The sequence below is a fragment of the Triplophysa rosa genome, linkage group LG10 (assembly GCF_024868665.1).
Source record: "Triplophysa rosa linkage group LG10, Trosa_1v2, whole genome shotgun sequence".
Classification (NCBI taxonomy): Eukaryota; Metazoa; Chordata; class Actinopteri; order Cypriniformes; family Nemacheilidae; genus Triplophysa; species Triplophysa rosa.
In genome coordinates this window covers 3,347,058-3,595,743 of record NC_079899.1, presented here as the reverse complement: position 1 = coordinate 3,595,743, position 248,686 = coordinate 3,347,058, and the positions used below count along the sequence as shown (strand labels likewise).

General features: G+C 40.1%; 7 protein-coding genes across 15 annotated transcripts; 3 read left to right on the top strand and 4 right to left on the bottom strand.

The window, feature by feature from the left end:
• Positions 1-12,727: 12,727 nt before the first annotated feature.
• nol10 (nucleolar protein 10) lies at positions 12,728-37,893 on the bottom strand. 2 transcript variants are annotated; one of them, XM_057344735.1, is made up of 21 exons: positions 37,710-37,893; positions 36,097-36,142; positions 35,887-35,985; positions 35,706-35,783; positions 35,234-35,271; positions 34,765-34,901; positions 34,316-34,381; positions 33,902-33,962; positions 33,739-33,824; positions 27,742-27,820; positions 27,508-27,657; positions 27,355-27,421; positions 26,372-26,424; positions 25,844-25,970; positions 17,054-17,133; positions 16,860-16,958; positions 16,506-16,592; positions 16,255-16,422; positions 15,856-16,163; positions 15,087-15,189; positions 12,728-13,159 (listed from the first exon to the last, which is right to left on the bottom strand). In XM_057344735.1, the coding sequence occupies exons 1-21, from the start codon at positions 37,773-37,775 to the stop codon at positions 13,019-13,021; spliced, it is 2,139 nt and encodes a 712-aa protein (XP_057200718.1). In that variant the 5' UTR covers positions 37,776-37,893; the 3' UTR covers positions 12,728-13,018. The 2 variants fall into 2 exon arrangements, with proteins under 2 accessions (XP_057200718.1, XP_057200719.1); XM_057344736.1 differs by having other exon boundaries at positions 15,856-16,160.
• Positions 37,894-39,638: 1,745 nt separating this feature from the next.
• atp6v1c2 (ATPase H+ transporting V1 subunit C2) lies at positions 39,639-46,906 on the top strand. Its single transcript, XM_057344441.1, has 13 exons — positions 39,639-39,764; positions 40,304-40,371; positions 42,296-42,381; positions 42,601-42,666; positions 43,389-43,483; positions 43,562-43,653; positions 43,975-44,073; positions 44,165-44,233; positions 45,652-45,744; positions 45,822-45,909; positions 45,991-46,088; positions 46,483-46,609; positions 46,766-46,906. Exons 1-13 carry the CDS (start codon positions 39,639-39,641, stop codon positions 46,859-46,861), a joined length of 1,203 nt encoding a protein of 400 aa, XP_057200424.1. The 3' UTR covers positions 46,862-46,906.
• Positions 46,907-48,324: 1,418 nt separating this feature from the next.
• On the top strand, positions 48,325-50,627 carry LOC130560534 (C-C chemokine receptor type 6-like). Its single transcript, XM_057344380.1, has 2 exons — positions 48,325-48,643; positions 48,803-50,627. Exon 2 carries the CDS (start codon positions 48,815-48,817, stop codon positions 49,889-49,891), a length of 1,077 nt encoding a protein of 358 aa, XP_057200363.1. The 5' UTR covers positions 48,325-48,643; positions 48,803-48,814; the 3' UTR covers positions 49,892-50,627.
• A 6,614-nt stretch (positions 50,628-57,241) lies between these two features.
• On the top strand, positions 57,242-59,683 carry LOC130560488 (C-C chemokine receptor type 6-like). The gene has a single exon (XM_057344297.1). The coding sequence runs from the start codon at positions 57,325-57,327 to the stop codon at positions 58,399-58,401; it is 1,077 nt and encodes a 358-aa protein (XP_057200280.1). The 5' UTR covers positions 57,242-57,324; the 3' UTR covers positions 58,402-59,683.
• Positions 59,684-60,558: 875 nt separating this feature from the next.
• Positions 60,559-66,469, bottom strand: zgc:113142 (uncharacterized protein LOC503524 homolog). Of its 2 annotated transcripts, none has more exons than XM_057344259.1 (5): positions 66,331-66,469; positions 61,753-62,168; positions 61,528-61,680; positions 61,301-61,434; positions 60,559-60,961 (listed from the first exon to the last, which is right to left on the bottom strand). In XM_057344259.1, the coding sequence occupies exons 2-5, from the start codon at positions 62,159-62,161 to the stop codon at positions 60,599-60,601; spliced, it is 1,059 nt and encodes a 352-aa protein (XP_057200242.1). In that variant the 5' UTR covers positions 62,162-62,168; positions 66,331-66,469; the 3' UTR covers positions 60,559-60,598. The 2 variants fall into 2 exon arrangements, with proteins under 2 accessions (XP_057200242.1, XP_057200241.1); XM_057344258.1 differs by lacking the exon at positions 66,331-66,469 and adding an exon at positions 65,381-65,614.
• Positions 66,470-71,357: 4,888 nt separating this feature from the next.
• LOC130560352 (peroxidasin homolog) lies at positions 71,358-149,401 on the bottom strand. Of its 2 annotated transcripts, XM_057344069.1 has the most exons (23): positions 149,196-149,401; positions 106,711-106,782; positions 106,307-106,378; positions 98,556-98,627; positions 97,467-97,538; positions 95,201-95,272; positions 94,641-94,810; positions 92,459-92,576; positions 90,946-91,115; positions 90,172-90,444; positions 89,959-90,075; positions 89,211-89,369; positions 85,994-86,106; positions 85,727-85,883; positions 85,499-85,607; positions 83,270-83,427; positions 81,323-82,826; positions 81,108-81,242; positions 78,171-78,379; positions 75,803-75,917; positions 75,317-75,446; positions 73,193-73,306; positions 71,358-73,120 (listed from the first exon to the last, which is right to left on the bottom strand). In XM_057344069.1, exons 1-23 carry the CDS (start codon positions 149,378-149,380, stop codon positions 72,992-72,994), a joined length of 4,425 nt encoding a protein of 1,474 aa, XP_057200052.1. In that variant the 5' UTR covers positions 149,381-149,401; the 3' UTR covers positions 71,358-72,991. The 2 variants fall into 2 exon arrangements, with proteins under 2 accessions (XP_057200052.1, XP_057200053.1); XM_057344070.1 differs by lacking the exons at positions 94,641-94,810; positions 95,201-95,272; positions 97,467-97,538; ... (2 more) ...; positions 106,711-106,782; positions 149,196-149,401 and adding an exon at positions 91,204-91,288 and having other exon boundaries at positions 71,359-73,120; positions 92,459-92,485.
• A 3,849-nt stretch (positions 149,402-153,250) lies between these two features.
• On the bottom strand, positions 153,251-246,991 carry myt1lb (myelin transcription factor 1-like, b). 6 transcript variants are annotated; one of them, XM_057343827.1, is made up of 23 exons: positions 246,746-246,990; positions 246,395-246,612; positions 236,465-236,528; positions 209,489-209,599; positions 206,634-206,682; positions 206,242-206,275; positions 189,022-189,428; positions 185,139-186,140; positions 181,987-182,121; positions 178,939-179,029; positions 174,862-174,969; positions 174,333-174,550; positions 171,643-171,923; positions 161,003-161,124; positions 160,560-160,628; positions 159,465-159,527; positions 159,198-159,281; positions 158,747-158,968; positions 158,350-158,441; positions 157,615-157,718; positions 156,456-156,503; positions 155,695-155,754; positions 153,251-155,031 (listed from the first exon to the last, which is right to left on the bottom strand). In XM_057343827.1, the coding sequence occupies exons 5-23, from the start codon at positions 206,680-206,682 to the stop codon at positions 154,891-154,893; spliced, it is 3,330 nt and encodes a 1,109-aa protein (XP_057199810.1). In that variant the 5' UTR covers positions 209,489-209,599; positions 236,465-236,528; positions 246,395-246,612; positions 246,746-246,990; the 3' UTR covers positions 153,251-154,890. The 6 variants fall into 6 exon arrangements, with proteins under 6 accessions (XP_057199810.1, XP_057199809.1, XP_057199811.1 ...); XM_057343826.1 differs by lacking the exon at positions 236,465-236,528; XM_057343828.1 differs by lacking the exon at positions 246,395-246,612.
• Between the last annotated feature and the right edge of the window lie 1,695 nt (positions 246,992-248,686).

Genomic DNA, 248,686 nt, shown 5'->3' with positions numbered 1-248,686 from the left:
GGAGATCACTCTGTAATGCTGATTGAATTACTGTAGAATAACAGACTGGAAGCTTTAAAAGGAGGGTGGTGCTGGAAATCATTCTTCTTCCTCTGGTAACCATGGTTACCTGCAAGGAAACACGTGCAGTCATCGTTGCGCTGCACAAAAAGGGATTCACAGGCAAGGCTATTGCTGCTAGTAAGATTGCACCTACATCAACCATTTATCGGATCATCAGAAACTTCAAGGAGAGGTTCAATTGTTGCGAAGAAGGCTTCAGGGCGCCCAAGAAAGTCCAGCAAGCGCCAGGATGGTCTTCTACCGTTGATCAGCTGCGAGATCGGGCACCACCAGTGCAGAGCTTGCTCAGGAATAGCAGGCAGGTGTGAGCGCATCTGCACGCACAGTGAGGCCAAGACTTTTTGAGGATGGCCTGGTGTCAAGAAGGGCAGCAAAGAAGCCACTTCTCTAGGAAAGACATCAGGGACAGACTGATATTCTGCAAAAGGTACAGGGATTGGACTGCTGAGGACTGGGCTGAAGTCATTTTCTCTGATGAATCCCCTTTCCGATTGTTTGGGGCATCCGGAAAAAAGATTGTCCGGAGAAGAAAAGGTGAGCGCTACAATCAGTCCTGTGTCATGCCAACAGTAAAGCATCCCGAGACCATTCATGTGTGGGGTTGCTTCTTAGCCAAGGGAGTGGGCTCACTCACAATTCTGCCGAAGAACACAGCCATGAACAAAGAATGGTACAAAAACATCCTCAGAGAGCAACTTCTCCAACCACCCAAGAACAGTTTGGTGATGAACAATGCCTTTTCCAGCATGATGGAGCACTTTGCCATAAGGCAAAAGTAATAACTAAGTGGCTCGGGGACCAAAACATCAACATTTTGGGTCCATGGCCAGGAAACTCCCCAGACCTTAATCCCATTGAGAACTTGTGGTCAATCCTCGAGCAAAACAAAACCCTACAAATTCTGGCCAACTCCAAGCATTGATTATGCAAGAATGGGCTGCCGTCAGTGAGTATGTGGCCCAGAAGTTGATTGACAGCATATGCGCGGGCGAATTGCAGAGGTCTTGAAAAAGAAGGGTCAACTCTGCAAATATTGAGTCTTTGCGTAAACTTAATGTAATTGTCAATAAAAGCCTTTGACACTTATGAAATGCTTGTAATTATACTTCAGTATACCATAGTAACATCTGACAAAAACATATAAAAATCCCTGAAGCAGTAGACTTAGTGAAAATTAATATTTGTGTCATTCTCAAAACTTTTGGCCACGGCTGTACACATACAAGCATACTAGTAATAGTGCTTAACATAAAGTAGGAAATAGTCACAATATACTTGAACTAAGGGCTAGTTCACCCAAAAATGAAAATTCTGTCATTATTTACATTGAGTCATTTAGCAGACGCTTTTATCCAAAGCGACTTACAAATGAGGTAAACAATGGAAGCAATTGGAACGACATAAGGACAACAAAAAGCAGAAGCGAAGTAAAACTTGTCTCATATAGCCTACCACAGTGTACAAAGTGTTGTTGTTTTTTTACTCATCCTCATGTCATTTCAAAGCTATGACTTTCTTTCTTCCGCAGAACACAAAAGAAGATATTCTGAAAAATGTTGTTAACCGGTACCCGGTTCATACAGAAGTGAATGGGTTTCTTTAAAATATCTTCTTTTGTGTTCTGCGGAAAAAAGAAAGCCATACAGATGAGTAAATGATGACAGAATCTTATTTTCGGGTGAACTATCCCTTTAAGTACACTAATTGAAACTTCTGAATTGAAAGACCCTGTTTGAGATTTATGAAAAATGCCCTTTTTGGTTATAATCTACGTATCGCCTATAGCTGAGACAAAATGTATCACGGTGTATTTTTGTATGTGTCATTTTCTAAAAGTACGTGCTAATAGGAGGGCTTTAGAAATGTTGTTATCGTTGAGACAGGTTTGAACTAGAATACAAAAAAAAACATTGTTTAAGAAACAATTGTGTACTTGAATATTTTTGTAACTTTGTAACTGAGAACAGTGGGTTTGTTCACAAATTACAATGTTGTGTTTTAAGAGCGTTCTCACCGGGCCAGTGAAGATGAAATGAAATAAAGTAGCATTTACATTCAGTACATAATATTTATCAGATAACGATGCCACAGAACTCATTTTTATGTTTTTAGAGTCAAATTACCAACTAAAACTCTATATGGTTTAATGGAGAAGTTTACAATGAGCTTTTTACTTGCATTTTACCAGACTTGAACGATCCAGAAACAGAAAAGAATGTAAACTAATGAAAAAATATAAATATTGTAATGTATATTAGTGAGTTACAGTTACATTCAACATAGTTACAAAATGGGGAATGGGTTTGTGCTTTTTGCCTTCCTTGGTAATTGGGCCATCTGGTCCTACTTCACGTTTATAACAGCAACGTCCAATCAAGATCCCAAAATGAACGTTTCCTTACCTTCTGCACGCTTCGTCTCTTATCTTTGTTCTGCACACTTTGGGGTCTTCCAGCCAGTTTTGATCTAATTAAATAAGTACTCTACACTAAATATATCCGCTATAAAACGAGGCCTTAATCGAAGCGGCAGACTGTCATGTTTACTGTATATCCTGCGCACCTGGAACAAGAAAGATATTTGGTGGTGAAACCATTTCCCCCACGTGTTTTTTATCAACAGCACTGATTCAGTCATGTTAAGGAGAATGAAAACATACATTTGAATGCATCAGAGTAATGTAAAAACGCTTAAAAATGTAAAATAGTAAGTGATTTTTAAAGCTGGTGATTTGCATGTTAGACATTTAAAATTGATAGTGCTAACCACCACTGTTTTAAAAGTAAAAACGTTTCAAATGAAATGTATAAGTTCCATATTTAAAAAAAATCATTCTGGATCATTTATAACTGGAAACTCTATAAAGGTCTGTGTTTCCATTCATACATTCGCACTCTTTCTGTGGTTTTCTCCAAGATCTCTTTAACTTGAGAAACTCTGCGATCCACGAACACTTGGTGGTGGTGGTCGAGAATACGTTTCCCAGACGCAAATGAACCCAGACGTTTAAGAATGTTTGGTGTTTGCCGTTAATGTGTTTCCAAAATCCAGACCTTTGATTTTTCCTACAGAGGTCAACCAGAACATGAGCTCATTGTTTATTACTAACCATAAACACAGCAAACCTCAAATCACTTTTTCATGACTGCTGTAACATTTAGACTCCTGTGTCACATGCAGTCTCTCTTTCCTCTCTAGACCCCAGACAACTTTCATGTGGCCACTTTTTCCAGCCTTATCAGACAGTGTAGATTTTCCCAATTGGATAATCCTATATTTTCTCTGCCGCTGTGGATTGAGATCATGGGATGGGAGGAATAGCCTTGCAGGCTTTTGAAGTGTTTCACGTTGGGTTTATATTGGCTGTGTAGTTTATTACAACAGTTCTATGTCTGCAGCTGTATGTGATTTTTGTTTGGGGATGGATACGCTCTTAAAAATAAAGAGTTTTTCGTAGCGAATCCATAGAGGAATGGTTTCCCTTTTTTGAAAGAACCATTTCTTTTTTAACTACAACATGCAGGAAGGTTCTGTGTACAGTATTATCTGTATAATATAAATCTGTATTTGTTGTTTCTGAAATACATAATAGGATATACACAGCACACAGACCCCTAACACGCTCTGTGTACAATATCCAAAGCCTTGCAACCCGTTTAGCTTTATTTCTATCAACATTGACAGTTTTGAAGGATTCGCCTCATTTCATTACATCCAAACATTCAGCATGAACGCTCATATCATGTTGGGTGTGAAAGTCACAGTCCTGCAAGTTTCCCTTTCATCAACATCCATAGAGTGAATCACAACATATGTTGTGTACACTCAGTGTCACTATTTCAATGGCTTTTATAGCAATAGAGATTTAGCAAAAAATAAAAAATATGGTTCTCATTTATTTACCTTTTTGTGTAAATACCAAAATATCTTCTTTTGTGTTCTGTAGGAGAAAGTCTTTGGAATGACATGCGGGTCGAGTCGATTAAGAAAGAATTTTCATTTTTGGCTGAAAAATCCCATTCATTTGAATGTTAAATCAATGCTAAATTGGTTATTGATTCAACATTAAAGTCGGCATGAAACGGAAGTAGCGACTAGCGATTGTCTTTTTTTCGGTATCTTGACGTATACCCGGGTGAAATGACATCTGAAATGAGAAAAAAAATGTAGGGCGGGACCGACAACTGATTGGATCGTTAAAAGGTGAAAGATTTGAACTGCAGTGTGCAATTTGTCAGTCATTGCAACCCCGCCCTCGCCCATTTCTCGTGACCAGGGGCCTCGTTTATAAAACGTGCGTACGCACAGATTTGATCGTAAAGCGCAAAAAAAATCTACGGCAACGTTCATATTTACACTGTAAAACTTTGCTGTAGTTTTTGCGGTAACTTACTGTAGATTGAATTACTACTTAATATACTTTCCAGTTAGTACTGTTTTCAATTACTTTAATGAAAAAAAATACTTTTGAGATTCAAAATGAGCAAGAAGAGACAAAGTAAAAAAAGTCATTCTTCCTAAACATTATTCTCTTGTTTTCTGTAAAAACTTCTTAAATTACGATACATTTACATAACAAGAAAAGTGAACCAAGATATTTAGTCTTGCTTTATGAAAGAAAAATATGTAAACTAGGTAAGTTTATGCTTAAAACAAAATTGTACATTAAATCTACAGTAAGTTACTGGCAAACCTGCTGCGAAATTACAGCAACGTTTTACAGTTTACAGTGTATAACAACGGTGCTTAGCGCCCCGTCAGCTGCGCGATCACGATCATTTCCCATTTACAGATTTCCCATCTGATAGAGAGGCGTACACGCGTTTTCTGTGCGTACGTTCGTTCTATGAATCACAAGTATGCATTTTGAGAAATGATCGTAAAATCTAATTTAGGACGGTTTCTACGCAACATTTTATAAATGTGGCCCCAGAAGCGAAGAGAGGTCGTTTCGAGAGGGGGAGGAGATTAAGGTTTTTGATGAAAGGTTACAAGTGCAAATGAAATGTAAAAAAATAGTGATGTGCACAGATAAATAATTGATAATAATAAATACTTCACCACTGTGTAAAACAATTAGAATGATCATTTTTAATTTCATGCCGACTTTAAATACGTTTTCTTTGCTTTCTTTGTAAAAAAAACTTTTAAGAACATTTTTAAGAACAACGTTAAATCTGAACATTTTTAGAATTTACACTAATAATGTAAGAATACAATTTTTACACCCATATAACACGGACATGTAATGTTGATTAAATGCTCTTTTAATGTAATTGCAAGAATGTTTTTGATAATTTTGAGAGAATGTTTAGAGAACGTTAGCCAAAGCTTTAAGAAGTCGCAGCAATTTTTTAGCCAAGTACCCCTCACGTGTTATACAGAAAATGTAAAACTCAAGTTCATCTATTCGTTTTATGGAGTCAGAGGTGACTTTGTGTACACATGAGGTTTGAGATGTTAAACAGTGATCCTTAAATAGAGTGTTTAGGGGAAGTAGGTTTCTATGTCAGCGTCACCTATAAGCCTGCTGTATTTATTGACTGGGACAGAGCAGGTGACTGTGTTCAGAGACAGCATCTGTGATGGATCACTGTCAGGTCACCGTCTTATGTCTAAGACCATTATGAGAGCATTACAGCACGCTCATTGTATGTCAACACGTAGTACTTGCGTTCCCTGGGACCTCTGTGTTGCTTGCGTCACGCTCTGACAGTTTTTATTTGCAGTAACATATAGTATATGCATGAATGCATTTCCAGGTGGCCCATAGAAAAACCTTGAGTCTGATGACATTCTACTATAAATATGTCACAAATATGAGGCAAATACAAGACGACAATGATTACCTAGTTTGTTTTATCAAGATAAAAAAAACCAAGAGCAATATAGGACACAAACAAATGATGTGTTATGAAAGACGATTGCTTGGAAATGTTATTGTCAAACCCTCGCGAGGTATTGTGAAAAAGTCACAAATTCAGCCAAGGACATCACGAAGGAGTTCTCTGAATATTCTGAATAAAAGGGAATCAGACATAAGATCTTATCTGATATAAATAATCCCCAGCATATGCGTGGAATTAGATTTGATCACAAAAACACAAAATACCATTTTCATATGGATCTCCTTGTACACTGTTTTTCGTCATGACACTTTCTCAAGAGGAAACTTTGTAGGAAATGACGTCACTCGATTATGTAAAGGGCACACGTGGATGTGTGCAAACACGCTGTGTCGTGTCGGGTTATATCGTCTTCTTTAAATGAGTCACTGCGAGTTGGAAGTCATAAAATATCTGCCCATAAACCTCTGTTTCGTGAGGCCTGAGATCAGATGGCCGCAGGACAAAGAGAGTTTGGTTTCAAAGCAGACAAAGCCTGAGGAGAAACTAAGGCACTGTCATACAACTGTATTTACATGTCACTGCTGCCAGAGAGGTAGATGTGATGTAATCAAGTGGAGCGGATGGTTTACATGAGACTGAAACAAAACAATGATGTTTAGGAAACAAGCACAAACCGCTTCTTACTGGCTGAAGGTTGATCAGACCTTGACCGACGATGTCACACACCTCACAGAGACTTGACTACTTGGTTGTTTTCCTGAAATAGTCCCTTTTCTTTCTATTTTTATTCAATCAAATTATTATACAACGGTATGTTTTTAATACATTCGTCAAATTAATTCAGACTTAAAACTATAGCCTATATTCATATTTACATACATATTTCAATGTACTTATATTTTTAAGATTTATAACTATATATTCAGATTGACATATTTAGGATATAATATTCGTATTTACATACGTTTTCAAGGTTTATAATTATATATGCAGATTTACGTTTAGACATTAAGGATTTAAAATGATACATTCATATTTAAATATATCAGATATTGAATTGTGTGTTTATGAACACAAATCAAATTTAAAGTTCTGGTTTATTCAAGAAACTCTTTTACCCAAAATTTGAGCGACAGTTCGAACGTTATCAGTTCTTGCATTCCTTGGAAGCCAAACCCCCTGACCTTGGCATTTCCGGTGTAGATTCACTACACAACTTCAGATACAACCACACAGCAACATCCCAAACAAAAATAAGTATACTTCAAGTACATTCTGAAATATACTTTACGTTCTAAGTTTACTAATATTAGTGTACTAGTATGTACTTGAAAGTAATCTACTTCACTTGGGACTTATACTGCCTTCGCGTGCTCTCGGAAATTCGATAATTCCCGAATTGGAACGGTATACTCTTTTGATGTTTGCATATAACAATATGTTATAACAACATAATAACAAAGGCAATTTCTTTGCTGTGAGAGATGAGGTGACATATTTCAAGGACGTTCTAAAAAAGCAAGTTGGCATTCAGCTTGAGGTCGTGTCAATCTTTTATATCATCCACACACAAATTTGCTGTCTATTTTGTGTAGTATATTAAGATAACCTATAGTAGTATGGATTTGATCAAAGTGATTTCTAATACATTAGGAACTAAAGCGGATGGAAGGAATGGATGGGTTTTTATACTAGTGTGCTCTATATTTCCATGCCTTTCTTAAAACGACATTACCTGTTGTGTACACTTAAAATACAGTAGACTTAAATGTTTTGTTTCCCTAGGTAGTCTACTGTATATTCAATATATTCTTCATCATTCCAGGTGTTGTTATAGATGTTTATGTGTAACATTACCTAATACATTCTGCCAACATTGACTCTCAAAAAGATATTTTGAGAAAGATCTGTGATTTTGTGTCCATACAATGGAAGTCAATGGAGTCCAGTATTGTTTGCTTACCAACGAACGTCAAAATCTTTGCTTGACATGAGGGCCAGTAAACGATGAAAGAACTGATCAAGGAGTTTTCATTTTGGGGTGAACTGTCTCTTTAAGGGACCGAGGCCTTCGCTTTTACTGTTCTTCTCTGTTGTGGCAACTCATTTATTACAATTAAAAAGTTAAAGACATCAACAATCTGCATTATTAAATCACTTCTGGAGAAAAGACGCAGAAGGATTTGCATGGCTTCTCTCTCTATTACATCACGTCTCGAGTTAAGCACAACTCAAGAAGTTTCTGACCACACTGTGGTCACACGTGATCCCTACTTAAAGACAAAACACACGAGGTTACATGTAGTTTCCCTGTTGCCATCATTTGGGACTATGACTTTAACAGGTGAACTCTGACCGCTCTGAAGTCAACCAGTCAGTCAAGTCCAGATCAGGAAGTAAAAGTCGAATATTTGCCAACTTGAGATTTGCTGAGATCTCCGAAACTCTAATGGAAACTCCTCTGAAACTATAATTTGTGAGATTTCCGTCTCTCGTTCTCAGGAGAAATATCTGAGATCCAACAGACTTTCTTTTTTATTTTGAATTCAGTTGTGTCCTTTGCATGAATGGATGAGTATCAAAGCTTCAGATCAAATGTTTTAGTTCATCTTGGTGATGATGGAGGGTTTGGTTCATTGCTAGAATTCTTTTGAATTAGACACTGTTACGCTCTATTAAATATCTCTTTTAAGTCATAAAAAGCATTAAATTCCTGCATATTTTTGGTCTTTGTAGCATTGACTGCTTCATGAATGGCAGGATCAGATGACATGAATATCTCATTTATGACCTGTTGAGTTCCGCTAAAGACAGACAGACAGACAGACAGGCAGACAGACAGACAGGCAGACGGAGAGACGGGCAGATAACCAGAACCAGCAGTGAGCTCACTTTCCCTTCCCACATTGCTTGAGTCAGCACATTATTCAACTCCTCCCGCCGAGAAGGAGCGAGACAAAAGAGGGAGATCAGAAGGAGAGCGAGGATCAAAAGAGGATAAATGAGGACAGACAGCGAGATTTTGGCGGGATTGAGTCGTCTCTTTCAAGCACAAACTTTTACAGAGAACGTCAAAGAGCCGACCGAGACGCATCTGTGTGAATTCTGTATGTGGGTCACAGAGAACAAGTACAGACCAAATATCATTTTGTGTCACTTTAAGTCTGAGCAGTACATAATAAGTGGGCAGAAAGTACACTTATTTTACTATACTGATAGCACTCTTTAAACTTTTTTTGTAGGACAAAACATTTCAGGTGAAGTTTATACATTTTGATGACTAATTACGCATGTATTAAGAATGTAAATAAGTGTCTTAAAGTGATAGTTCACCCAAAAAGTTCTGTCATCATTTACCCTCTTTCTTTCCTCCGCAGAACACAAAAAGAAGATATTTTGAAGAACGTTGGTAACCGAACAGCACTGGACCCCATTCACTTCTATTGTATGGACACAAAACCATTGCAAGTGAATGGGGTCCAGTTAAAAACATTCTTCAAAATATCTTCTTTTGTGTTCTGCGTAAGAAATAGTCATAGAGGTTTGAAATGACAAGAGGGTGAGCAAATGATGACAGAATTTTCGTTTTGGGGTAAACTTTCACTTTACATACATGTTGGCTTTCAGTCCGTCTCCGTGCGACCTATCAAAGTGAACAGAGGCACATATTCTTTTCCAAGAAATTTCCGACTGATCTCTGGCCGGTCCAGCATTCAGATATAAATGCCATTATGGCGTTCAGAGTCTCCCGGGCTCAGACAGTGACGTGTGAAGGGGGAGCAGCTCTGACCTGCAATACTGAGGGGGGATTACTCTGAATAAGCAGACCCCCTTTGGTCTGACTGTGTGAAATCTCACCAGAAGTCCTCTCTCCTTCCATCCCACCATCCAATGAACATTAGTGTTTGGTCAAGTAAAATGCCATGAGTAAATTACATATGATAATTTTAGGTAAACTATACCTTTAAATGTGACTCATTTAGATCCACTCTGTGCACGTGCATGGAAGAGGGTCTTATAAAAGCTTATGTAGACCATCAAATAATATCGATTACTGACAAAGCTCTTTTTACCCACTGATGTAAGATGTTTCAGTCTTTTAGGTAATCTGCTGTATGTACAGTATAAAGCCGTTTAGAGGAAAACTTGCCTTAGCATTTTAATCTTGCTTTGTCTCTCCAGATAAGATCAACTGTCATGTGAACGTCTGTACATGTTAGGATTTGCAGAAGCATGCGCTTTTCACAAAGAAAGAATCTGTTAGAATTTTATCACATTACAGTGAATCAAGATTATATCTGCAAATATGATCATTTTAAAGTCATTCGAGCATTTCCATTTTGAAAAACAGAAGTGTGGTAACCAAACAGATTACAATCATTTTGATAAATGGGATACTATACCATAGGTTATTTGGTTATAAATATATAAGAACAGAACCCACTATGGGATTATAATAAATAAGAATAATTTATAATTGTTTAAAGGTCCAGCGTGTCATTTTTTGGAGGATCTATTAACAGAAATGCAATATAATATACATAACTATGTCTTGAGAGGTGTGTAAAGACCTTACATAATCAAGCGTTACGTTTTTATTACCTTAGAATGAGCTATTTCTATCTACATACACCGCGGGTCCCCTTACATGGAATTCTCCATGTTGTTTCTACGGCAGCCCTACACGGACAAACTGCTCTAAAGGGCGCGTTTCATAAGCACATTATCTACTTTGGCAAAGAAGCGAAAAGTGCTTCGAAAGGGAGGGGGAGGTGGGTTAGAGAGCCGTTGGTTGTAATTCGTAACCTCACCGCTAGATGCCCCTAAAATCTCCACATTGCTCCTTTAAATTGAGTGATTTTATAGTTTTGAGAACATAAAAATGTCAATCATAATGTTTACATGAAGCTCACTGATTCAGAGGTTGGGAACAGCCGTCTATCATAGTAATCCTTACTTCACAATCCTGCCTTCAACCTTACTGAAATTTTTTAGGGTGCTACTTAAAAAAATAAGCTTTTATAAGCGCATGTTTACATTAAAAAACAATGGAAAGTGGGTTAAACACATTCTCGTTGGGTTGCCTTTTAAAAGTCTCTCTCTTTCATTCACATGCACACGCTGCCTCGTTATTTCTCACTAATAACTTCACTGAAGCAGCACAGCGCAAATGAAAAAGAAGTGACGGTTTGGAATTAGTAGCGGAGGTTTGTTTAACTGTATGCTGGGCTTGAATTTGTGGCAGAAGGTAGTTCCCCATTTCCTTTAAAAACCGGAGGGTCTTAAAGACACTCCGATGTTGTTTCTGATTTATCTACACACTTGCGCCGTCAAACTGTTGTATAAATGCAATATCACTCTCGCAGTTTTAATTCTCAAGTTAGAACAGAAATGTTGGGTCGGTTGCGTGAACTGCTTAGACTAGTTTTAGAAGTTAGTCATCTAATTTTTTCCTTCAGTCATAAGTGCTTTGAGTCGGTTACATTAAAATAGACAGAACTATCGGAATATAAAGATGAAACTGAAATCGGAAAAGTAAGATTGATTAGTATTAACTAATTTCTAGTCAGCGAGACTATGGACACAGTCTCAACTTACCCAAGTTAAAAACACTTTTCATGGGCTGTAATATTGTTATTATTATACGTTCTGTCTGAATGCAGTAAGAACACAATAGGAAGTGGCCGACATAAAAACCCTCAGATGAGCAACACCGTGCTTTCACTTCTAAATATGACTCAATATTCAAATATTACCAGCTGAAAGCTTCATCTTCGGTCGAAGATCTCATTTGAATAACAATCATTTTTCAAAAAGAAAAGCCTGGCAAATTTAGGGCTATTGGAATAGCTAGACTCAGTTAAAGGGATAGTTCACCGAAAAAAGAAAATTCTGTCATGAATTACTCATCTTCAAGTTGTTCCAAACCTGTACAAATGTCTTTATTTGGTTGTACACATAGAAAGATATTTGGATAAATGTTAGCAACTGAGATTCCTGGGGCGCCATTGACTACCATTGTAGAAAGTAATTATTGTATTTTTTATGTCAAACACAAACGATATTTTGATTTTTTTTGGAAAACAAACAGTTCTGGGGCAGCTCAGACAACCCCTTTTGACTATCCCAGAAATCTCAGTTGCTAACATTTGTCATTGAGCTCAACAAAACTAAGCTATGTATACAGGTTGAGTAATTCATGACAGAATTGTCATTTTTGGGTGCACTATCCCATTGTTTATGTTTATATTTCTTAGACCCACAGGATGAATTTGTGGCCCAGTGATGGTTAAAGAAAAGGTCGAAATCGCATCACGAGTTATCACGGTTAGAGCTGGTGTAAGTGTTTTATAAAAATATAAGAAAACAATTTAAAAAATAATTGTATCAACTCGTGTCTGTTTCAGTGAACGCACAGCTTTGCACTTGTGACTGATGTACTTCATTCATAAACAACAGTTCAATTCAAACACATATTTTTGTCTATAGATCTGCGGCCGGTCTGTTGACGTTGCTATAGGTTAGGTGCCTTGCTCAAGGGCACATCAGTCGCTACCCGCTGGCCCGGAGAAACCAACCGACTCACTAACCACCAGGCCACGACTACTGCATGCTGTAGAAGTTCCTGACTCACCTTTCCACTTTATTTTGTCAACCTCTGTGTTTTTGTTAAACCAGTTTTGTAAGTGTAACCTGGAATGAATTATACGGGTGTGAATAAGTATTAAACGTATGTAAAAATATTGGAACGTCAAGTGAAGTAGGATTCAGTTCGTAGTGTGAATGAAACAGATGAACCGAGAGCAGAAGTGGGTTAAAATGTTTTATAGTTCTTTACAAAACAAAAGCTCCTGTTTAGACTGCACTGTGTGTTGTTGTGGAAAAGAGGACGGCGTTCGACACACACACACACACACACACACACACACACACACACACACACACACACACACACAGTCTGTAAATGATAAAGTGAGACAGTTCTTGCTCATGACGGTCACATTACAGTCTCGTAAACATCTCTGTGCATTAAAGAAGGAAAACATGGCAGACACCCGTCCGACACATTTTGACGGCGGAATTCAAGTCTGTATGTCATTCTGATGTTAAAAGGGTCTCCTTCCTCGTCCTCTGCCCCTTCCTCTTCCTCCTCTGTTAGAATGAAGGTGACCTGCAGCGCGTCTGATCTTCCTCCTCTCCTCGTGATGGTCACGTTCAGCTTGCTGTTGATGTCTCTGCTTCTCCGTCTGATAGAGATCAACAAAACAAAAATCATTCATGGAGTTCTTCACAAAGACAAGAAATGTAGGCACGTAACAAATCTTCCAGTTTATAATCTCAATTGGTGCCATCTGAAATGACTAGCAACTCGTCAAGTTTTTTACATGTTTTTATTTATAGTGAAAATGATTCATTTAAGTGATTCTTAAATTCATTTAAGTGATTCTGCGCTGCAGTGATCGCTGCCCACTGCTCCGGGTGTACGCGTGTTCACTACTCTCTGGATGGGTTAAAAGCAGAGGTCACATTTCGGGTATGGGTCACCATATCTGACTAATAGGTCACTTTCACTTTCACTTTCACTTCACACTTCTTTAGGTCATTCTAACTTTAGGAACAAGACTCATTTGAATGACTGAGCTTACTTTGACATTCTTTATAAAGAATGTATTGTATTAAATACATGTGTATTAGGCTTGTTAACAATGAATCGATGATCGATTAATCAAAAGTATTCATTTAAGGTTCTTGATTTTTGATTAATCAACTTGAACACAAATGCATTCAGTAATCTGTAGCTTTACGTACATCATGCACAGTTACAGACATTTCTATTAAGTGGACTATGATACCCCATGTGCAATTTGTAGTATTAATAATTAACCAGTTAATGGTAATCGATTAACAGAATTCCTACAGTTTTCTGGAATCTGGCTTAAATAATAGTTGGTCGAGGAATAGTTTCAACGACATAAAAAAATTTGCTCTCCAACATGGTCTTAGAAAAAAAATGGGTAACAAAATGCATTTAAACCTGACAAAGAGTCCAAAGAAGTCCAACATAAAGGCCCTGTCAACTCTCTGCTCTATAAATACCGTAACAGAGCCACAGACAACAAGCACTTGTTCTCATGGGAATGCATCACGTCTGTTTACGCTAAAACATTCAGGTCCACATACAAGAAGGGTTCAGAGTAAATCCAGTAAACCGATTTATTGTCTTCACGAATGTGAATCGGAGAAATGGAGTGGGTGTGTGAGAGGTCAGAGGACAGACACCCATTCTCAGGTCATTCTTGGGTTGCTCGGAAGAACCTGAGCTGAGAATCAGTCTAAACCCGTTTGAGAACAACACACTGACCTCCATCAGACAGAGAGAGAGACATTTTACAGCATATACTTGCATAACTTATTATACTGTTTTATAATACTTCATTCTTTTCTTTCTTTCTTTCTTTCTTTCTTTCTTAAATGCATAGTTTGCTTTCTTGGTTTTGACATATAGAGATTTATGTCTTTCTTTCATTTTCACCACAAAGATGCATCTTTTTTTTGGTAAACACTATTTGCACTACTTGTACATAGCCCAGCGGCAAATGCACAAATGTGCAGTTTTTGTTATGCCAATAAAACGCACTGAAACTGAAAATTAAGAGAAAGGAGAGTCAAAGAAAGAGAGAGAGAGCGTATAGGAGCGTATTGTGAAAGACACAAATGATGTCATGCACTTATATAACAGCTCTGTTCTTACAATTATAAAGTGCTGACAGAAGAGTTCATTGAAAAACACAGAAACACAGCCTTTAAGAACATCTTAGAATGTATTTTTTATATAAATTATTTTTCTCTCTACATTCTATGTATTGTGTGTTTATTTTTGCATATTTCCAACATTCCGTGTAATATCGTGAGAAAAAAGTACCTGATTGATCAATATATACTTGGAGAATTTTGATTCTGAAGCCTATTAAAATAAACGATATTAATTTGTTTTCATTTGGATTTTTCCACGATATGGTTTCCATGAAGTTGCCCAATAGCTGTATTTGTCAGACCTCAAGCATGAATTTCAAATATTGTGTTCAATTGGATGAGTATGAGAACGGGTGTTCACGTTTTGTTTTCAGTTAGGTAAATGAGTGCCGTGCACAGAACGTTCCGGTCGTGTTTTACCTTTTTGAGGGTGAAGGTGAGCTGTTTACTTCCAACAGCTGTGTCATTGAGGTTCAACATGCCAGATTTCTCCTCTCGCTGCAGTCTCTCCTCCAGAGACGTCCTGTCCAATGACAAACATCACCCTTATATTCAAGATTCATTTAATATTCATCTACAGTGGACTGAGTATGACCTGTCTAACGGCAGGCAACACGAATATAAAGCGATGATACAGTTGCAAGAAGTTGAAAGCACAGACTTGGGAATGATCCCAAAACAAATATGGTGAAGTAATAAAAATATTAACCAAACACATAAATCTAAAATATTGGACTGCTTTGCTTTGGACTGAATGTGGGTCACATGACTAAACACAACACTACAACAGCGTTTCAAATGTATCCAGAGGGCATTTTCAAAAAGCGTTGTTTTTGTTGACAAAAAATGGATGTCGGGAGCGGGACGTGCATTACAAACACAAACTTTACAGACATTAAAAGTCATAGAAACATGTCATGACCTCTTTGTCGACATGTCAAATTCAAATATTAAGCCAAAGAACCAAAGAGGAAGCATTGAAGACACGTGAGGCGGTCATGTTCTCTATATTTGGCCAACTGAACCCGAGTCACAACATGTGTCGCCTGTCAATAAACCAGCCAACACCACACATGCCAATGGGTGTCATATGATGTCTTGTGGAGATCATTCATATTTCTAAACCAGCTTAAAAGCCTTAATCAATAAGACGCTAAACTATAAAATGAGTATAAAACGGTTCACGTACTTGAGCATCTTTTGTTTGCGGGTCACGTCGCTGAAGCTGCGGAACTCTTCTCCCGCTTTGATCTGATAAAACCGGGGTTGGTTCTGCGGCTCCTGCTGAGGGTTCCCGACTGGATCTGAGGTCACTAAGCTGGTATTGCGGTCCTGTTGCCGACTGTCGTCCCTCTCTTTGATCTGGCGCGCTCTCCCCTCCATCTTCAGAAGACGCCTCTGCTCCCTCACCTCCTCCACCCAACTCTTATCATCATCAGAGCTTTCATCTTCCTCCGAGCTGCCGCGGCCCTCCACCTCCTCATCCGCCTCATCCTGCTGATACGAGCAGTCAAGAGAAAGCTCAATTTTTACTTTCAATCCCCAACTATATTAATCAGATGAATTTGTGCGATCTCATGTGGTGTACCTCCTCCTCTCGCTGGACGAACTTGGTGAGTTTCTGTCTCCTCCTTTCACCCACTTTAGACACGATGGGGTTCAGCAGGCGGAACTCTTCGCTCTGTGAATCCACCTGGAAGTCTGGGTTCTCGAACATCACCTTGAACCGATCGTCCGCCAGGAGGTCGACTGCGTCCTTGGGAAAAACGGAGGATTTAGAGATAAAGACAGACCATACTGAAACATGCTGAAATGGGAAATTAGGAAAAGATCTCTCACGTTGCCCTTCTTCTTCCTCTTCTTTGCATTAAGATCGCTTTCCTCCATGAGCTTCATGGCCAACTCTTTATTGACCTTGGGCAGCTTCTGTTTTGCACACAGATAAAAGAACAAGACGACAGAAATACTCAAAGCCTTGAAGATAACGGACCATGAAAATTTGACAATCACATTTACTTGAACAAGACGAAGTGAATTTTAGAGCAATGTGGGCATTGCTGGTGATGCAAGAACAAATATTAACAGTTATATTTTTATATATTTACGGCCTTTTTGATACTTAATAATGACCAAGAATGCCAATTATAATGAAATTGATTCAAATAAAAAACTCCAAACCACACACAATGTTACCTTGAGCTGCACTCTCTGTGCTCTGGACTCGTCGATCTTCTGTCGGATTCGGTCTTTCCGGTACTCGTCATATTCGAAGGGGTTCGCCATGTTCTTCACCTATGGCACAAGTCAAATATGTTTGATTATCAATAACGATGACATCAGGTGAAATGCACGAAGGTTTTCACACAAATACTGTCATTCAGAAGTACCTTGTGGTAGAGTCTGATGTCCATGAAGAAGCCGTGCATGTAAGCCCTGAGCAGAGCGGAGCCGATCAGATGAGTCAGACCTGAGATTAAAACAAAATATATATATATATGTTCATGGTTCAGTTCTATAGCACCCCTGCGGGTGAGAGAGAAAGCGCCGGGCTGGAGCGGGTCACGAAACTACAGACTGAAAGAAGGTCAAAAGAATATTTGATTTCTTCATTTGGTATGGACGGCGTATTTCACACGTTTTTCATCATAACGCCCAACTTGCAGAGCGCCGAGTTAACCACGCCTACTTATTGACATTCCGCGGAGAACACGGAATAGAAAAATCTCTTAAGGTTGACATTTTATTCCGCGGTAACGGCATATTCCGTCATATCGTCCAGCTTTAACTTGTATAATAAAGTTTGTTGGGTAAATACTAAGCGCAATATATAGAAATGAACAAAATGTTGCAAATGTGCATGACGCAATGGCTGCAGTAAAATTGTCAGATTTGTGTTTAAGAAAACTGACCGTTCGCTTTCAAAAGTGCTAAAAATGCTTTCTTTCCAAAATATGGGACATGCACGGTGTGAATATAAATTTTAGTTTTTAAATACATTTGAATATAATTTAAATAAATTTTGAAAACAAAGCATTTTCATATTGCATATCATATTTAGCATGATTTATAATGCATTTCGCAGTTTTCTTCTATATCGTGTATCCCTAGTAAAAAGGATGCAAATTCTTTGTAAATTAGTCAAATAGACATCTACACATGAATGCATCTGCACTTGATGCAAGAAGGCTATATGGGTAGTTGACAATACACTTGTCCTATTGAGTGACAGCTAAAATGTAAAAAAAAACTGTTCATAATATTTTATTTTATATTATTAATAGTTGTAATATAAAATAGCATAAGAGAAATGTTTCTTCATTGTTAGTTTCTTGTTAATTTTGCTGTCACACCATAGCACAAATTTACAGTATATTTGCCAACTACCCATATACAAAATACTTTTAACACTGCAAGTCACTGTAGTGTAGTTCTCAAACTAAAGTGATGTTTGAAAGAAAGCGTATGCCAGATTGGTAAATTCAAGTGATTTTGAAAACAAATGAAGCTTAAGCTTTTTTCATTCCAAGCAACTTTCATTTACATTTAATGAGATTTTTAAGTGTAACAACCGTTTTTAACCACTGTTGTGGACCAGAAACCACGCAGGGACATTTAATGACCTTGGTCAACACATCGATCCTGACTGAAGAGATAAAACCAAACAACAACAAATTCTTTCCTTAATCTGTGACTAAACACTGATAAATATTCTTGCTAAACACTTCATCACTGCTCTCCAGCCATCAGGACATCACTGCTACTTTACTGCAACATTAACATTGACTTATTTTGTATATTTATGCATAGACACTTAACGATTATACTACAGATAAACCACACATTAACTACAACACAACCGCTCCAGACACCAGTTGAAAGACGTGACAACTCCTGGTGTAAACAAGCTTTAAGCCAATCAGAAACTGGGTTTTCCTCACACATACATGAGGCGGATCATTTGTGAACCCTGACATGATCAGAAGAGAGTTCATTAGATATCTGCCTCCTCTCTCTCTCTCTCTCCAGACTGACTGTTATATAATCATGCATTCTTCCCCCCACCCCACCCCTCTCTGCGTCACATGATCTGCTTTCTGCTGATGCCAACATTCCTGAGCTGCTTCCTTTCATCTTTCCCGTCTTCTGCCCACTGGACTGCATCTTGACATAAAGTCTGTCCTGTATAGCAGACCTTCTGTCTGACAGCACTCAAGAGGGTGTGTTTATATTTGGCATTAACATGCGATCTCGGTGATCCGAACAAGCAGATCGGATCTTCAGACAATCAGGACACAGCGCGTTTACACTTGTCAACATCAAGTGTCTTCCACATCTGGATATCTGATCGGATCTCCATAGTTTCCCACCCATTATTTTAAAAAGCCTGCAATTTAAAAACAGCCCCGGTGCGGGACGATATCACAGAACACGTATAACGGCGAGGATGAGCATGTTACAGATAATGATACGCTGGAAATAGGGTTCGAACACCTTTTACAAAGTCAAATTCCAGCACTTTTCAAGTACTTTCAATGTGTGTTTTCATGCTTTTCCAGTATAAATACTTCATCACAATAAGTGATGATATTGTGCTAAAAAGATCCTAAAATGACATTCCCAACTAGGGTTGTCACGGTACCATAAACATGTCTTACGATACTATACCAGCTGAAGTATCTCGATACCAGGTATTATCACGATGCTGTGCCATATAATTCACATCTATACAAAAAACACAGATTTAGATTAGCACTAGAATATGTTGTTGTATTAACTGTAGCAATTGGATAAATTGTAGCAAATACATTTACATTTAGTCATTTGTAAATACTATAAATACTGAAGTACACTAAAATATTTACTATGATAAGACTCAAAAACACTAGTATCTATGAGTTTTAGTAGTTTACTGTAGTAAATACTAAAGTACACTAGATCATTTTTCACGTAGGAACTAATTCAAATGTTGGACAAATTTAATTGATACAGCAGTCTTTTTAAAGGGAAATATTAGGCTTACTTTAAATGCAGAACTAAAACGGCCAGTTTACCAACTCGTTCAAATCACCAATTTGAATCATTAACTCGTCCGAGACATTAAAATCACACATTCATTTCGGAGATAAACACCGCAAAAAGGCAGATACAAGTGTTCAAATAAATATCAATGCGCATATGCAACATTAACTACGGTACTACGATACTACCGTTTCAAAAATAGAGAGGCATCGCAGGTATTTTGAAGCTTTAGCATCGCGATGCTACCGTAGCACCGGTACACCATGCAACCCTATTCCCAACTGAACATCATAATCTCATTTTTTACGGAGGTTGCTTTTAGAGGGTTTTGCATCTGAACTCTTCATATGTAGCCACCCGCCACGTGCGCAGAATTACGGCGAGGCTCGAGCGGAATGTTTTTAATGCGAACGGCAAACGCAATAAGAACTTTTCAGTTATTTTATCTAAAAAGTGAACTATTGTCACATACTAATTTCAAGCAGTTTCAAGCCCTTTTTAAAACCTTGAAAACACTGCATTAAAAATCAATCATTTTTCTGGATTTCCAGCACTCGTACGAACCCTGAGGAAAGTATCCGCCGCAGCCATGTTGAAATCGATGCAGCGGTGGGAAGTAAACCACAGTTAAAACGATTTATGATCTTATATGTGAAAGTATAAGCAGAGGATGTTTGTCAAATTACACAAGCTTTTGTACTTGACCTCTTCAGCCATACCACCATCACATACTCAAGCTGTGGCGGGTTTCGCACGCACGCACAGACTCTAACTGTGTTTTTAAACACATCATTTGTTTATTCATGTCACAGACACATAAAATAATCACATAAGTAGGCCGAAGTTACTATGAACAAAAGCGACCACTTACATCGCTCTTGTCTACTTGGGTTGGTTCGGCTGAAAGTGACAGCGCGTCGGTTCTTCGGTTTGCGCTCTAAATAGCGTGCTTACTGACATCAGCTATTAGCAACACTATACAATCTTGTTTCTGTGTGTAAATGACATACGTGTATTCAAAGCTCCGTTTCAAGCTGCGCAGGACAGCGGGAAAACGGAGAGTATATTACGCCGTAGGCTATACAGTAAATACACACACGTATGTTAGAAACAAGCTGGTATAGTGTTGCTATTCATGTCTGTGACATGATAATAAACAAATGATGGGTTTAAAAATACCGCTGGTAAAATGAACAACTGTGCAACGTTCGTGAGCAAGAGTAAACTTTCCGCTGTATTTTTCATCTGCTGCGCAGTCTGACAGGCTTCGGACAGACGAAAGAACAATAATAGCGGGCTGTAGATAAACTGGCTGGATTGCGTTTACATTACACTGAGATCCGATCGCAATGCGTCCTCGATCAGGACATGCTGATCGAATAACATTCTGTTCTGAAGCGCGTTTACACTTGTCTTTTCAATGTGTATGCGGACAACATCCAGATACAGGTCGCATGTTAATGCCAAATATAAACGCACCCAGAGACTCAGGGGCAGGATGTTCCGAAACATTCTTTAAGAACGTCTTGCTAACATTTCTATTGGGTTACGAAAACGATATTTCTAAATGTTTAAATGTCCCACTAACAATTTAGTAATGAAATGCTTTCAGAGCAAGACATATAATGTTGACAAAACACTCTTTTTTCAAAGAACTTTTAGAGAACATACGCTCACACTTGTGGTTTCCTGTCAATAGTAAATCCAGAGCAATTCCAGTGTTGTGGGTGTGACATTTTCAGTCAAAACTTGAAATATAAATTCTCAGAGAACATATTCATTACCAATGTATTAAACATCTGTTAATATTTTACGAAATCCCTGGTGATAGAGTCCAGCCATCAGAAAAATAAGTCTATGCACAAGTTTTCTATTTAAAAAGATGGAAAAATCCACGCGTTATGGACGCATTTTTTTGAGAGACAACATACTTTGAAGGATTTCTGATTAAAATGTGCAAACCAGAAGCAATAATACCTAACAAATGGAGAAAGGATTGCTCTTTATAGAACATAAAAAATAGTAAGATATAGCTATATTTTAATGTTCAGGTGACCATTTATGAGGAACATGGAGCGTTATATGGATGTGACAATTCATTTACCTGACTATGGAAAACTTTAAGAGGGTATTTAAACCACCAAATATTGACATCTGACCAGTGTTGGGTGTAACTAGTTACTGAGTAATTAGTTACTGTAATTTAATTACTTTCCCCTTAAAAAAGTAAAGTAAGGGATTACTCTTATTTTTTCTGTAATTTTTACTTGTCAATATATTTGGTTTTTTATCGGACATCAAGCAGCGCTACTCAGACCGATCGGCGTGTACCACAGAAGAAAGTGTCTGTCATTAATTGCTCTCTTGTTACTTTGAAATAAACTGATAGGTCTGCGCAACGCGTGCATAAAGTGGAAAACATAATAAACCACAAACTTAACATTACGCTGTTGTGCTGAGTGCGCGCTTTTCTTATGGGTTAACTCTAAACAGTCACCGCATCATAATAATGTATGAATGCTCTGGTGCGGATAGTAAAGTGATACTGCCATGCGGGGGAGTGGGACAATGGCACTGTGAAAAAGGCCTGATGCATGGTCCGCATTTTAATATATGGTAATAAATAAATTAGTTCAACTGTTAAACACTTTTTTGCTTCATTTTTTGATGGCTCATGCGCTACATGTTTTGACTGTTTGTGAACTCCCATTTTACCATGTGTTGTGCCCTATTTTCTCCATGTTTATATATAGAGCCAATGATTAAATTACTACTGTAGCTATTGTATCCTTGTAGATTGAGTCACTTAATTTTGCTCTTAAAATACACCAGATTGCAGCATTTACCTTTAAAACATGCAACATTTTTTTACGGGGGAGAATGCCCCCGGACCCCCTAGACGAAAATACCTTTAGCCCCCATAGTCTCACAAAATTCTGTGGGAAACACTGAGTGGAATTGACATTAAAATTCAAAGTCTAACTTTAAAATGCATGCATTAATGTATCTTTCTCACTAGTGTTATCAAAAGTCCTGATACTTTGGGTCCAAGTCGGTACCTAAAAAGAAAAAAGTTGGCGTTACCTAATTTTCATTAGACCCGGTAGCAACGATGTACCGGGTCAACCGGGTACTGATGCTCTGTCTGACAGGTTGTCAGTCGGAAACTTTTTATAGACGCAAAAAGACGTGATGAGCGGAACTCCGATCCACAAGAGATGCGCACAGAAATACCTCAGATTAAAGTCATATCACGAAGAAAACGAACTGAGTTTTGTGGTGAAAGGAGGAAACATCCAGATTTATTTGAATAAGTTCAGGCAGTAAGTTTTAAATTCTGTTAGCATTTGCATTATGAATGTTTTATCATATGTTAAGTTAAAGGTTACATTAAAATAAACGTCTCTGTTTGCGTGTTAAATTGTTAGCGCCAATGCTAAGCCAGTCAAGTGTCCTTATTAACCATTTAATGCTTTTATAACTGTAATGGGGTCAAATAAATGGGAGGACAGGATGGGGTTTACAGTACCTATTTTATATAGGCCTATCTGCAATCTATGTGCTAGAAAACTAGCATACTAACTGTATGACTAGCAATGTGTATGTCTTGGATAGATAACTCTATTGGGTTTAAAAAGTCACATTTAAACTAAAGAAAAATATATCTGTTGCATTTATTATTTTAATATACAGTTACCTTAATGCAAGTAATCTTGTGTAAATGCAGTATAAAAACTGAGGTTTGTTGTAATATTGCATATGCATGTTTGTTCAGTCAGTTGACTTACTGAAGTTTATTCTATGTGTCTTATAAAGCAGCAGACTGAGGAGGATGTTCATCAGCATGAACAGCATGACTCCTTTGAGCACACAAAAAGTTTAAGCAACAATAAACGTGTATACTTCATGTACACAAAACAGCATTGCTTTTATACATTTATATTAACAATGAGCTTTATTAATAAAATTGTGTTTCAATTAGCATGTACTGGTGTTTTGCTTTGGTACCGAAATTGGTACAGAGAACCGTGGAATTTTACTGGTACTGGTACCGACTACTGAAATTTAGGTACCGTGACAACACTATTTCTCACATTTGTAATTAGGGATGCAACTAACGATTATTTTGATAATCGATTAGTTGGTCGATTATTTTTTCGATTAATCGGATATAAATGTAATTACATCTTTTGCTTATGATAAGTAAATCAGATATGGGAAAAGTATACACAACTGAACTCATTAGCCTTCTCCCAAAATGCTGTGAATGTCTCCATAATTAACACACCTGGTGAGTTGATTCAGGTGTGTCATATTAGACGCAACTGACAATAGTCTCTCCCAAACGTGGGAGCGAGGGGAGGGTCGGCCAAGGAAATATTTTTTTTGTGCCATGAAAAGTGAGATATTTGTCATTCAAATGTAGTGAAGTACAGTAAAAAGTAAACAGAAAAAGTAATACTTAAGTACAAATACTCAAAAAGTGTACTTAAGTTCAGTACTCAAGTAAATGTACTTCGTTACCCACCTCTGAACTAAATAAACCACCAAATCAGGGTATTTAGCCTAATATGTACTTTGCAAAGTGCAAACGCCACAAATTGAGATTTACTAATATAATCTTTAATTTTGTCATTTAAACACCTCTCCCCTTTAAACTTTAAAACTGCGCATCTTGAAGAGATGCATGCAAAACACGACTGACTTTAAAACTGCGTACCTCGCGCTGCACAATGAGACACATGTGACTTTAAAACTGCGCACCTCGCACTGCACGGAGAGACAAGTGTGACTTTAAAACTGTGCACCTCGCGCAGCACGGAGAGACAAGTGTGACTTTAAAACTGCGCTGCACAAAGAGACACGTGTGACTTTAAAACTGTGCACCTCGCACTGCACGGAGAGACAAGTGTGACTTTAAAACTGCGCTGCACAAAGAGACACGTGTGACTTTAAAACTACGCATCTCGCGCTGCACTGAGAGACACGTCTGACTTTAAAACTGCGCACCTCGCGCTGCACTGAGAGACACGTCTGACTTTAAAACTGCGCACCTCGCGCTGCACTGAGAGACACGTCTGACTTTAAAACTGCGCACCTCGCGCTGCACTGAGAGACACGTCTGACTTTAAAACTGCGCACCTCGCGCTGCACTGAGAGACACGTCTGACTTTAAAACTGCGCACCTCGCGCTGCACTGAGAGACACGTCTGACTTTAAAACTGCGCACCTCGCGCTGCACGGAGAGACACGTCTGACTTTAAAACTGCGCACCTCGCGCTGCACGGAGAGACACGTCTGACTTTAAAACTGCGCACCTCGCGCTGCACGGAGAGACACGTCTGACTTTAAAACTGCGCAGCTCATGCTGCACGGAGAGACATCTAAAATGGTAATTTTAAAAGGTAAGAAGACGCGTGCTTGATTTATAACTGCGTGACGTTACTTAACTAATCTTACTTAACTAATCAAGGTTGATGTAGGATATAGAAAGTAATTAGTAATAAGTAATGAAATACTTTTTGGTGAGAGTAATTTGTACAGTAATCTAATTACACTACTGATTATGTAATTAGTAACTAGTAATTAATTACTTTTTCAGAGTAACTTACCCAACAATGCATCTGACCTATTAGTATGGTAAACATGTAAGTTGTCATCTTAAGGTTGACATTTGCATGGAATTGCCCGCCAGTTAAAGTACACATCGTAATGTACAAAATGTTCTAATAGTAAATAACCGAAAACCAGACTCACCCAAACATTCCTTTCATACTGTTTGAACGCCTCCATATAACCTGTCATGACGCGTTATAACACCATCACCTGCATAAAACCTGCCCTCGCACAACTCTAATGTGTTTTCAGAAGAACAGTTGTTCATCGATGAGTCAAATGTCCGTGGTTATTTTCTCACTTGCTTTGAAAACAAAAGTTCCACAACAAATTTCTGCACGTCGCCGAGTGCCGAATCATAACTCGCAGCCCTGCGACAGCTGCTTTGAAAAGTATGACATTTAGTTGTAAACATAATGTCTGCAATGGGTTCTTTTTGACCTCATTTCATTCACATATCAAAAACTGAAACCACAACGTTGAGAGGAAACGTATGGAGGATCGCCTAGGTTGTGTCCCAAATGAACATTGTGAAGTCTTACCCAGGTTCTCCAGGTCCTTTCGGGTGACGAACTTATAGTCGTCATAGATGGTGCTCTCTGGGTTCTCCTCCAGCTCTTCTGTGAGGTTATCTAAGAACGAGCACCAGCGTGGAGCCGGACCAAGAGCCTGAACAACAACAAAGAGTCTGAAACCTCACAGAAATGTTTGCATTGGCATTACCATTATACATGTAAACAGGTTCCTATTTTCAGTCACGTCCTACAGTGTAAAAACAAGAAAAAAGCTTGTTGTTAAACACTACAGTGCTTCTGCAAGTATACATCATAACATGCTAGTATTTGTTGTACTGCCTTTACAGTGATGAGTAATAATATTTCACAAAACGGCACAATGCGTCATAATGTTCTGTATGCAGGACATAGATTTTGAAGTAAAACTCTCTCATTTATTCAATCGAAACTCAAAAGATGCTTCCGTGTTGGCTTACATCATGAAGGGACTCAGAAAAAAAGAGGAAGGTGTACAGAAACACAATGACTCATCATAATACACAATGTGCCACTTACAGGAATGTAAAAGGTGTTCATTTTGGGATCTTCATTGGCAGTGAACAGCATACCTACATAATTGTGTTGGAGAACAATAATCAGAAGAATAACACTATTGAGAGGTTAAGAAACCTGTATAAACAATAAGCACACTCGACCGCATGCACCGCCAATGTCAACACACTCCTCACGAACACATACAGGTCGAAACATTCCAATCATAATATAATATTGTGATGATAAATAAAGCTTGCTAGGGATGTAACGATTTGCCGTGAGCCGGATGAAAATCGATTATAATATGTGACGATTCAAGTCGGTTGAGATGTTAAATGAAACGCAATACATGTTTTGAACAGCAGGGGCAGCTGTGTTTACTCCAAACTTGGTACACGTGGATATGCTGACATTTCTTAAAAATCCAAGTTATGAAAAGCACAGACAACGTTTGTTTATATTAAAGAGACTTTTGAATTATTCATTTTTTATTTGATTTGAAATTTGTTTTAAAATTGCGATCTAGTTTGGTTATTTGACGTAAAATATATTTTTATTTTACAAAGAAATGTGCAGCATTTGAGAAATAATAAAAGGGCACTTGTTGATTTTTAATTCGTCTCAACTCACTTTGTAAAAACAAAATCGTATCGTGAGATCAGTATCGTGAATGGCATCGCATCATGAATCGTTACATCCCTAAAGCTTACATAATCAAGAAAAAATGAATTTAGAAACAAGTTTACAAGTATACAGTGAAATTAAAAACATCATTCTTTGATAAAGCTCTCATAATAATATAAATATTAAAATAAAACTCTTATTATCAATATTGTATTACTACTACTATCGGAAATAACTCCGCGCCAGTATCTGGTTAACACGTGACACAAGGCAAAATATTTTTTTCATTAAATAGATATTGTGATAATATTGTTATTGTGAATTCTTTTGTTCGCAATGATCTGCTCTTTTTGTATTCTGTAGACATTTGTGTTACTAACCAGAAGAAGGGTAGAGACACACATCATTGATGTTGGCCTGAGGTTCGATAGATGAAAACATTTTCCCCTGAAATGAGACACGATGTTTACGACACGTTAAACATCCGGGTGTAAAGTACATCAACAAAACTAAGAGCTGACGGCTGGTCTTACATTGTCTTTGTTCCACATCTTGATGATTTTGGAGTCTGCGGATATTACTAGATCCAGCGGGTGGTGGAAGTGAAGGGCTTTGATGGGCAGACCGTAATAATGATCTTTAACCAGCAGCGGATGTGAGGAACGCAGGTCATAGAGAAGAACCTGACAACACAGTACAAGACGGATTATTCTCCATACTGTCAGCAACATTTGGCTTAACGCTAAATATGAAGGTTAGGTTATAACCTGTCCGGTGCTGGTGCCCACCGCCATACCCAGAGAAGCATCAAACTTCAGAGCACTGATCGACGGCAGGCCTTGAACTCTAAAACAGAGGAAACAAGTGACCGTTGATCATTGAACATCTGAATGAGTGATGTTACAAGCGTATTATATTGAGGTAACAGAAACGAACACCGTGTCTACACCGCGACGCAACACATTAGAACCAGTGTTGGGTGTAACTAGTTACTAAGTAATTAGTTACTGTAATTTAATTACTTTCCCCTTGAAAAAGTAAAGTAATTGATTACTCTTATTGTTTCTGTAATTTAATTACAGTTACTTCTGATGTAATTAAACTAAATACTTTGTGTAATATGTGTGTGCAATAGTGGAATTGGCATCAAAAATACAAAGTCTAACTTTAAAATCCGTGCTTTAATGTATAATTCTCACATTTGTAATACTTTGGTCAGTTAATAATACTACTTTATCTAGTTTAATATTATTTGATTGAATGAATTAAATAAGCCGTTTCATGTCTATCCTTCAATCACTTAACTAATTAAGATTGATGTAGGACATAGAAAGTAATTAGTAATAAGTAACTAAATACTTTTTGGTGAGAGTAATTTGTACTGTAATCTAACTACACTATTGAATATGTAATTAGTAACTAGTAATTAATTACTTTTTCAGAGTAACTTACCCAACACTGATTAGAACCCATTATAATTGTACATTTTGACCACACTGGTTGCAGCGCGCAGCGACACGACAATCCCATTAGAACAAGCCGTGTGCCCAGTGTAGACACGGTGTAACGAAATACTGAGTAGGTGTAAAAAAAAACATTCATTAACTAAAATCAAATAAAACCAAGGCATTATAAGAAAAAAAACTCACTATCCATGACTCTCACTACACAGCTTATAAATAGAGCAGACTATGGACAGGTAACCTTATGAGCCCAGAATATAAATGAAACAAGCAAAGTTTCATGTTTTACATGAATTCTTTTAGAATGTCTTATAACACACTTTGAAAGGGTGTGAACCAGCATCTGTTTGTTATTAAGTTTGTTGAAGCTTCACTTGAGGCTAACTTTATCTAAAAGGTACTGTGCCACTAACTAATTACACCATTACCTTGCTAGCTTTGCTTGTTCAGCCTTTAAGTTTCATTTGTGCATGGGTAACAAAACGTGTCACTGACTAGCTTACGGTTCTAGCTGGAATGGGTAGGGAGAGGGTGCCTTTTTTTGCTTTTCTACTGTTTTCCTGATTTTGGCTAGGGAGAAAGTCAAATTGTCAAGCCGAACCAAAAACTCTCTCTTGCTCCTTTGAAGCCCATTCCGGTCATGCGAGCATCTTTTGAGTGGCTGTTGCTGAACTGTGTAGGTCCTTTGCCCTAAGTGAAAGTCAGGTCATAAGAACACTGACTTAAGTGTGTTTTGGTTTAACACATTTCCCCAAAGCAATTCCCTTGCGCTCCATGAAAGCACAAACAGTTGTTTTTAAACTGCTTGAAAGGTTTTGTACGGTCTTTTTTCAAGCACACCACATGACACCTATGGAGCAGCAGCTAATCACATGTCAATAATTTTGAGCTACAGGAAAAAGTGAAAATTTTGGATTTTGGTCAAATTTGAGATTTTCATAAAAAATAAATACATTGCCCTCGTCTCGCGATCCCAATGATCCAAGTCGTAATTAAACATCTAAATTGTCTACGTTTTCTGTGAGGTGCACCATCCTAAGTCTTTCCTAATACAAAGGATGCGTGTCCATCGGAAGCAAAGCGATTGCGCGTCTGACGTTTTGGTTTCGGTTTTAAAACATGCAGGATTGAGAAAATAAAGTGCGGAACTGATGTTAAAAGAGGTATTAAGAGAGATAAAGTGCAGGACCTGATTGATGCGAGTTATAAGAGCTCAAAACTAAAAAAAAAGAAGAAAAAGTTCAAAAAGTAGATACAAGCAATACAAAATTAATCCGCGCGGCTCATATTAATGAATTATGAAGTGAATTGATCGGTGTCTAAAATAATGATTAAATATCATCTGTAAACTACAGCTTCTGTGACTGAAACTTCGCACAAATATCAATCGCACCCAAGAGCCTTACTCACTTAGAAGGGCAGAGCTCTAGAAGTGGATATTCGAAAGGGAGACTGGCAACTGTCTCTCATAACATAGCCGTTTCGATCGTGACCTGAATAATAAATATCAACGCCATTTTCTCTTTATCAGAGACGACACTTTGTTTTCGTCCCTTTCAGCAATGCTTTTCAGAGGCGCAAACATGACGTTTAGAAAGCGTGATTCTGGACCAAAAAAAGACGATGCTGTCATCTTGATTCTGGTTAGACTAAGGATTAAAAAAAGACGATGCTGAGTCTAGTTGCCCAAGGACCCAAAAAGATGACGCTGTTAGCCATTATCTTGATTCTGGTTGGCCAAATCAATCCAGGTGCTGGACCAAAGACGTTTCAGACGCTCGAGAGTAGACGCCTAAGACCCCCCATGGAAAAAAACCACGATTCACATAAATGGCCTATTTTTGATTCAAAACGGCGAATTTCGCCAAAAAGCGACTAGTTTACAGGTATGCTATACAAAGCCATGGGAAGACCATATCCAAACATTAGGGGGCGGTTTCCCGGACAGGGATCATCTTTAGGCAGGACTTAGGGCTGTCACAATTATTAAATAATCGTCTCATCGTGATTGTTTGACCTCATCGCAATTATTGCACATCTCTATAGAAGACACTAGGGGGAGCTGTAGTGCCTGCATATTGCATATTTTAGTGTATTTATTGTAACTAAAGCATTGTAATACTTGTAAAATGTACCACCACAACACAATAAAAACTAATGCTGCATATACCATAAAAATAACCTGCAGTACAATTTAATACTATTTAAGCTAATCTCAGTGTGAAAACCAGTTTACCAAAATTTCATTAACATACAAGTAAAATTTTATTGTAGTCTTGTAAATGAGAAAAAAACAGACTAGAAGCATTTCGATGACTGACAGCATATCAACGGTGGCTTCACTCCTGATCAATTTACTTCATTTACAAGTATTTGGCGGTTGTATTATTGACAGGTAAAAGCCTAAACCTTAAATATATGATGACCCAATATTTTCCGATGTATTTCCAAGAAAAAAAACATATTTTTTTATATTCAGAACAATATGGTCATTTCAAAGCTGAATCAAAAATGTATGAGAAATAAATGTCAAAGCTCTAAAACAGACAATTAATCGGCATAATCGCCAAAGCCCTAAAACGGACAATTAATCATCATAATCGCAATGATTTACTAGACAATTAATCGTCAGCCAAATTTCATAATCGTGACAGCCCTAGTAGGACTAGGCCTTAGTTAAATTAGGATATTTAAGTCATTTTTAAAGACATACTTTACAAAGAAACATTACTGGTGTGCATCTTGAGACAATACAATTGCACTGGTCAGATATGCCAGTGCAAGTCTTTTTCGATCAAGGCACCGCTTACATTTAAGTAAGTCTGAGACTAACCCTGTCCAGGAAGGGTTCCCTGTCCGGGAAACCGCCCCCAAAGATGGTTTTTAAAACACTGAAACTTGCTTCACTAACCACCTTTCTAAATGTGAGATTGACAAGGCCACAGTAACCTACCCAAGCAAAGGTAGGAACTGGTTGCGCGAAAGCTGTTGAAGCTTAGGTGGAAGCTTTTCTTAAGTTCCCTAAACCCAATAACAAGCGTGAGCTTTGCAGATTCTTAGGAATCTTTTTTCCATCAGCTGAAACTCGTTCATTGAAACTCTATTATTCACAGCATACATAGAGCAACATTCATGATGAGGAACATTCTCCACAGCCTCTGTGTATGTGTGCTTAAGAGAAAACTGTTGCTGATGACTTCTAGATAGGAAAAAGTCCTAATGTGTGAATACGTGAACCAGCAATTGTTCATTTGTGAAGTTTGCTCTGTCTTTAAGCCTGAATTGTGAGTAAATAAATGATATTGTGTCACTTAATATTAAGCCTTTTGCAAGCTTTGTTTGTTCTGCCTTTAAGCTTTACTTACGGGCAACTAAAAGGTGTCGTGTCATTTACTATTTACAATTGCAATGGTACGTCACCACAATGGCAAAAATGGTAATGAGCGATGCCAGCGGCATTAAAAGAAATCAAAATCAATCATAATCAAAATAAAAAATGCAAAGCGCTGGCAATGCAAATCCAATGCGTTTGATTACCAGCAAACACAAATTGAAATAAGTCATTTTGCATAAAAGCATTTAACAAATGCACAATTGTCATGTAATGTCGTCTTGAACCAAATCTTTGAACTGAACAACACCTTCACACAAAAACATGCTTCCATGTTTAAAAGCGGCACATAAAGCAGAATAAAATATAACAGAAAAAACTGCTCTCAACCCTTATTTTTAACAACATTACATCTTAAAATGACAAAACGTTAATGTAATGACTCTAAAACATCAAGCTTAGTTTGCTTTAGAGAGACATATTGGACTAAATCTTTAAAGCAGGATTGCACCCTATAGAGCTCCGGAGGTCACGTGACCCATTCTCTTTACACCACCACACTGGCAGTCAAGGACAGCCGGGAGTGAATATGAAATGAATGCGACAGCATGAGTCTCAAAGCAACAGAGTTCACTGCGCACTTTAATTCAAAAGACATAGACATGTACATAGCAAAACTTAATAAATTAAACATAACAGGTCCCTACAATGCCCCCGTGGTGCTTTTAACATGCATCAATAAAGCAGTAATACTCAAATCTGGTTCGCGAGATCCATTTTCCTGCCGAGTTTAGCCCCAACTCTGATAAAACACATGAACAAGCTAATCAAAGTGTTCAAGAATATGTCGCGTTCGATGGGCTGCGCAGATTGCTCGGCGTATAACATTAAAGAACCGCGAGAGCGAACGCGATTAGCTTGTTCATGTGTGCTTCATCGCGAGCCAGATTTGACTATCACTGCAATAAAACGTTAACGTCTAACGTTACAACTACCTCATCATCACCTTTCCCTCGTACCACTCAAGAAAAGCCTACAAAGCCTGGAGAGGTACAAATGGAAGCAGTCTAATTTTGTGATAAATATTCAACTTTAGAGTCTGCCGGCTAAAACCTGCTTTGTCTTCATTGAAAGGGTAACGTAATCGACTCTAGATGTCCTTGTTTGTATATTAGCCAGCATAGCTAAATCGCTGTGAGTAACTTTACAGTAGACATCATTAGGGATGGGCACCGAACCCCGGTATTAAACCCGCCCCCGAGGCGAAATTATGAAAGACCGGCGCATTAGTGATAGGTCGTTCTTGAACGATTCGTTCATTTTGAACAAATTTAAAATAAAGCAATTTTTTTTTTTGAACAGTTGTCTTTGAGTTGTAGGACATCATTTCAAATAATTAAATACATTAAACAGAAAAAAAGAAAGATATCAACATTCTTATGTAAGCACCTGACCAAGAAATGTTTAAGAAAAAAAACAATAAAACAAATTAGCTTGACACCTTAATTCTGTATGGTGCAACAAAGCAATGTTAATTCTGTTCCTAATTTGTTTCTTTTTATATCAAAAAGTACCAATAAGAATACCGTTAAAGTACCGGACCGATAACCAGTAACGATAAGAGTAGTAATACCGTTCAAATCTCAACGATATCCATCCCTAGACATCATTCATGAAATCAAAATAAAATGATTTCAACTGTACACCATGTTCAAAATAGTAAGGTCTAAACAGTCTGGTTTTAAATTATTGTCCGACCACTGTCGATATCAATGCTACAGTCGCTCTAGCGCTCTCCTGTTGGCCTACCAAAATGGCGGAGTTTAGATTACGTGACGTCAACCTCCGGAGCTCTATTGCATCCAATTTTCAATCCAGCAGAGTCGCCTTAGCTCCGCAACGTAAAGATATTTCATAGCAACCCTACATTGACAAACTGTTTTTGGGACAAATGAGGTCACATGACTTACTCTGTCCCGTCAGTGACGCTGCTGAGGGCGCAGTCCAATACAGCCACCCTATTCCTGACGCGAGGATCCCAGCATTCCACTCGCCCCTTCACAAACATCCCAACACACTCATTAACTAAAATAACATCAACGCGAGACGCATATTACACAGAATAACTCTCACCTCCAGTGTGCCCGCAGCGAACAGATGATGAACAGGGTTGATGTCACACACGTTCAGTTGTCTGTAAAGACATGACAGCTTCACATAAATTCTCATCAATCTCAAATCCTCATCTGTTTGGTGTAACATTCAGTTTAACAAAGGTATTAATATTACCAAAAAAAATTCACATAGCAAGACTGTAAGAGATTGGTTAAATAAAGAATTTAAAAATAGATATACTTTCCCTTGTAGTCATTAACATAAAACCTTGAAATATGATTCACGTCAGTGTTGAGAGACCTAATAAATTATATTTTATTTGATGATTTCTTTAGATTTCTTTCAAACTATCAAAAGGGATGTTACTGATGATGTGGCACAGAAGCATTATCAGGGCAGCAGTCTGACGCCCTCTGATGGCCAGATACTCACGCTGCATTTGTCTGTAGAGAATTGAGGAACCTGCCCTGCTCAAGGTTCAGCCGGAAGACCTCTGAGCTAGGAAAAAATACAAATGCATTTCAAGATTAATTTCTTTCATTACAAAACAACATTTTTATTTCATTGGATGACTTGGCTTTAATAATGAAGACATATCAGTCGATAAGAGTTCAGAATAGAAGTCAACTTTAATACTGTTTTAAGAGCATCTCAGGATGAGACCTCAAGAAGCTGTTTGATAAAATAACAAAAGATTTATTTTGGATAACTGCCATCATTACATTTGTGTTATTTCATTGTTTAATTGAGTTCACAATTTTTCTCAAAAATGTGGAATTTTTTTGATTAAGAATCAGTAACTGACTGTAAACTTTTAACAAATATGTTTGTAAACTGGACAGTCACAGACAGAATAATCAACTTCCAGAGTTGAATCTTACCTGGCACCTACAAAGTAGAGGTCACAGGAAGGGTAATGATAAGAGAAATCTCTTCCAAATTTCGGGATGCGAGTCTTATAGTAATGACCGTGTTGAGAGTGAAATTCCACATAGCGGTCTATATGCAGGAACACCAGCTGGATGCAAACAAAGACACATTTACACATATGATGCTTCCACATACGATATCCCATCTGTTTTTCAGAAATCAAACTTTACTTTATAAAACTAAAACACACATTTGTGACCCAGTCTGAAAGTGTAACTATGAGATAATGAGCATCAGTTTGATTTCAATCATTAATTTCACTATGATTTCAATCTTTGGCATGACCTTACTCAGTCAATATTAAAGATATCAAAGCTGTCACAATATTGTTTACAATGATTTTATGAAGAAAACAGACACACACACACACACACACACACACACACACACACACACACACAGGTTAGAATAGACAGTTACCTTAGAGTAATCATCTGACAGAATATCAAACGTCACCACTGTGGGGAAAAAAACATCAGGTGAGCATCATTACATCATCACGCACCTGTCGCAGTCATCACATCTTTTATAATTTATAAACAAAGGCTTGTTAACGAGAGCTTAAACTGTTGTGTGTGGCCATTCTGATGAAATATTAACCAGTGAAGTCAGACACTGAGAACATCAGACACCATCACACAGCAACAACCTAAAGAAGAAACCCTAAACATCACCTTTACAGTTACACCTTTTTTTAACACACTACCCTGTAAAATCTCTCGCACACACGCACGCACATATATAATATTTGATAAATATAATTATCTTGTAAAAATCTTGTTTTATTGTTACTTTGCTAGGACTTTTTAATGATTTTAAGTTGAGATTCGTGTTCTGTAGGTAAAGAACTGTATGTATGAATGCATGAGTTATTAATAAATATAACACTTACCATCAGAGTCAAGGCATCGCTCAAATTTTTGGGATAACTGATACGTGTCGAAACAGCGAACTCTAGGCTTGTATGTGCCTGAAAGGATTCGTAACAAACACATTGTTTTTAAAACACTTAAACTTTTGGTAATTCATAATTTATCTGTTGTTTTTTGTTTCATCACAGAACAGAGACCTACCTGCAGCTATAATGTACTGGCCATCACGAGACACTTTGATGGATGTGCAGAGTGTCGGCATCTCAAAATCCTGGATCAGCTCTATCCTCCTCAGGATATCTATTCAAGAAACAGACAGATGTCTTTTTAATCCTCTACAGGAGAGAGTGTATTTTATATGCAATGTATGGGGAAATTATTTTATGTAATGTAAACATTATAAGGCCTTACCAACATCTTTATTCTGTAAAGCTCTCTTCTTTCGATCAGACAACCACTGAAATTAAGATATAACACTACAGTTAAACATCATTGGCCACATTACTTCATTACCATTTAAAAGCATCATATATACAGGTGCTGGTCATATAATTAGAATATCATCAAAAAGTTGATTTATTTCACTAATTCCATTCAAAAAGTGAAACTTGTATATTATAGTCATTCATTACACACAGACTGATATATTTCAAATGTTTATTTCTTTTAATTTGATGATTATAACTGACAACTAATGAAAATCCCAAATTCAGTATCTCAGAAAATTAGAATATTACTTAAGACCAACACAAAGAAAGGATTTTTAGAAATCTTGGCCAACTGAAAAGTATGAACATGAAAAGTATGAGCATGTACAGCACTCAATACTTAGTTGGGGCTCCTTTTGCCTGAATTACTGCAGCAATGCGGCGTGGCATGGAGTGGATCAGTCTGTGGCACTGCTCAGGTGTTATGAGAGGCCAGGTTGCTCTGATAGTGGCCTTCAGCTCTTCTGCATTGTTGGGTCTGGCATATCGCATCTTCCTCTTCACAATACCCCATAGATTTTCTATGTGGTTAAGGTCAGGTGAGTTTGCTGGCCAATTAAGAACAGGGATACCATGGTCCTTAAACCAGGTACTGGTAGCTTTGGCACTGTGTGCAGGTGCCAAGTCCTGTTGGAAAATGAAATCTGCATCTCCATAAAGTTGAACAGCAGCAGGAAGCATCAGAAGCGTCTCGCCTGGGCTAAAGACAAAAAGGACTGGACTGCTGCTGAGTGGTCCAAAGTTATGTTCTCTGATGAAAGTAAATTTTGCATTTCCTTTGGAAATCAGGGTCCCAGAGTCTGCAGGAAGAGAGGAGAGGCACAGAATCCACGTTGCTTGAGGTCCAGTGTAAAGTTTCCACAGTCAGTGATGGTTTGGGGTGCCGTGTCATCTGCTGGTGTTGGTCCACTGTGTTTTCTGAGGTCCAGTTGGCCAAGATTTCTAAAAATCCTTTCTTTGTGTTGGTCTTAAGTAATATTCTAATTTTCTGAGATACTGAATTTGGGATTTTCATTAGTTGTCAGTTATAATCATCAAATTAAAAGAAATAAACATTTGAAATATATCAGTCTGTGTGTAATGAATGAATATAATATACAAGTTTCACTTTTTGAATGGAATTAGTGAAATAAATCAACTTTTTGATGATATTCAAATTATATGACCAGCACCTGTATTATAAATACAGCCAAAGCATACGGAAATTATCATTGGAATTATTATGATGTAATAACAATGTTATTTTTTTGTCAGATTACCATTTGCAGTACCATAGTTTTACTACAAATTTAGGGTTAAACTATGGTCCCTGTAAGACTAATGTGATTATGGATTTACTACAAATATTACAGTCACACTATGGTTACTCGTAAGGCATCGTTACAAAAGGATTATCATATACTAAAGTTGTCCGGTAAACGTGTGTAATGCTACACATAAATGAGTCGGGTCCTGTAAAATAATAAAGTTTTGAACTAAAAGGTTCATTGTAACATGTCATGCGGTTTATTTACTGAAGATTGAAAGGTGTGTTACCTCCGGAAGAGATTTGCCATGGCTCAGATTATATATCTTCACATTATTTACACTGGACACCTGCATGTCTGAAGTCGTCGAACACAACACATAAATCTGATGTATAAATACTGATGCAAACAGCCAGCATGAACATCAGGCACCAGAGCTGATCAGACGCATGTGGTTACCACAACAGGAAGTGAGGCTGTCCGTGTTCGTGTGGAAACACAAGGCCCGGAACAATAGTTCCTAGAGCTCACCCTAATAGATACTTACAAAACATTACAATAGGCTCTGATTTCTGCTGAGGTCTGCATATGACTTTATATAACCCACTTAACGTATAGGCTAATACTCCTCAGGGAAAATATAAAGTTTTGAAATGTTGTCGCACTATAACAGGGGTAAGTTGTCACAACGGCAGTTTTAAAGGGCCAGTTCACCAACAAATAAAAGTACTGTCATTATGTTTTTAATTGTCATTATGCGATGTTTCAGTGGTTTTGTGTCCATACAATGGAAGTCAAAGGGGTCCAATGTTGTTTGGTGACCACCAACGTTCTTCAAAATATCTTAGTGTGTGTGTGTGTGTGTGTGTGTGCGTGCGTGCGTGCGTGCGTGCGCAGAAGAAAGAAGGTTTGGGATGACATGAGGGTAAGTAAATAATGAAAGAGTTTCATTTTTGGCTGAATTATACATTTAACGTTGTTCAATAGCAAAAATGGGAAAGGTAAAATTGTAACTGTCAGACCAATGTAATAAATGCAAAAATAAAATAAAATATAAATTTAAAACTTTTGAAACACAAGTTAATTGGTTAATTTTTGAAAGATAATAAAAATGTTAAAAATGTTCATTTATTGCCAGGAAGTTTTGTAATAATGCTATTCTGTATTCTATGATAAATTGTATTTATAATATACCTGTTTTTATTTTCCCCTAATTAACCAAAATGATTCTTACATTAATATATGCATGCTACTGAGATACAGTATATACATGTGTTTTATCATATCTTTACGGCCTATGTACACTCCTAACAAGAATGACAGACACGCTTGGACCCTTTAAAACTGGAGATTTAAACAAAATGACAGGAATGTAATGTGCATGGGATCACCGTATGCAATGTGAGAAGAGCATGTGGCTCTCGACGACCGCACACAACACCTATTCACACACAAGATCACTTTACACAACAGTCTACAGTCTGTCTCACCTCACACACAGCACACGACACAGCTTCAACATCTACTGAAGACACTCGCATCCATACTGATTCAGGGACTTCTGTCATATATTTCCCCAGGCTGTGCATCTATGCTTTCAGGGATATGCTGTATGTTCACATTTCTTATACAGTTATCTGTGAGTGATTATATTTATCATCATTTATGCTGTAGTATATTTGGTGGTTAAGCCTCTGCTTGTGAATAATCTGAAGAATGATTGACCGCAGGTATGTAAGAATTCATTTCAGTCACACAAATTGTTCATTATTTGACAAATAAGTTCATGTTTAAATAAACAATTTATTTGTTAGACTAATTGTTGTCAGAGCACGAGACAAATAATAAGAACTTCAATATGGTTGGTTAATTAAAATATGGACACACCCAATGGTAGAGTTCGAAAAGCCAAATGCATAAAATGTTCTCACGATATTTACAAATTCTCATGAATTGGGTGTTATTTATCTATTTATCTAATATTTCATATACATGAAAGCTATTTATCTCATTCACTCTCATCATAAAACATTTGTGTTGTTAGAACACGAGAATTGTGTTTCCCCGTCTGAGAAACCTAATATTCCCAGACACTGTAGTCAGCAAACGGATGAGACAGTCAGGAGCTGCTCCATGTCCTTCACTAGAGATGATATTTTCACCTTGTTTTAGGTGATAGACTTCTGTCACAGGCGAGAAGAGGAGGTCGCTGGCCGTGATGGAGTTCTGGTTGATCTCAGTCCCTCTGGATAAAGTCAGCTGTCAGTCTTTAGAGAAACTCAAACGGGTCACAGCAAAAAACGAACAGACCACAAGCACCAGAGTCCACATCCCAGAGCTGAAGGTAAGAGACCGTCTCAAGTCTCCTGTAGCCACGCAGGACCATTAAGACTTCGGTCGCTTCGATGCAGATCAGTTTGAGGCCTCGAATTATATCAAAACAATACTATTCATAATAAACAAAATATATTCTTTTTATTTCAGTTTTAATTTATGTTTTTTTTTTTTTATTTAACATTTATTTTTAATTAATGTTGCTGTATTAAGGGAACATGACACTAGATGTTGACTATAGGCCTACTGACTTTATTTATTAAGAATGAATGAAGTGAGCTACAACTTGTTTGCCACTGTTTGTGTTTTTTTTAAGTCAGTCAATAATGCTGTATCCCTCCAAAAAACAAACAGTTCTTTCATGAGATCACCCAAAGCAATATTATATAAATGTTTGATTTCCCCAAGGTTTTGTTGATATGTGGATTTTTCAGGGCAAAGTACAGTATGTCATTAAACTCACTCTTGAGGAAATTGTTATTACTTTGTGGTACTTTCATCCCTATAATCAATCAGAAATTGAAATGGTTGATTTTAATGTTTGTAAAGGTTGGAACACTGGATGTGTTACTGGGGCTTTCTGATGATCTCTCCAGACTGGATTCATATGCAGAGGGGTAAGTCTTTAGTATAAAGCAATAAGCCCCGCGAAGCAGTGGGTTACAGTGCATTTTATAACAGCTAAGGGCGTTGTGGTACGACGCGAAGCAAGGTTTCATAAAATAAAGTAAATAAAATGATATTTAGGCTATGTGGTGCGGTCAGCCGTTATATATTGGGGTATTCTATAACGGCTTAGAACTCCGCTCAGCCAATCAGAATCAAGGACCAGAACTGACCGTTTTATAAATATCATTATACAATTCTTCCTATGAATAAAAAATATATATTACATTTATATTTTTATATATATATATATATATATATATATTAGGGCTGTCAAAAGATTAATCGCGATTAATCGCATCCAGAATAAAAGTTTGTGTTTACATAATATTTATCTGTTTACGGTGCATAATAATTTTGTATTTATTAACACATACACATTCATGCATATATTTAAGAAAAATCTAAATATTAATAAACATTTATATATAATTTCAATGATTGGTAAATATAAATAAATACATGTAAATATTTCCTAAATATGTATACTTGTGTATGTGTTTGTATTTATAAATACAAAATTAATATGCACAGTAGATAGACATATATTATGTAAACACAAACTTTTATTCTGGATGCGATTAATCGCGATTAATCTTTTGACAGCCCTAATATATATATATATATATAGGCTGTCAAACGATTAATCGCATCCAAACTAAAAGTTTGTTTACATAATATGTCTGTGACTGTGCATATTTATTTTGTATTTATAAACACATACACATACACATACGTACTTAGGAATATTTACTTGTATGTATTTATATTTACCAATAATTTTAATGAGTATATAAATGTTTATTAATTTGTATTATATGCAGGTATGTGTATGTTTTTATAAATACTAAATTAATATGCACAGTACACAGAAATATACAGTATGACGTTAACACAAACTTTTATTCTGGATCACGATCAATTATTAGACAGCCCTAATACATGTATATATACAGTATATAGGTTGCAACACACACACACACACACATGTATGTTTTATTATCTCTGTGGGGACAGTCCATAGGCGTAATGAGTTGTATACTGTACAGACTGTATATTTTATCCTTTACCCCTAAACCTAAAGATCATACAAAACTTTTTGCATTTTTAGATTTTCAAAAATTATTGTTCTGTACAATTTATAAGCTTTTGTGCCCATGAGGACCTCAATTTTGGTCCCCACAGTGACACGGGTCCCCATGAGCTGGTGTGCATTCAGGTTTAGGTCCCCACTAACATATAAAAACATGTCCAAACACACTAGTGAGGAATTGTTGTAAAACAAAGTTGAAATTGCTCAAATTATTTTGTTGAGTTAATTTAATGTACAAACATATGTTTCCATGACTTATTGATCACATCCTTTTTTACAGTGCACAACACATACAATGTAAGTTTTGTTAACAAATACTTGGGTTCAAGGGATCTCCCATGATTTTGAAAAATGTTTCTTCTGTTGTATATGATGTAAGGCACGTCTGTTGATTCGGCGCATGCATCTCTGCGTGTTTGCCGCTGTAATACAGTAAACAGTATCTGAGTCACTCAATCCACTCGAGTCCAGTTTCAGGTGCCACCTGACAGCGATTCTTCCTTCCTCAGCTTCAAGGTTTATGTGTTGTGGAAACTGTCCTCTGCAGTCTAACATATCCATTCATAAGACTTCCAGACAGGGTTACATTTGGTTGAACTTATAGTTCTGAGACCAGTCCTGATTCTATAGTTCTGATCTTCGGTTTCTACCATCAAAGTCCATTCAGAAATATCATTTGATCAGTTAAGAAAGCATTGATGGATGTCCTTTTAAACCCAATATTTAACCCAACGAGTGGCATCACCAGCTAATTGTTTCGTCATGTGTCCACTACACCACAGTGTCCTGCATCACACGTGGCAGGGTTTGGCTGATGTGATGGAAGAGTTCAGTGGAAAGCTGCTGGAGAGCATGTTGCCCAACGCAGGTGAGCGGACGTGCCGAACACTAAACCGACATCAGAAAGCAGAGAAGAGCTCATTAACTGAAGGGCACCTACTCACGACCCAGTCATGTTCTCATGTAGATCCTGTTACATATGACACACACGTGACCCGCTGGAGAGACTTCATACCATGAAAATAAGATTATGGCAGTTGTTTGTCTGTTAATCAGATTGTGAGTGATGTTTTGTTAGTGTCATCAGGACAGTGCAAACCTCAGCAGAAAGATCGACAGTCACCATTGAAATCATATTTTCAGGCAGGACAGGGTAAGTGAACTCTTTTAGATGTGAACGTAACATGTAAATGTATTATGTATATGAAATATTCATATATGAAATACATAAACTGCACATATATGCACAGCTAAGTAAAACATGCAGGATAGAAATTGTAACAATTCCCTATACGATATGTAACACACCCTATATAATATACATTTACCCTGTACTAATATGTGTATTATGCATATATATAATACTATAATCTATATATTTCTATAGGAGCCACACAGTGCTAATGACATATGCTACTTAAATGTAGCATAAATCACTATTGATTTATGGACATACAGTATACGTGTGTCATATATCACATTTCCATATGGAGTGTGTGGGAGCTTACCCAACTAAATGTATATTAACTACTTTTTTACTGTATGTGGAACACAAAATGAAAGATGTTGGGCAGAATGTTTGAGGACTGCAGACTCGGTCACCATTCACTTGCATTGCATCTTTCGCCATTCTGTAAGTGAACGGTGACTGAGTCCCTAACATTTCACCCCTCGTAGTGTCATACGGGTTTGGAACAACATGGGTGTGCACAAATGATGCCATATGCTTTATTTAATCCCTTCTTCTTTATTTAAGGTTCTATCGTTTAATTTCTGACACGTTTTTGTGTGTAACGCCAGTAGAGAAGTCTTTTCTTGACATATTCTTTATACAGCATATGATTCGCTGCATTCTGCATTTCTGTTGTTTTTCAGTTGATTTGGCAACATACGTGACCAAGTTTCAGTGGGACAGAGCCAAATATCCCCCCGTGCAGCCTCTAAAGACCCTCACAGACATCATCTCCAAAGTATATATACACCTATATAAAGCACAGATCGTTCTTGTATGTATGTTCTGAATGTTTCTCTCTCTGTATACGTGTCAGCAAGTTTCTCAGGTGGACACAGAGCTGACGTCACGCAGAGCTGCTTACAATAATGTGAAGTCCAGTATACAAAGCATTGAGCGGAAAACCGAGTGAGTATATGTATTTAGCAGAAGTTGATGTTTGTTATATTTGATATGTGTTTTTAGAACAATTGTTGCATTGCAAAGCCACTTATAATATACAATACTTCATATAAATATACATCATTGTAGTATTTGTTTTACTGACTGGTAAACATAAGAGATTATCGTTTTACTGTAAGTGAGAATAAAAATAGGCTTCCTTTTTAATGCATCATTTTTTTCACGTTGCAATATTGATTGAAAAATGAGGTGTATGTTTTCTTTGACATGAATTTGTTTAACCATATGAAGACATGATGATTTATTATTACTTCTGTATGCATTCAGTGGCTCTTTACAGACCCGCGTGTTGATTGACATCGTGAAAAAAGAGGACCTGGTTTTAAATTCAGGGTATCTCACAACACTGCTAGTTGTGGTGCACAGGTCAGTGTGAATTCCAAACGCTGAGAGCAGAATCTTCTCTTGTTTCTCACCAAAGTCGTTTTTGAAGCGCATTTATTATATAACCTCACAGGTCGGCGTATGCTCTGTGGGAGAGGAGCTATGAATCCATGTCGAAGTTTGTTGTCCCTCGCTCCAGCTGGTTGGTCACCTGCATGTTTGTTTATTCAGAACCTGAACAGTCTTGTGGTTGATGGCTAATCCAACAGTATGATCAAGTTACTGCTGGAAAGCAAGAGTTGGTCTTTTCTCAGGCTGAGAGCTGGTGTATTTCTCACTGGCTTTAATTGAGCCGCTTTACCCACACACCTGCGGTTACAGACAAAGAGCTCCTCTGTTACGAAAACGAACCGTGGTTTTACGACAAATAAAACATTAAACGTGGTTACTAAAGTTAAACCATGGTAACAAAAAAGAACTAGGGCTGTCAAACAATTAATCGCGATTAATCGCATCCAGAATAAAAGTTTGTGTTTACATAATATATGCTGGTGTTCTGTGCATATTCATTTTGTATTTATAAACACATACACATAAATGCATGTATTTAAGAAAAATATAAAATATAACTATTAATAAACTTTTATTTACAATTTCAATTATTGGTAAATATAAATTAATACATTTAAAATATATAGACAAGTATGTGTATGTTTTGTCTTTATAAATACAAAATTTATATGCACAGTACACAGACGTATATTGTGTAAACACAAACCTTTATTCTGGATGCGATTAATCGCGATTAATCGTTTGACAGCCCTAAAAATAACTATTGTTTTGCTTCAGTAACCTTAACAGTGATATTTGTAGTAAAATTGTAGTTATACAAATAGTAATTAATATGACAAAAAACGACAGTTTCTACACGTTTACTGTAATAAAACCATGATTAACTTTCGTAAGGGCTGTTTTGCATGGAATAATAAAAACAAGCTATCGATTTAGTTAAACAGCAGTGCTGTCAATCAATATTTTAATGAAATAAAGCACAATGCACAAGATAAATTAACCTTAAATTTTCATTATAAATAAACAAAAATCATTAATCAAGCAAGTACATAAATCACTGTACCTTATGCCGAAATTTGCAACAGAAAGCATTTTTTTAAGTAATTTATAATCTGATGGATATGATTTCGGGGGAAATGTTAATTGGACGTCATTTGACGTTACCCATGTAAAAATACGTAACCCGCAATTTAATGTTTTAAACAGAGATGGCGATAGAGAGGCAACATTTACAGATTGCAGCTTTAAATATATGTTTCACAAATGATATTGTTTTGGCAGACGTAAGCATTGAATCGACACTACAAAAAGTGGATTTCAAGTAAATATATTGTTTGTGTTATTTGACTAAAAATCATAAAAGCAAAATAGCGTAATTGAATGTACTGTAAGTCTATGACTGGATTACTCCGCACCACAGCAATACAATAGAATTTGTCTGAAAGTAGAAAGTGGGAATCATTCACATTTCTAAATAAACCTAGAAAATGAAATTGTTTATTGTTTTGTGCGTACGAATGAATAAAGTAACATATCTTTGGAACACAGGAGGCTGGCAGAAGTAGCAGACGCAGGGATTTTCACAGTGACCCTCTTTAAGAATTCTGTCCCTGAATTTAAAGCCAATGCCAAAAAGCACAAGTAAGTGTGAGCACATGGACGATGTCTGTTTATTTACACTTAATAAAGAAATGTATTGTTCCTGTGTTGGCCAACAGATTTACGGTGAGAGAATACAACCCGGACGAGGCCGAGAAGCAAAAGCAGGAGATGAGCCGTCTCGCTGTGGACAGAAAGGAACTGTGTGTATGTAAAACTATAGATATAATGACGCAAACCATAGTGTCTGTTTAAACAGAATAACACAATACATATTTGTACCACCAGAGAACATTTGTGTGCTGGCTGAAGGTGAACTTCAACGAGATCTTTGTAGCCTGGATTCACATCAAGGTCCTCCGTACGTTTGTTGAATCTGTGCTGAGGTAACATTTTGAGGAATCAAGGTTTTTATTTTTCATTTTTGAGATGATTGATGAAATTTATGAAGAGTATGGAGGTGTAAAATGAATGTAGATTGTAGAGGTCAAATAATCTGGATATGGGCAAATTTGACGATAAATGTTCATTTTGGGATCTTCTGTAATATTGACTTTTGATCGCACACTCGACGAATCTGAGCTCAGATTGACACGTGGTAAAGATCTCTTCTGAAACTCTAATGACAGACACATTTGTGAGATTTCTGCCTTTTTTCTCGGGAGAAATATCTGAAAAACGCAGGAAACTTGAGCAAAAGTTTCCCTTTGCTCTCCATTTAATTTCGTTGATGTCTAGGAGAAAACTGAGATAAAAGAGATCTGTGATTTTGTTTTGTAGGTACGGTCTGCCTGTCAGCTTCCAGTTTGTTTTGCTACGGCCCAATAAGAAGAACGTAAAGCAGCTTAGAAAGCAAATGAACTGCTTATTCAAACATCTCGACCCGGCAGCTAATGGGAAAGCTGATGTAAGGACTATTTGTCTTTCTTCTTTTACCTAAACGTCTTTTTTTACTCAACCATTCACTACTGAATAAGGTGAAAATAATAATAATAATTTCTGCAATATCAAAATGAATACAATCCACTCTTTTGGTCAAGACGTTTGTTGTCTCTGTTTGTAGGTGGGGTTTGACATCCCCGATGTAAGCACTGGTCAACAGGAATATTATTCCTACATCTGTTACCCCATTCAAATAAAAATGGTTGACCCAAGCTAGTGGAAATCTTGGACGTTATTTGGTCCGTATGTTTTGTAGATATAAATAAACCTTGACAAATGAAAACTTTTGTTTGTTATTATTGGTGTGTTAATATTGGATGTGTATCAGTACTGGTGAACTTGTCATTTTCACAATAAATGTGTGAAACACTAAAATGTAGAATAAAACTGAAAGGTATTCTCTAAAAATTGCTAAATTGTTTAAACCCATAGTTGGGACAAATATAAAACTTTTCCAATGGAAATTTGTATTCATATATTTTCCATATTTGATCCAACCGTTGGTTATGTGAGTAATAACATACTAGCATTGTATTGAATTTGCCAAGCAGAAGAACATGTGTCTGACATGAGGATCACGAACTGATGACGTAAAAAACACAGGCAAACATCTTCACCCTCATTTTACAACAAAAATTGTAAACATGTGCACGTTTCTTGAATGACACCACACATACAGGGAGAATAAAGTTGATTATTCACTTTGTTAAATTTACACAGGTTTTACATCATTTTAAAAAGAAAGGCAACATATTATGCAACATATAATCAAGTATTAATTATATTTTAGTGAGAACTTGGTGAAGAACTGAATTCCTCTCTGTATGTTTTCATGTAGGACGGGACATTTGCATATCAGAAGTAAATCAGCACTTTAACACGTTTAAAATGTCAAACAGCAACACACCCACACACAGCTCATCTGTTTGTTTTGACTTTGGTTTGCCCTATTTTGTCCATCGATTGGTCACTTTGGTTGCATTACACTACGAGGTCCCATTTGTTAACATTAGTTCAAACAGTTCAAATAAAAAACTCTTTCTTCAGTGGAACACAAAGATATTTTGAGAAATGTCTCGGTGGATTTGTGTCCACAATGGAAATCAATGGGGTACAAAAGTTGGCTTAATTTAACCTATACATGTCTAGGTTATTTTAACCCAGCATTTGAGTTGGTCCCCATCCATGGGTTGAAACAAGTCGGCACACGTTTTTTTAAGAGTCTACACATAAAGTTAAACAACAAGCACAAACCAGCACAGCACATGGAACAAAAAGAGCAACTAACATAAGAAAAGATAACAAAACAAACACAGGTCACGTCATGCTCAGATGTAATCCCAATACACATACTGATAAAACATATAGACGTATTATTGCCAATGTGATTATTTTGAGTTTCAAAAACTATGAAAAATATTTCATTTTTTGACATAATTGTGATTTCATTGAGAGGCAGGACTGTCAGATTAGACAGTTGTAAATGTCAGCTGAACCCTATTTGTTTACCATACACAGGCAACACAAAACAATAAAGAATATAAAAAAACATAAACCACGTGAAAGCTTCACTGTGCAAAGTGGAAATACACCAGCTGACAGTCACAATGACTATGTTCCTCTTTTCAGCTGTAAGTCATCTTCATTAAAGATTTAAGCCGAATAAAGAACTGTGGCGAAAATAAGTTTTGTTTTGATCTTAAAGACACAATGATTGATAGATCGATAATCATTTTGAACATTGTTTCTGAGGGATCAAAAACTTCTGTGTGGGTGGTTAAAAGCTAAGTGAAGTTTTTCCTCGGCGTAGGTGGAAATTGTCAGACATATCAACTTGATGCCTCATTAGATAGCAGATGTGACATCACATCACGAATGGGCCGGTCTCTAGAAAAACACAAGAAGAACCCGAGGGGCTTTACACTCAACCAGGTGCTTTACAGATGAACTGGAACAAAGAAGAGCGAATGACGAGTTGACAAGGAGAACACTGAAAGAGGTATTTCAAATTTGGAAAGACATTTGTTGTGTTGTGTCATTTACACGACCAGTCAAAGATCTGGACACACTTACTTTAAGCGATAGTTGACCTGAAAAGAAAATTTCTGTCATCATTTCTTCACCCTCGTGTGGTTTATGTCATCCATTTTTCTTTCAGGAAAGAGCAGTTATGAATGACTCTATGTATGACGACTCTTTTCTGGAGATTTTTGACAAATACGACGACGAGCCTTGTGACCTGAGAGGGAGCCTTGAGAATGAGGTGGTCATCCAAACCTACATCTACTCTCTGATCTGTGTACTCGGCCTGATGGGAAACCTTTTGGTACTCATCACGTATGCCTTGTACAAGAAGGCAAAAACCATGACAGACATCTACCTGGTGAACGTGGCGCTGGCCGATCTTCTCTTCGTCGTCGCCCTACCGTTGATCATCTACAACGAAAGGCACAACTGGGATATGGGCACGTGGGCCTGCAAGCTGCTGAACGGAGCGTACAGTATCAACTTATACAGCAGCACGCTTCTGTTGGCATGCATCAGCGGCGATCGCTACATAGCCATTGTCCAAGCCAGACGCTCCATTCAGATCCGACGGCGAGTTCAGGTGTACAGTCGTCTCATCTGCACAGCAATATGGCTGCTGGCTTTGGTCTTGTCTTTGCCCACATTCATATATTACGAACAGGTTGACGACATGGACGTCAACGAATGCATGTCTGTGTATTATGGAAACTATAATGCTAAAGTGATGAAGATTCTGATTCCCAGCACACAGATGCTCGTGGGGTTCTTGGTGCCCCTGATGGTCATGATGTTCTGTTATTCTTGCATCATGGTGACTCTTCTGAAAGCCAAGAACTTCCAGAAGCACAAGGCGGTGCGCGTTGTGCTCACCGTGGTCTTTGTGTTCGTATTTTGCCATCTGCCGTACAATGTGGTACTTCTTGTCCACACCACTAAACTGTTCCAACCTAGGGATTGTAAGGAAGAGCAAGACACGTTGATGACGTTGTCCATCAGCAGGAGCGTGGCCTACCTTCACTGCTGCTTGAATCCCATCCTCTACGCTTTCATCGGAGTTCAATTCAGGGGGCATTTTTGTCAGATCCTGAAGGACGTAAGGTGTCTGGGACAAAGGTACTTCTACTCCAGGCGCTCCTCGCAGCAGACCTCCGACCTGTACATGTCAGCTAAAACCGTCGTTGGGTGCAATAATGAAAACCCATCGTCATTTACAATGTGATATACAGTTTTCAATAGATTTTCCCCTTAGATTGCAATTTGAGGTTTGTTTGATCCTCAGTTTATTTTTCGTTAATAAGAAAAGGAAAGAGAAGAGCTTTCTCTATAGCTTATATTGTATATAGCTGTATATTAGTATATATACAGTATATATACACACACATATTTTTTGCTGTGTTTGTCCGCAGTATTTGTTGATGTTCCTTTTTATTCAGAGACTTTAACTCGTGCATGACCTTGAAAGCAAATGCTTATCAACACGATCAAGTTTCTATTGTCTAGAAACCCAACTAGCAAAATATGTTTTGCTAACATTTCCATTTATGAAAACATTTTCACGAATATTTTTCAATGTTCCAGAAACAATGTAAGAATAACATTTTTGTAATGTTTTCAGAATGTTTAGCAAGACATGTAACGTAACAGACATGTTACTCTGTCACTGCGAAAAGTTTTTTTGTCATAACTTTCTGAGAACGATAGCCAAAGTTCTGAAAATATTCCCTGTTTGCTGGGAATGTGTGAAGGGAACGGCTTTAGCTTGTACTGTAAATGCATTTTTCATTGTTTAACAACAGTATTCAATACAAGATAAATCAAGTGTTTTGTCATTATTATGGGTTTGTCAGTGATGTTGATCTGTGGTCTGTTAAATGTCACTTGACAGTAAAATGTTGAACCAAGTTTCAGCTAAAATGCATGTCAATATGTTGACCATGTATTGTGTACCACGAATAGTCGATTCTTAAAGGGATACTCCACCCAAGAATGAATATTCTGTCATGATTTATTTACCCTCAAGTTGTTCCAAACCTGTATACATTTCTTTGTTCTGTTGAACACAAAGAAAGATATTTGGAAAAACGTTAGCAACTGAGATTTCTGGGGTAGTCAAAAAATGGTAGTCAAAGGTGCCCCAGAACTGTTTGTTCCCTTTCTGTCGGTCTCTCGACGTTGTGTCGAACCGACAGATGGGGTTCGTCCCTGAGAACCAATCGTTTCCGACTACTTAGAAAAGGCCAATGAAAATTGGCAAATGAAATTTGCATGCCGGACTCCGCCCCGGAAATCCAGGTATAAAAGGGAGACGGCGTGCATCATTCATTCACCTTTTTTTCTTCGGAGCCTTCGGTTATGAAGATCTTCTCTTGCTACTTAGCAAAAAACTTCAATTGCCGGTTCTACGACGTGGTGCAGCAGACTGTCCCTTCCTGCAGCGACTTCCCCTGGGCGTCTCGGCGGTTCCAGAGGTGTTCGAGCCTGATTCTGAGCCTTCGATTCTAAAAGAGCTAATTTCTCCAGCACGGCATGTCCCGCTGTTCTTGTGGGTGCAGTGTCCTCATCGAGGAAGGGGACAAGCACGATGTCTGTGTCAGGTGTTTGGGGGTCCAACACGCTGAGGCAGCCTTCGTGGACTCATCTTGCCTGCACTGCGGGCAGATGGTCATAGAGACGTTGCGGTCACGGGTGGCTGTCTTCTCCCGATAACCAGCCACCACCTCGCAGGCTTCCCGGGCTGTGACGAGGATGGCTAAGGCCATTCCGTCCGCCAAGGCGAGCGGCGAGGGTGATATGGGCGATTCTGCGAGTGCTAATCCGTCAGCCAAGTGCTCGCGGACTGCTCGCACCCCGTCTCGCTCGCCTCACCGTTCCCTAGCAGGCGGTGCCACACCGTCAGCGTCCTCCTTCACGTATTCGGACACGATGCGTGATGATGATGATATGTCTATAACAGCATCGGAGAGCGAATTGCTGGCATCCGATCCCGACGACTCTTTGCAGCTCCCCCCCAAGGGGGGGCGAGCTCAGGAGGAGGCGGATGTCGAGATGTCGGCCATGCTTTCCCGGGCCGCCGTGTGCATTGGGTTAGAGTGCACTCCGGTGCCTCTCCCCCAGCGCTCACGGTTGGATACATGGTTCTTGGGCTCTGACCGCGACTCCAAGCCGCGCCCAACCCCGGTTCCGTTCTTCCCGGAAGTGCATGAGGAACTGACGAAGACGTGGAACGCCCCTTTCTCGGCACGTACACGTCAAACCGGTTCCGTCGCTCTCTCTTCCCTCGATGGTGGGGCGGCTAAGGGTTACGTTGACGTGCCCCAGGTGGAACGTGCAGTCGCGGTGCACCTGTGCCTGCAGGCGGCGTCCACCTGGAGAGGTCGACCGAAACTCCCGTCCAAGGCGTGTAGGACTTTGGCATCGCTGGTGTCGAAGGCCTACGCTGCTGCGGGCCAAGCTGCCTCCTCTCTCCACGCCATGGCCATCCTGCAGGTCCACCAGGCCAAGGCGTTGAAAGAGATCCACGAGGGTAAGACCGACCCGGGGTTAATGCGATGTCCACCATGGTGGTCCAGGAGAGGCACCTCTGGCTCAACCTTGTGCAGATGAGCGACGCCGAGAAAGTCCGCTTTCTCGACGCGCCCATTGCGCAGGGTGGGCTGTTTGGTGACACTGTCGAGGACTTCGCTCAGCAGTTCTCGACAGTGAAGAAGCAGACGGAGGCGATTAGCCACATCCTACCCCGCCGGGCCACCCACAGGCCTTCGAGATCCCGTGCAGCCCCGGCCCTATTCGAAGCCAACTCCAGTTCCAGCACTCCCTATCCAGGCGGCACCCCGGAAAAGGGCATCGAAGGGGAGACCACCACCCCTACGGGGGCCTAGCGCCCACTTTTTCACAAAAAGAGTTTCCTATCTCCCTGGGTGTTCTTCACAGCTGCTCTCACCCTCTGTCAGACGGTGTTCGGCCACTCGACGTTGCGTCTTGGCGAGGCGCAACATCGAATGTACTTTGCAGCCCTCAGCACTCTCAAATCGACGGTGCGTGGAGCTGCATCGCCAGGCAGGCAAACCAGCAGAGCCAGTCTTCTTCCTGGGGGTCCCCGGGGGGTCGGTGAAGCAGATCGTACCCTTAGTCCCCCTGTTGTGGTCCCTGGGAGCTTGGCTCGAGCTTCCCACACCGTCACGGTGGCTGAGGAGAACGATCCGTTTCGGCTACGCGATCCAGTTCGCCAGAAACCCGCCCTAGTTTCGGGGCATCCTCGCGACCTCGGTCAGAGGCCGGGATGCTCCCGTACTACAGGGCGAGGTCGCCACCCTTCTCCAGAAGTCCGTCGAGTCTGTCACCCTAGCCGAGATGTCCAAGGGGTTTTACAGCCCTTACTTCATCGTCCCCAAAAAAGGCGGGGGGGTGCGCCCCATCCTAGATCTGCGTACTCTGAACAGACACCTGCACAAGCTGCCGTTCAGGATGCTCACGCAGAAGCGCATCCTGGCATCTGTCAGATGTCAGGATTGGTTCATGGCAATCGACCTAATGGACGCTTACTTTCATGTCTCGATTCTCCCTCGTCATCGCCCGTTCCTACGGTTCGCTTTCGAGGGTCGGGCATATCAGTACAGAGTCCTCCCCTTCGGTCTGTCTCTGTCTCCACGAGTCTTTACGAAGATCGTGGAGGCCGCCCTCTCTCCCCTCAGGGAGAGGGGTGTGAGGGTACTCAACTATCTCAACGACTGGCTTATCTTGGCACACTCGCGAGATCTGTTGTGTGCACACAGGGACCTGGTGCTCCGGCACCTAGATCGATTGGGACTACAGGTCAACCGAGAGAAGAGCAAGCTCTCCCCTGTGCAGAGCATCCTCTATCTTGGTATGGAACTCAACTCTGTCACCATGACAGCGTGACTGTCCGCAGTACGTGCCCAGTTGGTGTTGAACTGCCTGGATCATTTCACGCAGTCAGTGGTTCCTCTGAAACTTTTTCTGAGGCTCCTGGGACACATGGCATCCTCGGCGGCGGTGATACCCCTCGGGTTGATGCACATGAGACCGCTCCAACACTGGCTCCAGAGTCGAGTTCCCTGGAGAGCGTGGCACACCGGCAGCAGGCGGATGGTGATTACGCCTCGCTGCCGACGCACCCTAACCCCTTGGTCTTCCATGACCTTCCTTCGGGCAGGGGTACCCCTAGGGCAGGTTACGAGGCATGTCGTGGTGACAACGGACGCCTCCCTGCAGGGTTGGGGTGCAGTGTGCAACGGGCACGCAGTGTCAGGGCTTTGGACGGGCCCCCGCCTGGAACCTCAATGTCTGGCCTCTGGATGGGACGAGGAGATCCTGAGTGGTCTGCCCCCAGCGGTGGTAGCTACCATTTCTCAGGCTAGGGCACCTGCCACTAGGCGACTGTACGCCTACAAGTGGCACCTCTTCTCGACCTGGTGTGCTTCTCGAGGAGAAGACCCACGGAGTTGTGCGATCGGGTCCGTGCTGTCCTCCCTACAAGAGAGACTCGAGACTAACCTCTCCCCCTCCACACTGAAAGTGTATGTAGTGTATGTACCCCGTCCGTGTTGTGTCCAGTACGCACGCTGCGCCTTTACTTAGACTGCACACAGAGCTTCAGGAGCTCGGATCAGCTATTTGTCTGTTTTGGAGGTCAGCAGCAGGGGAGAGCTGTCTCCAAGCAGAGGTTGGCCCACTGGATTGTGGACGCTGTCAAGGCATCTTACCAATCCCTAAATCGCCCGTGCCCCCTTGGAGTGAGGGCCCACTCCACCCGGGGTGTAGCCTCCTCTTGGGCTCTGGCACTCGGGGCCTCTCTCGCAGACATATGCAGAGCTGCGGGTTGGGCTACACCCAACACCTTCGCGAGGTTCTACAACCTCCGTGTAGAGCCGGTGTCAGCCCTCATCCTGCATGGCCACATGTAGGACCGGCAACTGGTAGAGTGTACGCCTTATCGGTTCTTTTCCCCCTCTCTCGAGTGGGTCAGTATACCGATTCAGCCTCCCTTCTTTCCCCACTGGGCGAAGAACAGGCACTCCATCCATCACTAAGCAAGCACCTTCTGGGGCGGGCTGGGCAGAGCAGCCCTGCCCCTTAGGCCGGGTTCCCGGAGTTATTCGCATCATAGCTCTAACCGGACCTAGTGCTACCAGACGTTGCAACCCCCCAGTAGGGTGGTTCCGTCTGATGTATCCTCATGCTGGTTCCCACCTTGGTAACCCATGACCTCCCCAGGTGGACCTCCACCTCGCGGTTTTCTTTTCAGCCGCACTTTCTTCCCATGAGTTCTCCCCCATCGGTGAGACCATGTTGGTATCTCCACTAGTCTCCTCCCTGCGGTAGGAAGTGGTCTCTGTAGCGCATCCCCCACTTGAGGAAGTAGCGCTTACCCAGTGGCCTTACGGTTCCGGGCGGCTTCTTTCTGTTAGAGAAACAACGCCGCCACCTATGAGGCCGAAGGTAGGGGCCTTTCCACCTTTCAAGAAAGCTCTGGGACCCCCTACCTACCCACTGGAAGGTTACAATTCCGCGGTAGCGCTCACGGCTGACTCGCCCAGGCCAGTCACCGTCGCTTCATTGAGATTGTGACAGGGCACAGTGTTATGGCGTTTTCCATTGGAACCCCATCTGTCGGTTCGACACAATGTCGAGAGACCGACAGAAAGGGAATGTCTCGGTTACGTTTGTAACCTCGGTTCCCTGATGGAGGGAACGAGACGTTGTGTCCTCCTTGCCACAACACGTGCTGTCCTCTGCAGCAGTCGTGAGAGGTCTCAGGCTCCTCAGAACTAAGGTGAATGAATGATGCACGCCGTCTCCCTTTTATACCTGGATTTCCGGGGCGTAGTCCGGCATGCAAATTTCATTTGCCAATTTTCATTGGCCTTTTCTAAGTAGTCGGAAACGATTGGTTCTCAGGGACGAACCCCATCTGTCGGTTCGACACAACATCTCGTTCCCTCCATCAGGGAACTGAGGTTACAAACGGAACCGAGATGTTTTCCTACATTCTTCGAAATATCTTCTTTTGTGTTTAGCAGAATAAAAAGTGCAATAATTTCACCAGAAATCTCAGTTGCTAACAATTTTCCAAATATCTTTCTTTGTGTTCAACCAAACAAAGAAATTTATACAGATTTGGAACTACTTGAGGATGAGTAGTTCATTGCAGGATTTTTATATTTGGGTGGACAATCCCTTTAACTTGTTTTAAACTTGGAAAATGACACAGCTAGCTGTGTCGGACTTTAATGTACAACGGAGAGGCGAAGAACCACCTGATGTGAAGCGGCACAGCCAGCTGTGGATTTTCCCTTACATGTACAGTAGTTCTTTTAACTTTCACCTAATTGTACTTATTGGTTGGAAAGGAGGACATCTCTTTGCACACCGTGTCCCGTGCTTATACCCAGTGACACACTTCTACTTCCTTCTAATATGCACATGTCCAGATACAAGTAAAAAGACGATTATCTACAGTAAATATGCCAAAAATACAGCAAAGAGAAGTTTTAAAAATATTTAAAAGCCACCGTATTTATAAAAGCGGAATACAGAGATGAGAAATTCTGCTTGTCAAAGCAGCTATTTAACGATCACTTGACTTCAGTATATTTACCTATTTAAGTGAAGCCCACAACATTTCCTTGTGCTACAACTGTAAACAACAACGTTTAACAAAACAACATCAGACGCCATTCCCCTGCACTGTAAGTCTTGTTTATAGACTGTTTATATTTCATTTCTTCAAAGGAAGCTGACAAATAATATGGAAAATTTCATGAACATCCATATTTTAAGTTGAAATCTATATCAATGTAATAAAGTTAGCATTTATTTACAGTAGGTGTTTTAACTGGTTACAAGTGTTTTGCCTTCACTTCTCAGTAATAAAAGAGAAGTACAGCCAAAATTGAAAATTCTTTCAACATTTATTCACCTTCATGTCATTGCAAAACTTGAAGACTTTCTTTCTTCGGTACAAACACAAAGGAAGATATTTTGAAGAACGTGGGTAACCCCACTCCATTGACCCCCGTTCCATTGTATGAAAGCACACAACACCAGACCTTTAATATTTTATTCACATGTGGTTGATAACCTGTATAAGACTCTTTGGTGAAATCCAAAAGAAGATATTTTGAGAAATGTCTTAGTGGTTTAGGGTTTATGCAATGGAAGTCAATGGGGTTCAATGATGTTTGGTTACCAACATTCTTAAAAATATCTCCTTTTGTGTTCTGCAGAAAAAAGAAAGTCATACAGGTTTGGAATGACTATGAATAATAGATGATGAAACAAGTTTTTTGTATATAATGGATTAAAAGGATAAAAGTTGCCAGTTGGTTGAGATAATGGCCACATTCTGCAGAGCTGTAAAACCAAAATTAGTTTGAACACCATCAAGTCATCAAGACCAGACGCCTTCCGTCTTTTACAGAGATGCCTGTGGTGTCCTTATCACATCTGTTATCTATACAGAAACATGCACGGTGCATAAACATGCACGGTGCATAAATGTTGATTTGCATTGCTTCCCTCTCGCATTATGCGTTGAGCCTGTGTTCTTTGCATAAACCGTTGGAGGTATACCGTACTAGTTTTTACCGGTGTATTCATTCACATTCCTGCTTCCTTCAGGAAAGAACAGTTATGAGTGACTACACGTATAACGACTCTTTACTGGGGACTTCTGAGGATTATGACTACGAGCCTTGTGACCTGAGAGGGAGCCTTGAGAATGAGGTGGTCATCCAAACCTACATCTACTCTCTGATCTGTGTACTCGGCCTGATGGGAAACCTTTTGGTACTCATCACGTATGCCTTGTACAAGAAGGCAAAAACCATGACAGACATCTACCTGGTGAACGTGGCGCTGGCCGATCTTCTCTTCGTCGTCGCCCTACCGTTGATCATCTACAACGAAAGGCACAACTGGGATATGGGCACGTGGGCCTGCAAGCTGCTGAACGGAGCGTACAGTATCAACTTATACAGCAGCACGCTTCTGTTGGCATGCATCAGCGGCGATCGCTACATAGCCATTGTCCAAGCCAGACGCTCCATTCAGATCCGACGGCGAGTTCAGGTGTACAGTCGTCTCATCTGCACAGCAATATGGCTGCTGGCTTTGGTCTTGTCTTTGCCCACATTCATATATTACGAACAGGTTGACGACATGGACGTCAACGAATGCATGTCTGTGTATTATGGAAACTATAATGCTAAGGTGATGAAGATTCTGATTCCCAGCACACAGATGCTCGTGGGGTTCTTGGTGCCCCTGATGGTCATGATGTTCTGTTATTCTTGCATCATGGTGACTCTTCTGAAAGCCAAGAACTTCCAGAAGCACAAGGCGGTGCGCGTTGTGCTCACCGTGGTCTTTGTGTTCGTATTTTGCCATCTGCCGTACAATGTGGTACTTCTTGTCCACACCACTAAACTGTTCCAACCTAGGGATTGTAAGGAAGAGCAAGACACGTTGATGACGTTGTCCATCAGCAGGAGCGTGGCCTACCTTCAGTGCTGCTTGAATCCCATCCTCTACGCTTTCATCGGAGTTCAATTCAGGGGGCATTTTTGTCAGATCCTGAAGGACGTAAGGTGTCTGGGACAAAGGTACTTCTACTCCAGGCGCTCCTCGCAGCAGACCTCCGACCTGTACATGTCAGCTAAAACCGTCGTTGGGTCCAGTCATGATAACCCATCGTCATTTACAATGTGATATACAGTAAGCGTTTGAGTATAGTTTTCCGTAAGATTGCACTGATTTGAGGTTTGTTGGCTAATGTTTGTGTATGGCTGACTAAAAAGAGGGCTCTGCTTGTTACTTTAAACAAGTTTTTTTTTATCTTTGTCTGTGTATGTCAGCATTATTTTCTGATGTGTTCTATTCAAAATGCTTCATTGTAACCCACACTGTAAAAGAAATCTTTCCTGTAAAATTACATATTTTCCACGGCTTTCTTGTAAATTTACGATCTTTTTTTGACCGTATTTAAAAAAATAACCTGTAACAAAAAAAATGCAGTAAAAAAACAGAAATGGTGTCAGAAATAACCGTAAAATAAAAGTTTTCCCGTAAAATTAAACGTTTCCCCACACTGTAAAAAAAATCCAACTTGCAAAATGTTCTCCCTACAAAGATAAATAAGTAACTTGAACATAGAATTTTTAGTTAAAGGAGTCAAATGATTGTTTTGCATAAACTAAACAAAATTTGCCTTAGATTCTCAAGTTTTGGGCCAAAATGCGTCAGAAAGTTTGCTCAACTTACCAAACAGTGTATTTTGAACAAACAACATTGCAAGAGTTTGAAAGTTCCCAAGATGCACTGCAGCATGTTCAATTCTGTGTTTCTTATTTGTTTTTCTTTTAAAGATTAGTGTTTTAGTTCTTGCTGGCGTAATTTATGCTTTACTGTTAGTTATCTGTTGTGTTCAGAGTTTTTTTTATGAATGATGGGTTTTGATTGTTACCATGGTTGAGGGTTGTGTGTTCAATGTTGAGGTGTAAGTGCATGACACAATGCCAAAGATGGTATAAATGCACTCAACACAAACTGTTTAAACAGTTATTTGATCAAGTGTAGTGGAAGACAAATATATTTCTTTATTTTTAAATAGCCAATTTATATTCTGTATTTATGTTCAGCCAACAAAAAATATTTTGTTCTGTTGTTCATTAGATAAACTTGACTATGTTGTGACAACTAATGACTTGAACATCATTTTTTAAGTTGGACGGACTTCAGTCTCTGTTTGTTGAGTTAACTCAAAAACGTGCTTGTGATAGGTTGCCTTATTATTTTAAGTTGACTCCTCTCTTTTTTAACAGTGCATTTCTCTTGTAAATTTGAAGTCTTTTTCTGTTATTTTATGGTTTTTGACCATATTTTACAAAAACAGTAAAATTCCACAATTTTTTTTGACATTATAGAATAGAAATAACAGTAAAAATCTGTAAAATTACTTTTTTTACAGTGCATGTGTACATTTCAAAGCATCTTATCAGCATTATCAGGAGTATTATTAATATTACTCTGTCTGTCTATACAATATTCTGTATATATTCTTTCATGTATAACATTTATGAAATATTTTCTTTAATTAATAGTCTTATGTTTTTAAAACATTTACCAATGACATATAATTTGGATAAAATGCTTTTACATTAGTTGAAGAATGTTTTGATAACTTTTAGAGAACCAAATGTCTAAGAATGCTTGCTTTGATCTGGGAATGTGGTAAAAATGCCCTTAGCTTGTATATGTTAATATTCATTTTCACAACAATTAGATTAGAAATGTAACAATAAAGATAAATAAAATGTCCTTGTTATGTTTCTGTCAATCATGTTTATCTGCGTTATGTTAAATGTCACACCACATAAAGTAAAGGTTTTATGAGATAAGCTGTAAGGTATGTGAATAGGTTTGTTAAGTAGTATTTTTCAGATTTTTAGATATGAAAGTGATCCGAAGTGTCAGACGGGGACTTTTGGCCTTGTGGTTAGAAAGGAGGGCCTCTCTTTGCAAAACTTGTCTTAGTAAGTACACACTTCTGCTTTGTCTTAATCTGCACATGTCGAGATGTAAGTAAAATGATAATTATCTACAGTAAATATACCTGAAATTGTGGTTTACTCATTTGCAGGATACATTACAGAGGGAAAATCCTGCTGACTTCTCTCTTGGTACTGTCGATTTACCTATTTAAATGAAGACTGACACATTTCCTCGTCCTACAGCTGAGGAATACATGACATACATGACAACATTTAACAAAACAACATCAATTCCCCATTCCCATGTACGCTTTAAAAAAGTCTTACAAAACAAAACAAAAAAAGACTATTTTATATGGACTAATTTACACCGACACCCACCCTAACAATATTTTTTCAATATTTGTCTTTATTATTTATGAATACAGCATAACTTCACGTTTGTGATACATGGAGCTCAGATTAAACACAGCATCTGTGACGTACGTGGGCAGAAAAGGGAAGAAGTAGAAAAAACACCAATCCATTGATGACACAAGCAGGTATCGGGTTCGAGGTTTGGGAGAGGTGAGAGCGTGTAACATGGCATCGATGACCATGGTGGAATCCTTAAATCCTAAAGAGCACGTCGACTGGAAATAGTCGCACGCCATTTCAATGTATTTCTGGCTGAAGGTAAGTTTACGTGCACCATCAAACTCGTTCCAAATGTCCTGTGAGGTTTTCTTGCTTAGAATGTTTGTGGCAGCGCCAAAATTTCCAGGTTGAATAATACTGACCTAAAAAACAGGATATAAATTGTAGTAAAATTAGCACGTTTCAAAGCATCATGAATGCGCCACAACCATTAAAGTAATAGTTCACCCAATTCTCTCATCATTTAAATGACTTCCATGCCATCGTAGATGTAAGTGATAGTAACGATATATGATGCATGTTAGCATTGTATGAGATAATTGCATTTTAATATAAAATGATTCATTTGTGTACAACCGAAGAAAGGAAGTCATATGGATCCGGAATGGCATGAGGGTGAGTAAATGATAAGAGAATGTTCATTCTTAGGCGAAGTATTCTTTTATTACCTCCTTTATTTTAAAAAAAGAACCAGCTATTACCTTAACTCCAAAGCTGGCCATCTCTACTCTTAAACAGTCGGCAAACGCCTCCAGTCCTCGCTTGGACACACTGTATGCTCCCATATTCAGACAATTGAAAAATGAAAAGATACTTGACACGAACAACATACGGCCTGAAAATGAAATGCAGTGTTGAATTATCAATAAAGTCACTAAATAATTTCCAAACAACGATTTAAGCATGTGATGAGATGTTATTGAAATACCTTTGGTTGCCCTGACCATTGACAAGAACGCAACGGTGACTCTGATGGGACCCACTAAGTTAACATCAACCATCCTCTGAAAGTCTTGGGCTGTGCTCCATTCGATTTCTCCCCAGTCACTGACTCCTGCGTTGTTTACAACGGCATAAAGACCTGAAGAAACAGACAATTACAACATTTCTTTTCAAAACACCACAGCGCTCCAAAAAAACCAACTCCAGTTACCTTTCTCTGGCAAATTTGACTTGACAAAGTCCCTAGCCAACTTTACATGTTCATCTTTGGTCACATCCAGCTGTAGAATCTTCATACGTTCTGAACCTTCATCAACCAGACGCTGGGCTCCGGCACCCTCAGGGCATAAACATCCAGCAAACACAGTGAAACCCATGCCGTCCAGTTTCTTAGCAAGATGATGCCCGAATCCACTGTCACAGCCAGTGACCAGCACCGCATAGCCAAATCCATCCGATAAACCATTTTGTGTATGTGTCAGCATGCCAACCAAGAGCAGAATGCTGACGGCGACAGCTAAATATGTGAGGACATGATCACCAACACATTTGTAGGACACGAGCAGGAGGATTATGCTGAAGAATAAGGGTTTCATTGAATGACGAGATGTGTGAAGCATCCGTCAGCTGTAACGGAAGAACAAAGAAACATTTCATTCGCCCTATTCGCACGGGATTAGTATTATCTGGGGACCTCGTGTGGTTTAGAAGTTACCTCCCCACATCTGTATTTCATGTGGCGCATTCACACAGGATAAGTGATTTTACTCAAATTTACGGACTTATTTCCGTGATGTGATGGTAAGGCTTTGCGTATAGATTGTATAGCCTATAGTTGTATGGTGTATAATGATATATGCCCGTACCTGTCAGCATTTGAGACCCTCAGGGAAACTCGTGACATTTTAGACCCGCGATCGCAGTGATCTGTCCGGATCGCGATCGTGGGTCTCAAATGTTACGAGTTTCCATGAGAAATAACAAAACGGGAGACTCCCGGCCAAAACGACAGTGTTGGCAGGTATGGATATGACCCAGCACCCGAAATAATATCAAACACTTCAAAACAGCCTCCATTATTTGCAACCGGTGGATAAAACCTTGAAAAATGATATATGAGCCCGCCAAATCACAGAGATGCCGATTCGCACGGGACTAATGTTATCACAGGACCTCGGTGTTCGTCAAAATATGGTAGGTCATTTGCGGGGGAATTTTTACTTTACAAATTACAGACATGGCCGATTCGCACGGGATTAAGATCACAGACGACCTCTGCAATTATTACAAATGACTAGAGGTCCCCAGGTAACACTAATCCCGTGTGAATAGGGCTATTGATGAACTGAGATCTGATTCATTATACAGTGTAACAAAATTTTTTCGCACAACCTTTTTATAGTTCTTGTACAATTCTGTGGTGCTAATTATTGTGGTAATATTCATTTTATGTGGTATCAATGTTTTAGTGTATATTTAGCTCAAGTAAATTTTGAACAAAAACTATACAAATTTTCACATATTTAAGAAAAAAAAATTCCGGTTGTCATTGTCAGAAAATTCAAGAAATTTGGTGGGATGAAGTGATAATGCATGAGTCGTGACTACGTCTGAAACTTGGTTCGTGAGGACAGTATTAGTCACAAAAGACAAAAATGATCAAATGTACATTTCTGAAGTTTTGGACAACTCATTTTAAGTAACTGTTATGCAGTGGTGTAGTCTACGTGATACGCAGGTATACGCCGTATACCCACTAGAAAAGATCAAGGATTTCCGTATACCCACTTAAAAAGCGTGAGGATACTTAACAACATCGTTTTGTGTCAGAAAAGTGCAACTCACTGACATATGGATCATTGGTGCAACCGGGAGATATGAAACCAAAGGAGATCATGATCAGGACAGGCATTTAAACTACACTATTTCAGTGTTTTCGTAAGCCTGCCCCTGAAGCTATTCTCTGTTCGCCGGTATATTAAACTTTCTCTTCTTCTGCTGACCACTCGCCCCCACTTTTTAAACCACTGTGTATTCTTTCATAAAACAGGCATATTTGTTATCATTAACATATTTGTAAGGGGATTGTTGGCATATTAAATTGTATCTAACTAGCTAACTTCACTAACATTTGTTTGTGTGGTGAATCAATAACGGAGGGAGAAAGGGAGAGATAACTTATACTATAATGTATATAATTGTTTTAGATGATAAGAGATGAGAACTCCTGGCCAGCCTTGTGAAAGGCAGTCTAGAGACACTGCCAGCATCTATAAGTGTAACGGGTGCTTGATAAAACTGCACAAATGTTCATTGTTGATTATTATAGTTAACTGTCAATGTCAATAATAGGCGCAACTTGCACTCATAACTAAGTGTGACCCAGTGTGTGAAAACTAGGCTAAAAATCGAGTTATTAGTGACAAGCAGATGCAGATGGGAATCAATAAAACACCCATTAATGCTCAAGACATTTGATTAAATTTTGTAATAGAAAGATTTGTGGTTCATAATGGGAATCGGAGCATACTCACTACAAAAAACTAGACTTCACCGCTGCTGTTATGTTAAACTGTTGTTTTGAGCTCAGTGTTATGTCAGTACCTTGTCATTTCTGCATACGAGTCATAATACTGAAATGTGTAAATGTGTGAAAATATTTTTTTGTTTTTGTGAGTACTGTCGATTGTAAAAAAAAAGTGATGTGATTTTAAACTTCATAAAGAACCAGTAAAAATTCAAGCAAAACACAATTTAAAAAATAATTGTATAAGAACACAAAAATACGTTGTGTTATCGGCATGCAGGTACCTTCATAATAACTCTCTTTTATAGTTGCAGTTGTTTTTTATTTATAGTAAGTATCAATATATTCTCAGTTGTTTCTCCTAAAATTGCTGAGGAGAAATAAAAACAAATGATACTGTAATTGTTCAAATACATGAAGAGGTAATATAATCTGGATTATTGTACATTGGATGAGATTGTTTGGGTTTATATTGAAATGATATTTTAATTTTTTAATAATAGTGTCTTTTGATTGCAGACTTGACAAATCTGAGCTCGGTTTGTGACATTGGTGAGATCTCTTCTGAAACTCTAATGGAGACATGTCTTTTTTTCAGGAAAAACTGAATACAGATCAAATATGGAGAATTCTTACGATAGAAATAGTGCATAAATTCCACACGCGCACACTTTCAGAGATGAGTAAAATGCATAATCAGGTCAAACGCAGATCGATTCTCTGATTAAAGCCGCAATGGCATCATTTACTGTAAACTACAAGTAGTGATTACAGATAACCAACACAAAGCGTGTGTTTGAGGTTTTATAATCAACACATGTCACAGTTTTATCACGAGATGTGCTTGTATAAATATAGCCATTACTGAAGAGCTCAAACAGTGTCATTTACAGAAACTCTAGATTATTGTATCTCTGCAATGGCCATCCGTTGTACACGTATTAGAACAAGTTAGAAAACGAAATCATTAGTAACTTTAAGACGTTACTTCCGGGTTGAAGTGGGAATTATCGAATTTCCGAGAGCACGTGAAGGCAGCGTTAATCTCCTGGGCCCGGTTGCATAAAGCACCTTAAGTGTAATTTTCCCTTAAGTGTGTCCTTAAGTATACCTTAAGTTTTACTTAAGTTATTCTCCTATTGTCTTTGGTAAAGGAAAATCACCCCTTAAGTGTCATACTTAAGGGAAAAACTTAAGGTGCTTTATGCAACCGGGGCCTGATCTTTGAAAGAGCAACACCCCAGCAATAACATTTACAGAGATGATAAACAACTTTACACATTATTTTTAATACTGCTTTCAGTCGACTCACCCCTTCTTGAAGCTTCTCTTCGTTTACAAACACGAGGACGAAATTCTTCAGTGTGGGTCTCTCTTTTTAGGCTAATAATGGGCGAGTTTGACCTAATGTTGCTCTGCGCAGACCGATCGGCAAATGAAATCGAGTGTCGCGAGAGAGATGTTGACCGGTCGCTCTCGCGATTCTTCGATGTCAAATCCCGATCTGTCTGCGCAGCCCGTCGAACACGCCAGTGACGCCAAATTTCACTTGATCACCTTTTGTTTCTCATCTCCTTTCAGGTGCAGATTAACCTTAACCACTAGTGGTCACTAAAGAGTCAGCAGTGTGTTCAAGACTTAAAAGTTCTGAATCGATTCTGATTCTTTCTTACATGTTTGCTATACATCATTCATTCTGAATTAATTAACAGTTCATGAAAGTCAAAATAAAGATACACTTAAGACTTATATGAAGTTTTGTGTTCACATTAGAAGACCAAAGACATGGGCTACTGAAAGGCTATTTTGTAATGTATTTATTGTATACACAAACATGAAAATGATTTATTGATTTATGTATTATTGAAAATAAATGCTCTCAGGCCTTTGACAAAAAACACAAATATGGCCTCTGTTTCAGGTTGCCAATGACAGCACCTACACTTTGGCCCAGTTTCACAGACGAGGCTTAAGGCTAGTCCCGGACTAAAATGAATGAGTGACCTGTCTTAACTGAATATAACTTGCCCAGAAATATTTTAAAATATATCAATGCCGTTGTTTTGTCTCGAGATGCACACCGGTAATGTTTTCTTCTAAGGCATTTTTATAAAAGCGACATAAATATCTTAATTCAACTAAGGCATAGTCCTGGCCTAAACTGTGTCTGTGAAACCGGGCCTTTAACTTATACAAATGTATTCATTAAAAAAAAAAAACATAAAACATTAATTGTCATATTGGCTCCATCCCCAAACTTACCTTTGGATTTTCAAATAAAGTTGGATATGTGAGAATTTGGAAGAAAAACGAATAAACCAACATCGGATCTTTCTTTTCCGTGGCCTGGAGAAGTTTCCTCGATCGCACAAGTGACTTTTTCCTCAGGTCTGATAGCTGAGGTTCCTTTATCTATTCAACCTCACTTATTTAGCCATATAGGTCTAGCATGACTTTAAGGCACTCGTGATCACAGTGAGAATTACCGCGCTGAATGCATGAATTCGAGGAAAGAGAATAAAGAAAGGAATTCTAAAGCATCTGATATAATCACTGGTAATCGATTAACCGGCATAATAGCTGCATGGCCAGAGAAAGTCAAATGCATTCATGAGGTAAGCGCAGAGACAGATCACTGACGCATACAGTGTGACCACTCAATGATAGCAATACTTGATGTTCATTCGGTCATAAATAACACAATTACATAACCGAGAAGAAAGTGCAACTGTGTCATGTTAAAGGAGCACCGATAGCACAGTGTAAGACGTTTTTGTTTTGCAATATATTGCAATTAAATAAAAACTGTACAAATTTTCATATATTTTAAAATATTTTGCAATTGTCACTGTCAGAAAATTCTAGACATTTCTGTAGCACAGGGAAGGTGGGATGAAGCGACCATGGTTTACTACGTCTGGAACTTGGTTCGTGAGGACAGTATTTTAGTCATAAAAGACAAAAACAATCAAATGTACACAGTTTTGGACGACTCATTTTTAGTAACTGTTATGTAACTTGTCATTTCTGCGTGTGAGTAATAATACGGAAATGTATACATGTGTAGTGGGTTGCTGTTTTTTATGTCTGTGTTATAAAACATAAATTTAAGGCACATCTCATAATAGCAGATCATACTAACGAAGCAAACAAAAGTCAGAAGAATGAACGGCGGATGTTGTAAGTCACATGATCTACGAAACTTTCCAGAAAACTTTCTAAGAATACTAGAGGAAGTAAGTGGCTATAGCAAAAATAATTGATTTAATGTTAAATAAGTGTTGAACCGGTTATTTTCAACATTGATTCAACATTAAATCGATTATATTCGCTATCTGGGAAAGTACAAAATAACTTTGAGAAAGCCTTTTCTATAACATCTCCTTCCGATAGAGTTGATCAGGTTGTGGCCTGTGGATGTTGGTCCACTCCTCTTCAATGGCTGTGCGAAGTTGCTGGATATTGGCAGGAACTGGAACACGCTGTCGTATACCGAAAAACCGAAAGATATTGCAAATTAAATATGTTGAAAAGTGAAGTTTTATTTGGTTATTTTTTGTTTAAAAATAACTATTAGTATTTGTAAGGGAAAATAATGATTGAATTACTTTTTTAGACGGTAAATCTTTAAAACCATGGTCTTTATTCAAATTCGGTTTTGGTTCAATTTACCCTCTGACTCAACTGACCCCTATAATGGGGCAAACTGCGCCACAAAAGCACTTTTTTATAAGAAGCCATTATTTTTTTTAAACCATACGTCATAGACGTGTTCTTATAATTTAGATCGATAGGAAACATCCTGAAATTAGATTAAATACTTGTATTGCACGTATACCTCATTTTCTTTCATCTTGAGGACCACATATGTAAAAACATGTTTTCGCCAGATTGATTACCATTTGTATTTACCATAATAAACGTGTGGTTACAATAGTAAATTTGTAGTTTTAGTACACGATGAATGTTTTTATAATACAGATTCTTTTATTTTGTAAAACGTCTGTCAGTTTTTATACCCTTGACGAGAGCTCCGTCTAGCGGTCATTTTAAATATTGCTTTCTGCAACATGAAATAAATGTATTATGCTTTGGTTAATTATTGCATGACACAATAGATTAAAGTATTCTTAATTGAATGAATCAATAACTAAAAACCATAACGGAATTTACTCATTTATTTTATAATGAGCACTCGCAGAGCTCAAACTTTTTTGCCAAGTTTGCATGATGAAAAAAGTATCATTGTCCTTTTGCAACATAAGAAAACAATACCTTCGCTGTCCTGCGATGAACTTTCTCGTTTATATTTACTGCTTTGCTTTTAGGCGTGTCATTCTTAATGCACTGGTATACTCACCAGGCAGTAAATTGCCAAGTGTATTCTTGCCTTCTCGTCCATAGGCTCAAACTTTGTTCCTGTAACCACTTCGAGGCGTTTCCGTGAGTCAGTGGTCTCTGCGGAGAGATAAGCCTGCATGGCTAAAGTTAGGGGCCGTGTTACGGGGCTCTACATACACATATACAAGCTTAACAGATGGGGAGACTGCACGGCCTAACTTGGCTCTGCTCCCGGACTGAACCCTGAAAGGAAACATCTCATGTGAAGAGAATGCGTTCTCCTCCGAGCCAACAGAACATTCCCTCACGTTGCTGTCTTTTGGGCGAAAGGACAATGACACGCAAGCGGAAACTATAGGGTTAAATTACAGGATGCTTTTAGAAGAGTCTTCGTTTGCTAGCAGAGAGATAAAGTCTCCTCTATGCCCGCACGTTCTTTGAGACATCAGTGAGAAGTTAGAGAGCAGTCGCGAGATTCAACACACTGAAGCTGGCTGTTAAATATCCTAGGACAAAACCACACAGCACACATTGTAGACAAACCGCAGGATGTCCAGCGATTGGAGGATGTTTATTTGCGTTTTCTTGTGTTATCAATTGAAATTCAGACTTAGATTGAGATGATCAACAGTGGTGTGTAGAGCTGTTTAGGAAGAGGCCGGTGACCTTATTTATTGTCTTTTGTAAATACTTCACCACTGTGAAAAACAACTAGAATGATCATTTTTAATTTCATGCCGACTTTAAGCATATAAGCTGTATAAAACAAGTGTCTGACATGGACCATGCTCAAAGTTTTTGTCATAATCATGATGAGAAAATCTGCTAAGGGGTAACAAATCATGTAAAAATGTATCATCTTTCATTGGATGCATACAGGGGCGTAGCTACATGGTGGCCATGGGTGGCCACGGCTACCCCTGAATGATGGATGGCCACCTATCTGGCCACCTCTGTTGTGCGAAGCAGTTTTAAGATGCGTGTCGGAGTTTACGGAGTGCTGCGCAGATCATTTAGCGTATGCACTGATATGATAAAGCGTTAATATGATGTCATACGCTGATGCACTGATGCAAACAGTCTGAGCGCTATTAGCTGAACAGCTGCTAGTGCTAACCTCTTCGCTTTGTGACAGTGTACGGTCTGCGTACCATAGAAGTTCATCGCGAGCAGAAGGATCAGGGTAGGGTTGCACCAGCCATTCGTAAGTTCTTTGCATTATCATGTGTGTAAATCATTGAAGAATGTCGAGTGAAACAAGAGCTTATTCCGTTAGTTCAGAGAGTATGCTATTTTATTCCTACAGTTATTCCTGATAGGATGCTTCCGTAAATATTTAGTTTATACGTAACATTATGCTTCAACTAAGTTGAATGGTGCAACTCAAAAATATTTTGTAGTCCGTAAGTTGTAACTTAATGCCCCTTTAAGTCAAAACTACAGTAGGCTAAGTTGTAACTTGCGCACAGCTGGTGCAGCCAGTGTAATGAAATCAGTCTTGTTTAACTGGATTTCATTAATTAATTATATTTTCGCGAAAGTTTAATTTGGGGTACTGCAATGTTTATTTTCTATAAAAAATGCTAGCTTACTGCAAATGATAGCTAGCAAATTATTTTAAAATAATGTTAGCACATGAAAGCATTGCAAATAAATTGTTTACTTGACGTTCTTCGTGTATGTTTTTGACCAGCAAAGTATGTGTAATGAAGAATTGGTGTAAATTACAGTAGAAGTTAAAGAATTTCTGTCTGTAAGGATTTTTTGGTCACCCTAATAAAATCACTGGGTCTTACCTGGCCACCTCTAAAAAAAAAGTTCTGGCTACATGCACGTGAAAAGTGATCTAACACTCTACTAGTTTAACTTGTGTACAAGTCTCATTTAAACAAAGTTCCATGTCCTGCTGTATTTGGCTTTTACTCATATTAGTGCATGGGTATGTACAGTATAGGCCTGTCAGCACACACTGCATCTGATTCAGGCTGTGTTTACTTTACCAAAATTGTTATTATGGAACCAAAATAGATTCTTTTCCGGTTTTCAGTGGCAGTGGATTGTGACCGCCTCTTCTCAAGCTTTAAAAACATCAGGTGTTTTAACTCCACATGACTCATGTTGTATATTCAAAGCATCCTGAAAGCATACAAATGGATTTGGGGGAAAATAATCCATTAATTGGTGATTAACACAGTTGTAATTCTGCTTCATGCATGATTTGCAGGGAATTCCTGGAATGATTTGATATAGGAATACGTCTCAATGTTTTGTCTAGGTGTGGGGGGGTGGTGTGGAGTAGCCCCTAATGTATTTTGGATGGGTTAAAAATGCTACCACAAATGATCGCCAAATTTGACTGTTGAATGTCATATCAAGCCTCACAAAAGGTAACAGGGGTCCCATGATTTTTTATTTGACTGAATAATTTTACTGTTGTCGTTGACCAAAGAATATCTTCTTTGCTCATCTTGACACTGGATGGACTTGTATGATCTATCACCACCTACTGGTCAGAAGACAGGCAATTTGGCAAATTTATTATTAGGTTATTGACAGATGATTGACAGATTGGATTCTCGAAAAATTCGGCAGGTGTGATCTATAGACAATGCTAGACAAAAATGATCATATGAATTGTCTGCTTGTTTGTAGGTGGAGCGAAATCTTTCTCACAGCTTTCTTTGACACGTCAAACCAGCCGTACCACATAGTGTTTAAGACACACGGATTTGTGTTTGAGTGAGTCACATATTCATGTTGTGTTTACTACAACGCATACACAATTAAAGTACATATTTTATGCTGTCGTTACTGTTCAAAGCTACTTTTGCGTGCTAACGATTCTTCAAAAATGATCAAATCCTGAACATACTTGTTTTGACAATTTGTGTATTTGCCAAATACATGTTTTTATTATAGTAAAAGTGTAGCAACCATGATTAATTTTAATTTGAGCTGTTGACTGAGTGGCACATTGAGTGGCATGTTACGAACATACAATTGCTATATGTTTGATCATTGTATATAGTGCATACATCATTCTGAATTCATTACTGCTAAATACCAACATGATAGGTCACACATGCTTGCGTGTATTGTTTATATCATGTTACATACATGACTGTGCCATGAACCTGCTGCAGAAACTCAAACTCATTCCTCAGGTCTAAAGCAATGCCGACTGTGCCCGATTCGCCGTACATTACTTCTGAAAATATAAGTTAACAGTTGTTGTTTATTATGTGGTCATTTTATTATTGTCGAAATGCATACATTACAGTGCAAACAGTCTTTGGCAAAATGACAAAATATAAGAATCACATTGACCACTCGAGCGTATTCAGTCCTGCTGGGCAGTGCATTCCATGGCAGGTGGGCGCAGTTTGATTTGGGGGGGTTGTATGATCATCGAGGAGGGAAGGAAGTAATCAAATTCCCATTTGGGAGTACTAAAACCCTGACATGGACACAACCTCGATGTCGCATAAGAGACATGAATGATGAGTATAACAAAACATTCATTGACCATAAGCACACAAACCAAACCGCGATTCTGGTTATCTGACGTCTAACACGCTTCTGATGTTTAACCAGAATGCAAGGGAATGTTTCAAAAGGGGCAGTAGTCTAGAGAGAAGGGGCTTATTTGGCCATCACAGCCCCCCCGCATCTCTTTCATATGGCTTTTATTTCAGACACAAAAGCACAGCACGCTTTTGTACAATCGAGCGGATGTAAATATAAAGCGAGTCTGGATGAAAGAGTATGGAGATGTGTGTACGCTTCAAGTGATGTATTGTGACGAGGCACAATTGTTTACATCCTTTAGATGAACACTGGAGGAAACATCTGGACCTTCATTCAGAACACGAGGACATAAATACTGTGCTGGTCGATGAGGAACGTACAGTAACGTCACGTGTCCGCAGGGCTCTTCCCAAACCTTCTACCTCAGATGCTGAAATAAAGATACCAAACCCAAAACATCCATCGTTCGAAGGAAAAGCAAACAGGCGCCGAAGTCTCCGGTAACCCGCAACGGAAAAGCCAAGGGAAGCAAACATTTGGTGATCAGTAGCGTTTTTTCCCCATCGCAAATATTTTTCACATTATTCTTCACGTAAAGATACAAAGCGGGAAATTCTATTCTGAATATGATACTTGGCATCATTAACCCTTAACGCAGGAATAAACGCTTTACAATTCTTTCGAGTAACCACGAATCGGCTTTCGCTCAAATGTGGTTCTCAAAAACACATAATGAGTGTATATACGATGCATTTTATATTGCGAAACAATAAAACGCACAAAACAAAAATGGAGTAAAATAGCACCAGTTCTTGAGCATCTCCCATCTGAGAATGCTTCTGAAAGACAACAGGTCCAGAGATGGACTCTGGGGGTCATCTGAGGCCGGTGGGCCTGAGGGAGGGAGACACGGTCCCACATTCATCCATCTGTCCATTCAAATACTTACAGGCAGTTTAAAGTGTGTTTAGTTGTGGGGGATATAAAAAATACCAATACATAAACAATATAAAAAAACCCTGAAAGATGACTAAAAAGCTCAAGGTCACATCTGTCAAGCGTCCTGAGGTTTCACGTGATGCTGGTCATCCAGACACATGGGGCAGCACGAGCCTTTGGGTGTCACGGGATTCACGCATACCACCCGCGGGCACTTCTCCACGAAACACGTCACCTGGGCCTCCTGACAGAAACAAAGATGCGGTGTATCACGTTTTCTTGAATTCACAAAACGTTGCTGTCACGGTGAACTTACTTTACACTGACACACGGTGCAGTGATCCTTCTTCCAGCTTTTTCCATCTTCTCGTTCTCTTCCCTCCTCATCAGTGCAGCCGGTCTTGCTCAGACGGCCTTCAAGTCTTTTAATCTGTCAGCAGAGACAAACAGGGAAACATTCAAATGATTGCTCGAGTCTTCAATTGACTGAACCATAGTCAAGTGGGTTAAGGGTCTAATAGATCATTTCAAGTTTGCGCTCCTTTCAGATGTGAATTTGCTTAAGTGGGTTTATTCTAGAACTCTTGAAACACGTGCTGTTATCTGATCTGATGTTTAGACAAGCTGTTTAGCGCAGGCCCACATGGTGGTCCTTTCAGAGGCCGCTAATGCTGTTTCCTGAGTCGACATCAAAGACACTCGTAGTTCCTATTGTGTAACGTTAAAACCAGGTTCAAGACGTGTCGTGTGATGTTTTACTATTGTTTTTTGTACTATTGAGTCTGTTTAATCACATCCGCTTGTCACGACTTAACAAGCAGATTGGTTTAGTTGAAACACAGACCTGTGTCAACATGGTTTATGTTTTATTTTAGTTTCATTTGCACTTTTACTCCTTTGAGAAGTTTTTTCTTAGGGTTTAATTGTCTTAATTTTGCAACGAGTAGATTTTTGGTAGAAAAAATACAAAAGTAGTTACTGAGCAAGAACTTAAAGATCAGTGTTGGTGGTAAAATGATAATAATGATTTATAATTTGAGCTGTGGGTCGGATTTTGCAGATGTAAGGTAACCTGCACTTTTATATTTCAAGCAGAGATGGTGATAAGTTTCAAATTGTGTTTTTTATCGACCGACATACGTTTTTTATCTATTTGCATATACAGCCGTGAAAAAAATCAAGAGACCATTTCTAGATGTATTGTGGCCATTCCAGTCCAGTGTCTGTTGAATTTTAATCAAATCAAACGTCAGGAGTGTCAAAGTCATCCAAAAGAAATGTGAAAGACTGACAGTATGACAAGACACATGAAAACTTTTAAAAATCCAGGTTATCACATAAAAAATATTTTTCAAATCTTCCTAAATACATGTACAAAGAAGAGTTCGTTTCCAAAATGAGATAACTCAGTTTTTAAACTGAATTTCATAAATCAATTATGTTATCATGGTTTTATTGTGTTAGCTGTATACAAAACAAAACAACTGCAGTTTGATTGATATTAATTGGAATGCACAATAAAAAAAGATGATTTAAAAGAAATTTTTATGAACAATATAGTGAAACAATATTTTGTTTGAAATTTGGGAGAAATATTGTTAGTAGTTCATAGAATAAAACAAAAATGATCATTTTACCTAAACACATAAAGAGTAAATTCAGAAAAACCTGAAATTGGTCTTTGAAATGGACTGTTCTTTTTTTTCCGGGGCTGTAGGTGGGTTAATTACACTATGAAAGTTGTCTATGAATGTATTTCAAAATGTACAAAAAAAAAAGAATTACTAAAAATGTTTTGTATTTTGGAAATTAATCTAATATTTAAATTTTAGTTGAACTTTTTAAGCCTTGTTCTAAATATTGTGATACGTTTGTATCATGAACCCAGTATTGTATCATGAATTATCATTACACCTCTACTGACCAATAAAAAGTAACTTCCATATCTTCAGTATTTCATACAATTCCAAACTATTCAATACTCCACAAGTTCCAAGTTTTTTCAACATTTTCCACTTATTACGGCATGCTGGAATTTCATCTGGAATTTTTGAAATGATGGACAATTGGTCAATAGAAAGGTCTGGTTGCAGTCCACTGTAAACAAGCAGTTACCTTTTACACACACACTATAGAACAGTTTAGTTTAACCGCTTGTTTACTGTGGATTCATATTTTAATTTTGTGGAAAGATTTGATCAGATATGGAACAGGGCGGATATTTTCCCACGTGTTTTTAATCAAGGAAGCATCTGGAAAGTTTGATTCTTGACCTGTTAAGCTGGACAGTAAAACTATCTCGTTCAATTGTCCTTCCTAATGTTGTACACAGACATCTGTGACTTGGTATAGTGTATATACTGCAAATGCTTGTCATTTCTAAGGTTGTATTTGATGTAGTATGGGATTTTAAAACATGGGATGAATCATGAGTCCTAACCTGTTTTCGTAAACTTGTGATAGTTTTCTGCATGTCTGTTACAAAGTCCTGGAAATCTTTTATTGAAGGTTCAGTGCTTGACTGTGCTGATACACTTGTGTTTATTGTAACTTGAGCCTCTTCCAACGTGCTAAAAAACAAAAATGACAAAGTAAAAAAATCTTTACATGAATACATCATGTAGTTTTTATTATTCATGTGATTTACCTTAAAGAATCAGTTTACCCCAAAATTGACTATCCTCATGCTCACCCAGGTGTGTTTTTAGCTCAACACAAATATTGTTTTATATAGAAATTCTGTCATTGTTCTTATATCACAATTAAAGTAATCCAAATGACCCCAATAGATAGAATAGTAGCAGTAAGATGCAGGGTGAGTAAACTAGTAGAGAATGATCTTTTTGGTTGAATTAACATGTGTGGGAGTTTAGGAGAAAGTGTTTCTCATCATATTTTTGCAGACAGTAAAGAACGTGAGCTGTACCTGTGGTTATTTGTGAAGCTACTGTCAGGTCTCTCTTCAGCATAGCTTTGCTCCGCTGACCTACGACCTCTGAAGTGGTATGACAGGGCGTTGAACTGACCTTTAGTGCGGCAGTCTGCAGAATGCAAAATATTCAACATTTTACTTGATGCAGGCGAGCAACACTGACATTACACAACCCCCCCCCCCCATTTAATACAGTTTACATGGACTTAAAGGCCCAGTCAGTGAAATTTAGTGGCATCTAGCGGCGATGTTGCGAATTGCAACCAACGGCTCAGTCCACTCCTGACCAATCCCTTTTGAAGCACTACGGTGGCTGACACAGTTCAAAGATGTCGTCACGTTTTTGCTTCTTCGCCAAAGTAGATACCGTATTTACTTAACGCGCTCTGTAGCGCAGTTTGTCCGTTTAGGGCTACTGTAGAAACAACATGACGAATTCCATCCAATGGGACCCGCGGTGTGTGTAGATAGAAATGGCTCATTCTAAGGTAATAAAAACATAACGCTTCATTATGTACGGTCTTTATACACCTCTGAAGACATAGTTATGTGGGTTATATGGCTTTCCTGTAGCTCAGTGGTAAGAGCATTGCATTAACAATGCAAGGTTGTGGGTTCGATCCCAGGGGATTGCGCATACCTATCTATAAATATATAGGATAATGCAATGTAAGTCGTTTTGGATAGAAGCGTCTGCCAAATGCATAAATGTAAATGTTATATTGCATTTCTATCAATTGATCCTCCTTAATCTTACACACTGGTCATTTAAGAAAACAGTTATCTAGAATGTTTTTTCAGAAAACTTGGGTTATGTGGCCACGTTAACAAAAGCAGCGTTCTTAAAGGTGTCATGAATTAAGACATCAATTTTGATGCTTTTGTTGTATAAGAGGGAATCGTATTCAAGCAAACATCCTGTAAGTGTCTGAACTGAAAACGCCCTTGTTACTGAAATTACAACTGTTATTGACACCAAGCCCAGCGAAGGCCAGGTCCTGGAATGCACCTATCTATGACAGGTTGAACACCGCCTCCACAGAAGAATATCAGTGATTACTTCTCTAGCCCCGCCCACTGGTTTGTGCTTGACAGTACTGAACACAAGCTGCACGGAACCAGATAGAGCGAGTGTAAGCATCATGCCGTTAAAGATCACAAAATATTTTGCAGTGCCTGGTTGTGGAAGAACACAGTCTCTGCATAACCTTCCTTCGGATTCCCACATTAGTAATGCGTGGTTGTGAAAGTTTATTTTTAAAGACGTTCCAGGTCACGTGGGTAAAACATTGAGCGTTTGTTCGCTTCATTTTACCGCGGATTCCTTTGTGAACAAGGCACAAGTCGACACTGGATTTGCGGAGAGACTAAAAAAAAAGCAGTGCTGTGCCGTCAATATTGGATCTGACAGGAATGGAGCAGCAATCTTATGTGAGTAAAACATGTTTGTACTATGCGTCACTATTGCTTTGTTAGAGATCGCTTGATATGTCCTGATAATGTGTAACCTAACGTTACGTGTCTAACCAAATTCACAGAAGGCTCCAACTAAGTTTACTACGCAAACTGCTATCCAATCATAGCAGTGGGCGTTTACTTCCAAGTCTACAATGCGGCACGCCCATTAAAACAGATTGTTTGTCGAGCCGGCCTCAAAACCCAGGTAGAAAACAGCCTATTACTTATTGATTTTGATGTTTTTGAATGTAAAAACCACGCGAACGTCATAAGTAGACTTCATACAACAGTATAAAACAATAAAAAAGTCAGTTCATCACACCTTTAAAGTTGCACTGATATGCTATCGTGTCTCTGGATTGGAGCAGAGGCTCGAATGACCCAGATGTGAAATCAGTCTCAGTCGTTTCCTATTCAGCATTTTTTAGCATTAACCAGCATTCCAGTGCCCATGTTAATAATTATACTGTACATGCAAAAAACAGAACACAATAGTCATGTGACACAAAATTCATGAACTTTTAGTTGAAGCCCTGACCTCAGAACAGTGTTCTCAGAATGTTGCTCGCAGTCAATGAGTCCATAGTGTTGACTAGTCAGATGATACGTGTCAATGCCAAGGACAAGATAGAAATCAAGGACATCATTGAAATCCCAGTAAATAATCTTATAACTAGTCTGATGACTTATACAAAAAAGAAATAATGGTGACTGTACGCAACCGTCACATAGCCTGTATGTGTCAGACGCCTTTGCTGCTAATGCAATATTATACCAAATGAGCTACAGAAACATCAACAAGGTCAACAGGTCTATTATATACTTCATCATGTCATGGTCAGTTGAGTCGGGGAGAGGAGAACAAGAGAGCGGTTAAAAGTACGGTCATAAAAGAGTCCTGTACCTTCACAGCAGTCCTGCCACATCCGCAGGTCAATCTTGGGCAAGTCATCACAGCTTCCATAGCCGTGAGGGAAGTCTGCCACACTGAAGACATCCGACTGGATGCGGGTGATGTTGTCACTATTGTCACACAGCACCCGGGCGAGAGACGTCTGCTTCAACTGAGTCAACTGTGCTGGATTGAAGACGCCTGGGTTCTCATACCAAAACCTACACGAACATGAAAAGATACCTTTTTTGAAACATTAAAATATACTTTCATGTGCCCAGTAACAAACTACAAACAACACAAAGTATTCTCCACAAGTTCAATAGATTTTCCACTGTTACTGCCCACCTCCCGACTTTTACAAATGGTGTTTGATGCAAGCATGCCATTGGCTGAGCCAAAACATTACATCAATCAAATAGACAAATTGTTAAAACGTATTAAAGACACACAGATTTCACTCGGAAATACGGTTCAAGGGGACTTTAAGTCAAAACATGAGCAAATGTATAATTTTAAACCATTGCTGAGTATTTTCTTCATAAAACTGCAGTTAACCAAAGACAGTTTAAAAAATGCAGTTGGAAACTGCTCCGGTTAATGACGTCATAAACCAGTAACCAATTGTCATGATTCTGCCCCATCATGTCATGTCTTTCTTGGTCTTGTGGCAGGATCATCGCAAAGCCTTAGGTTTTATGTGGAGAGAGGCTTTTTGGCCCTGTAGGCCTTCCATATACTCTCTCTCCTGTCCCCCTATATAATATCCTCGTGTCTATTGTCCTGTGCTCGTTCGTTGTGCTTATGCGCTTTGTTCCATGTCCTGATGACGGTGTCTTGTTGTTCGGCTACATTTCCCAAAGTCAAGTCAAGTCAAGTCTAGTCTAGTGTTAGTTCATTGTAGGGTTAGGGTTAGGTGTTGTATTTGGTCTTTGTTAGTTTAGTGTAGTCAGTTTATATTCCTGTGTTTCCCTGTTATCGTGTCTTGTTTTCCCCATTGTGGGTTTTTGTTTTGTTCGTTGTTTATTAATAAAAGTCTTTGTGTTAACCCCTTCATCCCTGCTGCCTGCAATTGGGTTCTTCCCTGTGATTCATGACAGAACGAACGAGCCAATACAGAACCCAGCAGGCATGGAGTCGAACAAGGCATTTAGGAGCCGCCAGGCTCACGTCCTATTCGGCTTCCGCCAGAAGGGGACCCCCGTGAAAGACTTCGCCATGGACTTCCTGTCCACTGCGCGCTACTCGGGGTTCAACGAGGCAGAACTGAAGGTAATCTTCAACAGCTGCCTCGATGAACCCTTTGAGCCAGCTCTGATGCGCAAGTTGAGACCACTGGGCTTCATGGACCAGCTCCAGCTCTCGATGGATCGTCCATGGACGTCCATCCGTCCATGGCGGAGCCTCTCACGGGGCTGGCGACCATCCCTGACGACAGCCCCTTGCAGATCAGGGTTTTGGGTGTCGCCACACTGTCCGCCTCACCCCCTGCAGCCTCTCCACTACCAGCCAACCTCGGTGGCAAGCGGGGAAGGCAAGAGTCCTGGGGGTCCTCTTCGGAGGCCTCCAACCCGCAGCCTGCCGCGCCCTTCACCTCCTTCCTCCAGCCGACCACCAGACGGGTGGTTTGGCTGAAGAAGAAGAGGCAACGGAGGGGGCGCGGGATCCAGCCCAGCCAGCATCCAGTCCGGTGCAGCCGGTGTCCAGTCCAGTGCAGCCGGCGTCCAGTCCGGTCCAGCCGGTGATCCAGCTGGCGTCCCAGCCGGTGAACCAGCCGGCGTCCAGTCCGGTGCATCCGGCGTCCAGTCCGGCCCAGCAGTCGGCAATCCAGTCGGCAATCCAGCCGGCGTCCCAGCCGGCCTTCCATCATGGGTTTTTGTTTTGTTTGTTGTTTATTAATAAAAGTCTTTGTGTTAACCCCTTCATCCCCGCTGCCTGCAATTGGGTTCTTCCCTGTGATTCATGACACCAATAACATCAACTCATCTGACCCCTGTGGATCAGAAATTTTAAGCATAAATATGCCAAGATGGTGCATAGATTGGGCTGAATAGATCGCTGCACTGCTGTGTCAGCTCTGTTACACTTTAAGTTTTAACAGCATCTGGAACTGCAGAGTGCAATTGAGTGGCGGCGGGGCTAATTTGCATATTTACGTATCTGCGTAGACTTCATGACGCTGAGGTGTAGAGCTACACTAAATTCAAGCAATTTTAAGACAGGAAAATTTATTTTCACAAGAAAAACCTTTTAAATATGTAATTTCGATTGTCAAAGATTAGTTTTATGGGATAAAATTATCGACCACAGGGGGACTTTAACTGAAAATAAAGAAAAATTGACCTAAAACTAAATACAAATGAATTCCTAAATTAAATAAAAGCCAAATAAAATACATTTAAACCCAAAACTAATTATTTAAAAAATGCCAATAAAAGTACAGAACAAAATGGGTAAAATATTAAACAAAATGTTAAACTAACGTGTAACTAATTACATTAACAAGAAGATGAAATATATAAAAATAAAAGAGAATTAAAAATATGAATAAAACTACAAATAAACTAAAGAAATCCTTAATTAACTCTAAGCTGGCCATGTAAAGCTTGATGTAAAGCTTCTTGTAATAAATCAAGAATGAATGTAAAAAACGACTTTTAGGAAAAAATATGCTAGGAAATGGCTAATTTAGCTTGTTTAAAAAATCGTATAGCTTCATTTACAGCTTCGCAAAACTTTCCTTATATAAAAGTACTGCCTGAGCTGATTTACCAACATCTCCACAAAGGGTTTTGCTTACACGTGAAGAAAGAAAATACGGTCAAATTTACAGTAAAAGTCTGTATGTGTGAAGGCGACTATTAAGTTCGACAGCACTATTGCTCATGTGATGTTCCTTTAATACACATTAAACCATTCATGAATATAGATAGAATCTAGAAATCTCACCGGTCACCATCTCTCAGCCGTTTAAACTGGGTGGCTAGTAAACACATGAGAGTTGGACCCAGTCTGCTGCCGGGCACCAGATCTTCAGCCATCAGAGCAGGAAACAGATCGATATTCAGAGGCGTGCCATAGAGTCTGCGAGAAGAACATACCATTATACCCAACAAAGTGTGGAATTCAGTATTATTAAATGTTTAACAACTATCGCGACTAACCTTTGAAGCTTTTCACGTACGCTGGGGTTCTGAATCTCATTCCTCAGATCCTCAAACGTCTGAGCGGATGTGAGGTTGCAGAACAACCGGTAGTCATTATACGATGGGATGCCGTGATCACGCCCCCTTTGAATGTTCATGGCGGCGAGGTCGAGTGCCACAGCATGCGCCATTGAGAATAGACGTTCCGTGAGCTCCGTGTTTAGCAGCTGCGTGGACACACGCATTTTCCCCGCTACTCCGAACAGGCCGCGAAGCAACGGATCAATGCCTCCCTCGTTCACAATGCGGAAAGGAGAGAAGAAAGCTTTATGCAGTGAGATGTGTCCCTGCTGGATCGGCTGGAAGTTCTCGTCTAAACGGTACAGAATGGGATTAATGAGCGTGTGGCCGAACCGGAAGGCGGCGGTGGCGAAAGCGTTGAGGATACCGGCGTTAATGTTGGGATTGTAGCCGTTATAATCACCCATGAGTCTCATTCCAGCCTCGCCGAGGATTTTAGGGAGCCAGTGGCTGTAAGTGATGTGTTGCATCTCAGCCCCAACGATTTTCCTGGCCTCGTGGTAAATGGTGTCCCCGTCCCAGTGAGGGTTGAGACGTAGCAACTCGCTAGCAATGCGATTATGCTCGCGGAACCAAACCGTGTGCATGGCCGTCAACCCAAGCTGCTCATTGGCACGGTGATCGCCGGCTAGGAAGCAAGGGATGGGACTTTCGTTTTCATCCCTCATGCACTCCGTTGGTGGCCCGATGGCGAACGGCAACAGCGGCTTACCGGTGCGTTGAACAATACCCTGACGTAACATTCCCCTGTGGCTGGCCAAGTCCCGGACCTCTTCTGTCTCGTGCTTCAAGCTACCGTATACGTTGGAAGCGTCGATGTAGGAGGTAAGCTGGTTCATCTGTTCACGTGGATACACCGAGTTCATAAGCAGAGACGTCATTCCGCTGCCGCAAACTGGACTGGACCGCACGAAGAACATGCAATGTGCTCCGTTGCGCCGCTGCCGTGGGTCGTTCGGCGGGAACATAATGGGAAAGCAAGGAGGGTCGTTGGTGCACACCGAGGTGCACAGCTGTCCATCAGAGAAACGTGACTGGCTAAGGGATACGACGGTGGAATCCAGGTCGTGGTCCAAGAACTGGCCCCACTGCATGAGCATATGTGTATAGCGGTCGTCAGGGGTGATGGTCTCCGTGCCGATCATTGTGGTGGACACCAGGCGCGGGAGCGGCAGAGGGAAGCCGTTGTGCCATCTCTCGGTGGTCCCGCGTGGGAGATTGAAACCATTGTCGTAGACGGGCTTTAGCAAGCGTTCGAAGGCGGTGAGGGACGCGCCCCACATTGGGTGCTGAAGGTTGTTGCAGGTGCCGTCGTGGGTGCGATACTTCTGGTGGAAGCAGATATCGGAGCAGTTGTTAAAGCGTCGATGGGCCTGGCAGCCAGACAAGTTGGCGATCATATCCAGGAAACGTGGTGACACCAGATCATTGTAGCGGAAGGCTGAGAGACGATTGTAAACATGAAATACAGTATATTAAAATGGATGAGCAAATTATTTGTTTGATGAACTATTCTTTTAAAGAAAACAGTGCCTTGACAGTGAATCTGGCTGGAAGGTAAAACACCCAGATTGTCCAAACACACAGGATCCTTTTGCCATCATGTGGCACTGGAAGCTATGTGGTTGTCATAACCAGAATAACAGTGTTGTCTCCTTGGCAGTACAAACAGTGTCTGCTGAGCATTAGCCACTTACACGTTTCCTTCGACATAAACCAGTTGTGCATTCTAATGTCAATTACTTGTAATAAAAGCAAGCTGGCACTTGTATTAGCTCATGACGTTTTTATGTTAGTGGTAACAATAGACTAATATGGTAATTTGGCTGAGAAATGTTTGTAGTAATGATATGAAAAGCAGATGGAAGGGGTTACGTGAGATACCGGTTCCATTCGTGTCCACCATGAGGCCCTGGTTGACATGCCTCTGAATGAGAAGTAACGTCTGCTCAAAAATCTCTCCCGCTCGGGCCTGCTCCACAGTGTAGGGGTCCCGGGGGTAACGAAACAGAGCCAGCAGCTCGGCGGGGGTACGGGGAGATCTGACAAAGGTGATGGTGGAGAACACATTAACATCACTGCACACGAAATGTTCCGCATAGACGTACAAATGGTTGAACAGGCCTTAAAGGGACAGTTCACCCCCCAAAAATATTTGCTTAGCATTTATTCACCTACACATGGTTAATAAACTGTATATGACTCTTTCTTCTGTGGAAGACAAAATAAGATATTTCGAGAAATGTCTCAGGGGTTTTGTGTTTACACTAACATCCTTCTAATATCTTCTTTTGTGTTCTACAGAAGAAAGGAAAGTCATACAGGTTTGGAATGACATTATGGTGAGTAAATGATGAAAGAAAGAAATGTTTGGTTAAACTACACCTTTAAGATGCGTTTTGTAAAAACAGACATTTTTAAATGTTCCCAGCTATAAATAACAGGCTCACAATGTGACTTTGCTTATTTGATCTTGTACGTGTGATTAACTACAAACAGTCAACTCTTATTTATTATAGTATTATAGTTGAGGTCATATGAGTGAAGCAGATAAAACAAAGAGCAAGCGCTTTGCCAAAGTTAACAGTCAACCTTTCAGCTCTAAAAACTGTTGGTGTCGATTCAAACAAAATCAAAAGAACATTAAAATCATATACAGCATTAATGTCATTTTTATTATAAGCTTGATAAAACAATATTATTTGGAGAACACATCAGGTGCCAATTTAAAACAGTATAACACTGAAGCACTTGTGCCAAACACATGGCGTGTTTTGTCTTGGACTGCATAATATCAAAAAGAAGGCTTTTATATCTTGCCAACCTCCCAAAAATATTTTAACTGTATTTAAATACAATTTAAAATAGCAAATCTGTGTTTTCTGTGGAAATATGACATCGGTTTTGTAATTCAGACTTGAAACACAAGCCAGACGCCAGACGTTTGCAATCTCTCCTGACGAGGATATCATTATCATTCAGATAGACTTTATAAAAAGAATATTTGTTTTGGAAGCAAATCTCTCTTGAGCTAAAACAACACAGTCTCGTGGGAATTTGTGACAATGTCATGTACTGTAATCTATTCATTCGTGTTCATAGACACGATTTTCCCCCTTTTTTTGTGTCACCCAGCACGGCTTTCAATCTAACATATTTTAATATGCAGCATCTTTCATATGTATATATCAACGCAATCTGATGGGAATTCATTTTACAAGGTGGCTTAATCGTGTGAATTCCTATTTCCTACAATCTCATTGGTATGTTTTGTAATGATTTGACTTTGCTCCTGTGACGTTAGGTTTAGGGGCTGGGTTAGGGGAGCCATTTATCGTTGCTTTGCCACCACGTGAAACTCGCGTTTTTAGCAAAATTAGCCTTTGCGGCTGTGATTTTAGGGTTTGGGATGAGGTAAGGTGTTGGTTAGCCAATAACCACATCCTAAAATATGTACGACTTCTTTTGATATCAGGCTATAAATATATAAACGTACATGCACACGCGATCTGTGTATTGAAAGTTGTGCTAAGTGACACGAAAAAAGGGGGAAATTCGTGTCAATGAACACGATAAAATTTTGTGCCGATGCCATGCCTTGAGACTGGGTTGGCTAAAAACACGAATGTGTCATGTGGCATTATGTTTGACAGTTTTTAAGCGTTAGTTCACCAAAAAATAAAAATTCCTACTAAGCGAGAAAATGAATATGTTGCTTGCTGATCATTTTTTGGAAACAAACAAAGAAATACATTTAAGCAGTTTCACAGAGAAATGTATTGGACGACTCATAATGCCTTTTCGCTTATTGGCGCTTCTGGTTTAAACAATAAGAATAACAATATTACTGTATATATAGTTATTGGTTTGTCATACACATTTGGAACAACATGACGGTAAATTTTCAATTCTGGGTGAACTGTTCCTTCAACAACCCACCGATCTAGCGCAAAGGCCAAAGCGTAGGCTTCCTTTCCAGTGAGGGGTGACGAATACATCACATTGACCAGCCCTTGTCCAGGGTATACATGATGCCAGTAAATTCCTGATGGCTTATAGAATTGTGACTCACAGCACAGGGATTTGTTTTTCCTGGCATATTTGAAAGCCTACCCGTCAAAGAGTTGCCTCCTCGTGGAGTCTATCGCGCTGTTTATGCTCCGAATGGCCTCTTCGAGGGACGTGGAGACGTATGGATCGCCCTCCCTGCTCACCTGTGGTACTGGAGACACAAGAACATAAAACCAATTCAAACGTCCAGATTGAGGTTCAGACAGGCAGGTAATTGTCTTGTATTGTACTTCTTTTCCATTTTATTCCTTTTACCTATTCATTTCTTACCTTGAACGGTTAGCACCATGCTGGATGAGGAATAGCCAATGGAGTTACGAGCTACACACTCGTATCTTCCCCCATCGGCGAGCCCCACGTCGTGAACTTCCAGATAACCCTCAGGGTTGATATGAAACTTCCCGCTCTCAGTTATCTGCACTCCATCCTGCAGATCAGGACCACAGATTTCAGTTTCAGTGAGATTCGGGACAGTTCCGTGAGGACTGCCGTGGATGGATGGAGGTGGCTGTTGTGCAAAGAGCCCATTGGTCTAACCTTGCTCCACGTGAGGATAGGTGTGGGCTCGCCCTGAGCACTGCATGGAATCTGGACATCTGATCCAGACTCCACGGTCAAATCCCTTGGAGCATTTGTGAAAACAGGCGTTACTGATGATGTAAAAACACATGTTAATGATTACAGCGCACTGAGAAACAGCTGCATCTATCATGTGAGCATGCACGGGTCATACGTGCACCAGTTCTTAAGGTACCGTAATTACGAGGAAGTCAATGAGAGGGCAAGAGGTTCAGTTGAAGACACGTCAAGGCCAACGTGGATTTGCTGGTTAAAAAGCATCATTGAAACATCTGAACCTCAAAGCAATGAGCAGAGGTTACAGAAACAATCATCTTCAAAATGAAAATTCGGTCATCGTTTACTCATTTTAAACCTGTGTGATTTTCTTCTGCAAAACACAAAAGAAGATATTTAAAAAAATGTCGGTCCCCATTGACTTCTATTGTATGAACACAAAACCAATGCAAGTCAATGGGGACCAATGGTTTTCTGTTACCAACATTTTTATGAATATATTCTTTTGTGTTTTGCAGAAGAAAGTCATACAGATTTGAAATGACAAGAGGGCGTGCAAATAATGACAGAATTTACATTCTGTCAGCTGTGTTTTTTAACCAGGGGGCATCAAGATGAGTTAAAATTATTTAAAAAAATTAAAAAGCCAAATCTAGCTAAAAATTTAGATATTTTTAAGAGATGTTTTAATGTTTATATATTTTATTTGTTATTTATTTGGAATTTTTTATTCCAGTTTTTTCATTATTTTTCCTTATTATTTATCCAAGTCAATAAAAGAATTTGCTTAGACAGTTCTACATTTTGTTTAGTTTTACAAACAACATTTAGACCTATATTTTGATTTCAATTAACACGTTTTAATAGTTTTATTGGACCATAATAGCACTGTTCTTAGTGTTAGTTAGTGTCTGAGTATTTTGATCACAAATATAATTTTTTCTTACTATGCCGAACTAGAGAATAAAACTGTGAGTGGGGGCCTTCCAATATGGTTGTGGACAATGAAGGGGATCATCCAATGATCTACACCAGTTTTCAGGACAACACAATGATTTACTTACGAAAAGAAAAGTAAACAGTGTTTCAGTGTTTGACTGCAAACTGAACAATATGCAACATGACTGTCATTATAATTGTATAACTTCCTAGAAGTCTCTTTAATTTAAGTGGTTTCATGCTCCTGGGAGACTATTATTCACCGCAAACCATGTTTATCCTCATTTTATTTATACAGTCGTTGTTGTTTGAGTTGTCTTCTTTAGGCTCGTGTTGTTTTGTTCATGGTTATTGTCCAATGTTGGCAATTGTTTCATTTGGATGCTTCGATCATGTCAGATGAATTTGCGCCGAAATAAAAACAAAACAACAAAACATATGGGAAGTCATTTCTCATATTCCTGAGTAGTCAGGGTTGCGAAATGAATAGGTGGTTAAAGCGTTGCTTTTTATTGCCGGCCAACAGATCTGCGAGCCATGTTAGGGTCGTGACCCAGCAGATGAGAGCCATTGATCTGCCCTTCAGCTCATCTCCTTAACGGCTAAATAAAAGTAACTGTCACAACTGCTAAGATAGCAAATAACTGCCCAGAGGAATGTTTATTTTTATTGTTTGATGGAGAATCAAATTAGTCTCATATGGTTTTTCTAAAATAATTTAGGAGCATTAAAAACTGAAACAAATGAGACAGGAATTGTTGGGACACATGAAGAGGCTGGAGGTGTAAAATGAATGTAGATTGTAGAGGTTAAATTGGGTAAATTTGATGAGAAATGTTTGAGTTCATATTGAGATCTTCAATAATATTAACTTTTGATTGCAGACTTGAAAAATCGGAGACATTTGCGAGATTCTCTTTTAAGAGAAATATGTGAGATGCCTGATGGGACTTCCCTTTGCTCTCCATTGATGTCTAAGAGAAATAATTTTCTCACTTCTCTTCCATCGGTTTCTGTGAGGCTGTTTTAAATGAAACCAGCCGTGAGTCAAAGCAAGGCCTAGGTTTTACAGTAAATCCTGCCGGTTGTTATGCAGTGTGTTAACTGCCATCACTACATGGAAAACATCTCGTCATGTGGGAATTTCAAAGCGGCGAGCTTTCCTGGCCCTTCCACAAGCCTGTAATAAAGCTTAAGAGGCACTCACACGCCGGGACGTGGTTCCACATCTGTCATTGAGGTTTTATGGGGGTATTGTTATTTTAATTGTAGGCTTCGGTTGTGGGTAAATGACTAATTTGTTTATGAAGTCAACCTCCTTTCCTCTGGGTATAACACCATGGACAGCTGACCCGCTGGTTTCAGTGGATAATCACTCATTTGTATTTTGTAATCTTCGTTATATCGACGGTTTCATCGGATGTTAAGTTTGGGCTACATAATGTTTGTTTATGTTGCTGCTGCTGAAACCGTCTATAGCGACATTTAGATCACAGTGTATATATAGTTGTTATGCTCTCAGTACCGCTTTATGTTATTTACACATCTAATGATGAAATGATTACTAATGTGTAAATACAGAGCAGGAGCAATATATCAAACAAGTCAAGATATAGAAAAACGTCTCATTAAATGTTAAGAACAGCATCATAGAACACAGTTGCTTTAGAAACAAGCTACTTTGTTGACTATACGTTGTTACTCTAAGTGTTATATAATGCCGCTCTTACTAGACTTTTCGTTCCATTGACTTACATTCATATGCATCAGACCGGAAATACAAGCTCAAGCAAAAAAAGGAAAACGCGTTTCGCTGCATTTCAAAGGTCAAGTTTGGTGACATCACATACAACGCAGGTACAGTATATAATAAAAATCTGTCACATATGCAGGGGTGTGTTTAGAATTTTCTCATTCCAAAGTCTAGGTTTTATTTGTAATAATTGTTTTTTTAGCTATTTTTCTTGCTAAACTACATATATTATTGTAATACTACGGTTATTGTGGCGAGACTATACTAAATTTGTTGTTACTAGGGTTTTACTGCAAATTTACACCAAAAATGACTACAATAGTTAAACAATTGCTATCGCACTTGTTGTAAATAATCAAATTACCAATAGCGTGTAACCAATTTCCAGAAAAAATGTCATACATTCCTTTACTCACAATACATTTTTTTAAACACGAACAGCAGACGCTGGTTAGAGGATCATGGATATTGTGAATTTGTTCTCACCGGTCTGAAGAACGTTTAGCTGAACAGCTGCCCTGGCAGTGCCAACCGGACTGACCGCCTGGCATTCATACTGGCCCTGATCGTGAAGGGCCACGCGACTGATTCGCAAGCTGCCCGTCGACAGGATGACATGTCTTCTTTCATTGGGCAGAGGGCTGCCTATGGTGAGAAAAACAGACGTTCTGTTATTATGCCACAACTGAAAGCTTTGTAAACAGCTGATACACTGGTAATTCAATAAACTTAAAATGTGTCCTTGTGTCCTTTAAAGGAATGTTCTGGGTTCAGTACAAGTTAAACACTGTTGACCGCAGCCGTATTCATGCTGTCAATTATCACAGAGAATATTTTTAACTCAGTCCCTCAGAAAACCAAGAAAAATGTTTTTTGGTAAATGACAGCATGTCACAGATATAGAGCATCACTTGTATTAAACCTGAAACATCACATTAATCTTCAACAAAAAAACTAAAAGAAAGAAAGAAAGAAAGAAATTCTTAGCTCCGTATACTGTGGTAGGCTAACCGAGACCAGTTTTACTGCACCTATGCATTGTTGTTCTTTTGTTGCACAAATTGCTTCTATTGTTTTCCCCTACTTTGTAAGTCGCTTTAAATAAAAGCGTCTGTTAAATGACAAAATGTAAATGTAAACAACACCATTATAAATGAAAATTGGAGGATTCCTGAAGAGCTGTTATTATTTAAATTGCCGACTTGATCTAAAGACTGTTAAAAAGTCGACATACCGCCACGCGTCCACGCTATGACCGGCTGGGGGTAACCGCTGGCCTCACAGGGAAAATCGACTGTGTGACCCTCCAACACTGACTGATCCCGAGGGGTCACCGTGATCTGTGGACGAGCTGGCGCATGAGAGAGAAATTACAAGTACATTGCCAAACATGACCAAAATATGATCTATCTGCACACAGAATAAATGCTCAGAGTGAATCTCTTACCTTGTACTATAATATACGCATTGGCATGGATGGTGTCAATGTTGTTGCTCGCAAAGCAGGCGTACTGTCCTCCATCAGCCTGATTGACACTCTGAATGTAAAGACCGCCGGAAGGTGTAATGTTGATGCGGGGGTCCACCGGCAGGGCCGTTTGGTCTCCTTTAGTCCAGGTTATCCGGGGCTGTGGCTGACCCGTCGCGCTGCACTCCAGGGTCACGCTCTCCCCCACCAGCACCTCAGTGTTCTGTGGCTGGATCACAAAACTGGGCCGAGCTGAACGGAGGAAGATCTACTGTCAGTTGTAAGGCCCCAAAACAGATTGCTGAGTGTCAGACAGCATGATTTGACATGGAACAGTCAAATTTGTGAACTATTTGTTAATGCCTTAGCATGTTCCAGCCTTCAGGTGAATACTTTCGCATAATATTGCATATTGACGGACAGAAACCAAAAGGCTCAGAGAGACAGAACTCAAATCTAGTAAATCTGTATTACTGTGTTATTAATGAGTTCTTTTCATACACAAATTCACATTATTATTTAGATTTTTTTTAAATTAAGACTGTCAGTGATGACCTTAACATAAATAAAAACAAAAAATAAACAAAAATGTATATGTATATATAATATTTATAGTTAAAAAATAAACATATAGCAATATAAAAAACATCAAAAGCACATAAAAAAAATTGCAAATATTTTAAATATAAGAAAAAGTTAATTAAATATGAATAGAACATAAAAAAATGTAAAATAAAAATGAAAAAGACTCACAAGGTGACCTGAAGTATCGCAAGGTGACCTCAGAAGTCTTCACCTCTCCGGCCACATTTTTGGCCATGCACTGATATACACCCTGGTCCGTCTCGCGTGTGTCCTGGATCATCAGAGTTCCATCTTCCAGAAGATTCAGACGAGTGTCATCCCTCATGTTCAAAGCATTGCTGACAAAAAAAGTTGAAACTCACATTTCTGGATAAAACAAACAAAATCTAACATAAAAAGGTTAACATTCGGACATCTTTTACTCACCCTTATGTTGTTCCAAACACAACTTTCTTTTGTCCAAAGATATCTTGCAGATTGTCCAGAGTGTTTTTCATAATAAGAACTGGAGCTGTCAAGATCCAAAACAGCACAATAACAGAATCAATATAGTAGTTCATATCACCGCAGTCCAAGTCTTCTGAAGCTATGTGATAGATTTGACAAATGCACCGTTATATCTGCTGCTGATATTATGTCGGACGATTTATTATTTTATTTAAATTGAACACTATCTGCATATCAGCTATGGCATGAAAAAGGCAGAAATAACAAACCGATAGTTTTATCTTATAATACTGGACTGTTGAATGTTCAATGATCCATGAAAATGATCATTTAAAACACGGTCAAAACATCAAAGTTATAATAAGTGAGCCAGTGACAAACATTGGTAACGGCCAATAGAATTTTCCTGAAATCGGTATCAGGCAAAAAAATCCTATAGGTGCATAGATTGTTGCCTGTCACGGTATTAGATTTTTAACTACACGGTTATCATCACCAAAATAATTTGAAAAAATTTAAGAAATAAACGATGGCATCAGTAAAATTCACTTTGAATTGTATTTGGTTTCTCGTCTGTTATTTGGTCAATTAATTACAAATGTAGGCAGAGAGAGAGAGAGAGAGAGAGTTTGTAACCATTGTGACTTAAGGTCAAATTTTAAATGGTTGCTAAATAGTTTACAATATTACACTCTGTGTAGAATGCTAATGATATCACGTTTTTAATGCCACAGTTATTGTCAACACTGATACATTGTGACACCCGTAGTGTGCAGCAGAACAGAATTATGTCTTTATTTGGGAATCATTTTCCCTTCTGCTATGGCTCTTAAAAGTCATTTTTAATAAATGATGGTGCTAAAATACTTTGTATCAGTGTTTTGTCAAAAATAAGACAAAAGAAGCAACAATTTTTTTCATCACTAGTATTCGCTGACGTTAAATTTGTCTTCATCTGAAATTATAGCAAATGAGATTTGATCTAGAACACTTCAGCAGTAGAGGGGTTCAATTTTGATTTGTTTTGCACGTAAAGCTATCCTTCAGAAGACTTGGAGCACAGCCTGGACTACTTTATTGGTGCATTTTTGGTACTTGACAGCCGCAGTCGCTATTATGAAAATGCACATGGGAAGACTTCTTTTTTCAGTCCAACAGGTTTGGAACAACACTAGGGGTTTCATTTTTGAGTGCACTATTCCTATAAACATGTAGAGAACGAATGTAAGCGTACTTGTTTCTGAGCCAGATGATCTGTGGTTTGGGGTTGCCCTCTGCCCTGCAGGTGAAGTAGACGGTATTCCCGGAGGTTACGTCAACATCCTGCGGCTCTGATGTGATCCGGGGCACTTCTGCTCCACACGTCCAAGATGAAATCAAATAAACATGCAGCAGAATAAGTCTGTGAAAGCTTTAAGAATAACAGCATACTGAAAATAACATTTGACATGTCTCTCTTGCCTCACTTCCTCTGCTGACATGCCTGCTTGTGTTGGTTGAGGGCCAGACACAGGGTGATTGTGTATGTGGTCACAACGGCTGTGTGTTAAACCCCAAATATTACCCACCGACACCACTGGGCACGTGGTAAAATATGTTCCCCAACCGTCTGACACAACTGTTGAACTGTTTCCAAACGTCTGGCTGCAAAATGTAGCACACCGACAGACTGCTGTTTAAAGGAACAGTTCTCCTTATTTTACATGAATGCATTCGAAAGATCTGAATATTCTGTTGTCATTTAACTACCTAATGTTGTTCTGAGCCCATATGCCTTTATTTCTACAATGAAACACAAAGATTTAACAGAATATTATTCCATATAATACAGCATCCAGTGACAGTCAGAAACTGACAAAAAAACATGAAAAAGTCAATATATCGTAAATAAGGGTATGTTTACGCGACATTATATAAAAAATGGAAATGTCCTTTTTTGAAAAATTTGTGTACAGATGACAGCGTTGTCAAAGCAATCCACGTTCACGCGGATCCGCGAAACAAGGCTGTATTGAACGCTGTATTGCTTATACCAGGCCAGTAGTTGGCGATGTCACTATGTAAAGAAACACTTCATACATTTCCAAAAACTTGCACTTTAAAATCAGGTTTTCTAAAGATTGCATTTTTATGCCCCTAAAACACTGATGCTGCGTAAATGACTGGCCAAAGTGCATATTAATGCATAAAAATGCAAAGTTAACCATTTAAAGGTATAGTGTAAACGCGCCCTAAGACACTTGAGTTTACGTTTAGGTCATTATTTGCTAAAAATATTTATCTCAGCCATAACTTTCAACTCTCCTCCACATTTGTGAACATTAAAGCTAAAGAAGTGTCACGGCATAGTTTTTTTCTGTTTTTGAAGTTTCTCAATCCTTGTCCCCATTTACAGTGAGAGTATAAAAAAACACATCTGGTCATTCTGCTAAACATCTGTTCTACAAAAGAAAGAAAATCACATGGATTCTAACTGACGTGAAAAAAAACAATTTTGTGTGAACAACCCCTTTAATTTTTGCTTTCGGCCTGCGATAAAGAGATCTGGTCACTTTATCGTGCGACAGCATTGCAAGCTGCGTGGCTGAATGTACTGCAGTGGTTTTGCGCGGGCTGGTGTTGCGTTCTTTTGTCCTGCTGTGTTTTGACAGGTGCCACAGGCATCAGTGTGCTGTGTTTTATGTATAGAGGGCGTCGTTCTTCTGCAGGGCCATCGGGGGGCTTATTACTGTCACAAGCCTGAGCAAGCCCATACAGCAAAACTTCTGCCGTGGTTTGTGGTGAACACTCTACTGATACTCTGAGGTCCCATAAGAGCTGGGACAACGTTCAATCTCAGACTTGTAGAAAATATGAGTCAAAGAGGTATTGTTTGGAGACTCATGTTTACAAAACTGTTTCAGTACTGAATCTCTTTTTTTCTTTTCTTGTAACTGGGATTTGTTTTGTGTAACTCAAAACAATGTCATATGTTGCAGACTGTGTCTATTTCTGCATGTAAGATTCACATTTGGTATTGATTCAGATTTGCCGAACTGGAAATTTGCCTAATATTATACGCTGAATCTGCGATTTTCTCTAAAGCACAATGGCCCAGTAGAGTTGACCCGTATTTGTTTCACAGATGCTTAAAACGAAATGAATCCCGTTTGACCCGCAGCTCGGACAAATAGGAGGCTAAGCATGTGAACAGCAACATCTGGGAATTCACTCCATCCTTCAGTGCAGCATCTGTTAGATATTTTGTGATGACTACATGCACAAAGATGTTCAGACGGGTCCCGTTGAGCGCAGTGCTGTGAATGTGGCGATCGTGGCCTTCTAAATATTTACAACTATTTAGTGACAGTTGCTCATACTGGTTTTGATTTGTGTATGTTGGTGTGAGGCGTGTTTATGCGTCTCAGTGAACTCACCGCAGTTGAGCTCTTGCGCAGTTAAAGTTGCGACCGAGCGTCCCTGTAAGCGGCTGGGAAAGTCGCACGTCGCAGCGGCTTGAGCGTTACCGGACTCTGCGTACTGCTTCAACAGATCGGCCAACCACAGCAGTTCACAGTCACAGTTCAGCGTGTTTGAGTCCAGGCGCCTATAAACACCCGCAAACACACACGTGCAAATGAGCAAATGAGATCTTCAGTTCTCAGGGCTCTAATAATTCATGTAGTTGATCTATGAGCATTTACAACTTTAAGTGACGGATTAAGTCATGGTTTCACAGACAAGGTTTAAGACTAGTCCTAGACTAAAATGAAAGTTTGAGCCGTCTTAACTGAAAATAAATTGCCCTGACATATCGTAAAATATGTAATTGCCACTGTTTTGTCTCAATATGCACACCAGTAATATTTTTATCTAAGGCATTTTAATAAAAGCGACTTAAATATCGTATTTTAACTAAGGCATAGTCCTGGCTTAAGCTAAGCCATGTCTGTGAAACCGGGCCAAAATCGAACAAACTTGAACTTAAATTACTCACAGCCTCTTCATGGACTGCAAATTGGAAAAGGTTCCTAATGCAAGATGAGTTATTCTGTTGTTGTGCAAAAATCTGCAAAAGACATCAACACAAATTTATCAATTTACAAACCAGGCACATTAAAGGCGGGGTGTCCGATTTCTCTTAGCCGTTGTTGATGTTCAAATCACCAAAACAAACACACCCCTACCCCCATCTTTCGCTTTCGTCAGCGCTCGACTCGGCTAATGTCCGTCCTGTGCATTGTGCACCTTACTGCTGATTGGCTACAAGGTTGTTTTGGTACTCGGCCCGACTCAGTTGTCTAAAGCGTAATTCGGAAATCGGTTACCCCGCCTTTAAGTCTTTAAGCAAACACACAAACGCATCAAATTCAGTAAAACAGTATACAGTAAAACATCTGACTGAAGTATTAAAGCGAGCAAAAAACAAAGACATTTTAAAGTAAAATCCTAACTTTTTGTCTCGTAATACGTGAACCAAAGTGTAATGTGTTGTTCATGATAATACCAAAAGGAATATGTACTCCGATAATGATGTAATCAAACTCCCCTAAAGAGTAAAGAGACGTCTAAAGAGTAAAATAAATATCTCAAGATTTTTTTGCGTTTAAAAAAGCATGCATTTTGTTTTTTCGCAAACATTTAAGACCAAAGCACAAAACCTATTTTGGATGATGTCGAAATCATTTTGTAATAAAGCCACAGATTGCTGCTTAGACGGTGCTGAACAATAAATTAATATTATTGTGTGCCTAAAAATAAAACCTTGCATTATCAACTTTAAAATCAAGACAATTTTTACTAAATATTCTTAATAATAACGGCCCCGAGACAGATCCTTGAGGGATCCCCTCTAACAACATCCATAGGACCTTACTAAATACCTTCCAACTGTACACACTGGGTGAACAACAGAAGCAGTCAACCACACAGTCACCTTTCTTACTGTCCTACCCATCTTAGCCTTTTTAATAAAACATCATGATCTACAGTGTCAATGCCTTTTGATAAATTCATGAAAAGACAATCACAATGTTGTTTTTTATCTAAAGTCTCATTCATTTACACTTTTGAAACGACTGTGTATCCCAAAAGTTTTTATTGAATACAAAGTTTGCACATAAGTCTGTAATTATCTAATATAGAAGAATCTCCCCCTTTTAACAGAGGAACTACAAATGCTAACTTCTAGATCCATGCAATATCGTTAGTTAAATAAAAAAATATTTAACCAGAGGTCTTAAACTTTGAGGACCACTGTCCTGCAAAGTTTAGATCCAACCCTAATTAAACACACCTGATCCACCTAATCTAGGTCTTCAAGATTACTAGAAACTTCAAGGAAAATACATCAAATACATCAACAGAGAAGAAATAATATCAGCCGCTAATATTAAAAACAAAGGAGTGATAAGGGCGATAAGCGATCAGGACCTGGCAATTTATTTATATCTAGGTCTTTTAACACAGAACAAAAAGCAGAGAAAGTAATTTGTTCAAAGACCAACTCTTGGTTATAATTTACTTTCTGCATTAAGAAATTCGAAGCTCGAACTTGTTTACCATTCGCACACCATGTGTTTGCACTTAAAATTCTATAGGTTTTTCTCAGCCTTTGTTTACAGGACATGATGTTTCTGGCATCGCCTCTGGAGAACGGAGTTTAATGAGGGCATTATGTAAGTGTTTGGCTATCATGACTGATTCTGGCTACAGGAAAAAGGCCATTGAAGTTTCAACTGTGATGTTCCCGCAGAAGGTCCACAGGGATGTTATGATTTTCTACCAGGTCAGATAGTGTCACTTTCCCAGGGAGCACACAATCATCCACAACCACTCCAATTGACATTAGGAATGCTATCTTTCCTTGAACAACATCCACATTCCGTTCTCTTCATTATCATCCAGTGGGCTTCTTAATAAAGAAATATTCAAAATCAAATACCCGGGGCGTTCCTGTCGCTCCAGCACTGAGCACGTGTTTAGGCACAAGTGGCTGTTCATCTTTTAAAGACATCAGAATGTGTGTGGGTGAATTTCCGAAGGCATTCAGCGCCACGATCGCGAAACATTTAGAACAAAGGCCAAGAGGAAAGAAAGAGACGGAAAACACATTCTACAAATGAGCTTCTCCCTCATTGCACTACACAGACTGCTGATAAATGTTATTCTGCATGGTCACTTGAGGATGTGTAAAGACACCTACAAGACTTGCGTGACTAACATCTCTGAGAATTGAGTTTTGAGATACATGCGAGACTCACAAACGCTCAAGCTTTGGTAGATGAGAGAAAGATTCTGGCTCCAACGACTCAATGTTGTTGAAGTGCAGGTATCTGTGAAAAAAGACACAAGTCATATGTACTGTGGCATTTTTTGACATTACTTGGCATTTATGAATGCCCTCTGTTTTCTCTGCCCTCTGTTTTAAAAGGCATCATTTGTTGCAATTATTTCGGCTTTGTGTTTTGATTCTAGGATTTGCTTTTTAACCTTAAATCAAATCTGCAGAAAACGAAATGTGCAGATTCTTTCGGGCTTGCTACGCTGTAAATAATTCTGTAATATGAATGTAGTCAACAGTCTATCGGAGCCAGCTTGCCTGCAAAAGCTTTAAAAGTCCTTCTGGATTAAGGGCTGATGGAGTTGAGAATACGAAAGGTGGTTGTAAAAGAGTGTTTCATTTTTTCCTGGCATATGTTTTGCACATAACTCAAGCAACAAAACCGCAGATACCTTTTAATCTACACACAAAATTCAACAGAAATAAAACATATCATTAGCATTTGAATTCTAGCAAGCTGAATTCATAAGCTTATAAAGACTTATTCATAAGATAGAGACGTATACAATTTTTTTTTAATCTGACATTATAGCTAACATTCTTCCTATTGTTATTAAGAAAGACATGGAACAGTATTTTTTATAGTTACATATTTTGAATGAAAGCAATGTTTTTTTTTATTTGGCATAATGCTTGAATGTGTTTTTGTTAATGAAAACATGAATCAAATAACATCATGATTAATATCTGTACAAAGCATTGTAATGTACTACATTTCTGGCAGCTATTGCTAGAAATATTGACTTAAACATGAAAATGACAAATCTGGACTTTCCAACCGGTATGACTTTTTGTTTGTGCAATTTTCTTTCCATTTGATCTTCTCTCATTCAATAAAAGTGAATAAAAGTGAGTTATTCAATGGAAAAAGCAGCTTAAACACTGTGCTAAATACCTCATTTCTATTCCTCACTAAACAGTAAACACGGTCAATATTCACAATTCTTTGGGGTGAACTGTCACTTTAAGAACCAGACAAAAGAAGCTGAAGGGAAAGAAGTTCACTTACAGTTGTTCTAGAGACACGAGTCCCTTAAAGGCTTCCCGGTCTATGGACTGGATTTCGTTCTTGTACAAATAGCTGAAAGAAAAAACAGTTTAGTACGCATTGGGTAACAAACAATCTGTTATAATTGCACCACATGTACTAGCACTATAAAAATAGATATAAGGAATAAACGGTAGAGTAACTGTCTGGATGATGTTAAATGTAAAAATCTTTAACGCTCGTGTTTGATGATGGCGCAGAAGGGACAGCCTGTGGGAAACAGGAAGTGAAGTCTGTGGTTCCCTTTCTGTCGGTCTCTCGACGTTGTGTCGAACCGACAGAATGGGGTTTGTCTTGAGAACCTATCATCTTCTGAGTATTTAGAAAAGGCCAATGAAAATTGGCGAATGAAATTTGCATGCCGGGCTCCTCCCCGGATGTCCGGGTATAAGATTGAAGCCGGCGTGCTCATTCATTCACCCTTTGTTCTTCAGAGCCTACGCATCTGGTGAGCATCTCTACGATCTGGGTGATCATTCTTTCTGCTGGAATCTACGACGTGGACAGCGGACGGTCCCTTCCTGCAGTGACTCTACCCTGGGCGTCTCGGCAGTTCCGGAGATGTTTGAGCAAAAATGTCCTTTTCTAAAAGAGTAAATTTCTCCAGCGTGGCTTGTCCCGCTGTTCTCATGGGTGCAACACACTCATCGAGGAGGGGAACGGACACAATGCCTGCTTCCAGTACGCTGGGGCAGACGTTGTGGATACGTCCTGCCCGCACTGCGGGCGGTGACGATTCAGACGTTGCGTCACAGGTGGCTGTGTTCCCACGGGACTCAGCCACCACCTCGTTTGCTCCCCGTTCCGTGGCGGCAGGACTACGGCCCTGCCGTCCGCTATGGCAAGCAGCGAGGGTGATATGAGGGTTACTGTGAGCGATAATCCGCCAGCCACGGCTCACGGACCGTTCACACCTCGTTTCGCTCATCTGACCGTTCCCCAAAAAAGACGGTCCGCCGTCTTATTCCTCAATCACGTATTCGGACACGATGCGTGATGAATGAGATTCTCTTGCAGCATCGGGGGGTGACGTACTGCCATCCGACTCCGACGATTCCTCGGGCTCCCTCCCTCGGGGGGTCGAGCCCAGGAAAAAGCGGATGTCGAGATGTTAGCCATGCTTTCACGGGCCGCCGTGAGTGTTGGGTTACAGTGCCCGCACTGCCTCTCCCGGCGCTCGCGGCTGCTACAAGGCGCCTCGGGTTTGTGCCGTGTTTACCGGAAGTGCATGAGGAACTTTGTAAGACCTGAAACGCCCCTTCCCGGCACGTTTCACGTCAAACAAAGTTCTGTCACCCTCTCTTCCCTCGAGGTTGAGACAGCTGGCGGATGTGTCGGTGTCCCCCAGGTGGAGTATGCAGCCGCGGTGCACTCGTGCCCGTAGGTGGCGGCCACTTGGGAGGGCTCGACCTAGACTCCCGTCCAAAGCATGTGGTGTCTTGGCATCTCTGGTGTCGAGAGCTTACATTGCGGCGGACCAAGCTGCCTCCTCTCTCCACGCTATGGCTCCTGCCAGGCCAGGGCGTTGAGAGAGCTCCACGAGGGTAAGACCGACCTAGCGCTTATGCAGGAACTCCGCGCCGCCACCGACCTCGCTCTACGGGCGACCAAGGTGACCACGCGGGCCCTGGGTCGGACGATGTCCACACTTGTGGTCCATGAGAAACTCCTCTGGCCAATACTTGCGCAGATGAGTAATGCTGAGAAGGTCCGCTTTCTCGACGTACCTGTCTCGCAAGGGGGGGCTGGTTGGTGTTACTGTCGAGCCGCAGCGGCCCCGCTCACCCCCCGTCCGTCGGGGGGGGCGCAAGATCCGCACGCGGCCTCCCCGGAGGGTTCTCGACAGTAAGAAGCAGTCCTCCGTGCCGCAACTCGGCCGCCTCGGCCGTCGAGTCCTGTGCACTGTCTGCTTCCCAGCAGCCCTGGTCCTCTTCAACGCCCTCCAGCTCTGGCGCCCCCCACTCAGGCGGCCCCCCCTGGAGGAGACAGCGAAGAGGAGACCATCGCCCCATCAGCAGCCGCGCGGCAGCGGCCGTCATGGGAACACCTCAGGGGGATCGAGGCTACCATTGGGCCCGACCCCAGCCACATCGCTGGGAAGTCGGATAGGGACGGATCCTGCCCCGTCCCTCCATCTGCTGGCCCCCTCCGGGGGCTGGCGCCCACTTACTCTCAAAAAGGAGAGTTTCCTCTCTCTCTGGGTTACCACAGCCGCTCTCACCCTCTGCACGACGGTGAACGGCAAACTCGACGTTGCGTCATGGCGAAGCGCAATGTCGAGTATAAACACCAGCCTTCAGCACTCTCAGACAGACAGTGCGTCGAGCCGGACAATCGCCAGGCAGGAAAAACAGCAGAGCCGATCTCCTCCACGGGGGTCCTCCCCCGGCAAGGAATCCGTACTGCTAGCCATCGAACCACCCTCCGCGGGGGCGATGAAGCAGATCAAACCTCTAGTCCCCCTGTGTCAGTTCTGGGAGCCTGGTCTCAGCTTCCCAGACTGTCAGGCTGGCTGAGGAAGACGATCCATCTCGGCTACGCGATTCAGTTCGCTACACGTCCGCCCAAGTTCCGGGGTTTACCTCAGTCAGAGGCAGGGATGCCCCTGTACTTCGGGCGGAGGTCGCCTCCCTTCTAGTGAAGGGAGCGATCGAGCCCGTCCCACCGGCTGAGATGTTCAGCGGGTTCTACAGCCCGTACTTCATTGTCCCCAAGAAAGGCGGAGGGTTGCACCCTATCTTGGATCTGCGTGTTCTGAACAGGCACCTACACATGCTGCCTTTCAGGATGGTCACGCAGAAGCGCATCCTGGCGTCCGTCAGGCGTCAGGACTGGTTCATGGCAATCGACCTGAAGGACGCGTACTTTCATGTCTCGATCCTCCGTAGGGACGGGCATATCAGTACAGGGTCCTCCCCTTCGGTCTGTCCCTGTCTCCACGAGTCTTTACGAAGGTCGTGGAAGCCGCCCTCCTTCCCCGTAGGGAAGGAGGTGTGCGGGTACTAACTATCTTGACGACTGGCTCAAGTTTTGACACACTCACGAGATCTGTTGTGTACACACAGGGACCTTGTGCTCCGGCACCTAGATCAGTGGGGCTACAGGTCAACTGAGAAAAGAGCAAGCTCTCCCCGGCGCAGAGCATCCTCTTTCTCGGTAGGGAACTCGACTCTGTCCTCACGAGCGGCCCCGCTCACCCCCCGGGGGGGGGCGCGAGTCCCGCGACGAGGAAGCCCGCACCCTCGCGGCCTCCCAGAGGCAGAGCGCGCCCGGTCAGTGTTGAACTGCCTGAAGATCAGACAGTCAGCGGTCCCCCTGTAACAAGAGGCTCCTGGGATACATGGCATCCTCGGCGGGGGTGGTCCCCCTCGGGTCGATGCACATACGACCGCTTCAACACTGGCTGCAGAGTCAAGTTCCTTGGAAAGCGTGGCACACCGGCAGCAGGCGTATGGTCACACGCTTTTCTGCCGACACACCCTAACCCCCTGGTCTCCATGACCTTCTTGCGGACAGGGGTCCCCTTTGGGATGCCTCCCTGCAAGGTTGGGGTGCCGTGTGCAACGGGCAAGCAGTGTCGGGGCGGTGGACGGGCCCCCGCCTGCGTTGGCATTCAACTGCCTAGTGTTGTTGGTTGTGCTACTTGCATTGAGGACTACCTCTCGTGCAGGGAAGCACGTGCTGGTCCGGTCGGACAGCACAGCTGCTGTGGCATATTCTTTTACTCACAGCAGCTAACATGACTCGCCCGACGCCTCCTCCTCTGGAGTCAGCAGGTGATCAGCTCCCTGTGAGCCACACACATCCCAGGCGTCCTGAACCAGACAGCCGATGCGCTCTCTCGTCAGTCGACGCCTCGCGGAGAGTGGCGACTCCCTCCCCGCGCAGCCGGCTCATGCCTCCTCGGACTCCACCCATTGTCCGCTTTGGTACTCCCTGTCCGAGGTACCCTCAGCACGGATGCCCTTGCGCACAGCTGGCAGCGGGACAAGCGGAAGTACGCTTCCCCCCAGTGAGCCTCATTGCACAGGTCCTGTGCAATGCCAGGGAAGAGGAGCATCAAGTGGTACTTGTTACGCCCCTTTGGCCTAACCAGGACTTGGTTCTCGGAGCTGAGGCTCTGACAACAACTCCCCCCTGGCCGCTCCCCCTGGCGGACAGCTTCCCCAGGGGAAGGGGCACGTTACGGCATCCCAGGTAAAACCTGGTCTCCATGTCTGGACGGGACGAGGAGATCCTGAGTGACCCACCCCCGGTCCGGTTGGGACGTCACTCAGGCTAGGGCTTCGGCCACTGGCCGGCTATACGCCCATAGGTGGTGCCTCTTCTCGTCCTGGTGCTCTTCTCGGCGAGAAGACCCGCGGAGTTGCTCGGTCGGTCTCCCCCTCCACACTGGGAATGTATGTAGCCGCTACGGCCGCTCATCATGACATAAGTGCTGGGTAGCCTCTGGGACAGCACGACCTGGTCATTAGGTTCCTAAGGGGCGCGAGAGGGTGACCACCTTACCCGCGCTCCGTACCCTCTTGCGACCTAGGTGGCGGGCCTCAAGAGGCCCCGCCCCCTTCGAGCCTCTCGGGGTTGCCGCTCTTTCTCAGTCTTGATAAAGACGGCTTTCCGCATGGCGCTCACCTCCAAGAGGGTAGGGGATCTACAAGCACCCTCCGTGTCCACAGATTGCCTAGAACTCGGGGCCGGGATTCTCATGTTATCTTGAGACCCTGCCCCGGCTACGTGCCCAAGGTTCCCACCACTCTCCCGAGAGACCAGGTGGTGAACCTGCAGGCGCTCCCCACCGGGGAGGAAGACCCAACCTATCCGTGTTGTGTTCAGTACGCGCAGGGCGCCTCTACTAGGACCGGACGCAGAGCCCAGAAGCTCTGAGCAGCTCTTTGTCTGTTTCGGAGGTCAGCAGGAGGGCTGTCTCCAAACAGAGGTTGGCGCACTGGATCGTGGATGCCCTCGTTAGGGCATACCGATCTCTTTCGCCCCTGCCCGTTGGGGGTGAGGCTCACCCCTCTTGGCTGGCTCAGGGCGCCTCTCTGCCAGACATCTGCAGAGCTGCGGGTTGGGCTATGCCTAACAACTCCGTGAGGTTCTAATTCCTACGCGCGGAACCGGTGTCAGCCCGCATCCTGGCAAGGTGTGGGACCGGCAGCCGGTAGGGCATACGCCTGCGGAAGCCCTTCCCCCTCCGGGGGAAGCAGTGGCGATCCCGCCTCACTTCTTTCCCCTCGGGTAAAGAACAGGCATTCCATCCATCACTAAGCACCCTTCCAGGGGACAGGCTGGGCAGAGCAGCCCTGCCCCCTTAGGCCGGGGAACAGTTGAGTTATCTCCCACATAGCTCTAACCGGACCTAGTGCTCCAGACGGGTAACACCCCATCCGTGGGCTGTTCCGTCTGATGTATCCTCATGAATGGTTCCCATCTTGGCAACCCATGACCTCCCCAGGTGGACTCCCACCTTGCGGTTAACTCCTGCAGTCCGCACATTCCTCCCATGAGTTCTCCCCTGATGGTGAGACCATGTGGTGTCTCCACTAATTCCTCCCTACGGTAGGTAGTGGCCTCTGCAGCGTTTTTCCCCCAGGGGGAATAATGCTTATCCAGTGGCCCGTACGGTGCCGGGCGGCTTCTCGCCATTTAGAGAATTAGGCCTCCGCCCGTGACGGCCGGCGTTAGGGGGCTTCCCAACTTTTTGTGGAAAGCTCTGGGTCCCCCTTCCACTCACTGGAAGGTCATAATTTCGCGTTAGCGTGTTTGTCTGACTCGCCCAGGCCAGTCAACGTCGCTCCGCAGAGATTGTGATGCGGCTCAGTGCTGTGGCGTTTTCCATAGGAACCCCATTCTGTCGGTTCGACACAACATCGAGAGACCGACAGAAAGGGAACGTCTTGGTTATGGATGTAACCTCGGTTCCCTGATGGAGGGAACGAGACGTTGTGTCCCTCATGCCACAACACTGGCCGCCCACCCCAGCGGTCGGGGGAGGATGCTTTAGGCTCCTCAGACCAAAGGTGAATGAATGAGCACGCCGGCTTCCCTCTTATACCCGGACATCCGGGGAGGAGCCCGGCATGCAAATTTCATTCGCCAATTTTCATTGGCCTTTTCTAAATACTCAGAAGATGATAGGTTCTCAAGACAAACCCCATTCTGTCGGTTCGACACAACGTCTCGTTCCCTCCATCAGGGAACCGAGGTTACATCCGTAACCAAGACGTTTTCCTGTCTGGGGACAGTGGCTGGTGAGAACGAATGCATGGTCTCAAAAACCACTTGATCTTATGACCTCAAGTTCCGAGATCTTGAGTACCATGACCATCCCACAGGACATGCAATAATATTCACAATATACACTGCAAACATGATGTGTCTTCCCATAAATATCACAACAATACTGTCGTAACGTAATAATTACTGTACCACAAATGGAGATGTCTACTTACTGCCAAACTAGCAAAAATGATAAAGAAAATTTGAAATACACAAGAGTATGGATATTCACTAGACAAAACCAGGTGTGAGACATTTTAACTACAGTTTAAGACTCACTTATTGGCCTGTGACCAACAAATCAAGAACTGTGCTTACGTCTCCGCTTAGAGACAAACTATTCCAGCTCCGTCTGATCTCTGAGGTTTCGGGTCAAGGCTGTCAGACAGATAATTTCACATGTCTGAGAGCGTCTCTAGAAGACCACACCTCTTTCTCTTAAAACAATGCCAGTCACAGACACTGAATCATTCAGAAGTGTTGGGGGCATCACTTTGGTGCACTAAAGTTCACAAATCTACACTAAAGTTTAGGGTCAAATGCTTTTCTTTTGACCTTACAAACCTTTTGTTTGCTTAAATGACTGAAAAACACAATTGTGCACACATATTTTTTTTCATTACAAAACACACACACGCACGCACGCACACACATTTTATTAGAAAAGATGTGATCTCTGTTTCCTATTTAAAAGGCATTCCAGAGTGAGACCTCCAGAAGCTGCTTGATAAAATGACAAGAAAAAATATGTGTAAATTCTACACAAAGACTGACTACACTGAAGATAATGAAGATGATCAAACAGTGATGTAATGTCTGGCAATGCAGGTGCATATGGGCCTGGGGGATAAAAAACAGACGGTGGGCGACCCCTCCAGCATGCAGTCGCGAATGGATGCAGTTGGACCCCCCGGAACGTGTTCGGACGGAGGGGGCCTATTCAATTTGTTTGCATTAATATCATTTATGTAATTAATATACAATAAAAATGAATATAAATTAACATGAATATAAGATAAATTGTTATATATTAGCCACTAGCCAGACCGGTAACCAAACACAGACCGGAAATTTACTTCAAGCCAGGCACTTGTGACAGTCTATCGTTTTGATATAATCGTGTTATTCCATAGTTTTTATAAGTTTGCCGTTATTCAAAAATGTGGGGAAAATATTGGGAATTAGAGAATCTATCATTTTGAATAGTGGAGTATATATCACTGATAATAATGCACATTAAAATATAAACTACACAGTATGCTTTCAGACTATTACAGATTAAAGCAGCAATACTCTTGAACCAACTGTACTCCAGTGCTCAAGCCCATAGGATACATAAATGCATCTGAAATAAAAATGCATCATTGTTTATAACACATTGTCTTTAACATAAGCTCTTTCAGCAGGATGAAATCAGATGAAGGAGAACTCACAGATATTTGAGGTTTTCCAAATCTTCAAAGGCTCCTCTTGGGATTCTTCTGATGTGATTGTTATTTAAAAGCCTTCAAAAAAGCAATATATTAGACATCAGAACATATGGATACACATTCTATCCCTGTCAAACAAACTACAGAGTGCCATAAAAATGTTTTATGATTAAACAGATAATATAGATCAAAGCCAGTACAGTTGGAATATATTTGTAACCCTGACGTTGTTGCGTAAATTAAAACACATGTTAGTACTGATATAAACTATTCAGATACAATAAATGATATGAATCTTTAGCAATGGGATTCACATGGTGACCTGATGATGGCAGACTGTTTTTAGGAAGAATAGAATAAGAATTAAGTAATAACAGATGACAGAGTTTGACATGTTTGACACTTACAGTGTATTGAGGTTCTTTAATCGTCTGAAGGATGCCGGCTGTAAATCCTTGATTTTGTTGAATCTTAGGTCTCTGAAATTTAAGAAAAAATATTTTGATCAAACAACTTGTATGTTATTGCTGTGGACATTACATGTGTCGTAACTTTGTCGTACAACTTTGCTGTGCATTAATTATATGCTTATAATAATTAATTGAATACATTTTTAGACTAATAAATCATTTAGCCAGGTATATAACTAACTTGTGATAGATGTTATTTCAGCTGCGCTGTATTGTTATGCTGATCTAAAACACCATTTATTGTTTTAATTCTGTGATAACGTTGACATAGGGTATGTTTACACAATGAAAAACGGAAACGCTTTTGCTTTGTGTTTTTGAAGTTTCACATAAACACGACAGCGTTATCAAAACGATCTGCATTTACATGGATCCAGGAACACGAATAAAAACACTGTATTATGCATGCCAGGCCAGTGGATGGCGATGTTGCACTGTAAGGGGCGATTCACATTTCACGTCGTTTGCGTGCGCAAGTCCGTTATTTTAAATGTAGACAAATTTTTCTAGGCGCGTCAGCACCGCATCGAGATGGAAATACTTAAACTTAACAGAGTGCCGCGCGGTCATTTGACTAGAGAAAGCGTTACGGCTCACGTTTTCCACGCGGTTTTCCACGCGGTTCTTGACAGATCCCTTATGTTTAGTGTGAGAAAGTCATGGTTTGTTTACCATTGACATGCCATGTGCTTTCTCGTGTCTCGTCATTGGCCCCGACCCTCTCGTTTCCCGTATTGCTTTCCTGCCGTGTCTCATGTTCCTCACCTGCCCCTCGTTATCTTCCTTTGTCTGTCTCCCTATTTAATGCCCGTTTGCTGTCTTGTGCGGATTCGTTGTTCAATGTGACGGCCTGAGTTTGTTGCACTACGTCTACGTCCTGAGTTTTGTGAGTTTCGTGTACCACGTGAGTTTCTTGTGCCTAGTGTGCTTCGTGTGCTCCCCTTGCCTTGTTTGTTTATTTGGTTTACCTTACCCTGCCCTGGGGCCTGTTCCATAAAAGGCCACTAAGAAAAGCTGCGATTAAAGTGAACACCTGACTTGAATGAACCGAACTCATCAGTCACGCTTAATTCGGTTCCATAATGGTAAGTTGAAGATCATGTGATCTGACTAATTTGAGTCAGGTTCACCTAGTTCATATAATTGCGTGTGCACGCTAATATTCAGCAGCCCTACAAGTCAAGCGTTGATCAAATCGATCCGCTAAGGAAAAGAGAGCGGTGATTGGTGCAAGATTGGAGTTTAAATCTTGATTTCAGATAACCATCTACAATTCAGAACAACGTGTCTGTATGTTCACAGGTTAGTCTAGGTATGCATAAATCACTGTTTGCACATTAGATTTGAAGGCCCACTTGTGTGTTGAGGTGCTCACATTGTGTATTTTGCAAATATGATTGTCTGCAGGACATTGTAGACTGGGACCACATGTGACAAAGGGAATATTGAGTCATTACAACAAAATGCCAAAAGGTACCCAATCAAATTATTTTTCTGTTCCTACAGAATAATGCAAAGAAGATAAAGACTGCGTACAAGCTCTACCTCCAAACAAAAAGGAATATAGCTGATAGGCCTCCCATTTTACCTTGCCATTTTTTGAAACTGTAGGTCACTATAAATTGTTTGGATTTACATCTTTTTGGCCAATATAATTGTTTAAAATTGTTATAGCTATTATCAACTTATTGGGCAATGTTTATATTCAAACTTTATTGACATTAGTTTAAACATTTACAGTATATCAAATCGATATAATCTAACACAGCTGTATGACAACAGACAATATATTAATTTATTATTGTGTTCAATAATTTATTTAATTGATTTCTTTACATTTTTATTCATAATGTTCATTAAAGTGATGTAATATGGCATCATGACAGAGAATCAGTGGTAATATCATCACATTACGTTGACCTCTAGTTAAGCAACAACTAAGGCTTAGCCTGACAGTTAGCCTGCCCCGGACCAGGCTAATTTCCCAGCATAAATTGCCATAGTAACTGAGTTCAAACTATTTTAAGTTTGCTTTATGAAACCCAATCGACTGATAATAAATCTTACTTACCAAAATAAGCCTGGCTTATTTCCTAATCTTGTTTTATGGAACAGGCCCCTGGACGTTGTGTCGTGTTTTGTTTAGTTTATTTTTGCCCCATCGAGGGAAGTGTTTTGTTCGGTTCAAGTTTTGTATTTTAGTTCGTTCCTGTTTTTGACACCCCCTCGTGGGTATTTCCTTTGTTTTCTATTTAAATAAAGTATTGTGTTAACCCCTTCACCACCGCCTGCCTGCACTTGGGTTCTTCCGCCACGCCGCCCTTGACACACATGGTATGCCGGGAAGCAAACACAACGAAACCGCACAGGACAGCAAACACAAGGGCATTAAATAGGGAGACTAACAAAGGGTAATTAACAAGGGACAGGTGTTGGGAATGAAACACTGAAGAGAAGCTAAATGAGAGAACGAGAGGGGAGGGGCCAAAGACGAGACCGGAGAGAACGCATATCGTGACCGACAATAATATGTTTCTCTCCACACAAAACATGAGGCTCTGCCATGATTCTGCCACAAGACCAAGAAAGACATGATATGATGAGGCAGAATCATGACAAGTTAATGTCTAGTTTCACTTTCGTTTTATTTCATTCGTTTGTTAAGTATTTGTTGATAGTCATAATACATTAAAACACCGAAACATTTAATTTAATTTAAACATTCGTTAGATGTTATGCGCGCGTGCGCATTGCACAAATTGTTTAATATGATTTCTTGCCTGTTATATACAGGATGCATGAACGGAGCGTCCACATGTGCTTTCATAGCGACACAGCCCGCGGCGCACCGCACTGCTGCCTGTTTACATCAAGTACAAAATGCGAGTTTGTATTACGTTATTTTAAATACGTTTATGAGCGTATGACAGCGTAGATTATTTAATTAGTTTTCTTTTATCTGCGTTTTTCTGTTCTCTTTCTGTAGTGCGAGTCATAGACTGATACAGTATATGTTTCTGTGAGAAGAGAAGGTTCACACAGTCCATGAGAGAGTGATTGACAGCGTGATGCGATCGTTTCCACCCAACAATAGGCTATATACAGTTTAGGTATGACATGACGTGTCTATGGTGTTTTAGTTAATTTAATTATTTCTTTACTACAACCTTTTGAAGTCGAATGTCACCATTATATTTTATATTTACAAAAACACTGTAGGTATATTTTAGGAGCCTGTTTGATTTGGGGTACATTTTACTTTTTGATTAATGTTTGTGTTTCTGAGGCTCTACATGCAGCTACTCTCACTTGTAGCAAAAAACAGCGGTGGATGGTGTTATAGTTATATCATTATGTCATTTGTATCGTTACCGCAACAAATACCAGAAAATACCGTGACAGAGTTTTAGGGCCATATCGCCCATCGCGAATGTGTGTATATAGTTTGTGTATATAAATACTATCCGTTGGTCGTAGTGGTGCAGTAAATCTACTTTTTTGCTGGGGAAATGTTAATTAGTATGTTCACGCAGCACAAACATGAAGCATGTAGGCCGCCATTATTGTTTTGGGAATACTCGCACATGCCTACAGACTGAACGCGTAATACGCATGCTATGACGTCATCGTTTTTGGAAAACGCCGCCTCAGAGTTTACACAGAGACAATAACGCTGTCGTTTTCAAAAATTTGCACTTTGAGATCCGTTTCAAAAGTTTGCGTTTTCAGTCCCCCAAAACAGAATTGACGTGTAAATGAACAGCCTAAATGCATAAAAAGTTTTTAGTTGAAAACGGTCTCATAGTTTGGAGGCTGAGGATTAGTAGAAGACCACATTACAACAGAGATCCCAACATTCATTTGGTTGGCAATAACCATAAAAAAAATTGCTCTGTAAACAGGGCATGTGCCAGCTGGCCTTTTAACAGCTACATCTGCAGAACTTTCAGCGAGATTCTGAGGGCCACCACAAGAACTTCAAAAGCACTCGTGAGAACTCACTCTTTGAAGTGCACAGATACCTGTCTTAGTTATCACGTCTGGCTTAAAGAATGCACTTTAAAGGGGTACTCCACCAAAAAATGAAAATTATGTCATGATATACTCACCTTCAAGTTGTTCCAAAGCTTCATAAATTTCTTTGTTCTGTTGAACACAAAGAAAGATACTTGGAAAAATGTTAGCAACTGTTAGCATCACTGTCTACCTTAGCAGGAAAAATTAAGATGGTAGTCAAAAGTGCCCCAGAACTGTTTGCTTTCCTAAATTCATCAAAATATCTAATTTTGTATTCAACAGAACAAAAAAGATACAATAATTTTTCCTACTATGGTAGTCAATGATGTCCCAGAAATGTCAGTTGCTAACATTTTTCCAAATATCTTTCTGTGTGTTCAGAACAAAAAAAAGATACAGGTTTGGAACAACTTGAGGGAATCTAGTAAATGATGACAGAATTTTAAGTATCAGTATCCCTTTAATATATGTAATAATCCCTTAACCTAATGTTGCTGTAGACATTCATAGAAGTCTTAAAGTTGTCTGCATATAAACTAACAACGAAAGTAATTAAATGAAAAATTAAAAGACATTACAGGCTCTATCATGGAATGCTTGTAATAAAATACAGTGGTAGGCAAAGTACAGAAATCATATACTGGATATACTGTAAGTACAGTATAGACCAAAAGTAACAAAATATTATTCTAGAAAATTTTTATCTAATATTTTTAAATATCATTAGTATAATGACTTTCAAACCAACAGGTTCTATGAAAAGAATCAGCACATTCACAAATCAGATTTTCCATGACGTCTAGGAAAGGACGTCAAAAAAGTCTGAAGTAACAAATAATGAGACTACATGTTTTATGAAATGTAATAGAAAAAAAGTATGCTTTAGAATGTAGTGAAGTAAAAATGAAAAAAATCTCAAAATATAAATATTTGATCAATGTGACAGTAAAAAGACTGTCCACCACTGGCCTTTACTGGACAAAAGTCTCTACACAAAGCTATCATGTGGCTTTAACAGGACTAGAATCTTACACAACTTGCATCTACTACTATTATGATGCTTTATTTTTATTTAAAAAAATATAAAGATTTTATTTTTATTTTTAGAGCTTCGTTCATTTTATTTAGTTTAACTGTATAGAAAACATGCAAAACATATACTCTTGTGCTTCACATAGGAAAAAGGGAATAGAGTTCTGGAGGTAAAATAAAAGATTCCTTTAACAGATCTGAGGCTTTGGCCTGCAGTCACCTTGATTTATGAGCTGTAATTTACACAGATAATAATAAAAATATTTTGAAAAAAAACTTTTGACGTGATTATGTGATCTGTTTCAGATCTGAAACCAGTCTTCTGCTCGATGCAATGAAGAATGTAAAGATCCACACAGTATATATACTGTATATATATCTTAAATACTAGTCCAACTGGAAGATGTTACAACATCTAAACAACAAAAGTAAACAATTTTCAGATCTATAATCTAAATACACTGAAAAGACCACAAGTTCAAAGCAGACTAAAGGAGGGTCTGAAACAGCAACCCTGTGTTGTGCTCCATCACATCTGCAGGTGTGTAACTCCATCCATCACAAGTCTTCTGAGGTCACAGCACAAATACTTTGAAATGCTGGGAATTTTTCAGTAAGCAGTCAACTGAAGAAACCTCTTGGATCAGACATCAAACACCTTCATAGGTGCAATTCACTCTGACTTCATACCAAAGCATACCTCGTAGTCTTAGACTGCTAGATCTACTAGCAGTAACATCTGGGCTGCATGTTATAAAGTTACATGGGTTATCATCACCACATTCACTCCACAGGGCTGTACAGTGCAACATATATGTACTAAGAATGAATTTAATAGTGTAGCCCGCGTGCGATACAGTTTGGCAGGTGCACTACTATGGAGTTTAAATACACCCGAAACTCACGCGCATGTAATCCGCGCGCGCACGTGCGATGCAAACACGCATAATGATAACCACGCGGAGAAAGCTGCTCCGCGAGGGCGCATTTAAACTCCGCGAGCGAGCAGAACAGTATCCGCAAGCGGAAAAGAATCCTCGCGCAGGCGCATTTCTGCTCCGCGAGCAAAAACTCATTCTGCGAGCAGAGGCTTTGACGAGCGCGCGCGCTATTCTCTCTATGCTCTCGCAACTGCTCAACACTTGCTCGCTCGTTGAGTTGACTTCTGAGACTTTGGAGGCGGTACAATGCATGTTAAAAGTTACCAATCAAATGAGCGGAGACATGTCTCCGCTCATTTGATTGGTAACTTTTAACATGCACTCACCTACATGCAGTCACCTACAGATTACATGTCTTACTACCGAATGATTAGTGTATTACCTTGCCTTAGCTATGTGTTAGTATTTTAACAAGTGACATTTTGATTTCTTACATCTGTCAACAAAAATTATGCTATATAATATAGCAGTTAAACTTACATGTCAGGTATGACCTATTTAAAACATACTATAATAATATAATTAAATGTCTCCTGTAGTCATTACATTTGAGTTATCTAATATCTGTTTACTGGCATAGCCCGTTTTAATATTTTCAAAACAAATAAAGCAAAACAAATAAATTATTTAAATTACATTTTAGAGAGTACATCATATTGTAATTGCGGAGCAGAAATGCGCCCGCGCGAGGATTCTTATCCGCTTGTGGATACTGTTCTGCTCGCTTGCGGAGTTTAAATGCGCCCTAGCGGAGCAGCTTTCCGCAGATTCCATGCACGTGAGTTTTGGGTCCATTTAAACTCCATACACTACACAGAGCCACTTGTTTGTGTGAAGTGCATTTGTCGTTGTGCTTGTTCGTGTGTGAGGTTAACTAATGGCGCACCACTCTTTATATTCGTTCTTATGTAGTTTTTGCAATTAGAACTTGTTATTTCAAATTTAAAAACGCTGTATTTTCCACATACCGTGCTTGTTTGTATCTCTTCTTTGCGGCGCCTCTCTGAAACGCGCAGATTTTTTACAAAGCTCATCGCTCTGAAAAGCGAGGTTTGCTATGATTGGCCAGTTAACCAGTGCATAGTGATTGGTCGAATACTGCAAGCGTGTGAGGGAAATGTCACGCCTCTTACCATATTTGGAACATCAGGTTCCAAAGCAATTGTACTGACAGGTACACCCCCCTTACTTGCGTTTACATTTGGGCGGACTTAGTCAAATCAGACCACAAACTGAAGTAGATTTGTGGGGGTGTGGTTACACGAGGCGTTTCAGGCAGGTCTGGGTGAGCATTCGCTTTTAGATAGAATGCATCTTTTGTTACGACACTATAATTTTTGCAATTTTACGTGTCTAATACATGCATGGGCAACTTATAACACACCAAAGACACAGAAAAACACGTATTCGCACCATATGACCCCTTTAAACATGCCATCTGGCTGTTCTGAATGTCACGATGCACATCGAAGAGAGATGGGGATATTTTACGATATGATATTTAATTGTATTCGTTGAGCGGTCAAGACGCTACCTACTCTGCGGCTAGCGCGTCACGTGTGCTTATCTCACATATGCGGTAGAGAGAGAAGTCTCTGTGAGAAGGGGAAGCACATGACACAATCTTTGTCTCCAAGTGGTTTACAAAGCGTCTTATTTTCCCTCACAATCGCCATTAAAACACAGCAAACTTGAATCGTGACTGCAGGCGAGTCACCCAGAAACTCATTACAAAGGCAGCACAAACGTTTTTAAATGCTAATGTTAATTTATCCGCTAACGTGAGCTGCTGCATAACGTGATATGCAACATAAAGCCAAAATAAACCAGCGCTGTACCGATTAGAGTAGCGATGAAGTGAGTCGTACTGTACATTAAAAGATCGAATGACATGCTAAAAATCAAACCAAGTATGTGATTTGCATGATTGAAGAAATGTAATGCAGTTTATGTAATATGTCTTTTTGAAAGATTTTTCTCATTCATTACCGTCTCAAGCAAAGACAGCGCAGCTTCAAAGAGACACGAGCCAATAGCGCTTGAGCGTGAGCTCTGTCAGAGCATTTCATTGGTTGAATGTACTGAATGAACACGCCCTTCACTGAACGAACGAGTCAATTGAGCCAAAATGAGATTGAATGAACCGCTACATGTCGTTCATGGTCTAATATTCTCTGTGTTGTAACAATGCATATCCAGTAGTTACTCAACTTTTCTGAAAAATAAAGCTAATCACCTGGTTTCATTTAATTCTAAGGTAAAGTAAATTATGTCAAAACAGTTAAAACTTTGTATGGAACATTTAATTACACCAATTAAATGAGTTAATCCAGATAGATTTTAGTAGACTAAATATAATGTAGATTTTGTCGACTAAAACTAAAATTATGGGGATGACTAAAATATGACTAAAACTTAATTGCATTTTAGTCAAAAGACTATGACTAAACCTAAATCAAAATTTGCTGTCACTCTTGGACAAACCTGCAGCACAGCAGGTTCAGTTAAGCCTTAAAATGTTAAAATTCTTTATTAAGTTGTATGTGCAACAAAAAAGTTACTGAAATTGTTAATATTTTGAAAATAAATGTTATTTGAATTTCAGTTTCATTTTTTAATTTTGTTCAAAATATCGAGATGTGTATCGTATCGTGAACCCAGCATCGAGATATGTACCGAATCGTGAGCTGAGTGTATCGTTACATCCCTAGTTTTCACAGATATTATATATCTTGTATATTTATTATTGCTCTTTAATAAAGAAAAAGTACTTGTTATTCGAATACTCGATTAATCAATGGAATAATTGGCAGAATACTCGATTACTAAAATAATCGATAGCTACAGCTCTAAACCAAACAACCCTGTTGGCCCCTGTTAACTACTTCAATTGTTAACCACAAAACCACTGGGATGTTTCTCAAAATCTTTTGTGCTCTACAGAAGAAAGCAGTTTTATTTCTAAGATGAATTATCCCTTTAATGTTTGTTTTATTTCAAGCAAAAAAAATTGCATTAAGCTCCCACATAAAATACTACACGAAAAAGGGAGTATGTGAAATATTGTAGGAAAATGTTCTTTTGCCTTCCAGACACTGTCAAGATAATCTTCCTTAATGTTGAATCGACACAGGGATCTGAGAAACTCACTGCACGTCTATCTGAACATCTGTTCTTCAGAAATGCTAGAAGACAAACGCCTGGGTTTGACAGCCTCATGGTCGAGGGATGCCCTACCACAAACACGGCTTGTGTGTATAGCAGAAACATGCTCAGACATGGACTGAGGAGATTCCAACAGATTCTCCACACTGCCTCGGGCAACACATTCAGATCTACCAAACCACACACTCTGTTCAACAAAGAACATCAATCACATACATGTTCTTCCAGACTGAGAATGACATGGACTTTAATTTGCCTCCATCTTGATAAATCTGAGAGTGTGTGTATTGAAGCAAAGGACTGACGAAAAATATGTTCAGATGGAAAGCTCCGAAAATTTAAAGCCTAAAGTGAACATTAAACACTTTTCACAGCCCTCCTTATTTACTAAAACTGTTAGACTCATGATATTGTGCCTCAGACTATACTCACTGTAGTTCATAAAGCAGTAATAAAGTGCATTGTTTATTCATTGTATGAATGTAAGATAAGAGTGCAGCAGAGTCTAGGTAATAATTACATCATGAGTAATGTTTACTGTCAGGCGGAGAACACAGTAGAGGCGAGCCCTCATACTATCACTCTATCAAATGGGATGTGACTCATTGGCCCCGTTTACACCCCACACAACAGGTCAGGTCAGGTCAGATCAGATCAGATCAGATCAGATCAGATCACCCAATCAGAATACAAAGCACAGATTTACTCAGAAAAATGCCAAGATGGCATTATGCAGGTTTCAAACAGACAGCATTAAACTTTGCAGTAACATTCGATTCTAAAAGTCATATTTGTCTATTGCATACATACAAGTTTTTAAATGTGTGATTGTCATAATACTGTCACTTAACTGTGCTCTGCAATGTTTTAGATTCTTGGTTTTTGTCTGGTTGTCCAAATAGTAAAATCTATTCTCTTAATATTCCCCATAATACTGCATGCTCAAGATTGACATTAGGGATGGGCCGACATGAAATTTCAGGGATGAAAATCATAACCAATAAGCATGTAGTATGAGCACTAGTAAGTGACGATTGTCCCAGTAAACAGCACATAATTAATTGCATTCTATAGATCTATAGTCTGTATAAAAACAATGCGAACACCACACAATTAATTTGACATGTCTGTGTAAAATACTACAAACACCACAGTAAATTCCTAAATCTGTGTAAAAGTACTGCAAGCAACAATGCAGACTATAGTCGGGCTGTCACAATTATTAAATAATCGTCTCATTGCAATTATTTCAGATAACCACAATTATTGAAAATCCTTAGAAAACAAGGGTGATCTGAGGTATTTCACATCCACCGTCCTTGATCTGCACTCACGGTTTCATTCAAATGACATTTCCTCATCATTTGACTTGTATCAGATTTGTATTTTTTGTGTTTATGAGTTTTATTAAAGTGATTCCAGATTTTCTGCATCTACACAGCAAGACGACATCATCCTCATATCTCAGTTTTTTTCTGTTAAGACAGTCTTTGCTGTTAAGGTCACTCTTTAGGGAATGTTACTAGTTATTTACAGAATTTTCACATTTCTTAATGTATCTATATTTAATTCATTTTATAAATTAATTGTAATTAATCGTTATGATTGTCAAAGCCTTTAAACAAACAATTAATTGCCACAATCACAATTATTTAATAGACAATTAATCGGCAGCCAAATTTCATAATCGTGACAGCCTTAAATATCTATCTATCTCTAATTATCTATAAATCACGCAAACACCACATAATGCATTATGTAGATCTACTGTATGTAAAGTTAGTGCAAACACAACTATAAATTCTATAGATCTGATTTAAAAATATAGCAAACATCACAAAATGCATTCTATAAATTTACTGTATGTAAAATTAGTGTAAACACAATACATAGATCTGATTTAGAAATTGTCATGATCCAGTTTGTGTTTGCCCCATGTATTGTGGACTTTTATGTCACTTCCTGTCCTGTCATATGTTGTAGTCCTTTGTAGTTCTGTTTTCTATTGGTTCTTTGTGATTGTCTACCGAGGTGTTTCTTGTCTGCTTGTTATCCTGTCTATATAACCCTTGTGTTTCATTTGTCTGGTGTCAGTCGTTGGTGCCTCTGTCGTTGGATTAGCTTGGCGGTTTTATTTGTTTTTGTCTTATTAAATCTTGTACTGCATGTGGATCCGCTTCCTGCCTGGTTACTCTGACTAGTTGTTACAGAAATACAGCAAACACAACAAGGCATTTTATAAATGTTTATGAATAATACAAACATCACACAATTCATTCAATAGACCACTTTTCGGAAAACGTAAGCAACGCTGATTCAGAAGAACTTCCTGTTTTAGTTTTTTAACACTACATAATGTTTGAACAAATACAACCAGCAGAATATTAATCGTCTCAAAATGTTAAATATCTTTAAAATTTAATTAGGCCTATACAGTATATGAAAGATTTAAAAATAAATGAAATAAAAATGAAGTGCTTCTAGGCCGGTGTTTACATTTGGCGAAACGGTCTATAGACCTACTGTTTGTAAAATTACCACTATCTATTCTATAGATCTGATTTTAAAATACAACAAACACCATGCAATGCATTCTACAGATCTGTGCAAAAATACTGCCAATACGACACACTGCATTCTTGAGATCTACTGTTTGTAAAATGACTGCAAACACAACAATGCTTCTATAGATCTGATTTAGCCTAACAATGCAAACAAACACCACACAACGCATTCTATAGATCTGTGTAAAATACTTTTACAGTAAAATATTGTAAATTACTGTTTATAAGTAATGCAAACACAATGCAATCTATAGACCTGCTGTGTGTAAAATTATGGCCCTAATGCATTCTTCAATTTATGTAAAACTACTGCAAACACCACATTATTTTTTATCACGTCTGGTGCAAGAGGAAATACCAAGGCATTCTTTGAAGGAAAAATGACATCCATTAACTATGATCTATTTCAGACGTATCCAATAATTCTCTCTCGGGTACAGCATCATATTTCAGTGTTCTGCAGGGTCAAGTTGTACACTTCACATCAGATAAGAGAGCTGAACCGCTTCCAGGTAAATGATGACAAGCATTATCTTTTCTGTCTAAATACAGATCACAGCTAATAAACATCAACCACTGTAAAATATAGAGCCTACTTTTCATACCAAAACACTCCATAAAACGATGGTTTACCATGGTAATCATTGAACTACCTTTGAAATGCCATAGTATATGAACACAAGGTAATCACTCGGTACCATGGTATATCAAAGTACCATGAACTTTTTATACTCTAACTGTTGCCACAGTGTGTTTTTGACAACACAGATTGTGTTCTGTGGACACAATGTGGACAAACAGAAATGTGAGCTCATGCATGTCAACAGGATGTGGTATGGGTCCTTGCAGGCTCACGTCCAGTCGAATGATATCACACAGGAAATTCCCTACTTCACGTGTGTGATAAAGAGCAAGGGGGAAATGATAATACACGTAAGGTTAGAGCATAATCATATCAACATTCTACATGCTGATCGATTTATACATTTACATTTAGTCATTTAGCAGACGCATTTATCCAAAGCGACTTTCAAATGAGGTAAACAATGGAAGCAGTATACAATATACAAAGGATGCAGTCTTAAGGTGAAGGGCCAGTTGTCATAGGCTAATGGCCGTGTGGAAAAGTTTGTTATTGATTAGCTATTCAGCTCATTTGAAGTGACTTTTAAGGGGCTTTCACACTGCTGGAACATTTACACATTAATACATTAAGTTCCAATAACTATTAGTGGAAGTATCTGCTTTTTGGTGTGTTCACGCTGCAGGATCTGGGAATGATTGTTATAGGAACACCTTGGAATGAACAAAATTAGCTTTTGGTGTCTAACCCAGTATAAGAGCAACTGTTTTAAAATATAGCACCTTACTCCGCTTTCAGCCAATTTACATCAGTAAATCCTGAAATCCTGAAGACTTTCTGAATGTTATTGATATAATGATATATCTTTCTGAGATAAGGACACAAGGTGAATTAAAGGAATGTTCTGCTTCAATGTGTGGCATGTTGACTTTAGTAAAAAAAAACAATAAAAAAACTGTGATTACAGTACTACACTTACAGTGAAAGTACAGTGAAAGGTTTCAAAGCATTACAAGGAAACCCAATTAATTACAGTTTACTTATTTAAAGTTCCCGTGAACCGGAAGTTGCGACCGTCTTTACTTTTTAACTCAGAGACATTTCTGAGTGAAACGGAATTTTTGAATCTGAAAAATAGTGGGCGTGGCTTCCCTCCATCCATCTCGGCGAGTTCAGCATTCATCACCGGGCGCAGTCTTTAACTTCAACCGCCGCATAAGGCAAGTTTTAAAGTAAGCGATCACAATAAAACTGTTGCGCGCATTTAAAATCAATGAAGCGCGTGATGCGTGCCGTGGAGCTCGTTCTCAACACAGTAACGCATTTGACAAGAAAGACAATCGAGACACAGCAGTGAAAGTGCTAAAACCTTATAGCAGTCTGATCTCTAGACATGCAGTCTGTCAAGCTTTTTACTCTGACTGCATGTATAGGCATATAATTATACTTATTCATTATACATACTGTCTGTTTTTAAAATAATGCACATATAATGTAGCCAAGAGGTCTCTGTAAATGGACTTCATCTGTTGATATATTCAACGCATTTTCTGTCCATATTTAATACAACTATAGCGAGCATTTAGTTGTAGCTGGAGGGTAAACAGTAAACACTATAACATCTTTCTAGCAATGTTAGTGTACATGCTCATTTCACATTCACTTTAATTGAATTTAAAAGTATCGATGTGGCACCGGTATTGGAAAAAACCCAAACGATACTCAATCCTAGTGCTAACGTGAGAGAAAGACCACGCCCACGCGTCAACCAGCCAGCATGAGAAAGAGCAGCACACCCATCAATGCAGATTCACTCGGCTGACGGAAGTTTAGCTGTTTGTATGTTCACTGCATTTGGGTGATGAATGTTATATAAACGGTGGATATAACGCTATATTTGGAGATGGTTTGAAACTGATAGATGGCGCGGTCCCAGTGCTAAAAGGAGCCGGACATGAACTGCACGCGGTAAGTCCAACGTCTGTGTTTTGTTGGCAATCGGCGTGTGCGTGCATAATGTACAAAACACAAAGGGATTAATGTGATGATGTGTTGCTTGCTCGTGTTGTAGTTCCGTCTAGAGCTGTAATCGGGCCTTAAAAGTTAGGCCCGACAGTGCCCGAGCCCGACAGAATTCGGCCCGAGCCCGACAAGTACATTTTGATTGACAGCTTTTTAAAAGCCCGAACCCGTTTACAGACCGACATTAGGCTATTCAAATGTGCGCACGCACACAGCTTTTGTCAAGAATGAGTCATTTATACACTGCGTTCCAAATTATTATGCAAATTGGATTTAAGTGTCGTAAACATTTAATTTTATATTGTTCAATTAAACTTATGGATGGTATTGTGTCTCAGTGCTCTTTGGATCACTGAAATCAATCTCAGACACCTGTGATAAGTAGTTTGCCAGGTGAGCCCAATTAAAGGAAAACTACTTAAGAAGGACGTTCCACATTATTAAGCAGGCCACAGGTTTCAAGCAATATGGGAAAGAAAAAGGATCTGTCTGCTGCCGAAAAGCGTCAAATAGTGCAATGTCTTGGACAAGGTATGAAAACATTAGATATTTCACGAAAACTTAAGCGAGATCATCGTACTGTGAAGAGATTTGTGGCTGATTCAGAGCACAGAAGGGTTCGTGCAGATAAAGGCAGAATGAGGAAGGTTTCTTCCAGACAAATTCATCGGATTAAGAGAGCAGCTGCAAAAATGCCATTGCAAAGCAGCAAACAGGTATTTGAAGCTGCTGGTGCCTCGGGAGTCCCGAAAACCTCAAGGTGTAGGATCCTCCAGATGCTTGCAGTTGTGCATAAACCTACTATTCGGCCACCCCTAACCAATGCTCACAAGCAGAAACGGTTGCAGTGGGCCCACACATACATGAAGACTAATTTTCAAACAGTCTTGTTTACTGATGAGTGCCGTGCAACCCTGGATGGTCCAGATGGATGGAGTAGTGGATGGTTGGTGGATGGCCACCATGTCCCAACAAGGCTGCGACGTCAGCAAGGAGGTGGCGGAGTCATGTTTTGGGCTGGAATCATGGGGAGACAGCTGGTGGGCCCCTTTAGGGTCCCTGAAGGTGTGAAAATGAACTCTGCAAGGTATGTAGAGTTTCTGACTGAGCACTTTCTTCCATGGTACAAAAAGAAGAACCATGCCTTCCGTAGCAAAATCATCTTCATGCATGACAATGCACCATCTCATGCTGCAAAGAATACCTCTGTGTCATTGGCTGCTATGGGCATAAAAGGAGAGAAACTCATGGTGTGGCCACCATCCTCCCCTGACCTCAACCCTATTGAGAACCTTTGGAGCATCCTCAAGCGAAAGATCTATGATGGTGGGAGGCAGTTAGCATCAAAACAGCAGCTCTGGGAGGCTATTCTGACATCCTGCAAAGAAATTCAATCAGAAACTATCCAAAAACTCACAAGTTCAATGGATGCAAGAATTGTGAAGGTGATATCAAAGAAGGGGTCCTATGTTAACATGTAACTTGCCCTGTTAGGATGTTTTTGATTGAAATAGCTTTTGATTTCAGTAAATATGACCTCCTAATGCTGCAAATTCAACAAATGACCATTTTCAGTTTTTTACAACCTATGAAATGTTTTCAAACTCTGTTGTGCATAATAATTTGGAACAGTGCATTTTGAGTTTTTCATTTTTTAAATAAATACTGTTGTCAGTGGGAGGTTTGTTCAATAAAATTCCAAATGTACCCTAACTGTTGATTACTTGAAAATTATACTGACTGTCATTTGCATCGACAAATTAGGAAAACCAGAGAAAGATATCATTTGCATAATAATTTGGAACGCAGTGTACATGTTTTTAACATAATTTATTAATGACTAACGTAGGCTATAGGCCACTTGGAAGTTGGAACAAAGAAATAAAATAAGTCCTCTGTAACATCTCACATATCCCACTGGCTCATTATTCTCATTACGCACATTGTCAAAACTTTTCCTCACCTCAGACTTTGCTTTAGTTGCTGGTGCAACCAAAACGTAATCGCCAGAGGCAAGCCTCCGTTTCACCTCCTCAGCATCCATTTTCGCATCTTTCTCGCACTAATCGGAACGCATCACATGACCGCTCATTTACCGCGCAAGCCCGAGCCCGGCCCGAGCCCGTGTAAAATGATAGAAATTAAGCCCAAACCCGTTGGGTCCGTCGGGTTCGGGCAATGATCTTCAGCTCTAGTTCCGTCCCACTCTCCCCACTAGTCCCGCCTCTAGCAGCTGGTGTTTTTCGGGAAATAATTGTACAGCTGCATCTCATCTCATCTCATCTCAACTCAACTCAACTTTATTTATATAGCGCTTTTTACAATTTTCATTGTTACAAAGCAGCTGTACATAAAACAATTAAAGTTGTACCTGTAAAAACAAGAAAAAGGTGAAATATACACACGTACTAACACACATAGACATAGACACACACACACGGACGCGCACACACGTACACAAACAAGTACGCACACACAGTGAAAGCACACATTTAAGATAAAGGAGAGAGAAGCACAGGTCAAATATAACAGACTATAAATTCCTACTGTATATGCAATATTAATTAAGTAAAACTTTAAAATTCTAAAGCAGCCCCCCGGCCAGGCAAATAGTGCAAAAGAACAGTATGCAAATGGTGGCGAGGAACCCAAAACTCCAATCGAGAAAAAAATCAGTAGTAGCGTCAGTAATAACGGTCCGTGGGGAAACGCAGCGCTCCGTGTGTACTGTAGTTAAATGGATTAAACGAGGCTTGATTTTTTGTAATCGATTAACTCCAGTTACTCGAGGAATCGTTTCAGCCCTACTACTGTATAGGTTCTCAAGATTAATATTAGATTTGCAGAAACTGCAACTGTGTGTTACCCCATCTTTAAAAAGTGAATGACCCACATTGACAAACTATTTACCAAAAAACGCTGCAATATTTCATTAAAAAAATATAGGCATTGCAATTTTTTATTTCACTGGGACTTTAAATAATCCTTTTAGGTGGGACCATGTACCTAAAGAACAACGTTTTACAAATGTAGTTTCTGTGGTAGCCTTGTGAATAACAAACAAAGGTTACCGAGACAAGTTAAAGGTTTAATGTTACTTCACATAGAATCAGTTATAAACCTTAGTTTTTAAAATAATATTTTGAATGATATTTGATTTGATTTCAGTTAACATAAATAAACATATATAGTAAACTATAATAACATTGCTTACTCTATAGCCCTTGGAAATATATACTTAAAACAGTTTTTTACAGTTTACTGCTTGGCCCTGTGTGGTTTGATAGTACGTGGAGTGCTCTAAAAGTACATGAAATTATTTCCAGAGGTAAATGTCACAACGCCTCAAACGCTGTTGATACAATTTGTATTAAAACCAGAACATTCCTTTAACATAAAGTCAGTCGAATGGCACACTAACAGATGGCCATCAACAGTTTACATGTGTATGTCATGTGCAAACCATTTGATGAAAAAAATTATAGTCAAACAAAAACATAAAATAGTCCACCAGCGAATCAACTGGGAAATCGCCGATTGGCCTTCACAAGTCGAACAAGACCGAGATTTCTTCCCCTTGTGCTCGCTGATGTTGTTATGGGTTGATTTATGTTGTAGTACGTCACACAACAGGCTTGAGCTGTTTAATGTTTGAATAGTGTAGCAAACTCTCTTCACTGGCACAGGGATAAAGCATCAGGAGAGTTCTTCTAATAACTATCTGGCCTCCTCTGCGCAAATTAGCAAAGCTTTAGGGATTTTACAGGCTTTACATTCCACAATGACCCAGAGGATGAACAACTGACAAACCCTGACAGCAGCAAATTCCACACAATGGTGTTTCTCCCTTCTTCACCAACTCGCACACATTCAATGGATTCTCTCGGAGAATAATCAACTCACGAACAAACCCTATTTAAAGAAGCGGGAGAAAGGATGTTCACTTTATTGATAAAAATATTTAGCGGCTCCTTTACCTTATGAAATAATGAAGTGCTAATACAACATTTAAGCAGGTGGTAAACAACTGTAATTTTGAACGGTAACAATAAGGCTATACACATTAGCAAAGTACAACTAAAGGAGCACATATTGTATAAGGTGTGTCCATGCATGTTCTGATTGTGCTTTATCTTTGAGAATCAACATAAAACTTTTCACACATGTAAACCTTACTAGGTTTGACATACATTTCATGGGATCTTCCTGGCTAAATAAAGGATAAATAATTAAATAAATAAATTTGACATACTTTGACATATATCTCTAAAACAGAACCTTAATCCCAAACTTTCCACCTGTTAAATCCTTTTTGATGCTGTTATCTTCTCCCCAACTTCATTACTCTTGTAAACGTAGATATGTTTATTATGTTTATTGTCAATTCTTGTAGGCAAAATGTTGAACACCGAACATTACATTTTGCACGGAAGATTCTGATGAATTGTATTAGCTTACATTTGATAATTGAAGTTAAGTCACTTTGGTTAAAGCGATACTTCAACCATGAATCAATATTCCCCCATGTTTTACTCACCCTCAAGGCATCCTAAGTGAATATGACTTTCTTCTTGAAGAATAAAGCAGTCGCAGATATAATACCACGTATCCTTTTACTTCCAAGTGGTAGAATGGGGGTGAATGGAGGGCAATTTTTTGAAGCTCCAAAAAGTGCATCCATCGATCAAAGAACGGCTCGACACTAGTGTTATCAAAAGTCCCGGTACTTCGGGTCCAAGTCGGTACCTAAAAATAAAAAAGTTGGCGTTACCTAATTTTCATTAGACCCGGTAGCAACGATGTACCAGGTCAACCGGGTACTGATGCTCTGTCTGACAGGTTGTCAGTCGGAAACTTTTTATAGACGCAAAAAGACGTGATGAGCGGAACTCCGATCCACAAGAGATGCGCACAGAAATACCTCAGATTAAAGTCATATCACGAAGAAAACGAACTGAGTTTTGTGGTGAAAAGACGAAACATCCAGATTTATTTGAATAAGTTCAGGCAGTAAGTTTTAAATTCTGTTAGCGTTTGCATTATGAATGTTTTATCATATGTTAAGTTAAAGGTTACATTAAAATAAACGTCCCTGTTTGCGTGTTAAATTGTTAGCGCCAATGCTAATCCAGTCAAGTGTCCTTATTAACCATTTAATGCTTTTATAACTGTAATGGGGTAAAATAAATGGGACGACATGATGAGGTTTACAGTACCTATTTTATATAGGCCTGTCTGAAATCTATGTGCTAGGAAACAATAGATGTATGACTAGCAATGTGTATGTCTTGATAGATGACTCTATTAGGTTTAAAAAGCCAAATTTAAACTTTACTTTTTTTTTTTAAATCTATCTGTTGCATTTATTATTTTAATATACAGTTACCTTAATGTAAGTAATCTTGTGTAAATGCAGTATAAAAACTGAGGTTTGTTCTAATATTGCATATGCATGTTTGTTCAGTCAGTTGCCTTACTGAAGTTTATTCTATGTGTCTTATAAAGCAGCAGACTGAGGAGGATGTTCATCAGCATGAACAGCATGACTCCTTTGAGCACACAAAAGTTTCAGCAACAATAAACTTGTATACTTCATGTACACAAAACAGCATTGCTTTTTATACATTTATATTAACAATGAGCTTTATTAATAAAATTGTGTTTCAATTAGCATGTACTGGTGTTTTGCTTTGGTACCAAAATTGGTACCGAGAACCATGGAATTTTACTGGTACTGGTACCGACTACTGAAATTTTGGTACCGTGACAACACTACTCGACACGGCTCCGTGGTCTTAACAAAGGTCTTCTGAAGTGAATCGATGCGTTTGTTTAAAGCAACACTAGAGAGTTTTTCGAACCTTAAAATAATCTCTCTAAAATTATTTTAGTGGTAGGGCAACTCTTAACTGGGCGAATTTTACTGCCACTGCTACATAAGCAGCCCTCTATCGGCTGAAATCACACTTGTAACTTTGGTGTGCTGGTAGGTCCACAAGCCCCGCCCATCACCTGCTTTACGGCATATGTCACGTTTTACTCGTAGCCTGGGTGAGGTTAGTCAACAGTTAACAATAAGACTAAATGATCTTGATCATGTATTTTGATAGCGTTATGCAAGGAATAAACCAATATACGTATAGCATAATTAAGAAACTCTGACCTCCGCTGGTGCTGTCATCTGTCAATCTCAATCCAGCATGCATGTGTCCGGTAACAGTCAGGACGTTACTCGTTTCAATGTTTTCATTATTCTTCACAATCACTAGATAATAGTCTATGGTTTTATTTAAAATGCATTTTGCCAGAGACAGTACTCGCTGAATATATTAGATTAATGCACTAGCTGGAAGCGGTCTATGTAGTGCGTCATTCATACACAATAACTCTTTTTAACTGTTGGATGGATGCAATGCACTATGTGTTAAACACATAACATATCTCTTCTCTTTGTGTTATAACCGTTTTGAACATGGGGAGCAAAGATCCCCGCGACATCAGAAGGATCGTCATCAAGACGCATCATTATGCGTTCGGGATGCTCGTGATTGAAGCGGGTGCATTAAGCGCATCATTCTGCGTCTAATGCGCATGACTGTAAATAACGTAGAAGCGAATGTATTAAGCGCATCATTCTGTGTCCAGGATGCGCATGAGCGAGTCTGTTCCACTCTGCATTGGAGACTTTTATACAGTGATAGTTTTGTGCAATAAACAGAGATTTTGTACAGAAATGTGCAGAACATTTTTTAAGTATCTGTACTTTATGAGACCACATTGTAAAGCATACACTCACCTAAAGGATTATTAGGAACACCATACTAATACGGTGTTTGACCCCCTTTCGCCTTCAGAACTGCCTTAATTCTACGTGGCATTGATTCAACAAGGTGCTGAAAGCATTCTTTAGAAATGTTGGCCCATATTGATAGGATAGCATCTTGCAGTTGATGGAGATTTGTGGGATGCACATCCAGGGCACGAAGCTCCCGTTCCACCACATCCCAAAGATGTTCTATCGGGTTGAGATCTGGTGACTGTGGGGGCCATTCTAGTACAGTGAACTCATTGTCATGTTCAAGAAACCAATTTGAAATGATTCGAGCTTTGTGACATGGTGCATTATCCTGCTGGAAGTAGCCATTAGAGGATGGGTACATGGTGGTCATAAAGGGATGGACATGGTCAGAAACAATGCTCAGGTAGGCCGTGGCATTTAAACGATGCCCAATTGGCACTAAGGGGCCTAAAGTGTGCCAAGAAAACATCCCCCACACCATTACACCACCACCACCAGCCTGCACAGTGGTAACAAGGCATGATGGATCCATGTTCTCATTCTGTTTACGCCAAATTCTGACTCTACCATTTGAATGTCTCAACAGAAATCGAGACTCATCAGACCAGGCAACATTTTTCCAGTCTTCAACTGTCCAATTTTGGTGAGCTCGTGCAAATTGTAGCCTCTTTTTCCTATTTGTAGTGGAGATGAGTGGTACCCGGTGGGGTCTTCTGCTGTTGTAGCCCATCTGCCTCAAGGTTGTGCGTGTTGTGGCTTCACAAATGCTTTGCTGCATACCTCGGTTGTAACGAGTGGTTATTTCAGTCAAAGTTGCTCTTCTATCAGCTTGAATCAGTCGGCCCATTCTCCTCTGACCTCTAGCATCAACAAGGCATTTTCGCCCACAGGACTGCCGCATACTGGATGTTTTTCCCTTTTCACACCATTCTTTGTAAACCCTAGAAATGGTTGTGCGTGAAAATCCCAGTAACTGAGCAGATTGTGAAATACTCAGACCGGCCCGTCTGGCACCAACAACCATGCCACGCTCAAAATTGCTTAAATCACCTTTCTTTCCCATTCTGACATTCAGTTTGGAGTTCAGGAGATTGTCTTGACCAGGACCACACCCCTAAATGCATTGAAGCAACTGCCATGTGATTGGTTGATTAGATAATTGCATTAATGAGAAATTGAACAGGTGTTCCTAATAATCCTTTAGGTGAGTGTATATCTTACTCCAGTAGAATGTATAAATACATTTGTATATATTTTTTTACCTTTAATACAGTACTTAATTACATTTAAAAAATCCTACTTTTCTACTTTTAAGAGTAAAAATACTTAAGTAAAAGAAAGTGGTAGATTTGAATGTACACAATGAGTAAAAGGTTAAAAACAACATCTATTTATGAAATGTAGTGGAGTAAAAAGTATGATGCGCTTTATAATGTAGGGAAGTATTTTTTTTCCAAAGTAAAAACACTCTGATAAAGTACAGATATTTTAAAATGAACTTGAAAGTAAAAATGCTTAAGTACTATCCACCTCTGGCAATAAAAGATAAAAATATATGCAATTCTACATTGATCAAGAAAAACAGTGCTAGTATCGGATCAGGATCGGTATCGGCCGACACTCAGAATTAAGGTATCTGAATCGGATCGGCAAAGGAAAAAGTGGTATCGGTACATCCCTAGTTGATATTATTCATATTTAGTAATATTTGTTAATATATATTAATATTTACTTTCTACTTAAAAGTAGAAATTATTTTGTTAATTCTATATTCTGTGTTCTGATTTTGTAATAAAGTTCAACACAACTTTGTTGTGTTATGTTTGAGCTCAGTGAATGAATTGTGAGTTGTTATGAGTGTTGTGTGGTCAAATGGTCAAAACTATCGGTTAATTTATCGGTTATCGGCAGTTAGTGCCCAACTTAGTTATCGTTATCGGCAAAATCCAATATCGGTCGACCTCTAATTGTAATGTCTTTAGCTGTGCAGCTGGATCATTGAATCAGCGTATACTGTACACAGCGAGTTTGCCAGTATGAACGCACATTGCGTTCAGAACGACTCGCACGCGAATGACTCATTTGAACCAATTCATTTAAACTATTGAACTTTTCAGTCACTAGCGAATATAAGAGATCATTGAATCATTTAAAGTGAACCACACAGAATGCAAGATTTGAATGAGCTTTGCTCATTTAGTACGACTGGTTAATTCAGTTAGCTATTGTGGGCTGAAAAGTTAATGTTTTGAAAATGATAAAAAAGCTTTATTTGATTAAAAAAATGTCTGTTTGGTTGAATAAAAGTAATGTTTTGTATAACTTAATAATTGTAATTTTCATCTAATTTTATTAGAACTTTTAATATGTCAAAGTCACTTTGGTTAAGCCACTTAAAGGTACGGTATCCTCATCATGAATTTTAGTGTTATGCTTGTAATTGATGACTACCAAACCACAATAAATGTAGTAGCTAGCACGCTATGTGCTAACAGCTAACAACCAGCTTCTACCTCAGAATCTAGTTTGAGCTATTAGCATAGCCCAGTAGTAACTTACTGTATAACCCCGCGGGAGCCAAAAGAGTGCTTTAGTAAATGTTTATGAAGTGACATGATGGAACAGGGGTTTCTGCTTTTTCTGTATTGCGTTGCCCACGGGGAAGCTTATACAACAACAGTATTTACGACACTGATAATAACAGACAATTGCACTTATCAACCACATGGGGGAACCATAAGCAAAAGTTCTCTAATGTTGCTTTAAGAGAAATATCCATATTGACAACGCTATTAACGATAATGTCTAACATCCGTTATCCCTCAGCTACAGGTGAACGAGAGGCTAGTTTTTCTGATAATTGATGGTGATGAAAGCTCCCGCCCAGAGGAGGCATGTCCTATTGGCTGAAAACAAAAAATGGTATGTTCGTCACAGGATCTTATGCCTGCGTCATTTGCCGGTTCGGATCTTCCAAAAATGATAATGATCTAAAAACAAACATTAAAATCAAAACAAAAATGGGTCCCTGAGCAAAAACTAAGCTTCTGCTATGGCCATCCCACCTTCCAGACCGGAACCCTATTGAAAATGAGTGGAGAGAACTGAAGAGGAGAAGCACCAACATCTGAAGGGCCTGGAGCAATTCTCTTTAAAGGAATTGTCTCAATCTCTTGTCAGGTTCTTCAAATTAGCCATTATAGACCGTTCCATCGGACGAGCGCCCCGGGACTGCAGTTAACTTCCGGTTTGTGTTTGGCTAGTGTCTAATAATATAAGTATTTATATTTTATTTCATTTATGTTAATATTGATTTATACTGTTATTTTATTGAATAATAATTGTATTAATAAACGATTTGTTGAATTTTGTTGCATGTTCATTTTATTAAATAAACAATTTGTTGAACGGGTCCTGCAGTTTTGACGCATTTAAAGAAACCGTATGGTACATTGAAATCTAGTGGTTGAGCTTGGTATCGCAGTCTAAATTCAAAATATTGGAGAGACAAGTTTAGCCAAGTAGCGGTTCTTCACGGTTTATTTAGCTTGTTATCAGAAATAATCTACAGGCAGTGTCAGGCACTTTATTTGTGAATGTGCACCAAAAGACACAGAGCTTTTATCTTGGCAAAAAATAAGAAGTTGTAAAAGGGTGTAAATAAGTATGAGCAATGTGTATTAGAGAATATTTCATAACGACATCCCCCTATTAAACATTCTTATCCTCCAATGAAAGGTTCGATTTTTTTAACATTTTCAAGAAAAGATCCTTAAAGGCTTAACAATGCACATTTATTTTCACAGCCTTCCTTGATCATATTTACCTAGAGTATGCATTGAGCACTGTATCTCTTTAATGATGCATGACCAAAAGCAAATGTTGATGCCAGTCTAAAGAGCTGCATTAACAGCTGTTGTGTGAATGAGCCTTTAGGTGTTTCGACACTTTAAATTCATAAGACAATCATCTAATTGAGGAGTCACAGTACAGTGGTCTTTATTTATGGGGCGTAAGAAGGCCACTGCCGGAGGAGGAAACATCTTGCAGTGTCTTTTCTTTTCAAACAAAGCTAAATCCATTTATGAAGGGCCTTTCCAGAAAGCCATTAGCAAAGTGTTCATACAGTGATCAATTCAAGGAAGTAATTAAGTCTTTTATGATCACATGATCCTGGGGGCGCGTCCTGAAGAGTCATTTTTAAACTGAGGTCATTTGAGTTGATACTTGAGATTTAAAGCCAACAGGAAACATTGCTCACTTATCTGCATGTTTTCGTGCCACATGAAGTGACCGTACAAACACTTATTTTTACACTTATTTATTAGGGGTGTAACGGTAAGCGTATTTGTATCGAACCGTCACGAGCTGTCACGGGGAAAATTCCAAATGAAGTCATCATTCCTATGCCCTACTTCCTTCGAAGGGCAGAGCCCTTGCAGTTTAGACTTTGGAGTGAACAGGGTATTTACGTGCCATTATGTAGATGTTTGGTATGCACTTGGCAAAGGAAGCAACGTAATTTCCTCATTATCTTCAGCTGGCATGTTCCTGTGACAACGAAGCATTGTGTCCGTCAGCAGATGTCACTGTTTTAATGGAATAACTTAAGCATAAAACCTAACCTAACATTGCAAATAAACAATACATTTTATATTTTGAAAAGTTTTGTATATATTAGAGTTTATATATTATATAGCATATTTTAAAAACTTTAAAAAATATTAAATGTATGTTTATTACAAATGCTTCAATTATGCCATTAAAGGTGCAGTTCTTGTTTAACAGCGGCCACTAGCGTTGTATTATAGATTTGCCACGAATCGCTCAGTCCAAACACGATGGTGGCCACCACATTACAAAAAGATGTCGTTCTCATGTTGACGCAGGAAAGAGATTTTGCGGGCATTAGGAAGACTGTAGAAAGAGCTATGATTTATTTATTACATAAAATAAAGGGTTTGTGGATTTTAAGTTTAAAAAGAAGGATAAGTCAGGCAGGAGCTAGGACCTGTGTTCATATTATAAAGACTTTCCAGCAGAGACGCGTTTAGACCCGCAGTACTAAGGCTTTTAGCAGATATAGTCACAGATATCTATAGAGATACTTTCCAGCAGAGAGACGTTGGAGAGAAAGATCGTCTAAAAATCACCCCCGAGGAGGTTGCTTTGATTCGGATCAGTATGTGAGTAAGATACTAACATACCAAGATGTGTTGTTGTTGTTGTAATAGCTGTGTGACGAAAAAGTTTTGAGTGTCATTGTTTATCTGGAACCGCTTTAATATTGTACGCGTCCAGTTACTTGAGAGAGCGAGAGCGCATTGGACCTGAAACTGGAGAGAGAGCGAGAGCGCGTTTTACTCTTTTACTCAATGATGAATAAACTTTCAGTTAATCCTTAACTGAAAGTTAGTCACATGCGTTCCGCCCCAGAGAGCACGATCCGTACGGATCACGGATCTTCCCGCAATCCGTTTCACCACTATACTGCAGCGGAGAGGAAGAGGAAACGCGCGTTGTAGAGTTGTTTGTCCGTTTAGGGCTGCTGTACAAAACATGGCGGCGAATTCAATGTATGTAGGGCCGCTCTGTATGTAGATATAAACAGCTTATTCTAAGGTATTACAAACATAAAGGTTCATTACGTAAGGTCTTTTGTATATTATATTGCATTTCCGTCAATAGATCCTCCTAAAAATGCCGTATTGTTCCTTTAAAACGGCAACATCTGCTGAAGGACACAATGCTTCATTTTCACGTGAACATGCCAGCTGAAGATAATGAGGAAATTACGTCACTTCCTTTGCCAAGTGCATTCCAAACGTCTACATAATGGCATGCAAATGCCCTGTTCACTCCAAAGTCTAAACTCCAAGGGCTCTGCCCTTCGAAGGAGTAGGGCATAGGAATGATGACTATATTTGGAATGTTGCCCATGACGGTTCGGTACGAATACACGTACCGTTACACCCCTATTATTTATATTTAAAGGAGTCATGAATTAAGACATCAATTTTAAACCGAGCTTTTGTTATATAAGAGGGAATCATATTCAAGCGAACACCCTGTAAGTGTCAGAACTTACAGGATACAATAATACAACTGTTATTGACACCAGGCCCAGAGAACGCCTGGTCCTGGAATACACCTGTCTATGTCATAGATAGGTTGAACACCGCCTCCACAGAAGAATATCAACGACTACTTCTCTAGCCCCGCCCACTGGTACGTGCATGACAGTACTGAAGTAACACAAGTTGTGCGGAACCAGATAGAGCGAGCAAGCAATAAACATGCCGTTAAAGATCGCAAAATACTGTGCAGTCAGTGCCTGGTTGTGGAAGAGCACAGTCGCTGCATAACCTTCCTTTGGATTCCGACATTAGTAATGCATTGTCAGGAACTTGTTCAGGACAGAGGACCCAAGCGCAGACAGCGGGTAAGGGGTTAACAAGGATTTTTAATAATAAATACAAAACAAGAAACAAAAACCCACGAGGGGGTAAAACAACAGAACAGCAAGGGTAGGAACAAAGGGTACACAGGAACATAAACTGACTACACTAAACTAGACCAGACTAAAATACAACACTAGAGATGACTACAAATAACTAAACTAGACTTACGTAGCAATACAGGACAAGGCGGGTGACAAGGACAACATCACAAAATGATCCGGCACAAGACAGAAGACACAAGGGCATTAAGCAAGGGAACAAATCAGGAGGGACAGCTGCGGGGCATGAAATAGTGTGTGTGTATGGAATAGAGTGTGTATGGAAAGCCATAAGGACAATAATTGCCTCTCTCCACATAAAACATGAGGTTCTGTCATGATCCTGCCACTAGACCAAGAGAAACATGACATGATGCGGCAGAATCATGACAGAAGCCCTTCCTTAAGGAGCGGCATTTTGTCGCTCCTCAAGGCGACAAAACAAGACGGGACAGACAGTGACACAGTCAAAAACAGAGAAACATGATACATAACCATAAAGGGATACAAAAGTCCAAGGGGAGGAGCACAAGAGTCCAAGGGGGAGCACAAGAGTCCAAGGGGGGAGCACAAGAGTCTAAGGGGGGGAGCACAAGAGTCCAAGGGGGATCACAAGAGTCCAAGGGGGGAGCACAAGAGTCCAGGGGGGAGCACAAGAGTCCACACAAGGGCACGACTGGGGAACAAACACAATAATGCCGGCGGCACCGGACTGGATTCCCGCGGCTGGGCGGGACTGGATGCCGGCTGGAATGCCGGCTGCTGGGCAGGACTGGACGCCTACGGATGGGTAGCGCTCTCTGGCGGCTGGGCAGCGCTCTTTGGCAGCTGAACTGGACTGGATGGCCGGCTGCACCGGACTGGAGAGGGCGGGAACAGAGACGAGCCCGGAGAGAGTGTATGGAAAGCCATAAGGACAATAATTGCCTCTCTCCACATAAAACATGAGGTTCTGTCATGATCCTGCCATTAGACCAGTGTTAATTTTGACAGCAAATTTTGATTTAGTTTTAGTCATAGTCTTTTGACGAAAATGCAATTTAGTTTTAGTCACATTTTAGTCAACCCCATCATTTTAGTTATAGTCTAGTTTTAGTCGACGAAATATGAAAAACATTTTAGTCGAATAAATATACATTATATTTAGTCTACTAAAATCTAAATGGTTTAAATCATTTACTTGGTGTAATTAAATGTTCCATACGAAGATTCAACTGTTTTGACATAATTTACTTCACCTTAGAATAAAATTAAACCAGGTCATTATTTTTCAGAAATTTCCAGTAACTATATATGCATTGCTGGAACGCAGAGTATTAGACCATGAACGACATGTTCCAGTTCGTTCAATCCCATTTGACTCAAATGACTCGTTAAGTAGGGCGTGTTCATTCAACCAATGAAACGCTCTGACACGGCTCACACTCAAAGGCTATTGGCTCATGGCATGCCTCTTTGAAGAAAGAGCGCACTGTCTTTGCTTGATACAGCAATGAATGAGAATAGCTTTCAAAAAGACATATTATATCAATTGTATTACATTTCTTTAGTCATGCAAACATGTTACATATTTGGTTGGAATGTACAGTTTGACTCACTTCATCACTTCTATAATCAGTAGAGGACAGCGCTGGTTTCTTTTGGCTGAATCTATGTTGCATTTCACGTTATGCAGCAGCTCGTGTTAAGTTAACATTGGCATATAAAACCTTTGAGCTTGCCTTCGTAATTGTGTTTCAGGGTGCGTGGATCGTGAAGGAAAATAAGACGCTTTGTAAACCGCGTGGAGACACAGAATACATGTGTGTGCTTCCACTTCTCCCAGAGACTTCTCTCTGCCGTTTATATGAGATAAGCAGCACATGCGCGCAAACTGATGTCCGCCAGGTAGGACAAGAATATTTCGTCTCGTTTTTATTAGTTGACGAAAATGTCAGTATATTTTTATTACAGTTTTCGTTATAATGCATTCATTTTTATTTAGTTATCGTCTCGTTTTCGTCACAGAAAACATGTCGTTAACGAATACTTTTCGTCATAGTTTTCGTTAACGAAATTAACACTGCATTAGACCAAGAGAAACTTGACATGATCCGGCAGAATCATGACATGCGTGGTTGAAGTTTATTTTTAAAGACGTTCCAGCTCACGTGGGTAAAACATTGAGCGTTTGTTCGCTTCATTTCACGGCGGATTCCTTTGTGAACAAGGCACAGGTCAGCACTGGATTTGCGGAGAGACTAAAATTAAAAAGCAGTGCTGTGCCGTCAATATTGGATCCGATAGGAATGGCGCAGCAATCTTTTGTGAGTAAAACATATTTTTACTCTGCGTCACTATTGCTTTGTTAGAGATCGTTTGATATGCCCTGATAGCCCTATTCGCATGGGATTAGTATTACCTGGGGACCTCTAGTCATTTGTAATAATTGCAGGAGTTGTCTGTGATCTTAAAGGACTCATTTTATGAGCACTTTCAACAAGTTGGTATGATTTATTAGGGTCTTCATGAAATGTCTGTAACATATTTTGCTTAAAAACACTCAATGGCTGTGTAAACAAAACCGTTTTTGCCTCGTCAAAAACAGCTATGCTCACAGCAACCCGTTTTGGTGCATGTCTCTTTAACTGATAATGAGTTACAGCAAACCCCACCGCCCTTCCGTCCGGCGTGTCAACACAACACATTTGTAGTACTGCCATGGCAATTTCCTGGACTCCTCTGTTTCGTTTTCGTTTTAAACGTCTCAAATCATTCGTCCGGAGACTAAAAAATCCATCACAGCAAACAGCACTCACGTTGTGTGTGTATGCTTGCCTAAAATCCAAGGAATGCGCACCTGCAGGTCTCAGCGGAATTACGTGGATTTTAGCGCTTGTCGTTGACAAGTTATAACGTTACACACACAATGTGAGAGCATAACTAGTATGCTGTGACAGATTTTTTAGCCTAAGGACGAATGATTTCAGATGTTTAAAACGAAACTTACCGCAATGTTCGCCCCCGTTCATTAGCAAAACAAACAGCTTGCCGGAGCTGAACATATTAACGCACATACATACAGCTAAACTCCAAGTGCCCATTTGCCAAATAACATAAAAATAGAGTACGTTTAACACCGGCTTTGAATGTTCTATTTAGCCCATGACTGACTTAGCTCCCTTCGCTATCATATGCTAACGTTATCCTCCTATATATACGGTACATGTACGTCAATTCAGACTGTTGATAAATATTACTTACATCAGCAGCTTTGTCTCGTTCAGTTGGTCTCGATCCCTCTTGAGGAACAACTTTGAAGCTAATCCTGCTTGTACTGTCCCAGGTTGATAAAGTACTCCGGCTTGAAGTGATTCGCGCAAACAAGCAGGTTTTTACTCATGGTTTCTGAGGGATTTCCACTAAAAATAAAATAAATCCACTCCTGTTTCTTCCGAGGTTAGGACTCTGTGCAGCGACTACACTGCATGTTGTCCACGAGCCATGGCGTCATGTACACCGCTGTTGCTTGTGAAAACAACAACGGCGGCAGTGCTGTGGGTGGAATTGTGTAGATTAAGGGGTGGTAATATTATAATAAGAGCCTGCGTCTACGTCACAACAGGAGCGAAATCTGAACGGCTCGATTTCTCACATGCTTGCAGAGAAAGGCTGACCAAAACAAAGTTACTGGGATCTTGTTTTTCACGTTTTCTGGGTTGCTAGATGCACCGGGGACCCAATTATAGCACTTAAACACAGAAAAAAAAAGATTTTCATGCAATGGGCCCTTTAATCCCGTGCGAATCGGCCATGTCTGTAATTTGTAAAGTAAAAATTCCCCCGCAAATTACCTACCATATTTTGACGAACACCGAGGTCCTGTGATAATATTAGTCCCATGCGAATCGGCATCTCTGTGATTTGGTGGGCTCATATATCATTTTATCCACCGTTTGCGAATAATGGAGGCTGTTTTGAAGTGTTTTCAGTGTTTCCCATTCATTGACGAGACTATGGCGGCAGCCATAAACTATTTTGTTCCACCACAGTCTTAAAACGAGCCGAATTGTTTTTCTTACAACAACATAACTATTTGTAACGTTGAATTCTGCACCGCTGTTTCATTGTTGTGCCATTGTTCACGGCTTAAAATGCGTCCCCCTCTCTGTTTCTTCAGCGCAATGTGCGCAGCACACACACACAGACACATACTGAACATACGAACGCACGCTCGCTGGCTACTGTTTCAGCTTTCGCGGTTGAAACGCAGACGTCGCCAAGCCATACGGAATACAACATCGTTTGAGGGAAGTAAAATCAAATGTTTCATCAGCTTCAGCATCATATTATTTCCAGCTAAAACGGACATACACCATTTCTGTCGTTTAAAACGAGCAGCGCGTCTACACAACGGAGCTGTAAGCAGCACGCAGCACGCGCACCCATGACATTTATAATGATTATCTTTTGGTGCTATATCTCTAATATTCGTCCTTATTAGCGCCAAAAGCTCTTTGTTTAACCTTTTCCAAATCGCCAAAATAGTTCCGTTTTGTTTTTAATGGCAAATTATTCATGTTTCGTTTAATTTCGATATTAAGTTAATTTAGAAAAATGTTTGGAGTATGTTTTTGTTTGTGGCTCACGTGCAGAACGGATAGTTTGATAGCCAAATGTGCTGGAGCATGAATTTGAATTAATGATGTGAATGACACTGTTTAAACTGTTAAAATAGTTTAGAATAAATATACAGTTAAAAAGTTAAATTTCTTTTCGTTTCTTTATTAGGTTAGAAAAATGTTTTGAGTATATTTGTTTGTTGCTCAGGCACAGAACGTAGTTTGATTGCCAACCGCCAATTTTAATGATTTGAATGCATGATGGGCATGAGTCTGCTTAAATTCCTCCTTTAGCTTCGGCTGTCGCTGTAAGAAAAATAAATTATACGGGGGCGTGCCACACACGATTACATGCTGCCCTGTGTGTCACCATGTCCAAAACTTGTCAATATATTTGGTTTGTCGGACATCAAGCAGCGCTGCTCAGACCGATAGGCGTGTACCACAGGAGAAAGCGTCTGTCATTAATTGCTCTCGTGTTAGGTCTGTGCAACGCGCGCATAAAGTTGAAAACATAATAAATCACAAACTTAACATTACTCTGTTGTGCTGAGAGAGTGTGCGCTTTTCTTATGGGTTAACTCTAAACAGTCGCCGCATTATAATAATGTATGAATGCTCTGGTCCGGATAGTAAAGTGACAGGCCTACTGCCATGCGGGGGAGTGGGACAATGGCACTGTGAAAAAGGCCTAATGCCCGGCCTGCGTTTTAATATATGGTAATATATAAATTAGTTCAACTGTTAAACACTTTTTTGCTTCATTTTTTGATGGTTCATGCTCTACATGTTTTTGACTTTTTTTGTTTGTGAACTCTCATTTTACCATGTGTTATCCCCATTTATATCTATGGTGCCAATGATTAAATTACTACTATAGCTATTGTATTCTTATAGATTGAGTCACTTAATTTTGCTCTTAAAATGCACCAGATTTCAGCATTTACCTTTAAAATATGCTACATTTTCTTATGGGGGAGCATGCCCCCAGACACCCCTAGAGGAAAATATGTTTAGCCCCCATAGTCTCACAAAATTCTGTGGGAAACACTGGTTTTGATATTATTTTGGGTGCTGGGTCATATCCATAAGTTACCTGCCAACACTGTCATTTTGGCCGGGACTCCCGGGAGTCTCCCGTTTGTTTATTTATCATGGAAACTCTCGTAACATTTGAGACCCGCGATCGCGGTGATCTTCTGTCCGGTTCTCGATCACGGGTCTCAAATGCTGACAGGTACGGTCATATTAGGGCTGCACCATAAATCGAAAAGAAACCGCATGCGATTTGGCGGTTGGCTGCGATGTTATATGCGCAGTTTGTCAGTGAAATACTGTTAATTGCAGCTGCATCCGAAAGCCAGAGGGCGCTATCGCACAAAAACTCAAATGCTCCATAGAAGAAGTACCACGTGTATAACCAGGAAATGCCATCTTCCTAGCTGCATCTGGCGTCTTTCTATCACTGTTTTTCAAGCCTCCTCAGGTATTTTCATGATAATAAAGTATATGTATAAGGATGATGTTTGACAGGTGTTGTTTTTTTAAATGCACGTTTTAAGCGAATCAAACGCGCAGTGCTTTCAGATGGAGCAGCATTTCCCACACATCACAGAGCCACGCTTCACAACAAGCTGCGCATAAAACATAATTGCAGGCTCTAGTGTTGTTTTTGGCGGCCTGTTTTAATTTTAGTTTTAGTCTAGTCTTTGTGTCAAGCTGTCTTTTTAGTTTTTATTAGTTTTAGTCACGTTCATACTCTTTTGAGTCTAGTCAAGTTTCAGTCGACTAAAAGTCTGAGCATTTTAGTCTTATTTTAGTCAGAATTATCCATGACTATTTTCGTCTAGTTTTAGTCGACGAAAATTGATGACATTTTAGTCTAGTTTTAGTCAATGAAAATTGTATTTTAGTCTCTTTTTAGTAATGCAATTCTATTTAACCCAGTCAATATAGTATAAGTACGTAGTATAGACGAAACCAAAATTTTCTTTTAGCCAAACCCATTTCAAACAAGGTTATCTTATTATATTATTGTTACCTTATAGACTCAGAATACATCCATTCTAGGGTTGTCACGGTACCATAAACATGTCTTACGATACTATACCAGCTGAAGTATCTCGATACTAGGGATGGGCGATATTATATCGTTTGCGATATACCGGTAGAAGTTCCCCACACGATAGGAATTAGTCTTCCCGCGATATAAACGATAAATTCTAGTTGATGACGTATTTCTTTGTGAGACCCATTCACAACTCATATGTGAAGTGAAAACGGGTATAGCGGAGGGCGGACGTGAAGCTGAGAAAGAGTTTGCACTAAAAGCTCTAAATCTCGTTTAGGTTGGCACTGTAGATGCATCCGAGTTAATGTTTAGTTTCACTTTCGTTTTATTTAATTCGTTTATTAAGTATTCGTTGATAGTCATACGTTACAACACAACATTTAGTTTGGCTAACAGTATTTATTTAAACATTCGTTAGATGTTATGCGCGCATGCGCAAATTGTTTAATATGATTTCTTGCCTGTTATATACAGGATGAACGGAGCGTCCCATGCACAGCTCGCGCCCACATGTGCTTTCATAGCGACACAGCGCGCACAGCACTGCTGCCTCTTTACATACAGTACAAAATGCGAATTTGTATTACGTTATTTTAAATACTTTTATGAGCGCATCAAAGCATGGATTATTTAATTAGATTTCTTTTAACCCATTTTTCTGTAGCGCGAGTCATAGACAGATTCAGTGTATGTTGCTGTGAGAAGAGAAGGTTCACACAGTTCAAGAGAAAGTGATTGACAGCGTGATGTGATCGTTTCCACCCAACATTAGGCTATATACAGTTTAGGTATGACATGATGTGTTTGTTTATTGAGTTTTAGTTAATTAAATTTTTCTTTAATACAACCTTTTGAAGTCGAATGTCACTATTATATTTTATATTTACAAAAATACTGTAGGTATATTTTAGGAGCCTGTTTGATTTGGGGTAAGTTTTACTTTTTGATTGATGTTTGTTTTTCTGAGGGCCTATACTACATGCAGCTTCTATCACTTGACGCAAAAAACAGCAGCGGATGGTGTTATAGATATATCGTCATTTTTATCGTTATCGCAATAAATACCAGTAATTATCGTGATAAAGTTTTAGGGCCATATCGCCCATCCCTACTCGATACCAAGTAGTATCACGATGCTGTGCCATATAATTAAAATCTATACAAAAAACACAGTTTAGATTAAACATTTGCATTTACTATAGTAAACTGTATAATACTTTGCACTAGAATATGTTGTTGTATTAACTGTAGTAATTGGATAAATTGTAGCAAATACATTTACATTTAGTCATTTGTAAATACTATAAATACTGTAGTATACTTAAATATTTACTATGACAAGACTCAAAAACACTAGTATCTATGAGTTTTAGTAGTTTACTGTAGTTAATACTAAAGTACACTACATCATTTTTCACGTAGGAACTAATTCAAATGTTGGACAAATTTAATTGATACAGCAGTCTTTATAAAGGGAGATATTAGGCTTAGTGTTGTCAAAAGTACCGGTACTTCGGGTCCAAGTCGGTACCTAAAAATAAAAAAGTTGTCGGTACCTAATTTTCATAAGACCCGGTACCACCGCCGTACCGGGTCAACCGGGTACTGATGCTCTGTCTGACAGGTTGTCAGTCGGAAACTTTTTATAGACGCAAAAAGACGTGATGAGCGGATAAGCGCGGCTCCGATCCACAAGAGATGCGCACAGAAATACTTCAGATTAAAGTCATATCACGAAGAAAATGAACAGAGTTTTGTGGTGAAACGAGGAAGCATCCGGATTTAAGTTAACAAGTTCAAGCGATAAGTTTCAAATTCTGTTCGCGTTTGCATTATGAATGTTGTAGCATACTGTATGTTAAGTTAAAGGTTACGTTAAAACAAACGTCCCTGTTTGCGTGGTAATTTGTTAGCACCAATGCTAATCCAGTCAAGTGTCCTTATGAACCATTTAATGCTTTTATAACTGTAATGGGGTAAAATAAGTGGGAGAACAGGATGGGGTTTACAGTACCTATTTTATATAGGCCTGTCTGAAATCTATGTGCTTGAAAACTAGCATACTAACTGTATGACTAGCAACGTGTATGTCTTGGATAGATAACTCTATTAGGTTTAAAAAAACACATTTAAACTAAATAAAAATCTATCTGTTGCATTTATTATTTTAATATACAGTTACCTTAATGTAAGTAATCTTGTTTAAATGCAGTATAAAAACTGAGGTTTGTTTTAATATTGCATATGCATGTTTGTTCAGTCAGTTGACTTACTGAAGTTTATTCTATTTGTCTTATACAGCAGCAGACTGAGGAGGATGTTCATCAGCATCAGCAGAGAGCACACAACCGTTTCAGCAACAATTAACGTATACGTCATGTATACAAAACGGCATTGCTTTTTATACATTTATATTAACAATGAGCTTGATTAATAAAATTGTGTTTCAATTAGCATGTACTGGTGTTTTGCTTTGGTACCGAAATTGGTACCGAGAACCGTGGAATTTTACTGGTATTGGTACCGACTACTGAAATTTTGGTACCGTGACAACACTAATTAGGCTTACTTTAAATGCAGAACTAAAACGGCCAGTAGGTGGCATCAATTTTCCACTGAGTTAGTGAATCATTTAACCAACTCGTTCAAATCGCCAATTTGAATCATTCTCTCGTTCGAGTCATTCAAAACACACATTAATTTAGGAGATAAACACCTCAAAAAGGCAGATGTAAGTGTTCAAATGAATATTAATGCGCATATGCAACATTAACTACGATACTACCATTTCAAAAATAGAGAGGCATCGCGGGTATTTTGAAGCTTTAGCATCGCAATGCTACCGTAGCACCGGTACACCGTGCAACCCTAATCCATTCCAGACACGGAAGACGTCTGATTTGAATTTACGGCCATCGGCAGGGGTGGGAATCTCTAGGCACGTCACGATGCGATTCGATTACGATTCAGAGGGCTGTGATGTGATGAAAAAACAATTCTCGATGCATCTCGATGCATCAGACCGATTTTACTTCCAATATCCTTTATTATTAAAACAAATGGAAGTGATTTCGCAAGTCAACTGGAAGGTTACATTTGCTAGCATTGCAAAGAACCAACAGGAAAAGAGTGACTGCCCTCAGTGCCCTGTAGTAGCATACAGAATGCGGACAGACTTTTTGCACATACCATTGGAGCTAGAGAGGTTTAAAATTATTATAGTTCACTAAAGTATTTTTTGTCTGAGTGTTCAATTTAATGGGACTTTTATTTTGACGGGTCTTCGGGAAGACGCTTGTTTGCCGACAGCTTCACTCAAACAGTAAAACGCTCGTAAAATAAACTCTCAGAGCAACTCTGACTGGAGATGAAGTTCATGTGTTCATATCCTCATACAGTGCAGACGCAGATAAATCCTCGACCATCAGTCGTGTTGTATGTTAAACTGCGCACATAATTCACTCAGACACGCAGAACAGCCAGATGACATTTAAATAACAGGATTCCGCTCCGCATCTAGGTTAAAGCATCAGACGAAATAACGTTATAACATTTCGTCTCATCTCGTTTTGGTCAACAAAAATGAAGAGACATTTTAGCATAGTTTTTATTTTGTAAACCACATTTAGTCTCGTTTTTATTCATCAACAATATTGCATTATACATTTAATTATAGTCATCGTCACATGACCAGCATTTACGTTGCGTCTCGTCTTGTTTTCGTCACGTGATAAAGGTTCGTTGACGACCATATTTCGTCATAATTTTCATTGACGAAAGCAACACTAATTGCAGCCTTTGCGATTTCACAATCGCGATAGCCACATCGATTTAATCACGATTTGAATGGGAATTGCGATTAATCGTGCAGCCCTAGGTCATATTTAAACACCATACAACTATAGGCTATACAAACTATACGCAAAGTCTTGCCATCACATTCGGGAATTAAGTCAGTAAATTTGAGTAAAATCACAGGCTTCACTTATCCCGAGCGAATGTGCCTCATGAAATACAGATGTGGGAAGGTCATTTCTAAATCACACAAGGTCCCCAGATAATACTAATCCCGTGCGAGAAGAGCTAATGTGTAACCTAATGTTACGTGTCTAATCAAATTCACAGAAGGCTCCAACTAAGTTTACTACGGAAACTGCTATCCAATCATAGCAGTGGGCGTTTACTTCCAAGTCTTCAATGCGGCACGCCCATTAAAACCGAGTGTTTGTCGAGCCGGCCTCAAAACCCGGGTAGAAAATAGCCTATTACTTATTGATTTTGATGTTTTTTAATGTAAAAACACGTGAACGTCATAAGTAGACCTCATACAACAGTATAAAACAATAAACAAGCCCAGTTCATCACACCTTTAAAGGGATAGTTTGCCCAAAAATGTAAAGTCCCGTATCCTCATGTCATCTCAAACCTGTATCACTGTCTTTATATTGGAGAACACAAAAGAAGATATTTTGAATAACACTGGTAACCAAACAACATTGGACCCCATGAAAGTCACAGGATTTGAACGGCATGAGGATGAATGAAAAGATGATTTCAATTTTGGGTGAACTATGCACATTTATGGGACTGAATAGCAGCACAAATGTTCATATTTATTGAGACTGTATCACAATGCCAAACCTCCCTCTTTTGTATTACACAATACTTGGATGGAGGGAGGGGCAGTTTACTGAAAAGACAAAATTTGACAGCAACAGCAATACAGAATGGATTTGTGCTGGACCATATTTCAAGCATTAAGTTCCCAAGACTAAACTTCTGTTGAGGTCAGCGTTTCACTACTATAACATGATTGTCAAAAAAAGGTCAATATGACACAGTATTATTCATGACGATTTCTTTCAGGTTATTATTTTGTATAATTTCCCTTGGTATTACAAATGTAGCTAACTTTCTAACAATAGATTTTACATCAACATATTTGTTTTGCAAGGGGTAACTTTGTGCTGTGTCCAAACAGTCAACTGGCTCTTTAGAAGCACACATCTCTACATCTGTCCCCTTAAACTGACTCACATTAGGACCAGGTGACCGCCTTAGAACCAGACGACACTACAATATTAATAAAACATATGTACATGAAGTTTCCTGGCGAGTTTCCCATATGCTTTACGCCACACTTCTCTCAGACACAATGAAAGGTCATTAAATAACTATACACCAGTCGACTGAATTAACTCGTATCTGATCTCTGATCAGTTAATCAGTTGCACAGAGATGTGTGCACTGGATGGGTGAGCGGGTGTCTTGCAGACAGATGTGCGGTTAACAGAGAACGCTCATCCAGTTTGAGTCACTCATTTGTAATCAGCCACAAATTTGAATGGAGGTCTCTGTCTGTTAGCACAGATGCATTGTGGGTCTGGAAACAAATGTCACACAGGGCTATTAAAACCAGCAGGGGAATGTATTGCAAACTTAGTGCAATTTGGGCTGTGTTTTATGCTGTATAGATGCCAGATCTGAATGTTGTGCCTGTGCACTACAAACAGAGTAGTACAGCATTAACACAGAGACCCCCATAAAAGAGTCCATTAAACAAGCCACTGAAAGGGGCATTCATTCATTCACCAGTCACAACAATGATGTTACTGTTGCATTTTCATCAAAGCCATGAATCCTACACTCTAACCTTAAGGTCATATAAAACCAAGACTAGTAAGAAAGAGGAAAATCTGTGTTTGTCCAATAATGCACCGTTTCTGCTGTACCTATTCATACCTCTATCTTTATCTTTTTTTACAATTTAATAAGTGAACTGTTAAACTTTTCAACAGAACATCTATAGAACAGAACCACAACCAATGGAAACATTACTTTTAGTAACACACATGCACACTAGCTGCGTTCCCATTACCCTTCAAAATGCGCATATTGAAATAGCACATTGAAAATAAGCCTAATGTAAACACGTCAATTTTGCATAACTCCCATGTATCGCAAAAAAGTTTTCATGTTTTTTCAGGCAATACGATAAAGGCATATTTTGCAAAACTACAATGGAAACACTTTTTGTCGTATTTTCAAGTCACATGGCATCCAGAAAGGTCAAATGATCATTAGCGGTATGTTTTGGCAGAACATTTGGAAAGACAGGAAGGATGTCAGGAATTCACATTAAGTAATATCTTATATGATGGCCCAAATGGAGGAAAACGAGCGAGTGCAATATGGAGATTTATTTGGAACAGTGAGGTAATAAGGGGCAGTTGTGGCCTAATGGTTAGAGAGTCGGACTCATGACCAGAAGGTTGCCGGTTCGATTCCCAGGGCCGGCGGGTAACAACTGAGGTGCCCTTGAGCAAGGCACCTTACCCCTACTTGCTCCCCGGGCGCTGTAGTGATAGCTGCCCACTGCTCCGGGGGTACGTGTGTTCACTACTCTCTGGATGGGTTAAATGCAGAAGTCACATTTCGTTGCCTTGTACATGTGCAATGACAATAAATTGAATCCAAATCCAAAATCCAAATCCAAATCCAAATATGAAAATATATAAGGATTCAGGAAACATACACATTTCTCTTCACTCTTTCATCACTGTAGGTGGTAGGGCTGCTCGATTATGACACAAATCATAATCACGATTACTTTGGCCAATATTGAGATCCTGATTATTTAACATGATTACTAAGTTTTAAAACAACATAGAAAAATAAAAAAACTTTGCTTTTAAACTGTGAATTCAACTGAAAAATAAATGTAAAGAAATAGCACAGCTGATCCACTGTAAAAGAAGGGGTGCGCTGTGGATTTATACCACAAGAAAAGAGATGATCCTTGCAAAATGGAATGCGGCACAATAATCGTTTTACGTCGATTATTTTGTTTTTGTAATTGTTGAAGGCCAAAATTGACGATTACAATTATTTTCGATTAATTGCACAGCCCTAGTAGGTGGCACTATGCACTAAAGTTGATTTGCAACCTGCCATAAAACCTACAAAGAATAAGTATGGCCAGAAATGACTTATCGCGAGAAGAAACAAAATACATTTTAATCGCATAACATCGTTTAATTGAAACGCAGTCATTCAGCAATCTTTTTATAATGGACATTTAGAAAATATCGCTTAAGTTTTGCGCAAATCTGTAATAGAAACATGGGTATTGTATGTATTACTGTACACATATAGTAATGATACACTTATCTAGACTGGTTACAAATACCATTGAAAAATCATAGGAGCACCTGGCATTTTGTCCAGCACAATTTTTGGGGGCATTTTAGTTGCAGGCAGCATTTAGGCCATTATACGTTATTATTTTATGCATACCGTGGCAACATTAGCACCTTTCGGCCTAATGTTGCTATGCATTTTGGCCATTATAGGAACTTAGAACATTTTTGTCATCATAGGGTGCTTTGAGCATTTAAAAAGCCACTGTATTGGAAATTAACTATTGTTTAATTATAGTGTAGTATAACTAAGTGTACTAACCATGTTTATTATCATTACCATAGTTTTACAACAAATACCATGGTAAATTGTTATTGTGGCGAGACCATAAACTTGTGGTCAACTTAGTTTTACTACAAATACCATAGCAATATAATTTCGTGACCATACTGTACCTTTGCATTTTGCCATTATAACTGCTTCCTGTTCATTTTTTGTGTGATGTAGGTTAATACGTGTCTATGATGCCAAAAATGCTGTCTATGTAGTAAGTTCCCTAGCTTTTGGTAAACATTCACTGTGTCCGTGAAACAAAGAGTCGTCCGAATGATCAATGTCACGATGTAAATAAGCGCAGACATCGAGAAACTAGGCGCTGCGCAGACCAACCAGCCTGTTACATTTCAGTGTCGCAAATCGAGACGAGTGATTTCGAACAGCTCTCGCGATACATTAGTATCATACGCCGATCGATCTGCGCAACTCCGCATGAGGTCCCCAACAATAAAAAGAGCAAGTAAACCTTATAACTGCACCTCAAAAACATCTGTTCTCAGTCAATAACCGGCGAGCAACAAACCATAAACTATAACAACAGCAAAGACAACGCACTCTGAGGTAAAGTCATGAGCAACTTTATCGATACAACGCGCAACAATAAAGCTTTGAACTGTCTTTCCCTCAGAGAAATAACGGCTCTTGTACTTACAGGATGGTGGTCTGAGGGAGAACCGCGGGTACAGTTTCCAGGTTTAAATGCATACATCTGACAGTGGTACGAAAACACAAACAGCGGCTCGGACAGGACAGCACCGGGTTTGGGCCACTGCTGAGGAGAAACACGCAGAGTACACTTAAAAAGCACGGTAAGTTTCGGACAGTCCGCAGCGCCATGACCAGCAGTGAGCCGTGAGAAGAGTGTGGAGGATTTCTGCAGTCCGCTGGAAAGTAGGGCAGTGTTACAACATAAAAGACCAATCACAGCCTTCTCAATCATGTTCAAGATAAAAGCCCAGCCTACTAAACTTTCGCCTACTGAATACTTTAAAGTACGCGACTTACCATCACACAGCAAACTATTTTTTATTTCTCCATTTTTATATGATTTACTTTAAGAATCAAAGGATACAGGTTGTTATGTCTTAAATAAAAGTTTGAGGTTTTTTTGCTTTAAATTTCGCAGTGAAGTGTAAAACAGAAATCTAATTTAAAAGGAAAAGCAATATTATTTTCTTGCACTATTGGCAAACCTTTTTTTCTTGTTTTATGCGTTAGCTTTAAAAAAGTCTCTGAGATGTCTCTAAAATCAAGAAATATCAATGTATTAATAGTTTATTAATGTAGGCTCATTTGGATTTGCTTGTGGTTGCTTGTGTAAAGCGCCACGAGAAGCTGCTAATAAAGACACTGGGTATAAAATAAAGTTTATTATTACATTTATGCATTTGGCAGATGCTTTTATTCCAAGCAACCACTGTGCATGTTAGCTATAGCCTACATTTCTTAATCAGTATGTGTGTTTCCTGGGGATCAAACCCACAACCGTTGCAATGCTAACACATGCCACCAGTTATAAATATATTATAAATGCTTTTGCTTCTCAAGTGAATATATCTTGCTTTAGGGAAACCTAAGTAAGAAAATGATTCTGAATAATTCAACTTTAAATCAGAATAAAATGGAATAAATCAATAAGCCAAATATTCCCACAAAGTGACCAGAGGGCGCCGTTCAGTCATTTCTCTGGAACATAACTTTTTAGGGTTAGGGTTGTGTGGATCTTTCAGATGAATTTGAGGAGTGCTGGTCTGGTCTTGGTCTCGACACACTCTGGTCTTGATTTGTGGTCTTGACTACAAGTTTACAGATTTTGTTTCTCAGTAAAGCACCTACAGTCAAAGTTCTTTTGTAGTCAAAACGCATATGTTTACTCAGGTCTGTGGCAACACCATTTGTCTTTATTTAGAGTATGATGTGTCAACATCCAGCATGACAAATATTGTACAAATTTCACAAAATGAAAAAAATCACTCCAACTTGTGATCTCACACGTTTATAGTAAAATCAAAATGTCAACAGATTCATGCTGTGTCGTACAAAAATAAATCAAACTCCAGTTCCACACCGAGCACGATAGTTCATACAAAATCTTGTCTTCATTGATGATTAAACAGGTCGACCTCGAAATGAAGAATTTCAGATGAACTCATGAATTTACAATAATTCATATGAAAATTCGGCATTATAACACGTGACATCTTTTGTTTACCTTGGGTAATTCGTCACAGATATATATTTTTCAAAACAATATTATGCGCCAACAGTAAATATGCTGAATATTTGTGCTTCAATTTCCGTTTCCATGATTTAGACGATGACCATTTATTAGAAACCGATACTATCTAATTCTCCTTTGAAAGCATTACTATATCGGCAAAAAGCTGGAGACGTGATTCTGTGCAGTCATGAATAATGGGGCCCTATAAAGGACAGATTAGATCCGGTGAAAGTCAAGCACCTTCGCATTAGCTCTCAATAAGGTATTCACAAAGTTTCTACAGTTATTAGTACGATGGAAGTCAGGGGCGCGTATTTCGGCAACACCCCCAAACCCTACTCCAGACTCTGACGACCGGCCCTATTTTATCGGGAGATTTTTTCGCATTCACTTAAAACTCTTTATTTTTGATTGACTACTCTCTTAAATGACTGTACAGTGATTAGACATAAAGTGCTGCTGGGGATTATTTTGTTATGATATAGAGCATACTAAAATGAACTAGCATCATATTTGAAAAATTCACACGAAAGTTATTGTCCTGTCAAATCCCTGTAATCTCTCCTCAAACCGCCGAATGTCCGTCATTACGCTTCGAAACGTGTGCCAAAGAGACACCTGAAGATTGCACATCAAGCAAAGGTTGGATAAATCTCTCGGACAAGTGCAAATTGTCTTCTGGCACAAAAGTGGGGGACAAAAACCCTGTAGGTCCTGCTGTCATTGTCTATATATTCTTAACAGATCCCTTCTGTTTCCATACAAACACCATAAGCGTCCCTGTGCAGCGCTATACGGAACACAATGAAACTGTCTCTCAACTTAATGTTTTAATGTAATGTTTTCTTTCTTTTAAAACATTTGTATTAAAAGATTTCTATAAAAATCCATCATTTACATAGAGTAAAAAGTTTCTGTAGCTTCCACTGTTTACAAACAAGAAATTGCATATACCCAAACTGCTGTCCACCACGTTTTTTATACACATGGTTGAGTCATATATTGCTGAGACTGATTTTGATTACTGTTAAGCAGGTACCAAATAAAACTGCATTTGACGGTAATGTATAGAGTGATTAAGAGAGCTATTGCCATTACATTAATGCAGATTAAATGACAATGCTTTTCTGTCAAATAAACAAAACATTTTCTTGATTGTTAGAAACAAGATTTACACCGTTAAATGTCCTTCTCGGTGATGTTTACAATTGACTTGTAGCGCAAGATGGCGCTGGTGAGCTTTTCGGACGCAAGAGTCGGCAGATTTATTTCCGGTCGTATAACGCTGTATGGGAAAATGTGGATTTTTGGCTGGCAAATATGGGTGTTTTTTAGATAAAAAAAAGAAGAAAGTACTATATAAGCGATACGACAGATCCTCTTTACATTGCTGAGCACTTCGTTAAGCCAAAACAACTCGATAGTGTTATACGACCCGCAATGGGGAGGCTCAGAGATGACGTATTTTTGTATGCAAAACCCGAAAGCGAGTTAGCATTTTAGGACTTCCGGTTCCATCGCTAAAAAGTCTATGTGTTTTTTGAATGGGTTTTTGGTAAATCGCCCGAAATAAGGTCTGTGGTAAACAAACCATCTCAATATTTTCATTTTTAGTTTTATTCTATGACATAAAGCACACCAATTATAACCAGTTTGTGATGTTTTAAAGCCTTATCGAGTCTTAAAAACGGCGGTTGCTAACAAGTTGCTAAAAGCGACTACTTTCTTTGGCGGGGGACATTAGACGTCATCGCGCATATAAAGCTCACAAATAATGCAACATGGGCACAATCTCTTAAAAAGTATATGTAGTTTGAAAGAGTTGTCGGAGGCTTGGTGGTGGTGACGTTGATATCGAGCGACCTTAAGTGTAGTCTGTTTATAGCATGATGTTAGCTTTTTACTTGTGTCGATTGTATTTCCGCTTCAAAAGTAACAAATGTTGTGTTAACTTGTAAACATTCTCTCGATAGACGAAACGTGTAAACATCATAAACCTTTGTTAATCACAGAGCTTATTTTTTGATATCTTCCAAAAGTCTATGGGAAAAATGCATAGCCTTTGGTCGAGGGAACCAGCGCGGCACTTACTTCTGGGTTAGCCTACAAAAATATGTCACCTCTTCACTAAATTAGTCTGCCGACCCTGGCGTCGCAAAAGCTCACATGGCGCCATCTTGTGCAACTAGCCCATTAAACACTTCTATAGGGAGTCCATTGCTCTTCATAACATTTTTTTTTACATTTAATGCTGTCAATAAAAACACGTTATTTTTCACGGAGCAGAAAACATTGTTTAAAAAATAGCTCTGTAAAAAATGATTTGTTGTTTTTTGTTGTTTCAACTTAAAAAAACGAGTTACCTTGTTGCCTTAAAATTTTAAGTTAGTTCAACTTAAAAATATTAGTCAACACAACGAGTTTGCAACAAATTCATTAAGTGAACTAATATTTTTAAGTTGAACTAACTTAAAATTTTAAGGCAACAAGGTAACTTATTTTTTTAAGTTGAAACAACAAAAAACAACAAATCATTTTTTACAGTGTACTTCTTTGCATTCTTGCAATGTTAAGGTGAAGTGTGTAATGCGATAACTTTCAAGCAGATTTTTAAATGCTCTCCCGATTGGTCTCGCAATTAGCCGCGCTGCGTCTGGCTGGTTGGGCCGCTCAAACAAACAGAGCAATGTTTTGTAAATGTATTGAATGTAAAAATATATAGGCAAATCAAACTTCGAATGGTTTACTCACAGGTGACTCTTCAGTTAAACTGATGTAGCAGTGGTTCTTAATCCTGATCTTGGGGACCCATAACACTGCACATTCTGAACGTCTCTTTTGATAAAAATTCTGATGTTTTTTCCAGTTGACGATTGATAAAACGTTGACAGCCAATCAAAGTCTATATACCACCAGGCAAAACCAATATTTTACATTTTAAATGTTTATTATGTGTGTTTAATCGTATGTTGTCTTTTGATTGTTTCTTGATGTTTGGCTCCTCAAATTTCATGTATGCTTCCTGGTTTTTGCATTGCATTTTGGGATTTTTTTTAAGCGGAAGGGAATGTTTCAGTGCACTGGAAGAATTTTGCGAATGACAACCTGTCAGTGCCCTTATTTTTTACACTAGTAAAAGTTTATAGTGTTGTACCATTTGTATAACCATGATTTTACTACTGTACAAATACCAATGTTAAACTATGGTTACTGTAGCAAAACCATGATTCATTTGTGGTCATTTTTGGTTTCATTTGTACTACTGACTAGTACTAAGGGCTGTCTACTGACCTGGCACACACCCTGGAGGTGTTACAAAATGCTAATGCCCCGTTCAGACTACAAGATCCCATTCATTTCAATAGAGAGCTGGTGACTTCCGGCGACACGAGCAGTAGCAACCGTTGGCGACCGGATGGGGCATGTCTAGCGACAAAGTTGAGAAATGTTTAACTTTATTCAAATGAGGAGCGACAGCCAATAGGAGTGAAGATGGGAGCTAACGTGATTCTTCTTCTCTCAGCTCCTACAGTGAGCGTCACCAGTAGTGGGAAAGCCCACTAGTGACCTAACCGCCAACCGCTGGCGACTTGCAGTGACAAAATCGCTTGTAATCTGAACGGGGCATAAATGTTCATTGCTCTGGGTCCCTAGAACCTGGATTAAGAATCGCTGTATTTTGTATTCAGCATTATATTTTGTTATAAGTATAGCCTATAGTAACAGAAAACCACACACCTCTGACTACAGTCTGCAATCCTCGCTGAGCAAGCATGAAAAAGAATGTATATTCAGTAATGGTTGCATTACTTTTCAGAAATATACACTGAAAGGTGCATTAACGAGCAGCAAGAAAGATTCACTTCACACTACGTTAGTCCATATGAAACCGTACAAAATGCGAATATTTTCAAAAAACTATTCTGCAGATCGGTATTTTTTTAAGCAAGGCCAAAAAGAAAAGTCCAAAGAAAAACATGTTTAGTCAGCATAACACTTTTTTTCAAGAACTTATGTATTTAACACTGACACACAGCATGAGGCATCCTATGTTTTTTTTTCTGGAAATGTCTTTTGTCCCCTGTATTCCTTCAGTTTAGAAAAGCGCCGTTCATTAGCGGAGGAGCTACACTTGAATGCCTTGTACTGCTTGTTTGATGTTTTCCAGAAGGGCTTTGTTCTCCGGGCACTGATACTGCTCTTGATTTGAGTACATGTCCGTTAATGTGGTGACATACGCATCAAAGTTCTCTTCACTTATCGGCTCCTGTGGAATAGATGAAAGTTCTGTTAGATTAAATACAAAATGAAGTGATGGTGATGACGACACATAAAAATTAGGCTTGTGTGGCAAAATTGAACTAAGAATGTCTTTTGTATTATGCTTTTATTTTCTTAATGCAAATTCAGTTAGGATAATCTATAATTCAATTTTTGGATGTTGTTATAACAGTACAGTTCGTAATGAAGATGTTATTATTTGAAGAGGTCATTTGCAATTTAAAATCATGTTTTTTATTGTGCATTCCAAGTAATATCAGTCAAACTGCAGTTGCGTTATTTTGATTATTTTTTGGAATTTATTTATTGAATAAAAACATGATTTTTGAAAATGTTTTTTTTGCAAATAAACTCTTCATATACACACATGTCCAAAAAACTAGGTTAAATTGGATGTGAGGTACAGTCCTAGCATCTTATGAAACTTATTCTCAGCTACTAATTTACAGGGTGAGACTTTTTTTACAGCATTCTTTTTATTTACATGTACTTATACTATAACAATAAATTACACCCAACTCTAAAACCAATCCTAAACCAAACGCTAACCTTATTTTAAGTTCATGTGTTCATTAATATTACTCAATGAAAGTATAACGATGCGCAGTGAATGAAAAAGCAATAATAAAGTGTGAAATAAAGCTCTTACTCTCTGATGCAGCTGCAAACAGCTGTTATTTCTAATGGCCTCTTTGTGAAGTGATGATTTCTGAAGGGGAATGCAAAGATCTGTTAACACACTGCATATAACATGTTCAAAACATTACCTGGCCACTTCTGTATTAACCACTGAATCGAAACACTTACCACTTCATGTGGATTTAATGACTTATTTTTCATTTATTTCATTTTTAATGTTAACTTAACTCCATTTTGACACCGTATCAGATGTGCAGCCTGATATAAATAAATTATATAAAATCTGCTGGGATTTCATTCAACTACCGTTCATTTTAAACAACTATACATATTACTGTACATTAAGTGTAGTTTTATAAAAGTATACGTAAATGACTGTTGTTATTATTATTATTAATGCTTAGTTTTAGTAATAATTAATGAATAATAAATGCATAATATGTGTTTAAAAATATGCCTTATATACTTAAAGCACTGGGTGGGGGCTGTTTGTTGGGATGGGGGTCCTGACTTGGTTTTGGAAACAGCTTTGCACACGTGAAAATGGAATCTGATCGACTGAATCCTACCACTTTTTACCTTTGTTCTAGTTTAAAATGAGCCAGTCCAGAAGTCTAACGTTACATGAACAGGCTGGTATCTTATCCTCTGTCTGTTTGGGGTTGTGGCCCTTACCATATGAGGTAACTGGACATTAGCTAAACTGTTTATCAGTGAATGGCTGAGGTTGGCCAGCTCATGCTGCAGAGATTCATTTTGCTGTTCAATCACCTTGTTTTCTTCCTCTATGGACTTCATATTCGACTCCATTGTGGTAATCTGCAGGACATGAATTGGCAGATGTGTTCATTGTATTGTAATAAAGAAGCTATCATTATAATGTGTTATCTTGACTGTTTTGACTGACAGGTCAGTGAAATGTGGCATGATGTTAAACAATTGATAACTGAGCAGAAATATCCTAAACTTATTTTAAACTCAACTCAAAGCACACTCAGCACATTTACACGGTAAGGCCGACTCTTGTCGCTGTCCTTCTGAAACCTCATATGTCCAAATTTGCTGTTTTTCAGGGAATTTAAAAAACACTTGTAAATGATTGCATAGGCCTACTGTGTTGTCAAAGTTGACAAGCAATTTTTAATACTTTTTATTTGTTAGATATTTGCAAAACTCAGTGGCAAACATAAACGGTGACAACATTTGTTTTTACAATTAAAATCACGAAATGTGGAGATACAAGGTTTCAGAAGGATAGCAGCGATATACAGATTTGATATTGATCTTGTTTATTCTACCACCTGTTTACATTCACTGACTCTATTTGATTGAACACCCCAGTAGGATGGGCCTTATGACATTACAGCAAAGATGCATGCGCACAAATAAATGAAGAGTTTGGTTCCAAAATGAGATAACTCTGTTTTTAGAATTTTTCAAAAATCTTATTTTTATTGTGCATTCCAATTAGTTTCAATCAAACTTCAGTTGGTTTGTTTTGATTTAAGCCATAATAACTCAAAAATTACACAATAAAATCATGATAACATAATAAAAACATGATTTTAAAATTTTCATGAATTTTAAAAACGGAGTTATCTCATTTTGGAACCAAACTCTTCAAATATCTGAGGATGTCAGGTTTAAATGAGGATATACCGGTTTTTAGATGTGGATGACATATTAGATTTATCCTTGATGTTCAAAGTCAGATGTGAAAATTTCTGCTCTCCTACGTATGTGCTTTTGCTGTTTACAGGCATGTAAATAGAAACTAAACTGCGGCAAAAAATAAAAATGATTTACAAAGTTGGTTGACAATGTAAATGTGGCTTTTCGAGTATGAAAGTCATGGTCCATTCACTAGAGTAAATGAAAAATTCTTGAGAATTCATGTTTACACCGAAATTTCTGAAATCAATTTATTTACCTGTGTTCTAAGTTTGATCATATCCGCCTCCACCTGTGAATTCGATTCATTTAAATCTGTAATATCTTCTTCCAGCTGTTTAACTTCTGTATCACTGTCTAAACCTGAAGTGAAAACAGCCAAAACACAATGACATCAACTTATGCAAATACATAACCAGTACAGTACAAAACACAGAAATTCCTTTTAAAAAGTGCTACCACATAATAAAAATAAAATATATTTAATGCCTATTAAATGCTAGTCAACTCCTTAAATGGCATCATTCTGTAAGAACAGGGTTTCCCAAACTGGGGTTCGCGAACCCCTGGTGGTTCACAAGGAATTGCAGGGGGTTCGTGAGGTACACTGTCTCCCAGTGCACATACAAGTTGTTTCCATTACTTAGAAAAAATTAAAATGGCAAAAAATGTTTAGAAATATAAATAAATGTTTTTAAGGTTAAACAAGATTTTTCTTGGTAATTGAAGCATTCCATACAAACATCCAAATACATAAGCAAGTTAATAACACATTTAATAATAACATACGAATTAGATACAAACATTTTTACAAATACATACGTGAAATATGAACATAAATCTATAAGAGAATAGCAGCTTTGTTTGTGGGTGAAATTGTAATGTTAGTTAGCGGGGACATTTCTATTGCTTTAGATTTTGAAGTGCCGATCATACATGTCTTAATATTTTAGATAAAATATGAAAACAACGGCACATAGGATGACTGTAATACCGTTGCTTGACTGCTGTTTAATTGTGAGCATCTCCACTCCTGATAGTCTGGCTTTCTTCATGGCCGCTGTGGCTCGTGGACAACCAGAGAGACTGTAACAATGACACACACAACATGAATTATTCACACAAAGCACACTGAACTGTCAACAGAAACGACAAATGCAGTGCCATAACACTTTTTGAGCACAAGGGGGCACTCTTGCATCGGTGTAAAATGGTGTCATTCAATCATTGCTACTACTTGTGTCATTTATTTATTGTATGTTAAACATACATAATTATAACGCATGTGATGCAGGGATCTCATGTATAAGGTAAAAAGTTAGCTGAATGATTTGCGTTTGTTTGTGAAATCACGAATATAGATTTTTCTTGTAGTCATATACTAAACAAACCTTCTGTGGGTGAGGAAACTGCCACTGACGTGTCCGGATCCATCACATCCTGGAGTGGGACACGACATCCCGTCTGCTTTACCAGCTTTCCATGTAAACTGGGAGCCACTGATATATCCGTCTTTCTGTCGTTTGGCTGCTAAAGGGCAGCCTGACGCACTGCGGTGCGACGCGTATTTCCCTGTTATGTGTCCCTGGCCGTCGCAGCCGGGCACCGGACACCTGGAAACATAAACCGTTTCATTTCACCTCTGTTGAGCTAAATTCGAGCTGTTTTCAGAACAGATCAACCACCCTCAGTTGTAATTGTAAAATTGTGGTTAATTGTGAAGCGGCCGTCTCTTGTAAATTGGTTGGATTAGAATCTTAAGAGTCTTGTAACAAATATTGTTGTACAGGTAGTGTCATTTTACAACAAAAATGAGGACTTCGTTGCGTTGGTGGACTATACCTGATTGGCTCTTGGTCTTCTTTGTCCTCTTTGCTGTGTGGTATCTTTATTCCGCTCTTTCGCGCCCGTGGACATCCTGACAAACTGAGGACATACACACAATTACACACATACACGTCTCACACAGCACGTCCCCACTCCATCCATTCCGTGCACTGCAGTTTACCCTCATTAACACATTTCAACCCAGTGAACTCTAATGACCCATCTATATCTTCTGTCTATATAGTGTATATATTGTGTTCTGGTATAGAATTGGTCCTTTACCTTCTGTGTGAAGCGTAGTTGCCAGTGATATGTCCCGAGCCGTCACAGCCCGGGGTCAAGCACCTGGGACAGAAATGCATCCTGTTACTGCCCAGCGTCATTCTGATAGCTCTCGATAAATATTTTTACAGTTTAATAAACAGGAAATGTTTTTATGTGTCAATAAACTGGTCTTTTTTAGCACTATTATATTTCAATAGGTTGAAAATGATTCCTTTCTAAATACTTTTTATATGTAGCATTTATTTAAATGTAAAATATAATAAAACATATTCTTGAAATATAATGCTTTGATCTTTCAAAGATTTTTCATATTTGAGGAGGTTACATCACCAACGTCTTTATGACCACATGGTTCAAAGATGTTTTCATCAGTATTATATTCAATATTTTATAGCAGTTATAATACTGTATTTATAGTTTTGTCAAATATTGACTTATAATAAATAAATGTTACGTGTGAAATGACGTTTGCTAGTTAAGGCCATTATTAGCCATCTTTACTGCCTCAATTTCAAAACATTCTGAATTTTAAGGGACAGTCCACCCAAAAATAAAAATTCTGTCATGATTGACTCACCCTTGAGTCCAAATTTGTATAAATTTCTTTGTTCTGATGAGCACAGAGAAAGATATTTGGAAGAATGCTTGTAACCGACCAGTTCTTGGCCACCATTGACTACCGTAGTGGGAAAAATTACAACTGTTTGCTTTCCTACATTCTTCAAAGTATCTTCTTTTGGGTTTTGCATTTATGCATTTGCATTTATTTGGCAGATGCATAAATGCAAAACCCAACAGAACAAAGAAATTTACAAAGCAATTTTTTTATTTTTTTTAATGGTGGCCAAATACTGTTTGGTTACAAGCATTCTTCCAAATATCTTTGGGTGAACTGTTCCTTTAACAATGTTAGCACAAAACAGATTTTAAAAGATAAATGCAGTGGAATATTAACAAAAAAAAGCGTGTAGTTACAGTCCTGGTACTTTGAGCTTGAGGTGTTTTTTTTTTGCTAATTCCAACAATGGCACAAATAGAAACAAATGGCACAGTTCGCCGAGAATTACACACAATAACTCAGTTGACCCTTACTTGAGTTCTTGTGAGTTGGTGGCCATCATACTCCGAATGCTTTTATCTGCTAAAGGACAACCTGAAAGGCTAAAAGATTGTGCAGGTGGATGTTAGTGAAGCAAAACCGTGGTCAGACAACGTCATAAAACCCAACCAAAAACACACACACTCACAAAAGACTGTAAGAGCAAACAAGCAATGGTGAAGGAGGCATCAGCTCTATATTTTATTAACCCTCTGATAAGCACCTCTCATATGTACTGTATATATGTGTTTAATAAGTATGTCTTTCACTAGAGTTAGCACATGTGTTTCATCTAAAAATATTCAGAGGGTTAATGTGGAGAGACTTTCTGACAGTATAACTGAAGTAACCTGAAAACAATAAATTCATTGGACTGAGTCAAGAACAAGAAGAGGATGGGAGAGAGCGCAAGGCTTCCTGAAGGAAGATGACTTACGTTATCAGATCCTTCTTGCTTTCTTTGCAAGGTGGGAATTTCAGCTTGGGACTGGGAATATTGACATCTGATGTGTACGCGCTGTCTTCTAAAATGTCATGGAAGGGATCCAGATCATCAGACTGTAAGGGCAAAAAGAGAGCGAGAGCGAGATACCTGTTAGAATGTTCGTGTTTTCCAATGAAAGTCCAGACCTTGCACCGTCAGTATGAAGGTCTGGTTATGTGACACTACCATAGCAAGACCCCATGCAATATATATCATTACTTGTTAATTTAGTATATGATCATTTTTACTGATCAGTGAAATTGTTTATAATTATTTAAAACATTTTCTGAATGTCCTAGTGGTGCAACAGATCACAAAACTCACGGTTGGGATCATTTTACGGATTTTGGGTCACGGATTGGATCATTTTTCAGATCATTCGAGAATGCACTTTCACATTGTACTTGTCGAGATACCGGTGAGAGAGAGAGCACATGCGCACTAAAACTATATTTTACTCTTTGATGAATAAACGTACAGTTACATGCATTCCAAACCGTAGAGCACTATCTGTACAGATCACAGGTCAACCGGGATCCGTTTCACCACTAGAATGTAAAATGATCATTTTTGTTTAATTCTGTGAACCAGGGACAATTTCTCCCAAATTCCAAAAGAAATATTGTTCTTTATTTGAAAAGAATTGCTAATTAGGGGCAAAACTGTAATTTTTTTGTGGCTGTATATGGAGGCACGGATTAACGCACAAGCTTGCCTAGGCTGCAGCCTAGGGGCCCCACGTGTTTAGAGACCTCTGATTGGCCGGATTTTTTTATTTTAGTTTAAATTTACTTCAGCACAAACACAAAAAGACCCTCATTGGCCCATAAGAAATACAACAAAAATTAAAGCTGCAAGCAGCGATGATCGGGCCCTCGCGCAAAAGTGCAACCGCAACCCTGTGCCATCACCACCCATCGGCCTCAGGAACAGTGAACGGTGGGCAACGTGCATATAAAAAGTTACATTATAGATTTTTCCGTGCCATATTTCCTATTGCCAGCTGGTGGTGCTATGACTATAAGTGAACACTGACATGGATATGTGTTCAGGCCAGGACTCTTATCAAACATATGAAGTGTGAGGCCGGTCGGACATTGCGTGCCTGAGTTACTATAGCTTCCTGTTTCATGGCGAAACATCAAACTTTATCAGGTCGCCATGGACACGCCCCTCAATGAAAAATCAGAATCTTGCGATGTATCATCACAAAGGTCTGAAGATCATACTGGCTATACAGTTCAAATATGATGCTGACCTGTTTGAAGCTCTATGAGGAGTTAATCACAGTTTAAAACATGCCACTTCCAGTTTCCTGCAGGTGGCGCTATAACAGTATCTGAATATTACCATGTAGATGTCTTCAGGCCACGACTTTTATCAAATGTGTGAAGTGTGAGACTGGTCAGACATTTTGTGCCTGAGTTACTGTAACTTCCTGTTTCATGGCGAAACATCAAACTTTGTCAGGCCGCCCCGGACACGCCCCTCAGCGAAAAGTTAGGTTCTTGCAATGTATCATCACAAAGGTCTGAAGATCATACTGGCCAAATATATTGCTGACCTGTTTGAATCTCTATGAGGAGTTAATCACAGTTTAAAACATGCCACTTCCTGTTTCCTGCAGGTGGCGCTATAACTGTATCTGAATATTACCATGTAGATGTCTTCAGGCCAGGACTTTTATCAAATGTGTGAAGTCTGGGTGAAGTCTGGGGCCTGTTGGACATTGTAGGCCTGAGTTAAAACAACTTCTTGTTCATGGCGAAACGCCAAACTTTGGCAGGCCGCCAGGGTCACGTTCCCCCACGAAAAGTCAAGATCTCCGCAATTTAGCTTCGCATAGGCCTTAAGATGAGAATGACGTGAAAATGATGTTGATCGGATTAAAACTCTAGGATGAGTTCGTTAAAGTACGACGACTGGAAATTGAAACAAATTACAAAATTGCACAGGAAATTAAAAATAACGGACTTCCTGTTGGGTTTAGAGATATGCTCCAAGAGACTTTTCTTAATGATTCGGGGTCTTCTATGAGTCCACCAAATTTGGTGCATGTACGTTTTGCGTAGTGGCCTGGGCAGTTCTAGGTGGCGCTAGCGAGCCATTTTGCCACACCTAACTTTGAAACCCCTATCAGACGTAAATTTTCGCCACGTCTGATGCGTGTGCAAGTTATTGTGAGTTTTTGAGCATGTTTAGGCCTTCAAATTAGCGATCAAAGAGGGAGAAGAACACAGAAACAAAAGGGCTCTGCACTACGGTGCAAGCCAGTGGCTTGCTCCTCCGTGCTCGGGCCCTAATAAGCCAGTGATTGGATAGATGTGACCTTTGGGTCACATCTGTACAGTCAGCTGCTGGTGAAATCGTGTCAATCATTTTCATTTACGTCACTGCTACTGTCAGAAAGAAAGTACAATAGTGGAGCACAAAAATGGGAAATACAAAGAAAGGTTGAAGGACCAACATGACCAAGATAGCAGCAGGAGGATAGCTTGCATCGGCTAACATTGGTGCGGGATCCTTAGCAGCTAGCTCATCAGGAATATTTCAGGGAGTTATTCCACATTTTTAATTATGGGTTTGTTTTATACACAGTTTATGTAATGTACAGTGGTTTGTGTCTCAGTAAAGATCTACAGAGGCGTTTTTTCGAGTATAAAGTTACTTGTATAGAACCGGATGGACAATGCGAGCCGTGGAGCTTTCTCTTTTTTTCAGCTTGCTCTCTAGCCCCTGGTGTCTGCCGTTGCTAAGCAACCCAAAATGTAACTCTCTTTATTTCAGCCCTGTTAAAAAAAACTGCAGGTAAATTTTAGTATATAAACAGACAACTGTCTAAATTATGGCAGCTTGTGTCTTAATAATAAATAATAAATCACACATTATAACTGAAAAAAACAAGAATAATTGTTCTTCTTGTGTCAACCCTGTTATATTCAAAAGGTTTTGGGGCTGAATGTTAAGCGGTTTAAGGTCATTGCAAAAATGGCCATAATTAGCAAATATAACCATGTTATACAGTTTATTTTTTCTTTGCAACAAAAATTGCTAAAAAAATTATATTGCATAAAAGTGATTTTTGATGATGTCACTTCCTCAAATATGATCAAAGGCAATGTCAAAGCGTGACGGTCTTTTACAAAACACAATTTATCAAACAATGTGACTTAGTTCAGTATCTTTTAAATTATTTTTGTTTAGTTATTTTCGTTTTTTGGGAAAGAGGTTAACCTTAAACATGATCCATTCACACGTGTAATAACAGTGTAGGTCTACAGGAAATACAGTTTTTTCCCCAGATTGCAAGCATGTCATGGTCCTGTCCTTCTTGTCTTGAAATTTCTGTCATGATCCTGCCTCTCATTGTCTTGGTTTTCAGGTCTTGTGGCAGGATCATGTCAGACCCATGTGTTTTATGTGGAGAAAAGGGCATGGCATTGTTTTGATTTTGTAATGCCATGCTCTCTCTCCGGTGTCGCATCCTTCTGGCCCCCCCTTGTATCTCCGTCAGCTCCCCATTAGTGTTATCCCGATCACCTGTCCCGTCTTCTTCCCGCTTGTTTACCCATTAGTTTTGAGTCTTGTCACCTGCCCGTCTCTGTCCCTGTGCAATCTCCCCTCGTTAACGTTTCCCTACTTAGTGTCTCTGTTTCCCTCACACCTTGTCGGTTCATTCCTTCCTGTCTCCCGTATCCTGCGTGTTTTCCTGCCCGTGTGTCGAACCGTGGATTTACTGTTTGGATTACCCTTGTTTCCCTTTGTGTTTTGGATTACCCTGTTCCTTTCGTGTTTGGACGATTATTTATTATTATAGTTTCCTTGGACCTTGTTTTGTTATTCCCCTCGAGGAAGTTTTTAGTTTTGATTCTTGTTTGGTTTGTAGTGTTTTCCCCCATTGTGGGTTTTTGTTTGTCTCTTTTAATAAAGAGAGTTTTTGTTAACCCTTTGTCTGCCTGCGCTTGGGTTCTGTCCGCGCCCCTGACAATTCCTAATCATGACAGTACCATGTCTTGTGTGTGTTATGTCTTGTGTTGAGTCACGTGGCGGTTTGTTATGACATTGCGCCACGTGTCTTCTTGGCTCGTGATTTGGCCCCGCCCTCTTGTTTCCCCGTCATTGTCCCATTAGTGTTTCATTCCCCTCACCTGCCCCATGTAATCTTCCCGTTAGTGTTTGATTCCCCTCACCTGCCCCGTGTAATCTTCCCGTTAGTGTTTGATTCTCCTCACCTGCCCCTTGTTAACTTCCCTCCTTAGTGTTTCCTATTTGTAGCCCCAGTTTCTCTTTGTCCCTTGTCTGTTCTTCGTACCATGTTTGTGTTAGTCCCAGTCCAATCGATCTTGTTCTTGCCCTGCCTTGTTCCTTAGAATGAGTTTTGTTTGTTTTTCTACTTTAGTTCTTGTTTTGCCCCCTAGTGGGAAGCTTTTATTTGCCTTTTTGAAAAGTCTTTTGTTATCGTGTTTGTTCCCCCATCGTGGGTTTTTGTTTTACATTTTCTGTTAACCCCGTAACTGCTGCCTGCATCTGGGTTCTGTCCGCAAACCGTGACAGCATCTGCCACATCATTAACAACAAAACCAGTGTTCCTTCATTTTCTCAGGCACACATAGTCTTTAACTTAAAATACTCTGTTGTTCCCTAAGCCTAATCTGTATGTAAATGACAATGCCAAAAACCTCAAACCTTCACAGCTCAAACAGCAGAGCATGTGATAATGAATCTGTCAATCATGCAAGTCACCTTTTTACTTCAATAAATCCCTTTATAACAGCAGCATTTACAGAGAGACGTCACTGCTGTGAAACAATAAAGAAAGACTGCAGACATATGCAGCAACAGCACAGGATGAACTCATTTGATGCTCTGTGATGTCATACACTAGATGGCGCTGTGGTGATGTGACGGCACACGAGTGTGTGTGTGTGTGTGTGATGCCTTTCACATTTCAGGTTATAAAGCCCTTCTCAGCAGCACCTGAAACATTTGAGGACACATATAATATTTCTGCTCTCCTTCAACCCTCAGCACACCAGCAGCACAGAGACGCTGAGAGATAAAATAATACAAAATAAATGTCACAGTATGGAGAGAGAAAGAGAGGGCCATATGCAAATGTGATGCACATTATTATTGTTTATATTATCAAACCTCTTAACACTGTGAATAACAGCAGCATCTCGCTTAATTTTATATCTTACATTAAGGTCAAACGATCTTTCATCTGGTTAAAGGGACAGTTCACTCAAAAATGAAAATTCTGTTATAATTTACTCACCCTCAGGTTGTTTCAAACCTATATACATTTCTTTGTTCTGAAGAGCACAAAGAAAGATATTTGTAAGAATGTTTGCAATTTTAATTTCTTTGACATCATCCACTACCAAAGTAGGAAAAAATATTGTATTTTTTTGTTCTGTTGAACACAAAGTGAGATATTTTTAGGGAACACAAACAGTTCTCGGGCACGTTTGACTACCATTTAATTTTTCCTACTATGGCAGTCAATGATGTCACAGAATTGAAAATTGCTAACATTCTTCCAAATATCTTTCTCAGTGTTCATCAGAAATTTATACAGGTATGAAATGACATGAGGGTGAGCAAACGATGACAGAATTTTCATTTTTGGTTGAACTATCCCTTTAAATTAATACTATTCGAAAGAAATATTCCTGCCTAATAAAGTAATAACGTGTGTATGTGTGTGTGTGAATATTTAAGCATTTGATAAGGATCGCATGCGTTGCACTAATTTGATTGGCCCAGCAGTGTTGCACAAGTGCTCGTATTAAAGGTACAGTACCACCTGAAATGAAAATTCTGTCATCATTTACTCACCTTCATGTCATTTCAAACCTGTATGACTTTCTTTCTTCTGAAGAACACAAAAGAAGATATTCTGAAGAACGTTGGTAACCAAACATCATTGGACCCCATTGACCTCCAGTGTATGGACACAAAACCACTGAGACATTTCTCGAAATATCTTCTTTTGTGTTCCACAGAAGAAAGAGTCACATACTGGTTTTAAATGACAGGAGTGTGAATAAATGATGACAGAATTTTTACACTGGGGTAAACTATCCTTTTAATTTATCAGTGGCCTCCAGTACTTAATATAGGCACTGTCATTCATGTGATTATGCCTAAATGCAGGTATTTTTTGTAATTTTTGTGTTTTGAGTCTGTATGGTGTCAGACCATCCACCATTTATGATAAAACCCAACAGAGAGATAGAGAGAGAGAGAGAGATCACTTCTCACTTTTATCTTGTCTCTTTCTCTCTTTCTGTCTCGGTCGGTCTTTCTCTCTTCTCAGTGTGATCTGGCTTACATACAAAATCTTAAGCTGCTCACTGCTGATGTGGCTGAGAATGTGTGCGTGAGTTTTTCCTACACCGGGACCAAATAACAGTTTGCAGTAAAAACAGTTTGCAGTAAATAATTGTGTGTGTTTTTATGTTGGTGTGCTGGACGGCCTATGTCCTCAAATATAAAGAAACCGACACCAGACTTGTAAGAATGTTGTTGTCATCAGTTTTTTTAAATGCTTGTAACATTATTTCGAATCTAAAAATGTAAGTCCATTAGACTAATATAATTAAAAGGGAAGTTCACAGAAAAATGAAAATTCTGTCCATAATTACTCACCCTCACAAGATCTTTGTTAAAGGTCATAAAATGAAGCCTGAACTACAGTTGTCCCATGGACTGTTTTAACGATGTTTTTACTACCATTCTGTGACATCAAGGTGATCGTTGAGTTGCTGTCTGTGGGGGGGTCAAAAAGCTCTTGAACTTTATGCAAAATACTATCTTCATTTGTGTTTCAAAGATCAACGAAGGTCTTACGGTTGTAGAACAAGGGTGAGTAATTAATGACAGATTTGCGATCCTTCTGTGAGCTATCGATTTAAGGTGTGTTTGAGTATGAGTGTGTATTCACATATAAACTATAATCTATAAACTGAAGCAGTTCATTTCAGGAACATTCATACTAAAACACATACAAGCATTCGCTTTGAGGTATCTTTGTAGGGACTTACCATAGACTTCTATCATTTTTTGACGGACACAGTGGTATTTTCTAAAGTTGGACATTAAATATATAAATATAAAAATGATTTACTATATAATATAATACGTAAATAAATATAAATTGAATGCAGCATAAGACATCAACATTGACCACATTTCAACAATTTTTTAACCTCACGGACATCATAAAAACTTTCATTTAGGCATATATTTTCAACGTGTGACACGTAAAAAAGACGTATTTTAGATGTATCTTCGCTTATGCGGGATCTTGTGTTACGATGTCATGATATGACATTTGGTAATAACAAACAAAACCAATAAGGTTTGATGTTATTGACTTGTTGTCAGTGTTTGAGTATATATTTAAAGATCGCGTTTCACAGGCAATTTCTGCCAATCTCATATTAATCTTGAGAACCTATACAGTAGTATTGCATACGTCGTATCTTCGAAGAGGATTTAGTTTGATCACATTTATAAAAGAGATTCAGCTGTACGATTATTTCCTGAAAAACACAAGCTGCTGGAGGCGGGACTAGTGGGGAGAGTGGGACGGAACTACAGCACGAGCACACAACACATCATCACATTAATCCCTTCGTGTTTTCTACATTATGCACGCACACGCCGATTGCCAACAAAACACAGACGTATGACTTAGTTTGACTTACCGCGTGCAGTTCATATCCGGCATCTTTTAGCACTGGGACGGCGCCATCTATCAGTTTCAAACCATCTCCACATCCAGCGTTATATCCACCGTTTATATAACATCCATCACTGAAATGCCGTGAACAGACAGACACACCTAAACCTCACTATCGCAAAAGTAACGAGCTGCAGCGCAGCCCATCTTGACGCAGCGCAGATAATCTTGATGGTAAGCGGGTCTCGCTCATCGGTTGGCTCGTGGGCGGACTCTTTCGCCTTCGCCTTGCTTTTGGCAAATAAACGAAACAGGGATCCAGAATTAGAAAACAAGTTGGAGTGCTGGGGGAGTGTATCAAGTACAGAAATACTACGTCATACGTCCAACTCGTTTTTTAACAAGTTGACCGTGTTAAGCATAAGAAGCCAGCACGTTTAACAGTGTAAAGAAGCCAGAATGCATGACATAGCATGATACCCCATCTTTAAACACGGATAACACTGTTAAACTTCTTTTCCTGCAAATGACTGGAAAGTTAAACCCTTAATTAATCGTGTTTCATAATAAATATAAATATAAAAGTATATATTAATCCACGTTTCTCTTAACTTGGTCCACTGCTTTAGTGTTGCGATGCATTCTGGGATTGCCTTATTTGGTAAGGATAGAATTAAACCAATTTGAGGCATCTTAGTTGGCAGCAAAATGTTTTTGCGTACCTTCTGAAAACAGGCTTTTGTGGAGCCCATCTATGATGCCTTAAAACGCTGTCTAGCCGGGCACCTTACTAGGTTTTATTGTTCATATAGCCGAGTTATAAATATCCTTCCATCCTTCTATAGGGAACATTAGACATACTGCTTCATAAATATAGTGTTCAAATATAGAAGCGATTCCATGAAGATCTCGTGGGATCTCTGTCAGCTTGGCCTCAGTCATACTTAACGAGCAGCTCCGCAGCGAGACGACGAGAGACTGCACAGAGCTACTGACATCTGTGGGTGGAGGCAGGACGAGAGGAGATGGAGCATCATACACCCCTGAGTCTGTGACAGAAGGAGATGAGTTTAGCTGCGGGCCAGCTCTGCCTCAGCCTGTCCTCCACTGCAGAATGACAGCACATGACGAGAGAAAGAGAGAGAGAGAGAGACTTCTCCTGCTTGGGGCGCCTCCATGTTTCCACACCACATGTTATCTGCTCTTCTTTCCTGCATCCTCCTGAATATCATCCTCAGCATCACTACACCAAACATCTAACTGTAGATTAGAGGTCTTCACAAGTCCACTTAGATCCGAAAACCCGAGATCCGACCCGAGACCTAAAAGCTTCACGGGTGCCTTGGACACGGGTCGGGTATAATATTAGTGTCTTTGGGTCTCAGGTCATTTAAAATAAATACGTTTTGCTGAATAGACCCGAACTGTCCCGCACATAAACAGTGCGTCGCTCGTGTGTGCGTGCAGTTGCCAACCTCCTCTTGCGACATCGTGTGGCTGGATGGATGGTAGGCTAATTTTAGTTGAGCCAGACCTGTCAATCAAGAAAACTGGATCAAGCTGCGTCTTTGTAATGTTTTGCGTCTTATTCCTGAGTTTTCTGTTGCGCCTTTTGCCAGAGTTTCCAATTGCAACCAGAGGAGCATCGATTTATTGCCCTATCAATTTCATTTTTATTGACCTATTTTTCGTTTACAACTGAAAGACGAATTCTGAAATCACAATAACAGTAAATATAGGCTAATGCGTAAATAAAATGAAAATAAACGGAGCAGCGAGCCGAGCCTGGGATTTGTTTCTGTAGTCTCATGCAGACACACATACGATGAAGACGTTTACATTCGGGCCAGGCGGGTTCGAAAAAAAATGACGCTGGGTCGGACTCGGCTCTAACTTTATTGGGTCATTCTTTAAAAAAAATATTTATGCACGTCGGGTTCGGGTAAAAATGTATCGGGTCATTTCGGGTCGGGTAAAGATCTTTGGACCCGAGAGGACCTCTACTGTACATGCTCCTCACTAGGAAACAAGGTTCATAAATCCACCAAATCATGTTTTAATTTTAATCTAATCATTTCAAGAAGATTGTGTGAGGGTTAAACAGAGGTAGGTAATGAAAAATATTATCAATGTGATAGGAAAACAACAGAAATCTATAAGAGATCCGTGAAGTAATCTGTCTGTGTGTTTAAAATCTGGATATGTTTCTTCCTTCTTCCTATGTGTTCTGTTGCATTTCTTTTATTGTTATGCCTTTTTTGTTGGTGTGTGACAAAAACTCTTTGTGTCTGCTTGTATAATTGCATTAGTTTCACACAATGGTGAACACAAGACGAAAATGACATGTTTGACACAGCTGGAATAAATCCTGGATGTGATTTCTGATACAGAAGCTCTAAATGTGTACCACCTAAATCCGATTTGTTTTGCTGTTGCTGTTAGAAATGTGACCTTGAATACATTTTAGGGCTTTAATCTGGATTTTGATAATACATTTTGGCATGGCCAAAAAAAGACATGAAATTCAAGCACAAACCTGGCTGTAAATAAGATTATAAGACCTGACCTGACCGGTACCATCAACCTCAACCTGAGATCAGAGTTAAGGCTCATGCTGTGTGTGTCTGCAAAACAAATGATGTTAAAATGAAAACATCCATCCAGCGGTTATCCAAACCGGCGTATCCTTAGTCCAGTCTCTGGAGGCCTGGAGCCCCAACAATAGCATCATGACATCATCATAGACACCTAAAAGCAATGCTTACGCAACAGAGAACAGAACTGCAAAAAAACTAAGAAAAGAGAGAGAGAGACGTGGCACTGAACGAACACACACACACACACACACACACACGCACACACGCGCACACACACACACACACACAGCGCTCGGCGTGAGTACCTGCGTGCAGATTTCCAGGGGTTTGCAACTAAGACTCTGTGGCATCTCCCTGCAGCGGGTGGACAGGTTGAGGATGGCGGTGGCTGCCATGTGTGCCGCCTCCATGTCGTGGGTGTAGTCGAAACTGCTCTTGCTGCAGGTGCTGCTGGCGCTGCTCTCTCCGCCTCTGGCCCCTCCCCCGGCTCCTCCCCCTCCGCAGCTCAGACTGCCGGCGCTGCTGCAGGGCCCGTAGCTGCTGGTGGTGCTGCTCGCCGAGCTGGAGCTCTTGCAGTAGCGCTTGACTGCGGGACAGACACACAGGCGACTGCTTTTTTTAGCGTCCAGCTCTCAATACCTACTGTAGCTTCAACTATAGTCCTACAGTACTTGTAAACATGGCTTTGTTGACTGCACTTATTGTTAGCTCATTGACTAAATGTTAAATGCTCTTTCATTAGTAAGTTGCTTTGTGAGGTGTGTTTTATTTTTTCCCAAATTCAATTTTCCGTCATTTACTATACAATAGTAATATATTTGCCCACAAATACTTCAGTATTTTCAAGAGGGATGGTGTGGTCATATGTGAGCGTGTTAACTTTTATTTTGACGGGTGTTTGACAGTAGCTTTTCTCAAATGAAACAAGTGAAATACTGATGCAGTTCATGTGGTCCCCTCCGTCGACAGAAATGGTGGAGGGCCGATGTGGGCCGAAAACTCCGTGGCTGTTTTTGCTTCCCAGTCCGCCCCTGACTACAGTACTATTGTTTAATAAAGTTATATTTTTAATAATAAGTCAAAAAAATTACTAGCACATTTATTTCAATTAACTAAAGTAAATAATATACTTAGTGGTCAAATTATACAAACCAATTCAAAGTGGATGGTGTTTTTTGTTTTAAACACAAATTCACTTAATTTTCTTCAGAAAACAAGACGTAATATTTTTTAATTTCAATATTTTCCATCAATAACACATTTTTTTCTAATAAAATAATTTTCATGATATGATTTAACAGAGGTAAATGACAAATATTAACCATTTATGCTGTTTATATTGCTTGTGATTGGGATATATTGATGTGTAAAAAATTGTTACTAAACATAAATGACAGTATTACATGCATTTTTAGGTGGGTACCCTGAACTAGACCCATGTACACCATTTTAAGGTTAAGTCATTTTGCTTCCGAAGTAAATGCATCTTCATTTAAGAAGGTTTAGATATTTGTACTGTAAAACGAGACAAAATACAAAAGAAAATCTTTTTTTTTAAGGGTACGTTATTCCCATAATGCAATGCAACATTAAGTTTCAGACAACACAATCTACATAAAACTATTACAAGGTGGCTTATTCGTACAATCGATCTCATTTGTATGTTTTGGTACAATCTGATTTTGCACCAGTGATGGTGCGATTTAGAGGCGGGGTTAGGGGTGGGTCTTCATTATAGCTTTTTTCTAAAAATCGTACGTTTTTGTATGATTTCCGTCACACAAATTCATATGAAATAAATAGTCACCTGTAAAATAGTTACAAAATCATGTGAGATCAGTCTGTAGACCGTAGACAAAGAGGCAACTAGTCTTCAATTCAGCTACTGACATATCTGTATCGCCATCGGTTGACCATTGGAAACGTCCGTGACTAATTGTACGTATCTCACGTGGCTAAGCAATAATTAGTTTTTCTTGTCTGTCCTAATATGACACACTCTCCTCTGCGAAGGGACGGTTAGGAACGCATGTCATACCGAGCAGTCTGTTGTCAAATCCCTGTAGTATGAACATGCTTTAAATGTATTATTATGAGGCGACTGTGAGAGACAGAGAGACTTTCTGCAGTTTGACAAAAGACACAATAAGCCACAACCACCAGCTGGGCATCAAAGTGGCATCTCCCACCGGGCGTCCTGCTGCCATGACGCTGTCTCGCTCTCTTTCAATTTCCCCTTCACTTTTACTCTCTCTATCTCTCATTAAAGCGTGGCCGGGGTTCTCGCTGTTATCCGCACAGAATAACAATTAGCAGCAGCCCTAAATCTAGACCTGATGCGCTTCAGCAACCTCATTCATTATGCATATCTCTCTACATCATTTCCATACATTTCCATACTTCAGATATAAAGATCTCGGAGGCATTTTTGAAAACGTTTATTTCCGACCCACCATTCATCTTGCAATGAAACTTTGTTGGATGGATTATTATGAATCAATAGATAAATCAACATGACTGAGGAGAATTTCAAAACCTGGGGCTGGATTCACAAAAATGTTCTTAAGACAAAAATCCTGAATGTAATTAGCAAAAACAAAATAAAAGTTCTTAAAAGTTTTTTTTTTTTTTAAGAATAAAATGATTATGTGATTAAAGTGATTATAGGAGCCTGCTCATGAGTCACAATAAATGTATCTGTGTGTGTGTGAGAAAAGTGCTAAAATTAAACTAAGATTAACATGTAAACCTAAAAATAGCTCATTTGAAATATGAATAAAACTACAATAAAACTAAAAACAAAACCATAAAAATTTGAATTCTCTTTCATTTTATTTTTGGAACAACCTTTAGCTCTATTCATTTAAACAGCCAAAATTAGGATTTAAGAAGTAAGAGTAGTTGAGATTCATTTTCTTATTAACAATGTTTTGTAAATCCAGCTCCAGAGTTTGTAATGGATTCACTAAAGCTCATGTCATGGTTTTAGTCTTACCATCATCACTTTTAGGCAGCGTGTCTCGCCCGTGGAGTTTGGGTGCAGCGGTGTGCCGTTTGTTGTAGACGTTGTTGTTGTCAAAGTTGTTGTAGTCGAAGTTGGTTTTGGAGTATTTCTCCAGCTCTTTGGCCAGGTTGGAGCGTGGAGTTGTCGTAGGGACATTATTCTTATAACCGTACTGTGGAATCTCCAACTGTTTTACAAAACACATGGGCCTGGAATGGAAATGACCAGTGAGCTATTTAATGACAGTATGAATAAACAGATGCTTTCAAAACTTTCGCTTCGGGAATTAAAACATCCAAACCAGCCAAACAGATGCAGATAAAACCTTTTGATACATACTGGGGCGCTTTTGAGTACCATTGTCATTTTTCCTACTATGGTAGTCAATGGGGTCTATGGATGAATGTTAAGTATGTTCAATCTAAACTAAAAACGCAGATCACATCCCTGGGAATTCTCCCGTTGTGTTGGGCTTGAGAAACACCTGCGTATCTGTGGGAACAGCAGATGTGTAGATTACCTCAGGACCCGGTCTGAACCCTGGCCGGATTTGGTTCCGTCACAGGTCTGGTGTTTCTCATGGGCTTTGGCCAGTTTCTCCGCAGCTGCTATCGGGCAGCCTGACAAGCTGAAGGAGCAGAGAGATATGTGAAGGGCGTGACTTTTGCAAAGAGAATATGTGACCAATCACAAGTGTATTTGGACAACAAAACAAACATCAACAAAAGGTATATTAGGAACGTTGCACAACATTTGTTAGGGTTAAAATGTAAACAAAAAATAATTAAAGAGACAGTTCACCCAAAAATGAAAATTCTGTCATCATTTACTCGCCTTTGAGTTATGTATACATTTCTGTATACATATTTGGAAAAATGCCTTTAACCAAACAGTTCTTGGACCCCATTGACTACCATAAGATATTTTGAAGAATGTAGGGCAGCAAAGAGTTCTGGGGCACTTTTGAATACCATTGTCATTTTTCCTACTATGGTAGTCAAAGGGGTCCGAGAACTGTTTGGTCACAAGCATTTGTCCAAATATGTTCCTCTGTGAGAGAAGTGGAGCGATGTGTCGCTCCGCTCAATATTTCGCTCAATGACTGTGCGCTTCACTCAGTTGCTCACGGACCAAGCAAACGCTCCGCTCATGTTACGCTCAAGCTCACCGGTAAACCAAATCCCACTCCGACATAAAATGTGTCTTTTTTAGTTTATAATAAACTTCTTGAATAAAAATCTCAGTTTATGTAGTAGGCTGATAAATAGCAGTGTTTCAGTCCATTCTGACATCACAGCCAATATTTTTAGTCACTTTTTATTTGAAGACTGCGTAAAATAACTATATAATCTGTCAAACGATTAATCGCGATTAATCGCATCCAGAATAAAAGTTTGTGTTTACATAATATATATCTGTGTACTGTGCATAATAATTTTTTAGTTATTAACACATACACATACATGTATATATTTAAGTAAAGTCTAAAAATTAATAAACATTTATATATAATTTCAATTATTAGTAAATATAAATAAATACATGTACATATTTCCTAAATATGTATTCTTGTGTATGTGTTTGTATTTATAAATACAAAATTAATATGCACAGTACACAGACATATATTATGTAAACACAAACTTTTATTCTGGATGCGATTAATCGCGATTAATCGTTTGACAGCCCTAATAATAACTGATAGCTGCCATAGTGCAACATTCAATATAAACGCATAAAAGATGAAATGCACTATATGAACACCATTATTATTACTGCCGTTAATAAAAGAAACACGTTCTAAAGAAAAATAGACCAAAACAAGGGGAAATGCGGTCTTAAAACCTCAAACCTCAATCGTTACAGCATTTTAGAATTTATTTTTAGAAACTTGGACAAAGTAGCTGCGTTTTAGTTCGAAGGCTGCGTCCTCCGGAGATCACATTTGTCAGCCGCATATGACATCGTTTATTCAGGTTTTATTTAAAAAAAGCAACTGTTAAATTGGGTAAGTGACACTGCAATGATTACTTCTTACGAGAAATAAATATTAATTTTAAAATGTTTTTTAACTGAAATGAGCCAGTATCAAACCTCTGGTCGCCCGCGCACCTCCACAAACGGATGAGGCGTTGCGCTATTATTCAGGCTTCAGGCTCATGCGGTGTACATGGGACAACAATCCAGCAGCAAAAAGCAAATCACCAAGAGGGCTGAGCGAGCGACTCTGAGCATATTGAGCGGGCGGAGCGGAATTTTCAGAAAGGTGCTCTCCGCTCCGCGAGAAATATTAATGCTCTGCTTCGCTCACATGCTCTGGTGTTCAACCAAAAAAAGAAATGTATACAGGTTTGGAAGAACTAGAGAATGAGTAATTCATGAGTTCACTTTTGGGTGAACTATCCCTTTAATGTGATCAACATCAGCTGTAGTTTCCACTGGGGCAATAGACATTTGTAAGTGTCATTAGTAAAATAGTGTTTAGTGTTTTGCTGGAAACGTGAGCCCTTGGTTTGATATTTTGTAACATACAGTGATGCTCATTCATTAGAAGCATGTCTTATAAGTCAACATTTTAGGATATTGTACCCTCTGCTGTTTTTATACCAATATAATTACTATTAGCCATTCCTGGTTGATGGTTTTTGACAAATATTTAAAAAATGAAACGTATATAAAGGAGCTTGTGACTAAACCTCGTAACTTGTAAGGGATAATGTACATTGCAGAAATAATCCCAGACAGTGTGATCAGGAAGGAACACTGAAGGGGCTTATTTGGCGATAACAGCCGGCTGCTTGTACATTATCCCGCTTATTACACGGCTACTTGCCACATGAGAAAAAAACTGGATATATAATGTGAATTTGAAATATTTTATTAGCTCATTTTTACCGAATGCAGACCTTCCACGAGGAAAAGCCATTTAGTTTCAGTTTTAAAGTAAGAAACGACGTTCAAACGTCACGAACAGGCAAATTGGTTTAATCATTTGTAAATATATAATATAATGTCATATATGTTATTAAAAGACATATTTATAATTCATTTTTGTGTAATATTAAACTGCCCCTCTCAAAATGATTTGCAGCATCCGGGTTACAGGATGTTATTAGTTTTGAGCGGTTGTTATTTGAAAATAACAACCCTTGGAATGTCGTGACTGGCCAATCAGAATCAAGCATTCAAATGAGCCGTGTAATAAGGATCAATAACACCTCATAAACCCACCCCGCCACTATTGTAAATGAAGTGCTGCACACGATTTTTATTTGTTTATACTTTTGAATGATTTTTACTACATAGTTATCGTGGCCAAAATAACTCATTATAATTATATTAACATGATATTTATTGAAATGTTTTTTTTTAAGAAATGAAAAACGCTATTAGTCAAATTAGCCATTATGGCTACAACATTTCATAGGTGCTGAATTATTTACGATATTGAATGTGTAGTATTAACACAATACCGATAATTGCGAGTTATTATATCACGGTTATTGACAATACCGGTATATTGTGACACCCTTAGTCTGACCATATACAAATCCACAATATCAACGCTGACAACAAAGTTCCTGAAAAGTGGCACTTTTGGACATTTCTGCCTGACAATATACCGCATCAAGTCTTAAAGGAGTAGTTCACTATAAAATTCAATTTTCATAATAATACGTGAAGTCATGGAGGCAGTGCAAGCCATGTATTAATATTTAAAAAGTATACATTTTTTAGTTTTCATGGAAAATTACTAATCATTTCGTAAGACAACCCCCTTATTCATCGGCTGGTGTCGTGTAGAGCCTTTTGAAGCTGCGATGAAACTGAAATTTGGACCTTAACCAACAGCCCCCCGGATAAGAACCCTGGAAAGCTTTCCTCAAAAGCCTCAATTTGTTTTCAACAGAAAAAAACACACGGACGGCTTGTAATGACATGTGGGTAAATGATCATGAAATTGTAATTTTATAGTGAACTACTCCTTTAAGATGCTGATGGGAAAAATAAAACATATGTAATGCTCAGAGGAGAGATGAAGGGCTGCAGTAGGTGACAGTGTGTGTGTGCGACAGTGTTCAAAGTGTTCATGACATGAATCAAGCTGCCAGGGTGCTATTGGGCCAGAGGAAATGTATTTTCACTCTTGCAAGTACAAGCAAGGTGTGTGTGTGTGTGTGTGGTTCAGGGTTCTGTGTTAGCCGTCTGGAGTGGGCTTCATCCCCTGGCGAGGTGTCAGTGATGTGCTAATAGCTGATGCTCCCTACAGCAGCTGCTGAGAGCTTTGCTATGGCACCCTCCCAAAATATCTGCATGTGAGGAGAGCGTAAGACTGATTTAATCAGCCTAATGAAATCCACACTCAAACCTTTCAACACGAACAGTGTCTAAAAGGTCCTGAAACATCAATGATGTAATGCAACTTGAACATTCTAAGCCGATTCACACCTCCGTCTTGTACCGTTAGTGCAGCTTTAAGAGCTTTAATAAATAGAGATCATGTGAAAGAGAAAATACACAGCACACTGTAAGAAATAAAGACGTTAATAATAAATATACCACTGGCTAAGGGCGGTCCAGATGGAGGGAAACTCACCTCCTGTGAGAGTTCCGGTTGCTGTTGACGTGACCCCGGCCCGTGCAGCCAGGCGTAGGACACTTAAGAACATTTTCATACATTGCAAGAACTTGACGGCAGGCGAGAGGAAACAGGGTGGAAGATTAAGAGTTAGAGGTCCACGGTTAGTGATCTACATTAGTGTGAAACACTGTCATTATCAGCAGCGTGCTCAAAATGAGGAGAACTGCTAATGGAAGAACGCTTGCATGCACATGCACCATGCAGCGTGAGACATGCCACAAATGAGACACAAATACTTTCTACTAGAGATGCACCGATATATCGGCCAAAAATCGGTATCGGTCGATAAAAGCAATTTTTGACACTATCGGCCGATAGATTAAAAACAGTCGATGATCAGGGCGGATATATCCTGTCAATCAAAAGAGGACAGGAATATTCTATGAATTTGTGCTCTGTATATAGAAAATGTTAAGAAACATCACCAGTTTGAAATGGACTATATCTCTTTCCTGGCCAGCGTTTTTTTAGATTCAGAACGATGATATAAACATACACACGAGTATTTACTGCTTGTGGATCTGTATATGCTGTATTGTTTTATAAGGTGGGTAACATCGCCATCTACTGCATAATAGCGGAAACACAGATTGCTGTAAAATCTTGTCTTTGGCAGGGAAAGAGTTAATAGTCATTACATGAGTTAATAACATTCAGAAAGTTAAGAAATATAAGAGAGAAATTTTGTGTCGGTGCATCTCTACTTTCTACTCAATTCGCTGTTTTGCGTTTCATGATATTGGCATTTTTTGCTGGTAGTTTGCGTCGCGATGTTTAAGATTTATGGCTTTTAGTCCAGGTTTAATACCTTTGAATCCATATGCTAGTGAACTCGAAAGAGTCGATAAAATCAACTTTTTGTTGAATTACATACTGAAAATGTGGAAATGTCTTACTCGCTCTTCCTTTTCTTGCCTTCAGGGCCAGAAAGCTATCAGATATCATTCAGCAGTTACACTCGACTACTAAGTAAGTATATTTCACTTATACTGTAGGTATGTTAGTCCATGTCATATTTCTAAGCGCTGTCTACTGTAAAATATTGGAGCTAATACCAAACCATACAATGGCTGTTCATCAGACCACTTGCGTCAGGGGTAGAGAGGACAGGAAGAGGTCGGTAGATCTGTGCTCTGTGCTCATCTTCATCATTATCACCTCTATAAACACTCTCCTTCATCTTTAACACACCCTGACATGTTCATTACTGAACAGCGGACAGGCTCTGCTACGTCATTTGACTTACTGCACATGACGCACTTCATCCTGCAATCTGAAACAATCTTTGTGTGTGAAAGCAAGGAAAGCATGTTGGATTCTACTGAAGAACTGTACACAAAGTAGGGCTATCTAACGACTAATCACAATTAATCGCATCCAGAATAAAAGTTTGTGTTTACATAATATATCTGTGTACTGTGCACATTCATTTTGTACTTATAAACACATTAACATACACTTGTGTGTATATATATATATATATATATATATATATTATATACTGTATATAGATTTATAGTTATTTATATTTACTAACTGAAACTATATATAATATTTATTAATTTTTATAATTTTATGAAATATATGCATGTATGTGTATGCGTTTATGAATACAAAATGACTATGCACAGTACACAAACGTATATTATGTAAACACAAACTTTTATTCTGGATGTGATTAATCGCGATTAATCGTTTGACAGCCCTAACACAAAGATAGCATGCCATTCTAGAATTTTTACATTTGATTTTATATTTTAGGAAAATAAAAAAGTGCTTGATTACGTAGTTCTGAGTGGTTGCCAAGGTGTTGCTATGCAGTTGCTAAGGTGCTCTGGAGTAGATTACTAATCAGAATATTGGATCTACAATAAACCAACAGAAAATGGTTCAAAATTCTCTTTCGACGTTTATGTCAAAGACCATCGCTGTGTAATAAACCTTTTGATTTCCTTTTAATGTGTGACGAACTTCATTTTTAATTTGCAAATCCTAATAATAAAGAATAAGCAGGTGTGTCAAAAACGTAACCATTTCAAGAGAGGCTGAGATCCTCAAAATTGGCATAATAAAAGTTGAGGTTCTTCTACTGGTCTAGGAAAGGATGAAATAACAGACACTAAATGACTCGGCTTAACAATCCCGATGGATCTCTCAGTAACTACGTGTCATAGCACAAACTAAAGTGATAGTCATGTAAAAATGCCCTTTCTCTCATGCCATCTGGATGCGGTAAAAGCAAATGTTTGTGTTAACTCATTTCAGTCTGTTGTCAAAGCCGTCAGTTGGTTCGATTGCCATCTGGTCCGTTTGTGAATAAAAAAAAAAACGTGTGCACATTTCTTTAAGCATTTTAACGGATCACATAAAAGACGGTTTAATGGAAGAGATGCACAAGGTGAATGAGAGGAAATCATAGCAAACGTCTCGCCCGTCCTCTTTCATCAGATTATAATTATTACAGTTTATTCAACTGGATTTAATTGAGCATCTAAAACAAAATGAGAAATCTAGGCAGCTTATTGAAGTGGCCTCCATTAGAATACCATCAACAGAAACAATAAATTCACGCATTCATGCGTGTGTCTGTGATATTGAGATCGCCGTTACTCCTTTACTCCAGGTCTGTACGTGAAAAAATGTGAAATTTCAAATAAAAAACGTCATCTACATTCATTTTAGTGACTGGGAACACTGCAACACATACCGTTATTGTCTGCTGGTGTGGACGCTATATTTAAGTTAGCGCTATATTTAGTGTCATAATGTGAACGCCCCTTTAGTCCGATTTATGTGCATATCTAGGGTCTACTGCAGAACAGCAGTTTGATTTGTTTTATAATGTGTAGGACAACAGCATGCAAAATGAACCGAAGAATGTGCACCTCAGTCTCACAAAGACAACCACAGACACATACAGTCAACCAATGCATATCATAGAAACTGAACAGCAGAAGCGAGCACATGTGGCACAGATGTTTAGAAAGACACTCGTGTGCTTACTCTCCGGTGGGACTCTGTCTTTATGAGGGCATCCAGACAGGCTGCGATGGTGAGGGTACAAGCCGGTCACGTGACCCGTGCCGTCACAGCCAGGCGTTGGGCACCGACTCTCTTTCTTCCCTGACCTTGAAGAATCTACGCAAACACATACACACACATGCAGAATAAATGATTCTGAATATAAATTGAATATTGATGATAATATTGATGTTGTCACAGGCATTTGACATATTAATATCAGTGTGCTGTGATGTGTACTCTTCAGAGACAGAGTGTCTTTTGTTTGTATGTAACATTTAGGGTACATTTAAAATCAATGTATTACACATTAAACACCTATATAAATAACTATAATAAGTGGAAAAGTGTGCATCATTTATTTCCCTTTTTCTATCAACATATACTACTAGTCAAAAGCATACAGTCAAAATAAATGTTTGCATACAAAAAAAAAATGTTTTGCCAAATGTAGGTAATAGGCTCTCAAAAATGATGAGTTGGACAACCCCAACTGTTAAAATCAACCTTAAAAATGTCCATATTTGACCCACCTATGGAATAAAACAACCCAACATTTTAAGGAGCCTCTTTCAAACACGACTTGTGTCCTGATGGACCTATAATAACCTGTGTAACATGATTCTTGGAAACTGCATGAAGTCATATAATCAGATTGGAGTTGAGTTGTGATGGGCATCTGAGCGCTGAAACGGTGGTTGCACTCTGCTGGCTCCTATGACTTTCTTTATGGCTTCCAACCCATTAATGCATCTTACCTTCATACTCTGTGAATGCCATATAGCTGTGACCCTTTGCCCTTGTTTATATCTGCTTCAATTTAGTATATTGGACACAGCTCTCAATGACCACGTTTACACGGACAACAATAATCCGATATTAACACTATTAAGACAATACTCTGATTAAGAATGGAATTCTGGAGTTTTCTGTTATTCAAAAATGTGGAGGAAAGTAAAAATAAAGAATTAACAACTTTTACAGCAGTGTAAAAATTGTGATTTATGTGCCTTAAGAATTCATGTGATTTCGTGAGATTCTACTTAGCACGATCTGCTTTCGCACCAGTGATGGCTAATTTGAGGGCTTCATTATTGGTTTTTATCTAATAATTTTTGTACGACTCACATAGTATAAATTAGGGCGGTTAAACAATTAAACGCGATTATTCGCATCTACAACAAAAGTTTGTGTTTACATAACATACTGTATGTCTGTGTGCTGTGCTTCCATATATGTACAAATACAAAATTAATATGCACAGTACGCAGACATACAGTATATTATGTAAACATAAACTTTTATTCTGGATGCGATTAATCGTGATTAATTGTTTAACAGCCCTAGTATGAATTCAAATGTATTAGCCACCTCCTACAATAGCTGCAAATTCCTATGAGATCAAGCCGATCACTGTGCTTCTGGCGAGAGAGCACCGGGCGAGCGGAATACATATTAGAAAGTGCTGGATATTGATTGTGGCTCTGGACGAGTCATGCTTTGCATAGCAAATGGCCCCCATTACCATAGCGTCTGGGGATAATTAATGTGCAGTCAGTGGTCCTGCCGTTTGTTATCGGTCATACTGATACTGTTCAATTTCCATCTCCGCCTTGTGCCTTCTTTAAGGAGGAGCTCCTTCCATAACTGTCAGACCTCCTCACTTTTTATAAATCATAATGCCTCCTGGTTAGGCAGCCTGTGCTGCTATCTCTGCCTTGGCGAGATGTTATCACCGTGTAATGGCCGAGCGTCCCTCATTATTCTGCCATTAGACAGACAGCGTCTGACCAAACGTCCTTTGGCGGGCGCTGTCAGTCGCTCTTCGTCTTGAGAGACATTATGAAAGTTTTAAAGGAATACTTAATAAAAACATGCAAATTCTGTCATCATTAAATCACTTTGCTGGATGTTGAATGCCTGGGTTGTCAAGTCATTTGGTGTCATTGATTGTCCAACCTGCCGCAATGCATCTTACGTGGCAAGTTTGAATGGCCACATGAGATCTGAGAGCTTCAATGATATTCAGTAAATAATGACCTGAGGAAAACTTGCTATGTAGCACACCAGTACAATGGACTAATTGTATGAAGCATGTGGATGAGTACATGATGATTTTTATTCCCATATCAATATCATTTACCAATATCAAATGAACATGACACAATCAGCCTCATTTCAGAGGAATTCATAACTATTGTACGTGTCTAATCTTTAAGAAATCTATAAGAAAAACGCCCCACCCCTCATTGCCGTAACAATCAGCCCCGGGCCCATATGCAAACGGGCCCCCCTCTGTCCGTTCGCGATCGGCCCCAGTATACCTGGATGCGGGCCCCCGATCCCCCCGGGCCCATATGCACCTGCATACCCAGACGCTACGCCACTGACACCCCAAAGCTAAATGTCAGATCGTACAAGTTCATACGAATTAGCCACCTTGTAAAATAATTACACATTTCTGAGATATTGTGCTGGTAATAAAATGAATTATTCATTATGCAAATTGAGCATAAAAAATATTTTTGGAATGCAATAATCTCAAATGGGGTTCCATGATCCCCAGAGGAACACAAATAAACCAGGAATCTCTTTGGAAAGAGCATCACTGTCTCATATCCTATCTTATTTTTTCATGCAGTGTTTCCCCGGATGACGTCCAATGCTTCGTTTATAAATAGGCCATACGAGCGCAGGCTGTGTCCCTTGGATGAGATTTGCTGTTCTCCCAGCCGTGCAGATTGTTATTACTTATGCCTGACAAGCTTAGCCTGTGATGTGGCCATGCTGGCCTTTCTGAGCAACATTAATCCACTGCTGTTTGCACCGCAGGGATGGAGATGTTTGAGAAAGCTTGTCCCAGGGTCACTGTGGTTTTCTCTCAGAGCGAGTGCACTGGACTTATCCACTTCAACTGACCTTTCTGTAACGGGCATGCTAAAGGAGTACGGTGGGATTGTTTTGTTATTAAAGATTATACGGTGAAAGTACTGGCAGATTCTAAACCGAAGACGTAAGAAAGCAATTCCAGTTTCGCAGCGTCTATCAGTAACTGTTGTGAACCTATGATAATTCAATAATGAACAGCACAGTGTGTTGAGTCATACTGCATAATTATGCAAATATGACATTACCTTTAAGGTAGAAGGTCTTCTTTAATCCATCATGGTGCAGACGGGCCTTGCGTTCCTCTGCGCAGCTGTGCCGTAAGCCGTCCTCATGTAAATGCAGTCTGTGTCTCCTGGCTGCCTCCGAGGCCATCTTCTCCCGCATGGCCTTGCTCCGCTCGGTTTCCAGCGCTATGGCCTTCTCCAGAAGCGACAAGTTACCCTTGGTCATGTCAAACCCTTCATCCGACGCTATGGACGTGGTGTCTTCATCGCAGTCCTGAAAGCTCTTGTGCTCTTCGGCACAGCTGGAGAAAGTCTTGGAGCGAGGGCTGAGCTGCTCCTCAAGCTTCATCAGGTTAACCATGTCCGAGTAGTTGCGCTCTAGGATGCGGCGTTCCTCAGGGTTCTGTTGTTGGTCCTCCTGATGAATCTGCTGACTGTTGTTGAGACGATCGGTCGGCTTGGTCTCGCTTAACTTGCGCGCCAAGTCGAAGCACTGGTTGCGAAGACACTCCAGACTGCTCAAACAAACTTCCTCATCGCTCTTATCCGCCATCTGACCATTAGTGTTTGGTCTGCCCTGCCCGCAACTCATGTTTCCAGTGAGTCCATTTCCGTTGTTCTCCTCTCCGCTGTCCTGATAGTCCCTCCCGTGGAGGTTGTCTAAGAGCGTAACTCCGTGACCCTGCGCCAGGAGCTTAAGAGAGTCCACCGTCTCTCTAACTACATCACTGTTGACGTCTAGACTCAGCTCGCTCTTCCTCAACCCCTCCTCACCTTCCTCGTCCTCCTCTTCATAATCATCTTCATCCTCTTCATCTTCATAGTCTTCCTCTTCGGCACTGTTCGAGGAGTTGCTGTTCATCTCTGACTCAGTCATGGCCCGGTAAGCAGCATCTTCAGCAATCTTGCCGAGGTTCAGCAGAGATTTGGCCACCAGTTCATCGTAGTTTTCATATTCGTCGTTGTTGTTATCGTCTTTCTCCATGGCGGGGATCGGTTTACCACGATTAGTTTCATAACTCTCTGCAAAAGACAAACGAATAATTTACATCTAATTGAAAGACTTAAAGACTGAATTAATATTTTATCCCTTTTAGGTGCTTCAAAGTTTACCATTAAAAAACAATAGGCACAGACAAGTTTTATTTTTGTCTTCCAAGGATTTGTCTACCAAGTTGTCACCTATAAAAAGCACCACAAATTCATTACTTAGATTCTAATTTATGTCATATGCTGTCTGTGTAGGCAGTCACCCTTAGTGGGTTTAGTGGGTTTTGAGACACAGTCAATATTTTAGATAAGGAGTACAGAGGACAGGGTTAATGCCAGTACGTGTGAGAGCTTGATTCTTAATTAGACTGGAAGGCTCTGTCACATCTGATTGGAGAGAGCTTTGTCCTGCCATGTGTGGCCTGCTGATATGTCTGAAGACGGTGAGACATGTCTGAGATACATCACACGCCTCTTCCCTTATTGAGCGGACATTCACCCATGACCACAAATGACCTACCTGCTCAAAGAAATAATGAGGCATTCTGTAGGATGCTGCCTCATCATAAACACAAGTCTCTTTATGTCACCATTAAAATGGCGTCATCTGTACTTTTAATCTAATCTGCGTAACATACAACCCATGACCGCTTCTTAAAGATGCCTTATTGTCAGAATTCTCAGAATCTAATGGGCTGCTCACACTATCCTAATCTTACCACACCTTGGCAGGCATGTTTGTGACCTCAAGCCTTGTTCGATTGACTAGTGTGAGAGCTCTGAACTGTGCTCGAGAGCAGGTTCACTAACCGTGCCCTGGCCCACTTTAAGAGGTGGGCTCTGGCATGGTTTGGCTAGGAAAAGCATGGAAGGGACGGTGTGATCGCAAACCGGACAATTGCGCTCAGGCACGGTTTAGGGCATCTGTGCCTAGTGTTTCAGAGAAACTCTGAAATCTCTAAGCTATTCACTGTTTCCAAAAAATACTCATAAAAATCGCAGAGTGATATGCTGTTTTCACACCAGGCTCATTATGCTTTTATTCCAGAGCCTGGCATCTTTTCTTCCTTAGTTTGGCTTGTTTAGGAATCTGTGTGTTAAGAAATGTTGCAACAATGTAACATTGTTTCTGAACAATCATACTATGATTTGATTGGCTGAATTTGTTTTATTTTTAAACGTTTTAATTTCATTTTTACCATAAAGTTATAACTAAAAAATTTAAACTTCAAATTAATTTTATTAAGTGTGTCTAAGCAAAGTTCAGGTATATTTTAAGTATACAGTAGTTAATGTAGTACTAGTAATTGTATTATTTCAATACTATTTAATTGCCCCTCAACTGACCCGTTTTTAGTTTATAAATGTGTACTTGTATGTGTACTTTAAGTATAACAGTAGTACAGTGAGTACAAACTGTTTTTCCAGAAAAGTACATAAAAAGTAGACTGAACATATCTTTAAAAATACTTATAATAACAATTATTAAAAGTAGAAAGCAGACTAAAAGTAAAGAGTAGATTAAAAGAAATATACTCATAGTGCATTTTGAAAACATACTTTTCCGTAAGGGTATTATATTTAAATGAGATGTTTTAATTTGAATTTTACTTCTTTAAATTTAGTTAGTCAGTAGTATAGCTGTTATGTATAGCATAAACAACATCTGCCAAGTCGCAGCGCTCAAAGTTCGCAGAAAAGGAAGATATGTTCTTTAACAGAAATTTCTTTTTAAAGACTACTGCAACACATACTTTAAGCGGCAGACCAATCATGAAATACTGGCTCGGCTTGACCAATCAGAGCTCAGCTTGACCAATCAGGAACTCAACAGCCTGTTTTCTGAGAATCGAGATGACGGTGTAAAACACAGGTAAAATATGATATACTGTATATAAAGCTTTTCTGAAAAACTAAACGTGAAGCCCTATTGGTTAACACATCATAAACATAATAAAAACTTTAAAAGGCAAAATAGGACCCAATTAAATAATGCCAGTTACGTCAATTCTGTTGCGGTTTCGCCACATCCTTTTCAATTTAGAAATTGCCTATTTTAACTGAAAACTTTTATCAAAAATCTTTTCCTTCAGGACTGTGATCAAAACTCCACATTCTCCAAACCCTTTACGTCACTGCTTTTGAACCTAATAGGTTAAATTGTCATTTATTTTGGTCTTTGTTTCTTATTGGTTGTGCCGTTGTAAAATTCCCCAAAACATACAGCTCACTGCATTACATAAGTATCACTGCGCCAATGTTGCTGCATCTGCGTTGCTTGGCAAGTGCTTTGTTATTCTTTAAATAATGTCATAAAATTGAATTGCCTGTGTTTTTTTAATGAAACCTTGCTACGTATATGGAATAACCGTTTTATAAAAGCCTAACAACGCTCCTTAGCTGTTATAAAATCACTGTAAACCATGGCTTCTTGGGGATTTTTGCTTTAATATTTTTTATTATAATGTGTGATTTGTTTGTTTCTACAGCTACAGTGCATACCTTGTGTTGTAAACCTGAACTTGTAACATATTGGACCTTTTTTTATATTTAAGGGCATTTTCTATGGCTTAGCCCTGGTACTTTATAGCTAACCTTCATTGGGCTGAGTTGAAGGGACGGCGTGTCAGGGAACTGTGCATCTATGTGTTTGAGAGATCTGTTTTTAGCCTGATACTGAGACCAGACTGAAGGTCACAGCAAAATCATCCAACTGCACCTCAAATTACCGCGACCTCTTCCAAAGACGCCGAACTGAGATGCCAAACTACTTCCCTCTACCCCTCTGGAGAATGACTCTGCCCAATATTCACTCCACTTTAATCCCAAAATAAAAATCTGATGCAAAATTAATACCGCGATTCACATTACAGCGTGACAAATCAAACGATATCCATCTTGTTTGTCCTCTCACCTAATTCATGAATCGGCTCCTCGTATTCTTCCTCGTCCTCCACGACTTCCTCCTCTTCTACCTCTCTCTCTAATTCATCTTCCTCCTCATCTTCGTCCACCACTTCCTCGTCTTCCTCTTCCACCTCTTCCTCTTCTCCATTAATCACTTCCACCTCATCATTCTCATACTGGTCCTCATTGTCTGTGAATTCCTCCTCCCCTTCCTCTTCCTCTTCCTCATCTTCTTCTCTTTCCTCTTCTTCTTCTTCTTCCTCCTCTTTTCCATCCATTTCCTCCATTTTGTTGTAGCATTTCTCCATGGACTGCTGATCTACGACGGTTAGAAAGACCTTTCTCTTGGGCGACAGCTCCAGGGCATGACTCTCCAGGGGTTTCCTCTTCTTGGCGACAGGACAGCCATACACACTGGAGCAGGAGAGATAAGAAAAAGGCAATTAACAGCCTGGCTTTCGATTTGCTGCGCTTTAGGACTGTCCAGCACACGCTAGACCTCAGCATGCCGCTTATAGCCCAGACACCCAACTATTATGCCAAGCACATGTAAGTGGAACAATCCATGGCAGCCATATTTACTTTGACATGAAATGTTTCAATGTTTTTTATTTTGGGGAAAATCAATGAATTTAACAGAAACTATAAACAACTACCCTTAACAAATCTCTCTTTTAAGAAAGAAAAGTCACAGATCTCTTTAATGTCTCAATTATTTCTCCTAGACATCAATGAGATTAAATGGAGAGTAAATGGAGACTTTTGCTTAAGTCTCTTGTGTCTCAGATATTTATCCTGAGTAAAAGAGTCAGAAATCTCACAACTGTCTCTGTCATTAGAGTTTCAGAAGAGATCTCAACTATGTCACTAACTGAGCTCAGATTTCTCAAGTCTGCAGTCAAAAGTGTCATTATGAACTCAAACATTTCTCATCAAATTTACCCAAATCCAGATGCACATAGGTCGGTTTAATACATGTTTTTAGCTCAACTGATAAACAACAAATCATTCATTCATGCTAAATAATGGAAACGACAGCGAAATAATAATAATTCAGTGTCTGAATTAGCAATTTAGATGTTTTACAGTTTGCATTAGATTCCTTCACTGTTAGGATTGTTCCGGGTTATCTATTAAATCATAAATCCACACACAGATTTGAACATTCACACATGCCTGCCAACATCTTGTTATTGGGAGATTAAGAGGATTAATTGTGTTTGGTACCTTCAGCAAAAATATACTTTAGCATTTTATCAACCGGTGATCAGAGACCATTTCAAAGCACTATTTCAGTTTTTCTGAATTTACTATTTATATGTATGTGTTTAGGTAAAATGATCATTTTTGTTTTATTCTGTGAACTACTAAGAATATTTCTCCCAAACTTTATGTTTCTAATGTTTCTATTTGCATTTATTGGCAGAAAATGAAAACTTGAGAAACAGCAAAGAAAATATGCTCTGTATTTTCAGACCTCAAATACTGTAAAGAAAACACTTTTAGAGGCCGTTCACATTTCATTTCAATTCAATTCAATTTTATTTATATAGATGCAATGAGATCTGTTTGGTTAATGACATTCTACCAAATATCTTCCTTTATGTTTAGCAGAACAAATCAATTTATACAGGTTTTGAACAACCTGAGGGTGAGTAAATGATGAGGGAATTTTCATTTTTGGGTGAACTGTCCCTTTAAGGTATACGGGTAGAACACAAGGTATTTACAGTATACACAAATCCACTTTGATGGTCACACTTAGCTTATTTTAATGTGGTATTCTTATTTAAAATAAATAATGTTATGTGCTCTATTAAATAAGACTTCACAATGCAACCACCAATTCAATAATAACAATAATAATAATACATTTTATTTATAATGCGCCTTTCTCACACCCAAAGCGCTACAACAAGGAGTAAATACATTAAATATGTAAAAGAAATTAATAAAAGAAACACAATAAAACCCCTTGATATCAGTCAGTTAACAACCCTTCAATATTGTAAGCAATCTTAAAAAGGTGCGTTTTCAGAAATTTCTTAAAGGAGCTTAGTGTGGGAGCGCATTCTATAACCTCGGGGCGGCACAAGAAAATGCTCGCTGACCCATAGTTTTTAGTCTGCAACGGGGTTGGTGAAGGGAAAGAGAATTGGCAGAGCGGAGAGAACGAGGAGGCACGTAAGGGTTAACTAAGTCAGATATATAACTAGGAGCCAATCCATGGAGCGTTTTTTAAGTTAAAACCAAAGTGGAAAAGTGGAAGCATATAAATACTAAAGAGTATGGGTCCCAAAACAGACACAATATCTTTGTATATCTTTGCTTCTTTGAAAAATCCCATTAAAACACATCTCCATCAAACACACAGTGTCTCTTCTACACACACACACACACACACACACGTCTCCTGCACATGGACAGACAGCCCTGGTTCCAAATTACACCATGTCCATCTGTCAGCCGTCTATGCGATTGGCAGGATCCATCTCCCTAGAATGCGAGCTTATTGGACTGACCCCTCCAACAGGGCACTATTTCATTTGAAAACCCAGGCATGGCAACTCATTCCAGGGCTGACATCACGCGTGGCACCCCTGGCTCTCCGGGGAGGACTCCTCTGCACCGTGATCAATAGTGCTTGTGACCGAGCATCGCGAAAGCACATTAAAATGCCACTCATTCTGTCCGACGGCCTTCCAAATAAATCAGCCGCAGGTCTGGTGTGAAGTGCTAGAACAGGAGAGGAGTGACGGGTTATACCCTGTCTGTCTTATCACGTAGATGTCTGTCAAAGACGGCCCTGATGCGCACCTGGCCTTCAGCCATGCACTGAACATGCATTAAAGTGGAATATTTCGAATAAGTGTGTGATAGTGACCACAGGGGAATGAACCATTTTGGCTCCCCAAAGAACGGTTCTTCAAATATAAAAAATATTTTTTTACCTTTCCATAGTCTGAAGGGCGTTTTTCCACTACAGAGAACCTTTAGTGGTTTTTCATGGAACCATGCAGTCCGACAAAGAACCTCATAGAAACCCTTATTTTTAACTTCCCAACCACTGATGAGATTTTCTGACATTTATGACAACGCTTCACTGCCATTGTTGAGTTTTTAAGGTTTTCACTGTTATATGGTAGGGGGCGCTATTTTGCATATTCTGAACGAGTACAGAATAAAGAGAGCACCCCTAAAAAAAATTTTTTTCTGAATTTACTACTAGGTACATGTTTTAGTCAAATGTTCAGTGATTAATTTGACAACATTTGTCAAATTTCCAATAGAATTATTATATACCTATTATTGTTGAATTATATTATATATTGTTATAATATTGTTATTTGCAGGAAATTGAAACTGGACAAACCGGTCAAAATAACAAAAGATGCAATGTTTGCACAACTTGAATACTGCAAAAAAAACAAGATCATATTTATTTGTAAACAACACAATACTAATGTACTAATGTCTATGTATTTTAGGATCAATAAATTACAAAAGAATTTAGAAATTAACCTATGTCTTTTACATTACTGTTGGGTGACTTTATGTCATTTCTGGTGTTTGTTTGTGTTCAAATTCAACACACACTGGACTGAAACGGACACAATCCATGTAGAAATGCTGATTAAAGACATAACTGAAATGGTCTCTTCATTATTTCTGCTGCTGTATGTAATAATTATGGTTCTGAATCCGATCTGACGTCTTAGACGAGAATGCAATTATCTCTGCTTTTACTCAAAAGGAACACACGTTTCTATCAAGTGTTGATATAAAAGAATGATTTCTTTTGATATATTAAATGTGTGTATATTCATACAAAATATTCTGGGAAATGAAAATGTTGAAAATATAATGAAAAATGCTGCCTCTGGCTGGCAAAAAAATGGGGTGGGGAAAGACTTAAGAGTGTAAGACGGACAGATTCCAGTGATACCATTTCCAATTTTAGGCTGTCTGGAATGCTTTATTTTTATTAGTTAATTTCTAAATTATTTTGTAATATATTTTTCAGAACAAGCATTAAAGAGATACTCAACCCAAAAATGAAAATTCTGTCATCATTTACTAATTTCCCTCAAGTTGTTTCAATGTGTAAATTTCCTTGTTTGGTTGAACACAGAGAAAGATATTTGGAAGAATGTTAGCAACTGACATTTCTGGGACATCATTGACAACCATAGTAGGAAAAATTAGGCTATCTTATCATTATTTCGGTACTGTTGAACACAAAATGAGATATTTTGTAGAATGCAGGAAACCAAATAGTTCTAAAGACACCTTTGACTATTGTAATTTTTCCCACTATGGTAGTCAATGCTATCCCAGAAATCTTAGTTGCTAACATTTTTCCAAATATCTTTCTTTGTATTCAACAGAAAAAAGAAATTTATGAAGCTTTGGAACAACTTGAGGGTGATTAAATAATGACAGAATTTTCATTTTTGGGTGAAGTATCCTTTCAAACTGGAGAACTGACTACTGTCAGTTATATGGTTGGGTTTAGATGAGGATATGGATGCTAAATAATTTCTACACTCTAAAAAATGCTGGGTTATTTTCAACCCATGGTTGGGTGAAAAAGGGACCCAATCACCAGGTTATAAATTGCTTTAGCGCAAAAAAACCAACCAAAACCAACATTTTCTGGGTTCGGTATCTCCCTTTTTGACCCAACTTTGAGTTGAAAATAACCCAGCATCTTTAATTGTACCAGACAGTTCTGATTAGAGTTTGGCTGAATACATTTGAAGTTTCATTTGCTGTCTTTTATTAAAGTATTTCATTTTCTAAATGAAATTAAAAAGTAGCAGTGTTGTTGTCTTGCAAGTGACTTTTGCTTGACTCGTGTGTTATGGTCTGAAGCTCCACAGACAGCGTGCTCACATCATCATGCTCCAGAAGGTTTAATACTGTGACACGCGTTCCATTACACTACACTACACTCTCGCAATGACAGCTAGCAATGCAGAAGAAAACATCTAGTGATTCAGCAAAAAATGAAGTGAGAAGTACTGCCAAAATGTACCTTTTCCTTTCAGGCAAATGATGAGAGAATGATAAACCTAACCACCAGGTCTAATGTCAAAATACAAATATTAGTTTACACACTAATCAGCCTCAACATTAAAATCAGCTCCACTTTTCAGCCAAAACAACACTAAACATCATATCTGTCCCTACATAGCATTGCAACATGTATCGCTACGGCTACACGCTCATTTTCATCTGGCATAAAATACACTTTATGTGTGTATCTGCGTCATTCGGAATTTATTTTGCAATAGTGACTAGCAAATAAAGCTTAAAGTATTATATATTATTTTATTATAAGTGAAGCAATCAAAATAGACGTAATGACCCCCAATGTACCAGTTGAGGCCCTAATGTAAAAATGTTCATGATTCACTTTTTCACAGTGTAGGGCAATTTCAGCGTTATGGATGTGACATTCTGCGTTAAGGACGTGACATGAAAATGCTAAGAGAATGTATTTGTTATTAATATATTGCACCATCTTGTTTATATTTTATTAAACCCTTGTTGATAAGAGTCTAAACATCAGAAAAGTGACAGTCTATAAACAAAGTTTCTATTTTAAAAAAGGGAAATGTTACCGTTATGGTTGTGACAATCCTGAAAATAGCACTTACCTGACTATGAAAAATAATAATAAATAATAATAAAAACTTAAAGAGAGACCTCACATGTGTATTTGAACCACCATATGTTGACATCTGTGCGGTTAGTATAGTAAAAACTGTTGGTAAAAACTTTATCTTTTCATGATAAGATTGACATTTTCACGGAATTGCCCAATACATAAATCAGACTTTTATTGTTTTTTGGGTGTTGTATACCTGCACATACACTGAGACAATTCTAGTTACAGTGGCTCTTTTATTAATTTCATAAACCACTCTTTTTGATATATTTTGGAGTAACTGCTTTCTTTTGTTACCACTGAGCTATTCTTCATTCAGTCGCTTTATTTTCTAGAGGTAACAGTCAATAGAAAATATGTGAAGACCTTTGGAAATTGAGCTTCATAAATACCGGTCATTAGCATAATACACTGTGAATGAGGACGGTAAGAATGAAATATAAGTGAAGTGTGCGTGTGTTCTGTTGTATAAAAGCATCTCTTGCTGTGCCCGTATACTGCAATCTATATGCGCGAGTGGCAGGAGTGCTGTCGCCATGGTGATCTCCGGCTCAAATCCAAGTGGGATTTGCCATCTTGGCAGGCAGACAACGAGGAAGCCAGCGGGAGTGATTGGAATTCAGGAGGAGAGAGAGTGAAAGAAAGAGAAAGTGAGAGAGGTAAATGAGAACGCAATATTAAATCTACTAAGATTCTGCAATGAAACCAATAAAAGAACCTTAAATATGACTCTAAATCATGAGTGTTCTCATGTTGATCTTAGCGAGTGAATGGTTAAGATCAATGTCTTGAATATATAGTTTAGAAAACCAGCACACTAGAAAAATGTCATGTATTCGTGTTAAAAGCTGCATAAACACATGATGCCTGTCCATTACATGTTTATGGTTGTATTTTATAAGGAAAATCGTAATCCCATACCATAAATTTCATAGCACCATTACAACAAATCATTTTGTCATTACAGATTCCAAACTGCACAGTTACTGTAATTCTAGCCTGGTATTCATGTTTTCATTACAACATTTCTCTGAGACTTCTATCACAGTTGGTCGCTTTTCAGTCAGACTGACACGAGCTTAGACCAGTCTAAAACTGTGATCCACTGTTAACCAAAATACAGTCACCCTCTTTAAAAGAGGCCAAGACCAGAGACCAAAATCCAAACCCATATCAATATCTGACCTACCAGACTGTCCGATTTCTTGTCCTGCATTAATTTATAGTCACTTTGTCCATTGGCCAACTAACCATTTAAAGCCACTCATTCACCTTCAATACCGTACAAAAGAAGCCTGGTTGGGACAATAACCTACATTTCATTAGATCTACAGCAGGGACATTCTGCGATTGATCTGAAACAGCAGCAATTCCATTACTGGTCACATACACCACAATTTAAAAAAAAGACTTACAATTAAAGCCTGTTAGAGACTCAAGTAGCATTCGTGGTTCATTACAAAGTGTCACAAATATTACTCCTCATCTATTTTATCAATACTTTTCAGTCCTGAAACAATTCTTAGTTTAGTTATAGTGTGTGCGTTCAAATTGGCTTATCTGTAAAGGACACAAATATGATGTCATAGATGTATATACATAGCTCATTAGCGGCTATTTCTATGGGCTGCTACACGAAAGTCATCCACCATGTTGAAACAGTCAAAGCTTGTTCATGAACAATCGAGAGCAAATTGACTGAGTCTGCAAATGTGACATGCTGTTGTGTAGATCAGGGGTTCTCAACCATTTTGACCCCAAGGCAAATCAACACTATTCAAAAGCCCCCCTGCCACTCATAAAAACTCACACTTTCTACAAAATAAAATATTTCCGAGCTTTACATTAACTGAAAAAGCATTTATTCATTATAAAGATCACCAAACAATTAGACTTATCTTGGTTTTTAGTATTCTAATGCTCTTTTTGTCTAATTATGAATTAGTCACCATAAGGCCCCCTTGGAAGTTGTCGTGGCCCCCCTATTGGGAACCATTATAACCAAACATTATGGCCTGGTTTCACAGATGAGGCTTGAGTGACCTGTCTTAACTGAATATAACTTGCCCAGAAATATCTTAAAATATATCAGTGCCATTGTTTTGTCTTGAGATGCACACCAGTACTGTATTCTTCTAAGGCATTTTTATAAAAGCGACATAAATATCTTAATTCAATGAAGGCATAGTTCTGGCTTAAGCTATGCTGTGTCTGTGAAACCTGGCCTATAATTGCTAAATGCTAGCATTAGCTAACACCACATTAAAAAGTGGTTAAAAAAATCTTGAGTTAATACATATTACGTTTTTCCATTTTCCTTTCAGCTGCTTTTGCAACCAAAGTGGAATGCTGTGGCATCTTGGAAAACTTGCGTTTTACCATGGCCGTTTCTCAATACCAAGTTTGCGGAGTCCGGACTTGCGTCCTTCCAAGATCGGACTTGGCCAGGCCAAGAATGAACTCCCGAAGACGCAAGGAGGCAAGTCCAGTTATTTTACAAATGGAACAGCAGCGTACTTGATTGCGCAGCTCAGCACCTCATGCTTCAATCAGCGTCATTGTATATCTTTTCGTTTTTTAATTTTAATGTACATATTAAATGTAATTAGCAAAACATGTGTAATACGATATTATACAGCTGCCTCTTTTGTATTTCAAAACTATTAAACATTAATATGTGGTTCAGGCAATATTTGCCTACTCTGATTATATTAATTTCGTTTGAGCACTTGCCGAGATAGGGCTGGCCTCGGCAGGTACATAAGCGCTGACTACCCGGGATCTCCCACCTCCGAAATCGTCTGAAGAAATTTTCAAATAGTGGCTAACCTTATAATTCAACGCCAGATTTCAAGTCTAAACAACTATATTCTCGCCTCAAAAACTACATTTCGTGACATAATAACAATAGTATTTCCAAATGTATTACTTACAGTTGTGCGTTCTCTCTTCCGCCACTATGGAACGTCAGTTGGAGCGAACTGAATTCTGGGTTATGGTCCGTATCAAGTCCGCACAAGTCACCTCCCTATGCAACCTCGATAAAAGGGGCGAAGCAAGAACACATCCGGGGATTTGAACTGTACTTGGCTAGATATGAACTTTGATTTGGAACAGTACTTGGGCTGCTTCTGATGACGTTTTACAAGTCCACAAGTACAGACAAGGACGCATATTGAGAAACGGCCCATGAGTGATAACAGCAATTACAATGTTGACTGTTCCAAGATGGCCGACACATCTATGTGTGATGCAGGACTTTGCAAAAACAAGGTAACATAAATTGCAGCAGTAATTTGGCAGACAACCTTTCGAAACAACATTCACATGAGGTCTTAGTAGGTTTCTACGCAAGATTAACCCAGCACCACCCCTATAGCACAATAAGAGCACTGTGCTTGTTTTAAGGTAGATGTAGGATAAAAGAACACAGGCTTTCTTTGAATATATAGAATATCGAGCCCATTACAATCATGTGACAATAGCACTTGATTAAAGCGCACACTCTGCCAGTGTCTATTGTTACCAGACCTCCCCATGCAATTTTGTTTCCTCCATGCAGTCGTTCAATCAAATTAAACCTCCATTAAATATGGAAATGCGGTTTGCAGTGGCGGGCCGTGATAGCACGGGAGGGAGTGAGGGAGAGGGAGGGGGTCTCTTTTGATGGGGCGAGGGTCTACGTTGTGATTAATGTACCTTAACAGTCAGAGCGCACAGCACCGCTTGGCTAGCTCTATTGATAGAACGGTACAACAGAGGAGATGGGTGAGGACGTGCCAGCTTGTCAGTCCAACCTGCTCTCAGGATTCATTCGGATCTGTCTTTCTCTCGCAGCTAGAGAGGTCCAGCGCTCAGCTATCATGACCAACCTGCCGGTCTGTCTGCCTGCCCACCCGCCTGTCCATGGCCACGTGCCAACGCTTTTAGTGAGCGCTGTCTGTCAAGGTATGAATAATATAACCCTGAGGCTGTCAGCATTATCCAAATGCGGTATACGTCAGGAGAAAAGCAGACATGCACATGAGAGCAGACGATTATTTAGACCCAGCTGCAATAAGAGTCTGGAGCCAGTGTTTGTACTACAATGAAAAATCGGTGAACATAAAAGTGACAACCAAAATAAGTACCGGCCATTCAGACTTTCTTTTAACAAAAAATGAAACGGAAATAAACCAGATTATCGAAGCCTTTACGCTGTATGTTACTCGATTCACACAAATAACAGATACCAGAAAACAATAATGGATAAGCCTACTAATGTGACATTTAAGAAATGTAGGGCACTTTCCCTCTTGATCTTTTGATGTGGTCGAGTCGGAGTCCATTTAGCATGTTTGGTTGTGTAAGCAGCAAACCTAAAAAAATGGTATAACGTGGTTCATGTGAACTATGGTATGGTTCTCAATAGTATAAAAGCAATGAGTCTTAACCCGTGCAAGTGACGCGCTATTAGTCAAATTTTTGCTTCGCTTACGTTCTGTGCTTCTCTTGTAATTCATCTGCATCAGACAGACAACACTGTTGTTCTCTCTCGGTTTCGGTGGTAAATCCAAAAAGGCAACTACATTACTAACACAGCGACGCTGCTGTCGTCTCCTCCTGGAGTCATTATCTGCATACAGTAGTAAACATCTGCTGCTAGCAGTCACATTGATAATGGTATCGTATGGAGAGGGGGGTGAAATCGAATTTGAGTCCAGACCAAGCAATCGAACCGAGTGCCTGAGATTAATGACTAAAATGTGGGACTAGTTTATAACCTGGCTGACCTTCCCAACAACGGTCAATACCCTGACCAATAAAATCACAGCAGAGAGCTGTTTCTACACAAATATATCTTCACACTAACTTTTGCATTATCTGTATATTCATGCAGTTATTCAGCCGTGTTCATTCTTCATCTGTAATCCGGTTTCCCAGTGCTTTGCTAGCACACAGTATATATGTAATATCAATAATCTATTTACTCTTCTCATAATTACTTTGCATTGAGGCAATGAGGTACAGTATCAATCCATCACTGGCCACTTTACATATGGGTTTATTCAACAGACCCACCGTAAATGACAGTATAGTGCGATATTTGTAATATGGCGTGACACTCCGTTATTCAAATACAATACGAGATGGGTTATATTAGGGTGTGATAATATAAGCTAGCTTTGTTCCAAACTCTTGTGAGTCTTGTTGTCTAAAAAGCATCGGTTCCACCAAAATGGAATCTCATAGGTGACTGTGTCTTCATAGATGCAACTCCATTAACAATTACTTACAATTTCGCGAACTAGTTTCACATGTAAATGTTTTTGAACTGCCACTCAATGCGGCGGTAGAGAGCATTCTGGTTGACCACCTACTGTAAGAAAACACCAAAATAGTGCTTGTTTCATGCAGTGCACAAGACAAACCCTGTGTCTGAAATCGCCTACTTCTACTATAAAGTTTGCCAAAATCAGTGTGTTAAAAAGTAGGCTGTCCAAATTCTCAGTATGCAAAAAATAGAAAAATGTGAGTTTGCAATATATGAGAAATACCCAAAAGGTCTATTACTTTTAAAGGCCATTACAACATTTAAAATATCAGAAAACTGTAAACAGGCTACTGGTTTTAAGTGTAAGTTATGTAGGTACTAAGAAAAGTTTTTCTTGTGGTTACTTGTTTAATAACACTTGAGTAAAATATTTTTGCATCTGTTTTCCTAACAAACATGGCAAATGTAGTAAGTACAGTAGTTAGTACAGTTAATAAGTACTTAAAGGTCCAGTGTGTCATTTTTTAGAGGATCTATTGACAGAAATGCAATATCCATGTCACAGTACACAATTTCGGATGAGTCTAAGATTAGCACGTTGCTAACCTAGATAGCATGTCTGTAAGATGTCTGCTAAAGATCTGGAAAACATCTGCTGTGTTAAAACATCTGATAAACGTTTTAAAAAAGGCAGTTTTACATACATTCTGAATCATAAATGTCTATATGACATCTGACAGGAGACATCTGCACATGAGCAAACAATAAAAAAAAACATCCTGAAGATGTAAATGCAGACATCACATCTGCTGGATATATGTGTGCTATCAGGGAATGTCCTCTCATATGTACAAATACAGCATACGAATACTGATAAAATTGTGTTTTACAAATTATTTTATTTATTATCTATTTAGACATTTAGGAGGGGGGGGGGATTCGTGAAAGATGCACAATGCTGTGTTCAATTTCAAAACTGAATCTGTGAACATCAACAACTCCCAGCCAGGACACGTATATACTGTAAGATATGTTATATGACGTCAACATGGCAGCAGCCTGACACAAGATTAACTTTCCTCATAAGCAGATGCATTCATGTGTCAAGATTCCACAAAATTGTGTTTACATTTATGTTGATGCATTTTGGCAGACGGTTTGATCCGAAGCGACTTGTGTGTGTTACCCACGATTCAAACCCACAACCGTTTGCACTGTTAACTCATTCCTCTACCAGTTAAGCTACAAGAACAAGAATGGGGTAGCAGTGCTTTTTTGTGTCTCAGTACATCATTACATTTACATTTAGTCATTAAGCAGACGCTTTTATCCAAAGTGACTTACAAGTTGGGTAAACAATGGAAGCAATTGGGTCAACATTAGGACAACAAAAAGCATAAGTGCAATAAAACATGTCTCACAAAGCCTACTACAGTGTACAGAGCTAAGTGGGTTTTTTTCATCATCTTCTTAACCTTTGCCGATGGAAATCCTCTGCAACCTTAAACTGGCGAATATTTCAAGCTGGAATATCCCTCACATCTAAATCTGGATGACACGCAGCGTTAGAGATTTCGGTTTGGAACAGCGATTGGTTATGATTCCTCGTAGTGCTGTAGGCATTCAGCGGGTAGGAAGAATGTTTGAGAAGAGAACGGGCTTGCTGTAAATAGCAGCGCACTCATTAGCCGCGGTTTCTTATTAACAAATAATAACAGCGGTGCTTTGTTTTACCTCTCGCCACATGAATTATTCAGCTTTCACAGAGTCACTCATGATTCTTTTATGGAGCATCTTGTGCAACCTAGATCCTAAATGTCACTCTAAACATTGAAGTCACACGGTGGTTATTTGCATGTGTGTGTTTGCATCGACACTGAATAATGCGTGTCGCTCTCGCGTGCTGATGGCGTGTGCTCGATCAGAAACTCCAGCCGCTCGTGAAACTGTGTGGAGGGAATTTGTGCTTGGATGCTCCTCAGCCCAAATCCCAAATCTAATCCCAACCCCTATCCTTGCCTTCGTTCCAATAAACATTTATGAGGGTGAATCACATTTCAAGTCACATTTCACTCCACAACTGAAAGAAAACATTTGTATTTAAATACGATGCTTATATATTAAACAAAATCATTTTAATGGCAATTAAGCACATTTTCCTCAAATTCTGTAGTGTAGCTGTAGGCTTGTTCTCTGAATCTACACCTGCATTCATATTTGAATAGGATAGAAAAACCAATCTCTCCGCGCGCAATTATTTCAGATTTCGTGTCGCCATGGTTACCCGTTTTCTCTATAATTGCATGTATGATCTCACGGGGCGCATGAGGTGGGATTTGGGATCGGGGCAGACAGGAGGGTGTAACTAATCTCTCTCATCATCACAAACGCCTTCCTCTCAGTTCAGATGTTTTTGTGATTCATCATCTCCACGTTCTACTCTCGCAGAGCCAAAGGTCTGCAGAGGACTCATTTGTCTGCACATGCGACCGAAATTCCGTAGCCGCTTCAAGCGGCTGCAGTGATTACCTGCTACGAGAGCAAAGCCGCGTCAGTCATTCAGTCGGGCGTAAACTGAGCGCTGGAGAAGAGTAACTAGTAATCTGAATATGTGGGCTGTGAGAGGAGGTGATTTAAGGTTTCTCGCTCTTATTAAGCCCTGCATGGCAGCTCCTGTTCTAATCAAGGGGGCGTTTCCATGACACCTTTGACAAACTTTTGAAAACAGGTTTGAAAGTTTTATTTCAAATATTGTTTCTCTGAAAATGACAAAACTGTGACAACTATAAGGTTTTTTTGGACGTTGTCTTGTAAACAGCAGCCATCTTGATCAGTTTGACAACAGACGCTTTTTACTTGTCATTGTAAATAGTTATATTGGCTATAAAGCAACGCAACGGAATTTGAGAGAGTACGAATATCCAGCCAGTGTGTGATTGAAGTCATGCTTGAGGAGGATTTGGTACACATGCTTCAGAAAAGTGTCAAAAAGGCTAATTAACATATTAATGATGCCACCTCAACACCACAGCTCCTGCTAGAGAGTCAAAACACTTTGATAAGCATGCAAATGAAGAGAAGAAATGATCCCGACCGTGAAAAAGAGAGAGAGTTAGTAATGGATTGAACCGTTGTTTTGTTTATCTTTAATTATCTCCTTAAAGCTGCTGCAGAAGGAACATCAAAGTGCGGCAGCAGGTGCACTGTAACGCAATCTTTACCTTCCATCTTTTTATCAACTTCCATTTTCGCTCAGAGATGACAATCAATACAGCCGAAGCCGGCTGTCAATCAAAAGTCCAGCTATAATCGAGCTGGCTGTCAGATGATGGAGATGGGGCGATACAGGCGAGGGCCGATGAAATATTGTACGAAAGGATTCAGTGCCTTACGTTTTAAAACCGTCTATTATGTAAACCAAGATTTCATGTGATTTTAGATTTTAGCACGATGCTAAGCAGCTACAAAGGTGTTGCGGGTGTTGCTATGGGATTCAGGGGGTGTTGCTAGGCGGCTGCTTAGAGCCAATGAAATAGTGACCTCTAGGTTTGGGTCCCTCCTTAAATGTAAGTCTACGGGAGTCTTCTGCTGGTTTTATGGTCTGCCAGAGGAAATCTAAAAGTCCAGTCCCTTTCAAAAGGAATAGCACATCTCTGTTCACTTTAACATAGTTTGAGGTATAATGCTCCAGCACAAACAATATGGTGCAGGACACACATCTAGGCCACGCTTAAGATTTGTTAGGATACATGTGTTTTAAATAGACTAACAAAGTTATGGTAAAGTTAGCATGTACAGGAAATGTTGATCAGTTTTTTGCTGAAATATTTTTAGCTGAACAAAATGTAGCCGTAGAACATAAATCCAAGAACAGATGTCCTCTTAGACTTCACTGGCCATTTATTCAGGGTTTTGCACTAAGATATAAATATGTATCTCTAAATGTTAGACAAGGATGTGATCCTTCCATCTGCTACATTCTGAGGCTGCAAAGACTTTTAATACGTAAATAGCACTGAAATGTACAGAAATAGACAACACTGCCTTGAAACGTCTTGGTAAAAAGTACTTTGTATCACTTTGAAGCCTATTTTATATGAAGAAACATTTAAGGCAAAAGTATATTTCCATTTAAGCATTTGGACACTTTATTTTAATGCAAATATTTACAGCTTAATGTCACTGTGAATCGGAAGTTGCGATCGTTTTTACTTCCGTATTCTGACACATTTCCGAGTGAAAAGGAATTTCAAAGGAGAAAATTAATGGGCGTGGCTTGCACTTTTCACTGCGAATTGAACAGCTGTTGCATTGATTTTGAAATGAAACTGGTAGCAGACTGACAGTTGAAGGGGAGGAGTTAACGGATGCTCCGGCCAAGCCGTCTAATTGACGTCATTTGAGATGGATAGTCGTTTCAGGGTGGAAGTGCATTTTCAGATTTTAACTGAAGATTATGAGGGCACATGAATTTAAAAAAGAAAATGACCCACATTGATAAGCTATTTACTGTTTACGCTGCAATATTTCATGAAAAAACAAGAACTGTCATTTTTTATTTCACAGGGACTTTAAAGGGACAGTTCACCCAAAAATGAAAATTCTGTCATCATTTTCTCACCCTCAGATAGTTCCAAACCTGTACAGTTATGCTGAACACAAAGAAAGATATTTTGAAGAATGCCAGTAACCAAACAGATCTCATCTCCATTGACTCCCATAGTATTTATTTTCCCTACTATGGCAGTAAATGGGGGATAAGATCGGTTTGGTTACTGACATTCTTCCAAATATCTTCCTGTGTGTTCAGCAAAGAGTAAATGGTGACAGAATTTTCATTTTTTTGGGTGAACTATCCCTTTAAAATTTTAAATAGTTTCTTGAAGTTAAAATATTCTTTCACAGCTAAACACAAAATTTAAAAAGACATCATTGATTTCAACTGAAAACATTCACTCTTTGTATTTGCCACTAGGCTTTGCAAATATCTAACTAATAAAAACTTTGACAACGCAGTATTTAATTATTTAAAAACCATTTTTATATTTCCGAATATGAACATCTCAAGGTTTTGGAAGGACAGATGATATCCATAATTACAGGTTCAGTGTATGAAATTTAGCGGCATCCAGTGGTGAGGTTGCGAATTGCAACCAACGGCTCACTCCCCCCCTCACCCCTCCATTTTGAAGCACTACGGTGGCTGACACAGGACAAATATGTCAACACGTTTTAGCTTCTTTGCCAAAGGAAATAACGTATTTACGAAACGCGCTCTGTAGAGCAGTTTGTCCATTTAGGGCTACTGTAGAAACAACATGGTGAATTCCATGCAAGGGGACCCGCGGTGTATGTAGATAGAAATAAATAAGATACTGTAGAAATAATAAGCATTCCCGCTCAGCATCATTACATAAGGTATTAAAACTGTATGAATCTTGACATCATAGTCAAGGTTCCAGATAACCAAAAACCAAACGCCAGACAAGCTCTAATTTTCGTGATATTGTTCGATATGTGAATCTGCGAGTTGCTTCCATATGTTTGACATTCTAGCCATAAATACATATATTTCGTTAGCCAACAATAGAGATGAATACACATGTGCACAATCTACATCAACTACACAGACCACTTGCTACAGGATTACTGGAACAAATGGAGCGGTTAAATGACTAAAGCGAGCTTTTTCAGATCTTATTGCAATCAGGTTCAAATGGAGTCTTTATTCCTCAGGCTGTGTATGCTTTGCGTCAACTCATTTAAGCAAAGTACCAGCCACAATGTTCATGTCTGCTCTGTTTAGCCCTCCGGGGTCCCTGCGTTACTTCAACACACACAAAAGAGTTTGGGGACACGGGAAAGCATTGAACAACCACGACTTGTATCAAATGTTGACCTGAATGTAAGAGAAATGTCCCCTCGAAGGTAAAACGAACTTCAAATTACATACAACATCCCAGCTGAACTACAGGAGGTTATGACACAGTTGCCCCGTTGCTTTTGGAGATGGTGTGCTGTCAATACATTATTAAATTCTCAACACATATGCTGCACAGTCAACTGAGAGGGTGATGACTCTTCCAAAAAAGCTAAAAGAGTTTTTCACTTGGCTCCAAAAGTAACTGTCCATATGTCATTCTCTGACTGTATTTTTCATCATCGTCTCCCAGAAGGGAGTGAAAACAGAATGAGAACAGGTAATGCGGTCACAGCGTTGTGCATTGACACCAGTGTCCAGAGCTCTCTGCCAGCTTACGTATGTGTGTGTGTGAGATACAATCTCTTAATACACTCACCTGAACAACTCCTGTATCGCTGGCTCCAAGGGTACTGTGAAACCCCAGAGAGAGAGAGAGAGAGAGAGAGAGAGAGAGGACGTGAGAGGTCAATTTAATGTGGAAACAAAGATTAGATTATATCACCCGAATGAAAGGCCACCATATTGACACGTTACATCTAGGGGTGTCACAATACTGAACAACTGTGATATAAATAACCGTGCTTAATAAAATGTAACATTTTGCCTTTGATCGTAATTCATAGCCTCAAAAACAAAATAATACATTTGACTTTTTTTTTTCCAAAATAGATATTGCAATAATAACGTTATTGTGAATTTGTTCGGCTATGAAAATCATACGGTGAAAATCTGATATTGTGACAGACGTAGTTAGATCTTTGAAAATACCTTTTGAGCGTGTGCAATGGCGCTTCTCATCTGCTACATCCACCTCCATCTGACAACACCCACAAATACACAGAAACAGTTTCACAAGTTCAATCACTTAAAGACATATAAGCCCCAGGGACACTGTATACAATGTATGTCTGTAATACAGTTTCAACATTGTAAGATTGTTCAACACACATTAATGTGCTGTCATGGTTCTGCCCCACCTTGTCTTGCTTTTCTTGTCCTAGTGGCAGAACCATGATAGAACCTCTTGTTTTATGTGGAGAGAGTCATTTTGACCCTGTTGGCCTTCGATACTCTCTTCGGTCCTTGTCTGTGTTCCCGCCCTTTTGTATCTCTCGTTACTGGTTGTTTATTAGTTCATGCCCCACACCTGTTCCCCTTTGATTTGTCCCTTTATTTAATGCCCCTGTGTTCTGTCTTGTGTTGGTTCATTGTACTCTGTCGTGTTTCGTGTGGGTGAGTTCTTGTCCTGTTAAGTGTAGCTTAGTCCTGTGTAATATGTTTGTTAATGTTATTTTTAGTCTTGTTTAGTGTAGTTAGTCTTTGTTCTTATTATACCCTTGTTTTCCCCCTGGGTTTTTGTTTTGTGTTTTATTATTTATTTAAAAAAGCCTTGTTTAACCCCTTACTCGCTGTCTGCGTCTGGGTCCTCTCTCCTTGTCTGTTGTCTCACCCACCACCCACACCCGTGACATGTGCTGCTCAATAATGACATTTGCAACTTTTCAGTTTATTGTCTCGCAATTTCAATTTAATGTGTATCTTTGTTTTTGTGTAGCAGCGCTGTCTACTAGATTCTATCTTGCTTTTAAAAAAGTAAATCTTTGTATACACTACTTGTACATAAAGGGTTAAAGGAGTAGTTCACCCCAAAATGAAAATGATTTTACTGGTTATTTTACAAACCTGTATGAAAAAAACGTTTGTCCCCATTGACTTGTATTGGTTTTGTGTCTATACTGTACAATAGAAGGCAATAGGGACCAATGGTTTTTGGTTACCGACATTCTTCATAATAGCTTCTTTTGTATTTTACAGAAGAAAGAAAGTTTTACAGGTTTAAAATGACAAGAAGGTGAGTAAATGATGACAGAATTCTAATTTTGAGGTGAACTCCTCCTTTAAAGAACAATGTACATCCAGTTGTTATCACAAAATAAACCCAGGCATGGCGATGAGGTCTTGTATCACCCTGAAAGAGTTTATTACGACCGTTTGGATGTACATTATCCCACTTACTATATGGCTACTTGCCACATGACTTAGGCCCAATCCCAATTCTACCCCTTACCCCTACACTTTCTGTTCACGTGAAGGGGTAGGGGTGTCTCAATTCTATTTTGGTTGGAGGGGTAGGGGTAAGGGGAAGGGCCAGATAGAACGAACGAAGATTTTTCGGGACCTCACTTCAAACGAAGGGCTAAGAGAAATTTCCAACATGGCTGCTCACTCGAGTAAGCAGACCCAAATGTAAGTCATTTTTGCCATTAATAAGGATTTTTATGACAATTTTTGAGTACATTCAATCTTGTGTTTGTATTTAGGGTGATGTTCTTTTAATGTTTGCAAAAAAATCGCTAAAGTTTGCTAGCAAACAGCACCGATTGCACGATATTAGAAAATATAATTTTATGTCATATACCCGGTGCATCGGCGCATGTCCTCTGACGTAACGTTAGGAGACGTATGATGACGTATACCAGTGTAGTAGTGGTGTCCCATTTCTTTGCGGAAAATTTGTAACCCTTCCCGTTGCCACTTTGTTTCAGGGGCAAGGGGCGAGGGGTAGGCGAAGGGGTCGAAAATAGAATTAGGATTGGGCGTTAAAATCCCTATGAACTCAAAAATCACAATTCCTATTTTTTCATGAACTCTGCCGTGTTTATTATAAACAGTTTATTTGTGTCATTCATTCTTTTAATCTCTTATCAAATATAAAAAATGCACTTCCGCCCTCTAAAGGCTGAAGTATAGTTCCCGTTTTACGCGTACACGAGGGACAGCCTACAGTGCGTGTGAAGCAAATTTTGGCATCAGAATAGTACGCGTGTACTGTACGTGCACCGCTGCAATTTTGTTACCTCACGTACAAAGTACGTGCGGTCGCGCATGCCATTTCTTGCAGTAATTAGTTTAACCACCAGGTGGCAACCGTGTCCTGGGAACATCTATTCAAGGTAGTAGAAGAAAACCTGACCCCTGTATGCCCAGAGAGGTATTACAATATGTCATAATGCGCATGCATCAAAACCCTTGTAAAAAAAAGAAGTATGCCACAGGCTTAATGTCTATCCTTCTCTGATGATGTCATTTTGACAGCTTGGACAGAGCTTCTGTTAACTCCTCTCCTCTATCTATCAATCAGCTACCAGTTACATTTCAAAATGCGATGCCATGTCTTTATATATCCAATCAATTTGTAGTGAAAAACATAAGCCACACCCTCTATTTTTCTTATTAGATATTCCATTTCACTTGTAAATACTTCAGAACACGGAAATAAAGACAATCACAATTTCCGGTTCTCAAGGTCTTTAATAACTGGACGCAAGATATTGATTTGAAATGTTATTATTAGCCCATTTGTAACAAATTCAAACCTGTCATGTGAAAAGAGACAGCGGAGTGATACATTAAACATTGAAGTAGTACCAGTCAAGATGACTTGCAGTACCCATATGAGCGATTTGTTATCAGTTTTAGTGTTTTTTATCGGTGAATAACTGACCTTGGAATTGACTGACCAATCAGAATCAAGTATTTCAGAGAGCCATGAAATAAATGACAATAAATGACTTGAAGTAATAGGATAATATCACAGACAGACAGAGAGATTGGTTGGTTACCTGATGTAATTGCAGGTTTAATTGCTCTTTGGCTCAGACCTCTGTTTACTCCACACCCCTCTATGGCAGATGACTGATAAGGGGTCACTACACCTCCTCCAATTTCATTTTCTGAAACATGAAAAAACAAACATGTTATCACAAATTCAAATCAGAATCAATTAAGACACATTCATTACTGCAGGAAAGCATCTTCCATATCTTCTCCGTGTGCATTTCATATTCTACATTATAATAAAATATTTTTAAATCAATGGTGAATTATAGATGCGTTTATGGCTCATTAGTAATATTTGTCCCCATTTCCTATAGAATATGACAAATTCAGCTAATTGTGTCTTTTGCTCGCTCTATTTAGAGAGATATAAATATCAGCTGAGGGGAACAAAATATCTTATTTCATATTTAAAACACATTCAGAAACATGAGTTTTTACATTTTTACCCATTTCAATACAAAAAGAAAGTGCTACAAAAAGTGAATAGATGTAAATAGCTTGACTACTTTTCATAAGAAAATATATTTTAAAAAGACTCTTCATGTTATTTTACTGCACAATAATGTGCTCCTGTTATTTGAAACATTCATTTAAATGATGATAGACCAGATAGACCAGAAAATCGTATTAGATCATTTCACAGTCAAACATATCTTATCAGTGTTTTCGTAAGATTGTTAAAGTGTATTGCACATGACACAAAACAGGTTTGGAATACGATATCAGAAGTGTGATGGGTTCGTCTCCCATGAGACAAACACAAAAAATATATGCTACACCTTAAATCAGTGCTTCTCAAACTGGGGGTGGCCCCAAGATGGTTCCGTGGCACAGATTTTGTGGCATTTTATGAAATATAGAAATTTATCATAAATTTTGTACAATCAAACATCAGAAAAATAAGACCACCAACCAAAATAATTGATGTTTCAGCATTGTATAACTAAATATGCTTTTGGTTTACTTAAAATTTCAAGATTATATGCCTTTATTTGGGGGGCAGCAAAGCAATGCACTCTACACAAAGGGGGTCTCACAACAAAAAAGTTAGAGAACCACTGCCTTAAATGCACTGCATATAAAAGTATCTGCCAAATGCATGAATGTAAATGCCTACAATAAATAAACTGAGGCTTTTGTAACAAGATTTTGTGGATTTCAAACGTCTAAATTGCAGATGTTGAACCTGGAGTAGATAGAAATGAATCTGGAGCAATGGCGTTTGATTGTGCGTCTGCATTCACACACACTAATTAAAAGCAGTGAAGCGAGCGGTAACAAATGATGTGTTACTGGTGCTGCAGTGGAGTGTGGCGGACCACTGAATGACCCCTCGGGGGGCCTCTGATCTAAGCACCGTCCAATCAGAGTTCACACACTGACACACTGCAGCCAGCAGCATCTGCACTCTAGAACTGTATTACACACTCAAAAAAACAGCTGAACAGGATTCAATCATGTAAAGTGGTTTCACATGTAATAGTTTGTTTTACATGAAATGAACATGCAAACTCTACTCATACACTTAAAGGAAGGGTTCACCCAAAAATGAAAATTCTGTAACCCTCTTTTCATTTCAGACCTGTATGAATTTCTTTCTTCCTCAAAACACAAAAGAAAATATTTAGAAAAATGTTGGTAACAGAAAACCGTTGGTCCCCAATGACTTGCATTGGTTTTGTGTCCATACAATAGAAGTAATTGGGGACCAACGGTTTTTGGGGACTGTAACGAGGAAGGCGGGACGAGAGCCGTGAGGGAACGGTGCAAGGCCGGTGACGCGAGTAATAATGAGTGTCAGCTGCACGTTGCACCGGTCTCGCATCTCTCACGGAGGAGCGGAAGCATAAAAGGAGGAGCGACAGGAGTGTACGACGAGAGAGGACCAGGCCTGGACATTGTGTTCAGTTTTATTTATGTTTGTGTGGCCGGCAGTTGACCGTGATTGGACTAGCAACATTCATTTTTAAGTTTGTCCTTTTTGATGATGCTATTTGACTTAAACATGTTCCTTCAAAATGAAAAACATAAAGCCAAAGAGTGACAGTACCAATGCAAAATATTATTTATTTTATTTTTAATCAAATTACACGTGCAACTTAATTAGAAAAGAAGTTTGAATGGACTTGTAGTAGATTTATGTTGCCTCTGAACACATAGACTGTAGTTAATGCCCGAGTACATCATTTTTCCTCATTTTTCCTCCCTGTGTCTCTGTCTGTCAGGGATGTTCCAGTGCTCATGCATAAAATCCACCAAAACGTCAAAACATTCTGATAATCTCCCAGGTAAACGGTGATATTATGGCAGAGAGTCGTGGTTGAAGGATTAGACCTGTGTGCTGGTGAAGCTCTATATTCACATGTCTGCTACATACAAGACAAAAACATTCTAACTATTCACACATAAATATTAATGTTCAAAGCCAACCGCGTTGAATATTCATCACGCTTACCAACATTCCAACCGTTTTATTGGTTCCACAGGCAACTTCACCCTCACAAAGGCATAACAAGACGATTGCCTCATAGGCTTCCAATTAAAATTCGGCGGAAAATATTAAAATGAGTTAATGAGACAAATAACATTTATTGCAATTAAGTCATTTGAGAATTGGCAAATGGGAAAATGACCGATTACAAAAGGGACAGAAATCTCCCAAATGTCTCCATTAGAGTTTCAGAAGAGATTCAACAATGTCTCAAACTCAAGTCTGCAATCAAAAGACAATATTAATGAAGATCTCAATATGCAGATTATTTTACCTCTACATCCATTTTACACCTCCACACTCTTCATGTATTTGAACAATTGTCTCATTTGTTTCCGTTTTATTTCTACTGAGCAAAGAAACATATGAGACTTAATTGACACTCACATGAAACGCAACAGAAAGCATCAAATCTCCTGAGCTATGAAAAGAGCAACATCACTGGAGTTTGACTCGATCGTATACGAAAGCAAACCTTCATGCCTCTGCACACTGTAGTTTTTTTCCCCAGGCGAACGCTGTGCACAGTTGTCATCGCTCACTCGCTGGGCAATTACCCACAAGCTCGCCAGCCGGCCTCACAATGGCGGGACAGGCTGGAAATTCAGGTGAGAGATGCCAGGCAGCAATCAGCAGGAGAAAGAGAGGCCATTTCTTTCATTCGCCATCAAACAGCGGCACCAGACCCCTAATTACACGCCAAGTGTCAGGCCGGCCAGCTGAAAGCCTTATTATACCACTGAAATCAGTTTTGTACTGATAATCCTCTGAGGACAGAACAAACACAGACTCAAACCATAACAAAGAGAGAGAGAGAGAGAGAGAGAGAAAATCTGTCAGCAGGAGGTTGATTTATGTGTGTTAGTAAATCCATCATATTTCTCTTAAATGAGCTCAAGTGGAGAAACGCACAGATTGGAGCACACAGGTCAGATTCAGTGTGTTTTATCACATTGTTTTAATCATTCTGGACTATTTCTGCTATTCTTTATTCTGCCTCATGTTGTTCCAAATGCTGTTATTTTCTCCATATCACTCCAGAGTCCATGACTGTATGTCATCGTGTGTCACGACTTTATGAACATATCAGAAAAGTAGTGTGCATCAAAATATTCCTGTTCTTCTGAAATTACACAATGCCTTTGTAACATGAACTAAACCCTAAATAAATTCATATTAGAGACGGCCTCTGTCCCTCTAAATCCACTTGAGGATGTCACGTCACAGATCGTGAGTATTTGCTCAGTTTTTAGTTCCGTCTGATACAGCTAAGGATGCAAAAGTCGCTGCATTAAAATAATACTGAGTTACAATAAGTTTGAACGTAAATGACACAGTCGTTCTGGCATGAAACTCTAGATGGCGCAGTCCTAAAGTGTAAACCAAACTGACATAATAACCTCTTACACGGTGAAGTGTTTGGTTCCCTCCGCATCAGCAGCCGATGAGCTTGCTGCTCTACGTTTAAATCTCGGCTAGTGATTGTTGTAGCAGTGCAGCGCATTTCAGATACCCTCCTCCTTCCCCAGCTCCACCTGTATAGATCTGCTACAAGGTGATCACGGTGATGAACTATATTTCATGATAATAGTCATATTTTTCTTGAATAGAGCTTCATGATCACACATCATGAGTTATGTGTGTGTTTTGAACTGAGTTTAGTTGAGATGCAGACAGTAAACAGATGGAGGTTTGAAGCGTCTGCAGCATCAGCACCAACACAGAGCACCAGACACATGTGAGATACACACACACACACACACACACACACACACACACACACACACACACCTTATCGCCTCAATGGCCCTTATTTTATTAGAGCCAACTCAAGATTGCTAAATGAACAAAGATAGTAACTTCATCTTTCCTCCTGAACTGAATGTACAAACAAATGATTTGTGATGTGTGTAATGTTTCCATACTGATTTTTTTATTTTACCTCAGTTTAATATGAAGAGGCTGATTTCTGCAGAAAGTGTCTTAAAACATCATTTTAACATGATACAAATGTTACATTTATGCTTTTGGCGGTCACTTTTATGTAAAGTTACTTACAAAGTATACATTTAACGTGTGTTTTCTTGGGGATTTAACCCATGACCTTTGCGTTGCAAACCCACTGCCAATTGTGACCCTGGACCACAAAACCAGTCATAAGTAGCGCGGGTATATTTGTAGCAATAGCTATAAATACATGTGTCAAAATTATTCCAAAAATACGGAAGAGTATTAGGGCCAAGCAATAAAAAAATATATAAAACCGTTTTGAGATTAAAGTCATTATAATGCGAAATTAAACCCGCAGTTTTTCGGGGAAAAAAGTCTAAATTAAATGTTGAGAATAAACTCAATAAATTTCGAGAATAAAGTCGTTGTGTTTAGAGAAAAAATTCGTTAAATTTCTAGAAAAAAAACTTGAAATAAAATGTCGACAATAAACTCACAATACTTTGAGAATAAAGTCATTGTGTTTCGAGAAAAAACTCGTTAAATTTAGAGAAAAAACTCTTTGAGAATAAAGTCGTGTTAAAAACGTGTTAAATTCTTCTAAAGAGACCCAGCCGCTGATAGTATTTCTTTGTTACTGAAGGAAAGCCTAAAGTATAGCTTGACTAAGTGATACAACTCTGCCATGTCCTCATTCAGTACTACGCAATGAACATGACCCTGATATAGGATAAATGTTTATTCTCGATATTTTATTTCGACTTTTTTCTCTAAATTTAACGAGTTTTTTCTCAAAACACAACGACTTTATTCTCAAAGTATTGTGAGTTTATTGTCGACATTTTATTTCGAGTTTTTTTTCTCGAAATTTAACGAGTTTTTTCTTGAAACACAACGACTTTATTCTCGAAATTTATTGAGTTTATTCTCAACATTTAATTTCGACTTTTTTCCCCGAAAAACTGCGGGTTTAATTTCGTATTATAATGACTTTAATCTCAAAACGGTTTTATATTTTTTTTATTGCTTGGCCCTAATACCCTTCCATACAAAAATCATTAGGGTATAAAATAAAAGATAACGCTCCATGAAGATATTTTGTAAATTTCTTACCATAAATATATCAAAGCTTTATTTTTGTGAGCGGATGCAGCGAACTCGTGAACAAAAATGGCCGGAAACACACCTACAAACTTCACTAGCTACAGTGCCTCTGATGGACAACTTTAAAGGCGATTTTCTCAATATTTGGATTTTATTGCACCCTCAGACTCCAAATATTTAAATAGTTGTATCTCGGCCAAATGTAGTCCTACATCAAGGGAAAGCTTATTTATTCAGCTTTATTTTGTATAAATAGATTTATGTTGATATAAGACACATGCTGTTTTTCAGTAACTAGACTGATTTACTCATGGTGTCAAAATAAACAGATGCAAATCACATATAAATACATTCAAAACATGCAATCTTGGATAATATTCAGTTCTGCAGAATAGGACCTTACAAAAACTTATATTATATGTATACTGTATCACTTCTGATAAGTCCCCCATCCTTTTCTCCTCAACAGTCCTGGCACAGAAACATTAAGAAAGCATGTAAATAAAAAATGAGGGTGTTACATCTGTAAGAAACCCAGCGTGCATGAACACATGCTATACTGCGGCATACACTGAAGGCTCAGCTCCAGAAGACCTGGCAGCAGTGGGGAGGTAGCATGTAAACTGTTCTCTTGTACACGCCGGTGGAGAAGCCTAATGCTTAATTCATTCCACCGTGCAGAAACAGTCCAACGGAGCAGATGGTATGTGTTGCTAATGACGGTGGAGAACATTGCCAGCGTTCTCTCAATCAGCGTCTCCGTGAGGTCGCGGCTGAGCTCTAAAAGTGAGCCGTCATGTTATTGAGGCTTTTGGCACTCGGTGCCTCAAGATGGCAGCTATCGCCACTGACTAGCAGAAAATCTATAACTGTATCTCCCAAATGACGCTCTTCACGCAGACCTGCACTCTTTGCTCACACAGAAGGCGAAGAAGGCCTTGAAAAACTTGACCTATGGCAAAGTACGTTTACGGAAGTCATGCCACTCGGCGGCCATGTTTGCCACGCCTCTGGGCAGTTATTTACGTCATAGCAAATCCACAGTCCTATCTACTTAAATGGGGGAAGGCAGATATTTTTAAAATCGCGGGCAAAAATCACAATTTAACAGCATATTTCCTGTCAATAATTAAGCCTGACATGAACTGTATCATAACTTTGGATTGCTAAGCTTAAATTGCGCTAAAAATCACATTTTTTGAGGTCGCTTCATCTACTGCGCATGCACACAAGCTGGCAAGTGCCTTAAGAGAGCCCCGCCCCAGAGAATCGTCAGTAAATATTGCCATATTGAGCGTCGCCATTTATTGTAAAAGCAGTGGCTCATCTTGTTAATATTAATATCTTTGCCCATGGTTGGGTCAAATATGAACAAACCCAACAGTTGGTTGAAACAACCCAGCGTAGGTTTAATTTAAATCCACATTTGACCTAACTATAGTCCTTTCCTCTTTCCACATCTCTACCTTTGTTTGGAACTGGTAGGCACAAAGCTTTCCAATCTTCCACAAGCTTTTCCAGAAAAATATCATCATAGGTCAGTGACACTGGACTGTGGTTTCTTCACGGAGACCTTGAACATTTTTTCAGCTTCCACACCTGATGCCTTTCTTTCTTCACCAGGTCAGTGGGGATGATGGAATGGTGTGGTTTAGGCAGCGATCATGAAATATGGATATAGTCCTGCTTCTGGATGCTCTCAAGGTGCCCTCATTCAGCTTGTGTCTCAGGCACAGCACACACGGACATTGTTCAAAGATCATCAGATACACGCTCTAATGTACATGTAAATTTAAAAAATCCATTGTTTCCAACATGATTGTCGAACTGTTTTGCAACTGTTTTGGCTGTCGAAACTCTTACCAGTACACCAAGAAGAAACAAAGTTAGATTGCTAGTTTCCAGCCAGCTTCATGGAATTTGCCCAAAATTTTAAGCTTCATGGCATCAAATGGCAAGTTTTGTTCTTGGCCAGAAAAAAACTACAATGTAAAACAGATTTTATGCCAATGTTACAGAGCCAAGCTGAAATTGTGCAGTCTAGATCAGAAGCCAGGAAGAGGGATGACAAACACTGAGTGTGGATAACATATAGATAACTACAAGGGGTGTGACGAGATCTCATGGCATGAGATCCTCACGCAATTGTCATGATGGTTGGCTGGGCTTGAAATTGCGACCATTTTCGTCTTATATGCTCCCTAAATTTAACCTGTGCGACCTCAAAATATATTTGGGAGCATTTGTGTCAGTGCACATTTTGTTGTGGTGCGACCTGTTTTCATTAACCAACTGTACAGAACACATAATAACTGCATGGAGTATGTGCCTACATGAGCTACAGTGACCGGCCCGGTGTTCTGTCGATTTATGCTACCCATCAGATTTTGCTACCTTCGTGTTGTGATTGGGTTGGGGGAGGGGTTAGTCCTGTTTTGTATGGAGGTAGTAAACTTCGACAGGGTAGCACAATTCGTCAGAACAACGTGCTATTCAGACAACGTGATTTTCCATCCCACGACGCTACTTTCCCACTGTTTTTCTATGTAAACATACGCTAGACGCGCACGAACGTTGAAACCCATCCGTCTAGCGCATTAGCACTAGTGTTTAGGACTGCCAGCAGTGCTTTGGGAGCGCGGCTGAACAGCAGCTGACTGTACCACAAGTACAGTATAGCAATTGCAAGTTCACATTACGTTATTTTAAATACATTCACTGGCAAACCTCTTCAAAAACGGATCATCTGTCTCTTACATATGTGCAATGTAAGCATAAATGGTGTGTGTTTATATAGTTTTAACTGTTTCTCTGAAGGCTGTGAGGGTCAGTGGAGGAAGGAGGATCGACAGTGTGCTATGATCGCCACCTCTGCTAACACGAGCACTATCAGCATATAGAGAAAACAACCACAGCTCTTTACTAAAAGCTACGCCTGTTGAGAAAATGTGCAATCATTTTCGTGCAATTACTGCTTGTCAGTTGAGTTTGTGACAAAACATTTTGCAGAGTTTACTAATTGTTTATTACTGCATAATATAATTCATTAAAATAGTTTATTTTGTTTCATAAAGTACAAGTTGATTTTATAACGCCTACATTTTTTGCATTGTGTGTTTTTAAGGTGAATAAAATACTTTTTTCCCCTATACTGTATATATTTCATCATTGAGGATTTCTTTAAAAAAGTCTAAAAATCTTGTCTCGTTCTCGTGAATCCAGTCTCGTGTCTCGTTTCGTGGGATAAGTGTCTCGTCACACCACAAATAACTACAAAATATTATCAGCCTATTTTTAGGCTTAGAAACGTGTCTTTATAGTTCAAACTTTTCAACACTCTATAAATATTCCACCCACATGGTCCATCACCAAAACACAAAGCAATATAGTTTATAGAGTTCAGTGCCTTGTGAGCTGTACATCGAGGAATAGACGGAACTGCTATATAACCGTGTGACTAACACTGAAGCACAAACAACACCGGACAGATTATAGATGTCTCAAATGGGCACTGAAAGAACAACAAGCACATCCATCTCTCCAAGAACTGATCACTATTTGTGTGCTAGTAAAAATGCTACTTCAACATATTTACATGAAGACAGGCTAAACTGAGACTTAACTGCAGGGATGAAGAAACTCTCGCTCATTTCACATCACGTTATGCTTAATAACAAGGTTTTCTCACCCTCAGAAAACGTCTTGGTTACGGATGTAACCTCGGTTCCCTGATGGAGGGAACGAGACGTTGTGTCGAACCGACAGAATGGGTTTTGTCTTGAGACCCTATCATCTTCTGAGTATTTAGAAAAGGCCAATGAAAATTGGCGAATGAAATTTGCATGCCGGGCTCCTCCCCGGATGTCCGGGTATAAGAGGGAAGCCGGCGTGCTCATTCATTCACCTTTGGTCTGAGGAGCCTAAAGCATCCTCCCCCGACCGCTGGGGTGGGCGGCCAGTGTTGTGGCATGAGGAACACAACGTCTCGTTCCCTCCATCAGGGAACCGAGGTTACATCCGTAACCAAGACGTTCCCTTTCTGTCGGTCTCTCGACGTTGTGTCGAACCGACAGAATGGGGTTCCTATGGAAAACGCCACAGCACTGAGCCGCATCACAATCTCCGCGGAGCGACGTTGACTGGCCTGGGCGAGTCAGACGAACACGCTAGCGCGAAATTATGACCTTCCAGTGGAGAGGAAGGGGGACCTAGAGCTTTCCACAAAAAGTTGGGAAGCCCCCTAACGCCGGCCGTCACCCCGGCACCGTACGGGCCACTGGGTAAGCATTATTCCCCCCTGGGGGGGAAAAACGCTGCAGAGGCCACTACCTACCGTAGGGAGGAATTAGTGGAGACACCACATGGTCTCACCATCAGGGGAGAACTCATGAGAGGAATGTGCGGACTGCAGGAGTTAACCGCAAGGTGGGAGTCCACCTGGGGAGGTCATGGGTTACCAAGGTGGGAACCATTCATGAGGATACATCAGACGGAACAGCCCACGGAGGGGGGGTTACCACGTCTGGAGCACTAGGTCCGGTTAGAGCAATGTGGGAGATAACTCAACTGTTCCCCGGCCTAAAGGGGCAGGGCTGCTCTGCCCAGCCTGTCCCCTGGAAGGGTGCTTAGTTATGGATGGAATGCCTGTTCTTTACCCGAGGGGAAAGAAGTGAGGCGGGATCGCCACTGCTCCCCCCGGAGGGGGAAGGGCTTCCGCAGGCGTATGCCCTACCGGCTGCCGGTCCCACACCTTGCCAGGATGCGGGCTGACACCGGTTCCGCGCGTAGGTATTAGAACCTCACGGAGTTGTTGGGCATAGCCCAACCCGCAGCTCTGCAGATGTCTGCCAGAGAGGCGCCCTGAGCCAGTGCCCATGAGGGGTGTGCCTCACTCCCAACGGGCAGGGGCGAATAGAGATCGGTATGCCCTAACGAGGGCATCCACGATCCAGTGCGCCAGCCTCTGTTTGGAGACAGCCCTCCCTTCTGCTGACCTCCGAAACAGACAAAGAGCTGCTCAGAGCTTCTGGGCTCTGCGTGCGGTCCAAGTAGAGGCGCCGTGCGCGTACTGGACACAACACGGATAGGTTGGGTCTTCCTCCCCGGTGGGGAGCGCCTGCAGGTTCACCACCTGGTCTCTCGGGAGAGTGGTGGGAACTTTGGGCACGTAGCCAGGGCGGGGTCTCAAGATAACGTGAGAATCCCGGCCCCGAGTTCTAGGCAATCTGTGGACACGGAGGGTGCTTGTAGATCCCCTACCCTCTTGGAGGTGAGCGCCATGCGGAAAGCCGTCTTTATCAAGACTGAGAAAGAGCGGCAACCCGGATAGGCTCGAAGGGGGCGGGGCCTCTTGAGGCCCGCCACCTAGGTCGCAAGAGGGTACGGGGCGCGGATAAGGTGGTCACCCTCTCGCACCCCTTAGGAACCTAATGACCAGGTCATGCTGTCCCAGAGGCTACCCAGCACTTGGGTCATGATGAGCGGCCGTAGCGGCTACATACATTCCCAGTGTGGAGGGGGAGAGGTTACTCCCCCGTCTCTCTTGAGGAAGGGACAGCTCGTACCCGACCGAGCAACTCCGCGGGTCTTCTCGCCGAGAAGAGCACCAGGACGAGAAGAGGCGCCACCTATGGGCGTATAGCCGCCCAGTGGCCGAAGCCCTAGCCTGAGTGACGTCCCAACCAGACCGGGGGTGGGTCACTCAGGATCTCCTCGTCCCGTCCAGACATGGAGACCAGGTTTTGCCTGGGATGCCGTAACGTGCCCCTTCCCCTGGGGAAGCTGTCCGCCAGGGGGAGCGGCCAGGGGGGAGTTGTTGTCAGAGCCTCAGCTCCGAGAACCAAGTCCTGGTTAGGCCGAAGGGGCGTAACTAGTACCACTTGATGCTCCTCTTCCCTGGCCTTGCACAGGCCCTGTGCAATGAGGCTCACTGGGGGGAAGCGTACTTCCGCTTGTCCCGCGGCCAGCTGTGCGCAAGGGCATCCGTGCCGAGGGTACCTCGGACAGGGAGTACCAAAGCGGACAATGGGTGGAGTCCGGGGAGGCAACAGGACCACCTGTGCCTGGCCGAACTGCCCCAAATGAGCCGGCTGCGCGGGGAGGGAGTCGCCACTCTCCGCGAGGCGTCAACTGACGAGAGAGCGCATCGGCTGTCTGGTTCAGGACGCCTGGGATGTGTGTGGCTCGCAGGGAGCTGATCACCTGCTGACTCCAGAGGAGGAGGCGTCGGGCGAGTCATGTTAGCTGCTGTGAGTGAAAGAATACGCCACAGCAGCTGTGCTGTCCGACCGGACCAGCACGTGCTTCCCTGCACGAGAGGTAGTAGCCTCCTCAATGCAAGTAGCACAACCAACAACTCTAGGCAGTTGAAATGCCAACGCAGGCGGGGGCCCGTCCACCGCCCCGACACTGCTTGCCCGTTGCACACGGCACCCCAACCTTGCAGGGAGGCATCCCAAAGGGGACCCCTGTCCGCAAGAAGGTCATGGAGACCAGGGGGTTAGGGTGTGTCGGCAGAAAAGCGTGTGACCATACGCCTGCTGCCGGTGTGCCACGCTCTCCAAGGAACTTGACTCTGCAGCCAGTGTTGGAGCGGTCGTATGTGCATCGACCCGAGGGGGACCACCCCCGCCGAGGATGCCATGTATCCCAGGAGCCTCTTGTTACAGGGGGACCGCTGACTGTCTGATCTTCAGGCAGTTCAACACTGATCGGGCGCGCTAGTCAGTCGCGCTGCCTCTGGGAGGCCGCGAGGGTGCGGGCTTCCTCGTCGCGGGACTCGCGCCCCCCCCGGGGGTGAGCGGGGCCGCTCGTGAGGACAGAGTCGAGTTCCATACCGAGAAAGAGGATGCTCTGCACCGGGGAGAGCTTGCTCTTTTCTCAGTTGACCTGTAGCCCCACCGATCTAGGTGCCGGAGCACCAGGTCCCTGTGTGTACACAACAGATCTCGAGAGTGTGCCAAAACTTGAGCCAGTCGTCGAGATAGTTAGTACCCGCACACCTCCTTCCCTACGGGGAAGGAGGGCGGCTTCCACGACCTTCGTAAAGACTCGTGGAGACAGGGACAGACCGAAGGGGAGGACCCTGTACTGATATGCCCGTCCCTCGAACGCGAACCGTCGGAACGGCCGATGTCGAGGGAGGATCGAGACATGAAAGTACGCGTCCTTCAGGTCGATTGCCATGAACCAGTCCTGACGCCTGACGGACGCCAGGATGCGCTTCTGCGTGACCATCCTGAAAGGCAGCTAGTGTAGGTGCCTGTTCAGAACACACAGACCCAAGATAGGGCGCAACCCTCCGCCTTTCTTAGGGACAATGAAGTACGGGCTGTAAAACCCGCTGAACACCTCGGCCGGTGGGACGGGCTCGATCGCTCCCTTCACCAGAAGGGAGGCGACCTCCGCCCGAAGTACGGGGGCATCCCTGCCTCTGCCTGAGGTAAAAGGACGTCCCGGAACTTGGGCGGACGTGTAGCGACTGAATCGCGTAGCCGAGACGGATCGTCTTCCTCAGCCCGCCTGACAGTCTGGGGGCTCCCAGAACTGTGACAGGGGACTAGAGGTTGATCTGCTTCATCGCCCCCGCGGAGGGTGGTTCGATGGCTAGCAGTACGGATTCCTTGCCAGGGGAGGCCCCCCGGGGAGGAGATCGGCTCTGCCATATTTCCTGCCTGGCGACTGCGCAGCTCAACGCACTGTCTGACTGAGAGTGCTGAGGGCTGGTGTTTATACTCGACATTGCGCTTTGCCATGACGCAACGTCGAGTTTGCCGTTCACCGTCGTGCAGAGGGTGAGAGCGGCTGAGGTAACCCAGAGAGAGAGGAAACTCTCCTTTTTGAGAGTAAGTGGGCGCCAGCCCCCCAGAGGGGGCCAGCAGATGGAGGGACGGGGCAGGAACCGTCCCTATCCGACCTACCAGCGCTGTGGCTGGGGTCGGGCCCAATGGTAGCCTCGATCCCCCTGAGGTGATCCCATGACAGCCGCTGCCCGCGGCTGCTGATGGGGCGATGGTCTCCTCTTCGCTGTCTCCTCCAGGTCACTGGAGGGCGTTGAAGAGGACCAGGGCTGCTGGGAAGCAGACAGTGCACGGGACTCGACGGCCGAGGCGGCCGAGTTGCGGCACGGAGGACTGCTTTTTACTGTCGAGAACCCTCCACAGTAACACCAACCAGCCCCCCCTTGCGAGACGGGTACGTCGAGAAAGCGGACCTTCTCAGCGTTACTCATCTGCGCAAGTATCGGCCAGAGGAGTTCCTCATGGACCACAAGTGTGGACATCGTCCGACCCAGGGCCCCCGTGGTCACCTTGGTCGCCCGTAGAGCGAGGTCGGTGATGGCGCGGAGTTCCTGCATAAGCGCTGGGTCGGTCTTACCCTCGTGGAGCTCTCTCAACGCCCTGGCCTGGCAGGAGCCATAGCGTGGAGAGAGGAGGCAGCCTGGTCCGCCGCAATGTAAGCTCTCGACACCAGAGATGCCGAGACACCACATGCTTTGGACGGGAGTCTAGGTCGAGCCCCCCAAGGTGGCCGCCACCTACGGGCACGAGTGCACCGCGGCGGCAAACTCCACCTGGGGAACACCGACGCATTCTCCAGCTGTCTCAACCTCGAGGGAAGAGAGGGTGACAGAACTTTGTTTGACGTGAAACGTGCCGGAAGGGGCGTTCCAGGTCTTGCAAAGTTCCTCATGCACTTCCGGTAAACACGGCACTGGGGGCGGGCGCGGCTTGGAGCCGCGCTCAAACCCGAGGCGCCATGTAGCCAGCCGCGAACGCCGGGAGAGGCAGTGCGGGCACTGCAACCCAACACTCACGGCGGCCCGGGAAAGCATGGCCGACATCTCGACATCCGCTTTTTCCTGGGCTCGACCCCCCGAGGGAGGGAGCCCGAAGAATCGTCGGAGTCGGATGGCAGTACGTCACCCCCCGATGCTGCAAGAGACCTCTCATCATCACGCATCGTGTCCGAATACGTGATTGAGGAATAAGACGGCGGACCGTCTTTTTTGGGGAACGGTCAGACGAGCGAAACGAGGTGTGAACGGTCCGTGAGCCGTGGCTGGCGGATTATCGCTCACAGTAATCCTCTTCTCACCCTCGCTGCTTGCCATAGCGGACGGCAGGGCCGTAGTCCTGCCGCCACGGAACGGGGAGCAAACGAGGTGGTGGCTGAGTCCCGTGGGAACACAGCCACCTGTGACGCAACGTCTGAATCGTCACCGCCCGCAGTGCGGGCAGGACGTATCCACAACGTCTGCCCCAGCGTACTGGAAGCAGGCATTGTGTCCGTCCCCCTCCTCGATGAGTGTGTTGCACCCATGAGAACAGCGGGACAAGCCACGCTGGAGAAATTTGCTCTTTTAGAAAAGGAAATTTGCTCGAACACCTCCGGAACTGCCGAGACGCCCAGGGGAGAGTCACTGCAGGAAGGGACCGTCCGCTGTCCACGTCGTAGATTCCAGCAGAAAGAAAGATCATCCAGATCGTAGAGAAGCTCACCAGATGCGTAGGCTCTGAAGAACAAAAGGTGAATGAATGAGCACGCCGGCTTCCCTCTTATACCCGGACATCCGGGGAGGAGCCCGGCATGCAAATTTCATTCGCCAATTTTCATTGGCCTTTTCTAAATACTCAGAAGATGATAGGTTCTCAAGACAAACCCCATTCTGTCGGTTCGACACAACGTCGAGAGACCGACAGAAAGGGAACCATTGACATGTTGAACGATTGGCAAAATGTTTCTTACAAATGGTAATGGGATGTTCTTATTTTTAGCTTATGGTTTGAAATACAGTAGCACTGAAATGCATCAACATTTTTGGTAGATCAAAACAACCTGAATCTATATCCAAGCCCCACCATTACACATTGTTTGAGAAAATTGTGATTTTCTCATAAAATGTTTATTATTTATAGGATTAAACCTTGTTTGCGGAAAAGGAAACTGAGCAACCCTTAGAAAAATTAACCATGGCTTTATTATAGTAAAAGTGTAGTAACTGGTAGATTACCGTTTGAATTTCCAGTTTAACTATAAATAACATGATTAAACAATGTTTAGTATAAAGAGAGAATGGTAAATTTGTGGTTACTATGGTTACCAAATTGTACTACAAATATCACAGTAAAATTATTCATTTTCATAAGGGAACACTCTAAAAATGATGGGTTATTTTCAACCCAACCATCATTGGGTTAAATTAAGCCACAAAATGTTCATATTTGACTCAACCATGGGTTAAAAGTTATAATAACCCAGCGTAGTTTAAATTATAACCCAAAAGTTGGGTTATAAAATAAAGTGAAGACATACAAAAACGTAAGAAGTATATTCACTAAATAGAAAATGAGAAAAGCGATTGTCAGCCCCAGTGAAAATCTAATACACATGGAGGGGTTCAGATCAATGTTTGTTTTTGCTCAATTTTTTCAAATAACTCAGTAGTTGTGCTTGTATCCATCAAATGTCACTCATGGCTGTCCTACAACGAATGGTAAAGTCTTTATAGAGTATACAGTACATGACGAATTATACGGTCTTATGAAGTTATTTAAATTTCATGGGATTTAAAAACAGCTGACCGGCATCAATTCAGTCCACATGCATTAGCTACAACATAGCTGTTATTCAACAATGGGTGACCTGGAGAAATGGATAAGGTGTCACGGCTGGTGTGGCGAAGGAACCCAAGTGCAGGCAGGCGTGAAGGGGTAACAAACTTTATTAGACAAATAACAAACAAAAAACCCACGAGGGGGTGTCAAAACGAGAACCGAACTGAAATACGAAACTTGAAATTAAATACTTCCCTCGATGGGGCAAAAGTAAACTAAACGAGGTACTACACAACGTCACAAAACAGGGAAAGGTAAACCAAATAAACAAAAAGGCAAGGAGATAACACGAAGCACAAAAACTTACAAAACTCAGGACGAGGACGAGGTGCATAACACTCGGGCCGTAACATTGAGCACAAGGAACAGGGTACACGAGATCAACCACATACAATGAACGAGCAACAAGACAATGAAACATAAGGGCATTAAATAGGGAACACAAACGAGGGATAACGAGCGAGGGCAGGTGGGAAACATTAGACACGGAAGGAGAGCAATACATGAGACGAGAGGGGCGGGGCCAATGACAGGACACGAGAAAACACATTAGTAAAAACAAACAACTCATGGTTTTCTCACATAAAACCTAAGGACTCTGCCCCGATCCCGCCACACGACTAGAATTTCATAAACAAGACGGTGGGACCGTGACATAAGGTTTTTGCCATCCATCTTATCCATCTATCTATGCATAACACATATCATGTTCTTTTTGACTTATGTAGTGGACTCTGATCAAGTAAACCCCCCTAAGGAAGACCGCCCAGCCCAATGGAAGCAACCTCGGCTGCAATCTCATCTCAGTCATTCTCTGTTAGTTTCTCTTTATCCACCGCTCACCCCCCACAGACAGCGCAGGCTGAAAAGAGTGTTGACATGCTGTTATTTGCGCCTACGTTCCTATTATTTTTGTTATTATACAGTTAAAGATATCCCGCAGCAAGCCTTTTCTTCTTCTTTCTTTGCTCAATTTTTCTTCCCTTGCCGAGGGTTCAATATTTAGAAATATCTCTTCTCTCATCCTCTTGTGTTCTGTCAGAGAGCAGGGTATATTCCAGGCCAACAAACGGCTCTTGTCAAAGGAGTTTTAATTGCCACAGACTTCCAACATTTTTCACCCAAACCATCAGAGGCACGGCAAGTGGTTCACACTCTATTTACCAAGAATCTGCTTCAAATGATGCATAATTCAGAATAATACATGTCAGGATGCTTCCCAGCTGGCCAGTATTCTCTCTGGAGCTGTTTTGCCTGCCTGATCTAGCTCTCCATGTCTTGTTACGTGGAGCTAACAATGTGAACTAAATTTAGCCTCTCCGTTACACCGCGCACAACACCGAAGAGGAGGAAAGAGTTAACATTACAAGGCAGAAATGTCACAAATGTCTCCTTTAGAGTTTCAGAAGAGATGTCAACAATGTCTCAAACTGAGCTCGGATTTGCCAAGTCTTCAATCAAAAGTCAATATTATTGAAGATCTCAATATGAGCTCAAACATTTCTCATCAAATTGACCCAAATCATGATTATTTTACCTCTACAATCTACATTCATTTTACACCTCCAGACTCTTCGTGAATTCCAACAATTACTGTCTCACTCGATTCTGCTTTTATTTCTCCTCTATATCATTTTAGGAGAAACGTCTGAGACTAAGTTGATCAAATCTCCCGAGTTATGAAAGAGCAGCATCTGAGGAATAACATTTTCCTCTGGGAAGAAACAAAAACCAGAGGCAACATTGGCTGGCAGCACTTTCTCCCTCCACCAAACACTGACACAATGCCAGTTCACCGCCTTTGTCTGTAATCCCGTCAGAGAGATGCTGTTCATTCATTAAGCTTTTCTTTGTGGTGTTGTTTTCCGTGGAAAACCCTTCCCTGCCTCTCCCATTAAAGATGCAATCTGTGTCGCTCTTTGTTTGTTTGTTCCTCTCTCTCGCTTTTGTCCAAGGGCGAAGCTGTTTGTAACACCCTGTAAGTGTGCCTCCTCATCAAAAGTGTGACGCCTCTGAACGCTGGCTCGCTGCCGGCCACACTGATATTCCCAGCACGTGCCCTTTTAGCTCGGATGGGTCGGGATCGCTCCGGCGCTTCACTCATCAGTTAGGAGTTCATTATCACATATGCACATCTGTCTTCCTTTTTATCTTCAGTTCGCTATTGTGCTGGCAAACGCCAATTAAGAAGCTGTTACTGAGAAAATCTAAAACCAGCGGATACCTCTGAGCTGGTGCCAGCTGGGGTAAACAGGGTGATATGAAAAGAGATTGCCATCAGCCCTGAGAGACTGCACATCCGTCTGAGCATTCACTGATACCCTCTTTGGGAGGGAACAAAACAACATGACTGCTAATGTTAGAGTAATAACGCTGATGGGCCTTTAGGAGATCCCTGAAGGTAAGGATGATTAGTACAGAAACTAATGCAGAATAATCCATTTGGCTCTTGTTCACGGCATTGAAACACATGCGGCGCTGTCCAGGGTCCTGAAGTGTACAAAGATGCCTTCTCATCACTGGTCTACACACACACACACAGGACTAAAAAATGTTCGCCAAAGCATTGCTTTGCGTTCCAAATACATGATAGGATGTCCCGCCTGTCAACCTTATGAATTTGCATAACTCCACACACCCTGCTCGCACATTTACAACAAGCTTATCATACCGCTATCAGTTCTAACAATGACAGTTAATAAGTTGTTTACATTCATTACTGTTATGTTGTACGCTTTGTATTGTAATGTTGTGGTGAGTGAGACATGAGGTCATTGACATGAGGAGGCGTGGCTTTGGAGAGAGCTCTGTAGGGAGGGCACCAGGGGGATCTTTCCCTCTTTTTATGCTTTCAAAGCTAGCTTGCTATTGCTAGCCGCTACAAAACTGCCTCCCCTGCATTTTTTGTATTGTAATATTCCAATTAAAAAAATTCTCATCTCATACTATATTCATAAGATATAATAATACGATAAAACATTTTGTTAAATTAAGATGACAATTTTTACTGTATTGTACTGTACTGTTAAAATTGTATTACACTAATGAGAATCTAATTATAATCACCACAGCTCCAAAAAAAAACGAATTTGGAATATTGAGCCCCCCCCCTTAATGAACACCTCCAGGTGTTCACCAAGGGGTAACTAACAAGACCTGACAGACTGGACCAAAGACAAAAACCAGACAAACATGGTAAACAAGACAAGGGGCAGACAAGACAACGAGACTAAGGGATTGGGGTGACTTAATAAAAATAACAAACATGGGAGGGGGTGGGGCAAAACAAGGTTCAAAGGGGGAAACCAAAGGATTGGGGAAAAAGTCTTAGTCCCCGGCTGCGCTCGAGGGCGCGGAGTCCTGGGGGACTTAGGGGAAGTCCTGGGGGGACAGTCTTGACCCTGGGAGTTTCCCAGGGGCCGGCTTGGCTGCCGGACTGGGACGACTGGAAGCCGGCTGGAAGAGCCGGCTGGAAGGCCGGCTGGACAGGGCTTGACGCCGGCTGGAAGGCCGGCTGGACATGGGGCTGGACGCCGGCTGGATCACCGGACTGGACGCCGGCTGGATCACCGGACTGGACGCCGGCTGGATCACCGGACTGGACGCCGGCTGGATCACCGGACTGGACGCCGGCTGGATCACCGGACTGGACGCCGGCTGGATCACCGGACTGGACGCCGGCTGGATCACCGGACTGGACGCCGGCTGGATCACCGGACTGGACGCCGGCTGGACACCGGACTGGACGCCGGCTGGACACCGGACTGGACGCCGGCTGGATCACCGGACTGGACGCCGGCTGGATCACCGGACTGGACGCCGGCTGGATCACCGGACTGGACGCCGGCTGGACACCGGACTGGACGCCGGCTGGATCACCGGACTGGACGCCGGCTGGATCACCGGACTGGACGCCGGCTGGATCACCGGACTGGACGCCGGCTGGATCACCGGACTGGACGCCGGCTGGATCACCGGACTGGACGCCGGCTGGATCACCGGACTGGACGCCGGCTGGATCACCGGACTGGACGCCGGCTGGATCACCGGACTGGACGCCGGCTGGATCACCGGACTGGACGCCGGCTGGATCACCGGCTGGACGCCGGCTGGACACCGGACTGGACGCCGGCTGGACACCGGACTGGACGCCGGCTGGACACCGGACTGGACGCCGGCTGGACACCGGACTGGACGCCGGCTGGATCACCGGACTGGACGCCGGCTGGATCACCGGACTGGACGCCGGCTGGATCCCGGACTGGACTGACGGACGCGCTGGACTGACTGACACCGCGACTGGCGACTGCCGGACTGACAGGACTGCACCACGGACTGGACGCCGGCTGCACCGGACTGGACGCGCTGCACCGGACTGGACGCCGCTGGACACCGACTGGACGCCGCTGGATCACCGGACTGGACGCCGGCTGGACACCGGACTGGACGCCGGCTGGACACCGGACTGGACGCCGGCTGGACACCGGACTGACGCCGGCTGGACACCGGACTGGATGCCGGCTGGATCACCGGACGGACGCCGGCTGACCGGACTGGACGGACTGGACGCCGGCTGACCGGATGGTAGCCGCTGCATAGAACGGTACTTCCCCCGTGACGCTCCTTCCTCCTTTTCCGCACGCCGGTCTGCAGCCATCTTTGGCGGACCCGTGGGGACCGGAGGTAGTTCAGCGTTGGGGGAACCCCCAGACGTCGTCCCGAGTCCTTCCCTCCCCACTCGCCACGGTCCCGCCAGGGAACCGGAACCGTGGAGCTCCAGCCAGAGGGTACTGAGTCCCCCCGGGCAGCGGCAGCCAGGACGAGACCCCCCGGGACGCTCGACCGTGGAGCGGAAGTTCCAAATGGAACCCCACTCCCGGGATCATCCCGGTTGGCCACGTACCTGACCATATCTGCGAACCCGAGAGGAGCCAGCAGCCTCTTCTCCGGTGGTGTGAGGCGCCGGGTGAGGCAGCAGTTGAAGATCATCTTCAACTCCGCATCATTGAACCCGGTCGCCTCTGCCACCACCGAGAATGCTCTGGCGAACTCCTGTTCCCCATAACTCCCCTGATGGTACCCCAGTAGCAAGTGGGCTAGGCCGGATCGGGGAGACGACGCCTTGCCGTCCTTGGGAGCCACCTGCTGGGTTCGATTTGGCTCGTTCATTCAGTCACGGCTGGCGTGGTGAAGGAACCCAAGTGCAGGCAGGCATGAAGGGGTAACAAACTTTATTAGACAAATAACAAACAAAAAACCCACGAGGGGGTGTCAAAACGAGAACCAAACTGAAATACGAAACTTGAAATTAAATACTTCCCTCGATGGGGCAAAAGTAAACTAAACGAGGTACAACACAACGTCACAAAACAGGGAAAGGTAAACCAAATAAACAAAAAGGCAAGGAGATAACACGAAGCACAAAAACTTACAAAACTCAGGACGAGGACGAGGTGCATAACACTCGGGCCGTAACATTGAGCACAAGGAACAGGGTACACGAGATCAACCACATACAATGAACGAGCAACAAGACAATGAAACATAAGGGCATTAAATAGGGAACACAAACGAGGGATAACGAGCGAGGGCAGGTGGGAAACATTAGACACGGAAGGAGAGCAATACATGAGACGAGAGGGGCGGGGCCAATGACAGGACACGAGAAAACACATTAGTAAAAACAAACAACTCATGGTTTTCTCACATAAAACCTAAGGACTCAAATACTTCCCTCGATGGGGCAAAAGTAAACTAAACGAGGTACGACACAACGTCACAAAACAGGGAAAGGTAAACCAAATAAACAAAAAGGCAAGGAGATAACACGAAGCACAAAAACTTACAAAACTCAGGACGAGGACGAGGTGCATAACACTCGGGCCGTAACATTGAGCACAAGGAACAGGGTACACGAGATCAACCACATACAATGAACGAGCAACAAGACAATGAAACATAAGGGCATTAAATAGGGAACACAAACGAGGGATAACGAGCGAGGGCAGGTGGGAAACATTAGACACGGAAGGAGAGCAATACATGAGACGAGAGGGGCGGGGCCAATGACAGGACACGAGAAAACACATTAGTAAAAACAAACAACTCATGGTTTTCTCACATAAAACCTAAGGACTCTGCCCCGATCCCGCCACACGACTAGAATTTCATAAACAAGACGGTGGGACCGTGACATAAGGTTTTTGCCATCCATCTTATCCATCTATCTATGCATAACACATATCATGTTCTTTTTGACTTATGTAGTGGACTCTGATCAAGTAAACCCCCCTAAGGAAGACCGCCCAGCCCAATGGAAGCAACCTCGGCTGCAATCTCATCTCAGTCATTCTCTGTTAGTTTCTCTTTATCCACCGCTCACCCCCCACAGACAGCGCAGGCTGAAAAGAGTGTTGACATGCTGTTATTTGCGCCTACGTTCCTATTATTTTTGTTATTATACAGTTAAAGATATCCCGCAGCAAGCCTTTTCTTCTTCTTTCTTTGCTCAATTTTTCTTCCCTTGCCGAGGGTTCAATATTTAGAAATATCTCTTCTCTCATCCTCTTGTGTTCTGTCAGAGAGCAGGGTATATTCCAGGCCAACAAACGGCTCTTGTCAAAGGAGTTTTAATTGCCACAGACTTCCAACATTTTTCACCCAAACCATCAGAGGCACGGCAAGTGGTTCACACTCTATTTACCAAGAATCTGCTTCAAATGATGCATAATTCAGAATAATACATGTCAGGATGCTTCCCAGCTGGCCAGTATTCTCTCTGGAGCTGTTTTGCCTGCCTGATCTAGCTCTCCATGTCTTGTTACGTGGAGCTAACAATGTGAACTAAATTTAGCCTCTCCGTTACACCGCGCACAACACCGAAGAGGAGGAAAGAGTTAACATTACAAGGCAGAAATGTCACAAATGTCTCCTTTAGAGTTTCAGAAGAGATGTCAACAATGTCTCAAACTGAGCTCGGATTTGCCAAGTCTTCAATCAAAAGTCAATATTATTGAAGATCTCAATATGAGCTCAAACATTTCTCATCAAATTGACCCAAATCATGATTATTTTACCTCTACAATCTACATTCATTTTACACCTCCAGACTCTTCGTGAATTCCAACAATTACTGTCTCACTCGATTCTGCTTTTATTTCTCCTCTATATCATTTTAGGAGAAACGTCTGAGACTAAGTTGATCAAATCTCCCGAGTTATGAAAGAGCAGCATCTGAGGAATAACATTTTCCTCTGGGAAGAAACAAAAACCAGAGGCAACATTGGCTGGCAGCACTTTCTCCCTCCACCAAACACTGACACAATGCCAGTTCACCGCCTTTGTCTGTAATCCCGTCAGAGAGATGCTGTTCATTCATTAAGCTTTTCTTTGTGGTGTTGTTTTCCGTGGAAAACCCTTCCCTGCCTCTCCCATTAAAGATGCAATCTGTGTCGCTCTTTGTTTGTTTGTTCCTCTCTCTCGCTTTTGTCCAAGGGCGAAGCTGTTTGTAACACCCTGTAAGTGTGCCTCCTCATCAAAAGTGTGACGCCTCTGAACGCTGGCTCGCTGCCGGCCACACTGATATTCCCAGCACGTGCCCTTTTAGCTCGGATGGGTCGGGATCGCTCCGGCGCTTCACTCATCAGTTAGGAGTTCATTATCACATATGCACATCTGTCTTCCTTTTTATCTTCAGTTCGCTATTGTGCTGGCAAACGCCAATTAAGAAGCTGTTACTGAGAAAATCTAAAACCAGCGGATACCTCTGAGCTGGTGCCAGCTGGGGTAAACAGGGTGATATGAAAAGAGATTGCCATCAGCCCTGAGAGACTGCACATCCGTCTGAGCATTCACTGATACCCTCTTTGGGAGGGAACAAAACAACATGACTGCTAATGTTAGAGTAATAACGCTGATGGGCCTTTAGGAGATCCCTGAAGGTAAGGATGATTAGTACAGAAACTAATGCAGAATAATCCATTTGGCTCTTGTTCACGGCATTGAAACACATGCGGCGCTGTCCAGGGTCCTGAAGTGTACAAAGATGCCTTCTCATCACTGGTCTACACACACACACACAGGACTAAAAAATGTTCGCCAAAGCATTGCTTTGCGTTCCAAATACATGATAGGATGTCCCGCCTGTCAACCTTATGAATTTGCATAACTCCACACACCCTGCTCGCACATTTACAACAAGCTTATCATACCGCTATCAGTTCTAACAATGACAGTTAATAAGTTGTTTACATTCATTACTGTTATGTTGTACGCTTTGTATTGTAATGTTGTGGTGAGTGAGACATGAGGTCATTGACATGAGGAGGCGTGGCTTTGGAGAGAGCTCTGTAGGGAGGGCACCAGGGGGATCTTTCCCTCTTTTTATGCTTTCAAAGCTAGCTTGCTATTGCTAGCCGCTACAAAACTGCCTCCCCTGCATTTTTTGTATTGTAATATTCCAATTAAAAAAATTCTCATCTCATACTATATTCATAAGATATAATAATACGATAAAACATTTTGTTAAATTAAGATGACAATTTTTACTGTATTGTACTGTACTGTTAAAATTGTATTACACTAATGAGAATCTAATTATAATCACCACAGCTCCAAAAAAAAACGAATTTGGAATATTGTATTTGGAAATGTATAACTTCATTGTCATTCAAATGAAACCATTCAAAAGATGTCAATGGTTCCAAAATAATTCTTATTTTCCCAATAGAGAATATGACTTTTTTCTTTTCATTTTTGTGGTGAAACCTGACCTGTTCCTTAGATTTACTTTATTACTAAGCAAGCTGGAAATAAAGACAAAACAATAATCATATCTGAAAATTGATGTCTTTGAATAAAGACATCTCTTGCTCAGAGCCTCAGACCCGAACATCCACAGTTCAAGACAAAATGCAGGAGTAAAATGGATTAAAAACATACATAATAGCTCTGATCCAAAGCTTAATGGGATGTCACAATTTCTACAGCCTACACTTGAACACAATGCAAGCTAAAATAGACCTTGAAGGTTTTCTGGATTTTTTTACTGTCATTTAATTTGTATGCATAAGCATAAAAATATGCGGTACACACCAATATCACAATGTCATGTTGATGACATTTTAGTATATTTTTAATTCAAAAGAAATCTGTTTTTATAAGCGTGATGAAATGCATTCTGAGAATGTTCATACTGAATAATGTGGTATATAAAGCTGTTTGGAACAGCTTTGCTTCTGAAACAACAGATGGAGGCATTTCATGTGTTCTTTACTTAGACCCTGAGATGACAATGAAGGTTTAACCGGAAGCCAATAAGAAAGACAGAGAGAGAGAGAGAGAATAAGAGCGACAGAGCAAGAATGAGAGAGAGAGACTCTGAGCTGTCGGTTTGTATTTGTCTCAGACAGGAACACTCTGTGTGACAGGTGTTACCCAGCAGTCATGCAAGCAGAGCCCCACACCAGCCTCCGCCGTCTGACTGACTTCCAGAGCCGACCCACACCAGCAGCACTGGGGGCGGATCCACAGTAACCATCACCCTGTCACGCCAGACGCACTCAGCCGTGTAACGCATTAGTGCAGGAGAGAGAATACATGACATGCCTGCAGACTACAGCAGCCAAGATTCACGCCTGTGACCTGTACGCCTCATACTCAATACCACAATATTTACCAAGATACATATACAGAATATGCAATACACATTCTCCTATAACAGTAAACAGTGAAATATATAGTTTTATATCATTATTATTATTATAATTAAACGCCCACTCCTGCTACCTTAGCAACCCATAGCAAAAGCCCTGGCAACCATCCACAACACAAGCATCACTTCCATTTTAATTTGAAATGGTAAAAATCCACTCGTGTATACGATTACCCATCATGCCTCGCACAGATGCCGATTACCGATTAGCAAACATATGAACGTCTTCGGACTTAAAATTTTTGTCTCACACGCATTGACATTCAATCTGTATAACTGCATATAACTCAAGAACAACAGGCAGATGTGGAGAACTCACATCTTTAGAGGTCTTCAGCACTCCAACAGAGCGTCTGCCAGGCATGACAGAATCCAGCGCCCTTCACGCTCAAAACAAACCCCTCAGCCAGACAAACCAGTGAGCCGAAGTGCAAAAACATCACCAGCCGACAATGAGAACCGCATCTCACGTGTGTAGTCTTTCGACTAACGCTTGATGTTATATAATAAGGAAACTAATAAGAAATGGACATGGGCGAGTAAGAAAACACTTAACACAGCCATGATGCTTTTACAGATATATACATGATTCATCTACAGTAGCTGTATAGAAGACGCAGATGAGCGTTTATCAGGATGTGAAGCCAAATCCTCAACTAAGGCAAGCCTAAAAGGCAAGACGTCTTTGGCCATTACAATGCATTTGAATCTGATACTGCAGTAATGTGTAAGTCAGTATAGATTTTGCTATACTGTGTGTATCACGGTAGATCTATTGTTGTATTCTTGGTTAGGTTTACACATACGACAGATAAAATGTGTGTATTTATGTGACAATACAGAGCAAAACATGTTCCTGTCAATATGAAGAAGTCTTGTTTTGCATAATGTAAAGAAGATGCTGAGTAACATTGCATTGATCACAATTTGGTGTCAGAAATATCTGAGTTCTGTGTCTAGTGTTACAGTTCAGCGTGACATAATGCAAAGCTGAAACCAAATCAAGAGAAAAGACACAAATAGAAAAGATCCCTGAGGATAAGCAAGGCTAACTGAAGCTTTACAGACACCCCAAAATAAGATGAATGTTGGTGGAATGACTTACTGTAAACATAAACGACTTGTTGCAGAGTGTCACACCCTCCGAATGATGCCCTGTAGCCAGTCTCCTATAAAAAGCAACAAGCAACTTACTGTACAGTAGAGCTATTACCAGGGTTGCCAGATCGTCTCAACAAAACCAGCCCAAAGGCCGATCAAAACAAGCCCAATGATTCCGGCCCAAATACCAAGACTCAAAATATGCAACTCCCTGCCTAAAATACACATTATAGTCACTGTTTTGCAATTTCACAATTTCATCTTGACAATCACTAAATAATAGTTTTTTCCCGTGAGGTAAAGGTTGAAAGATTTTGTTCAATAGTGTAATATTGATCATAAACGGTGTAAGTTTTCTTTAAAAAAAGCATGTTGCCATGTTGTTCATTTGGCATGTAATGTAATGTAGGGCAACATGCTATTTTTTAAAGAAAACTTACGGCGTTTATCATCAATATTACACTATCAATTACACAATTACACACAATATTACAAAATCTTTCAACCTTTACCTCACGGGAAAAAAACAACAGATTAAAAGCAGCCCAATTCTGCAAATCAAATATTGTAAAATGAATAATTGTGATTATGGTGATTAACTGTCTGTTTTAGGGCTTTGACAATGATTGCAATTAAATTCATTTATTGAATGAAGCTCGTACAAAAAAAGACAATTTGTATGAATCATTTGTGTCCTTCATATTATTAAATAACCTATTAAATAAATATCACAAATTATTGTGACTATAAAATAACCTACAGTTGGGAAGGTGCTATACCAATCCATAGAGTTGGGTTACTTGTTGGGTTATCTTTAACCCAACATTATTTAGTGTGTACTCATTGCATTACATCTAAAACAAACGATAATATTCGTTTTAGCCGTGTCATATGACCTTTTTAAAAATGTAAGTACATTATTCAATTAATCTTTAATCATCTTTCAGAAAAGTGAAAGTTCTGTAAATAACAGCAACAACATGAGATATGATAATGATGTCGACCGCCTCTAGATGCACTCGATCAATTAATCAAACTGATCAAAAACATAAAAACCTGATCCGACTCAAATTATATCATAAAAGTAAGTGAGAGGAGAGCTGTGATAGTCATGTGTGTTAACATGTACAGTGATGACTTCACAGGTTCCAAAGGGGAACACAGAGAACATCACGTGACTACACAGAGGTGCTCTCGAGGGAAAATGCGGCATAGACCGACAGTCTGGGTTACCAAAGCCGCTGTGCCCCTCACTCATCTGGATGCTGTGCTCATATAAAAGCCATTGATCCTCCAGCTCTGGACCAACAGGGGAGCGCGTATTACTGCTGGACTAAAGATGCTATATCCCGAGGACAGATAAATGAGCAAATCGCAATAAAAGGCATTTAAAAATCCTTCATGTCAAGTCTGAAAACAATGATTCGCCTGTTCTCAGATTTCTCGGTGGTCAATAGAGTTATCCCTCTGTTATGCAAGATGGAAATGAGCATACGGCACTTTTCTTACTGAGCTATTGAAAAACTCCATACATACAGCAAGTGTTGGGCATGCAGTGCTTTATAAAACAGGTTAAAGAAAGAAGAGGGCAGCACCTTCCTTCAAACACGTAAATAATGTTTCTATTTAAAGTAAGAATCACATTCCCCACAAATGATATGATCGTACAGAAACAGAAGCTAGGTTACAGAACAAAGGATCTCGATTTAAACCGTTGACTGATTCTGGATGTTGTTTGTTCATATAATCCGGCATGAACAATAAGCAGAGCTGCTGTCTGTTAAAGGACACAAACGCATGGCTGAGGCAGCTCGTAGAAGTAGGGCAATTCCAGTATGCACCTGGGGTTTCATCCGCCTCTTCCCAAAACCGCTGACAAAGGCGCCCCTGGGTCCCACTTTCATCTCTCTCTGTCTTTGGGTTCTCACCAGGTCTTTCTCTGCGCTGTACACTGGACTTTGCTACAGTAGTTTGTGCATACAGAGGAATTTGAGTTTCATAGTGTCAAATGGAATAGCTAGGATTTTTACAGGTTGTCCCATGATGGATAGTTCAGCCAAAATATAACATTTTCATCATTTACTTATAATGTCATTGCAAACCTGTGTGACTTTCTTTCGACGGCAGAACACAAAATACGATTTTGAAGGATGTTGGTAACCAAACAACATTGAACCCCATTGACTTCCATTGCAAGAGGTTATGAACCACATGAGGGTGAAAACATGGTTTTTTGGCGATTGATACCTTGGCTCAACCAATGGCATGAGTTTTGGGGCAGGACTATTTGTTTTGTAGACGGGCGATTGTTCAGAACATGTTTAAAAACAAACTTTTGCAATTTCATTGGATCCTATTTTCTGAAATGTTCTGGTTTTGAAAGCCTTCACATTTGAGTCCTCAGACTTGATGATTACGGTTAGCCTTGGAACAGCCGATTCAGTCAAATGGGTCGATTTTACGAATGTCAAAATGAGCTATCAAAGCGTTCTAAAAGCCAAAAGGTGCAGAAGTACGAGAAATCAATAGCTATAAGTAATCGCACTTGTGGCTAGATGAGTAATTTCAACGCAATAAATAAAAGTTTTGGCACAATGAAAAGAGATGCAATCAACAATAAGTGAGCAAGAGAGTTGGCTGACAGATCTCAACAGTGGAGCGTTTTCATGGTCCTAAATAGCAAAAAATTGTATTACGGTTTTTCTCAGCTCTGACAGCCGCACTTTAATGTTATCGATCTGAAATGGATTTGTTTGGAGGCTTCACATTTTTTAACAAAGCTCAATATTCTCAAAAACTAAAAAGTCCAATAACAGTTTCTCATCAAGTGAGAGCCTCTGATCTGCTCAGGACATTTAGGGTCTTTGATTACTATAATTGTGTGTGATGGGCTTGAAATAATGTATTGAATATGGTTAGGGTTATACTTACTGATGTTAAAACACGTTTTTATATAACAATGTTTTTATTGGAGTGCATAGTTTTGTATAACTAAATGAGAATGACCCAGTTGATTTCCAATAACTTGTAATCATCCTTTTTGTCCTATCATCTCCTTTTAATAGTCAAATTGTAGAAAAATGAGGTACACAAGATCCACTCGGCAGCAACTATACCCACTGCACTCCTATATTCAGCTCTTACACTTTCATTCCCAGTGGTATCACTTGTCATAATGAATTATCCCTTAGATGCAGTAATATTTGCCCAATAGTCGTGCAACTAGAAGACATCACAGTGATCAAAAGCGACAAATCTGATTTAAAGAGCAGCTGTAATAAGAGTCGTGCACCCTCACCAATACGCTTGATGAATTATGGATGGCTGTTTTGTAATCATTTTCCAATATCGCTCCTCTTTTCTGAGGCCTGTGTGGGGAGGATGAATTTCGTTTTTGTAACCTTTCCTCATTCTTCGCAGACATGCACAGCAAAAGTCTTTAGGATTCAAATGTGAGTTTAAAACAACATAAGAAACTCTTAGGGGCGGTTTCCCGGACAGGGTTTAAGCCTAGTCCCATACTTACTGAAATGTTTGAGGTGTCTTACCCTTAATCGAAAACAACTTGCACTGACATATCTTAAATATATCAGTGTGATTGTTTTGTCTTAAGATGCCCACCAGTAATATTTTTTTGTAACATATGTTTTTAAAAACAATTTAAATATTCTAATATAACCAAGGCCTAGTCCTGGTTTAAAATAATCCCTGTCCGAGAAACCTCACTTTAAAGTCCCCGTGAACCGGAAGTGGTGATGGTTTTTACTTCCGTATTCTGTGACGCATTTCCAAGTGAAATGGAATTTCGAATGAGAAAATAAGTGGCTTTTTTTCACTGCGATTTCATTGGATGCATAAAAACAGCCGTTGCATTTTGAAATGGAACTGGGAGCAGACTGACAGTTGAAGGGGAGGAGTTAACGGATGCTCCGCCCAGGCCATCTAATTTATGTCATTTGAGATGGATAGTCACTAGAGAGCGGAAGTGCATTTTCAGATTTTACTGTAATGTAACTGAAGATTATGAGGGCACATTAATTTGACTTTAAAAAGTAAATGACCCACATTGCTAAGCTATTTACAATTTCCATGAAAAAATAGGAATTGTAATTTTTTATTTCACTGGGACTTTTCATTAGCAGTTGGAAAGAGTTTCCTAACTGTAATTTTTCAAAGTTTTCTACTTTTAGCTGGAGGACATTGACAAATGGATGGATGGATATATGGATGGGTGGATAGATGAATGAATGGATGAATGGATGGATAAACAGATTGATGGGTAAAAGGATGGATGGTTGAATGTGTAAATGGATGAACAGATGAATCAAATAACAAATGAATGTCAACAGATGGATGAACAGATGAATGGATAAATGGATGGATGGATGCATAAATGAATGAATTACATAATTAATTACAGTAATTAATGGATGAGCATATGGACAGGTCACTGGATGGAAGGATGAACAGATGGATGGATGAACATATAGATGGATGGATGGATGGATGGATGGGTCAATGGATGGATGAATGAACAGTTGGATGGATTAACAGATGAATGGATGGATGGATGGATGGATGGATGGATGGATGGATGGATGGATGGATGGATGGATGGATGAATGAACAGATGGGTAGATTGACATGTCTTGACCATTAACATTCTACAATTTATCCAATGAGTTGTCATGAATTGTGTGGAAGAATGCTACAGTATTCCAAATATAGCCACAAAATTGCAGGTGCCATGACAACGCAGCCAAAATCGTTGACATAAATCTCACAATAAAACATCTCACTCTCCTACAAAAACAGATCATCAGTCACCAGCCCATGCAACCGTGAGCTCACTCTGAGTGAGGGAAAGAATCAAATCTAGATGCATATCGTCTCATAAGCAGTGCACCACTGAGCCCGCTCAAAAGAAGCTTGAGCGCTCAAAGAAACGCTGCGCTAATCCCCTTTCCTAGTGAACTAGACGCCGAGCGGGGATGACTAACCCGCCGTGGCTCTACGCCTCACTCTAACCGTTGCTCTATCACATGCCCGCAGAGCACATAACTCATGCAAATCCCCATGTTTCTGACACCCCGTGACTGTCACGGCCCTGACGCTCGGCGCAGGTGAGCCGGCCCTGCCGGATGAATGTCTGCGGGTGCGTGTTGTGGCAGTAGGTGAGCGCTGGTATTAATCTTCCGTCTTCATACTCCACACTCTCAATTACAGCCCTGCACCAAAGTCAAGATTGATTTTTAATTGGCCTTGCTGCTCACGTATAGATCATGTTTTGATGTGGATCATGATGGTGAAGGCGTCCGGTGCTCTCGAACAGAACGTAAAACGTCATGTGCAGTTGACTTGATGTCAGCTACTAATGTGGCCTTCACGCCTCATGAACATCGGCCATCAGTCAGTCACGGCCGTAAATATTGACACAGTTTTATTCAGTGAGTGTGAGTATTCCGCGTTGTTTGTATATTTGACCGGCTTGAATATTTGAGATTTGATTCAACAGAAGCTAAACATAAACTTCCAGTGCAATAACTGTATTTATTAGTGTAGATCATTTTTAAAGCTTTTAATCTGTCTCATGTCCAATAGCCTTGATGACGACAGTATATGAAAAATCAACAAATCTGAATAAAATATTGATGACTCATCGTATCTGCAGTGGTCTGTATCATTTTTTGTCCGAAAAAAATATATTTTCAACGAGAAAGCCACTTGGCAGCAAGAAGAAAATGGTCTGCAAGGCTGTGACATGAACTAACACAAGCTCATCACTGTCCTCTCCAATCTCCTTGTTTCAACGGGAAAAATGCCAACGCAAGAATGAAATGTATTTCTCAATGCATTTAAGTCCCCATGAAATCAGAATTCAAGCTTTTTTTCTTTTAGTATGAATATGTTAGCCTTAAGCATATAAACCAGTGTGCTCCAAAACACTGATGATATACTGTACAAGATATATGCATAGGGCTGTTGCGGTGAAGGAATTTCCCATGCGGTGATTTTGTGTGGCTCATTAGCGCGGTGTGCGATATTACCGCATTCATCCTGATTTTAATGCCACATAAATAAGCTATGTTGTTGGGCTGTTATTGTGTAGCATGTTGGTGTTTTACTAACAAAGACGACTGTTTTAAAACCAATTGGTAAATGCGGAACAAACAACTTTTTACCTTTATAAAAGAAAAGACTCAAAACCAACCAGATTAGGATAAATATAAATTGTCAAATGAAAATATATAAAAGCAAATAGTTTAGGCTTGTTGGGTGCAAATTTACGGATATTAGAAACTTTTGTTGTTGTTGTGCATCTGGTCTCGTATGGACACGGCTAAATGAATGCATTACAAATGGCACTGGATATTACGGCATATATTTTCAATGCTATATTAGACCAAATCTGTTACTCGAGTGTCACCATCTCGCAAGCTTAATTAGGCTATAGACTGTTTCATAGGACGCGCGCGCGCCTGACCCCCAGTTAACTTCAGGTTGTTGTTTGGCTAGTGTCTAATAATATAACAATTTATATTTTATTTAATTTATGTTAATATTTATTTGTATTATTATTTTATTGTATAATAATTGTATTAAATAAACGATTTGTTGAATTTTGTTCTATGTTCATTTTATTAAAACAATGTGTTCAGCGGGTCCTGTAGTTCGGTCGCATTTAAAGAAACTGTATGGTACACTGACATCTAGCGGTTGAGCTTGGTATCGCAGTCTAAATTCAAAATATTGGAGAGACAAGTTTAGCCAAGTAAAGCCTCTTTTGATTGTTATCAGAAATAATCTACAGGCACTCTATTGTTTGTGAATGTGTACCGGAAGTTAAGTTGGGGTCACAAAGTGCGCATGCGCAGTACCGTTTGTATATGTCGTTAAAATGAAACCGTCTATAACCAGAAAAATCTCCTGACAGAAAGTATCTCCTGTGTTTTAGTCGAAAATATGCAATGTGAGTTCGTAAAAAATGACAGAACAAAAGGAATTCAAGCTCACGCAGAGCGAACGAAAAACCTCTTAATAAAACAGACTGCACATAGCCTAATAATATAAAGGACTATACATAAACATTAGAGTCAGTATATGATTATCAGGTTTATATTGTTTCACAAACACGCATCTGTCAATGTTCGGGTGAAAGCAGCCAAAGCCTGTGGCTGCAGATCTCACTTGCTTCTCCGCATGTGTTACGCACGTGCTGCAGGTATACACAGACAAAGACACGTTTAAAAAGTTTATTGACTTTATTCAAGCGCTTTGTGTTTTGCATTTATCATTTTGGTCATTTCCAAGTTAAAACTGCATTTAGGAGCAGACGATGCCATTCTCTTAGCTCCATTTCAGTTTGTGTGATCAGGACACGTATGTTTGATTTAGCTAAACACGAATAGTATTTTTTGGTTTTCAAATCATTTATGAATATAAATTACTCTCTTAAGTCTTATTTTTATAGCTCATTTATTTAACATTTAATATCCATGCATTAAGTTCAAAACAAAGAAGACATAAAGGAATAAATGTGAACATTGCGGTTGTTGCGGTTGCTTGTCATCTGCTGTGGTTGGCTTTTCAGAAGCGCGGTATTACAGGATTGCGGTTACCGCGACTATTGTCCGCCAATACAGTTCAATGATTTTTATGACATCATTCTGCACTTTAGCTTCTCATCAGATTCCACACTGTGAGTTAAACAATATGTCCTGTCCTAACTTCCTGTTTCAGTGGAAATTACGTCAACACATCAAACAAATCTGAGCACTTCAGTGGGTCTGTAAATTTATTATTACGATAATTGTGGCAATTATATCTACAATATATAGTATATTTTATAGATTTTCTTGTGCATTTATTGTTTACACTTTTATGTGAACCAATAATAATAATAATAGGACAATCAATAAACTCATTTTTTTTAAATAAAAAGCATCAAGGTCTAAATGGGACAAAGAAAAAAGCAGCCTAAAGGCAGTTGATACAGTTTATGCGCTATATTCTTCTGGTCTTCTACGATAGATTTATGTGAGTTGAACATATTGAACTTAGACTCATTTAGCTGAGATAAATGTCTTGCTAATTTGCCATTTCTTCATTACAATGTGTTTGTGATGGTGGAGGTTTGTTTGCGAGTCATTGTTTGAGCCGGAGATCTCAGTATGTGGGGTCTTTGGGGGTCTGGAGTGCTGTCAGAGGTGGGAAGGGTTTCCTGGAGCTCGACTCACAGTAATGAGGAAGTGAGTGAATGCAGTCTGTGTCCAGAATTCAATCAGACTACCCTGATACGCTCAAAACAACCTTTCCTATCTTTAACACACAGGCATACCCCAAAATACAACACGCTTTACATGAATTACATACATTAGTCAAACCAACAGTAACACCAACACCAACAGTGTTCTGCTTTCTTATTTACTGCAAACATTAATTATCACTTTGACTCAAAATATAGAGGTAAGATTTCAATAGAAACAGAGAGATGGTATGGCTGTGGGTGTTTTTAAATATAAACCCTTATAGAACGTCTCAAAACAAAAGCTATAACATTGTCAATGACTGTAACAACAAAACAAACAACCTGAGAGTAATGTTAACTCCTGCAGTTGCATCAATAATATAATATGATATAATTATTATAATATTAGATTATATTATAATATTAATAATATATACCCTACATACAATTATTTTTACAGTTAATAATCATTATGTATTACAGAAAATGTGCAAGAATTTACATTTAGCTTTATTTTTTCAGTAGATGATTTTATCTAAAAATACTTACAAATAAGTGAGCTTGATTATAATAATATGTTTTCTTTCTATTCATAATTTCTTGTTTTCTATTATTTCTGTGCTGATATTTTCTCGTGTCTCTTCTGTTTGTTCTTTAATGTATGTTTAATGTAAAGCTGCTTTTCAACTATACTATAATTTATTTATTTTACATACAAAAGGATATATTAACATGAACCTTTCTCATAGTCATAGAGTTTGCATGTATGTGTGTGTGGGGGGGGTCTACAGAGGTGATATAGATCATTAGGACACTGCAAAGTGCACTTTGTATCAATTCTGCATTACAATACACAGCCATGAACACTCGCAATTGAGTTACAGACATCAGAGTAACATCCGACTCTCAAGAAGTAGATGTCTGAAGGTAAACAGTGCAACTGTTTCGTATTTCGATGCTAATTTTACAGTAAGAATTGCGGCTATTCAAAATATACCCCTACTGTCATATTCATATAAAATAATCCGAGTAGATAAATACTGTATTGTGAAGGCATGTGTTCCTCCCTGAGCATTTGTCTTGAGTAAAACTTTCTCAGACGTCTCTCACAACAAACAATATTTTGAATATTCTAGTTTTGGTACAGTAAGTCAAACAAAGACGCACATTGATGGTAAGACTATGATTTCACACAGCAAACCAAACCCACAGAATCTTCTAGAGACAAAGCAGCACAGCTCGTGACCTGAGAGACAAGTTTACCCCTCACAACATACACGTTCTCACAGCATCTGTGAGGTTTAGACATCAAACACAAAGTCCTGCCACTTACTGTACTACAATAATGCTGTAATAATCCCATCAAAGTACTACCGTGGGTTCAATGAAAAACATGTACAGGAATGTCTATTTCATATAGGCTATTTCTGAGACAACAAACTCTGTTTTCCCATTCATGCTTTCTATTAACGGCATTCTGTAAAGTAATCGAAAGAAATCTAAGTATTACTTGACAACACTAAAGCGACATTCCTACATTATCTCACACCGACAAAAAAAGAGAGTCAAAATACAAAGGGTTCCCTCAGCATACACCCGCACTTTTACAACATACTTTAAAAGAACCACTCTCGAGTCAAGACAGAAAAAAGCAACCCAGAAATAAATAAAACACGGGTGACCCACCAGTCTCACAACTTTTTTCTGTCTCCTGGTTGTATTTTCCTCGTTCCCTCGCACTTTATCTCTCTTCCTCACTCACGCTGGCAAGTTCCTCTGGTCTCGTGTATGCCAATCATTCTTCGCGGGTTAAAGGAAGACGGCGCGCGGGAAGGACGGAGAGAAACGCACAGAGAGCCAGAGAAGGAGATAATGGTTGAAGGCAGCGACCAATGGGCCTGGAGCTGAGAAAGAGAGCGAGCGAGCGAGAGAGAGAGATGAAAAAAGGAAGGCATGAGATGGGGGAGCACCAATGAGGCGGAGCAAAGGGATGTTAGGATGCGGACGCCGTGGATGAAAAAACTAGCGGTTTCTTACCCTCAGCGTGACGCTCACATCTTCAGCTCCTCGCGCAGACCTCCACCCAGACACGCAGGGAAACAATAAAGCAGAGGCACAGCGTTGAGCATTAGGACGCGTGAGCGTGTGTGTGCGTGAGCGTGTGTGTGCGCGTGAAGGAGCTTGGAGGCTGGGCTATCGAGGGCTTGAGGAGGTAGGATGCTGTGGTGCTTTTGGCTTCTCAGTATTCTGGAGTTGGTTTGTTCTCTCTCTCTCTCTCTCTCTCTCTCTCTCTCTCTCTCTTATTCACACTGCCTCTTTTGAGACAAGCTGTGTGTGTTTATGTGTTTGTGAGGTGTGTGCTGTATTTCACCCAGTATTAGGGAATCACAAACATACATACATCACATCCCCAGAGGAGGGCAGGGACTTGGTCGGAGGCCGGTACAGTGCAGTCTGTCTCAGCTTACCCGTCTCATTAATGTGGTCCCTCCGCCACGGCCCTGAGCTCTGGCACAGCACCAGACCCGTGGAGTGGCGAGATAACTGGCTTAAGTCGCAGCCAATTCACACGGCCAGCCAACGTCCCCCCACTAGAGCGGATATAACCCTCTCCTCCCAGACAAAAGCAATGGTGTCCCTCTGCACACACACATTCACTCGGTGTTATGTGATGTGATATGTTGCTGTTTTATTTTTAGGGTGGCAGTTCTGGGTTTTGTACATGGCACATAGATAATGCAAAAAAAGATGCTGGTGATTTGCATATATTCTTTCAAATGGTCATTTTTTTGCTCTCCATTTAGTGCATGAACACCCATTTTTAACCAACCATACGTTTGTGAGAGACAACGATTAATATTTGGATTATTTAGCAACCCATGGCTGCGTCCCAGTTCGCCTGCTTATACTATGCCCTAAAAGTGTCGTTTTTGTTATCGAAAAGTATCTCAGTTGTAGTGCATACATGCATGCTTTGGGACATACTAATGCAAAACAGAGAAGTGGCCATTGGCAACATTGTGATCACTGCCAGTTACACACATCAAATGCAGCTATTTGCATTTAAGCATTTATTCATTCTTGATTTCTCATGTAACGTTTACTGTGTACTTTTACTGTGTTTGTTTATTACACTAATCCAGTGACGCACCGCTTATTTATATTAATACAGTGTAACGTTTCTAAACTCCGCCCTCTTGCAGTGAGTTGTGATTAATATTAGCCTTTTGAGTGTTCGTGGTAGACCATCCGGGCACTTTGTGAATACTCGTTTCAACATACTATGATTTGGTAATTTGGTTACATACTAATTCTAATTTTAAATACTATTTAGGACGGATGGCATGCAAATTGAGACGCAGGGAATGTATGCATAGCAACACACGGTACAGATCAGTGCTGTAAGTTCAAATATGGTGGCAACTTTGAATCTTATTGGTTCTCATGTGTCTTGTAACTAGTTCACAAATTTATTGGAGATGCAAGGATCACTGAGCCTCACCGACATGCCGCCATAATTAAACTTACAGTGCTGATCTGTATGTTGCCATGGATACACGGCACATTGAACATGAATGATGGCTTTTTGGAGCTTTAGCATTTTGAGCCCGCTATGCAGAATTTTTATTTAAAATCATTTCTTTGTGATCTGAAGAAAGGAAGTCATACAGCTGAGATGACAAGAAGGTGAGTAAACTAGTAAACAATGAGTTGGCAAATAAACTGCTGGTTGTTTCAATCTACAATACGGTTGAGTCAAACATGGGCAAACCCAACAGTTGAGTTAAATAAATTAGGAAAATTCTAGGTTAATTTAACCCATTAGTTCGGTTTGTCCAACACATAAAACAACCAATGCATTTTTCAATCGTTGTATTTCATTATTTTCAGAATAATTTCATTGTCATATCAGTTGTCTTGGTGGAATGGCCAATTGATGGAGTGGACAGCTCCTGGTGCTGAAAGCTAAAATGTCTC

Excerpts from the sequence above, each read along its gene's own strand:
- nol10 (XM_057344735.1), bottom strand. The coding sequence starts at position 37,775 with ATGCAGGTGTCCAGTGTAAATAATGTGAAGATATATAATCTGAGCCAT. Across the intron at positions 27,821-33,738 it reads AGCGTCACTGACGGGACAGA|AGTTCAAGGCCTGCCGTCGA; the intron begins GTAAGTCATGTG and ends CCTCTGTTTTAG. Across the intron at positions 26,425-27,354 it reads GTGTCTCTACCCTTCTTCTG|GTATGCTGTTCACTGCCAAT; the intron begins GTTAGTAACACA and ends ACAATTATGTAG.
- atp6v1c2 (XM_057344441.1), top strand. The coding sequence starts at position 39,639 with ATGGAGTTCTGGTTGATCTCAGTCCCTCTGGATAAAGTCAGCTGTCAG. Across the intron at positions 39,765-40,303 it reads TCCACATCCCAGAGCTGAAG|GTTGGAACACTGGATGTGTT; the intron begins GTAAGAGACCGT and ends ATGTTTGTAAAG. Across the intron at positions 45,745-45,821 it reads GCCAATGCCAAAAAGCACAA|ATTTACGGTGAGAGAATACA; the intron begins GTAAGTGTGAGC and ends GTTGGCCAACAG.
- LOC130560534 (XM_057344380.1), top strand. The coding sequence starts at position 48,815 with ATGAATGACTCTATGTATGACGACTCTTTTCTGGAGATTTTTGACAAA.
- LOC130560488 (XM_057344297.1), top strand. The coding sequence starts at position 57,325 with ATGAGTGACTACACGTATAACGACTCTTTACTGGGGACTTCTGAGGAT.
- zgc:113142 (XM_057344259.1), bottom strand. The coding sequence starts at position 62,161 with ATGCTTCACACATCTCGTCATTCAATGAAACCCTTATTCTTCAGCATA. Across the intron at positions 61,681-61,752 it reads GTCAAATTTGCCAGAGAAAG|GTCTTTATGCCGTTGTAAAC; the intron begins GTAACTGGAGTT and ends CTGTTTCTTCAG. Across the intron at positions 60,962-61,300 it reads TGGCCAGCTTTGGAGTTAAG|GTCAGTATTATTCAACCTGG; the intron begins GTAATAGCTGGT and ends CCTGTTTTTTAG.
- LOC130560352 (XM_057344069.1), bottom strand. The coding sequence starts at position 149,380 with ATGGCGCTGCGGACTGTCCGAAACTTACCGTGCTTTTTAAGTGTACTC. Across the intron at positions 86,107-89,210 it reads GCTAAACGTTCTTCAGACCG|TAACGCCTGTTTTCACAAAT; the intron begins GTGAGAACAAAT and ends TTACATCATCAG. Across the intron at positions 75,918-78,170 it reads GTGGCAGGACTGCTGTGAAG|ACTGCCGCACTAAAGGTCAG; the intron begins GTACAGGACTCT and ends TGCATTCTGCAG.
- myt1lb (XM_057343827.1), bottom strand. The coding sequence starts at position 206,682 with ATGGAGGTGGATGTAGCAGATGAGAAGCGCCATTGCACACGCTCAAAA. Across the intron at positions 161,125-171,642 it reads CCCTGGAAATCTGCACGCAG|TCTGATGATCTGGATCCCTT; the intron begins GTACTCACGCCG and ends TTGCCCTTACAG. Across the intron at positions 156,504-157,614 it reads TGATCAAACTTAGAACACAG|ATTACCACAATGGAGTCGAA; the intron begins GTAAATAAATTG and ends CATGTCCTGCAG.